We start from the raw sequence: 210173 nt of genomic DNA, 5'->3' as shown, positions 1-210173 counted from the left end.
CGAGCCTGGGAGATTAATTATCTAAGGAAAGAAAAGAAGAAAATAAGGATGATAATATGCAAATATTTAATCTCTCGTCATACAACTTAACGGCAGCTGAAAAATCCTTATTATTAAAAGGAATGTCATTCACACCGACACCAAGATTTAATAATTTTGAATGGGTAAAGGACGTGAACATGTTCGCACGCAAAGTGGAACTTCATAAGTGGCATAGAGAAGGAAATAAAATAGGATATAGAGAGAGTAGGGCTTTGGAAGCACTACACAAGAATTGGAAAGGGAGAATGAAGGGGAGGAAATGACCCTGGGGGCCCCCTTCACCCAACTAAAACCTAATTCTAAATTTGCACCATCAATTGGACAATATTTCAATATCGACACATTTGTTGATCTCGTGACTAAGGAGATACAGAAAATAAAACCATTGCAAAGGAAAGTAGGTTCCAACCTCTTCAATGCAGAGAAATTAGCCCTTCAAAATTTACAATCAAATGAAGAGATAACAATAAAACCATCGGATAAAGGGGGGAATATTGTTCTGATGGACACTCCTGATTATATATGGATGGTACTGATATATTGGAAGATTCTGAGACTTATGAAAAACTCAAAAGAGATCCAACAGAAATGTTCCTGTCTGAATTAAAAAACATACTGGATGTGGGCAAAATTCAAAATCTTATCTTAGAGGACGAATACAAATTCAAATAGATACCCAAGAATAGCAAATTTTTATGCCCTCCTGAAGACACACAAAAAATTCCATCCCATCAGAGGAAGACCAATTGTATCAGGAAATAACAACTTACCCAAAATATAAGCCAATACATAGATCACATATTAGCACCTTTTGTCCCCACACTTCCCTCACATCTAAAAGACACTAAGGACACGGTGAAAAAAATTCATGATTTATCAGTCACGGAGAATACTATGTTGATGAGTTTAGATGTGGAAGGATTATACAGTAACATTAAACACAACTTAGGTTTGGAAGCTACACAATCTTTTTTGAGTACTAAAAGTAGGTTATTTTTCGACCACAACAAATTTGTTATCCAACTATTAGAATTTCTATTAACTCACAATTATTTTCTGTTTCAGGGTACCTTTTATCGTCAGATAAAAGGTACAGCTATGGGGACCACGTGTGCGCCCACGTTTGCAAATTTTTTTTTTGGGTGGTGGAAGCACAATTTTGTTTTCGGTGATGACACTTTGAGCACTTTCATGGAGCACATTTTATTTTGGGGAAGGTACCTGGATGATGTGTTGTTTTTTTGGGATGGGTCACAGACACTTTTCAAGGAATTTGTCAAAATATTGAATTCAAATAAGATAGGAATGAAATTTACTTATGAAATAGGCGGCAACTTCATAAATTTTCTAGATTTAAACATCTTCATAGACAAAGATAGGAAAATACAGACAAAAATTTATAGAAAGCCAACGGCTACAAATAGCCTTCTACATTGGAAAAGTTGCCACCCAGGACCATTGCGTAAAAGTGTCCTAGTAGGGCAATACTTATGGGCAAAGAGGAATTGCTCACAGGAACAGGATTTTGAGGAGGAGAGTGAAGAACTGATGACAAGGTTCTGCGCAAGGGGTTACCCCAAGAAATTTAGGAGACAAGCCTATAATAAAATGCAGACAAGATCAAGCAATGAGTTACTAGAGGATAGAGTTGAAATGAATGAGGCACTGAAGAGGATAAGATGCATAGGCATGTATGATGCCTATGCATCACATATCACAAAAATAATGGAACGATATTGGCCAATCCTACAAGCGGATAGTGACCTGAGAGATGTAATAGGCAAGAGGCCAAGTATTACATATAAGAGAGCCCGAGCCTAAAATACATCCTGGTGCATAGTCATCAGAAGGAAACTACAATGGAAAGAAACCAGACATGGCTACCCACACTTCCACCTGGCTCCTATCCATGTGGGCACTGTGTAAATTGTAAATTTATGCCTAAAACAATATCATTTATGAACCCAATGGATAATAAAACATATTTTATAATGGAGTTTATAAATTGCAATAGTGGAAATGTGATCTATGCGGCAATGTGCGGATGTCCAAAAATCTATATTGGAAAAACTACCCAACATCTGAGGAGATGTGTAGGAAAGCATTTGAGCACTATCTGAACAAATGCAGATACCCCCATATGTAGACATATTAGGACAATACATTGGGGGAATCTGGAAACAAACATTTTGGGGAATCAAAACAGTAAAATTAGGCCCAAGAAAAGGGAATGTGGATAACCTCCTACAGAGAGAAGAGGCAAAGTGGATCTTTCCCCTAAAAAGTAGATCACCGGAAGGCCTAAATGAAGCCTTCTCTTTTTCTGCATTTCTGACGGATATATGAACAGAATACTGAGATGCGAATAAGGATATAAAGGTTGATATATGAAAAGAGGGAAAATAAAAATAAATGAATATGTAAATAAAACAAGATAATGGCATTCATTTAATAGAATAACATCCTCCTGAAAACAAGAAATAAAATAGAAAAAACATTTGAAAAATGGAGAATACAATTGTACATAATTGCCAGATACAATAGGAGGAGGAGGAGGAGATTCTCCAGGAACGTGGTGACACTTGTGGAGGAGGAGAAAAGAGTGAAGTAAACCTATAGAAAATAAAAATAAAAACAATAATAAATTAAAAAATGGATAACTGAATAAAAAGTAGGAAAATAAATTAAAATTAAAAGAAAACTTACAAATTTAAGCACTCAAATAAACTTTCCCTCAACCCCCCAAAGTCTGTAGTCTGGCCATGGTTGATGTATGAAATGGAAGCAAACCGTCAACTTCGTGATTCTTCCTGTTATAAAAAACTTGCGTTTAACCCTTTGTACAGTTTTCAGACCGCCTTGAATATCATTTTGGAGACTGCAGTTGCCACCTCAACAATACCACACAAGTTAACTGATGCACTACGGGTCCAACACCCTATGATTTCTACACTATATCTTTGCCGAAGATTCATAAAAATCAAACTAGACCACCAGGGAGACCTATCATTTCTGGCACAGGTAATTTGACGGAATATTGCCAAATTTAGTTGAAAATTTGCCATCTTTTGTGAAAGATACCACTGATCTGATGTGCCGGATCGATGGTATCCAATTGGATTCTGACACACTTCTGGTTGCTTTGGATGTGGAATCTTTGTATACCAGCATCAAACATGAGGATGGATTGGCGGCAACATGTTTTTTCTTGAACTCTAGTAATAATTCACCACAAATGTGCTTGTTTTTATTGGAATTGCTGGAATTTACGTTGTTCCATAACTTTTTTCATTTAATGGATCCCTCTACCTGCAACTCCGGGGGACGGCTATTGGGGCGCCTTGTGCGCCCTCGTATGCCTGTCTCTTCCTGGGGTAGTGGGAGAGGGATCTATTCCTGTCAGATCGTGGGGGTGTCCTTTTCTGGGCAAGGTACATCAATGACATTCTCATGATCTGTCAGGGCGATTCTGTTCAGTTATCTCATTTTGTTTCATCCCTGAACCAGAACTCTTCCGATATTAAAATAACTTACATCTACCATGAGAGCAGAATTGAGTTTTTGGATGTTCTTTTACAGTGGGACGAACAAGGCTACATTCAAACAGATGTATTCAGAAAATCAACTTTGGTCAATTCATCTATAAGCAATCATGGGCTGTATATGTTTTTTCAAATAAATTCCATCACTCACATTTAGATGGTTTGCATTATTTCTTCTTGTTTATTCGAATCTTTCAGCACTAGTTACATCAACTTCATTCAGTAGGATGTCGGCACACATCCAGTCTAGCCAGGGGCAGACATATCACTTGTTCAGCCGGTTCGGCTGCACAGGGGCCCAGCGTGTTAGGGGGCCCCCCTAGTAGCCCAGGTTACAGCCTGGGCCTCACAGTCTGGGCCCCTGTAGGGCCCCCTGCCAGTACTTCATACTATATGCTGCAGCAACAGGTCCCGGACCTGCCGCTGACAGCAGTAATTTACCTTTAAACCGGCCGGGAGAGAGGACAGGCCAGGGGCTGATGAGAACAGACGTGCCCCGCGCAGGCACGCACGTCTGTTCCAAGCCCCTGATGTCACGTGTCATGGCCTCTGACCCCGTCAGAAGCGACAGGAGCAGCAAACCCTCCCGCCTCACACGGCCGCATCGCTGAGCAGATAAGGTGAGGAGAGCAACAATCGGGTGCAGGGCGGTGGGGGGTTGGGGAGGGGATTGTAATGATGAAGAAGAGGACAGGAGGGGTGTTGAAGAGGTTGGTGGTGTAATGATAAGAAGGATTGGGCGTCTGGGAGAGCGTAGTGTTCATAAGGAGGACCAGAAGGGGGGTCAGGGGTGTAGTGATTAGGGGGTTTAATGTTGATGAGAAGGACTGGGGGGGGGGTGTCAGCTGTGTAATAATGATGAGGTGCTTAAGGTATATGGGGTGATGAGGAGACTGAGGATGGAGTGCGTGGGGTGTATGGGGTGATGAGGAGACTGAGGATGGAGTGCATGGGGTGTATGGGGGTGATGAGGAGACTGAGGATGTGTTGCGTGGGGTGTATGGGGTGATGAGGAGACTGAGGATGGAGTGCATGGGGTATATGGGGTCATGAGGAGACTGAGGATGGAGTGCATGGGGTGTATGGGGTGATGAGGAGACTGAGGATGTGTTGCAAGGGGTGTATGGGGTGATGAGGAGACTGAGGATGGAGTGCATGGGGTATATGGGGTGATGAGGAGACTGAGGATGGAGTGCATGGTGTGTATGGGGGTGATGAGGAGACTGAGGATGGGGTGTATGGGGGTGATGAGGAGACTGAGGATGTGTTGCGTGGGGTGTATGGGGTGATGAGGAGACTGAGGATGGAGTGCATGGGGTATATGGGGTGATGAGGAGACTGAGGATGGAGTGCATGGGGTATATGGGGTGATGAGGAGACTGAGGATGGAGTGCATAGGGTGATGAGGAGACTGAAGATGGAGTGAATGGGGGGATGAGGAGACTGAGGATGTAGTGCATAGGGTGATGAGGAGACTGAAGATGGAGTGCATGGGGGGATGAGGAGACTGAAGATGGAGTGCATGGGGTGATGAGGAGACTGAGGATTGAGTGCATGGGGTGTATGGGGTGATGAGGAGACTGAGGATGGAGTGCATGGGGTGTATGGGGTGATGAGGAGACCGAGGATGGGTTGTGTGGGGTGTATGGGGTGATGAGACTGAAGATGGGGTGCGTGGGGTGTATGGGGGTGATGAGACTGAGGATGGGGCCCGTGGGGTGTATGGGGTGATGAGGAGACTGAGGATGGGGTATATGGGGGTGATGAGGAGACCGAGGATGGGTTGTGTGGGGTGTATGGGGTGATGAGACTGAGGATGGGGTGCGTGGGGTGATGATTAGACTTAGAATGGGTTGTGTGGGGTGTATGGGGGAGATAAGGAGACTGAGGATGTGTTGCGTGGGGTGTATGGGGTGATGAGGAGACTGAGGATGGGGTGCGTGGGGTGTATGGGGGTGATGATTAGACTGAGGATGGGTTGTGTGGGATGTATGGGGGAGATAAGGAGACTGAGGATGTGTTGCGTTGGGTGTATGGGGTGATGAGGAGACTGAGGATGGGTTGTGTGGGGTGTATGGGGGAGATAAGGAGACTGAGGATGGGGTGTGTGGGGTGTATGGGGGAGATGAGGAGACTGAGGATGGGGTGTGTGGGGTGTATGGGGTGATGAGGAGACTGAGGATGGGGTGTGTGGGGTGTATGGGGGAGATAAGGAGACTGAGGATGTGTTGCGTGGGGTGTATGGGGTGATGAGGAGACTGAGGATGGGTTGTGTGGGGTGTATGGGGGAGATAAGGAGACTGAGGATGGAGTGTGTGGGGTGTATGGGGGAGATAAGGAGACTGAGGATGGAGTGCATGGGGTGTATGGGGGAGATGAGGAGACTGAGGATGGGGTGTGTGGGGTGTATGGGGGAGATGAGGAGACTGAGGATGGGTTGCGTGGGGTGTATGGGGTGATGAGGAGACTGAGGATGGAGTGCGTGGGGTGTATGGGGTGATTCAGTGGTGTACAGTGGTTGGCAGTATTATATTCAGGGGTACAGTATTTGGCAGTATTATATTCGGTCGTACAGTGGTTGGCAGTATTATATTCGGGGGTACAGTGGTTGGCAGTATTATATTCCGGGGGTACAGTGGTTGGCAGTATTATATTCATGGAGTACAGTGGTTGGCAGTATTATATTCAGGGGTACAGTGGTTGGCAGTATTATATTCGGGGGTACAGTGGTTGGCAGTATTATATTCAGGGGTACAGTGGTTGGCAGTATTCCGGGGGTACAGTGGTTGGCAGTATTATATTCAGGGGGTACAGTATTTGGCAAGGTTATAATGATTATTGTCATCATACAGAGGATGAGGATCTACTGACAAATTAAGGAACCAATGATGTCCAGGTGTCAGACTCTGCAGAGAGGATGGAAGAAATCCTGGTGTCTGGACCAGAGGAAGAAGAAAAGTAAAGACAACAGAGAAGACGTCACTCAGGTCAGTGATATCATTGTGTATTTTCCTAACTGTCCCATCAGAGCTGTAGTCACTGATATCATTGTGTAGTCTCCTGACTGTCCCATCAGCTGTAGTCACTTCAGACATGATGGGAGTTGCAGCTTTCCAACATCTCGGGAGCCACTTGAACCAAGGTGATTGGTGGGGGTCCCATGAGTCAGACCCCCACCATAAAAATGGACTGTTTATTTTAAAATGCCTGAGCCTATTTTTGATCCCAGTCTGGCCCTGCCTGTAAGTCACTTCTATCACTAAGGATAAGAAGCCAAGGAACCAGGGGGTGCCAATGGGTGTCGTGCTAAGTCCAGGGGTGCGAATGTAAAGGGGAGCACTGCCCTCTGCCTCCCAGCTAGATACGGGTCAGGCTGACCTGGGGGAGTACTCACTGGGCCGCACACTGAGAGGGACAGGGGCCACCCGGAGCCCACCTCAGGAGCCGTTCCATCCACCTGTGGTGGACAAGGCAAGTGGCGACACTACACGTGCGGGGTAAGTGGAGGCCCTCCGGTGGGGTTTAGGTACATGAGGGGGCAAAGTGCTGGGGGGGGGGGTGGGGGGGGCCCAGGCACATTCTTTGCACAGGGGCCCTCTGCTGTCTGTGTCCGCCCCTGAGTCTAGCAGAGATCTTAACGCACTAGCTGGGAGCCATCAGGATCATGACGCGACGTTTTGGGGGTCCTCCCCCTTACTCATGATCTAGATCCTGGCTATCCAAGGGAGGATATAGGAATCTCACACCTGGTTATCCCAATTAAATGGTCTCAGGTAAAGGAATGTCTTTTTTTCTATGTGTATTGTCCAATTGGACTCCTATTCAATTATTATTGTAAAATACATATGTAAGATTTCCAATCACTTCCTGGGATATAAATTATATTTTCAATATAAGAAGGCTTTATAACTACAGCGTTCAAAACCGCAAGCGTCTCTTGCAAAGGGAAACATATTTGATTAGCTACATGGAAACGATTTCCCCATCAGGCTTAAATGAAGTCTGTAGTTATAAAGCCTTCTTATATTGAAATTATAGTTTATATCCCAGGAAGTGATTGGAAATCTTACATATGTATTTTACAATAATAATTGAATAGGAGTCCAATTGGACAATACACATAGAAAAAAAGACATTCCTTTACCTGAGACCGTTTAATTGGGATAACCAGGTGTGAGATTCCTATATCCTCCCTTGGATAGCCAGGATCTAGTACGCATGAGTAAGGGGGAGGTCCCCCCAAATGTCGCGTCATGACCCTGATGGCTCCCAGCTAGTGCGTTAAGATCTCTGCTAGACTGGATGTGTGCCGACATCCTACTGAATGAAGCTGATGTAACTACTGCTGAAAGAAATAATGCGAACCATCTAAATGTAAGTGATGGAATTTATTTGAAAAAACGTATACAGCCCATGATTGCTTATAGATGATTGCACTGTGGAAGTGGTGAATATCCACATTGGGCGTTGACTCCACACAGAGACTTTGAGAGACTTAATGATATATATATAGCGACGGCCTCTCTCCCCCTGCCTTTCCTGGGGGCTTCTGTGGGGTCAGAAAAATCGGGGATGGGGGAGGCAATGGGGCAGGGGCGCCGGCAGTCTCTGGACCCCAGGATAGGCAGGGGCAGAGAATCGGGCAGCGACGGCAGGTCTCCGGACCTGCAAAAGCCGCTGCAGTTCATTGATTTAAAGCGCCCGCTTTAAATCATTGAACTGCAGCGGCTTATCGGCGTATAACACGCAGATAGACTTTAGGCTAAAAATTTTAGCCTAAAAAATGCGTGTTATACACCTATAAATACGGTATATGCATGATCGTTTCAATTATACATTTTTGCAAGCAATGTGTTTTTTGCCCATTATTTTATTTAGTGTCTGATTATATTAATATAGATTCTTGTGATTATTGTTGTGCAAGTGACTGTCATTTTACTGTAGATAGACAGGGGGATTAGGGGTATGCTACTTCCGGAAGAAGGCGGTGTGCCGAAACGGACATTGGAGTGTGGGCATCCCGATTTACTATTGTGGGTACTATTTACTATGGCCTTTTATGTTGCCCTTATGTTTACAATTTACTGTGAGCACATTTATTGCAGTGCCTACCTCACAATATGCTATTTATATAACTGGTGATGCCTTTCTTGTTTTTTGTTGCTGTATTCCTCCCTGTCATGTTACCACAAATGTGTACATGTTTTTAGGTAAATTTTTAGACCTATCCATATTTCAATAAAGTACAGTTATTATTCTTATAAGTGACTCCATATTTCTTTGTTTTCAGTATATTGTTGGGAGTTTACAGTAGTGTGCCATAATATAATAATTGAGCTAATTATCATTTTTCATGCACACTGTGGTTTTGATTATTTATTTAAGTTGATACAGATACATTGCTCGGTTTTGCTTGTATTTTTTATAGATTTTTTTATGATAGTATATACAAATACAATGACCTTGATTTATCAAAATGTGTGGGAGAAAAACTGAAGAGATTTTGCCCATAACAACCAGCTCAGCTTTCCTATCTGAATAAGCTGTTACAAGGAGAACGCTGCAGGCACTAACGTATAACATGACGTATAACATGACGTATGTATATGCGGCCTGCATAGAACTCTGACGCAGCCAGGGAATACTGCACATGCGTGGTCAGTAGTGCACAGCTAAGAACCCCAACAACCAGAAGAGGGCAGCACATGCGTACATAGACAGTACAGAAAGACATCGGGGTGATTTACTAAGAGTGGAGAACTTTCTTCATAAACCTTTTCCTGACAGGTAGTTTTCCATGGTGTGTACTAATTTGGCGCTTTTCCCAAGGTTTTGCTGCTCAGGTTTTCTGTTTGGGATTTCTGTTCCTAAACTGTTGGGTTACCAAGAACTCAAATTCACCACATTTTATGTAGAAACATTAGTAAATTTGTTGGGAGTTTTTTAAACTGTAGGGGACATGCCTCATTTTTCTGAATATAGGGGTTGTTCCCTTTTGGGTGACACACTACCTGATGTGGGGGCCCATGGAGGTAGTAGGCCTAGCCTTAGGCCCAGAAGTACCGAGTAGGGTTGGCAGAGCACACAAGTACACAGTCATTTTGACGCTCCCACTGTCCTGGCACAGGGGGTACCGTAGCAAATTTTTTCGGTGACCATGCCACTTTTTCGGGTTTTCTGAGTAAAACAGAGAAATGTATAGATTTTCCGGTCACAAAATTTGGCGCAATAAGCTACGACACATTTTGGGCTCAAATTCTGAGAAGAAAAGGCTTGGGATCACATTAGTGATAACCCCCATTGAGTTTTTTTGCAGAAAGGACATGTTTACATGTAGGACATGTTTACAAATGCATTGTCAAATCCCTTCGTAAATAACTCCAATAGTCATACAAGTTATTGGATGGTAAATTCTCTTCATCCTGTAGAATTATAGTGGTGACACATTTAGGGCCCCTAGATACAAAGCTTTGATTGTGTCATAAGTGCTTGGGATGACTTCATACCAACAAATTGTGTAGATTCTTAGATCTGCCATAGGCAATAGGGTTGGTGAAAGAGATATGGACAAAGAGTGGGATTCATAAGAAAGATATCCTAATATTTTCGGAGAGCTTCTACCTAAGAAAGAAGCCGAATCTGCTTTGTAACATGATGTACATGATAATAAATCACATTTTAGTTTAATATTTATGTTTGGTCTATGACCATTTTTTGGCAGGACCTACGATCCCCTGGGGAGGAGTGTTTGGAGTATTTTCTGTCCATCACTGCTATAGTCATTTGTAAGTTCTGCAGTGATGAAGGGTGGAACTGTACACCAATCTGTGGGTCTCCAGCTTTCACAAAGCTAGAAAGCCGATCATACCTGAAGCCCAGGCATGATGGGGGTTGTAGCTTTGCAACAGCTGGAGAGCCACTTGAACCAAGGTGATTGATAGAGGTCCTATGGTCACATAATCTAAAAAGCCTGGGCCTATTTTTGGATCCAGTCTGAACCTGGCTGGATGTAAGTGTGCGGTAATCATTCATATGTCTGCAGAGCGTCAGCTGATATCTTCCATACAGTGTCCATTTTAGGACATTGCCAGTCGTCAGCTGTACCTCCGTCCTCCATCAGGCAAAACAGCGTCCCTCCTCCTCCCTCGGACCAATCTCTGTCAGGCGTCAGCCGCAACTCCCTCCTCCCTCCTTTTTCATCCTAAAGTCTCTCATCCAAAATTCTGTAATCCTAAAGTCTTTCATCCAAAACTCTGTCATCCCTCAGAGGAAAAACTTTCCTGCCATGTAGCAGAGCCGAGTTAGTGTCGGCTCTCTGCTATATGGGTTCTGCTGTACATGCTATTCAATGTCGGCTCTGCTATACAGTGCTGTGTAGTGTCGGCTCTGCTATGCGTCTGAGGGAGAATGGTCTGAGGCATGACAGCGTTTTGGATGAGGGACTTTCGGATGAGGGATTTGTGGCTGAAGGATGACAGCGATTGGTGTGAGGGAGGAGGCGGGAAGCCGTTTTGCCTGATGGAGGACGAAGTTGTGGCTGACAACTGACGGTGATTGGTCCAAGTGAGGAGGCGGGACGCTGTTTTGCCTGACGGAGGACGGAGTTGTGGCTGACGACTGGCGGCGATTGGTCCGAGGGAGGAGGCGGGATGCTGTTTTGTCTGACAGAGGACGAGGTACGGCTGACGACTGATGACGTCCTAAAATGGACGCTGTACTCCCACTATATAGTCCCTGTATAGGGGGAATATTTTACTATATAATGAAGGATAATTGTATCCTATCCTGTAATAATCTTCATAAGACATACAGTAACTACTTTCAAATATTGAAACACCAGAGTCCCTCTATAGAATTATGTTTTTGTTCTGAGGCACTTGACTTGGCACACGTTCACTTATTTCTTGTAAGACTTGTGAAGAGCACTTAGTGAGTAACACTTAGATAAAAGTCAGTAACCAGGGGGCATTATCACTTCAGCCAACATACACTTGGCATTCCCTTGTAAACTCCACACTTTGTGCCCCTTTGTGCCCCTGCCTTTGTTAATTAAAGTCACCAAAATCCTGGGTGAACATGAACAGCTGATACGAAACGTGAAACCAGATTCCAGACATGAAACTGGCAGCGGAAGGGAACCAGCGGGAAGTGGTGACCTTTACTATACGAAATATGTTTCACTATTTAACCAAAATACACAGAAAGGATGACTGCACTTACATTTGGGTCCAGACATATTTAAACAGTGACACAAGTATCATAATGTATCCTCTGTACAACACCACAATGGATTTATCACAAATGTTGCATTAACCATTTAGAAATTATTTTTACATGACCCTTTCTATTTTCACTGGCTTAGAAGTAAATGGATTATAAAAAATAAGGTCAAACTCTTAGAATGCATGGATGTCACTAAATGCTGAGTTTACTCTATTTGCGACGCTTGGCCAGGCCTTTGTTGCAGTTGCTTTTAGTTGCTGCTGGTGTGTAGGTCTTTGGTCAGGTTGAGGTCATCATCCGTTGAAGAATATTCCATTTTTGTTGCCTTAGGAAGCTCTTGGGTTGAATTTGAGGTGTGTTTGGTGAGAGTCATCTATGTGGTGAAGAGCCGACCTCTAATTTTTGTATTGTTTGACTGATACTCTTGAGATATGCACCTCAGACTCCATCCTGCTACATGTATCTGCAGTCACATCATCAGTAAACACCAGAGACCCAGTGCCATAGGCAGCCATCAGTTTTTAGCTGTGGTATCCATGTTTAGTGTAAATCTCAGTATTTACATTCAATGTGTCTTTTGACATGCCAATGCCATCCTTCTTGAAAATATTCTTGACTCGGCTAGATGTTGAGAAGTGTTTTTTCTTTCCAAGTAAAGAATTCTGCAGTCAACCACATTTGGCTGTCCTCTGTGCACTTCCAGCCCTTTTGGTGTTGCAGAGTTTGCTTTGCTTTCCTTCTTCTTAAGAAAATATTAAATTGTTTATTTGGCTGCTCTTTACGGAGTCATTTCTGCAGCCAGTGATTGGCTGTGTGGACTGCTTTTGCTTGGTGTCCATGTCACAGTATGCAGGAAAAAGTTGAGAACACCGAGGACTGGGATCGGCATGGGATCGGGGCAGATCATTATGCTTCATTTTTCATTTAGGTAGCATCCTCTTTCTAAAAATATTTACATCCCTGGACAACCCTTTAACTTGTCATGATGTAACAAAAAGTCAGGCAATTGTCACATTAAAATGGAAGGACTATGTAAAAAATAGCTTGATTCCTAAATAAAGAATTAAATATATATGACCTCCTTGCATTAAAGTTGAATGTATGAATTATGTCACTGCCTAAATTCTGTATAAAGGGGAATAGTTATGTCGCACCAGAAATTAAATAGGTCCCCCAGAATGTAATTTTCCCTATTAGAGTATATAGTTTCCCCAGTATATAGGCCCAAAGTAGGTTGTTTCTCCAGAATATAGGGTCCCCAGTAAGTAGTTTCCCCCAAGTTGATAGGCCTCAGTAGTTTGTTCCCCCTGTAGATAGGCACCAGAAGGTAGTGTTGTCCCCATAGATAGGCCCCAGTAGGAATTGTCCCCCTGTAGATAAGCCTGTAATAGGTAGGTTCTCCCTGTATATATACTGTATATATACCCCCCCCCATAGACAAGGTCCCCCCAGTAGATAAAAAACAAAACATACTGACCTTTGCTCTTGGCTAGCACTCAGTCCCTAGCTCTCTTCTGTCTTAATGACTGCAGCCAGCTTCATGCCTGTGGCCACTAGAGTCTCCCCCTTTCAGACACACAAACCCCCCTGGGAAGAGACCACTAGTGGCTGAAGGCATAAAGCTGCCTCTGGCCTACAGGGTTGGCACCGTTTTTAACTGTAAGTGCATCCTAGTTAAAACTGGAGCTCACGCATGTAATTTATCATACAACTGTTTGGGCATCCTAAGGACGCTCATACAGATGAAGGAGGCCTAAGGGGGCAGTTAAAACCATGAAACCATGTTAAGTATACCGTTTTCAGTCACATGAGGCAATGGCTGGTTCGTGTGCTCCAACACTTTTGCCTGTAATGCCTTGGAGCATGTGAAATGGCCATCTCCTGTGAAATGAACCTGCAACTGCACTACCTGTTCTGGGGTCTGATGTTCATAAAATAAAGCTGAAATTAAGATTTTACTGTAAGGGCCATCAACACTTTTATTAAAGGGGTATTCCAGGAAAAAAACACTTTTTTTTAAATATATCAACAGGCTCCAGAAAGTTAAACAGATTTGTAAATAACTTCTATTAAACAATCTCAATCCTTCCAGTACTTATCAGCTGCTGAAGTTGAGTTGCTCTTTTCTGTCTAACTGCTGTCTGATGACACCTGTCTCAGGTGCTGTCCAGAGTAGAAGTGAATCCCTATAGCAAACCCCTTATGCTCTGGACAGTTCCTGAGACAGACAGAGGTGTCAGCAGAGAGCACTGTTGTCAGACAGAAAAGAACAACTCAACTTCAGCAGCTGATAACTATTGGAAGAATTAATATTTTTTTAATAGAAGTAATAGAAAGTTTTTTTTAATAGAATAGAAGTAATAGAATAGAAGTAATAGAAGTTTTTTTTTTTTTTTACTTTCTGGAGCCAGTTAATCTAAAAAAAAAAAGAAAAAAGTTTTTTTTCCTGGAATACCCCTTTCATTTCTGCATGGAAGAATAGATTGTTTGAAGTTGGAAGTTAGGGACTTACTGTTTCCAATATTCTGTTCTGTATGGTTGTGTATGGTAAAGTCCTGGGAAAAAAGTGTGGGAACTCACCCAAGATTTCAACTCAAGGGCTGGTCCTGCAGGACTCCTGTTAATGGAAACAGTGTTCCCTCTGTAAAAAAAAGTGCAGGAACACAGTTCCCATACGTTCCTGCAGGACTTGAGCCCTGGTTATATCCTTATGGGCTTAGGCACCATACCAACATAGACCTACTCATGAGACTGCATACATACATGAGGTGTTTTTCTACGTTTTTCGTTGATACGTCAATGTGAAATTTATTAAGCAATCCAAAACAAGGTAACGTTTCGGTCCAATGAGGACCTTCCTCAGACCGTATTGCTGTGGAGGCTGTGGATGGAAAACATAGAACGGCTCATTGCCGTGTGAAAGGCATATCAAGGCATATGAAGAGGCGTCCTGTAGTCACTCCAGTGACTACAAGCCGCCTTTTCATAAGCCTTTCACACGGCAATGAGCCGTTCTATGTTTTCCATCCACAGCCTCCGCGGCAATACGGTCTGAGGAAGGTCCTCATTGGACCGAAACGTTACTTTGTTTTGGATTGCTTAATAAATATCGCATTGACGTATCTACGAAAACAGTGTACCAAGTCTTTATCATACTGCATTAAGGATTGGCGCTCCCACTTGGGCACACTTCACTACGTCATTTTACTTAAAGTGTTTTTCTATGTTGTTTTATGTTGTTATTATGCCTAAGCCCGTAATGTTATACCCTATATCTCAACAGCCCGTCATGTCATGTTGTAGGCATCCATAACGCAGCACCTATGCCCTATAGCTTGATCAGTTGGATTCCACATTGCTAATACGACTTCCTTAAGAAAACAACGGGTCTGATGATCTATAGCAATGAATTGCAGGAATGACAGCTGCATAGCCGAAAAAATTAAAAATAGGATTTACGGTCAAGTCCAAGTCAACATCATGTAAAAGAGACGAGTTGTGAATGGTTTCCAGTGCAGGGACGTGTTCACACACCTTCTCCCGGTCGGTGACGTCACATCTAATTAACTGTACAGAACTCCTCCCCCCTACTATTTCAGTCCTAACACAGGAATTGGAATTCCAGAGGACGGAGAGCAGAATCCCAGGGAGGAACAATAAGCAGAGATCAGCTCTCCAGAACTCTCCAGGAGTTGGCTGCAGGTAATACCACAAGTCTACCTCGATTTTTTTTTTTTTTTACTTTAGGCTTCCATATTTGCTGTATACTTTATTATGGTTTTTTTTTGATGATATTGCAGTTTATGAATTGTTGATGGAATAGAAAGTTCCGAAAAAGTATAAAAATGTCTCCAACGTTAATAAAGCTGGTCCAGGAAACGTGTTGTATGGGCTAAGGGTAGCATTTCTTTTCAACTTGGGGTCGGTATCTACAAGTGTTCAGTGTTGAGTAGGTTCCGCAAATGTTTGGGTTTTTGCCATATTATGGGCTGTTGGCACATTTTATTATTGTGTGAGTGAGAAGTTGTGTTGGGGGCGCGAATATTGACATTTCGAATTTTTATCGCGAATATCGCAAATTTGCGAATATTGCGAATATATTCGAAATGACGAATATTAACTTTTTTTCCGCATATGCGCATATTCCTTCTTTTCACTTGTGGGCCAATGAGAATGATGCAAATACACTTGTCAGAGGTTATCAATAACATCCCTAGCAACCAATAGCAAAGTTGCCCTCCCCCTCAGTGTTTTCTTCCTGGAATACGCGAATATGCGAATATTCGCATAGGCGAATATAACGAATACGTGAAATTTGCGAATATAAGACGAATATTCGTCTATATATATTCGCAAAATGTCACGAATTCCAATATGGGCAATGCCGCTCATCACTAGTGAGAGGGACCAAGCTCACCAAGCGACATGCACCAACTTGGGATGCTGGACAGGACTACTCAAACGCCTAGGGTTGCCAATTGGACGGTATTTTACTAGCAAAGCCAGTATTTTGGCCACCCTGCCGGTATTTATCCAACCAATCCTCCAACTTCCGGAATGTTGTACCATATACCATACCAGTGTTTCCCAACCAGAGCGCCTCCAGCTGTTGCAAAACTACAACTCCCAGCATGCCCGGACAGCCATAGGCTGTCCGGGCATGCTGGGAGTTGTAGTTTTGCAACAGCTGGAGGCACCCCTGGTTGGGAAACACTGACCTATACTATATACTACTATATAGTCCAACATGCTGGGAGTTTTCATTTAGGACAGCTGCTGAGCCACAGGCTGTATCAGAGCATGCTGGGAGTTGTAGTTTTGCAACAGCTGCGGGCACCCCTGGTTGGGAAACACTGACCTATACTATATACTACTATATAGTCTAACAAGCTGGGAGTTTTCGTTTAGGACAGCTGCTGAGCCACAGGCTGTATCAGAGCATGCTGGGAGTTGTAGTTTTGCAGCAGCTGCAGGCACCCCTGGTTGGGAAACACTGACCTATACTATATACTACTATATAGTCCAACATGCTGGGAGTTTTCGTTTAGGACAGCTGCTGAGCCACAGGCTGTATCAGAGCATGCTGGGAGTTGTAGTTTAGCAACAGCTGGAGGCACCCTGGTTGGTAAATACTGACCTATACTATATACTACTATATAGTCCAACATGCTGGGAGTTGTAGTTTTTGTTTGTGGCAGCTGCTGAGCCACAGGCTGTATCAGGGCATGCTGGGAGTTGTAGTTAGTAACTAACTGCAACTCCCGAATTTAATTTAAAAAAAAAAAAGCGACGATCAAAAAGTCACATCAAGACAAAAATGAATGGGCACAAAAAATTAGCCCCATACCGGCCCATATATAGAGAAATAAAAAAGTTATAGGGGTCAAGAATAGGACCAAATTTCCCCTGCATATGTGTATCCTGTGATCTCATGCATATATAATTTATTATGCAAATTAGCATGGCCGGTATTATTTTGCAAGAAAGGTGGCGACCCTACAAACACCAATGGGTCGTTGGCGGAGTCTGCACCAATTTATAATTTTTACTTTGGTGAGGGGGTATAAAGAGCGAGTGGTGAACAAGGGCACCTTCATAGGACTCAAATCCACTAGTGATGAGCGGCAGGGGTCATATTCGAATTCTCGATATTTCGCGAATATATGGAGGAATATTCATCCTTTGTTTGCGAAATTCGCATATTCGCTATGTTAGTTTTTTTTCTATGCGAAAATTCGTAATGAAATTACGAATGTCCAGTCTGGAAGTGCCAATATTTGCATAAATTAGCATAGAAATTAGCATAAAAAAAGAATATTCGTCATTACGAATATATATCACTATATTCTAAATATTCACAAAATCGCGAAGTGCCAATATTCGCGGTAAAAATTTGCATTTCGAATATTCGAGCTCAACACTGAAATCCACTTCTATGATAACTGTGAAAGGATATTTATATTTAACAACACTTAGTATAGTCCAGAATGTACCATTCTGCATTGATGGCTTTTACCACATTTCTGTAGACTTCCGTACAGCGAAACCTCCCCAAAAGACTAAGAGGGGGATTTATCAAAACCTGTCCAGAGGAAAAAGTTGCCCAGTTACCAATAACAACCAATCAGATTGCTTCTTTCATTTTGCAGAGGCCTTGTTAAAAATGAAAGTAGCGATCTGATTGGTTGCTATGGGCAACTGGGCAACTTTTCCTCTGTACAGGTTTTGATAAATCTCCCCCTAAGAGGGAGATTTATCATTGTTGTCTTCAGAAAGTGAGTTTTGAAGTCATTTTTTTTGTTTTGGTTTTGCTGTGTGACATATTTATCATTCTGTCACAGGGGGTTGATAAATTTGGCTCACATAAGCAAAATCCAATTAATCACTTCAGGACACCATTTTATAGGATTTCTCCTCTCCTCTGAGACTTTTATGCACAAAAAGTCTCAGTTGCAACTTTTTGTGAGACTTTTTAAAAGTGATCTCCGATTGCAGTTTTGTAGCCAGGTCTGGCCTGGCTTTGACTTGCGACTTTTTGGAGGGGTTTGCAACTTTTTTTATGCCTAAGTGTAAAATTCACACTTCATAAATTCGGGACCACTGCAAAGTGAAAATTGAAATTTGCCTAGGTAAGGCTGTTTGCTACTTTATGCCTGACCACAATAGTCGCAACAAAATTGCTTTGGCACACATGTAACATCTTGTGCCCCCAGATTAAGCAAAAAAAAAAAAACTCTAAATGCAATAATAAATCTCCCCCTAACTTTAAAAGATCAAAAAAGAGAGCAACATTTCTGTGGTAGACTCAGTTTCTCTACTTTCTGTGTATATCGTGCTCTTCTTTGAGAAGACCCCCCCCCCCCCCCCACCAATTTTTAACAGCAATTTTGGGTGGTCATCTTAAAGAGGTACTACCCTGGAAACTACAGTATATTTTTATTTAACCCGATAACGACCAAGGACGAGTATAGACGTCCAGGTTGGCGGGCGTTCCCGCACCTGGACGTCTATACTCGTCCATTCTTCTCGTGGGTGCTGCCCAGTGCACCCACGAGATCGCGGCAGGGACTCGGCTGTATCACACAGCCGGGACCCTGCTGCACTGCCAGGACCGAAGTAAACTTCGGTCCCGGCAGTTTTAACCCTTACAGCCGCGGTCGGAAGTGACCGCGGGCTGTAAGAGTTATGACAGAGGGAGGGAGCTCCCGCTGTCACTCCTGCAGCACCCCGCATCGCGATCGCGGGGTGCTGTGTGTGTCCGCGGCTGGCCGGGACCTGCCGCACTGCCGGGAGTGAAATTCACTTCACTCCCGGCAGTTTAACCCTTACAGCCGCGGTCAGAAGTGACCGCGGCTGTAAGGAGTTCTGACAGAGGGAGGGGGCTCCCTCTGTCTCCTCTGCAGCACCCCGCAGCGTGATCGCGGGGTGCTGTGTGTGGCCGCACTGCCGGGAGTGAAGTTCACTTCACTCCCGACAGTTTAACCCCTACAGCCGCGGTCAGAAGTGACCGCGCGCTGTAAGGAGTTCTGACAGAGGGAGGGGGCTCCCTCTGTCTCTCCTGCAGCACCCTGCATCGCGATCGCGGGGTGCTGCTGCATACCTGGGCTGCCGGGGGTCCTACAAAGACCCCCAGGTCTGCCCTGGGTATTGCCTGCCAGTGAAATATGCTGCCTGCTAGTGAAAACTGGCAGGCAGCATATAACTACAATGCTTTGGAATACTAAGTATTCCAAAGCATTAAAAAGTGTAAACATAAATAAATAAATAAAATAAAAGTGTAAAAATAAATAAAAATGTAATAAAAGTGTAAAAAAAATATATATATTAAATATACATTTATTAAATGAATCTAATAAAAAAAAAAAGCATAATGTGTAGGATCGCATTGGCGGAGCATGTAATATGCTGCGGATGTCCGCCACGTGATCCTACACATTATGCAGAAGTCACGGTAATGAGCTCGCTGCTGCGGCTGGGTAGCTTTGTGCGTCCACTCATAGCGGCGGATTTTCCGCCAGCAGTCATGAGCGGACACACTGAGCTACCCAGCCGCAGCAGTGATGGATATATTCGCCATGAGCGGGTGCTTATTCCCACAACATGGCGGATATATCCATCAGGAGCCTTAACTGTCACAGACAGACGCGTTATACTGCCAGCCGACCAGCCAATAACTTGTAGGGGTGCGGTATATAAATGGGGTCACTTGTGGGGGTGGGGGTACTGTTCTGCCCTGAAAGCCAAATGGCGCTCCTCTCCTTCTGAGTCCTACCACGCGGCCAAGGAACCATATATTGCCAAAGCGGGGGTATTTCCGAACATGGGACAAGCAGCTAAATAAAATATAGGGTGCATTTCTTTCAATATCAGAAGTGATGTACAAAAAATATGCCCCCCAAATGATGCATTTGTGAAAAATTGCAATTTTCGAATTTTTAACACTGACTTTGTAATAATTCCTGCCAAAAAACTATGGTGGTAAAATACTCACTGTACCCCCTAGCGAATACCTTGAGGGGTCTAGTTTTTAAAATGGGGTCATTTGGGGGGTGTTCCTATGTTCTACTACCTTTTAATTTCTGCAAACCTTGCATAGCACATAAAAAAAATTTACTTTTCAAATTTTCAAAATTTTCTAAATTTCAAGTTAAATTGTTAGGGTTCTAACTAATTTAAAATGTTAATTAAAAACTAAAAAATGACGTCAAAATAAAGTAGACATCTGAAAGTATAAGTTTCATGAACTATTTGGTCAGTAAGTATAAATATATGCAACCAATTAGTGTTAAAATAGCAAAAAATCGTAATTTTTTGTAAAAATTTCATGATTTTTTGCATTGTAAAAAAAAACTACAAATGATATCGGCTTACTTTTACTATTTACATGAAGGACAACTTGTGACAAAAAAACAATGTCAGAATTATCGTGATTGGCAAAACGTTACCAGAGTTATTCTCTAGTAAAGACAGACATCCCCGATTTGAAAAAACAGGCCTGGTCTTTCAGGGGCGTACAGGTTTATTTGCATTGGTCCTTAAGGGGTTAAATCAACTGGTGCCAGAAAGTTAAACAGATTTGTAAATTACTTCTAGCTAAAAATCTTAATCCTTCTAGTACTTATCCGCTTCTATTTGCTTCACAAGAAGTTCTTTTCTTTTCTTCTTCCTTTCTGTCTGACCACAGTGCTCTCTGCTGACACTTCTGTCCATTTTAGGAGCTGTCTGGAGCAGGAGAGGTTTGCTATGAGAATTTGCTCTTCTCTGGACAGTTCCTAAAATGAACAGAGGTGTCAGCAGAGAGCACTGTGGTCAGATAGAAAGTAAATTCAGAAAGAAAAGAACTTCCTGTGGAACAAATAGAAGCGAATAAGTACTAGAAGAATTAAAGGGGTACTCCGGCGTTAAGACATCTTATCCCCTATCCAAAGGATAGGGGATAAGATGCCTGATCGCGGGGGTCCCGCCGCTGGGGACCCCCGTGATCTTCCACGCAGCACCCCGTTACAATCAGTCCCCGGAGCATGTTTGCTACGGGTCTAATTACTGGCGATCACGGGGACGGTGCATAGTGATGTCACGGCCCCGCCCCCGTGTGATGTCATGGGAGGAGGTGTCACTCCCCTCCAATAGACTTGCATTGAGGGGGCGGAGCGTGATGTCACACGGGGGCAGAGCAGTGACGTCACTATGCTCTGTCCTCGTGGTCGAGATGGACTCAGCCTGAGGACCTCCAGTGATTCCGGAAGCCGCTAAAGGTGGGTGCTGCATGGTAGATCCCGGGGGTCCCCAGCGGCGGGACCCCTGCGATATGACATCTTATCCCCTATCCTTTGGATAGGGCATAAGATGTCTAGGGGCAGAGTATCCCTTTAAGATTTTTTAAATAGAAGTCATTTGCAAAGCTTTTTAACTTTCGGGCAATAGTCGATTTAAAAAATATATATTTTCAATGGAAGGACCCCTTTAAAGAAGTCTCATTCAATGTACATACACTATGGGCTTCATTAACTAAAAGTGAAGTGTCATTTTCTTTGTGGGTTTTTGTTTCTGACAGGTATTTTCCATGGTATTTACTATTGTATCTTGTATTTGGTTTTTTTCTTTCTAAGTTTTGCTCCTTTTACACCTGCTCTGAGCTGTAGGGGTTTCCAGGGCTTAAATTGACCACATTTTATGTGAAAACATTAGTAAATGTGTATGTTTCTTTATAAAAATTTAGTTTTTTTTTGGACACATGCTCCTTTTCCCTAATGGCCCGACGTTTTTTGGGATGTTTTATCAGAAATTCTCAAGAATTAGCTTTAAAGGAGTACTCCGGGATGGGAAAATTGCCCGGCATACTGCCGGCAGTAAAAAATAAAGAGGTACATACCTTCCGTCGCTCCCCCCGATGCCTCCGGTAACCCGCTCTGGTCTCCACCGCTATCCTCTTCCTGGTTGCCGGTGATCAGGAAGAGGATCGCAGCGGAGACCGGAGCGGGTTACTGGAGGCACCGGGGGGAGCGACGGAAGGTATGTACCTCTTTATTTTTTTACTGCTGGCAGTATGACGGGTAGTTTTCCCATCCCGGAGTACTCCTTTAACAAAAAGCTGGGACTGACAACTAAAATTTATAATCTGTGGTCTATGGTGGGAAAAAAGACTGTTTCCAATAGGAATCTGTTCTGTCATTTTATAGAGGCAAATGAATCAGTAAAAATTATTTTCGTGACCGTTTTGGCAACAGGTGAATTCTTATTAAGAAGTCTTTTTTACTGCAAATAAGAAAATTGAGGCTAAAATGATGCAATACAGCTCTGTGTTTTAGTCTCCGTCCCGATATTTTCCGATATGGCTCGATATAGGAAATGCACCAGCTGCTAAAATGCCAATCAAAAAAATGCCGTCAGATCTATTGTTTAGCCCTATTTATAACATCTATAGGACGTAATTAGAATTCTTTAGGGTCACCTGGAATTTATGCTTATTATTGGAACACTTTGAAACACTCGGTCTACTCTTGGCTAATATTTTATCTCTTTGTTAAAGGCGGATTTTAAAGGGAAAAACTAATTTGAATCAACTGGTGCCTGAAGGTTATGCTAATTTTTTTTATTAAATCTATTTGATAAAAATGTAAGCTTTTCTGTACTTATCAGCTGCTGTATGACATGCAGTCTTTCCAATCTGACACAGTGCTCCCTGCTGCCATCTCTGTCCATGTCAGGAATTGCCCAAAGCAGGAAGCATGAGCAACCTGTTTTGTCCTGACACAGACAGGTGTCAGCAGGGAGCGCTGTGTCAGATACAAGACTTCCTCCTGGGCATACAGCAGCTAAAAAGTAATGGAAGGCTTGACTTTTTTTTTTTTTAAATAGGGATAATTTACAAATCTGTATAACTTTCTAGGACTTCTGAGATTTAAAGGGGCACTCTGCCCCTAGACATCTTATCCCCTACCCAAAGCATAGGGGATAAGATGTCTGATCGTGGTGGGACCCCCACAATCTTGGCTCTGGCACCCTAGACATTACGGCCACACCCCCTCGATGCAAGTCTATGGGAGGGGGCGTGGCATATGTCACGCCCCCTCTCACATACTTGCATTGAGGGGCGTGGCCGTGACCCGGCGTCACCCAATGCTCTAAACGGGTGTTCTTTTCCCGTCCGGAAGTTCATTACTCAGAACGCTGTGTGCGGGCTTCCGTGTTCGCGGCCGGCGGGCGTGACGTCACGCCCGGCCCCTTCGTGACGTCTCGCCCACCCCCTTGTGACGTCTCGCCCGCCCAATCAAACGAAAGTCGGCCGCGAGTAATGAACTTCCGGACGCTGTGAGCGGAGCTCCGAACTGCAGGGCAGAGCACAACCCCTTTAAGGGAGGAAGGAGGGGTCACTTTTCAATTAAAATACATTTTTATTATTGCTAATGCTATATTCATTCCATGGTGGAATGGCCGCATGGAAAATCTCCCTGCGGACATTCCACAGACAGCGGAACTTGCTTGAAAATGCGCCGTCTCATTATACATGTTCAATATTTTTGCGGACGCCGGAACCAGGAGCAGAAGCAGAATCCCATTGAAACCAAAAGGACTCTGCTGCAGAAAGTCCGTGCGGAAGATTCATGCGGAACTAACTAGGGCCAATATATAAGCCCCGGTTAAAGGGAAAATACAGCCCTCCCCGAAAATGTCTGCAAAGCTTATCTAGGTCCTCTAAGACTCAGCGGCTCCTGTAGATATCTGGCATCTGTAACACACTGTCCCTGCCATCTCTTAGGAAAGCTGTCATGGAGAGTCGACTCTCATCTAAGCACCCTCTAGGTCAGTGGTCTTTAACCTGCAGACCTCAAGATGTTGCAAAACTACAACTCCCAGCATGCCCGGACAGCCGTTAGCTGTCCGGGCATACTGGGAGTTATACTTTTGCAACATCTGGAGGTCCACAGGTTGAAGACCACTGCTCTGCGGACCTCCAGATGTTGCAAAACTACAACTCCCAGCATGCCCGGACATCCGTTGGCCGTCCGGGTATGCTGGGCGTTGTAGTTTTGCAACATCTGGAGGTCCGCAGGTTGAAGACCACTGCTCTGCAGACCTCCAGATGTTGCTAAACTACAACTCCCAGCATGCCCGGACAGCCAACGGCTGTCCGGGCATGCTGGGAGTTGTAGTTTTGCAACATCTGGAGGTCTGCAGGTTGAAGACCACTGCCCTGCGGACCTCCAGATGTTGCAAAACTACAACTCCCAGCATGCCCGGACATCCGTTGGCTGTCCGGGCATGCTGGGAGTTGTAGTTTTGCAACATCCGAACGTCCGCAGGTTGAAGACCACTGTCCTGCGGACCTCCAGATGTTGCAAAACTACAACTCCCAGCATGCCCGGACAGCCAACGGGCGTTGTAGTTTTGCAACATCTGGAGGTCCGCAGGTTTGAAGACCACTGGTCTAGGTTTCTCTTCTGCTGCATCACTTTGCACGGAGGTCATCAAATGGTTATTTATAATCATATTTTTTTCTATTTGGTTTTTATATAAAGTCAATTCCCACAGTTATAGTTGGATTATTACTGTCAGAAGTTTGTTTATATTATGTTTCTCATGGGAACTGGCCATGGTAACTAGAGCCAAGCACTTGGCATATTTAGGAGCTCACAGTTTGTTGTTATATGAAGAGTCTCAATCTAGAATAAAATAAACATATTCTGCCTGGACCCAGACATCAGGTTTTAGAATCAGGTTGGAACAACCATTTGCACCGGGGTGTTTCTTTTACAATATACATATGTGGCGTGCCATTCATTTATAAGGTTCCGCCATTGTTGACTGCTGTGGTTTGATGGTAATATACATTATGTCTTGTTTTATATTTTTGGCCTCTTTGGTACGTTTGGGCCAGATGTTGCATTGTACTGTATCTCATTCATACGATGCTGTTAAAAACCACAATTTATAGGACATTGTGTCACTCTGCTTGGGATTTTTGTTGTGTCTTGCTATGAGATAGGGGCATTGGACTGCAGAAAAAGGTATTTTATTCTATGGGGCACATGGTTATGGGGGAAGAGGTGCTGTATAGAGCTATATAAAGAGGGCCGACTAGTTTCTATGGACCTTTGGTCTGAGGTTTAGACCCTGTGTAATTCACTCTCTAAGGGTAAGGTCACACGCAGAGCATCAGCAGCGTATTTGACGCTGCAGATGCTCTACTGAACATCTCTAGAGTGTGCCTCCTGTTGTGCCCGTGCGTGCTGCTTTGTCTGCTCGTAGCAGAATGCGAAATGTACTTGCAGACATCGCGGTCACTTCCCCTGCTCCCTGAGCTAGGCCGAGAGTGGCCGCGATGTCTGTGAGTACACTGCGCATGCGTGCAGCGAACCTCTGTGTGTCTGCTCGTTGTGGCTATTGCTCCTACAAGCAGACAAAGCAGGTTGCATGGGCACAGCAGTAGGCACACTATAGGGATGGTCATCAGCGCATCCGCAAGGATCTGCTACATGTGACCCTACCCTTCACCTACCACAAACATCTGAGCCTATTTTATAGGAAGCCTATTAGCATACCACCATTGTTTGAGGGCTGCAGAGGGAACCCTGTGCCAAGTTGGGTAGAACACAAACATTTGCACTGTTCATTGTGTGTTTGTGATGTAGCAAGAATTCCTGTGGTTAACGCCAATGGGCTCAAAGATTTGTCCTAAAAATTGTCCTTTTATTTACAGTTAGTAAGGAGGAGTATTAGGCTTCTAATCTGTACAGCTGTAGCAGAGCTGAGTTTAGTTCTATAACTCTATAAAAAACTTTTTATCCTTTCCTGATACAGATATTGGATTCTGTCTTGGCTTTGTTTATTCTGACTTCTCGGTATGGACCCTTGGCTTGCCTATTTCTCTGTCACCTATCAGCTCTACCAGTCAGATGCAACCTTAAGGATATGTAGCACTTAAAGGGTTAGGGTTCCGACACCCGGCACCCCTGCCATTCAGCTGAGGGGCCACAGCTCTTGTGCAAGTGTTGTTGATTCCTCATGACTTAAAGGGGTTATCCACCATAAGGTGATTTTAGTATGTACCTTTCAGACAGTAATAGCCATGGTTAGGAAGGAATCGTGCTTGTCCTGGAGCTAAAAAGCTGTGTTGTGAGATTACCATAACGCTGAGGCTATATTTTTGTGAACGGGCTATTTCCTGTTGGAGTTTGTTCCCCTAAACTACAAATCCCACAATTCCTTGTTTGTAAGTGTGAGGTCACCTTTCTCCCTCCCACACATCAGCCACCTCACCCATTGAACCACACCTGGGCTGCCTTCAATGTATTAGACCAGTGTTTTCTGACAAGGGTGCCTCCAGCTGTGGCAAAAACAAAATGATCTTCCTCCCACCCAGCGGTTGCTCCACCCAATAAAGTAGAAACAGGCTCTCTTTGAACATCTGACTAGTGATGTAATGTATTGGGCCGCACTGCAACCTGGGAAAACCTGAGACTACATTTTGTATGCTATTAAAAAATCACTATGGGGCAAAAATCACATGAGAATTGCGAGACCACCATCATACACAGGTACAGACACTATTACTATATTATGAACTACAGAAACTTTACAGCCCTTGTAGCATAGTCAAAAAAATAATAATCCTGGAATACCCCTTTAACCAGGCATAGCTCTGTACCTTTAGTAGTGGAATACCGTTCTTATTTTTCATTTGACATGGTCATTCTTATTTTTGCAGAACCAGTTTTACTTTTTAATGGCTCTTTCCATTTAACCATATAATATATTGTAAAACAAATCAAAAACACAATTGGGGGCATTTGTTTTTCTGAGTTCATCTGACATGTCAATTTTACTCCATTGGTCAGTACAATTACAGCAATACTAAATTAATATATATATATATATATATATATATATATATATATATATTTACTACTTTAAAAAAAATTGCTTAGCATTGCCATATTTTGACTTTTTTGTTGTTGTTTTCGGCTACAATACTGTGTGATGGCTTGTTTTGGCCCTATGATCTGTCATTTTCATTGGTACCATTCAGGGGTACATCACTTTTTGATAGCTTTTCCTTTCATGTTTTTTGGGATGCACAGTGACCCAAAAAAATGCAGTTTTTGTATTGGGTATTTTATTTCTTTATGTTCATAATGTTCACTGTGCAGGACAAATAATTTTAGGTTGGATGTTCCTGAATGTGGCAATACTAATTTTGTTAATTTGTTTTACATTTTATTTATTTTTTAATAAAAAAAAAAAGGGATTAGAATTTTTTTGACACCATTTTAAGTCTCCCTTGTATTCACTTGCTTCTACGGTTCACTGCAATACTACTATATTGCAATGTACTGTTATATCTGTGCTCTAAAACAGAGGTGTTTTGCAACTATTATAGATATAAGCCTGTTTATTATTCTGGTTACATCGATCCTTGGCAAATCCTATATGGCAGGCTGTACTAACAGATCTAACATCGCAGCCACCAAAGCTCTCAGAAGGACCCTGGCTGCCATGAAAAAACGATTGGCACCCCTCTAGAATGCTGTTTAGAACCCTGACAGGACCAGCACTCAAATAACTTCCTAAAGGGCTAATGACCACGGCATGGCATTTACAGAGTTAGGCCATTTTCACACTAGGGAATTTCCGAGTGGAATTCTCCAGAAATATTCAGCTCGGAAATTCCTCTGCATCAGAGTCTCATTGATTGTTTCTGTCGCGGAAATGCTGATTTTGGCATCTGCAGAAGCAACGAACCTGTTCATTGTTTCTGCTGATTCTGCTTGGAGATGCATTGCCACCCGTAACGTCCTAGTGCCTAGAGCGGTTCTAGCACTGCCAAAACATGCAAATGTGCGGAATATCCACCCGTATTTTACGGGAGGACATTCCCTCTATTTTACGCTGTGCGAACATAGCCTTAAATGACGGGCGTCAAACTGATCTCTGATACCAGCCACAGATAGCAGGTATCAGCTGCAGATAGCAGCCACCCCTCACCGGCTAGACCTACTTCCCAACATTTTGACATATATTGGCATCAAATGTCAGGGAAGGCGTTAATATTCATATTAATTTTGGTTGATTTTGAGTGAATTTTTTTTTTTTCCATCCTGCCAAAATAAGAATTCTGAATTTTTTAAAATATATAAAGTATATATTGTATAAAATTGTTAAATTAAATATATACTTTAATATAATATATATATATATATATATATATATATATATATATATATAAATGATTGATTTTGAGTTAAATTATTGTTTTTTTTCCATCCAGCCAAAATAACATTTCTGAAAATTAAAAATCACCAAAAAAAGAAGCCAAATAAATTATATATAAAAGTACACCATATTTTGTATATTATCAGTGTGAAATATTATATATACAGTATATATATATATATATTTTTTTTTTATATTATTATTATATAAAATATATATTATATAAAATTGTAAAATAAAATATATAATGTTATATAATATATATATGTGTATATATATACACATATAATAAATTATAATATATATATATATATATATATATATATATATATATAAAATTATTTTTTTTTTTTCCTGAACAAAGAGATTAGGGTTAAAAAAAAAGGGCAACAATCTTGTTCTCATTAACTTAGGAAAATCCTTTCCGATGTATTTCACAACTATTATAAGTAGAAACCTGTTTATTGTGGCAGCATTTATTCTTGGCAAACCATGTATGTGGTTCAGTAATTACATAATATGTGTTTCATATCCCCTATTATGGGCACAGCTGCTTAATACTAATCTGGACCAGGATTCTCTCTCCATACTATATATGGTAACATTACAATATTACATTATTTTTCATGTCCTTACTGTAGGTTCTGGGAAACCTTAAACGCAGCCCCCTGCATTCTACGCTATTCGAATACAGAAGAACACAGCTAGATTGTATATAAACAACACCATTGCTCTAAATCTGTGTGCGTTCTATGTGATGTAAACTGTATATAACTGATAAGGTTAGTTCATGTACATATAGCGACACTATTACCCAAACACTGTAGTCTGTGTATAGATCTGGATGCAGTGACGCCAGGATTATATGCAGTGATCGATACGGTACTGCTGTGTTCTGTCATCCAGGGGCAGCGTTACCACTAGGCAAGTTAGGCGGCCACCTAACCACCTCTGAGCAATGTTTCCCAACCAGGGTACCTCCAGCTGTTGCAAAACTAAAACTCTCAGCGTGCTCGGGCAGCCAAAGGGTGCTGGGGTATGCTGGGAGTTCTAGTTTTGTAACAACTGGAAGCACCCTGGTACGAAAACACTGTTCTAAAGTGCATCACCATTTGGCATTGTGCAAAAGCAGGGAGTCTGGCGATAGACTAGGGATTTCCTACTAGCTAAGAGCTTTTACCTAATATCATTTTCTACTTCCCAACTGAATGCTTTCATCTAATTGGGGATTCCCTACCTACCAACTGGAGACTTCCTAATAGGCGATTCCCTAACTACCAACTGGGAACTTCTACCTAATAGGGGGATTCCCTAACAATCTAACTACTGGGGCTTCTATCTATTAGGGGGATTCCCTACCTACCAACTAAGGGGCTTCTACCTAATGGGGGATTCCTACACACCTAACTACTGGGGGTTTCTACCTAATAGAGGGATTCCCTGCCTATTGAGGGCTTCTACCTAATGGGGGGATTCCTTACCTACCTACCAAATAGGGGCTTCTACCTAATGGGGGGATTCCTTACCTTCCAACTAGAGACTTTTACCATATAGGGGGATTCCCTACCTAACTATGGGGGGCTTCTACCTAATAGGGCATATTATCTGAGTACTGGGGGCTTCTACCTAATAAGGAGGATTCCCTACCTAACAACTGGGGGCTTCTACCTAATGGGGGAATTCCTTACCTACCTACCAACTGGGGCGTCTACCGAACATGGGGGATTCCCTACCTACCTACCAGCTGGGGGCTTCTACCTAATGGGGGATTCCCTACCTACCCGCCAACTAGGGGCTTCTATCTATTAGAAGTGATTCCATACCTACCAACTAGGGTCTTCTACCTAATGGGGGATTCCCTACCTACCTAACTAATAGGACCTTCAACCTAATAGGGTGAATTCCCTACCTACTGGGGGCTTCTACCTAATAGGGGGGATTCCTTACCTACATAACAACTGGGGGCTTTCACCTAATAGGGGGGGGGATCACTACCTACCAACTGGTGGCTTTCATGACCTACCAAAGGGGTAGGGTTTTTGCAGGGCTTAAATGCACTCGAAACGCATCAACATTTTAATTATGGCATAAGGAGGTGAGCCGGTTTTCTATTTTTTACATTACAAGTGTACCAGGCAAAAGACCCTGGAGGCATGCCCATGGTGCCAGGTGCTACCATAGGCACTGCTACTTTTCCATGCTGCACAAACGTTGTTTTCGTCTCTCAATTAGCTGACGGTGTAAGAAGGAAATGTAAAAAAAAAAAAAGAACATACAGGGTCGAAAAAGTTCAGGAGAAAGAAAGATGGTGATACGCTCTTATTTACATGTATTCTGTCTAACGAACGGGAACGAACAAACCCATTTTGGCCTTGTTTCTCCCTGGTGTCCATATTCTTCATATTGGAACTAGAAGGCTCCGGATGCCTATCTTGTACCCTCCATCACCGCCGAACAGTTTTAGCGCATTAAAGCCGAGGATGCCTTCTCAGGCTCCACAGGGATCTAGTTACATGTGATTAGGCCTAATAATATGGTGTATTATTACCGGTGACCTTTCCATTATCTGTAAAGGATTACCACACAGGCGGGCTCTGCTATTCACTGTATATACAGGCGTGCTGCCTAAAACGACAGGGATTTATTTTCTGCTTGTATCTTGTGTCTCCGCTCATAACTCTTCAGCTCTTTCCAGCAATTATTAAAATACATAGATTAGGCTGTGTTCACATTGCATTTGAAGTGCCCATTTGGCTATGACCACTCCATTGCTTTTTACTGAGAATTTTGTGTATTTGTTGCACGATACAGTACAATGTAAGTTTATGGGGTTTTAATAAAACCCACTGGTAGAAAAGAACAGTGTTTTCTAACCACGCTGCCTCCAGCTGTTGCAAAACTACAACTCCCAGCATGCCTGGACAGCCTTCGGCTGTCCAGGCATGCTGGGAGTTGTAGTTTTGCAACAGCTGGAGGCCCCTTGGTTTGTATATGTAAGGGGTGACTAGCTCACTGCAAAGTAGTCCAGCGTTCACTAGTGTTGAGCAGCATAGGCCATATTCGAATTCGCGATATTTCGCGAATATATGGCCAAATATTCGTCATATATTCGCTAAATTCGCATATTCGTAATATTCGCGTTATGCGCATATGCTGACATTCACGTATGCGAAAATTGGCGTATACTACAATTAGCACAAACGGAAATTCGCATGTGTGAAAATTTGCATAAGCGGAAATACGCATATGCGAAATTTTGCATATGCAAATTTTCCCATATGCGAAAATTCGTACACCAGTCTGACACAGTAGTATTAGAGCCTTCTTTACACCACACAAGCTGGAAGCAGAGAGGGGTGATCACTGTGATGTGTACTGTGAAAAAAAAATATTCGTAATTACGAATATATAGTGCTATATTCGCGAATTCGCGAATATGCGATATTCGCAAATAAAATTTGCATCGCGAATATTCGCGAGCAACACTAGCGTTCACTGCCATGATGTTCTCCATTTATTGTTTTGTACATAAATAGTCAATTCTCCACCACTCCTATTGCCCTATTCCTTTGTTGACTACGTCTTCTAGTTAGATTTTGAGTTAAAGGGGTATTCCAGTGTTTGCATAAAAATGTATATTGAAGACAAAAAATACATACTTACCAACACCCGGTCCCCCACAGCTTCCATTCTTCTCCTTCCGGTCCTACAATGCTTCTGTGTTCTTCCTGCTTCCAACACGGGCGCTCCTGTAGGACCTGCTGGCTCAGCCAGTCATTGGCCTAGATGGGACAATGCTGCTGCCAGTGATTGGCAGTGAGTCTGCAGGTCCTGCACAGAGCGCTCATCTCAGAAGCAGGAACAACACAGAAGCATTGGGGGACCGGAAGAAGAAGAAGAAGAACCAGGGAGCTGTGGGGGACCAGTGTGGGATTTGGGGTTGTAAGGTATAGCCTTTTTCACAATTTTTTATGGGCTTCAGAAACATATTAATTTTTTAATGTAAACCCTGGAATGCACTATAAAGGGGTACTCCACTTAAAAAAAATGTTTAATCAACTGGTGTCAGAACATTAAACAGATTTGTAAATTACTTCTATTAATTTTTTTTTTAATCCTTCCAGTACTTATCAGCTGCTGTATACTACAAGGGAGGTTCTTTTCTTTTTGAATTTCTTTTCTGTCTGACCACAGTGCTCTCTTCTGACACCTCTGTCCATTTTAGGAACTGTCCGGAGTAGGAGCAAATCCCCATAGCAAACCTATCCTGCTTTTGGCAGTTCCTGACATGGACAGAGGTGTCAGCAGAGAGTACTGTGGCCAGACAGAAATGTAATTCAAAAAGAAAAGAAGTTCCTGTGAAGCATATAGCAGCTAATAAGTACTGGAAGGATTAAGATTTTTAAATAGAATTAATTTACAAATCTGTTGAACTTTGTGGCACCAGTTAATTTAAAGAAAAACTTTTCCAGGGGAGTACCCCTTTAAGTTCAACATTTTGAGAACCTACACTGAGATATAATATAGGTGACAATTTTTTTTTAAACACCCTTTTTATAATAATTGCTCCCTGTAAAAATATGAATGTTTTGAAGGATTTTACAACTCAAGATTATAGTTATGAAGAACATCTGTGTCTACCTGGCCACCTCTTCACCCATAAAGTGCCCATAGAAGCCAGGTGTGATTGAAGTTGGGTATACCTTGAGTGATCTGTAGATCAAAGAAAACCTAAGCGTCTGCACACAGATGAAGTTCAAGAACAAAGAGAGGTTACATAGTTCTTAAGGTTGAAAAAAAGACCAGAGACCATCAAGTTCAACCTGTGTCCTTGCTGCGTTGATCCAGAAGAGGGGGAAAAAAAACCCTTATGAGGACTAACGTTTTGTTCCTGTAAGTCTAGTATCCATAACCTGTAATGTATACAAAAAAGAGGATTGCAGCAGCTCTCTTGGTCAAAAACTGGAGGGTCTTAGCGCACTTTTTGATCAAAACGTGTCCCCCCATCCACCACGCTGAGGTGGCCTCATTTCAGATGGGACCCTAACACTCATTTCACTCACCCCTGGGCATATGGCCTCTGACTGGGTGACATTCAGGATCCACTATTAATTTAAAACACCTCCTGTGAACAGGGAGGGGTGCACTACTACAGAGGGTGCCAGTCCCCCAAATTGCACAACAAAAAGAAAAATAGCCAGCACTACTACCTAATACACGGGTGCACGCTGCTGTGGTAAATACAGAGTATACAAAAAAGAAGGTTGCAGCAGAACTCTTGGTCGAAAAATGGAGGCTCAGCGCATTTTTTTTTATCAAAACGTGTCCCCCCCATCCACCACCCGTGTATTAGGTAGTTGTGCTGGCTATTTTTCTTTTTGTTTTTGCTCTCCAGAAATGTATCCAGCCCCCTCCTGATCTCCTTTATTGTGTTCACCATGACCACCTCCTCAGGCAGAGAATTCCACAGTCTCACTGCTCTTACAGTAAAGAACCCCCATCTGTGCTGGTGTAGAAACCTTCTTTCCTCTAGACGTAGAGGATGCCCCCTTGTTATAGATACAGTCCTGGGTATAAATAGATCATGGAGAGATCTCTGTACGGTCCCCTTATATATTTATACATAGTTATTAGGTCTCCCCTAAGTCTTCTTTTTTCTAAACTAAATAACCCTAATTCTGATAATCTTTCTGGGTACTGTAGTCCTCCCATTCCCCGTCTGTGAACCCTCTCCAGCTCCACTATATCTTTCTTGTACACTGGTGCCCAGTACTGTACACAGTATTCTATGTGATTTGTACAGCGGTAGAATGATTTCCTTGGGGAGGAGGTTAAGAAAAATGAAGCATTACACAGTGCTTATTAAATTCAATGAGCTTTGTGTAATACAGAACATGTCCTCCTGAGAAAGGGTAGCTAGTTTTTGACTGCTTTTTACTCTGGACAGAGTCATAACTTTTAGCTTCTGGGCCCCAATGCTATATCTACCATGCACCATTTATAATGCTGGTATTTTTTAATGGGGCAGAAGTGTCTTTGGAGCCCCCTTGGGCACCTGGGCCCCAGTGCAACTGCCATCTCTGCACCCCCTATAGTTACTCCCCTGACTCTGGTCTTGAGATTAGGAGGATCCTGAATAGAGGAGCCAACTTTAAAGGGGTAATCCATGAAAAAACTTTTTTTCATATATCAACTGTCCCCAGAAAGTTAAACAGATTTCTAAATGACTTCTATTTAAAAATCTTAATCCCTACAGTACTTATGAGCTGCTGAAGTTGAGTTGTTCTTTTCTGTCTAAGTGCTCTCTGATGACACCTGTCTCGTGAACTATCCAGAGTAAAAGCAAATCCCCATAGCAAACCTCTTCTACTCTGTGCAGTTCCCGAGACAAGCAGAGATGTCATGCAGAGAGCACTGTTGCCAGACAGAAAAGAACCACTCAACTTCAGCAGCTGATAATTATTGGAAGGATTAAGATTTTTTAATAGAAGTAATTTACAAATCTGTTTAACTTTCTGGAGCCCGTTGATATATAAAAATGTTTTTTTCCTGGAATTCCCCTTTAATAACTTTGCATTCCCTAACAGGGTATACGAAAATAAGTTTTTCTAAACTAGACACCCCCTTTTTTGAGTTGCTATGAACATTACCTGCTGAAGAAAGATTAGCATTCCCATTTGGCTGGGTCACAGATGTCTGGCAGATGCTCCGTAGACATAACATGCCTTGTCCTGCCAGGTCAGAGGTGTCTGGCTGCCACTGATTTGGCTCCATAGAAATAACATGTCCATTCAGCTGGGTCATAGGTGTCTGGAAGTAGCCTCTCCCCTTCCATAGAAATTACACACCTATGTTGATGGGTAGGTCAGAGATACAGCCTCCTATTGACAGCTATTTTATATCTGGCTAGCTTTACAACTATTCTGCACTTAATATCTTTGAGACTTCTTAGATCTTAGGTATATCCTTCTCAACTGTATTGAACAGACAAAGTCTCTACTAAGGTTCACAAAACCCTATACGTTGGTCGTAGAACAATTTTTACATTATGGCCAAGGGTTATGTAAAGTGTCAGTCCTCAGCCGGTCTCCTTTGCATTAATACTGACCTACCTGATTAGATGTGGAACACTTAATACTAAGTAACCAGATCTTCATGGAATTATTCTCATGGTCACATTGACGATGTGCCGAGCAGCTGCTACATACACAGTGCCGGAATTCTTCTGGTGCTGAGTGATGGGGCGAAACTTCCCATCATCACCATCCTTACACGTTCTCCTCAGCCTTTCATGAGTTAGGAATCTGATAAAACATGTGGTCAACGACAATTTCGCTTGCCATTTATCGGTCAGACATGTCTAACACTATGGTCAAGCTTTTCATCAATGCTTTGTACATTCATCAGTATAACACCGGCCCTCAATATTGGGCCCCAGTGGGCCTACAGAATGCAACCTCATTTGGAGATGTCTTTGAAGCCAATCATGTAACACTTTGGCAGTGGTCTTCAAACTGTGGCCCTCCGGATGTTGCAAAACTAAAACTCCTAGCATGCTAGGAGTTTTAGTTTTACAACATCTGAAGGTCCACAATTTGGAGTCCATGGCACTAGAGTCCAGGCCTGGTGCACAGATTTTTGCCATCCTAGGCGAAAGCTAATTTTGCGACCCTTTGACCTGCCCATTGGCCCCGCCCTTTGACATGCCCCATCTTACTACTTGGGTGACCCACTGTAACAAACCCCCTCCTCATGCAATCTCCTAACTACTGGGGTGACACACTGTAACAAAACTCATCCTCATGTAATGACCTTACTACCTGGGTGGTAGGGTTAAACTGGATAGGCGATTGCTTTGGATGCTGGGTAACTTTATTGCTGCATGCGCCCCCATCAAGAGTGCGCTCTAGGCGGCTGCCTATTTTGCCTATAGGCAAAGCTGACCCTGGTAGAGTCTATTTCTTATGGATTTTTGCCACCCTAGGCAAAAGCTAATTTTGCCACCCTTTGACCCCCCCCCCATTGGCCCTGCACTTTGACACACCCCACCTTACTACTTGGGTGACCCACTGTAACAAACCCCCCTCCCCATGTAATTACCTTACTACTGAAGTGACACACTGCAACAAACCCCCTCTTCATGCAAACGCCTTACTACTGGGGAGACACACTGTAACAAACCTCCTCCTCATGTAATCACCTTACTACCTGGGTGGCGGGGTTAAAGTGGATAGGCGATTGCTTTGGATGCTGGCTAACTTTATTGCTGCATGCGCCCCCATCAAGAGTGCGCTTTAGGCGGCCGCCTATTTTGCCTATAGGCAGAGCCGGCCCTGCTAGAGTCTATTTCTAATTGGATGTAAAATAGAATGGATGTGCACAGGGTCTATAAGGGGAAGGTCCCATGAAGTATTTTTCCAATAGGGGGGCCTGAGAAACCCAGTCCAACACTTTTAAGAGGCTTTTAGTGAGTGGGGATGCAGAAACTTCTTTGTTTAAAAAACATTTCCCCCCATTTGGACCCAGTTTTAGTCAAGGTAGTATTCGTAGTTATGGATGATGCATGGTGGGCATATTTCCTACTGCAAATCCACGGTTGGTTCCGCGTAATAACCTTTCAGCTTCTAACAGTTTCTGAGGATATTTCGAAGAATACAAATGTAATATTTCATACTCTGCTTACATTTCTAGGACAAGCCGAGTTGACGTCTGTGATCCCTCCCCCAAGGAAAAAAAGCTGCCAAAAGTCCACAGGCCGAGCCTCAAAGCCACGTGACAATGGAGCGTTCAACTCAGGAGCTGTTCCTCAACTTCATGATCGTCCTGATCACGGTCCTCCTCATGTGGGTACTTGTGAAATCTTACCAAAGCTAATGGACGTCACAAACTACATGGAACGAATCAAGCGAAATCGTCTTGGACTTTCTTTCTACCACTGCAACCTCAAGGTGTGCCGTGCCCTGTCACCAAGCATCTAGATCCACCATCACCACCGAATTAGGTCATTGTCAGATCTATGTATGCACCTACCCGTGGTCTTGTAACCAGAGCGTTCTGCACCCCCCGACCTTTCCAACCTGAGCGTTCACTTCCCTACGATTAATTATTTGACTGTGATCAAATATTCAAGTGAGATTTAAACAGAATAGAAATGTTTAGTCTGCCGGGAGAAAGCGAAGGGAAAAATGTAAAACTTCTGCCTTAAAAATATACTGGGGATGTTTGTATTAAAGAAAAGTTGAACACTTGAATTTCATGCATTTTTCATTACAATAAAATCTTCCCACCAAATGTTATCACATTTAATCTGTATTTCTTTTATAGGGGTGGCACAGGAGTAGAGAAAGGATTTGCAGAAACATTGTCACTCCGGTCCATGGGCTGTTTCTGCAGTTACTGTATCCAGCTATGGAAATATCCAAAGAAATAAGAAAAGGCAGCCAAGCGTCATTCTATTAGTGAAATAGCAGGTTTATGTACTGGAGAACCCTTAAGACTTCTCTGTATGCAAGGACTTAGTCAGTGTCAAAGGACAGACAAACAATAGTGAGCTGAAAGGTATTAAATTGTGACAAAAAACATAACCACATAAATTGTGTCAAAAAACAGGGTCCCCAACAAGTGGTAGTGTAAAGCACCAAGGACTAGATCAGCGGTTCCCAACTTGGGGTACTTAGAAATTCTCCTGGAAGTACTCAAAAAAAATCTGTAATGGCGGCCGCAGCCAATGGTCACTGCGGCATCGGTCACTGTTACATCGTAAACTGGCCACGTTAACCCCTTAAGGACTCAGTGTTTTTCAGTTTTTGCATTTTCGTTTTTTCCTCCTTACCTTTTAAAAATCATAACCCTTTCAATTTTCCACCAAAAAATCCATATGATGGCTTATTTTTTGCGCCACCAACTGCGTCACCGATTTTAACAAAAAATCTACAGCGAAACAAAAAAAAAAAAATAATCATTGTCAAAACGCCATTTTGTAACTTTTGGGGGCTTCTGTTTCTACGCAGTGCATTTTTTGGTTAAAATGACACCTTCTCTTTATTTACGATTAAAATGATACCCTACTTATAGTATATAAGTTTGATTTTGCCCCCATAGGGAACTATAACATTGAACACACTGATTTCCTACACTGATCACTGCTATGCAATAGCATAGTATTGATCAGTATTATCTCCGGCCGACTGCTCCTGCCTGGATCTCAGGCACAGAGTTGTCATTTTGCGATCAGACATTGAGGAGGCAGGTAGGGACCCTCCTCGTGTCCATACAGCTGATCGGGACACATCGGTTTCCCCACGGTGGTCCCGATCAGCCCGACTGAGCTGCCGGGAAGTTTTCACTTTCACTTCAGATGCGGCGATCAACTTTGATCGGCACGTCTGAAGGGATAATACCAGGCATCACCTCAAGAGGTGATGTCCGTAATAGCCGTGGATCCCGGCCATTGATGGCCAGCGGGACCGACCTGATATGACTCGGGGACACCGCGCGACCCCACGTTATATCGCAGGAGCCGGCGCAGGATGTAAATATATGTCCTGCGTCGTTAAGGTGAAAGGTGTTATCCAGGCATAGAAAAACACAGTTAATTTCTTTCCAAAACTGCTCCCTGTCTGTCTCCAGGTTGGGTGTGGTTCTGTGGTACCCGGGTGGTGTAGTGCAGGTAGTAGTAGGGCAGGTGGTAATATAATCCATTGTAATGCTTGTGACGCCAGGATGTGGTTGTTTGGTGTAGGGCACCGCCGACAACCAACCCAGAAACGGCACATATCAAATGAGAGTCCAAAGCAGGTTTTGATGCAACTAGAACTTTACTGAAGAAGGCAGTATAACAGTTTCACAGAGACAACTGGGACACAGGGAACCTCTCAGGCTTGCTTGGACTTGTAGTCATAATAATGATGATGCAGGCCACTGTGCTACTGTTATGACTTTGGTAGGGACAGTAGAGACTTGACTTGCAGACATAGATGAGACTTACAGAGTGGATGCGGCTGCAGACTTGTAGGTGTTGGCCTATCTGTGCTGGACTGAACCTGTACAGGGCTGGTGCTTGCTTTACTGTCCGGGAAGTGAAGGGAGAAAAGAGCAGGAACCAAGAGAGAGAGAGTGTGGAGACCACAGCCCTTTATATATCAGGGGCTTGACTAAAGCCCATTGGTAGCTGTTTGCCTGTGGTTACCTGTGCCCCTGGAACCCTGGGTATCAGGTGATCACATATCACATGACCATATCACATGACCTTAGGAAGGTCCTATACAGTTTAAACATCCTAATAACCTTTGCACATAGTTTATATTCACTATACAATACCTGAAATAAACATACATACTTAATGTACAATAGAAACCATTATAATGACCTAGGGGGATCCTGCAGGAGAGCCCTGTGGACTTGAGGGACTCTACCTAAGGGGACTTTAGGAAACTGTACAGAACCATGTTCTGTACCGGGACATGACGAACTCGCCCTCGACGTCTGTTCCCATAGGGAGAGGAGCGAAATGGCCACTGGGCCGTATGCAGTCCTGAAGCATTACATACAACGTCCAATTCCAGGCTGATGAAACGAATATGAAAACTGATGAACTGGCGATAAGAGTCTCTGTATATAATGTCCATACATGCTCTGCAAATCCGATGAACCTAATAACTCTAGGACTTGCTTAAGATAAGAATTCATTATCTTATGAATGTACCTATGACTGTAACAACGTGACTCATATTTGACTCACACACTTATGACATAACTTTTTTTTTTGTAGGTATGACTATGGACTATGCACAATTAGTGACTATGCACATAACAGACATAACTGACTATACATTTCTGACTGACTAGGACATTTTATGACACTGGACTATATCTGACATTCTATTATGACTATGACATTTCACCTTATAAGTACTATGACATTTGATTAGTACTATTATATATCTGACTATGACTGACATTTGACTGACTATTAGACTTGGTATGCATGGTGACAGCAATGCTTATACATACATTTTGACATTATACCAATGTTTATTTTTGGCTGTTAGACACTGGTTGCGGATTGGGTTGGCCAATGCCTTGGCTACTAGGGTCTATCGGCATTACACACTTACCCCTAGAACACTTTACTCTAGATAACAGTTGACATTCTGTTACCTTACTTTTGTACGTGCATTTGGTTAGCTACATGAATACCTTCTGGCCTGTAAAGTACCATGGGCATGCAAAGACAAGAAGAAATAACATTAGTTACTTGACATTTTAGTGACTAACAGTGGTGTGGACTGATATACGAATGCTACAGTCCCTAATGTACATTTGACTGAAGTTTGTGACTGATGTACATGACTTTTGTGATTTAGACTTATGTGTACTGAACTTATGTGTGTACACTATTTAGGTCAGTCTAGATATCTGGCTGACAGTTGTCCTTGTGTCGACCTTTGGGACCGACGCAACACCACCTCTGGGGACTCAGGAACATTCTCTGCTTTGGGAGCTTTTGGTGCTTCTGGAGTAGCGGGACACTCTTGCAGACTGAACTCTGGAACTGAAATAGGTCCAGGACTAGCTGGATCCACGTGGTTTAAAAGTGACACTGAGGAACTGGAATCTGGAGTACAAGCTGATGCCACAGGAAACAGAACAGGAACCGGTGAAGAAACTAGGGATGGCATAGCACAGAAGACTGCTGGCTGATAGGGTACTGCGGTGATAATGTAGGGCTCCGTTTCCCAAACCAGATCCCTTAATAAATATAAACCCTAGATGAGACCCCTAAATTAATTCAGACTCCCAACTAGACTCCTAAATACGTGTCTTGACAGCGTTTGAACTGAAGAGGAGACCAGGAGCCTTAAGGGAAGGTGCCTTAAAGGGTTTGTCTAGTTGAAAACAACTTATCACCTATACACAGGATAGAGAATAAGTGTCTGATGCCGCGGGGTCCAACTGCTAGGACCCCCAGAGACTCAGCTCTTCACGTATCCTGGATCTGCAGTCACCACTTTATCCATTAATTTCTATGGAAGTGCTGGAGATATGCAAGTGCAGCACTTGAGTATTTCCAATGATCCCATAGAAATTAATTGATTATGTAGCGTCTGCAGCTCCAGGATGTGCAAAGATTGTGGAAATTAAGGGAGGGGTCCCAGCGGTCATACAATTATCATCTATCCTGTGGATGGTGAATATCGTTTGTGCTGCACAAACCCTTTAAATTTTTCCTGTAATGAAAAAAAAAATTTGACATGTCACAAAGACCTGTGAAAAGTCTATTGGTTCCGTTCTAAGTGTTCAGACCCCAACTAATCACTAGAGAGAAAAGTATGCCACCAAAAGACCATCTCTTTGAGAAGACCACACCTTATTCTGACCAGATAGTAGCTACATTCTTTGAGAATACCACTCCTCTAGAAGGCACTTTAACATGACACTTTCTATGGTCTTCTGTAAGAGATGTCACTGTAGCTATATTTGCATTGATCCTGCCAGTAGGAAATTTTATATGTCAAGACTAGAGTTGAGGGAACTTTTGCAAGGTTTGGTTTACCAGGCTCGCCTAACTTTTCAGAAATCACGAGTTGGGTTTGGCTCAGTCTGACTCAAACCAGCAATTAAATGAGCCCCTAAATACGTGTATAACACTGCCCAACACCTCTAAACCCCTGTCTAACAATGTGAGGAATGTATTCAAGTAGGTTTAAAGTGTTTTTAGGGCTTAGTTATGGCGACATGCGGTAACCCATGATAACTATTATAGCTCGCCCATTTTTCAGGCCTATTCACACCAAAATAAAGCGGTATAAAGTGTCCCTGGTTTTCGGTAGATGCCTGCGAGTGTTAATATGCACACGGAGGCATGGGAAGATGTAGTGGCTTTATCCCAGCATACCAAAAATTAGCTCTTTTTTGGGAGCAGCAAAAGATTCTTAGTTTAGTTTAGTGAAGAATTGTCATTCTAAAATAGTGAAGACTGAAGAAGAAATAGCTCTTGAACCCTGAAAGCAGGGTGATGGTGGATTGGTGTTACTAGTAGTAGCCCGCATACAGCAGGTGGTGGCTGACTGATGTTACTATTATACAGCATGAGATAGCGGACAGGTGTCACTAGCGCATAGCATGAGATAGCTGAAAGATGTCCCTAGCATACAGCATGCGATGGCAGAATGATGTCACTAGCATACAACATGAAATGGTGGACTGATAGTGGCAGGAAGGTGGTGGGCTAGGGGTTAACTGATGTTACTATTGTACAGCATGAGATGGCGGACTGATGTCACTAGCGTACAGCATGAGATGGCGGACTGGTAGTGGCATGAAGGTGGTGGGCTGGTGGCTAACTGATGTTGTTATTCTACAGCATGAAATGTGAACAGATGTCACTAGCACACAGCATGAGATGGTGGACTGGTAGTGACAGGAATGGACTAGTGGCTAACTGATGTTACTACTGTACAGCATGAGATGGCGGACTGATGTCACTAGCGTACAGCATGAGATGGCGGACTGGTAGTGGCATGAAGGTGGTGGGCTGGTGGCTAACTGATGTTGTTATTCTACAGCATGAAATGTGAACAGATGTCACTAAAGTACAACATGAGATGGTGGACTGGTAGTGACAGGAATGGGCTAGTGGCTAACTGATGTTACTACTGTACAGCATGAGATGGCGGACTGATGTCACTAGCGTACAGCATGAGATGGCGGACTGGTAGTGGCATGAAGGTGGTGGGCTGGTGGCTAACTGATGTTGTTATTCTACAGCATGAAATGTGAACAGATGTCACTAGCGTACAACATGAGATGGTGGACTGGTAGTGACAGGAATGGGCTAGTGGCTAACTGATGTTACTACTGTACAGCATGAGATGGCGGACTGATGTCACTAGCGTACAGCATGAGATGGTGGACTGATGTCACTTCAACACACTTTTTGCATGCCTGGTATGACAACACAATGAGTACTGAAGATGTTTTCGGAACAATATGAAATGCACCAGAACTGGATTTACACTACAGGCTATGTACAGATCACTGCACCTCACTGGCTACTGTAGCTGGTTCAGGAACACTATTCAATTAATGTATTTTCATGTATGAGCCTTAAAAAGGGCTTTGGATTTGTGGTAGGAAAAGACGAGTCCTTGAGAGGCTGTGATTAGGATGTTCCCTTATATGCTGTTTTAGTTTATAGGAGCCCCTATAGGATTCTTGCATGGGGATTGAATCCTGTTCAGACTCACACTCCACTCTGCAGCATAATGCCTCTCCACATGTGCAGCCAGCCACAGGAGGCATGGAGTGAAATCTCTCTTCTAGCAAGGAGAAGCCTAAAGCTCCTTTCTGCAGCATAGGAGAGGAAGCGATTCCTCTGAAGATTGAGGACAGACGTCACCATGCATGGGGAAAGGGGGCTTGGGAATGCCCCCAGTGCACCAAGCTCCTCATTACCATATCCAGAGAAAGAAGAATATTGGTGGAACGGAGGCACAGATCAGGGATCGGTAAGTATCGTTGTCATCAGTATCACCCGGAATTTTAATAAATGTGGTGCTTATTGAGGAATTGCTGTTGACCAGGTAACAGAATATTCACATTCTATATGAAAAAAATTATAGAAATTATATAAGAAATTATAAGAAATTCGCAGATTAGATAATTTTAAATATTTTATACAAAGCCCACTTAAGGTTAGTCTAGAAAGGCAACTAAATGCCATAAAACAGGAGATTTTTGGTAAGCCCTTAGGCCACCACAAAACCGGAGGTTTTCATTGAACTAAAGAAACTGCCAGATAGTAGCCTATGATATAAGATCTAAAACCTCTTTGAGGGTAGGGTCATGCGTAACACATCCGCAACATATTTGACGCTGTAGATGCGCTGATGACTGTCCTTAGAGTGTGCCTTCTGCTGTGTCTGTGCATCTGCTTTGTCTGTGCTTGTTTGTATCTGCAAGTCGCTGTGTGCATGCCCAGTGCACTCACAGACATCCCGGTCGCTCCACCCGCTCCCTGAGCTAGGCCAAGGGCGGCCATGATGTCTGTGAGTGCACTGCGCATGCGAGCGGCAACTCGCAGATCCCTGTTCATTTGCTTGTAGTAGTGGATTGCTGCACGGGCACAGCAGGAGGTACACTCTAGGGGCGGTCAGTAGTGCATCTGCAGCATCAAATATGCTGCGAATGTGCTACGCGTGATCCTACCCTGAAGGTCCAGTCAGCAATAGTAATCGGAGGCAAGTTTATGTAAGGAACAGGAAGATTCAAAGATCACTGGAAAACTGATACATTTATCTGAACTATATTGGAAAAAGGAAAACTCTATTTAAATTGGATGTCCTCAAGAAATTGAAGAGCTATGTTCACACAGTGGGTCTCATCAAAATTAGCCTAACATTTTCAAGCTCTTTTCGTTGTTTCTTAAAGTGTTTTTATGCATGTTTTTGCTTTATGAGGCTTTTTTTTTTGCTCCCGGGGAAGTTCTTTTCGCATTTCTTTTCTGTCTGACCACAGTGCTCTCTGCTGACACCTCTGTCCATGACAGGAACTGCCCAGAGCAAGAGCAAATCCCCATAGCAAACCTCTCCTGCTCTGGACAGTTCCTGACATGGACAGAGGGGTCATCAGAGAGCACATCCTGTGAACACAGCAGTTTCAGTGTGTGAAGTTGTCCAGTGTGTCTCCTTTGAGCTCCAGACTTCCACACAGAGAGAAGCAGCGTTTTTCATCTGCCTTCCCAGGGGTGTGGCAGGCCCCTGGGGAGAGCTTTCCTGCATGGAGCCAAGGGGGTCTCGGGCTTCTACCTCTCATTCCCGGCTGGCGAGAGGGGGGAAGATAGTATTTACAGCTGGTTCCAAGGTCGGGGTGAGACGTTCCAGCAGGACCCGCAGAAATGTGGTGCCCACTCCCCCGACCGGATCAGAGGGACATAAGGCAACAGCAAAGACCAGCGGTCCTTCTGCTACCCCGGAACCCCAGCAATGGGGGGCACGGGGACCAAGGGAGTCATTGGCAACCTATGGCTCAAGGATACAAGCCAAGATGGCGGAGTACAAAGAGCTGAGCAGGAAGCTGAGGAGCCTGAGAGAGGACCTGAGATTTGCCCGCTACCAGGCTGACCATGGCCCTACAGGTAAGAGGCAGAAGTTCACTGCCCAGGTGCGGGCTCTGAAGATAGAGGTGGCGCAGGTGGAGGAGGCCAAAAGAAAAATCTCTGAGGGGGCAGGATTCCTAAAAGAAAAACTGATTAATGAGGAGAGATTCAAAGAAAGGAAATATGGTGCAGGCTGCCCTCAGGAGAACAGTGAGGAGGAGGAGGAAGGAGGGGAGGAAGATGGCGGAGAGTCGGCTGTGGGAAGTTAAATGGATGCCACCCCTAGTGAGTGTGACCCCCAGCCCCCCCAAGATAGCTACCCTGAGCCCGCCTAGGTGGTGCTACCCTCCAGTGATGGGGAGACAGAGGAGAGCGGTGAGGAGGAGCTGGCCAGTGGGGGTTTGCTGCAAGCCATTATACAGCAGGAGTCCCCTACATCCCCTGGATGATTTTGCCTTTGGTGAGGATCTTGGTAAAGATGATCTGGTAAAGAAAAGGAAGAAAAGGCAGAAGGTTCAGGAGACTGTGACTTATGTGTTTCGTCCTTTCCAGCAGTCTGAGCCAGCTGTAAAGTTGGTTCAGACTGCTGGGCTCCCCAAACTGCCAGTCCCCGTTTCTGTGGTGAAGCGGGGCCAGAAAGGCAGGTACAGCATGGCGTCCAAGATGGCAGAGGACGCTATAGAGCCAGCAAGTCCTATTGGGCTGAAGGTGGGCAGCCCTGGTGCTCCGTGTCCAGACACCAGGGGCAAGCTGTGCTACTGTTTGCTCGGGAAGCGGTTCCCCGGGTGTTGCTGGCACTGCGGGGCACTACCCTGTGAGGGGGGAGTGTCCAGATAAGTGATATGTCTGTGTGCTTGGGGGGCGGTCCCCCGAGTGCCGTGGACATTACCGGCGCTGCAGGGCACTCCTCTGTGAGGGGGGGGGGAGTGTCCAGGCATTGGGAGCGGAAAACAGTCGGTCTGTGGGTGCTGCGGGGCACTCTCCTGTGAGGGGGGAGAGTGTCCAAGCGCCAGTGCCAGCTGCAGAGCCCGTGCAGTCGGGCAGACATGGCGATGGCATTGTGGGAGGAGCTGGGGTGCGCTCGGAGGGGCAGCCCCAGGCTCAGGCAGTAACATCGCCCATGGAGGAGGAGCCATCAGTGTCGACCCCAGCAACAGCTAAGCCAGCAAAAAAGACTCTGTTAAAACCGGCAGTACTACAAGTCCCAGCCAGCCCAGGATACATTAGGCAGGACACGAGTGTAGGATGTGAGGATGTTGGGTGTGGTAGTGTTGTGAATGAGAAGAGTGCATGTGGGAGTGTTAGTGCAGCGAATGATGGTGGGAGTAGTAGTGGTATGAATACAAAGACTGGTATGGATGATGAGAATTGTGGTGTGGATGTTGGTGGGTGTAGTGGTGTGAATGGTGGTCCTGGGTCTGAGTCTGGGTCTGGTTCGGCTGCCCCCCCCCGGTAGTGACTGCTCCTATGCTCATGTCGCTGCCGGGGGGTCCTCCTGGAGGCTCTACGTAGGGGTGACAGGTCAATCCAGGTAGAGGGAAGGGGTGAGGTCGACCTGTCTTTCTGGATAGAGAGGCATGGTTTGGGGGCATTCCGAGAGCAGAATGGGGAGGTGGTCTGGTCCCTCCCGACACCCGGGCACGACAATAACCGTAGGAACATGGTCCGTCTGATTTGGAGGGGCAAGGATGTGTGCCCGCCTCGCGCTAAAGTGGTTGAGCTCCTCCTCCAGATGGAATTCAGGGCGAGTGACATCTTTGCCCTGATAAACCCCTACGGTTCGTCTGAATTTGACGTCAGTTTCAAACTCTCAAACTCTTCTGGTCGAACTACGAAGTGGGGAAGAATGAGCCCGGCTGGCGGGATTTTGCCGTAAAGGCTATTTCCCGTCAGAACTCAGTCAAGAAAGTGACCGTTTTGACTCGTAACGAGTCACTCTTCTGCTATGACATCATGACCTGGCTGGGATGGTATGGGGATGTGACGGACATGCCCAAGAAAAATCTAGATGAGCACGGGATCTGGTCCGGGGCCTGGACGTTCAGGTAGTACAGTTGCCCACATTCCGTCAGCTGCCTTCCTTGGACGTGACAGGATCCAGGTCTTTTACCAGGGGCAGCCTAAGGTCTGTCACAGGTGCTGTAGCCCCACCCATTTTAGCGCAGCCTGTACTGTACAGGTTTGTGCTTTGTGTGGTGGGGTGGGTCATCTGGCTGCATCCTGCAGACAGATCCGGCGCCACCTGTGTGGTGTTATCGGGCACCCTTTCAGCCGTTGTCCAAACGCCTTCGCCTGAGCTGCGGCCGCTCCGGCCGGGAGAGCTGTGAAGTTGCCCCGGCTGGGGAGGGTACGAGCAGGGATAGGGGCATAACAGGGCTAGTGACGAGGAAAAAGGGCCCTGCCAAACTAAGGCGGGAGGAAAATCGTAGGAGGAGTAGGGAGCTGGAGAGTGCCCAGGTGACTGGGGTAGCTCCGGCCCCTGCTCTTGAAGTGAAGCTAGCCCTTTAACCACTGAAGCCCTGGGGGAGAACGTGCTGGATGAGGAGATCAGGAGGCTGTGCAGAGAGGAAGGCAATATGGCCGACCCTTCCGATTCCTCCCACTATGAAAGTGTGGATGAGGAGAGTGGGGAAAGGCCAAAAAAGAAAGACAAGGGCAAAAGGAAAGGGAGAAAGAAGAGGTCGGAGCCCTCGGTTAAGCCTTGTACTACGGACCAGATCCAAAACGGAAGCCTGACTGCCCCCCCTCTGATTGACCTGTCAAACCGCTACCTCCCCCTCAATACCATCTCCTCCCCCTCCTTTGCGGGGTAAGGTGAGGGCGGGGTGCCTAGGGTGAGAGAGCCTCTGGGGGGAACTGGGCCCTGTCCTGCGGAGGCACCTTCCTCAGAGGGCAGGGCTAGACTGGGGCCGGACGGAGATGGGGACCACATGGACCAATCAGAGTCTAAGAAAAGGTGCAAAATTAGTCCTGCCTTTTCCTCTTCTTCAGGGATTAAGGGGCGAAAAAGAAGGGGAAGCAGAAGTAAAGGTGTGGCCGTCTAACTCAGTCACCCATGATGGCGGCACTCGCCCCACTGATGCTGGCATCTATTAATTGTGCCAGTATAAAGTCTGATACGGCTAGATTCGCAGCCTTCGATTTTCTTGGCCGTGTTGAAGCCGATATTTTCTTTTTACAGGAGACCAGGTTGTCAGATCTAGCCTCTCTGGTGAAAGCCAGAAGAGAGTGGAGGCGCGGGCCCTCCCACTGGTCTCTTGCGGCTGAGCCGTATAGTGGGGTGGCGGTCCTTTTTACCGCTTCGGTTGAATGCAGATAGGTTATTGAGTTAGAAATGGGGAGGTGCCTGATCTTAGATGTCCTCATGAAGGGACAAGAGCTCCGGCTCATAAACATCTATGCCCCACAAACTAAGCTGGGCCGTAAAAATCTTTTTATGAGGATTAAGCCCTTCCTTTTTACAAGCAGGCAGGTGATCTTTGGAGGGGACTTCAATAATGTCACGAGGTCCCAAGATAGGAGAGGCTCCAATGGTCCGCTGGATTGCGATAGTGTGGCTCTTAATAATATAGTTAGGGAAGCTCGCCTAGAGGACGCCCACATCAGGAGCCCCTCAGGCCACACGGGTTTCACCTATCATCGAGGTAGCAGCAGCAGGTCTAGGATATACAGGTTTTATTTGAAGGAGGAAGCCGTCTTTTCCGCAGTGTCCGTGGTTGAGGCGGAGTTCTCCGATGACTGTATGATTTTGTTTTCCTTGAATGTTTCAGAGACCCCCCGGATGGGTAAAGGTTATTGGAAGCTGAATTCATCCCTTCTGGAGGAAGCGGAGATAAGACAGTCCTTTGAGGATTTTCTTCAGAGTCAGGTACCTTTACTGGGCCTTTGTAGCAGTAAGTCAGAGTGGTGGGAGATATTCAAGAAGCGGGTTGCGGGGTCCTTCTGCCAGCTCTCGAGCCTCAGGTCCCTGAACAGGTATCGCTTGTATCAGGGTCTGAGGAGGAAACTCAAGCTTCTTGTCTTGACTGGAGGTAGTCGTGATGATATCTCCAGAGTGAAGTTTTTGCTGATGAGGTGTCAGTACGATAGGCACGCATCTTTGGTTTTTGAGAGGTATTACGGGAAGTACCGCTTGCCCGACCCTTACATGAACTGTAAGATGTCAGTGAGTAGTAAAGTAGTCTCAGGACTGGTTGATAGTACGGAATCCCTGAATCGGTCCAGATCAGGGATCCTGGAGGTCGTCAGATTCTTCTACTTGCACCTCTTGGGAGGAAGGATCTTGATCGAGCCAGGATGTCGGCTTTCCTGGCTAAAGCCATTCCTGAGCCAGGGGTAGACCCCTCTCTTGATGTTTTGGCAGAGGATATTAGCGAAGAGGAAGTGAGACTGGCGATCGAGGGGCTCGCCCCCAAGAAGTCGCCAGGTCCGGATGGCTTAACATCCGAGTGGTATAAGACCTTTAAGGAGTCTTTAGCTCCCCTCTTGACCAAGGTATTCAACGAGTGTCTCTCCTCGGGCACTCTGCCAAAGTCAATGAGGAGGTCAGCCCTGATTCTTCTCTCAAAAGGTAAAGATCCTAGCCGTGTTGAGAATTGGAGGCCCATAGCTCTTCTCAATACGGACAGGAAGCTTCTGGACAAGATACTGTTTAATCGGTTGGTGAAGTTTGCACCCCGGCTCCTTTCGGGGGCTCAGCACTGCTCTGTTCCAGGCCGAAGCACCTTAAATGCTGTCCTCAGTGTCAGGGAGGCAGTGGAGCGGAGTAGTGCGGGTCTCTGGAAGGGGTACTTACTGTCCTTGGATCAGACCAAAGCATTTGATCGGGTGAACCACGAGTACCTCTGGTCCGTCCTCCTGAGATATGGCTTACCGTGTACTTTTGTAAATTGGCTTAAGATGTTATATGCAGGGGCAGAGAGTTTCCCGCTGGTGAATGGGTGGTCTGGCCGCTCTTTTGAGGTGGGGTCTGGAGTCCGTCAGGGTTGTCCTTTGAGCCCGCTTTTATACGTGTTCGCAATTGATCCCTTCGTCCAGAGGGTAGATTGTGGGCCGTTGGCGGGAGTCGGGATGAGTCTGGCGGAGCTGGATGTCACCCAGAGAGTGGTGGCGTACGCTGATGATGTCACTATTTTCGTCTCTTCGAGGGAGGAGGTCGATGTGGTGATGTCGGAGGTGGACCACTACTCGGAGGCATCCGGGTCCAAGATCAACCAGGATAAGTGTGAAAGTCTCTGGCTGGGAGGGGGGAAACCAAGTTTGATCTCCCGGACACCCTCCCAGGGCCCCAAGACTCAGCAAAAATTCTGGGCATCACATTCGGCCAGGATGATTATCCCACCAAAAACTGGGACGGTAAGCTCCAGGATGCCACTCGGAGGGTGAACCAGTGGAAGGTTTGGTCTATGACCCTCAGGGTAAGGGTACACCTGATCAAATCGTACCTGCTCCCCTTGTTTATCTATCTGGGCAGCGTATGTATCTTGCCAGAGGCTTACTACACTAGGGTTTACAGCCTGTTTTTCCAACTGTTATGGGGGAACAGGTTGAAACTAGTCAAGAGGGAGGTTATGTACCGCACGAGGAGGCTAGGGGGTTTATCTATGGTGAAACCCTGTAGTGTTCTTAACCAACACCTTCTTGAAAGCTAACATTTCAAACCTCTGGAAGGAGATTGCTCCTCCGTGGGTACTCTCCTGCAGGGAGTGGTTTCGGCCTTTCTTCCAGGAATGGGAGAGAGGAGGGCAAGTGAAGGGCCTCCGTACGCCCCATGGATATCTTCCGGCTTACGCTACCCCGACTCTGAAGGTGATACGTCGGTGGGGTCTGGGAGTGTGGAAGATCAGGACCCAGTCAAGGCAGTTCCTTGACAAACGGGTTCTGTTGACCAACCTCCAGAAGCTTCTGGCGCTCAGGCACTGCCCAGGTCGGGATCTGTTGGTGGGGTTGTAGCTTTTAAACATGAAAAGGATCCCCCAGAAGTTTTGGGACTTGGCCTGGCGCTGCTTTCAGGGGAAGCTAGGTGTAAGGGACAACCTGAAGTACAGGAACTCTGAGGACCGGGGGTGTCCCCGAGAAGAGTGTGTGGACACGCTGGAAAGCATGGACCACTTTCTGCTTCATTGTCCCTTTAACGTAGGGGTCTACAACCGGGTGGGCGCTTCCATCGGCTGGAGTCAACTTACTAGCCTTACCTATCCGGAGTGGGCTTATGGGGCATTCAGGACCCTCGGTGGCCGAGATAGGGGGGAATTTATTTTTAGTCAGCTTAGTGGTTAAGGATCACACGTGGAATGCACGGTGTTTAGTGTCCACCCAGCAGAAAGTCCTCTCCAAGGTGGAGGTCTGTAAGAACATCACCGGTGACCTCGGGAAGATCAGGTCTTTGGAGTATGGCAGTCTTGGTACCAGTAGGGCTTCTCTCCTATGGAGAGGGTTTTCTTTCCATGTGCCCTAGGTACTAGACCTTTTTGGTAGAGTACCTTTATTTTAGTTAGGGACAGGCATACCGGGATAGGGATAGGGATAGGGTGATAGTAGGGTCAGTTTTAATGAAGGGATAGAATTAGGGAGAATAGTAGGGGGAGTTAGGGAAAGAGTTTACATTTCTTCAGTGTATCAGATCTGCCATCCTTCTCCCTGGTGGTGGGCTGTTGCATGTGCACCATAGCTTTTTGTTTTGTTTTCAGCTGATATGGTATGAAGGGCTTACAGGCACTGAACTTGGGCCTAAATTGGGTTGTGGTCTTGTATATAAGGTTGTATTTAGTTGGTTGGTTGGAGTGCTAGGTGGGGAGGGACTGGACTTAAGAACTGTACGAACGGTTATGGACTGACCCATGTACAGGAGGGGTGGTGTGGGAGAGGGCACAGTTTTAGTGTAGGATTTATTTTAGGGTTTTTGTATGTAGTTTTGTGAGGCACATTTATTATATTTGTATGTATACTGTGTTATTTATATGGTTTTATATTATTTGTTGGTACATTGTGTTATGTATTTTGTGTTATGTATTTTGTTTTATATTATGTAGCATTAGCCATAAGTAATGAGCAGTCGGACCAGCTGTTATTATGTAGTATTATTATTATATTATAGTATGTTGGTGTGTATTTGTAGGTACCAAATTATTATTATTTTTTCTTCCCCCAAGTATGGATGATTTTGAGTTATAGACAGGTGGTGCTGAATTTTATGTTGGTTTATTTATTTAATTTCATTAGCCAAGTTGAGCTAATTTTTTTTTTTTTATTTATTGTGTTTGTGAGTGTGAATTTCATAGTTTGCTTAGGTGTATAGGTATAGTTTGGTATATTTTTGAATTAATTAAAGCTGGGCTGGCCGGTCAGGCAGGGTTTTGTTTTATTTTACATTTCTGTTGTAGCTGGTTAAGCTTGTTTTGTGTTTTCGTTTTTGGAATTGTTTTGTATGTTTATAATAAAAAAGAGTGTCATCAGAGAGCACTGTGGTCAGGCAGAAAGGAAATTCAGAAAGAAAAGAACTTCCTTTGTAGTATATAGTGGCCATGAAGGGGGGGAGGGGGGGGGAAGGAGATTACACGAAGAGGGTGTTTGTTACAGTGTGTCACCCTAGGAGTAAGGAGATTACGTGAGGACGGGGGTTGTTACAGTGTGTCACCCTGGTAGTAAAGAGATTACATGAGGAGAGGGTTTGTGACAGTGTGTCATCCCAGGAGTAAGGTGGGACATTTCAATGGACGGGGTCAAGGGGGGAGGGGGGGGGGGCGGCAAAATTAGCTTTCGCCTAGGGTGGCAAAAATCATTGCACCAGCCCTGTGCTGATGATATCAGTGGTGCCCCCTAGGCTGTTCAGTCCCATGCTCACTGCAAGCTGTTTCCCCTGCCTTTCCTTCCCCTGCTGTGGGCTTTCTGTGTGTCGGCCTCTTTATCCTCTGCTCCCAGCACTGCATGCAGACTATGTGTGTGCATGCTGAGAGTTGTAGTTTTGCAACAGCTGGAGGCTCACTGGTTGGGAAACACTGCCCTAGCGTAATACAGAGCACTTCAGATTGTCCCCCTCAATAACAGACAAGCAGTCCACTCATTCATTGTATCAAATTAAGAAATTGGACCATTAAAAATGTACATTATCCTACATTTGAAATCTACAGAACTATCCCCCCCCCCCCCCCCCATAGTGACTGACTCTTGACGTCCCATAGTACCGAAGCCATATACAGTGGGGAAAAAAGTATTTAGTCAGCCACCAATTGTGCAAGTTCTCCCACTTAAAAAATGAGAGGCCTGTAATTTTCATCATAGGTATACCTCAACTATGAGAGACATAATGGGGGGAAAGAATACAGGAAATCAAATTGTAGGATTTCTAATGAATTAATTGATAAATTCCTTGGTAAAGTAAGTATTTGGTCACCTACAAACAAGCAAGATTAAAGTCTCTCACAGACCTGTAACTTCTTTAAGAGTCTCCTCCGTCCTCCACTCGTTATTAAAGGAGTACTTTGGTCCATTTTTTTTAACCCTCTGTGCCTGGGCTGCCGAGCGAAACAAAACAAACTTTAACTCACCTTCCTATGCTCCCTCCCCCGTTGCACTGATATCGATGTCCCGTTCTCCGGTCCCCAACTTCTTCTGCTTCCTGTAAGTCGAAGAGTCATGTGACACTCAGCGTATCACCGGCCGTAGGAGAACGGGACATCGATATCAGCACAACGGGGGAGCATTGGAAGGTGAGTTAAAGTTTGTTTTGTTTAGCTTGGCAGCGCAGGCACATAGGGTTAAAAAAAAAGCACCGGAGTACTTCTTTAAGGGCACCTGTTTGAACTTGTTATCAGTATAAAAGACACCTGTCCACAGCCTCAAACTCCACTATGGCCAAGACCAAAGAGCTGTCAAAGGACACCAGAAACAAAATTGTAGACCTGCACCAGGCTGGGAAGACTGAATCTGCAATAGGCAAGCAGCTTGGTGTGAAGAAATCAACTGTGGGAGCAATTATTAGAAAATGGAAGGCATACAAAACCACTGATAATCTCCCTCAATCTGAGGCTCCACTCAAGATCTCCACCCGTGGTGTCAAAATGATCACAAGAATGGTGAGAAAAAAATCCCAGAACCATACTGGGGACCTAGTGAATGACCTGCAGAGAGCTGGGACCAAAGTAACAAAGGCTACCATCAGTAACACACTACGCCGCCAGGGACTCAAATCATGCAGTGCCAGACATGTCCTCCTGCTTAAGCCAGTACATGTCCGGGCCCGTCTGAAGTTTGTTAGAGAGCATTTGGATGAACCAGAAGAGGATTGGGAGAATGTCATATGGTCAGATGAAACCAAAGTAGAACTTTTTGGTAAAAACTCAACTCGTCGTGTTTGGAGGAGAAAGAATGCTGAGTTGCATTGAAAGAACACCATACCTACTGTGAAGCATAGGGATGTAAACATGTGTTGTAGGTTGGGGGTGTAGGGTAGGTAGTGTGTAGCTGTGCAGTGATGAAAGGGTGTTGGATTAACACTTAACTGTCGTGACGCCAGGGTGTGGGTTCCTCTCTGTATATATGTCCTACCGCCACCCGTCCCAGGAACGATAGGGAGGAATAAAGGATTGTCCCCAACCGGAATTTAAGTAAACTGAAGATAACTTTTCTGCAGATTTTATGCAGGTTAAACGTAGTAACAGTCTTTGCAGAGGACCGGACTTTAGGTTCCTAACAGGTTTGGTTGGGACCTTATAGGGAATAAGCTTGAAGTAATTACTTTATGCTGTTCCACTGGATTTAGGGGAATTGTTTAGGTCCAGCAGTCACGTAGGATTAGGATTGAGTTAGATTGAACTCACGGTTTTGTATTCGGCTGTAGTTAGCAGGCTTCAGGCCTAAATTCTCTTGCAGAATTGTACAGAGTGATGCTTTCTCTAGAGATGATCAGGAAACAAGAGAGCGATGATTGGGTAACAGTGCCCTTATATCTAAAGGGGCGGGCTTCAAGCTTATTGGTCCCCCAGACCTGTCAGTCCTAATACAAAGCATTGTGGTACATCACGTGACATGAGCACCTGACCTGGAAGGTCCTTAACCTGAGCAGAACAACATAATTATTAATCATGTGACCTAAGGTCCTGGAAGCAATATTAACATTATATATATTACAAATACATTATACATTATGTACTATGTACTATACATTATATATATTACAAACACACAAAAAATTAAAGAAGGAAGAGGTGACTAGTGGTTATCCCACTAAGAGCATCTTATCAGTACGGAGGAACTCTGACTTTGGGGACTTATAACACAAGGTACAGTACGTGTACAATTCTTGGGACACCACACATGCTTTGGGGCTGTTTTTCTGCTAAGTGACCAGGATGACTGATCCGTGTAAAGGAAAGAATAGATGGGGCCATGTATTGTGAGATTTTTAATGAAAACCTCCTTCCATCAGCAAGGGCATTGAAGATGAAAGGTTGCAGGGTCTTTCAGCATGACAATGATCCCAAACACACCACCCGGGCAACAAAGGAGTGGCTTCATAAGAAGCATTTCAAGGTCCTGAAGTGGCCTAGCCAGTGTCCAGATCTCAACCCTGAAAAAAATACTTTGGAGGGAGTTAAAGTTTGTGTTGCCCAGCAACAGCCCCAAAACATCACTGCTCTAGAGAAGATCTGCATGGAGGAATTGGCCAAAATACCAGCAACAGTGTGGGAAAACCTTGTGAAAACTTACAAAAAACATTTGACCTCTGTCATTGCCAACAAAGGGGATATAACAAAGTATTGAGGTGAATTTTTGTTATTGACCAAATACTTATTTTCCACCATAATTTGCAAAAAAATTCTTTAAAAATCAGACAATGTGATTTTATGGATAATTTTTTCTCATTTTTTCTCATTCTGGCCTCTCTTATCTCTTTAAGTGGGAGAACTTGCACAACTGGTGGCTGACTAAATACTTCCCCCCCCCCCCACTGTACATCATTACAGCAGAAATCACTTCTGAGATCGCAGATCAGGAATCTCATAGAATCAGTGGCAGGAGGATGGGAGATTTCTTTTTCTACACACACACACAATGTAGTTGTGAGCGCCACCTGGTGACCATTAATGATAATGCTACTGCCTCCTCATTTTCATCTAGTGCAGAATTATTTTTACAGAATGATTGCAGAGGAAATTATTATTATTATTATTATTTTTGTAACTAAATGCAAGAGATAATAAGAAAGTTGAATGTTTGGGGTTTCAGAGAAGACCATTCTATCAGAAACAGTTACTGAAATTCCATCACACAATTTTACGATCACTAAATGGGAATATATGTGTTCGGCTTAAATATCTAGAAACTTTCTCTTCTGCAGAGCGTAGTGAACCTCTACAGTCATAATACACTAGTCCTAGCTAAATCACACTCAGTAGATCAGGATTGGCTTTGTGATACTGGGACAAGTGGTGAGATGTACTTTGTTTGCTATATTTATGCTTAAAGGGGTACTCCGCTGCTCAGCGTTTGGAACAAACTGTTCCAAATGCTGGAGCCGGCGCCGGGAGCTTGTGAAGTCATTGCCCCGCCCCCTCGATGCAAGTCTAAGTCTGCCGTCACGCCCCCTCCTATAGACTTGCATCGAGGGGGCAGGGCAATGACGTCACGAGCTCCCGGCATTGGCTCCAGCGTTCGGAACAGTTTGTTCCAAACGCTGAGCAGCGGAGTACCCCTTTAATACAGTATTTAATTTATCCTTTTTCTTACTGGAGGCCACAAAGGCACTCCAGCACATAGATGACAAATTCACCTCCACTTCTATGTATCCTTTGATATCAAATATATCCCCTGTAATTTAAAGGGGTTATCCAGGAAAAAAACTTTTTTTATATATCAACTGGCTCCAGAAAGTTAAACAGATTTATAAATTACTTCTATTAAAAAAATCTTAATCCTTTCAGTACTTATGAGCTTCTGAAGTTAAGGTTGTTCTTTTCTGTCTAAGTGTTCTCTGATGACACCTGTCTCAGGAAATGCCCAGTTTAGAAGAGGTTTGGTATGGGGATTTGCTTCTAAACTGGGCGTTTCCCGAGACAGTTGTCATCAGAGAGCACTTAGACAGAAAAGAACAACCGTAACTTCAGAAGCTCATAAGTACTGAAAGGATTAAGATTTTTTTAATAGAAGTAATTTACAAATCTGTTTAACTTTCTTGAGCCAGTTGATATATATATATATATAAAAAAAAGTTTTTTCCTGGATAACCCCTTTAATTTTGAAAATGTACCTGTTATAGCACCGGAAAAAATACTGCTTATATCTGTTGCTCACTAGGTCATGCAGATGCTTTACATGTCTTTATTATGTGTTTAGCTTCTGTATTTGGCTCAAAAAATCCCTCTGATCTGCTGCTCACTCATTCTGACATTCCCTGCTCAGGAAGGGGCGTGTCCGAGGTAAGCACTGAGCCCGCCCTCACTCATCATGCATTCACTGCCTCCCTGACCCTGCTGTGCCGTGCTGGGTCTCTTCATCCAATCACTGCAGGCAGCTCTGTAACCCCTTCCTCTCTGTTTTCAGAAAGGAGTCATTTAGACAGGAGTGAGCACGGAGGAGTGCTATTCCCGCCCTTTCTTCCTGGACTTTGTCCCAGCCTGTGCTTCAGCTCCTTTTATGACTGACAATGGATCATTTTTCATTTGAATACATCGTCTATCACTTTCAATTGTTTAACATAGTTCTCTTGTTCTGAGCAGTTCTTTTTTGTTTGTATAAGTTGTCCAATTGGAATGTTCACTTTCCAGTATTTCAAGTGCTCACTGTCCGGGCATGCTGGGCGTTGTAGTTTTGCAACAGCTGGAGGTGAACTGGTTGGGAAACTTGGCAACTACACAATATACAGAGTGGACTGCTTCTAGCCCTGTTCATTACCTATGCAGGCCCCGCCGATCGAGCAAACAGCCGATAACTGGGTGTCGGACCCCCACCGATCAGATATTGCTGAGCATAAGCCATGAAAGTATAACTACTGGTCCATGCCCTCATCATCTCTCGCTTGGACTACTGCAACATCCTCCTCTACGGCCTTCCATTAAAGGGGTACTCCGGTGGAAACCTTTTTTTTTTTAATCAACTGGTGCCAGAAAGTTAAACAGATTTGTAAATTACTTCTATTAAAAATGTTTAAACCCTTCCAGTACTTATTAGCTGCTGAATACTACAGAGGAAATTATTTTCTTTTTGGAACACAGAGCTCTCTGCTGACATCATGAGCACAGTGCTCTCTGCTGACACCTCTGTCCATTTTAAGAACTGTCCAGAGTAGACGGAAATCCCCATAGCAAACATATGCTGCTCTGGACAGTTCCTAAAATGGACAGAGGTGTCAGCAGAGAGCACTGTGCTCGTGATGTCAGCAGAAAGTACTGTGTTCCAATAAGAAAATAATTTCCTCTGTAGTATTCAGCAGCTAATAAGTACTGGAAGGATTAAGATTTTTTAATAGAAGTAATTTACAAATCTGTTTAACTTTCTGGCACCAGTTGATTTAAAAATCATTCTCAACTCTGCTGCTCTAACAACCCACCTCTCACCTCCTTCTCTGCCTTTCCCCTCTGTCAATCCCTTCACTGACTCCCGATGCCCTACATATTCAATATAAACTGTTCACCATGACATACAAGGCTGCCCACATCCTGTCCCCCCATTATATCTATGACCTTCTAATACCACCCCTTATGTAATCACTGAGCCTCTCACCTCCCACCTATGCTCTCCCCTTCTTCAACTTAGCTGACACGCACTGTACACAATATTTCCCAGCAGTATCCTTATCAATATAGACTGGATTACAATGACAGTTGACACCAATGTATAGATAACAGAGGATACACACAATAGCTGTTGCTCACAGCTCAGTCTCCCCTTCCTCTAAAATAACTTCTGCAAAGGTCATTGAGTACACCCAGTCACCTTTCCCATTAATGTAAATCTCTATTAAATAAATAAAATATAAGTGATACATTCCCTTTAAAGGAGCACTCCCGTATGGAACTTTTTATTTTTAATTTTTTTACCTGTTCAGAATGCGGCATTAAAAACCCCAAAAAACCTGGACTTACCTCCTGTTGTTCCTCCGGTATCCTGCTCTAGACCTCTACTGCTGCCTTCCTGGTGCCAGGGCTCAATAAGTCACAATGCAGACGTAGGAAGAAGACTGAAGCGGAAGCCAGGAGCGGAATACCGGAGGCAAGAATGTTTAAAGGGGTACTCCGGTGGAAAACGTTTTTTTTTTTAAATCAACTGGTGCCAGAAAGTTAAACAGATTTGTAAATTACTTCTATAAAAAAAAATCTTAATCCTTCCAGTACTTATTAGCTGCTGAATACTACAGAGGAAATTCTTTTCTTTTTGGAACACAGAGCTCTCTGCTGACATTATGACCACAGTGCTCTCTGCTGACACCTCTGTACCTCTGTAGTATTCAGCAGCTAATACATACTGGAAGGATTAAGATTTTTTTTTATAGAAGTAATTTACAAATCCGTAATTTACAAATCCGGAGTACCCCTTTAATACTGGTCTTTATATGTAGTAGAGGAGACTTTTGACTATATGTATTCTATTTTCCATCACTTTTTAAGCTTTTTTTTAAGCTTTTTCTTAACCAGGGTGCCACCAGCTGATGCAAAACGACAACTCCCAGCATGCCCAGACAGCCTTCGGCTGTCTGGGCATGCTGGGAGTTGTCGTTTTGCAACAGCTGGAGGCTCACTGTTCGGGAAACACTGGTCTAGACTGTATTCTGTATCTCTATCCGTAAATGTTTGCAGGGAGACGGATAAGCCATCTATAACAGTACACATATGGCTTGCCAAAATTCAAGCATCAAAGCCAGGACCTGGTGATGTCTGGGCCGTATCAGTGCCGCCATCAGTCACGGCTGACATGATGGTGTTGTACAGTAACAGATGACTTCGGGGACGTGTAATGGGATTTCAGTGCTCCCAGCTGATGCTGTTTGATAACATACTTACAGGTTCAGCAGCCCATGAATGATGTGATGTGTACAACCACCAGTCACCGGCAATACAGACGCAGGCAACACGTAATGACGGGTGGACAGCAGAGGAGCACAAATATATAAACCAATTATTAACCCCATCAGGACAGAAAGATTTTTTTTCTATATTTACAGTATTTATTTCGTTAATTAGTTAGTTGACAGTTTTTATTATTTTATTTTTCAATGACTATTTTTTCTTAAAGGAAACCAATCATCAGATTTTACAATATATACAGTGACATCCGACCTACGATGGCCCCGACATAAGATAATTTCAACATACGATGGCCTCTCAAAGGCCATCGCACGTTTAAGGCAGCATCAACATACGATGCTTTTGTATGTCGGGGCCATCGCATAAACGGCTATCCGGCAGCGCAGACTGCTTCAGCTGCCACCGGATAGCCGTTTAAGGTGCCCTGTGTGGTCCGGTGAGTGTCACTCACCTGTCCCCGATGTTCCGGACCGTCCTCTTCAGGCTAGGCTGCATGGCCGTCGTTCTCCTTCGTCGTCATCACGTCGCTGCGCACGCCGCGGCGATGGAGAGCGACGATCCAGGGCAGTGGTGACGGTCCGGAGCGGCGGGGACACCCCGGGGACATGATGACAGTGACAGTACACGTCAGTATAACACGTCAGTATAACTTTCTATATTATTATGGCGAGGATCCCTCAACATAAGATGGATTCAAGTAACAATGGTTCATTTGGAACGAATTATCATCGTATGTTGAGGGATCACTGTATATATAACGCTTGGCAACCCGTTATACATCATGAAATCTGTATCCTCACCATCTCATCCCATTGAAAATAAATAAGAGGCTGCTGCAGCGAAATTTTCATTTAGCTATTTAACGCTATATTCCCCCCGAGAATTCAGCCATGGGCCCTAATTCTGGAGATCAGACATGACCCTATTCATAGTTTTAATGTTTTACTACACTTTTTTTCTTGTTTTCTGTTATTTTTCTGGACCTCTGCAAGGGTTTTTTTTTTTTTGCAGGATGAGCTGCAGTTACTGTATACTGATACTATTTTGGGCTAGATATTATATATATATATATATATATATATATATATATATATATATATATATATATTGTGAGAAGGTGAAGGGTATGGAGGTGAATGGGCGTTATGTGTCACCAAGGCTCCTGGCCTTAGTGAAGTAAGAGCCGGTATTATTCAGTGTCTGTACTGCGAGGCAGTCTGACACTAAGACTGTAATATGGCTGGAAGGTCAATCCGAGACAGCTCTTACTGGGAATGACCAAGTGCAGGGTGGGGGTCATTCCTCACAATCCAGCCCAGCTTTTGTTGGCCTTAAAGCTAGGCTGTCTCACCAGTTGAGGGGGATTTGCTAGTTGCAGCACACAGTGCCAGAGAAAGCTGTGTGTGGAGTTCTTCCCTTTAGTTGCTCCAAGAGTGGAAGCTGCTGAACAGCCTAGCTGGAGGCTTGGAAAAGTCTTGCTTAGTGCTGCATGGCACAATCTCAGGTGTGAACAAACAACAAGGAAATACAGGTGGACTATTGTTATGTTTTCCTTTGTTCTTGCATTTAAAGACTGTTTTGCTGTGTGCGGAGTGGGAATAAAACACTGGACTTTGATTTAAAACGCTGTCTCCTTACCTTTATACTGCAACTGCACCTTTCTGCAAGAGCGAGTCATCACATTTGGTGGAGGATGCGGGCAACGAAGTGAGGTCAGCATTTGAAGTTGCAGCATGCTGTTGGCTAAGAACCAAGCCTGGTAAAGGCGCTGGAGATTTCTGCTCGGAGCAACGAACTGCCAACCAGTGAATGTTCAGCATTTGCAAAGTGGCCAAAATGGAGGCCGTGGTGAAAGCACTCATGGAGGCTAACTTGCAACAGCGGGAGACCAACAGACACCAGCAGAAGGCCAACAAGCACCAGCAGGAGACTAATCAGCTACTACTGCAGCAGGTGATGGCACTTCAGGCCACAGCAACGACCTGGACCAACCCTGATGCCCGTAAGGCTGTATGGATGGCGATGCCAAAGATGTCTGCCGCAGATGACGTCAAGACTTACCTGGCGGTCTTTGAAAGAGTGGCCGTGAGGGAAAGGTTATCCCGGGACCAGTGGGCTGAGGTCATCACACCATTCCTGACTCTGGCTCCCAGCAGGCATATTTTGACCTACTTGATGACCAGGCGGCTGACTATGACACGGTCAAGTGTGAGATAATGGCAATACTGGGGGTCAATGTGTGGGTCCGGGCCCAGCGGGTCAGGTAGTGGGGCTATAAGCTGGCTGAGCCTGCCCGGCCACAATATTATGACTTGTTGCAGCGGCTGCAGAAGTGGCTACAGCCAGAGGTACTGTCTCCCACTGCCATGCTGGACCGACTCCTTTTCTGGAGGGCTCTGCCATACACCCTCCAGAGCTGGGTTGGCCTGGTATCCCCTAGCAATGCCCTGGGTATGGTAGACCTTTTCGAGAGGCACAAAGCCACCACCAGACTGTGGGAGGAGGCAGTTAAACCCAGGAGGTCCCCACTCTTGCCCAAGAGGTTGGTAAACCCTAAGGTTCCCCGGGAGGTATTCCCTAAAGAGCCCGCCCATTGCTGTGTTGGGGGTGTCAGGAACCTGGGACATGCCAGGGCCAATTGTCCCCACCTGGGAGAACCCATGGACGTTAACTTTACCCACCGCCCCTCCATGTATGCCCAGAGACTATGTGCCGCGGGTATCCCTGGGGCAGGAGTCACCTCCGCCATGTGGAGCTGGGAGGGCGAGACGTGGAGGCTTTGTTGGACTCGGGAAGTATGGTGACCCTGGTGAGGTCCAAACTGGTGCTGCGCATAAACTACACGGGACGACAGGTGGGGGTGTTGTGCATCCACAGAGACTTAAGAGACTACCCCACCACCCTGGTGACTGTGTCCACCCCAACTGGCCAATGGACATATGAGATGGCTGTGGCTTCAAAACTTCACAAACTGATCATTGGGAGAGACTTTCCGGGATTTGTGTCCTTGTGGCCCCAGTTAAGAGTTCCCCAGACCTGTGAGGCAGAGATGTCCCCAATAGACTGGCCCTATTCAGGGGTGACCCCGGAGCCCTGGGAACCTGAGTCTGAAGCAACCACAGTTGGGGTGACCACTCCTACAGTGGAAGAAATGGAAACATTTCCACTGCATGTATTGGTGGGAGATGTGGAGGAGCTGCCGTCAGGTCCCGGGTTGGCCTAACCCCAAAAAATGCGCAATTGGGTTGAAAGAGACCAAATACCTGGGGTATGTCATTGGGGGTGGAGTTGTCAAACCCTAGATAAACAAAGTAGGGGCCATACGGAATTGGCCACAACCTATCACTACCCGACAAGCGAAGTCATTTCTGGGGATGGTGGGTTACTATATGAGGTTCATCCCCCACTTCGCCACAGTAGACCTCCTGAAGGAACACAAGTCGGTAATGGTGCATTGGAATGAACAGGAAGAGCAGGCTTTCTCCGCTTTGAAGTCGGCCCTATGTGGGTCTCCAGTTTTGGTGACACCCGACTTCATAAAGGAGTTTGTAGTACAGTCGGATGCTTCTGAGGTAGGCCTCGGTGCTGTGCTCTCACAGGAAGTCAACGGGGAGGAGCATCCCGTTGTCTTTCTCAGTCGCAAACTTATCCCGGCCGAGACCAATTACAGTATAGTGGAGAGAGAGTGCCTGGCCATTAAGTGGGCACTCGAGTCTCTCCACTATTATTTGTTGGGGAGAAAGTTTTGTCTCGTGACGGATCATTCCCCTCTCAAGTGGATGTGCCAGGCTAAGGACAAAAATGCCAGGGTCCTGGCTTTGGTGAAGTAAGAGCCGGTATTATTCAGTGTCTGTACTGCGATGCAGTCTGACACTAAGACTGTAGTATGGCTGGAAGGCCAATCCGGGACGGCTCTTACTGGGAATGACCAAGTGCAGGGTGGGGGTCATTCCCCACAATCCAGGCCGGCTTCTGTTGGCCTTAAAGCTAGGCTGTCTCACCAGCTGAGGGGGATTTGCTAGTTGCAGCACACAGTGCCAGAGAAAGCTGTGTTTGGTGTTCTTCCCCCTGGTTGCTCCAAGAGTGGAAGCTGCTGAACAGACTAACAGGAGGCTTGTAAAAGTCTTATTTAGTGCCGCATGGCACAATCTCAGGTGTGAACAAACACAAAAGGAAATACAGGTCGACTGTTGTTATGTTTTCCTTTGTTTTCCTTTGTTCTTGCGTTTAAAGTTTGTTTTGCTGTATGCTGAGTGTGAATAAAACTGGACACTGGACTTTGATTTAAAACGTTGTCTCCTTACCTCTATACTGCAACCGAACCTATCTGCAAGAGCGAGTCATCACAATATATATATATATATATATATATATATATATATCTACACACACACATACAGTGGGCACCCCAGGTAAACATTTGTATTAATGTGCTTAAAGAAGCCAAGGAAAGATGGAAAAATCTCTAAAAGGCCAAAAGGCATCAAATTACAGATTAGACATTCTTATAATATGTCAACAAAAGTTAGATTTTATTTCCATCATTTACACTTTCTAAATAACAGAAAACTAAAAAATGGCGTCTGCAAAAGTTTGGGCACCCAGCAGAGTTAATGTCATGTACTGCCCCCTTTGGCAAGTATCACAGCTTGTAAACGCTTTTTGTAGCCAGCCAAGAGTCTTTCAATTCTTCTTTGAGGTATCTTTGCCCATTCTTCCTTCCAAAAGTCTTCCAGTTCTTTGAGATTTCTGGGCTGTCTGTCACGTACTGCTCTTTTAAGGTCTATCCATAGATTTTCAATTATGTTGAGGTCAGGAGATTGTGAAGGCCATGGCAAAACCTTCAGTTTACGCCTCTTGATGTAATCCCCCGTGGATTTTGAGGTGTGTTTAGGATCATTATCCATTTGTAGAAGCCATCCTCTCTTTAACTTCAGCTTTTTCACAGATGGCATCAAGTTAGCATCCAAAATGTGGTGAAATGTTATTGAATCCATTTTTTCTTCTACTCGTGAGATGTTCCCTGTGCCACTGGCTGCAATACAACCCCAAAGCATGATTGATCCACCCCCATGCTTAACAGTTGGACAGAGGTTCTTTTCATTAAATTCTGTTCCCCTTCTTCTCCAAACGTACCTTTGCTCATTCCGACCAAAAAGTTCAATTTAACCTCATCGGTCGACAGAACTTGTTTCCAAAATGCATCAGGCTTGTCTATATGTTCATTTGCAAAGTTCAAACGCAGATTTTTGTGGTGAGGACGTAGAAGAGGTTTTCTTCTGATGACTCTTCCATGAAGACCATATTTGTACAAGTATCTCTTTATAGTGGAATAGTGTACCACAACTCCAGTGTCTGTCAGATCTTTCTGGAGGGAGTGTGCAGTCAAACGTAGGTTTTGAATTGTTTTTCTCACAATCCTGCGAGCTGTTCTGTCTGATATTTTTCTTGGTCTTCCAGATCTTACTTTAACTTCCACTGTTCCTGATGACTGCCATTTCTTAATTACATTCCGAACAGAGGATATTGACATCTGAAAACGTTTTGCCATCTTCTTATAGCCTTCTCCAGCTTTGTGAGCGTCAACCATTTTCAGTTTCAGATTTCTAGACAACTGCTTAGAAGAACCCATGGTGCTGATTGTTGGGGCAAGGTCAGATGAGTCTGGGCATTTAAAACCTTTGAGATTGACATCACCTGGTCTTCCCAGATGATGATTGAGAACAATCCATGACACTGGCAGGTCTCAGCTATGCAAAGGGGGCAGTGCATGCTATAAATTCTGCAGGGTGGCCAAACTTTTGCAGACACCATTTTTTTGTTTTCTGTTATTTTTAAAGTGTAAATGATGGAAATAAAATCTAACTTTTGTTGACATATTATAAGAATGTCTAATCTGTAATTTTTTCATCAAAGAAGAAATCCAAGTGCACTTGGATTTCTTCTTTGATGAATATATGCATGTATGTGGCGCTTTCTTGCCAAGATTTGTACCGCCATTGCTGATGGATATCCATTACTGCATAGTGTCAAGTTGAGTGAAGATCCACAGGTGTGTGAAGAAGCAGTGCCAGGCTAGCTGCCTCTCTTCTGCATTCTAATCTGTAACTTGATGCCTTTTGGAGATTTTTCCATCTTTCCTTGGCTTCTTTATGAACATTAATACAAATTTTTACCTGGGGTGCCCAAACTTTTGATCCCCACTGTATATATATATATATTTGTTTTGGCAACAGGATGAACTATTGTTTTTACATTTAATTCATTACAGTCGCAGCCATACCAATTATTTGTACTTTTTAATTATTTTATTATAGCATATGTTTTAGTGAGAAAAGGAGGTTTTAACGTGTATTGCTTTGTATGACGTCTATCAGTCCCTGCTTCTAACAGGGCCTGATAGAAGTACAAAAGATAGCAAACCTGGGGGCCTTTATAAGGCCCCCATCTACCATGAAATTGCTTTGCTGGAGTGCTGATGGAATGTCAGAGGAAGCTCTAACCACTTGGATGCTGGGGTCATTATTAACTGTGGCATCGAAGGGGCTAAATGACTGGATCAGAATTATCTTCTGGCTTTTGCATAAGGATTTTAGCCATAGGTTATAGCTGATGTCTGATGTGCCATTACATCGTCATAAATGTATGGCATTCACAGGAACAACAACCGGCACCATATATTCAGGACAGACAGAGAAAGAAGGGGTAGGTAAGAGAATGGTCAACTTTGGGAAATACCCAGAACATTAACTCATAGCAAGCTGTCCTGAAACTGTAATCTGTGGATAAATCTAGCAGCAAATGTTTAAAGGAGTAGTGCAGTGGTGACCCAGTGGTGAACAACTTATCCCCTATCCTAAGGGTAGGGGATAATTTGCAGATCGCGGGGGGTCCAAACGCTGGGGCCCCCTGCCATCTCCTGTACGGAGCCCCGACAGCCCGCGGGAAGGGGGCGTGTCGACCTCCGCACGAAGGGGCGGCCGACACGTCCCCTCAATACAACTCTATCGCAGAGCCGAAGTGCTGCCTTCGGCAATCTCCGGCTCTGCCATAGAGATGTATTGAGGGGGCGTGTCGGCCGCCGCTTCGTGCGGGGGTCGACACCCGCTATCTGGCCGGAGAGCCTGGCCCCCATACAGAGAGATCGCAGGGGGCCCCAGCGGTCGGACGCCCCCCCCCCCCCCCCCCCCCGCGATCTCAAACTTATCCAATAAAACACTGTACCAATAAAAATCAGTAGGTTGACTATGTAATGCACTGATCTAATGGGTCCTCCGATGATAAAGAAACTCTTTGTAGTCTCCCTTTTCTCTAATTGATGAAGGTGTCATATGAGCAACTCCCTTCTATTAAAGGAGAACTCCCTTATCCCCTATCCTAAGGATAGGGGAAAAGAGTCAGATCGTGGGGAGTCCTACTACTGGGACCCCCGCGATCTCTTGTACAGGGCCCCGCCTCTCCTCCTGAATGGTGCGTTTCAACCACCGCAGGAAACAGCAGCAGACACCCCCTTCAATGCATTTCTATGGGAGAGCCGGAGCGGTGCACTTGGCAATCTCCAGCTCTATAGAGCTACATTGAGGAGGCATGTCGGCGGCCGATTCGTGCGGTGGTCGAAATCGCATTTAGGAGGAGAGGCAAGGCCCCATCCCAATAGGTCAGACACCCTTTTGCTATCCCAGAGTTCTCCTTTAACTCTGAATGTCCTATACAATTTCTGGTGCAATTTTGATGCAGTTTTTAGGGCCATAGCTGTCAGTTATACAGTTCATAACGCTTACAAAAAACATAAAGGTATTACTTGTATTGTATATATTATTGGGATTTATTTTGTGTGTGAGGTGGTCTCTTCTTTTTGCATGTATTTTTCCTTCCTGTTGTTTTCTCTCTATATATGGCATATCCAAAAGTGTACGATACAGCAGCTCAACTAGGAAATGCAGCAGCGCCGCCACTATACAATGAATAGTACACGGTGTAGTTTTCTTTGTTTATAAGTATTGACATTAAGGCTCGGACTCCATTTTTTTTTTCATATTGGTGGTTTTAGTGATATGCCATAAATGTCTTATAGGTTTTGATATTGAATGGATAGACTGGATCACCGATAGCAGTGTTCTCCAAGCAGTGTTCCCCAGAGCCGTTGGCTGTCTGGGCATGCTGGGAGTTGTGGTTTTGTAACAGCTGGAGACGCACTGTTTGGAAAACACTTTCCTATAGGGATGAGCGAACTTGCAACATGAATCCAGTAATCTTAAGCAGAAGTGGTCGATAAGTTTTGTATAGAAAAAATAGTTCAGTTTTGCACATGCTCTGATTTGCAATCTTTATAAAGTATAATGGAGAGGTGCCCGCACATAGCCCTCTATGGGAGTCAATAAAGGAGTCCAGGGTTGTCCACCCAGACCTACCTCCAGAGAACAGCTGTAATATAGGGTTGAACCTGACTGTGTTTTTCAGAACAGAAGATGGTTTTGAAAAGGAGTTTTAACAGAAAATAATAATGCTTCTATATGTTACTCACAAGGTCATGCAGATGCTTTACATGTCTTGTTTATGTTTCTAGCTTCTGTATTTGGCTCACAAATCTGTTCTGCTGCTCACTCATTCTGACATCCAGGAAGGGGTGTTTCCGAGGCAAGTACTGAGCCGGCCTTTACTCCCCATGCATTCACTTCCTCCCTGAGTCTGCTGTGCTGGGTCTCCTCATCCAATCACTGCAGGCTATAACCCCCTCCTCTATGTTTTCAAAAAAGGAGTCTGATAGACAGGACAGGAGTAAGCAAAGGAGTGCTAGTCCCACCCTCACTTCCTGGACTTTGTCCCAGCCTGTGCTTCAGCTGGGACAAAGATGATGCTGCAGCGGGACAGGATTATGTTCTGGATGGTAAGGGGACCCCTAGTGGTCTTTTTTTTAATTTTTTTTATAAGCCATGATTTCTATAAAAAGGAAATAAGAATTTTTTTATGAAGTATATTAGGAAGATTTAAGGTTTGCCAAGATGTACAATATATAGAAAGTTTTTCATTCTAACAGTGCCCATTTAAGTGTAACCAAGGTATTTTATTAGTGTAAAGAAATAAAAACACTTTTGTTTGGAATGTCATGAAATTTATTCAAGTGATTTCACAATTAGAAGCTTGAAATTCAAAAAAATGAATTCTAGTAAATGAGATCACAGTTGAGTGACAGCATATCCAAAAACAATGGAACATTCAGTAAAAAAAAAACTTGAATATGAGCAAAACAGAAACCAGCACTCAATGTCATGGGAAAAAACCTGTACATATGTCAGCCACTGCCACATCATTACACTGGGATGAATGTGTTGTAAACAGGAATTACCTAGGTAACATTATAGAAAATGCTTCTTTGTATAGTTGCCGTCTTCTCCTATTGATGTCTATCCATTACACATCCCTTTTTTGTAAAGGATGAAAAAGCAATTCCACCAATATTTTACATTTAGGGTACGTTCAGACAGCGTATTTTATGCTGCAGATCCGCTGCTGAAGGACCTCTGTATGGTGCCCTTACATGTGCCTGCTTGGAGCAGCAATACACCACTACCAGCAGGCACACTGAAGCGATGTGCGTGGCGTACTCGCACACATGACGGCCGCTCCCCCTGCTCAATGAGCTAGACCGAGAGCTGGCGCGATGTACGAGTATACTGCACATGTGCATGGCGACTCACAAATCACAGTGTGTCTGCTCGTAGCGGCGTATTGCCGCTCCAAGCAGGCACATGTAAAGGCAGCATATAGAGGTCCTTCAGCGGTGGAACCGCAGAGAAATACGCGCGGAAAATACGCTCGTCTGAACGTACCCTTATCCTGCACAACAGTACAGACTGAGAGCCCTGTAGTCCTGGCCCCAAGGAAAATGACACCAGAGGCCTAAAAGAAATAAGACAACCATTTTTTTGGTATGTGAGGTGCTTAATACTTTAAGCAGGTAAATGGGCAAAAAACTTCCTATTTCTACTCACCCCTTTTTAGCTTCAGAATTCATATATAAAAAGTTAAAATTGATTTGTTATGGTCAGTGCAGGGCCTAAGGGTATGTTCACACTAGGGAATTGGTGAGGGATTGACGAGGAATGATTTCGGTCAGGAAATTCTTCAAATCTACAATCTTCTGCTTGGAGCAGAATTGGTGCGGAATTTGGCAGAATTTCTAAGAGGAAATCTGAAGGCTCAGTACTTCAACCACCAATGGGCTGGCTCTCAAATCTCCTTTAAAAATTCTATGGGATAATTTTGCTTAAATTCTGCTCCAAACTTATTTTGACTTTAATGTTCAATCTTCAGTTGGAATAGAATTCAGCATTGGAATTCTGCTTGTGGAATTTCCCAAGTGTGAACAGAGTTGCAGAAAGATCCTTGTAGTCAAAGAAGCTTTCATTTAATGCAGCATTTGAGCGGAATAAGCGAGCGGAATCACTCACGTAAATTCCTCAGTGTAAATATAAGGGGTGGAGCATGACACAGGCGTTCTCTCTTTGGTAGTCTTCACATATCTGTGTCATGCACTTTTGCCTTACGCTCAAACTATACCTTGTTGTTAACAAAATTTTGGGGCACTCAAGCTCAATGCAAGGGACTGCCCAAAAAAATCTAAGGATGCCCAGACCCTGCTCAACTTTGCCTCTCCATGGTTGGCCCACACCTTTCTCAGGACCGTTGCCAACTGCTTCTGTCCGTAGTGTTCCTTTAAGAAATAGATTGTGAGGCTTATCCCATAAAATGGTAAGGAAAGTCGAAAGTCAGGAACTAATATCTGTTCCGAACTTTTAAGCTTGGGCTCACAATGCCGTCGGACTCTGCTAAAGGGAGCTCCGTTGGCAAGTCCGTCGTAATGACAGGAATTTTTTCTCCGCAACAGACCCTATTCAAATCAATGGAATCCATCAGGACTTGTTTTGAGGCCATCTGGCAAAAAAAAAAAAAGAACCAAACCAACCCAGAATGGGACAGAGCACAACAGCAATGTGAACCTAACCTAAGCCAACCTCTATAACGGTGGTCTCGAAAGTACGGCTCCCACAGCAACCAATTAAATTTCTCATTGACTTCTTGCTAGTTTCTAACAAGTAAAATCTGAGCTCTAGAAGACCATGCTGAATGTAACCCAGAGGCCTAGCCTGATATTTTTATACCAGCTTACCCTCAATAATATCATATTCCCTCCTATAATCATTTACATATTTGCCAACATTTCAATCTGGGCAATTAGAACACTTGAGCCGTGTCCCACTAAGAATGCCTCCAAAACACCCACTTTTTCCATCCATTTGCAGAATTTTCAAGGCAAATAGTGACTGTTGAAAAGTATGATGACATATTATACAATGGTCGTCTACAACCGGTTGCTTTTCAGCTGTTACGAAACTACCGCCCCCTGCTTGCCCTGACAGTCCTGAGGCTGTTTCCATCGAGTAAATCTTGGCCACTGTACTGTTAACCTGATCATCCACTTAAAGTAGTGCACCCCCAGACATAGGTCTTCATGTGTAACTAAAGATCTATTGGTTAGACCACTGTTTCTCAACCTATTGCTTAAACCACTGTTTCCCAACCTATTGCTTAGACCACTGTTTCCCAACCTATTGCTTAGACCACTGTTTCCCAACCTATTGCTTAGACCACTGTTTCCCAACCTATTGCTTAGACCACTGTTTCCCAACCTATTGTTTAGACCATTGTTTCCCAACCTATTGCTTAGACCACTGTTTCCCAACACGGGTGCCTTCAGCTATTGCAAAACTACAACTTGCAGCAAGCCCAGACAGCCAAAGGCTGTCTGGGCATGCTGTGAGTTGTAGTTTTACAACAACTGGAGGCACCCTGGTTGGAAAATACCTAGACCCTACACAAACTCACTTAAATAACATTATTGTTGCAAAGAGAATATTCCTCGGCCTCCAAAAAATAGGAGAAATATTTTTTTGAAATTCGCAAATATACAAAGTTCTGAATGCCTGTTAAAAAGTTTCTTGGTAAAATAGATTGCTTTACATCAAAATTTACTCACAAAGAGTTTGAATACCGACAAAATAGATTATTTATCCATAAAAAGGGTCAAGAGATCGTAGATATAATATAGTGTGATTAATACTGAAACGCTTTGTAGGCATAAATCTATTAGAAGGTTAAAACTGCTCTGAAGTTATTGGTAATACAAATTATAAATTGACTTATTGTTAGTCTCCAGGGGTGGTCACCTTGAATACGAAACTCCATCTTATTGACCAGTAATTATTTTTTTTTACTTAGGCCTTATTCACACTGGTTTATTGTACATGGTTGACTGCAGGAGTCAAGTCCTGGGAAAAAAGTGTGGGAACTCACCCAAGATTTCCACTCAAGAGCTGGACTGGAACAACTACTCCTAATGGGAAAAGTGTTCCTTCTGTGGAAAAAGTGCAGGAACTCGGTTACCATGCGTTCCTGCAGGACTTGAGCCCTAGTTAACTGTTTGTATTCCTGAAGTACCGTGGAAACCTCCATGGGCGTACAACACCATAGATCCCTATTGGTTGCCTTACACAACAGATAAAGGTGGATGGTACAGCTGTTTGACCATATTTTCACAGACACAACCATATTCATTTAAGTCCATATTGCCCATTACAGCCATAAAGTTCAAACATGGCTGACAATAGCAGTTTGTTATTGGTCGGCTGACGTGTCTAATGTGTATGGGTAAGTGAAGTCTATAGGATCCAAATATGTCTTGCCTGAAGGCAACTGTCCAGGAAAATATAGATTGGATTTTCCTGCAGGGACAAACTAATAATGGTGCCCAATGTAGGGGGTTTAAAATGTCCCATCTACTCTTGGTCCTTTACTTTCAGCTTGTAATACATACTCCTCATTTCCCAACAAAAGTGTAATTTCAAATACAGGGCAAGCTGGTTAATTTACAATGTATCTGTAGATGAGGTCTAGTGGGTTCTGTAGGTTCTCTCCTAGTTCACGGACACTTTTTTAAAATCGTCTTTATCCAAGCACTTATGGGAGTAAAATACATATTTCACAGAAAAGTATGTTCTTGTGTCCATCAATAACTATTAGAAATATCTATAGCATGGAGGCTTGTTTAAATTTAAAAAGAATTCTAGAACACAACAATTTTCTAACACTGGCAAGAACAACCAGACCCTGCTGATTTGGCCATCACAGATTACCCCTCTGGCTGGCTGACCAGACGATCTCCGGCCCACTGGGGCCTGTTACTGGGGTTGAAAGATACCCAAAAAATCAGCCCAATTGGGATAGTCTTCATCATGTCTGACAATGACCCACCTTATTAGTCATGCGGGTCATCATTGGGCAGAACATACAGTAATATTATCAAACTGACATGTGCTTAATTTGCCTAAAGAGGTTGTCCATGTTCGATAATGCCTTCTTTTATGAAGTGGTCTCTGAAGATAACCTTGCCAAATAGAGTCCTGCTGCTTGGACCCCCAGCGATTAACTGGAAGCAAGTGATCAGTTACTCAACAGAACCACCACAGGAGAAATTAAACATTATATGGTGCCCACCTAAATTAATGGGTTGTTCCTATAATGTATGACATGCCGAGAGAGAGAGAGGTGAGACCTCTTGAACATACTTATAGAGTATTTGAAAACCGGTTCTCTAAATCAGACAACCCTTTTAAGGACCCAAGGAGTAAAGTAGAAGCAGGAATTATGACAACTTTTTGAATATAACACCTACTCAAATCTACTAACACAAAAGAAACCTTTCAACCAACTTTTCATGGAAATGTGAACCACCTTATAATGGCCACCAAGACCACCATAAATTATGGAGTTGGAGTCTTAATCATGAGGATACTAAAGTGAAAGAGCATTGGGGGTTGGGGTAAAAAGGGCATTCACATTAAGTTTCACTTCCCCAATCTTTAGCCCCTTCAAAATTGCTCCAACTTTGCTCAAAACTGTTCATATTAGCATAATTGTTACCTTCTTCTGACACATCTAAACATTGTGTTTAGACTGTAAAATAGTGAAGTAATGTATATACAGTATATATAGTTAGGACTTTATGTAAACATAGCATCAGATCAGTAGAAATATTAGGGATCATAAAATGCTTAGAATACAAGAGCTGGCTTGGTCAGACATCAACTTAAAGTAACAAATACAACTCCTCAATGCTTACCTATGAGAAAAAAATATCATCTAAAAAAATAGAAAACTCTCATGTCAGATGAAAATATAACACTGCGTAACCCGCAATATGCGCAACCATCAAATGAGCAAATCCCTTGGGGCCTAAAAGCCTGGGGATTTATATTTTATAATCAAAACAGAGATGAGTACTTTTACCAAAAAAGCATGCATACAATCGCTGTGGTCATACAGCACGGCCGCCATGATAATGAACACAATAGTGAGGCAGTGATCTGGAATTCTACAATGTAGATGACTACACGATGACCAAGCTTTCTGAGGCCGCGAAATGGGGACACAAAGCCATGTCCGTCTTCTGGAGTTGCTTTAAGATACGCTTGTGGAACTTGTTGCGTACACGGTTGAACTCCATTATGTCCAAAGGATCCTCTTCAATCCAAAATTTATGAAACTCATGCATGAGAAAGCCTAGGACAAAACATTCCAAAAATTATTTCAGCACCAAACCGAAACTCCACAAAGGAAGCGGAATCATAGTGTTCTTGTCCATGAATGACCTTTATGGTGTATATGAATACCCTGATAGCCTACTTTGAGACCCCAGACACTATTTACACGATGTACAACACAAAGAGAAACATAGCCGCACATCCACCATTTGTATTTTGATCTATTTGCTTCTCAGCATAATTAAAATACTAACAGATTGTTCGTATACATTTTGATCAAAAAGTACAAGCCCACTCGCCACGTCAAGGCCACCTAGCCAGATTGGGTCCCTAACCTAACACTGGCGTAGTGCAGAGTGGCGAACACTGCCTCAGAGACACCATGCCCACAGGGGGAGCGACCCAGTGGCCAGGCAGCCCCACTGCTGCCCGACCAAGCCCCTGGCTTTGGGCCGCACCACTCCACAGACAAAGCATCACAGAAACAATGGCCACCACAGAGAACCACACCAGTGTGAACACTTACCATGTGCTCCCTACCAGAGGGCTGTGAGAATGGAAGGAGGAAACCCTTATGCAGTCTCCTGCTAATTAAAAACGCCTGGGCCAAATGGGTGGAGTGGAGTGCTGGCCATGGAAGAAGGGAGAGACTGGGAGCACATGGTAAGTGAGCTTTTACACCTTGTTTACGCTGGTGTGGTGCTGTGCGGTGTCCATTGCTGCTGTGGCACCGTGTCTGTGGGGAGGCGTGGCCCTGGGACTGATTTGAGTGGCATTGGGGCCACTCTGCCAGTGAGGTGTTACCCCTGTAGGCACTGGTGTTGCGGAGGTGGTTGTCGCCGCCCAGTGCTACGCCATTTTATGCTAGGGAGGTTAGGGACCCACTCTAAATAGGTTGCCTTGATGTGGCGAGTGGGCTTGTACTTTTTGATCAAAATGTATACTAACAACCTGTTAGTTTTTGAATTGCTGAGAAGCAAGTAGATCAAAATGCAAAATGTGGATGTGCGAACTTGTCTGTTTCCTCTACTTGAATTCACTATTTACACTATGGTGAGGTGAAATGTAGACCTGTAATTCAATCCCTCCTCTTATTCTTAACAGAAATCTAAATTTCTCATTGTCATTTGTGTTACCTAAGCTGGCAGACTCTGCTCCCTTAAAAAAGTCTATTCCAAAAAGGCAGAGAGTCAGCACTGTGCCCATGGCTTGCTTATATCATTATGAAACATCAAACATAAGCTGTGCTGGCAAATGGTGGTGTTCAAATGAATTCATGTCTAGACTCTGCTCCCTTGATACCCTGGGGTGAAGCAAAGGCTCCACCCTCTTGACCCAGTGTAATTTAGTTATTAATTCCTTTAACAATCCTAATTTATAATAAACTGTAGACTGGTTCCTGATTCCCCATCCCTCATCTTTACATGTTGCCATAACTCCTATAACTCCCCTCCCTCTAGCCTTTTGCCTACCACTGTCAGGATAAGAGACCTGTCAGGGCAAGCTGTGTATAACTTGCTTGCCCTCTGACTGCAGAGCTTAGGTTGAAAAAAGTACTGTAAGGGTTAATTTCCTTTCCCCAGCTACAGACTTTGTGTCGCCCTGCTTTTCCTCCCCCTCCCTCCTAAACTGCCCAGAGACTTGAGAGCTGGGGATCACACCAATCATGGGTGTGCTTTTTTCCCGGGTTTTTACCCTCCTCCCACCAGTTTAAAAGGGAGATCTCTCCTCCTTCACCTCATTCTGCCCCTCGTACCCGGAGAATTTTGTCCCACCCTCCCTCCCCTGTTGGTGTTTATTTTGTGTTGTGTGTTTTCTGTTTGAAGTCACAGCTGGCGGTAGAAGAGTGAAGAGTTTACATCCTGGGGTAGACCTGTGCACCGGAGGGTGTGGCAGCACCTCGCAGGATGAACAGAGTTAATTTATACAGTTTATTTTTCTACAGTTATTTATAAAAATGTTAATTTTATTATTTATAATAAAGCTGTGGCCTACCCTCACCCACAGATAAAAATTTAATTTTGTGTTTGTCATTATTATTATTATTTAGTTGGGGAAAGGACTAGGGGTTTTAATCTTGGGAGATAAGGGTCTCTGCAGTCTAGAAAATCTCCATAATACAGAAGTATAAATATGTTCCCTTAAGGTTTTCATTCGGATGCTAGAAAAAAGGAAACTCAGCAAGAGACGCCCTCTTACCAATTCATGTTCAGGGCTACAGACAGAGGCGGCTCTTTTATTAGGCCACTTAGGTCACTGTCTAAGGCCTCGGACTGGTGGGGGCCTTGCTCTTGCCCCTATACAGATATACTATATTTGTACCTGAAAGACGTTCATAAATACTTACAGAAAGTTTGCTGAAAGTGATGCAAGGACGGAGCTTCTGGGGCCACATTGTACAGATGTGTCTTGAGGGCCCCACTTATCAGCAGGTTGTAGGCCAGGTCAGTAATGTTAATTCCAACAATGGCAAATGAATATCTGTATGAAAAGTAAAATCGAATACATATAACACCCCAATAATGTGCATCAATAGAAAGAAAACTGTCCGGGTCTTTACAATGTCACACCTCATGACTTTATATACATTTGATCTATGGTTTTGGGCAGGCAGTGTTATTAACACATAAATACACAATATCATATACATTAACAGATGACAATCCAAAAAGTCTAGTGTAAGAATATATAATAAATGGATGGATTGGGAACTCAACTAACAGGACTTAAAGGGGTAAATGCTGCTCAACATTTGGAACAAACTGTTACGAATCCGGCGCGGGGAGCCCGCTACATCATAGCCCCGCCCCCTCATGGAGTCACACCCCGCCCCCTCAATGCAAGTCTATGGGAGGGGGCGTGGCGTGGAGGGTTGCCACGCCCCCTCCCATAGACTTGCATTGAGGGGGTGGGGTGTGATGTCATGAGGGGGCTATGACGTCACAAGCGCCCGGCGCCGGCTCCAGTGTTCGGAACAGTTTCTTCCAAACGCTGAGCAGTGGAGTACCCCTTTAAGGCCATATTAAGGTGCTATTAAAACACTTAAAAGAGATGAATATTAAGAATAATAGATATCAACACATTGCTGACTGTTTCCAGGTACAAACAGTGAAAACACACCAAAACACTTAAATAAAAATATACTGTTTGGCACCGTATAGAGATAACAAATAAGTCTGATAACAGGGATGTTTAGAGGTGCCAAAAGTTTCTCATATATTTCACGTTTTCTGTTACAAGCATACCCAATGGCATTGTCAAACTTTTTCATTTCCCATTCCATTTTGCTGATTTTACTAGAAAGAAAGAAATAAAGAAACATACCAGTTAAAAAATGTTTTTTCGGGGGTTGGAAAGGTTAGGCTGCTTTCACACTATGAAATGTATCCGTTATAAAGATCTGTTCAGTGTTCCATTATAAAAAAAATGTGAAAATTGGACGTTAAATTAGCCATTTTAACCAGTTATAGCCTGTTAATAACGGACGTTATTTTGTGACGGGTGAATGAACAGAAGAAATAATGCATGCACTATTACTCCCGTTACTATCTTCCGTCATAAAATAACCGTGTAGTAGGAGATGTCAGCGCTGGATGAAGGAACCAGGAGGAGTGCAGCATAAAATCAAGCTGGGTTTATTAGATGCAACGCGTTTCGCTGCGCATGCGCAGCGAAACGCGTTGCATCTAATAAACCCAGCTTTATTTTATCAAACCCAGCTTGATTTTAAACCCAGCTTGATTTTATGCTCCTGGTTCCTTCATCCAGCGCCGACATCTCCTACTACACGGTCAAATTGCTTATCTACTGCCCCTGAGGAGGGCTGCGGATGAGGACACAAGCATTTACAGGCGCTTCCCATTATTGTGTGTGTGCACACAACCAACTCTGGTAAGCGGCGTGGGATAGATCGTTTCCCTTTCCCTATGGGCCTGACCTGCTGATCCCGCACATGGAGCGCCTTCTGCTTTCCTTTTAGGTCATAAAATAACGGCCGTTATTAATAACGGGCTATAACGGGTTAAAATGGCCAATGTAAAAATCCCATAGACTTTAATGGGATTTTCTAACGGCCGTATGGGATTTTCTAACGGCTGTTTAACGGATGATTTTCAGATTTTTAGAACGGAACATTGAACGGATCTTTATAACGGATACATTTTATAGTGTGAAAGCAGCCTTAGTAATATAAAAAAAAAACACATTAAGATGAGTGGGATGTTTAACCAACACTTAGGCCTCATTTAGACACAAGCTATAGTGGAATGGTTAAGAAAAGCAAAAACTGTGACAAATCCACAACCATTGTGAGTGTTCCTCGAAATAATGACTTGGAATGACTTTCACCTTCTGACTTGGACCTGACATTGCTCTATAGGTTTGGCACTTGCTTGTTCTGAGCAGTCTCTGCTGTGGGATTTTGTACTGCACTGCCCTCTTGGTTTCTGACTTCTGTCTTGTCCCTGGTTATCCCCTTGTCTACTAGTTTTGTACTTTATCTGGCCTGTCTGACTTCCTTGATTTCCTATGCACTTAGCTAGTGTAGGGACTGTTGCCAAGTTGAGGGTTGCTGTGTAGGGTGGATCATCCAAGTAGGTAGGGAAAGTGGTTGGGGGAAGCATTAGTCTGCACTGATCCCTACTACGAACATGACACTATAGCTCACAAGTAATTATTATTATTAATAATATTATTATTATGATCTTGTACAGCACTTCTGTTTTGGCACTACTACGGATTGCTATATGTGAAATTAACAATGTGAAGGACTACAGTTCAAAAACATTGCTTTTCTACTCCACTACTGACAGGACACTGCCCTTTTTGCTGCCCAGCATGTGAAACACGTTTCCTCCAATAATAAAGATGGAAGGGAGAGAGAGAGAGAGAGAGAAAAGGAGCAGTGGAGATAAAAGGAATGTGATCTGTGATGTCCTGTACTACAGAGAAAAATAGACTTGCATTGAGGTCGTTGCCGTGACGTCAGGAGCCTTTCGGCGCTGCACCCGGCGTTCGTTTAGAGATCGCGGGGGTCCCTAGTGGCGGGACCCCTGCGATCAGACATCTTATCCCCTATCCTTTGGATAGGGGTTAAGATGTCTAGGGGCAGAGTACCCCTTTAAGATGCAACATCATGTACCAAAATGAGTGCCAAAATTTCTGTGCAAAATATTGGCATCAACAAAGCCATGTAATAGGTCATATAAAGTTAGACAATAGAGTCTAAATTTCCTGGGTGGCAGTGCTAGTTGTTTATTTTATAGCACTATTATGGAAGTATGTGAGCACTGTTTGGAATTTTTATTTGGCTCTGTATGGTGGCATTATGTAGGTTAGACTTTTATTCTGCAGTTTTATCCTCTATTTACTACCTTCCCATAAAAGTATGGGTAGGGGCACCACATGCTTGCCCAAGGGCCTCCATGTACTTTGTTTTATTTGATTTTTTTTAACATTGGTGTATTTTTTCAGGACTGGATCAGAGTAGGGGACCTGCTGATAGGCCGCCTCTGAAGTCCTGCAATGATGAATGTGTTTTTTTCATAACTTAGTTATTTTTTACAATCATCTTGTAGTCTTGGTAATATTATTAGTATATGCCCCCGACTGCAAAGTATAGCGTAGTGTACATTTACAGAACGTTCATGCTGATTTTCACTGCCAAAGGGAATCCTTCCCAATTATTGTATTATTATGATGTTATTCCGAGAGCTCCTACTGTGAAAGCTTTTACTGAAGTTATTGCAAAACTGGAACAAGGACCTTAAAAAGCAACAACTCACTACCTAATGGCATGCAATGTATTCCTTTCTATGCCGTGTAGAGAAATATATGCAGGTTATAGGTGTGTATGCTGGCATTTACCATCTTTATAAGCAGCAATTTAAGTCATACTAAAAGGTCTTTTTTAAACTACGATGTCTGAATTTACAAAATATAACAATAAAGGGGTACTCCGGTAGAATTTTTTTTTTTTTAAATCAACTGATGCCAGGAAGTTACAGATTTTCTTAATCCTTCCAGTACTTATCAGCTGCTGTTTGCTCCAGAGGAATTTGTATAGTTTTTTTCCAGTCTGACCACAGTGCTCTCTGCTGACACCTCTGTCCATGTCAGGAACTGTCAAGAGCAGGATAGGTTTGCTATGCAGATTTGCTCCTGCTCTGGACAGTTCCTGACATGGACAGAGGTGTCAGCAGAGAGCACTGTGGCCAGACTGGAAAAAACTATACAACTGCCTCTGGAGCATACAGCAGCTGATAAGTACTGAAAGGATTAAGAAAATATATATAACTTTGTGGCACCAGTTGATTAGAAAACATTTGTTTTCCACTGGAGTACCCCTTTAAAGGAGTACTCCGCCCCTAGACATCTTATCCCCTATCCTTAGGATAAGATGTCTGATCGCGAGGGTCCCGCCACTGGGAGCCCCCCGTCATCTCTCCTGCAGCACCTCTGTCATCTTGTGCATGGAGCTTCGCTTCGCTTCATGCCTGATGACTGGTGATGCAGGGGCTGGAGGATCACACCCCCTCCCATAGACTTGCATTGAGGGGGCGGGCGTCACAAGGAGGTTCTGACATCACAATCCTGCATCGCTAGTCATCAGGCACGGAGCGAAGCTGACTCCCTGCACCAGATGACAGGGGTGCTGCAAGAGAGATCGCGGGGGTTCCCAGTGGAGGGACCCCTGCGTTGAGACATCTTATCCCCTATCCTTTGGATAGGGGATAAGATGTCTAGGAGCGGAGTACCCCTTTAAGGCTATGTTCACATCGGTGGATTTCTGCCAGACATTCTGCTGACAGCGGGCACCGGCAGAAGATGACTGTGCGGAATCCGCAGAGAAAATTGGCAAGTCAATTGTAAATTCTGCTGTATGCACGGTGCAGCAGTATCCCACTGAAAACCATGGAACTCTCCCGCAAGAGAATTGTGGTGGCCCAGTACAGGAGTTTCACCCCTGTACCCTTGCTGTCCTGTCTGGCGGACTCTATTGCAGTGTCCCCTGAGTCATCCCTATACGCTGTGTGTAATAAAAGGTTAATAAGTGCCTTGTATTATCTAATGTAATGTATATATGATGTTATGTACCTTTAAATGTTGTTACAAAGGGTTGTAACCAAGGAAGGTACCAGTGATCAGATGACTTGTGGGTGACCTATAGGACCCCTCCAAAGTCTCCCCCATATAAACCCTGGGAGGAGCTAGTCAGTCAGTCTAAGCTCTGCTGAGGAACAGTCAAGACCTGAGAGAGTTTCTGGTGTCCTGAGGAGACCCAAGGCCTAGTCACGCAGCCCCGCTTCCATCACCAAGTGCCCCACAGGTGAACGTCAAAGCCTGGTAAGCTACACAAGGGGTGAAGTCTAGTCAGTCCCAGTCAAGTTAGTCAAGTCTGTTTAAATTCAGCGTGGGTCTGCAGCAATGAATACAAGTCCACTACAAGTCCCAGCGAGCCCGCAAGTCTCTAAAGTCACTGGTCACGTCCTTGGGCCTAACTGAGCTGTAAAGACTATTCCATCTGTCTGCCTCAGTAAAGCTTCCGTTGTCCCGTAACTTGGAGTCGGAGTCATTATTTGCCCGTCCCTAGCCCAGGATCCAGCGGTATACCTCGGGTGGTGTAGAGGATAAACCACGCCCTGGCGTCACAAACACAAAGGGTTAATGCCATCTGCCCCTAGGGTAATAACATCTGCCCTCCATCATACCCTCACCACAGTATTTTCAAGTTACATTTTTTTATTTTTTTTTAGATGAAAACGGCTTATAAGAAAAAAAAAAACTTGCACTTAAGGGGGTACTCCGGTGGAAAACTTTTTTTTTTAAACCAACTGGTGCCAGAAAGTTAAACAGATTTGTAAATTACTTCTATTAAAAAAATCTTTACCCTTCCAGTACTTTTTAGCAGCTGTGTGCTACAGAGGAAATTCTTTTCTTTTTGAATTTCTTTTTTGTCTTGTCCGCAGTGCTCTCTGCTCACACCTGCTGCCCGCATAAGGAACTGTCCAGAGCAGGAGAAAATCCCCATAGCAAACCTATGCTGCTCTAAACAGTTCCTGACACGGGCATCAGGTGTCAGCAGAGAGCACTGTGGACAGGACAAAAAAAGAAATTCAAAAAGAAAAGAATTTCCTCTGTAGTATACAGCTGCTAAAAGGACTGGAAGGGTAAAGATTTTTAATAGAAGTCATTTACAAATCTGTTTAACTTTCTGGCACCAGTTGGTTTAAAAAAAAAAAAAAATATTTCCACCGGAGTACCCCTTTAACTGCATGTCTAGTAATTATGGGTGTAAAGTTAAACTACATGTGAACTAACAGACATTTCCCCACTGAATTCAATGCAGTTCACTATTAAAAGAAACATAAAGAGGAAACATTTTTGGGAAGTTTTTTAAGACTTAGGGTATGTTCACACTGAGGAATCGGTGCACAATGCCGCCTGTCAGAATTTCGTGGTGTGAACCCCTAATCCTGCGGAACTTAACTTATCCCCTAACCAAAGGATAAGGGATAAGTTATAGATCACGGGGGGTCCGACTGCTGGGACCCCCCCCCCCCCCCCCTGTGATCTCCTGAATGGAGCCCTGACAGTCTGCCGGAAGCGGCCGCTCCGACCCCCGCAGGAAGCCGCGGCCGATACGCCTCCTCCATGTAGCTCTATAAGAAAAAAGATATATATTTTACATTTCAAAATGAGTCCGGGCATGCTGGGAGTTGTAGTTTTGCAACAGCTGCAGGCACCCTGGTTGGAAAACACTGACCTAATACACCCCCACAAATGATTAGTAATCTATATGTCTGACATAGAGGGCATTATTTTAGCCCTTTCCTTGACTACACCATTATCTCCTCTGTTCCCTTTTGCAGATATCCTTCTGACATACACCCATCATTCTAAGTCAGGGGTCCTCAAACTTTTTAAATGGGGGAGGCCAGTTCATGGTCCCTCAGACCGTTGGAGGGCCGGACTATAGATAAAAAAAAACATGAACAACTTCCTATGCACATTTATATATCTTATTAGTGGACTACCCCTTTAAGTACGCAGCACAGTTCCCCACACATTAGGTTGGCAGTATAGTCCCCCCACATTAGGTGCAGTATAGTTCCTCACATTAGGTGCAGTATAGTTCCCCCACATTAGGTGCGGTACAGTTCCTCCACATTAGGTGCACTACAGTTCCCCCACATTAAGTGCAGTACAGTTCCCCCACATTAGGTGCAATATAGTTCCCCCACATTAGGTGCAGTATAGTTCCCCACATTAGGTGCAGTACAGTTCCCCACATTAGGTGCACTACAGTTCCCCCACATTAGGTGCACTACAGTTCCCCCACATTAGGTGCACTACAGTTCCCCCACATTAGGTGCAGTATTGTTCCCCACATTAGATGCACTACAGTTACCCCACATTAGGTGCAATATAGTTCCCCCACATTAGGTGCAATATAGTTCCCCCACATTAGGTGCAGTATAGTTCCCCACATTAGGTGCAGTATAGTTTCCCCACATTAGGTGCAGTATAGTTCCCCACATTAGGTGCAGTATAGTTCCCCACATTAGGTGCAGTATAGTTTCCCCACATTAGGTGCAGTATACTTCCCCCACATTAGGTGCAGTAGAATCTAAGTATAGGCACAAAAGATATATAATGAACATTTTGAGAAAATGATAGACGAGTTGTTCTGTGTGGAACATATATACAATGTCCTTTGCTTCAATTCAAGAAAACATCAACCTGATTTGTTTCTATGGCAGCAAAGATTTCTTAACAAATGTCCCCAAATGTCTTCCCTGCACTCTTTCATTGTGCATAAAATACTTAGAATTCACTTGTAGTGGAGTATTACGCAAAAGGAACATAGTTTGTATTCCCTTCTTTATGTAGAGCTATGGTAACTGAAAACAGCGATCCAGAACAGCTTCATAAAAAACAGCGTGCTACTGCTGGATGTCGACGTGTTTCAGCCTCTGAGGTCCTTACTCATGACTGTAGTGGTGAGCTGGTTGCTGTGGGCAACTCAGCAAATTCCCCAATGTCACTGCAGCACTTAAAGGGGTTGTGCGCTGCCCTGCAGTTCGGAGCTCAGCTCACAGCGTCCGGAGTTCATTACTCTGAACGCTGTGTGCGGGCTTCCGTGTTCGCGGTCGCCGGGCGTGACGTTACACCCGGCCCCTTCGTGATCGTCTCGCCCGCCCCCTCTACCAAAGTCTATGGGAAGGGGGCGCAACAGCTATGACCCACAGCTTGACCAATGGGCTTTAGTCCAGCTCCCCACTATATAAAGGGGCGGCCATTACAATTCACCCTCTTCTGCTGCAAGCAGCTCTTAGCTCTTATGCTACCTTACTGAGCACAGCAACCACCAGAGATCTCAGTGCATGTGATAAGCATCTCGAAGACCCCAAAAGCTACAGTCATTCCAGTAAGTCTCAAGTCTATGTCTGCTGTCACTGAAACTAGTCAAGTCCTGCATATAGTCAAGTCAAGTCCAATCTCAAGTCAAGTTAATTACAAGTATTGGTCCAGCAAGCTGCGAGGTCCATCTGGGTCCTGGCCACCTCTCTGGGAAATCTGGCCTTAGCTGTGAAGATATTTCCATCTGTCTTATATTCATTAAAGCCTCCGTTTGACCATAACTGGTTGTGGACTCTGTTTTCACTACTAGCAACAGGGATAGCGGAGAAGCGGGCGTGTGGTGTTCTGGAACCCTAAAACCACACTGGTGTCACGAACACTAGGGGTTAACAACATTTTGCCCCCGGGGTTATCTGATCCCACCACTCACATCGCTACACCCGTGGTCCCGCCATACCCCATTGGTTAACCACAGCTATTTACCAGGAAGTTAGTCCAAAAGTAGCTACCAATATGGCTGCACTTCCTGTTGTCACTTGTCACCAAAATGACCGTCCCAAATCTTTAATTACTTTAATTACTGTTATAACTCTTGAGCTACTACTATACCATCATTTTTATGGCTGTGATGAAAATCCCCTTATAATAATACATGTAAATGGAGGTATATTTTACATGCTACCATTGTCTGAACGCTTTGGGGGACACTAAAATAAGTGAAAAACATCAAAACCTGACAGAATGAAAACATTCTTCGCTCAAAAACTTCATGTTATGTTTTCACTTAGTAATAGGAGAGTTTTCTGGCGATACACTTAGTTTAGGGTTGGTCAATAATAGGTCATCTCTGAGACATGTAATCAGTGAGGGCTGACCCCTGGGACCCCCAATAATCAGTAGCATGATGTGCCGCAGTGCTCTGGTGACGACTCGACTCCGTCAATGTCCTTTCAGCACAGTAGAGCTGTTGTCTTATAGTGACCAATAATGCAGCTCAGACCGATTTAAGTGAATGCCAACAACGTGTGTTCCCAGAAAACCTCCTTAAATTCATGGTATACAGAAGTAGCACAAAAACATTACAATACATTACAATAGATAACACAATGCAGACACAAAGGGATATAAGGCACGTTATAAAAGATGCAGTCCACACCAATTATTTATAATGTATTATACCAAATATGAAATTAAAGAAGCACTCCTGGATTATTATTATTATTTTTTTTTTTTTTTGCCCATATCATGCACACTGGGTCATGTGTTTTGTCACTGTAATTTGGTCACGTGATCACCAGTCTGACTCTCACAAAGTTACTGTGCATATTGTGTCTCACAGGATGTCAGATTTGACTCTGGGGGAAAACAATTATTTCAAAATCAACTGGTGCCAGAAAGTTAAACAGATTTGTAAATTACTTCTATATAAAAATCTTATTCCTTCCAGTACTTATCAGCTGCTGTATGCTCCACAGAGAGCACTGACCACAGTGCTCTCTGCTGACACCTCTGTCCATGTCAGGAACTGTCCAGTGTAGGAGCAAATCCCCATAGCAAACCTCTCCTGCTCTGGACAATTCTTGTCATGGACATAGGTGTCAGCAGAGAGCACTGTGGTCAAACTGGAAAGAACTACACAACTTCCTGTAGAGCATACAGCAGCTGATAAGTACTGAAAGGATTAATATTTTTTTTATAGAAGTAATTTACAAATCTGTTTAACTATCTGATGCCAGTTGATATGAAAATTTTTTTTTTCCACCGGAGTACTCCTTCAAAACTTGTGATTAAAGGTCATGGCAATATAGCTCTAAAAAATCACTTTGAATAAGGGTTCATGCACACCAGGTTTTTTCTATACCGTTCCCGTATACGATTTCAAGTTAAAAACCGTATGGAACTGTATAGAAAACCGTATGCATTGACTTAACATTGTAAACCGTATGTCAAATGCATCATCCGGTTTAGTCCGTTTTGCATCCCATACGGATTTGTCCGTTTTTTTACCTGTACCCAAAACCGTAGTCTACCAAATTTTCTGGTCCGGGTGAAAAACTATATTAAACCGTATATGCTTTTTTTTTTTTAACATGGGAGTCAATGGGAACCGTACAGAACTGTATGTATCACCATAAGGTTTTTAACTTTGCACATCAAACAAGTGAAACTTTATTAAAAATGGAGTGAAAAGCTTAAAATGTATACCGTATATACTCGAGTATAAGCCGACCCGAGTATAAGCCGAGACCCCTAATTTCAACCCAAAATCCCAGGAAAAGTTATTGACTCGAGTATAAGCCTAGGGTGGGAAATACCTCATCCCCCCCTGTCATCATCCAGACCCGTCATTAACATCCTCATCATCATCCCCTTGTCATCATCCCACACATCCCCCCTTCATCATCCCCTTATCATCCCACACATCCCCCCTTCATCATCCCCTTATCATCCCACACATCCCCCCTTCATCATCCCCTTATCATCCCACACATCCCCCCTTCATCATCCCCTTATCATCCCACACATCCCCCCTTCATCATCCCCTTATCATCCCACACATCCCCCCTTCATCATCCCCTTATCATCCCACACATCCCCCCTTCATCATCCCCTTATCATCCCACACATCCCCCCTTCATCATCCCCTTGTCATCATCCCACACATCCCCCCTTCATCATCCCCTTATCATCCCGCACATCCCCCCTTCATCATCCCCTTATCATCCCACACCCCCCCCTTCATCATCCCCACCCCCCTTCATCATCCCCACACCCCCCCCTTCATCATCCTCTTCTCATCATTCGCCCTCAGTGGTCTTCAACCTGCGGACCTCCAGAGGTTTCAAAACTACAACTCCCAGCAAGCCCGGGCAGCCATCGGCTGTCCGGGCTTGCTGGGAGTTGTAGTTTTGAAACCTCCGGAGGTCCGCAGGTTGAAGACCACTGCGGCCTTCAACATCATCCAGCCCCCTCTCACCCCCTTTAGTTCTGAGTACTCACCTCCGCTCGGCGCTGGTCCGGTCCTGCAGGGCTGTCCGGAGAGGAGGTGGTCCGGGCTGCTATCTTCACCGGGGGCGCCTCTTCTCCGCGCTTCCGGCCCGGAATAGAGCCGTTGCCTTGACAATGACGCAGAATTACGTTGGCAATGAACGCACCTCTGCGTCGTTGTCACGGCAACGTGACTATTCTGAGGCCGGGCCCGAAGCGCTTAGAAGAGGCCTCCCCGGTGAAGATAGCAGCCCGGAACACTATCCCACCGGACCACCTCCTCACCGGACAGTCCTGCAGGACCGGACCAGCGCCGAGCGGAGGTGAGTACTCAGAACTAAAGGGGGTGAGAGGGGGCTGGATGATGTTGAAGGCCGCAGTGGTCTTCAACCTGCGGACCTCCGGAGGTTTCAAAACTACAACTCCCAGCAAGCCCGGACAGCCGATGGCTGCCCGGGCTTGCTGGGAGTTGTAGTTTTGAAACCTCTGGAGGTCCGCAGGTTGAAGACCACTGCGGGTGGGGGAGTTCACTCGAGTATAAGCCGAGGGGGGTGTTTTCAGCACGAAAAATCGTGCTGAAAAACTCGGCCTATACTCGAGTATATACGGTACTTTTTTTTCTTAAAAAAACGGGTGCAACCGGGCACCATTTTCCAAACCGTATGCGGTTTTCAACTGTATATGGGTTAAAATTTGTACACACGTTTTGATACAGTTTAGTCCGGTTTTGAGAAATCCGATACATGAACTGTATAGCATAAACGTGGTGTGCATGAAGCCTTAGAAAAAGGATGAAAACTGCATGTAGTGTGAACTGACACCATCCCACTTGAGCCTAACCTTCTCAACTTAGTGGGCTTCTGTAGCCAAGTGAATAAGTAGATTTTTTTTTTTAGGTAAATTAAAACACCCCCTTTCTTTGCAAAGCCAGAGGATTCATGAGAAATGCAGGCAGCATAGCCATTTCAGTTTTGCTCTGCATTAGAATCAAACATGTCTAAAAACACACGCCTGCCACTTCAGCCAAAACAGGTAAGCACAGGGCATACACAAGAACCCCTACATTATACTCTAATAATAGCCTATGCTGCACTATATAAGCAAAAAAAAAAAAAAAATAATGATAATAAAATAAAAATAATTTCCTGGAGTGCTTCATTAAGGAAACCGAATTTTAGAAAACATGGCTGTGTTAGATTTGGACCTGCTCACACAGAGCGGCTTGTGACCATGGCTGCCTTTGTATGTATGTATATATATATATATATATATATATATATATATATATATATTATTTTTTTTTTTTTTTACCCTAGTGACAATATAATTCTTATGTATGAATTATAAACTTCTTCATTTACCAAGCCGCATTTTTAGTTGGAAATGCATGGACCTGCAGCCTGTGAAATTGCTGCCCGGAAATTTTCCAGGCAAAATTCCGCCGTCTGAATGGGGTCTTACAGGGATTTTGCCACCATGAACACTTTTCCTCTTATGTTGTGGATAGGGCATAAGGGTCTATTCACACAGCAGAATTTGAGCTTGAGGAATTCTGCCTCAAATGAAAGCCCATAGACTTCTATGGGATTCCGCACTCCCATTCACACTTCTGAATTTCCACTAGCGGAATTCCCCAAGCGGAGATTCAGAAGTGTAAATGGGAGTGCGGAATCCCATAGAAGTCTATGGGCTTTAATTTGAAGCAGAATTCTGCTGTGTGAATTGACCCTTTGTATATTACTGCTTGGCTTCGGGCACTCCCATAGACAATGAATGGAGTGCACCTACTCGACCTACCCTCCATTCACATGGGATCAGGTACCCAAATAACAGTTTTGTCTGCATTACTAATCAATAAATTTCATAGGTTTGGACCCCTCTACAGGGTATACACCCCAAAGGGTTGTAGAGCAAACCCTCATATACATTTTCAAATTACTCACCCCTCCCAAAAAAAGGCTTACTATCTATGCAACAACAAAGCCTTTGCTAGTAATCTTGCCCTCATTACTACTGCCAAAGTGTTAACAGGGCCAGACCATGTAATCCTTTTTCCTGTGTGTACTTAAAGGGGTTATCCAGGAAAAAACTTTTTAATATATATCAACTGGCTCCAGAAAGTTAAACAGATTTGTTAATTACTTCTATTAAAAAAATCTTAATCCTTTCAGTACTTATGAGCTGCTGAAGTTGAGTTGTTCTTTTCTGTCTAAGTACTCTCTGATGACACCTGTCTCGGGAACTGTCCAGGGTAGAAGCAAATCCCCATAGCAAACCTCTTCTACTCTGTGCAGTTCCTGAGACAAGCAGAGATGTCAACAGAGAGCACTGTTGCCAGACAGAAAAGAACAACTCAACTTCAGCAGCTGATAATTATTGGAAGGATTAAGATTTTTTTAATAGAAGTAATTTACAAATCTGTTTAAGTTTCTGGAGCCAATTGATATACATTATATATATATATATATATATATATATATATATATATATATATATATAAAGTTTTTCCCTGGAATACCCCTTAAAAACTCATGGGAATGCATCTTTATGGACCAAATGATAGAAAAAAATATATATACATAAAGCAAAATAAACTGTATACCTTAAATCCTCTTTACTGACATCCCTTAAAATGCAAAACATAAAAAAGAAAAAAAATAAAGCAACTAAAAAAATAAAACATGAAACATAAATAATGCAATATTACAGAATTAAAGATACCTTCAAAACTGGGCTACAGCATTCAATCGAGTATAGAACAATACTATGGAACAATATTAGGAAACAATATTTCCACAGCGGAAAATTCCGTTGCGGAAAGTCAAATTCTGGACTCTGCCAAAAGAATAAAGGTGGGAATTCTTTTTGCAGAAGTATATCTGAGCGGATTTGCCAAAGTATACAATGATACCATAGTTTTAGATGTAAATTAACCCTTAGAGGAAATCTAAACCAGACCAAACAGAAGTATTTGGGTTGCTACTAAGAAATAGGCATCCTAAAATGGTGTCTGCCAGGGCACAGCCCTAACATAAGTTTATATACTAAAAGGGGAATCCTGTGATTGTACCAAGAGGAGATCAAGGGATCTGCATTCTATGTTTTATGCAGCAAATTTTGTGTTCATGTTATTTTTAGGAAACAACTTTATAATGTTTCTGTTTTATTTTTTGTTGTTTTTTTTTCCTGTTAGTTATATTGGTCATTTCTTTGTTTTATTTACTTATAAAAGGGTATTTTTTGTTTAGAAACATTGTCCGTGGGCTATGCCTGGTATTACAGATCAGCCCTGTTCAAGCTCTATTTATTACGAGAAACTAGAAACAATCTTAGGCTATGTTCCCACCACAAAATGTCCGTGAGCATAATCTCTGTGCGGACATTCTGCAGACTTCAGGCGCAGGCAGCCTGCAGAATGTCCGCACAGGGATTATCCGTAGTAGACTGCTATGCATTCGGTGCAGAGTCTGCAGAAAGAATGGACGTGTTTATTCTTTCTGCGGACACGGGAATCATACTTTCCATGACACAAACATCTGTGCACCACACAGCAGAATCCCATAGAATTCAGCAGGACTCTGCTGCTCTGTGCAGAATTCCTATGCGTAATTCCGCACGGAAATTCCGAGATGTGAATGTAGCCTTACTCCCTTTAATCCATCTTCAACTCTGCTTCCTGACTGATCCACCTGTCCCCTTGCTTCTCCTCTTCCTTTCACCTGTCCAATCCCATTACTGGTGACCTGTTGGCCAGCAAATTTAGTTTAAACTGTTTACCAGAACAAACAAGCCCATCTACAACCTGTCCCCCCCATACATCTCTGACCTTCTCTCCCGATACCGCCCCTTACATAATCGTTGATCCTCTCAAGACCCTTCGCCTGTGCTTTCCCCTTGTCCGCACCTCACACAACTGTCTTCTCCTGCTTTTCCATACATTGGAACTTGCTACCCCAACATATCTGGCTCTCACCCAACATTAAGACCTTAAGGGGTAGTCCGCCCCTAGACATGTTATCCCCTATTCAAAGGATCGGGGATAACATGTCTGATGGCGTGGGTCTGTCCACTAGGACTCCAAACGACCGACACCCAGCCACCCCCACGATCTTCGAGTCAGCGCTGCGCCGTACATGAACATGGAAGCCTGGGGCTTCTGTTTTCATGACATCACGCAATGCCCTCTCTCTTCATGTCTATGGGAGGGGCGTGATGGCTAGTACACAGCCGTCATATGCCTCCTCCCGTAGACATGAATGGAGGGGGGGTGGCAGCTGTGGTCGCCAGTCATCTGGCATTGAATAGAGTTCGTTCTGTGCACTTTATGACTAGGGTGCCACGGTGAAGTACCCCTTTAATAAGCAACCTGAAGACCCATCTCTTCAGGACAGCCTACAACCTACAATAACCCTGCTGCTACTGTATGGCCCTATGAATGGCTGCTTCCCTACCTGCTCACAGATAACCGACTCTCTCCCCCTCACCCACTGTTTCCATCCCCTCCCTTGTAGATTGTAATCCCTTGTGATTGAGTTCCCTCTCCCCCTATATATCAGTCTGTCATGTCTGACTGAAAATATTCCACTGGATGTCGTATTGTAAACCATTGCTCCCGGGGGAGGATTACTTCTGCTCCGTGGTGCCTTATGGAACTGCCATACTGCTACAGCGCCATAGTACAGAGCTGTAGAGACACCATACGCCCCTGTACAACAGTACTACGGGGTTAATATGGCCTGACTTAGGTTCTCTTCTGTGGACGTATGCAGTGGCCCAGGAAGTGGTTAATCATTTAGGCATAAAAGTGCTAAGCATATGATTTAAAGGCTGGAAAAGGCCCAGAATTTACAAAATAAGTCTATTTCAAACAAAAGCAACATAAAAAAATTACAATTGAAATGCATAAAAAAACAAAAAAAACACAAGTAGATTTGTACCTGCATTTTGGCTGAAGGGAATCCGAAAGTATCTGAAGAGCAGAGTTGGTATCTTTCTCTGCAAAGTATCTAGAATGTAAATGAAATCCAACATACATGTAACAAAGGGTTAAAATAACAAAAGAAATAGGCATAGAATACTTTTTGAATTGTACAATTTACATAGGTAAGAACCGCAAAATGATTCTATAAAGGGGTACTCCGCTCCTAGACATCTTATCCCTTATCCAAAGTATAGGAGATAAGATGGGACCCCCAGCGATCTCGGCTGCGGCACCCCAGACATCCGGTGCATCCATGCCGGATGTCTGGCAATGCGGGGAGGAAGATCATGATGTCACGGTCACGCCCGCTCGTGACGTCACGGCCTCGTCCCCTCAATGCAAGTCTATGGGAGGGGGCGTGACGGCCGTCACGCCCCCTCCCATAGACTTGCATTGAGGGGGCGCGGCCGTGATGTCACGAGCGGGTGCACGGCCGTGACTTCATGAGCTTCCGGCAACGCTCTAAACGAATGGGGATAAGATGTCTAGGGGCGGAGTACCCCTTTAAGTTACAGCTAAAACTGCATTCATAATTCTGCAGACTTCAGAGCTGAACTCTCCCATCATGACTCTTTGACCCTTAGATTTACATGAATAAATGATGAGTTATCCTGGAACTTTTCTTACAAAACCATATATATATATATATCAATCAATCTGCTCAGCTCCTCCTGTTCTATAAATTGATGGCGGCAGATCAGAATGTAATAGGTTCCCTTTAAGAACGTTGCTCACATCAGTCAAGGTAAAATTCTCTTTCATCCCGTTCTCCATGCGCCGCGCGGCGCTTCAATACAGCATATACTTACACCAAGTTGTACAGTCCCAGGAGACCCATTCCTCTAAAATCAGTTTTTGGGTCATCACCTTGGAAACCAATTTCACACCACTGCTTAGAGACCCGCGCTTCGAGTGGAACACCAGGTTTCAGCATTTTCCACAGCTGTGAATTAGAGATGAATGTTATCTGAGGATGTGTTTACGCCTCGGAACGAACACAATAAATAAAACATTGGTTGCAGTAATCCGGCTATCAAAGTGAATAACAAACTACTATGTAAATCCGCGCTCTGACTGTAAAAGAGCAAAAACACAGTACAAAAGTTTATGATGTCAAAGGGTGAAGGAGTTTGTCAAAATATTACAATAGTGTAAAAGTGTTTTAGAATCAGGACCTAAAGACCAACGATGACAAATTATTTTAGGAACTTGTACGTAAGTTCTCCTTAAAGGGGTACTCCGCCCCTGGACATCTTATCCCCTATCCCAAGGATAGGGGACAAGATGTCAGATCACCGCGGTGCCGCTGCTGGGGACCCCCGGGATTGCCGCTGCGGCACCTCGCTATCATTAAAGCACAGAGCGAGTTCGCACTGTGCGTAATGACGGGCGATACAGGGGAGGAAGCCGCGTGACGTCATGACTCCGCCCCTCGTGACATCACGGCCCGTCCCCTTAATGCAAGTCTATGGGAGGGGGTGTGACGACCGCCGCGCCCCCTCCCATAGACTTGTATTGAAAGGGGCGGTCCGTGACGTCACGAGGGGCAGAGCTGTGACGTAACGATGCTCCGGCCCCTGTATTGCCCGTCATTACGTGCAGAGCGAACTCACTCTGTGCTGTAATGATAGCGCAGTGCCGCAGCGGCGATCCCGGGTCTCCCCAGCAGCGGAACCGCGGCGATCTGACATCTTATCACCTATCCTTTGGATAGGGGATAAGATGTCTAGGGGCGGAGTACCCCTTTAAAGGGGTACTCTGGTGGAAAACATTTATTTTTTTAATCAACTGGTGCCAGAAAGTTAAACAGATTTGTAAATGACTTCTATTAAAAAAAATTTACCCTTCCAGTACTTATCAGCAGCTGTGTGCTACAGAGGAAATTCTTTTCTTTTTGAATTTCTTTTTTGTCTTGTCCACAGTGCTCTCTGCTGACACCTGATGCCCGTATCAGGAACTGTCCAGAGCAGCATAGGTTTGCTATGGGGATTTTCTCCCGCACTGGACAGTTCCTGATACGGGCATCAGGTGTCAGCAGAGAGCACTGTGGACAAGACAAAAAAGAAATTCAAAAAGAAAAGAATTTCCTCTGTAGCATACAGCTGCTAAAAAAGTACTGGAAGGGTAAAGATTTTTGAATAGAAGTAATTTACTTTTTCCACCGGGGTACCCCTTTAAAAAAGAAGTAAGCTGCCCCTCTAGTGCCACCTATTGAAAGTAGTAACCCCATAAGTCAAAGTCAGGCACATGTATAGGCCTTGAAACATGACTAGAGCATAATTCAAACAATTAAATAGCTTGCCCTTTGGCGCAGAGGGGCAGAAACATTGACGGGTCACTGAAGGGCGCAATCAATGACAAAGGGGCCATATTTACTGATTATTACTGAATTATCTAAGCCTGCCATATGATATAAATGCTAAAGGGGTATTCCAGGCGAAACCTTTTTTTTATATATATCAACTGGCTCCGGAAAGTTAAACAGATTTGTAAATTACTTCTATTAAAAAATCTTAATCCTTCCAATAGTTATTAGCTTCTGAAGTTTTCTGTCTAACTGCTCAATGATGATGTCACGTCCCGGGAGCTGTGCATGATGGGAGAATATCCCCATAGGAACTGCACAGCTCCCGGTACGTGAGTCATCAGAGAGCAGTTAGACAGAAAACAACAACTCAATTTCAGAAGCTAATAACTATTGGAAGGATTAAGATTTTTTTTACAGAAGTAATTTACAAATCTGTTTAACTTTCCGGAGCCAGTTGATATATAAAAAAAAAAGTTTTGGCCTGGAATACTAAAGGGGTACTCCGGTGAAAAACTCTTTTTTTTTTTTTTTTAAATCAACTGGTGCCAGAAAGTTAAACAGATTTGTAAATGACTTCTATTAAAAAATCTTAATCCTTCCTGTACTTATTAGCTGCTGAATACTACAGCGGAAATTATTTTCTTTTTGAAACACAGAGCTCTCTGCTGACATCATGAGCACAGTGCTCTCTGCTGACATCTCTGTCCATTTTATGAACTGTCCAGAACAGCATGGGATTTCCTTTTACGCTGGGAGTTCCTAAAATGGACAGAGATGTCAGCAGAGAGCTCTGTGCTCATGATGTCAGCAGACAGCTCTGTGTTTCAAACGGAAAATAATTTCCACTGTAGTCTTCAGCAGCTAATAAGTACAGGAAGGATTAAGATTTTTTAATAGAAGTCATTTACAAATCTGTTTAACTTTCTGGCACCAGTTGATTTAAAAAAATAAAAATAAAAGTTTTTCACCGGAGTACCCCTTTAAATGTGATAAATGTAATCTATTTTTATTTTCTTTCGTAGGGGGACAGAACATATTCCCCTAAAAATTAAGACCCCAGCAATGCCCCTGATTACCCCCAATTCGATACAATCACAGTTACCATGATCATCTACCATAGCACAAAATGTTATGTGCATCTATTAGTATCCGAGGCCTACACACTACCACACGATCTTCTCACCTTAAGAAGCATCTCCTCATGCTGGGAGTTCTCTGAATCATAGGCCTCCCTGCGGAGTTTCTCCACCTCTAAGGTTAGATTTCTGTAGCCGACTATCTGCAGAAGACAAGCTTGGAGAGACACTGCCAACCTAAATGTATAAAAGAAAATATTACTTACAGTGATGATGGAAAGCGTGTGTCTCCAGGAAGAAAGGAAGATGGCTCAGGGGCACAATCCTCCAGTGCAAGTGCAGTGATACAACTATTCAAAACCATAAAACAACCTGCAAATAGCATTGAGAAAAATATCCGACCATATTAAGAAAGGGAAGATTTTTTACACTGTTTTTCTTTATAGACCAGTGGAGCAATACACTCCATGACTGCAAAGTTTATTCAAAGAGCTTGGGTGACCATTCAGTCGTCATCACAAATCATATAATCATAGCATGACAGTATACAGTGATCCCTCAACTTACGATGGCCCCGACATACGATCATTTCAACATACGATGCTTTTGTATGTCGGGGCCATCGCATAGACTGCTATCCGGCAGCGCAGACTGCTTCAGCTGCCACCGGATAGCCGTTTACGGGGCCCCGTGAGCTCCGGTGAGGTCACTTACCTGTCCTCGGGGCTCCTCTTAGGGATCCTATTCATCGTCGGTGCTCTCCATTGTCGTCATCACGTCGCTGCGACATGATGGCGGCGACGGAGAGCGAGGATGACGGGGAAGCAGAGGCCTTGCCGGAGCGTCGGGGACACCCCAGGGACGCGGCAACAGCGATGGAAGGCGACATCCCGGGCAGCGGTGACGAGCGGTGATGAGCAGTGACGGTCCGGAGCATGCGGGTGTGCAACTTCGTCTAACAGTAGTCTACAACCTGCGGACCTTCAGATGTTGCAAAACTACAACACCCAGCATGCCCGGACAGCCAACGGCAGGTTGTAGACCACTGTCCTATACTTTACATTAGGGATCGACCGATATTGTTTTTTTAGGGCCGATACCGATAATCGGTGGAGGTTAGGGCCGATAGCCGATAACTTATACCGATATTCCGGTATAAGTTATCGCCTATTTTTCCCCCCGCGACACCGCTGCAGATCATTGATTTAAAGCGGGCACTTTAAATCAATGCACTGCAGTGGCTTTTGCGGTGCCATAGGCCGCCGCCGCCACCACCACCACCCGCTTCTCTCCCCCTACCTATCAGGGTGGTCCGGGCCATCCATCCTTCCTGTAGTGTCCGGGGGCGTTCCGGGTGAAGGGTGAACCGGTCCGGGCTGTCCTTCTTCTCCGGTGGTCATCTTCTCCACTCCGGGCAGGCTCCGGCCTAGTACGCTGCATAGACGCCGCTGCGCAGTGACGCCCGTGCGCAGCGACGCACCTGACGTCACGGCATAGCGGCGTCTATGCAGCTACTAGGCCGGAGCCTGCCCAGAGTGGAGAAGATGACCGCCGGAGAAGAAGGACAGCCCGGACCGGTTCACCCTCCACCCGGAATGCCGCCGAACACTACAGGAAGGATGGATGGCCGGACCACCCCCATTAGGGGTAAGTTTAATTTTTTTTATTGAATCGGAGGGTGGGGGAGGGGCCCGACCGGTATAGCGGTATGGGCAAAAATCCATACCGATATACCGCCCAGCACTACGGTGGGGGGTGCAACGCGGTGCGGTGAGTCGGGGGGCGGTCGCGGTGCGGCGGGTCGGGGGGGGGGGGGGGGGGGGACCGTCGCAGTGCGGTGTGGGCGGTGCGGGGGGCGGGGCATTATCGGCTTATCGGCATGGTAATTCCCGATACCGATAATGCCCAAAATCGTGATTATCGGACGATAATATCGGCCATACCGATAATCTGTCGATCCCTACTTTACATTGCACGGATCCCTCAACATGTGATGGTTTCAACAACCGATAGTCCGTTTGGAACGGATTACCATCGTATGTTGAGGGACCACTGTAATATACAGCACAGGTTCCCTAAGCTATACATTGTACCGCATGCTGCGCTAACATTCCGCTCCATCACTCCTTATTGAAGAAACAAAGTCGAAAAGAAAAAAAAAAAACACATTACAATCTGTGATCGGGGAGAAGCATGGGATCTATGGGGGTAGGGAGAGACGGACCACAGGGCCAAACTACTCAGCAAACATATGAAAAGGTGGGGAAGTAGAGAAGCGTTAGTCCTCTTCTTCATAAGGCACAAAGGTTGGTGATTGCAGTTCCCACCTAGGTGGCGCTATGTCCATGAACATTCTTTAAATGGGCACTCTCATTAAAACAAATTTTGCTATTGCACTCCTTATGGTAAATAAAAAATATTTCTAACATACTTTGTTTAAAAAAAATTACGTTTTCTATGTTTTATTTGTGCTTAAAAAAATAGACAGACTTTGGACTGAAGCCCAAACACAGGAAGTGCAGCCTGGAGTGCTGAGGGGGGGGTGTCCAGCCAACAGCATATGGCAGTTAAGTGTGAGAGGAGCTATGATTGGATGAGGCTGGACACACCCCCCCTCAGCACTCCAGGCAACTTTTCCTGTGTTTGGGCTTCGGTCCAAAGTCTGTGTATTTTTTAAGCACAAATAAAACATAGAAAACGTCATTTTTTTTAAAACAAAGTATATTAGAAATATTATTTATTTACCATAAGGAGTGCAATAGCAAAAATACGTTTTAATGAGAGTGACCATTTAAGGTAACATTCCCACCAGAGGCGTAACTTGTAGCTTCTGGACCCCGATGCAAAGTCTGCAACAGGGCCCCATGTGCCAATTATGAAACTGGCCTCTTATAGGGCAGATGGGCTTTAGGGCCCCTTAGGGACCAGGGCCCTGATAAGACTGCTACCTCTGCAGCCCCTAAAGCTATGTACCTAGGTCACATGTACATGATCTGCTGCATACTTTCTGCATCTGATTTTGCTATTCATTCACATGGGGGGGGGGGAATAATTATTAGGATTTTTTTCTGAACACCTGGCATCCCGCAGGGGCATCTGGCAAATACTTTGAATCCTGGGAGAAGACAATTCTCCATTGTGTAGTTGCCATTCAGATCAGTTCGGAGCTGAGCTGCAGTAACCCAGCATAGCCACTATACAATGTATGGCACTGTCTGCTTCCTGCTCTATTCTCTGCATATATGCCGGCTCTGCTGCGTTGGCACTGGCCCCCCACCGATCAGATACTGATGGCCTATCCTGAGGATAAACTATCAATAAAGATGTCTCAGTTCACGTTATTTATGACCAGAAGAGAAGAGCATGTTATCTGAAATAATGTCCTTTAGTCCTGTGTGTAACCTGACATGTCTGTCCTAGAGAGCGAGATTTGATAGATGTCAATGCAGATCATGTAAAGACGTCTTACTGCGGGTTGGTGTCCACATTCACTTTCTTCAGCGTCAGGATATCTTCTATGGTTTTTTCAATGGCGTCAGGGAGCACTCCGACCGCTGACTGCAGGAGCTAGGACAGAATAAGGGACTTTTGTAATATGGTTATCACTATCAGCCAAATCTCTACTTTCTGAAAAGGTATTTGAATAATAAGAATTACCAAACATATCCGTTTTGTTTTGCTGCCTTTTCTAAGGTCTCCTGCACATGTGCGTATTATGGCTCTGCACAGTTCTGTACCATAAAAGAGCACTCATAGATGGGGCCATACTGTACCTTTATATGACTCTGATTTCATGTATTTGTGGTGTCCCAGCACCAAAGGCTGTCCCGTGGGCTTCGGACTTCCTCGGGCAGACCTGCGGCACAGGTGTTGGGCCCCCCTTTAAGGGGTACTCCGGCCCTAAGCTGCGCTGCGTAGAGCTCACACAGGTGGGAGCTGCATGAGAGATTGCGGGGGTCCCCAGCGGCAGGACCCCTGTGATCAGACATCTTATCCCCTATCCTATGGATAGGAGATAAGATGTCTTAGGGCCGGAGTGCCCCTTAATGACTGGTTATTATTGTTATGTTCAAGCACTTTATAAAATGGTTAATATATTTTCCTAAGTACTGTGTCATCTGTTATATATATATATATATATATATATATATATATATGTGTGTGTGTGTGTGTGTGTGTGTATGTGTTATACCGTTAAGAGAGGAGCAGTGCAAGCCCATGTTACCCTGCCTGCCAATGGGAACCCCTAAATTCCCAAGTATATAGATTAGTGGGGGGGAGGAGTTTCTCCAGTTCAGAGGTCAGTTCAGAGGTCAGTTCCTGCAGAGCACATGTCTGGTAAAGGTGTGAGCTGCATGTGGAGACTCTCAGAGGGAAGTCCAGAACAAATCTAATCTCAAGTATTATCCAGCCATTCTGCAAGGATCCCCCACATAGAGGAAATTCAAGCCTGGCGGAGAAAGCTACAAGACCTTGTCAGAACCCTAGCGACCTGGAAAATCTTCAGTCTCATATCAAGCCAGTATTAATTCAGTGGGTGAAAAGCACCATAAGTCCCAGCAAGCCAACAGGGCTCCCAAGAGGTTATACTGCATCCTCTCCACTCTGCACCATACTGTTGGCGTGTAATACCATCTGCACCCAGCTCAGTAAAGACAGTTATCCGTAACCTGACGTCGGTGTGTTACTTTACTCCCCGTGTCTGGCCCAGGAGAAGCTGTCTCCAACCTCATACCATGTACAGGCTAATGATGCCCTGGCATCACAAAGAGATAAGGCATTCCTAGCACCCCCTGGCACCACACATTTTCTGCCAGATGATACTAAAATATTTTCAGCATGCTCCATTGGATGCTTTAATATGCTGTAACTCACCATCAGAGCACCATATGGCAGCACATGGAGTGCCTATGGCCCTACAGTACACAGGCAGATTACAGAGGTTTGGCAGTATACTGTAGTCTATACTTCTATAAAGTTACCTTATAATAGCTGGAGGGAGTCCAAACTAGACATCCTGAGGTCATACTTTAGCAGATACTTTTTTTTGTTCTTTTTATTGTGAACTCATATTTTGATTCCACTCTCCTACCCTAGCCAGTGTAAGACCTAATGCACACAACATGAGCCGTCTCCATAGAGACTGTATGGTGGCCCACGTATGGTGGCCCACAAAGACCCTCTGGTTCTATATAACAGAGTCTCATGCCCTCCAAGTCCCACCATATGGTGCCTTTGTGTTCTCCCTTAAAAAGAACACTCTCCCCTGAGGAGAGTTGAAGTTCTCGCCTCAGACAGTGCTCCACTAGGACTGCAGGGGGCAGCAATTCAGCCTCCAGCCCCACAGTCCCTGCACGCACATATGCTTTAGCACAGGGTTTGACAAATGTGTTATAAATCTAGGAGCCAGCACAAAAAGCTGGGTTAAATTACGTCATATTACCAGTGATTACTGTCCCCTCACCTCCCTCTGTTTCAGTCATTACAATCCCCTCATCTCCCCGTGCCACAGTTATTACTGTCCCCTCATCTCCTCTTGTGTCACAGTCATTGCTGTTGTGGAGAGCTTGGGGGATGTAGGATGAACAGGGGTGTTGCAGAGTAGTGTTGCAGGGTATAGCATTAAACCTTGATTGTTGTGACGCCAGGGTGCGGGCTTCCTCAATGTATGTATCCTACCGCCACCCGTCCTAGGAACGATAGGGAGGAATAAAGGATTGTCCACAGCAGAAGTTGTAGTAAACTAGAAATAACATTACTGCAGATTTTATGCAGATGATGATAACAAACAGTCTTTTACAAGAGGACCGGGATTTAGGCTCCTCACAGGTTGGCTGGGACTTTGTAGTAAAATAAGCTTTGATTTTGCAGTACGCTGTTACACTGAATTTAGGGGTATGTGTAGATTCAGTAGCCACGTAGGATTGGTGAGATTTGAGTCGGATTAACTCACGGTTTAGAAAGAGGCTGAAGTGGAAGGCTTCAGGCCTAGCTCGTCTTGTAGCTGTGATAACAGATCTGCTCAGTTTGGTAGTCCAGAACTAAGAGAGATTATTGGATGAAGCACCCTTATATACAGAAGGGGCAGGATCAAAGCTTATTGGTCCCCAAACCTGTCGGTCCTAAACCAAGGCATTATGGTTACATCACATGACCTAGTCACATGACCCAAAGGTCCTTAAACCTAGCATAACACAATTCACTAGAAATCTCGTGACCAAAGGTCCTGTACATCAATTACATTATCATAAAATATATTAAATATATACATGTCTAAATGGCATTATGAGGCGACTAGGGGATAACCCACCAGGAAAGCCCTACCAGCATGGAGGAACTCTGACTGTGGGGAATTACGACAAAGGTACGGGACCAAGTCCAGTACCGGGACACCACACTGTCCCCTCTTCTCTCTGTGTCACAGTCATTACTGTTCCCCTTATCTCCTCCCCATGTGTCACAGTCATTACTGCCCCCTCATCTCCCCCTTTGTACTCCTGAGTACAGAGCGTCACCGCCAAGGCCGCTGATTGGCTGTGGCAGTCCTCTGATGTCAGCTGCTCCCTGGGCATCCATGTGTGATTTGCTCGATAAGCCACATGACTGTCCTGCAGCTCCTCAAGACTAGAGCAAGGAGACTAAGGGTATAGTCACATGGCCAAATTTCCGTGCAGATTTCCGTGGAAGAATTCCGCGAGAATGTACACCATGAGAACTGCTGGCATTTGGACTGATCAAAAATGCACTATTTTCATAGACACTAATGCATTTCCGAGTGGATTCCACAGAAAGAATTGACATGTCAATGGAATGGAATTGGAATTTCCGCCACAAATGTTTTTGCCGTGAAAACTCCGCCGTATGTGAAAACAATGGAATTCTGCTGCAATGGAATTTTTCCGCCGGATTCCGCTCGGAAATTCCACTGTGTAAACATAGCCTGTGGATGGGGAATAAGCGTGTATCAGTATAGGCGTTTTTTCTTTGTTGTTATTTTCCCCTACGTCATGTGATTCTTTCATCCTGTGACTCTAGGATTTCTATTGAAGAAGTTGGACAAAGAAATGCTGATATTTATGGACGTGGCATTTCTCTCCACCTATAGAAGTCTATGGGAGGGAAAAACACCAACATTTTTTCAAAACACGCCATACCTAGAGCATGCTGTAAAAAAAAATGTACAGAAAAACCCCATATTTCTCCACTGACTACCAGCCAATACATGGTCACATGCATTTTTCCAGAGTCCTATTCACTTGTATAAAATTTATTTCCAATTTCACAATATTTTTCATTGGCAAGGGGAGGGCTGTTTCACTTCTTAGTTTCACTTTCACTTAGAGCAGTGTGTGGTGTTCCGGCACCATATTTCATACTGTGCCTTGGTTATTAGTCCCTAAAGTCAGAGTCCCTAGGACTATCGGGGTTCGCTTCCCTAATTAACCCCTAGTCATCCCTTAGTAACTTGATATTTATGAATATTATCTTTGTAAATATGTATATGGTGTTACTCACTTGTTTTAGCGTCACAGGACCTGCGGGTCATGTGACACGGTTCAGAACTCTATCTTATGTTGAAGGACCTTAGGTGGTTCTTGAGTCACGCGTTGTCCCATAATGCCGTGTAACGGTGAGTGACAGTTGTTTTGGACCAATCCAAAACGGCCCGCCCCTGCCCATATAAGGGAGCTGCGGCCATTGATCGCTCTCTTGGGTTGCTGTCACTGAACGAGGTAGTACCTCCGCAACTTTTAAGTACGTTTACTAGGCCAAAGTCTTGCGGCCTCGGCCTATACCACAGTGGTAATAGATATATAATTCCCCGCTACTCTCCGCAAGATCACTGGACCTAAACGCACCCCTAAATCCAGCGGATCTATGCAACGGAATCTTCCTAAAGCTACATTGAGCTTATCTGATCTCAACCAACTGTCAATCGCTGCTCAACTACAAATAGACTTTGTTCATTGTCTGCTTCAGAAAATCTTCAGTAAAAGTTCCTGCAAGTTTCAGTTGACAGTGGTTGTGGACAATCCATTTATTACGGATTCACCTATCGTTCTTGGGAAGGGTGGCGATAGGCCCAGCACCATTACAGTATTTAACCCTCACCCTGGCGTCACGAGTGACAAGGGTTAACAGCGTCCTTTATAATTCAGGAAAAGCAACAGCCCAACTACCCTATACCCCCACCAAGGCACCACAAGTGTTTCCCATCCAGTGTGCCCCCAGCTGTTGCAAAACTACAACTCCCAGCATGCCCAGACAGCCAAAGGCTGTCTGGGCATGCTGGGAGTTGTAGTTTTGCAACAGCTGGGGACACACTGGATGGAACACACTGATTTAGAGGTACACAGTACACTATGCTGGTATTGTTATACAGTGCATATTCACCTCAGGTAGCAGAAAAGCCAAAGGCTGTCCGGTCATGCTGGGAGTTGTAGTTTTGCAGATACACGGACATCGTTTAGTTTGTGCCTATAGATTTATTATGAGCATTTCATTATGATCTATACAACCAGGCTATTCCCCAAGCCGGAGGTCCCTCTGCATAGCACAAAATGGTCGCCGATCAATTCCCTATTTCATTAATAAAAACCATGGCCGTAAATTTACAAGGCGCTTGACAATGTCATCAGGGGATAATCCGCTTTCCTATGAGGGTGTTACAGATACTAATCCCCAGGGGCTTATCCCATTTTCTTACACAGCGATGGTGGGAGAAATCAGCTTGTATGTTACCAGGTGGTGAAACAAAGCAACAATTGTGCCGCAATACAAAACACCTCAGGCACGGGTAGGGGGGTTATTGGAAGAATGGACTTTGGGATTGATTAAAAGGCTCTTACAGGATGCAGTCACATGGTGCATAATGATGCCGCAAAGAGCTATACTATTATTACACTGCAGCACGGGCGCGTGGAAATGTATGAGGGGGTTTGCAGCACATCTACAGTTATTGTCGCTTTCACCTTTTGCCTTGGACACATAAGATACATGAAGTATGTTTTACATTTTCTACACAAATACACTCTCCACTTTATTAGGTACACCTTGCTAGAACCGGGCTGGACCCTCTTTTGCCTTTATTCTTGGTAGCTTTCTTTCTACAAGGTGCTGGAAACATTCCTCAGAGATTTCGCTCCAAATGGACATGATGACATCACACAGTTCCTCCATATGGACATGGTGACATCACACAGTTCCTCCATATGGACATGATGACATCACACTGTTCCCCCATATGGACATAATTACATCACACAGTTCTTCCATATGTACATGATGACATCACACAGTTCCTCCATATGGACATGATGACATCACACAGTTCCTCCATATGGACATGATGACATCACACAGTTCCTCTATATGGACATGATGACATCACACAGTTCCTCCATATGGACATGATGACATCACACAGTTCCTCTATATGGACATGATGACACCACACATTTCCTCTATATGGACATGATGATGTGGTGGCCCAGTACAGGAGATGCATCCCTGTACCCTAGCTGCCCTGTCAGGCAGACTTCATTCCTTGACCCCTGGGCTCCCTGTACTTGTACTGCGTGTTTAGTATTAAACATCGATGTTATCTAATGTGATGTACAGAATTTGCCATATGCCTTTAAGTATTATTGTCATGTGATTGTAACCAGGGAAGGTACCAGTGACCATGTGACCCCCCCCCCCCGAGTCTCCCCCATATAAGCCCTGGGTGGAGCTTTCTCTTTGAGTCTTTGCTGAGCTACAGTGAGGCTAAGTCCTGAGAGAGTGTCTGGTGTCCTAAGAAGGCCCAAAGTCTACAACGTAGCCACGGATCCACAAGTCTACGGCCCCACAGGTGAAAGTCAAAACCTGGTAAGCTACAAACGGGGTGAAGTCTGTCATAGTCAGTCTCAGTCAAGTCAAGTTGGTCTCAAGTCAGCGTGGCCCTGCATCAAATTGTCCAAGTCCACTATAAGTACCAGCAAGCCCTGTGATCTCTGAAGTCACTGGTCATCACCTTGGCCTAGCCAAGCTGTATAGACTCTTACATCTGTTTGACTCAGTAAAGCTGCCGTTGTTCCGTAACTTGGTGTCAAGCATCTTTCCGAGGAGCATCGCTGGACGAAGATCCCTACAGAGGAGTCAGAAGTGAGTACCCCGGCTGAGGCCGCTTTTTCTACCCCTCCTTCTACCCCTAGGCCAGAGCAAACCCCCCAGGTCCAGAAGTCTGCAGTGTGCCCTTAGTCCCCACCGTTGCACCATCCCCCAGTTCCGATGGCCCAGTCCGAAAGGGCTAAGAGAGAAGCCAAGGTGGCCGAGATAGTGGAGGAGATGAGGGCACAAAGAAGGAAGGAGTATGGGCAGAAGCTGCTACCCTAAGAAGTACGCCAGGCGCAGCAGCAAGACACCAAAGCCCTGGAGGCCCTATACATTAGAATGTTGGATCCTCCCCGAGAGGGAAAGCCACCCCTGGAAAGGCGCAGAGCTACAGTTGTGAAATTTGACAAAGTGCAGGGGTTTAGCACCCTCATGGACTGTCGTCATGGTGGGCCATTCTTGTGAATGGACGTGCTGTTAAAAGGGACTCCCCACACCATCATGAAATACACTCCTGTACAGAGCTTGAGAGGAGAGTGGGTGGCAGCGGTGACCCGTCCGAAGAATCCTATGCAGATTCCCTTTGCCTATTTTCCCTCTGATTACTGGGACACAGATCCCTTTGGTCTACTTTCTTCTAAGCTCAACGAGTCTGGTACAAAGGAAGAAATCTACTTGTCTGAGGCACATGTCATGGCACCAAAGTATCTACCCAAGTCGTCTGTGGATGTTCCCAGGCCTACTCCTGTTGCTGAGGAGGTTTGGCCTTACCAGCGGGCACAAACAAAATTGCCTCGGCCTACTCCTACTGAGGAGGAGGTTTGGCTGGCTCAACAGGCACCAACGTCAAGCTGCTTCTGTGCAAATGGTGGTTACCCTCAGCCCCACCATTACTGAGTCTACCCTGTCCAGTGTAAATTGGAACACCCGAGTAAGTCCATTAGAGGCACAGTCCCGTTGACCCTGTTACATTTCCCAGCCTCGGAAGCAGTCCAACAGGCGAGGCTGGGATGGAAAATTCCCAAGCTGAAGAGTCTATGCGTGGTAATTTTGTTACTAAGTCGTGAGACTAACTATGTTATGTGAAGCATTATTGTTGTTTTCAGGTTCCTGCAACATTCAATAAAAGTGCCTGGTGGACTCACCAAGAACTCTGTAACCATTTGCGTAAGTTCACGTGCCTGGCTTATAGTCGCGATCCTTTACTGAGAACTCTAAGTGTACCAGAACTGTGGAGCGGTACTATAAATAATATATACTGTTTATTCTTTTGGCACAAGTGAATGCAAATATTGTCATTGTTGTATTGTTTAAGACACGTTGTAATAAAGTGTATATAGCGTGTTTATACAAAAATGTCTGCAGTGTATAATGTCTTTTCTACCCATGGCAATTTGTATAAGAGGTATCCTGACTAGGTCAGGAAAAGCGTATTCACCACCTCACTGCCATGACAGTTACCAGCCAGGTATAGAGAGTGATAGTGCCTTAGTATAATAGTCAGTATAGCATAAATAATGCTAATGTAAGTTCATGTATAGCTAAGTCCGTGTTGTACATAGCATTGTGTGTATCTAAACTAGTCAAATGTCATGTCTAGTCAGGACTGTAGCTAACCAATGTATATTACCCAGGTGCTCTACTGGCCAGAGAGTTCTCCTGGAAGCCTAGATAAACATGTACAGTGACTGAGCTGCTGTGTATAGGTAAAATTGTAATATTTTGTCAGAAAATGTGTATTTACTTTTAGAATGTTCTGGGGAGAAATAGCGATAGCCGAAGGGCCCCAGCAGCAAAGGTATTCGGGTAGAAAGCCTCCGGCAGCCCGGATAGAATCGAATATGTGCTAAAGTATTTAGTTACAAAACCTAAAGATCTCACATGTTTCATAATCCCAGTGCTCAAATACCCTTATGTGGTGGCCCAGTATGGGAGGTGTTACCCCGTGCTCCTGCTGTCCTGTCAGGCAGCCTCCTTCAGTGTCCCCAAGGCCCCCTGCACTTGTTTCCCCATTGTAAATATGTTCCACTGTATAATGTGTGTGTCACGATGCCGGCTGGCAGGTAGTGGATCCTCTGTGCCAGAGAGGGATTGGCGTGGACCGTGCTAGTGGATCGGTTCTAAGCCACTACTGGTTTTCACCAGAGCCCGCCGCAAAGCGGGATGGTCTTGCTGCGGCGGTAGTGACCAGGTCGTATCCACTAGCAACGGCTCAACCTCTCTGGCTGCTGAAGATAGGCGCGGTACAAGGGAGTAGACAGAAGCAAGGTCGGACGTAGCAGAAGGTCGGGGCAGGCAGCAAGGATCGTAGTCAGGGGCAACGGCAGGAGGTCTGGAACACAGGCTAGGAACACACAAGGAACGCTTTCACTGGCACAATGGCAACAAGATCCGGCAAGGAAGTGCAGGGGAAGTGAGGTGATATAGGGAAGTGCACAGGTGAAGACACTAATTGGAATCACTGCGCCAATCAGCGGCGCAGTGGCCCTTTAAATCGCAAAGACCCGGCGCGCGCGCGTCCTAGGGAGCGGGGCCGCGCGCGCCGGGACAGGACCGAGGGAGAGCGAGTCAGGTACGGGAGCCGGGGTGCGCATCGCGAGCGGGCGCTACCCGCATCGCGAATCGCATCCCGGCTGGAAGCGGAATCGCAGCGCCCCGGGTCAGTGGATCTGACCGGAGCGCTGCAGCGGGGAGAGTGTAGCGAGCGCTCCGGGGAGGAGCGGGGACCCGGAGCGCTCGGCGTAACAGTACCCCCCCCCTTGGGTCTCCCCCTCTTCTTAGAGCCTGAGAACCTGAGGAGCAGCCTTTTGTCTAGGATGTTGTCCTCAGGTTCCCAGGATCTCTCTTCAGGACCACAACCCTCCCAGTCCACTAAAAAAAAAGTTTTCCCTCTGACCTTTTTAGAGGCTAAGATCTCTTTGACAGAGAAGATGTCCGAGGAGCCGGAAACAGGAGTGGGAGGAACAGATTTGGGAGAAAAACGGTTGAGGATGAGTGGTTTAAGAAGAGAGACGTGAAAGGCATTAGGGATACGAAGAGAAGGAGGAAGAAGAAGTTTGTAAGAGACAGGATTAATTTGACACAAAACTTTGAAAGGACCAAGATAGCGTGGTCCCAACTTGTAGCTAGGGACACGGAAGCGGACATATTTAGCGGAGAGCCATACCTTGTCTCCAGGGGAAAAAACGGGAGGAGCTCTTCTTTTCTTATCTGCGAACTTCTTCATGCGTGATGAAGCCTGTAAGAGAGAATTTTGGGTCTCTCTCCATATGATGGAAAGGTCACGAGAAATTTCATCCACAGCGGGTAGACCAGAGGGCAAGGGGGTAGGGAGGGGGGGAAGAGGGTGACGGCCGTACACCACGAAAAATGGGGATTTGGAGGAAGATTCAGAGACTCTGAAGTTATACGAGAATTCGGCCCATGGAAGGAGATCTGCCCAGTCATCCTGGCGGGAGGAAACAAAATGTCGCAAATAATCACCCAAGACCTGGTTAATTCTTTCTACTTGTCCATTGGACTGGGGATGATATGCAGAAGAAAAATTTAATTTAATCTTGAGTTGTTTACAGAGAGCCCTCCAGAATTTAGACACGAATTGGACACCTCTATCCGAGACGATCTGCGTAGGCAACCCGTGAAGACGAAAAATGTGTACAAAAAATTGTTTAGCCAACTGAGGCGCTGAAGGAAGACCAGGAAGAGGGATGAAATGTGCCATTTTGGAGAATCGATCAACGACCACCCAAATAACAGTGTTGCCACGGGAAGGGGGTAAATCAGTAATAAAATCCATACCAATCAGAGACCAAGGCTGTTCGGGGACAGGCAGGGGATGAAGAAAACCAGCGGGCTTCTGGCGAGGAGTCTTATCCCGGGCACAGATAGTGCAGGCTCGCACAAAGTCCACAACATCCGTCTCCAGAGTCGGCCACCAATAGAAGCGGGAGATGAGTTGCAGAGATTTCTTGATGCCCACATGACCTGCGAGATGGGAGGAGTGACCCCATTTGAGGATTCCGAGGCGTTGGCGAAGAGAAACAAAGGTCTTTCCTGGAGGAGTTTGCCTGATGAAGGCAGGAGAAGTGGAGATCAGGCAGTCAGGTGGAATGATGTGTTGCGGAGAGAGTTCAACTTCTGAGGCATCCGAGGAACGAGAGAGAGCATCGGCCCTAATGTTCTTATCGGCAGGACGAAAGTGAATCTCAAAATTAAACCGGGCAAAGAACAGAGACCACCGGGCCTGGCGAGGATTCAACCGTTGGGCAGACTGGAGGTAGGAGAGGTTCTTGTGGTCGGTGTAAATAATAACTGGAAATCTTGATCCCTCCAGCAGATGCCTCCATTCCTCAAGTGCTAATTTAATGGCTAGAAGCTCTCGATCCCCGATGGAGTAGTTCCTCTCCGCCGGAGAGAAGGTCCTAGAAAAAAAACCACAAGTGACGGCATGCCCGGAAGAATTTTTCTGTAGAAGAACAGCTCCAGCTCCCACTGAGGAGGCATCAACCTCCAGTAGGAAGGGTTTGGAAGGGTCAGGTCTGGAGAGCACGGGAGCCGAAGAAAAGGCAGACTTGAGTCGTTTAAAGGCGTCTTCCGCTTGAGGAGGCCAGGACTTGGGATCGGCATTTTTTTTGGTTAAAGCCACGATAGGAGCCACAAGGGTAGAAAAATGTGGAATAAATTGCCTGTAATAATTGGCGAACCCCAAAAAGCGTTGGATAGCACGGAGTCCGGAGGGGCGTGGCCAATCTAAGACGGCAGAGAGTTTGTCTGGATCCATTTGTAGTCCCTGGCCAGAGACCAAATATCCTAGAAAAGGAAGAGATTGGCATTCAAACAGACATTTCTCAATTTTAGCATAGAGTTGATTGTCACGAAGTCTCTGAAGAACCATACGGACATGCTGGCGGTGTTCTTCTAGATTGGCCGAAAAAATTAGGATATCATCCAGATATACAACAACACAGGAGTATAACAGATCACGAAAAATTTCATTAACAAAGTCTTGGAAGACAGCAGGGGCGTTGCACAGGCCAAAGGGCATGACCAGATACTCAAAGTGTCCATCTCTGGTGTTAAATGCTGTTTTCCACTCATCCCCCTCTCTGATGCGGATGAGGTTATAGGCGCCTCTTAAGTCCAATTTAGTAAAGATGTGGGCACCTTGGAGGCGATCAAAGAGTTCAGAGATGAGGGGTAAGGGGTAGCGGTTCTTAACCGTGATTTTATTAAGACCGCGGTAGTCAATGCAAGGACGTAGGGAGCCATCTTTTTTGGACACAAAGAAAAATCCGGCTCCGGCAGGAGAGGAGGATTTACGGATAAAGCCCTTTTTTAGATTCTCCTGGACGTATTCAGACATGGCAAGAGTCTCTGGGGCAGAGAGAGGATAAATTCTGCCCCGGGGTGGAGTAGTGCCCGGGAGGAGGTCGATAGGACAATCATAAGGCCTGTGAGGAGGTAGAGTCTCCGCTTGTTTTTTGCAGAAAACATCCGCGAAGTCCATATAGGCCTTAGGGAGACCGGTTACTGGAGGAACCACAGAGTCACGGCAAGGGTTACTGGGAACCGGTTTTAGACAGTCCTTGGAACAAGAGGGCCCCCAACTCTTGATCTCCCCAGTGGACCAATCCAGGGTTGGGGAATGAAGTTGAAGCCAGGGAAGTCCAAGGAGAATTTCCGAGGTGCAATTGGGGAGGACCAAAAGTTCAATCCTCTCGTGATGAGATCCGATGCTCATTAGAAGGGGCTCCGTGCGGAAACGTATGGTACAGTCCAATCTTTCATTGTTTACACAATTGATGTAAAGGGGTCTGGCGAGACTGGTCACTGGGATGTTGAACCTGTTGACGAGAGAGGCCAAAATAAAATTTCCTGCAGATCCAGAGTCCAAGAAGGCCACAGTAGAGAAGGAGAAGGCAGAGGCAGACATCCGCACAGGCACAGTAAGACGTGGAGAAGCAGAGTAGACATCAAGGATTGTCTCACCTTTGTGCGGAGTCAGCGTACGTCTTTCCAGGCGGGGAGGGCGGATAGGACAATCCCTCAGGAAGTGTTCGGTACTAGCACAGTACAGGCAGAGGTTCTCCATGCGGCGTCGTGTCCTCTCTTGAGGTGTCAGGCGAGACCGGTCGACCTGCATAGCCTCCACGGCGGGAGGCACAGGAACAGATTGCAGGGGACCAGAGGAGAGAGGAGCCGAGGAGAAGAAACGCCTCGTGCGAACAGAGTCCATATCTTGGCGGAGCTCCTGACGCCTTTCGGAAAAACGCATGTCAATGCGAGTGGCTAGGTGAATAAGTTCATGAAGATTAGCAGGCATTTCTCGTGCGGCCAGAACATCTTTAATGTTGCTGGATAGGCCTTTTTTAAAGGTCGCGCAGAGGGCCTCATTGTTCCAGGATAATTCTGAAGCAAGAGTACGGAATTGTACGGCATACTCGCCAACGGAAGAATTACCCTGGACCAGGTTCAACAGGGCAGTCTCAGCAGAAGAGGCTCGGGCAGGTTCCTCAAAGACACTTCGGATTTCCGAGAAGAAGGAGTGTACGGAGGCAGTGACGGGGTCATTGCGGTCCCAGAGCGGTGTGGCCCAAGACAGGGCTTTTCCAGACAGAAGGCAGACTACGAAAGCCACCTTAGACCTTTCAGTGGGAAACAGGTCCGACATCATCTCCAGATGCAGGGAACATTGGGAAAGAAAGCCACGGCAAAACTTAGAGTCCCCATCAAGGCGTAGACCAGGAGCGGCCACTCGCTGCGGAGGAGGTGCAGGAGCTGGCGGAGGAGATGACTGCTGAAGCTGTGGTAGTAACTGCTGTAGCATAACGGTCAGTTGAGACAGCTGTTGGCCTTGTTGCGCTATCTGTTGTGACTGCTGGGCGACCACCGTGGTGAGGTCAGCGACAACTGGCAGAGGAACTTCAGCGGGATCCATGGCCGGATCTACTGTCACGATGCCGGCTGGCAGGTAGTGGATCCTCTGTGCCAGAGAGGGATTGGCGTGGACCGTGCTAGTGGATTGGTTCTAAGCCACTACTGGTTTTCACCAGAGCCCGCCGCAAAGCGGGATGGTCTTGCTGCGGCGGTAGTGACCAGGTCGTATCCACTAGCAACGGCTCAACCTCTCTGGCTGCTGAAGATAGGCGCGGTACAAGGGAGTAGACAGAAGCAAGGTCGGACGTAGCAGAAGGTCGGGGCAGGCAGCAAGGATCGTAGTCAGGGGCAACGGCAGGAGGTCTGGAACACAGGCTAGGAACACACAAGGAACGCTTTCACTGGCACAATGGCAACTAGATCCGGCAAGGAAGTGCAGGGGAAGTGAGGTGATATAGGGAAGTGCACAGGTGAAGACACTAATTGGAATCACTGCGCCAATCAGCGGCGCAGTGGCCCTTTAAATCGCAAAGACCCGGCGCGCGCGCGCCCTAGGGAGCGGGGCCGCGCGCGCCGGGACAGGACCGAGGGAGAGCGAGTCAGGTACGGGAGCCGGGGTGCGCATCGCGAGCGGGCGCTACCCGCATCGCGAATCGCATCCCGGCTGGAAGCGGAATCGCAGCGCCCCGGGTCAGTGGATCTGACCGGAGCGCTGCAGCGGGGAGAGTGTAGCGAGCGCTCCGGGGAGGAGCGGGGACCCGGAGCGCTCGGCGTAACAGTGTGTTTATCCCTGTAAGAGTTATACCATGTGATATGTCACGTGATTGTTACTCAGGAGGTACCAGTGGCCAGGTGTGTGTGTATTGGAGGCCTCAAGTCAAGTCCTGCAGCAACAGTTAAGTGCAAGTAAGCTTAAACCCGCAGGATTGTCCATCATCAGTCAAGTCAAGTCAGTCTCTGTCAAATTGTCAAGCAACGTGGCCTGCACCAAAGTATCTAGCCCTACTACAAGTCCCAGCAAGCCCTTTAGGTCTCTGAGTCACTGGTCACCTCCTTGGGCCCTGGCTGAACTGTATAGACTTTACCAACTGTCTACCCTCAGTAAAGCTACCATTGTCCGGAGTCTTTACAGCCCCCGTGCCTAGCCCAGGATCCAGCAGTATACCTTAGGGTGGTTATAGGCTAAACCATGCCCTGGCACCATGAATACAATGGGTTAATGCCATCTGCCCCTAGGGTAACAACATCTGCCCTGCACCACACACCCCGCCATCACAACTTTTGGCATCATGAACAGGATACAGGTGTGTGCCTTATGCCACAAGTCCTCCCTCAGTCTGAACTGTGTACAGTATTGTTATATATTGCAATGTACTCATGCTCACTGTACACATGTCGTATTTTTCTTCTGTATTAAAATACAAAATTCTTTAAATAAACAGTTTAAAAAAAAAAATCGCATGCCAATGCGAATAAAAGAAAGTGTACAGGACTTTTTCTATGAAAAGTGTTTTACCCGCAGCGTTTGTGAAATAGAGGAGGAGGTGAAGAAAAGACTGTTATTCACCATCGTGGATAGTAGAGAGTCGGTACCTGAAAGGGTTAATTTGGTCCGGTGTTTCCCGCACGCGTGAGCAGTCACAGATCCGCCCCGTCAGTCCCCAGCGGTGACGCCTCTTAAGCAAAGCGAGAAGGAACCAAAGAGCCGCCCTGTGTTGCACAGGGAAGACTTTGCCAACAAGACCAAAATTGGAAGTTCCCTGGGCACAGCCATATTTGAAGTTCCGGCGGCAGCATCCAGCTCCGCTGGCTTCTATCAAGCACCCGCTGCAGCGCAGACTCTGCAAACACCAACTATCACCAGTATCAAGTCTCCGGTGCCGATAGCCATTATCATTAACCCACTAGTGTCAGCAAGTCGGGTTGCTAGACAAATTACTATTGGTTACCTGCAAAATAGAGGAGGAGCATTCATTATAGAACTCCCTAGGTGAGTCTAAGCCGCTGCAGCACTTCAGCGATTATCTTAAAGGGGAAAGCACCTTATTCCCCTTTAAAGCAACAGTGCACTCAAAATTCTGCAAAATATCAGAACCCAGCTCTCCAGATCAACCGGGCGACAGTGCCACTCCATCTCCAACAGTGGGATCATCACATGCCCCAGTGGCCAGAATGTTGCCAGTCCTGCCTGCAGTCCACATCAACAACCCTGGTGTTCAAGTGTCTGCACCGGTATTCATGGGAAACCCTGTCCTCCCTACCTACAATGGAGACCCCTTCACCCTGAGGGATTTCAAAGAAAGGATCCAGAGTTTGTTTGTCTTCCCTCCTAAGCAACACGTGCAATTGCTCACAGGATAACTACAGGGACCAGCATTAGAGGAAGTCTGCACCTGGCCAGCCTCCGAGAAGGCAACTGTAGAGCAGATCTTTGAAGGATTTTACCAGGTATTTGAGTAACATTCTCCATCAGAGATCCACCTATGGCTGTATGAAAGGCGACAGAAGCCAGTTGAGACCTTGAGAGCATATGCCGTAGCCCTACAGAATGCCCTAGAGACTGTTAAAAAGTTAGATGGTATAACTCCCGAGCAGGGCTACAAGGTGTTATTGGACAGATTCATTGATGGTGGGACAAAGCCCAGCTGAGAATGTTAGCGGTCCAAAACCCCAACTTGTCATTCCCCGCTTTCAAGAGACTGGCTATCCAAGTGATTGAGTCCAGGACTGAGTTAGAGGGAGTTTGTCTACCTGTCCAAGAGCCTCTAGGGGCAGTGGCCAGACCTAGAAAACTTATCCCTGCTCCTGCCCCTCGCAATTTCAACCCCCGCAACCCTCCGCCTAGTAGACCCCCAGGGACTCAAAGACCCTTTTGTACCTATTGTAATAAACCAGGACATTGGAAAACACAGTGTTGAGATTTAAACAGCTTTCTCCTGAGGTCGCGGACCGGCCCTCAGGAAAACAGTCATCAGGTCCAATCCAAGAACGACCTAAGTCAGGACATTGACTCCTGCCCCTAAGTAAAAATTATTGTAGAAGGTTTACCGTTGAAGGCATTGATAGATACAGGGTCAAAAATGTTTGAAGCGGAACATGTGTGAACCGAAAGATGTTAACTTCACAGTAGTTGCGGGTAATGAGCAACCAGTCCCCAGACATGGATACTGGGAGCCAACCATTCAGTTGGGAGAGCATGTACTTAGCAGGCAGGGAGTGATTGTAACTAATGTGACAGATAAGGGGTCTGCTGAATTTATACTGGAGATGAATATTATGAAAAACGGTTTTGTTGAAATAGTAGATGCCTTGCATGCCTCTTTTCCCAATAAGTCCCGTTCAGGCTAGCGAGCTGCGAAGCACCACTTGAAAGTTCTAAAAGCGGACAGAAGTTTGCCAACAAGCAAGGTGAAATCTGCAGAGTTTGAGTACAAGACATCCGGTCGATGACCTTGCAACCAGACACAGAGACTATCATCTGGTGTCATGCACATCCCAGAGTCAAGAATAGAGACTATCGAGCCCTACTTGAGCCTCTGCAACTAGAAGACCACCCTCTTGTCCGAGCTGCGAGAAGCTTTGTCACCATTACCAATGGAAGAGTTCCAGTCCGGTTAGTCATCCTTTCGGATGCTGCTGCTGTGTTACCTAAATACACCCAGTAGCCCAGTTGTATCTCAGGGCGTCAAAGGACATCTCAACAGAATGAATGGTGGCCTGACAGCGTGCAGTACAAGTGGCTGAAGGATCCAGTGGGAGTCCTTCCGAGTCCTGGTGTGCACAACTCCAAGTTGGAGACGACACTACCCAAGGGACCAAGTCAAGAGAGTCATCAATGTTGCCAAAAGGTACCAAGAAGCTTTTAGCAAACACCCTACAGATTTCGGGCATACGTCCATGATCCAACACTGAATCCTCACAGGCAACAGCCCACCAATCAAGAAAGACACTGCCCGGACACACCAGGCATGTATCAGACTGCCAAGAAGATGCTGGCAGACATGAAAGAGGCAGACGTCATCCAAGAAAGTCAGAGTCCCTGGGCACACTTGTCCTGGTCAAGAAAAAAGACAGAGCCATCAGCTTCTGTGTCGACTACAGGAAACTGAACAATGTCACACATAAGGATGCTTATCCTCTGCAGGGATCGAGGAGTTACTCACAGCCCTCGGGTCTGCTGCTTACTTCTACACCCTGGACTTAACCAGCAGATATTGGCAAGTGTCCATGGCCGTGGAAGACTGGGAGAAGACTGCCTTCATGACACCCCCGAGTTTAAAAGTATGCCGTTTGGACTATTTAATGCCCCTGCTACGTTTCAGCGTTTGATGGAAAGGTGCCTGGGCCATCTAAATTTTCAAAGTGTCCTATTGTACCTGGACAATGTCATTGTGTATTTCAAGTCTTACCAGGAGCACCTCAGTCATCTGTCAGATGTCTTCCAAGTCCTGATCAAGCATGGGCTGAACATCAATCCATCAAAGTGTCACTTTCTAAAACCTCAGGTACACTACCTGGGTTTTGTTGTCAGCGCTGAAGGAGTCCAGCCCAATCCTGAAAAGGTTGAAGTTGTCAAAAACTGGCCTACCCCATGCACGTTGAAAGATGTCAGGAGCTTCCTGGGATTTGCCGGCTACTAGTGGCGCTTCATTCCCCACTTTGCCCAGATTGCAGAACCCCTCACAGCTCTCTTACGGGGTACATTGAAGGAGAACTAGGCCGAAGAGCAAGAGACAGCGTTCCGAGCTCTTAAACATCTGCTGACAGGACCACCAATCCTGGCTTATCCAGACTACAGACAGCCGTTTCGGTTATATACCAATGCCAGTTTTGATGGTCTGAGAGCTGTCCTGTCCCAAGTCCAGGAACGACAGGAGCGAGTAGTTGCCTATGCCAGTCGTAACCTGTGTGGAGCAGAGAAGAACAATGCAAACTACAGCTCATTCAAGTTAGAACTTCTTGCCCTGGTATGGGCCGTGATCGATAAGTTCAAAGACTACTTGGCTGCCACGCCATTTACTGTGTACACAGATAATAACCCGTTGACCCACCTGAATACCACCAAGTTGTGTGCCATCGAACAATGTTGGGCTTCAAGAGTAGACAATTACAATTTCACCATCAAGTACAGAAGCGGCAAGTGGAATGTCAATGCCAATGTACTGTCATGGATGAACCCGGGCGAAGAACCCCCTGTTGAAGATGTGTGGGAAGACGTGGAGATGCCTCCATTTTATCAATGGGTTCGTGAACCAAAATGTTGTGACCGCCCTCAGAGACGGCAAACCCAGGTCCGAAAAGGTTCAAGAAGACCTATACCCCTGGAAGACTCTCCAAGACAAAAGTCGAGTCATGGGGGATCTGTTGGACTACTTGTTGGCGAAAAAGGTACCAACCCATCTACGCCGGGCCCAGTAAGACTGAAACGTCTGTGGTGAGGTAAAGTCCTCAGAGAGTGTCTGGTGTCCTAAGAAGGCCCAAAGTCTACCACGCAGCCACGGATCCGCAAGTCTACTGCCCCGCAGGTGAAGTCAAAACCTGGTAAGCTACAAACGGGGTGAAGTCTGTCATAGTCAGTCCAAGTCAAGTCTGTCTGAAGTCAGCGTGGCCCTGCATCAAATTGTCCAAGTCCACTATCAGTCCCAGCAAGCCCTGTGATCTCTGAAGTCACTGGTCACCTCCTTGGGCATAGCCAAGCTGTATAGACTGTGACATCTGTCTGACTCATAAAGCTGCCGTTGTTCCGTAACTTGGAGTTGAAGTCATTATTTGCCCCCCGTGCCTAGCCCAGGATCCAGTGGTATACCTTCGGTTGGTGTAGAGGTAAAACCACGAACACAAGGGGTTAATGCCATCTGCCCCTAGGGTAATTCCATCTGCCCTCATCACACCCTCACCACAATGACATCACACAGTTCTTCCATACGGACATGATGACACCACACAGTTCCCCCATATGGACATGATGACATCACACAGTTCCTCCATATGGACATGACATCACACAGTTCCTCCATATGGACATGATGACATCACACAGTTCCTCCATATGGACATGACATCACACAGTTCCTCCATATGGACATGATGACATCACACAGTTCCTCCATATGGACAAGATGACATCACACAGTTCCTCCATATGGACAAGATGACATCACATAGTTCCTCCATATGGACATGATGACATCACACAGTTCCTCCATATGGACATGATGACGTAGTTGCAGATCCATGATGAGAATTTCCCGTTCCACCACATACCAAAAGTGATCTACTTTTTTGTGTGGAGGTCATTGGAGTCCAGTGACCTCATTGTCATGTATGAGATGATGTCATGTGACATGGGACATTATCCTGCTGGAAGAAGCCATCAGAAGGTAAAGGGACACTGTGGTCATAAAGGGATGGACATGGTCAGTAACAATACTCAGGTAGGCTGTCCTGTTTATACCAGGCTCATTTGGTACTAAGGGGCCCAAAGTGTGCCAAGAAAATGTCCCCCACACCATTACACCACCACCACCACCAGCCTGAACTGCTGATACAAGGCAGGATGCATCCATGTTTTCTTTTTATTTAGGCTAGGTTCACACGGCCGTTTGCATCCGACCCGTTAGGGGTCCAATCGGCTTTTTGAGCCGTTGGGACCCTGAATCGGGCCACGTGCAAACAGCTACTGCCAGGTGCCGATGGCCCCATTCACTTGCATAGGGTCTGTCGGCAATGTGAATGAGGCCTTACACTGAATTCTAAACCTGCCATCTGAATGTTGCAGCTGGAATTGAGACTTATCACACAGGCAACCTTCTTCCAGTCTCCCATTGTCCAATTTTGGTGCCTGTGTGAATTGTTGCCTTGTTTTTTGTTCTTAGCTAATAGAAGTTGCACCCAGTGTGGTCTTGTGCTGCTGTAGCCCATCTGCTTCAAGTTTGGACAAGTTGTGTGTTCAGAGATAGTACTCTGCATTCCTTGGTTGTCGCAAGTGGTTATTTGAATTACTGTTGCCTTTCTGTTATCTCGAACCACTCTGCCCATTCTCCTCTGACATCAACAAGGGATTTTCATTCACACAACTGCAGCTTACTGTATATTTTTTGAACATGTCAAAAGTTTTTCCAAGTTACAGTGCCCATTCATGTTTTTATAATAAACAACTATTTTTAAATAATTTTTGTTCATGTTTTCTTATTTTTCATTTTACTATCTATGTTATAAAATAATCCAGAAATCCTGCAGTTTTCAATCTGGCCACTAGGCCTACTAATGGACTGTTCTATCTGTTATGACACAGAAGAGGCTGCTGGAAAGTAATCTGTAAAACATTACAGGGAAACGTAACACCAGTAGATAGATGAGACACTAGCAGCTCAGCCTCCCCCTCCCCGTAGAATGGCCTCTGCACAGGTCACAGAGCATGGTTAGAAACCTCCCCCATACATTGAATAGGGTCTAGAGATGTTCATGGGGCTTTCTGTAAAGCATATCACTAAATGCTGTTAAAAATAGCTCAGGCAAGATGGCAGCCGGCATAATAATGTAATAACAATAAAGTAAAAACTGCAAAAAATATAGAAATGGATTAGAAAAAAAAGAGTGTTTCAGTATATGGCTGTAATCAGTAAAAAAAATAAAAATAAAAAAAAAATAAAAACTAGGTGACCCATTCACTTTAAAGGCTTTACTAAATATATGGTTCAGTATGTATACGGGGCGGGGATAACTTACCTTACTTTTAGATGACTTTAAGGAAGATTCTGCAAGACACAGTTTGCACAATATTAATCACAGTAAATCAGTTGTATTCCCATAAAGCATTTTATTACCTAGAAATACTGATGTTTTTGTGCCAGTTAATACAGCAGCCCAAATCTTATGCCACATATTGCCTTGTAGATTTTCGTGCACGCATGTTGCCCCCATCTTTTTTGCGAAGGCTCCGTATATTGCAGTAAGCTTCAATAAGTGCCATTTTGCATGGTAAACAATCGCTGGTATTCACAACTAGTAAATGTGGCTTACCTAATATACCGTAATAAACAGCACAAGCAACATTGTTTTAAAAACTATTTTCAGTATATACAGTGGACCTGTGTGTACATGCCCCACCAAGGGGAAGGGGCAGGAATATGCTGCTGTTTTATTAAAGTGTATACATGCATCAAACTGTATATCAGATTAATTTACGGTAAGTATTATTTGTCTTCAAGTGTACCCCATGTGCCATCAATACTACAAGATGACAGACAATTCAGCAAGGATATCACACAATCTTAAAGGGGTATTCCAGGAAAAACTTTTTTTTTATATCAACTGGCTCCAGAAAGTTAAACAGTTTTGTAAATTACTTCTATTAAAAAAAATCGTAATCCTTCCAATAATTGTCAGCTGCTGAAGTTGAGTTGTTCATTTCTTTCTGGCAACAGTGCTCTCTGCATGACATCTCTGCTTGTCTCGGGAACTGCACAGAGTAGAAGTTTGCTATGGGAATTTGCTTCTACCTCTGGACAGTTCCCGAGACAGGTCATCAGAGAGCACATAGACAGAAAAGAACAACTCAACTTTAGCAGCTCATAAGTACTAAAAGGATTAAGATTTTTTAATAGAAGTAATTTACAAATCTGTTTAACTTTCTGGAGCCAGTTGATATATAAAAAAAAAAATCCTGGATAACCCCTTTAACATGATGGCATCAATGCCAGTCCTGTAAACAATACGAAGGTAAAGCCATACTGTGCCCAGTCCATACCAGCTTATTACAAAGAGTACTGGAGAACATAACATGACCCTGCAAAAGTAAAGTAATTTATGAATTCTTGAAACTAGGCAATGATGACACGACCTTCCAGGTATGGTGCACAGAGATGCATTTCGAATAGTTGGGGTCTGAGTGGTCAGACTGTGACTAATGGCTAGAACTAGCTGGGAGAAGAGCGCTAAGTGAGACAAATTTACAATGTCAATCTATGGGATTATCTTGGTCAGCTGCACTTTTCGCCCCACCTGTTCTAACAATTGGTCGGGGTCTAAACACTCAGACCCCGAGTGATCAAAACTTTTACCATGTCTAAATTTTTTTGAAGAAACAGGTAAACTTTAAAGGGACACTCCACCAAAAAACATCTTATTCTCTAAGCAAAGGATAGGGCATAAGATGTCTGATCACGGGGGTCCTGCCGCTGGGGCCCCCCGGGATCTCCGTCGCGGCACCCTAGTCATCCAGTGAACTCCGCTCCGAATGACTGGCGACTACAGCTGCAACACCCCCTCCGTTCATGTCTATGGGAGGGGTGTGTGTCGGCTACGTGGTGTGGAGTGACGTCACAAACACGGAAGCTCCAAGCTGGGGAACCCCACGATCCACTGCTGACGGCCCGGAGATCATGGGGTTCCACAGCGGCAGGCCTCCCGCAATCAGACATCTTATCCCCTATCCTTTCGATAGGGGATAAGATGTATTTCGGTGGAGTACCCCTTTAAAGTGCATTTGGTGGAACTCACACGGTATTCAGCCTATTATCGGCCGCAGTGATGTCTCGCCTCCTTCGGTGATAGGCTGAGTGCCGTATGACGATCTGTGCACAGGAAGAGGGCAGAAGACGGGACCGGAGGACCGATCAGCTGTAGCAGCACTCCGGGGGAACTCAGGAAGGTGAGTGAAAGTTTATTTTCATTTTTTTTTTCAGCCCGGGCACAATGGAGGATTAATAGTCGACACTAGAGTCCTCCTTTAAGGAGAAGCAGGGTTTGGTCACTTTCCTTTTAATGGAATGCTGCTTCTGCAGGTATTCTTTTGTAGAAATAAATCTTTAGTACGTGTGTGTGGAATGGAAACTCTATGCAGATATGTGTACTTATTAGGGCTCGTTCACATGGCCGGCGTGCTCCACTAAAGAGAACTTCATTGGCCAGTCTGTCGGAAGGACGAAAATTAAGCAGAGAAAGAAATACTGCATGTTTTTTTTTCTACACTCAACTTCTGTAAACTATCGGGACACCAGACGGACCCGAATAAAGTCAATGGGATCCTTCAGGACAGTTCCCCGCAAATAAAAAAAAAAGAGAGACGAATGGACCCTAAAGGGGTCAGAGCACAGGGGCCGTGTGGACTTAGCCTTACAGTTCTCTAATACTCTAGCTCAATGCCCAAATGACAGAATCTACTTGATGAGGATCTCAAGGGAGGAGCCCATCTGTGACCTGACATTTTGAGAAGCCCATCCAGGGGTTGGCCTTTCCTGACTTGGCAGACATGCTGGCAATGGTCCTACCGGAGGCCAATAAGAGATCTAGAGGAACTCAGAAAGACCCTTGATACACCTCTTGAAGAACAAAAATGTAGACTATTCTTGAAGCAGGACTTGGGCTAGGCTCAGGAACAACTTTGTTGTAGACAGGACTAGCGACAAGGTGGCCTATTTGCAGGACATTAGCAGGAACTAGGATGACTAGGTTGGTCTTCTCAGCAACAATAGGACTGAGGGAGAAGTCATGTGCTTCTGGGATTGACCAAAGCTAACGAAAACCGACTTAGTTCCACCTCTATTCCCAGGCTTGGGGGTGGAGTTGGGACTAGCTCCTAAATTCATTGGTCAGGAGTCCTACATGAGACTAAACTTTGGTTCAGCTGTTCAAGGAAAGCAATGCAATGTGCAAACAAATTAACCATCTGCACGCTATAGACCTTGGTGTATGCATAATATGGAAGCCACCGAACTAATCTGTTGGGTAGTAGGAACAGCTTGCGCTGGGCCACCACACCTGCAGATTAGAATGCTTTTCCAATGTTACAGGATCCCTTTAATCCAGTGGTCTCAAACTGTCTCCCTCCAGATGTTGCCGTTGGCTGTCCAGGTATGCTGGGAGTTGAAGTTTTGCAACATCTGGAGGGAGACAGTTCGAGACCACTGCTTTAAAGGGTACTCTGGTGGAAAACATTTTTTTTTTTTTTTAATCAACTGGTTTCAGAAAGTTATACAGATTTGTAGATTACTTCTATTAAAAAAATCTTAATCCTTCCAGTACTTTTCAGCTGTTGTATGTTCCAATGAAACATAGAAAACTCCTCCTGCTCCGGACAGTTCCTGACATGGACAGAGGTGTCAGCAGAAAGCACTGTGGTCTGACTGAAAAGAACTACACAACTTCCTCTGGAGCATATAGCAGCTGATAGGTACTGGAAGGATTAAGATTTTTTCATAAAAGTAGTTTACAAATCTGTTTTACTTTCTGGAACCAGTTGATTTGAAAAAAAAAAAAAAAAATAGTTTTCCACCGGAGTACCCCTTCAATCCTTGCCGAGGCTGAAGCAAAATGTAGCCACAGCTCTGCTTGTTTGACTCTGTATGTGTCACCTACCTCCTGGAGGTCCTCTACCCTTATAAGTATGTTATATATAGTGTTCCAAAACCATTTGATAGTCCAGTATCTATCAGGTCCTATCGGTGACAGTGGAAAACTTTTTTTTTTTTTTTTTTTAAATCAACTGGTGCCAGAAAGTGAAACATATTTTTAACCCCTTAAGGACTCAGCCCATTTTGGCCTTAAGGACTCAGACAATTTAATTATTTACGTTTTTGTTTTTTCCTCCTCGCCTTCTAAAAATCATAACTCTTTTATATTTTCATCGTCAGACTAGTATGAGGGCTTATTTTTTGCATGACCAGTTGTCCTTTGTAATGACATCACTCATTATATCATAAAATGTATGGCGCAACCAAAAAACACTATTTTTGTGGGGAAATTAAAAAGAAAAACGCAATTTTGCTAATTTTGGAAGGTTTCGTTTTCACACCGTACAATTTACGGTAAAAATTACGTGTGTTCTTTATTCTGAGGGTCAATACGATTAAAATGATACCCATTATTACATACTTTTCTATTATTGTTGTGCTTAAAAAAAATCACAAACTTTTTAACCAAATTAGTACGTTTATAATCCCTTTATTTTGATGACCTATAACTTTTTTATTTTTCAGTATAAGCAGTGGTATGAGGGCTCATTTTTTGCGCCATGATCTGTACTTTTTTTTTGATACCACATTTACATATAAAAAACTTTTAATACATTTTTTATAATTTTTTTTAAATAAAATGTATTAAAAAAGTAGCAATTTTGGACTTTTTTTTTTTTACGTTTACGCCGTTCACCATACGGGATCATTTACATTTTATTCTATGTATAGGACATAGAACAGATCAGTGTTATCGGTCATCTTCTGCTCTGGTCTGCTCGATCTCAGACCAGAGCAGAAGACGCCGGGAGCCGGAAAGAGGAAGGTGAGGGGACCTCCGTGCGGCGTTCTGAATGATCTGATCCCATCATTCATTGAAATCGCGTACTGCTGCAGATGCCGGGATCTGTATTGATCCCGGCATCTGAGAGGTTAATGGCGGATGCGATCAGCAGCCGGGATCAGCCGCCCATGACACGGGCATCGCTTCGATGCCTGCGGTTATGCACAGGACGTAAATGTACGTCCTGGTGCGTTAAGTACCACCGCACCAGGACGTACATTTACGTCCTGCGTCCTTAAGGGGTTAAATTACTTCTATTAAAATATCTTAATCTACCAGTACTTATCAGTTGTTGTATAATACAGAGGAAGTACTTTTCTTTTTGAATTTATTTTCTGTCTGTTTTCTGAGTGCCCTCTGCTGACACCTCTGTCCATGTCAGGAACTGTCCAGAGTAGGAGCAAATCCCCATATAAAAACTTCTCCTGCTCTAGACAGTTCCTGACATGGACAGAGGTCTCAGCAGAGAGCACCATGGACAGACAGAAAAGAAATTCAAAAAGAAAAGAACTTCCTCTGTATTATACAGCAGCTGAAAAGTACTGGAAGGATTAAGATTTTTTAGTAGAAGTAATTTACAAATCTGTTTAACTTTCTTTAAAGCCCTTTTATCAAATGTAGCTAATCTTAATTTCATAGAATACAATAAAGCCATCATTAAAGAGTCCCTGTCATAATCTTGTTAAATTTTATAATCCTCCCACTTCACTGCCCCCATCATGATAAAATAAAGGCAGGGGGGAGGGGTGGTTTAATTATTTTTTAGTATTCTACCTTGATATTGCTTTGTAATTTCTGCTCAGCCTCATTCAGATTCACAGACTTGGAAGGGGCGTTCCCCGACATCATCTGAAGCCATACAGGGGAGAACTTCCTCCCTCACTCTGCTACACACAGCCCAGAGCAGTTCAGTGTGAGATCAACTGTGATTGGATAAGGCTGCACCCCCTACCTCCTCTCAGCCTTTCCTGATTTTGGACTTTTGCCAGGCCAACAGGAGTCCAAAGTCTGTGTAAAAGATGGGGGAAAATGTGCTCTGGAAAAGTAGGGAGACACCTAGTGGCAGCTTTTTTTTTTAAACACAAAACATAGAAAACTTCATTTTTTTTTTTAAACAAAGTACATTAGAAAGATTTTGTATTTACCATAAGGAGTGCAATAGCAATTTAATGCAATGTGACACTGAAGTCATAAATGGCATAGTACTCTATAGTGTACAGAAGACATTTACCTAATTTTAGGGTCCGTCCAGCACCGGGTTTGTTCTTGTAGCAGATTCTCTGCAGCTCACACCGTCCGGTCAGCTTCCTCACAATAAACTTGAAACAACGCCAGAGACAGATGCAGTAGAAGTACAACCACACCTGAACCACCATCCTGGGAAGAAATGAATGAAAGGAACTTTGAAGTTATGATAAGTCCTCATGAATGACACCGTGAAAGGATTCCTCCACCCTAAAAGAAGCATCTAGAGGTAATCTCAATGAAATACAGAACTCAATGCCGGACGACTTTTGTCTAAAGGTTCCTTGTTGTCAATGTCCTATGACAACACTGTACAGGAATGAAGCCGTATGACTGAGCACAACATGAAATATTCTCCTCGGACCATTAGAGCATTACTTCAAGATACGGTCACTTCATGTAAGTCACCTAATTACAGACTGGAGGGAATAATACACATAATACAGTGGTCGCTCAAGTTACAATATTAATTGGTTCCGGGACGACCATTGTATGTTGAAACCATCGGATGTTGAGACCATAACTCTATGGAAACCTGGTAATTGGTTCTGAAGGCACCAAAATGTCATCCAAAAATAGGAAAAAGTGAGGATTAAAGATAAATAAGTAGATAACTAATACAGATAAAGCAAATCCTTACATATAAAAGTAAGAAAGATCTGCTGGGAGCGGTAAATTACTGTCTATTTCAGTGTTTCCCAACCAGAGTGCCTCCAGCTGTTGCAAAACTACAACTCCCAGCCTTTGGCTGTCCGGGCATGGTGGGAGTTGTAGTTTTGCAACAGCTGGAGGCGACCTCTTTGGGAAACACTGGACTATGTAGAGGACAGGAGCTTCTTCAGGGTGCTGTACAAAACACGCAATGTCCTAAAAAAAAAGAAAATGGAGCCGCCCTCACCTGATGCCCAAAGGAGAAGCTAACCCTGGCACAGGTAAAGAGTACAGAACATGTAATACCTCCCTGTACTGTAGGGGGCGCTACCAGACACCAATCAGTGCATGCACAGGGGTTTTACCAGTGAAATACACATTCTGATTGGTCGGTTCTTCCAGCCTTTGACACGTTTTGCAGATTCCAAAACATTGTATGTTGAGTCTGGTTTCAAGTTACAATGGTCCAGAAAAGACCATTGTATGTTGAAACTATTGTATGTTGAGGCCATTGTAAGTTGAGGGATCACTGTACACAAGTATAGTGTCCTGTCCATGGCTGCATTACATGTACAGAACTGTAACACAGCACCCATAGACTACTATGAAGTTCACCACCTATGTCTCTAATGCCAACATGCTCCATCGGATGCCAATGTCCACCTAGAAGCAATATTCAGTATCTCTGCTATAAGGTGCTGTATGGAACACAATATGGCAGCATGGAGATTACAAAAAGCTCTTTACTACTGAGCCATGGTGACTCCATTTGCCTTTGCTCAGCTTCCTGCATAAGGATGGGACCTGTACTTGAGGTCTAAATCTTATAAAGTGAACGGTTCAAAGCATCTGGCAGAGATAGACTTTAGGTTTAGGTCCTTTTAATGGGGTACTCCGGAGAAAAAAAATATTTTCAAATCAGGTCCTTTTAATGGGGTACTCTGGAGAAATAAAAAGGTTTTCAAATCAACGGGTGCCAGAAAGTTACACAGATTAGTAAATTACTTCTATATAAAAATCTTAATCCTTCTACTACTTATCAGCTGCTGTATGCTCCAGAGGAAGTTGTGAAGTTCTTTCCAGTCTGACCACAGTGCTCTCTGCTGCCACCTCTGTCCGTGTCAGGAACTGTCCAGAGCAGGAGAGGTTTGATATGGGGATTTGCATATGCTCTGGACAGTTCCTGACAAGGACAGAGGTGTCAACAGAGAGCACTGTGGTCAGACAGAAAGGAACCACACAACTTCCTCTGTAGTATACAGCAGGTGATAAATACTGGAAGGATTAAGATTTTTTAAATAGAAGTAATTAATAAATCTGTACATAAATCTGTACATTTCTGGCACCAGTTAATTTGAAAAAATTAAATAAATAAATAAATAAATAAATAAAATGTTTTTGTTCGGAGTACCCCTTTAAGCAGTATGAAGAAAGCATATTAAGCTATAACAGATTAAGCCACAGAAGACACAGTAATAAGCAATATGTTTAACTATTTTACGGGATAGAAACACAATAATTCATGAAATATAATAAAGCATAAAATAGCCCAGTCCATACCATACCTTTGACTAAAACAACAGAATAAATGGCTATGATGCCTCTTCAATAGCTGGCCATTGACTATAAAGGGTCCAACATACGGTTAAGCAGAGCCAACAGGGGCCAAAAGGTTTTCACTACCACTTCAGTATAGGTATTCAAATGCAGTCAGACCCCCTAGAAATTCCTAGGAACAACCTCCATGGGGTACCACGGGGCTCCATATTAAGAAAATGGAATGGGCACTCACTATACCATGACCATCAATTCAGGAAATGGAGGGGTTATGGTAAGTATGGAAACAAAAGGAGGGACAAGCAGCAAGCAGAGAAGATGGCCGCTACAGCACCACTTAAGGTAAGGTGTAATTTATAGTGTAAAGAAACATTAAAATAAGTTGCAGAGGGAACCAGGAATAAGGCTGTGGAAGATATTGGACCCTAAACATACATGAGGTGACAACCAGGCCCTGCATTGAAAAGTGAGCATATGTGGTGAGGCTAGAGGCCAATGTTACTGTATTATATATGTGTCATACAGTGGTGGCCAAATACCACCATTTCTGCTGATGGAACTACATAAACTAGCCATATCAGAGTAAAGACTCCATACATATTAGAAAAAGGTCTGATGAATCTACCAATTCTAGCAGAGGCGGACATCATCTGATGGGAATGGAGGTGTCCTGACTCTCCATAGACAGTTGTCGGAGAAAAAAAAAAGATCAATCATGTTAAATTACAACACCTTATCATTTTGTTTTCCCCTCTCCCTCTCGAAAACACCTGCACGCTCAGCCAACCATGAATGTGCACAAAGGGATCAGGAGGAATTACTGTTGGCCGAAGGATCATGTGGACATCCGCTTTTGGAGGTGTATGGGCACCATTAGTTTAGAGAGTCAGACATGGTTGGGACAAGGTCGTAGAGGCCCCTATACAGTGTTGGCCAAGAGGAAATGACCCCTTTTGGTCATGCTATACCCCAGCCTGGATTATTGGTATTATTTTTTGCAACATTATTGAAAGTTTAACTCCAGAAAACAAAACAAAAATAAAATAAAACATTTGCGCTCGGACTGAATATCATTGAAGTTTTTCTTTCTTTTTTTTTACAAGTTTCCAAGAAGAATAAACAACGGCTCTGGAAAACAGTGACAAAGTCGTCTCCCAGGAGTCGGCCACACAGCCAGTATTAATAAGGGGCCTCCGGCTACAACCAGATCTATCGCTATCAGACATAATGTCCCTCTCCATGAAATCCTGCTGCTAGACAAGCAGCACAGTGTGAATAGTTTGGCTCGATTTTTAAGCCCTGAAGGAGAACCCTACACGTCATTCCCTAAGACACCAAGAGGAAATATTAAACATTCATGTAGTATGACTACTTCTGCAAGAAATATGAGGTGTGGTTGAAGCTCTGCTCGCCAGGTAATATCAGATATAACAATTTATTAAATACACAATCGTTACAACACCTCCCCCGACCTCAACGCACGTTTCGCAGTCTTTCTCAAGAGGTCATGCTTATCATCAATGTATTATAAGCATGACCTCTTGAGAAAGAAAGCAAAATGTGCGTTGAGGTCGGGGGAGGTGTCGGAACGAACCACATGTTATGGGTAAGCGGACTGCCTTGTTTGGTGTCAGACATTTATAAGAGTGGATTGAATATAGTACGATGGTTAGGGTCTCTATAGAAGAGTGATTTATTATTCCCCTCCCAGTACACACAATTATATGGAATATCAGTAACCATATAATATACTTACCCTGTGGTATTACATGTACAGTGTGGGCCATTTATATGGATACACCTTAATAAAATGGGAATGGTTGGTGATATTGGTGGCACATTAGTATATGTGAAGGGGGAAACTTTTCAAGATGGGTGGTGACCATGGTGGCCATTTTGAAGTCGGCCATTTTGAATCCAACTTTTGTTTTTCAATAGGAAGAGGGTCATGTGACATATCAAACTTATTGGGAATTTCACAAGAAAAACAATGATGTGCTTGGTTTTAATGTAACTTTATTTTCATGAGTAATTTACAAGTTTCTCTTTATTTAGAGCCATTGACATGTTGCTAAGGTTAACACGTGAGGAGCGGATAGAAATTGTGTTGATGTCTGGTGAACGCAGTAACCGAGTCATTGCAGCAGATTTCAATGCAAGACACCCTACGAGACCACCTATCTCCCATGCTACAATTAGCAAACTGCTTGCTAAGTTTCATGAAACTGGTTCAGTGTTGGATTTGCCAAAATGTGGACGCATGAAATCTGTCACTAATGAAGAAACATCAGTGGCTGTCCTAGCTTCATTCAGCAAGAGCCCACAGGGTAGCACTCGCCGCATGTCACTGGAGAGTGGCATTAGTCGAACATCCCTTCGGCGGATATTAGCTACTCATAAATGGCACCCTTACAAACTCCAGCTACTGCAGCATCTCAAAGAGGATGATCCAGAACGGCGCACTGAATTTTCAGAATAGGCAAAACAAAAATTGGACCCTCAGTTTACGCAGAAGATTTTGTTCAGTGATGAGGCAAACTTTTATGTGAATGGTGAAGTTAACAAACAAAACCACCGCTATTGGTCTGACACTAACCCACATTGGATAGATCCCTCCAAGACTGTTGAAACACAAAAATTGATGGTATGGTGTGATATATGGGGTACAGAGATAGTGGGGCCATTCTTCACCAATGGAAACCTCAAGGCCACTGGATATGCGAAATTGCTACATGATGATGGCACGTTCCCTGAGTTTTTCCAGCAAGATGGTGCACCACCACATTATGGGTGTCAGGTCCGAGCATTCCTAGATGAACAATTTCCTGGAAAGTGGATTGGTCGTCGTGGGCCAGTTGAATGGCCCCCAAGGTCTCCCGATCTGACCCCCTTAGACTTTTTTCTTTGGGGTCATCTGAAGGCAATTGTCTATGCTGTGAAGATACGAGATGTGCAGCACCTGAAACTGCGGATACTGGAAGCCTGTGCTAGCATTTCTCCTGCGGTGTTGCTATCAGTGTGTGAAGAGTGGGAGAAGAGGGTTGCATTGACAATCCAACACAATGGGCAGCACATTGAACACATTTTATAAGTCATCAGAAACTTGTAAATAACCCATGAAAGAATAAAGTTACGTTAAAACCAAGCACGTCATTGTTTTTCTTGTGAAATTCCCAATAAGTTTGATGTGTCACATGGCCCTCTTCCTATTGAAAAAACAAAAGTTGGATTCAAAATGGCTGACTTCAAAATGGCCGCCATGGTCACCACCCATCTTGAAAAGTTTCCCCCCTCACATATACTAATGTGCCACAAACAGGAAGTTAATATCACCAACCATTCCCATTTTATTAAGGTGTATCTATATAAATGGCCCACCCTGTATAATGTGATAGCTGGATAATAGTGAATGGTTCAGTGACTGACATCCCTCTCCCTCCTACATTTCCCACCTGTTCTGTCCGGCATATATGAGGCAGGGTGAGTAAGAGATCACTCATGGTCTGCCATATATCTTCAATTTTTTTTGCCTTTTGAAACTCCTTAAAGGGGTACTCCGCTGCTCAGCATTTGGAAAAAACTTCCGAACGCCGGAGCCGGCACGGGGAGCTTGTGACGTCATAGCCCCGCCCCCTCATGACATCACACCACACCCCCTCAATGCAAGTCTATGGGAGGGGGCGTGATGGCTGTCATACCCCTTCCCAAAGACTTGCATTGAGGGGATGGGGCGTGATGTCATGAGGGGGCGGGGCTATGACGTCACGAGCTCCCGGTGCCGGCTACAGCGTTCGGAACAGTTTGTTCCAAATGCGAGCAGCGGAGTACCCCTTTAAGTATTGGATTGTTGTATTATACGACCTTATCATGCCTAATATATATATATATATATATATATATATATATATAATGGTAATCATGTTTTATGGAAATTTAAATAAAGTTATTGATTTTATTGGTAAAGCAGTGGTAAAGCTCTCTTTTTTCTTTGTTATACAGATATAACAATTGCATATTTCCCCAGCATTATATCATAGAGTTGTACAGACCCCTGAAGTTCCATTTACGGAGTCACATAAAAGACAGTAAATTAGGAAACTGCTTGCAAAGCGAATTTTCCAAGTTTAATTTGCTCATCTGTATTCAGGCCAAATACAGAAACAATTTACAGGAACCCATATTGCCTGAAATGACACAATTTGCAAAAAGGATTTATTAGAAATCTTATGTGTATTTTGTGTCTACAACTCCTTAACAGACCTATGCATTGCCACGGCAACAGACTACAAACAACCTGCGTGTAGTCAGACCTTTCAGTCATTATCACTGTCATTTGTCCCCTACTTCTTTACAACCTATCGAAGGTGTTGTCTGGCCAAAAAAAAGAAACGTATTCCCCTACCCATATGTTGGACCCCTAGTAAACTCCAGAATGGGGCTCCGACCCTCCGTGTTTCATTCATTTCTATGGGAAAGCCAGAGATACCCGAGTGCTGAATGATGTGGTGTCTGCAGCTCCAGTTCTGAAGATCGCGGGGGGGTCCCCAAGGTCAGACACTTATCCTCTATACTGTAAATAGGAGATATGTTTTCTTTGGCTGGACAACTTCTTTAAATAGTTTAACTACTGGGTAACTTCCAGAAAGTAGCATAGTCCTCTGTGTAGCCAATACACTTTGACTTGATGCTGCTGAGCCCCAACGCAACATGTAACAGGGCCCCCCACATCAAATGTGTTGTTATATGTAATTATTCACACCCCCTGACTGTATAATCCCACCCATCATCTGATATTTACTTTTAATAATAAAATTACGTCTACGCCCATCTGACTGATTCCATTGTCAGACAAATGATAGTAATGGCAGTAAAAACCCAATTTTTGGGAGGTTGCTCATTTGTCCTCTTCCATCATGTTGCTGATGGATCAGCTGAGAGAACTCCCCCTCATTCTATCTTACCACATCACATTAGGGGTTAAACTGCTGGGATCTCCAATCCTGTATTGTTGATCTAATAGATTATTTGTGATCATATTATAAGTAATAGATCCTGGTGACAAGTTACCGGCTCTTTGGTCTGCATGAAATGGGCATCTTCAACTGGACCTTTTATAGCCCAATATTATCTCAAACACTAGGCCACCTACAGCCAAGACTATGAACACATTTGGGAACAAATCTACATATTGGCCTGTAATGACCCGATGTAATCTCTTAGGACACATTTTCTTGAAGAATTTTAGCTGCTTATGTAATAGACTGCAAAACCTAAAACTATTTTCTCTAGTTGTTGAGGCTTACAATGTTTTTCCAGGGTCAGAAAGACTTACATAATGAAAAAAAATGGGCTAGGCTTAAGATTTACTTTGGTCAACTAATCCCCTTTACTTCTACACAGGGAGCGATGCATTTTTGATTCCTGAAAGAAAAGCACTTTTCGCTGACCTATTTCCCTGTGAAGAATACAGCAGAGCGGAGCACTTCTGGTCTCCCTCTCTCTTTCTGCCCTCGGCACGATTCCGTCTTCCAGCGTATCAGAGGATTAAGGACTCCTCTGTTAAAAATTGTCTCCAGCCAACTTTCAGATGTCATTGGAGATCCCAGCCAAGATGTATTTAATAATGTATCCAGCAATGCAATGAACTGTGTCATTGGATTTTACGTCATGTTATGTAACAATCTGGAGAATTAAAGGGGTACTCCGCCCCTAGACATCTTATCCCCTATCCCCTATCCGTCGCTGGGGACCCCCGGGATCTCGGCTGCAGGACCCACCTGTTGCGGCTTCCAGAAACGCTAGAGGCTTCGGCTCCCGACCACAGTGACGTGAGATCGTGACGTCACGACTCCGTCCCCGTGTGACGTCACACGGGGGCGGAGTCGTGACGTCACAATCTCACGTCACCCTGGTCGTGAAGCGTTAGGATGAGAGCCTCCAGCGCTGCCGGAAGCCGCAACAGGTGGGTCCTGCAGCCGAGATCACGGGGGGGTCCCCAGCGGCGGGACCCACGCGATCTGACATCTTATCCCATATCCTTTCGATAGAGGATAAGATGTCTAGGGGCGGAGTACCCCTTTAAGGAGTCGGTATGCTGTCAATGGTTTGTAGAGGAGCACAGGTCATAGTCTAGGTGTAAAATAGTTAGAAGCTCTGCTTCATCATATCCTTCTACAGGTAAGAACCCGTGTGACATCCCCTACAGGTGCCCATACAGTTGACAATGTTACCCTTATCTCTAGTGGCCTCTATATGCGGCAAATGATCCAGAGTTATAATGTTAATCCCCTGGCCCCAATGCATAATCTGCAACAGCCCCCCCCCCCCACACACACACACACACAACCAGGCACAATTTTAGTATTACTGATGTCTGTGGCCCGAGTGCGACTTCTTCCTCTGCATTTTCTTCACCTTAAGGCCCCATACACAATAGGGAATCGTTGGCTGAATCAATTGTGGGACCCCTGACTGTGTAATATTGTTTTGAGGCCTCCAAACTCCAAAGCTAAAAATTCATATGTATGGAGGGATTGAGCGAGATAGCTGATGGCCAAATGACCGACTAACAACTGATGAAGGTGTATGGGCACCAAAAGCCCTTGCAATTTGTCAAACAATTGAGCACGAATATTCGTAATGAAAATTTTTATCGCGAATATAAGCACTTCACAATTTTGCGAATATTTAGAATATAGTGCTATATATTCGTAGTGGCGAATATTCCTTTTTTTGTGTGTTTTTTTTTCTCATGCAAATTTTTATGCAAATTTTCGCATGGGGAAAAAAATTAACAATCATAGCGAATATGCGAATTTCATGAACATAGGACGAATAATCGTCAATATATTCGCAAAATATCGCAAATTCGAATATGGCCCCTGCAGCTCATCACTATCAAACAACTCCTAACCACATTACTTTCCTATAGATTTGTAATTGCTGTTTACTGAACTACCTACTGTGGACTACACACTGACTGCTTCCACTAGTGCCTTACTTCCCTGGTGGCCTAGGGTAGTAGACGTGAAGGTTAATGGAGAACTCACCAGGGGTCATGGGTAGTGTAGGGATCAATGCATTGTTCCTGGGGAAGTAAATGGGATTAATACCTTCTTCCAAGGTGGTCTAGAGTAGTGGAAGTGTTAAAGCTCATTTCCCTGGTGATCTAGGGTAGTGAATGTATTAATAGCCAAATTAAGGAATAGTTCACTCACCTCCAAAGGTTCCATGATGTCTACAGGATCATGTTTTCTAACAAGAGATTTCCCCAGCACTAGGCACCTCTTGCTGCCCCAAATGGCCCTGGGGTCAGATTTGTGAATATGCCACGCAATGCATCTCTGTTCTGATTACTTTTCTAAAAGCTGTACCCGACCCAATACAACTGATAGCTTCCTTTTTATTCTGTTCATCCACCACTACTCACTTCAGTTACTTATATCTATATAAATATATATATATATATATATATATATATATATATATATACTCTAATTATGAGTTATTAGTTTATAGACTACTACATTGTTAGTGAGGAAGAGGGAAAGTACAGGGTCTATTACACCATAGCTGTATAGCTCTCCATGTTTTAACTGCATATTCATGTTGCACCTATATCCTTGTGCTGGCAGTGTGCTGCTGCATTCTTCTGTTGCTGTATATCTAGCCTAGTAGCGTGCACCTGTAGGCCAGGTCCATATAATAGTTTGGTATCAACTAAAGTGCTGGCTGACTTATTCTTTGTCTGTATTGCACATACGGGGGAGTGGCTACCTCCATGTTGGCCTTGCACCCCACCCACCTCTATCAGGTGTGTATATAAGGTGTCTTGGATGTTCCAGACCCTGCCATGCTTACTGAACTGTTCACACAGAGGCATATACACAGTGTAGGGTCCGTCCCAAGGAGGCCACCTTATCGCGGTGGGACGGTCCAAGCTATTTGACAGCCGGCGGAGACAAATTTGCAAGCTAAGTGCCTCACTATTTCATAGTTTCACATTTGCATCTATTACACCATAGCTGTATAGCTCTCCATGTTTTAACTGCATATTCATGTTTCACCTATATCCTTGTGCTGGCAGTGTGCTGCTGCATTCTTCTGTTGCTGTATGTATATGTATATATATATATATATATATATATATATATATATATATATATTTACTCTAATTATGAGTTATTAGTTTATAGACTACTACATTGTTAGTGAGGAAGAGGAAAAGTACAGGGTCTTACTACCTACAGTTACCTGTAAGTTATTGAACTGTTTCTCTTGGTCTATAGTTGTTTGCATCAAATATGCACGGAGCCAGCACTCTAGGGAGAGAAATAATCATGACAAAATTATAATTATTATTTTTATTAGATTTATTTTTTGTTTACACATACAAAACATACAAAAATGTTCTCAATATTAAGGTCATATTATTTGCCTAATTTGTCTTCTACAGCCTCTGCAGACTCTCCCCTGCAAACTGACTTACATCTACTTTCCACTCTTTTCTCTCCCCAGTCCACATTTTAAGCCTGAGTGTGACCACTCCTTCCCTGTTGCTATCTTTAACAGTAAAAGCAGAAAGTCTACCAGCTAAATGGAAGAAAATTTATAATAAAGACTATTTAGGTGCTGTATTTTGTTTTCTGGAAATAAATCAATAATAAAAAAAATATGTAACAATGAATTGCCTTTAAAGCCTTTTGTGACAACAACAAAGGATCTTTGTCTCACTGGGGAGACACCCATCACAGCTGGAGGTACCATTGTTGGGAAACACTGCTGTAGGGGATCATGATTTCTGTGTCTGCCCCGGTTAGGAAAACCCTGCATTAGATGGACTACGTCCGTGTGTAAGGCTGGGTTCACATCACGTTTTTGTAATACAGTTTCCATATCAGGTTTTTGATAGAAAACGGATTCCTCAAAACCGGACTAAACTGTATCAAAACGTGTGTACAAATTTTAAACCGTATACGGTTTGAAAAAATGATGTCTGGTTGCATCCGTTTTTAAGAAAAATTTTTTTATACGTTTTTAACTTTTCACTCCATTATGAATAAAGTTTCATTCACTTGTTTGATTGAAATTCCAAGAAAAAAAAACTGTCCAAAGTCAAAAACCGTATGGTGCAAACCGGATGGAACCGTACGCACATACACTACTGGACGGTTCCCATTGACTCCCGTGTAAAAAAAACAAAAACGTATATATGTGTCAATACAGTTTTTCACCCGGACAATAAACCGTAGTAGGCTGCGGTTTTGGGTACGGGATAAAAACTGACAAAACCTTACAGGATGCAAAACGGACACAACCTTGGCATATGGTTTTCAATGGAGAGTCAATGCATACGGTTTTCAATACGATTCCGTACGGTTTTCAGATTGAAAACTTATACGGGAACTGTATTGCAAAAACGTGGTGTGGACCCAGCCTAATAGCTCAGAAGCACTCAGACGGATCCCTCCAAAGAACAGCACAGGAAAAAAGCGAGACACAAGACTTCAAAGGTAAAATGATTTATTTACCTGGCATGCAACGCGTTTCGCTGGACAACCAGCTTCATCAGGCCTGATGAAGCTGGTTGTCCAGCGAAACGCGTTGCATGCCGGGTAAATAAATCATTTTACCTTTGAAGTCTTGTGCGCCGCTTTTATCCTGTGCTGTTCCTTGGAGGGATCCGTCTGAGTGCTTCACCTGTGTTGCCAGGAGCGGCTGCCGATCTTTGCCCGTTGAGGGTTATCCCATGTTTACACCATAGTTGTACTTGGCTGTAGTACAACTATACTCGGTGAGCCTTTTTGCTTTTCTCATCTCCTTTTTATATTACGTTATCGCACTAGGAGCGCTTCTCCTTGCCTATATTTAATAGCTCAGAAGGAATTTTCCGTCAGTCCGGCTTATTTCATTGGGTAATGACGGTATAATCTGACAATAATAAAGTTAATTAAAGATGTAAAAGGACTCCCTGGGTATTGCGATGTATGAACAGTGTCATTCGCATGGTCACAAATAAAAAGGTGGTCAAAACAACCCCCGGATTTAATGTGAGGGTAATGATATGCCGCCTTATAAAAAGAGATTAGAAGAAAATGAAACCTCTATTAACACATCAATGAGTCACTGTTCAGGCTGTGAATGTCACCTCCTAGTGTTACATTTTTTTGCCAAAGTCATTTTTGGTACCAGGCACCTGTTCAAAACTGCTGCATGAAATAGGCGCCACACTGTATTCATTATTTGTGATCTAAGTATTATGATTTGCCGGAGCCTACGCAGTAGAATTTTGTGTCGATATTTCTACTCCATCAGGAAGGATTCGGAATCCTGTGGTGCCGCAGAGGTTACAGAACCACAAAGACCAGCATGCCCTGCCAGGCTGCAGGCAACAGCCCAAAGGCCAAGGAGTCCAGCTCAGCTGGATGCTATAAATACAACACTTTAATGGGGTATTCTAACAGGAAGCAATAATCACCAATAGAACGGATAGGTAGTAACTTAGGGTTCCGCCTGGCCGGAAATTTACCGGTATTTTGGTCATCCTGTCAGTATTTTTTTATTTAAAATACCGGCAATGCAATGGCCGGTATTTATCCAACCAATCCTCCAACTCCCGGAATGTTGCACCATATACTATACCAGTGTTTCCCAACCAGAGCACCTCCAGCTGTTGCAAAACTACAACTCCCAGCATGCCCGGACAGCCGTTGGCTGTCCGGGCATGCTGTGAGTTGTAGTTTTGCAACAGCTGGAGGCACCCTGGTTGGGAAACACTGACCTATACTATATACTACAATATAGTCCAACATGCTGGGAGTTGTAGTTTTGCAACAGCTGGAGGCACCCTGGTTGGGAAACGCTGACCTATACTATATACTACAATGTAGTCCAACATGCTGGGAGTTGTAGTTTTGCAACAGCTGGAGGCACCCTGGTTGGGAAACATTGACCTATACTTTATACTACAATATAGTCCAACATGCTGGGAGTTGTAGTTTTGCAACAGCTGGAGGCACCCTGGTTGGGAAACACTGACCTATACTTTATACTACAATATAGTCCAACATGCTGGGAGTTGTAGTTTTGCAACAGCTGGAGGCACCCTGGTTGGGAAACATTGACCTATACTATATACTACAATATAGTCCAACATGCTGGGAGTTGTAGTTTTGCAACAGCTGGAGGCACCCTGGTTGGGAAACACTGACCTATACTATATACTACAATATAGTCCAACATGCTGGGAGTTGTAGTTTTGCAACAGCTGGAGGCACCCTGGTTGGGAAACACTGACCTATACTATATACTACAATATAGTCCAACATGCTGGGAGTTGTAGTTTTGCAACAGCTGGAGGCACCCTGGTTGGGAAACATTGACCTATACTTTATACTAAAATATAGTCCAACATGCTGGGAGTTGTAGTTTCCATTTAGGGCAGCTGCTGAGCCACAGGCTGTATCAGGGAATGCTGGGAGTTGGAGGGAATGCTGGGAGTTGGAGTTAGTAACTAACTGCAACTCCCGAATTTAATTTAAAAAAAGCGTTCAAAAAGACACATCAAAACAAAAACGTACTGTTAAAAACTACAGATCGGGGCACAAAAAAAAATGAGCCCTCATACAGGCCTTTATACAGAGAAATAAAGAAGTTATAGGACAAAATTTCCCTACATATGTGTATCCTGTGATGTCACGAATATATAATGCATTATGCAAATTAGCATGGCCGGTATTTTTTATTTTTTTTTGCAAGAAATGTAGCAACCCTTGTAATAACTGATAGATTGGTTGGGGTCCAACCACATGGAGCTCCACCAATTCCTGCAATCAGGGCTGCCTTGTTCTGGTGTTAGCCTGGAGTAGAGCCCTGCATCGGGATTGGGATCCTGCGGGTCCCATTAAAAAACTTGCAGGCAGTAATGAGGTTGTTGCAAGCGGTCACAGAACATACAGCGGGTCCCGCAAACCTCTCAAATGCCACAGGGGACTGATGAAATGGCACAAGGGGGTACTATTTCTTAATGCTTTGACTAAATGTTTGCAGGAGCGGGCAGGATTGGACACACGTTGTGAGAGCGGGTGCGAGTGATACACACAGAATGTTTGCAGGAGCGGGCGGTAATGGTCACAAATCCAGCGGGAGTGGGAATAAGAAAACAGTCCCGTGCAGGGCTCTAGCCTAGAGTTCCTTGTGCCATCCAGAAGAGATGATTGTGGGGGCCCATACTTACATACTTAGAAGGTAGAAAAAAGTCCATAAAGCTTTTCACCCAAGAGGAAGGCAAAAATCACTCTTTCAGTGGCAGAGACCTAATTCGGATTGGTCTTGTGCTCCTGTAGGGTCTACGGGTCCATACGTGGTCTATGTGTTAAAAGAAGGCACACAAAACCCATAGGGACTTTGAGGAAGATTTATCAAAACTTGTGCAAAGAAAAAGTTGCTGAGTTGCCCATAGCAACCAATCAGATCGCTACTTTCAGTTTTCAGAGGCCCTTTCAAAAATGAAAGTAACTTTTCCTCTGGACAGGCTTTGATAAATCTCCCCCTTTATGTACTGCCTTAGAGGATCTATGTAAGGCTGCATTCACACCACGTTTTTGCTATACAGTTCCCGTATCAGGTTTTCGATAAAAAAAAGATTCCTCAAAACCTGACTAAACTGTATCAAAATGTGTGTACAAATTTACACCCGTATACAGTTAAAAACCGTATAAGGTTTGAAAAGTTATGTCCGGTTGCATCCGTTTTTTAAGAAAAAAACGTATACATTTTTAACTTTTTCACTCCATTATGAATAAAAGTTTCACTTGTTTGATTGAAATTCCAAGAAAAAAAACTGTGCAAAGTCAAAAAACGTATGGTGAAAACCGGATGGAACCGTACGCACATATAGTTCTGTATGGTTCCCATTGACTCCCATATAAAAAAAAAAGAATACGGTTTTTCGCCCGGACCAAAAACCATGGTAGGCTACGGTTTTGGGTACGGGAAAAAAAACTGACAAAACCGTGCAGGATGCAAAATTGACACGACCTGATGCATCTTTTGGCATATGGTTTTCCATGGAGAGTCAATGCTTACGGTTTTCAATATGGTTCCATAAGTTTTTTTACATTGAAAACGTATTTGGGAACTGTATTGCAAAAACGTGGTGTGAATGCACCCTGATACATTATTTTTCTGAAGGTTTCATTAGGCTATATTCACATTATGTCTTCGGCATACACTAGGAAAGCTGCTGTGATGACTGCCTAGAGGTGGTACACTATCACCCATAGCCTAATGTGAACAAATCCTTTTTCTTTGCTCTTTTTGTTGTTATTTGTTGCCGGGCTTCTTACTGGAGTTGTGGACACCAAGATTGAGGAGCAAAGAGAATCCAGCGCGGACCATCCGATATTTATGAAGCAAGGCTGGCCAGGATATCAGGGAGGAGGGTAGCCAGAAGGTTGTTTTATTATCTGTTGCCAAGTGTCAAAGAGATGTTTTCAAGCCCCTGAAGTGCTGAGGGCTGGGATGCTTCCTTGCTCCCACTCCCATCCCTGTCCCTGTTTGATTGACAGTCAGCTGGAAGCCAAGCCCTTCAGGGGCTTGGGAATGCCTATTTTCATCTGGCACCAAATAACAAAAAAAAATTTCAACATTCTGGAAGTAAAGACATATATGAAAGGTATGGGTCTCCTTGCCCAAATGGCTATCTAACAAATTAAGCAATTAGGAGTATGAATTTCAGCTGACAGATTACCTTTAAAGGAGTTATCCAAATATTCAAATTTATTCCCTGTTAACAGCATTGGCGATAACTAGCTGATCGGTGGGGTCAAACTACTTGACCCCCACTGATCATGAGAATACAGATCAAATGTCCCATGAGTGAACTGAGTGACAAAGTGCATGCTCCGCACATGGCTCAGCATTCAACCACATTCAGACCGCCCATAGATAATGAATGGAGTGGTGGTCAAGCATGCATACTCCTGCTCCATTCAGTCAGGGAAATTTGATCTCTATTGTCATGATCAATGGGGTCCAACAGTTGGACCCCATGGATCAGCTAGTTATCGCCAATTCAAAGTTATTTTCTATTAACAGCATTGGCGCTAACTAGCTGATCAGTGGGGTCCAACTACTTGACCCCCCCCCCCCCCACTGATCATGAGAATACAGATCAAATGTAATAATAATAACTTTCAGTCCTGCCATTATAGTGATATATCCATAAGGTGGAAACCTGTGATGGCTACAGGGCACCCGTACAATCACCTGGACAGTCAGTCATCCGTACAGTGGCATCAGTCACCAATAGCTGCTATCCATTTGCAGAAATTATTTTTTTACAGGCATAGTGTGCTACGCTATTCTATCCTCTCTTTTTTTGCGGCAAACTGATGTATACCAAGCAGCCTCCTTCTGACAGTGGACCCCAATGAAGATGCTTATTGTGTACATTTTCCCAACATACAAGCTACATGTAGAGGCAAAAATGTGATGTGAACCCAGCCTTATATGTATGAGAGAGATTTCTTTAGATTTTTCTATGATTGTTTAATAATTTGGAATACCTGATAATTTTGATACATTTTTATTTTTTTGTTGTATTGCTTGCCTTAAGGGTCCTATCCAACCTTATCCAGGATATCTGCCTACAGGATCATCTTACGAACACCTATGAGGGTGTGATTCCTTACTGTTGTACGACTCATATACTGTTATTATTGATATACCCCTTTTAACCTTCTCCTCACTGGTTTTCCATGAACCCAAAGGTTCAATACTAATTTAAGTGACGATTTTCTGACCCCACTAAGTGAGCCCCATTAGAAAGCAGCACTAGCCCTTGCTGTAGACTTATATTTTCCGCACTGTGCGTGGATCTCTTTGCCTCCTGTGATTTAGATAAGTTTGATTTTTTTTTCTCGCTCCCTCTTGCGCGCAGCTATCTCCGGCTCTCACCTCTGGAATCTGGAAGAGAATCTCCATGGCAACGTACCGTTCCCGTCCTCTTCATCAGATTCATCATACCGACAGGCACGACGCTAAGAGGATTGTGCTGCTTGCATATTAACTTCATCTAACAAATACCTTCTCATCTGCAAGGAGCCGTGCCTTATTGCATCCCAGCTTATTGTAATCAATACCTTGTCTATGTACACATAGGGGGTAGTGTGTCTGGGATCAGGGTAATTGAATTTGTATGGAGGATGCTGCCTGCCATGTTTGTGACGCTTAATTACATGTGACGTCTTGTTTTTATTATGACATCCATACAACACTGATATAGAATCTATAGAATTTATTTAAGATATCCAATTAATTGTTCATATGCGTGTTTGTATGGACATTACAATTATTTACAATCAATTCAGTCCAAATAAATTTGGTACGAATTCAAAGTGCTTTGATTGTCCTAAAAAGTTAAGTATTTATCCTGTGCAGGGTAGGGTTCCTAGCTGCAGCAACTGGAAAGTATGGATTATAATGGACAACACAGGAGATGAACAGCTGTGTAGGGCTAGCAATAGTCATAGAAGTAGTAGTAGTAATAGTAGTAGTAGCAGTAGTAGAGGCAGTACAGTATAGAACACAATGGACAACACAGGAGATGAACAGCTGTGTAGGGCTAGCAATAGTCATAGAAGTGGTAGTAGTAGTAGTAGTAGCAGTAGTAGTGGCTGTACAGTATAGAACATAATGGACAACACAGGTGATGAACAGCTGTGTAGGGCTAGCAGTAGTCATAGAAGTAGTAGTAGCAGTAGTAGAGGCAGTACAGTATAGAACATAATGGACAACACAGGAGATGAACAGCTGTGTAGGGCTAGCAATAGTCATAGAAGTAATAGTAGTAGTAGCAGTAGTAGAGGCAGTACAGTATAGAACATAATGGACAACACAGGAGATGAACAGCTGTGTAGGGCTAGCAATAGTCATAGAAGTAATAGTAGTAGTAGCAGTAGTAGAGGCAGTACAGTATAGAACATAATGGACAACACAGGTGATGAACAGCTGTGTAGGGCTAGCAGTAGTCATAGAAGTAGTAGTAGTAGTAGCAGTAGTAGAGGCAGTACAGTATAGAACATAATGGACAACACAGGAGATGAACAGCTGTGTAGGGCTAGCAATAGTCATAGAAGTAATAGTAGTAGTAGCAGTAGTAGAGGCAGTACAGTATAGAACATAATGGACAACACAGGAGATGAACAGCTGTGTAGGGCTAGCAATAGTCATAGAAGTAGTAGTAGTAGTAGTAGTAGCAGCAGTAGTAGTGGCTGTACAGTATAGAACATAATGGACAACACAGGAGATGAACAACTGTGTAGGGCTAGCAGTAGTAATAGTAGTAGTCATTGTAGTGGTAGCAGTAGTAGTGGCAGTACAGTATGAAACATAATGGACAACACAGGAGATGTGCGGCTGTGCAGAGCCAGTGGTAGCGGCAGCAGTATAGTATGCATCATTGATGGACAAGGCAGGAGATGTGCGGCTGTGTAGGAGTAGTAGTAGTACCAGTACAGTATTCAACATAATGGACAACACAGGATATGTGTGGCTATGCAGGGCCAGTAGTATCGGCAGCAGTACGGTATGCATCATTGATGGACAAGGCAGAAGATGTGCAGCTTTGTAGGTCTAGCAGTACCTGCATCAGTGGCAGTACAGTATGGAACATGATAAACAACTAAGAAGATGTCTATCTTCCCTGCAATCTGCTGTCCACTGCCAGTTGTCAGGGAAATTCTGTCTCTAGTAACAGACAGAGATCAAGATGGAACACGGGAAGTGGGGATAGGGCTTAGCATGTGAACGAGACGTGAAGAGAGAAAGACTGTGTATCTGCAAGCTGTGTCTGTTCTCCAGAGGATCTGCACTGTCCCTGAAAGGTAAATCAAGACTAATCTCTCAACCCAGCAGCAGCAGTAGTAGTTCAGTGCTTAGTGTAACCCCTTCCTTGCTATGCTGCAGCATTATGTACACAGTGCTGACTCTTATATCTAATCTCCCCCTTCTCCTCCCTTAAGTTGACAGGCTTGTCTTCAGAAGCAGCTTAGTGCTAAGTGAAACATCTTTCTTGCTGTGATGCTGTTTTTCTTCTTACTGCTCATATACCACCTTGTAAACCCTGTACTGTGTACAGGGAATAGGTCCTAAGCTATGCTGTGAATGGACCGGCAACTAAGGGAGGAAGTAACTATGTAGGCACTGCTCCCTTCTTCCTACTTCTCTTCTCACCACATCTGTCAATTTTTGGGATGTCATGTACCTTCTGTAGAGTATTGTATTGGACTTCCGTAACAGAAACCTTGAAGCAATAGAAAAGAAGTCTTAATGCACCTTAAGTCCTTACTTATTGTAAATAAGTGGTGGTCTAAGATAACCACAAGGCAAAATCTGACCCACATAGCCCCCTTAAACAGCCTCTGAAAATCCAGCTGAGAGCTGCAAAAAACTACACAAACCAACAGCCTCTGTGCTTGTTTCCCGTGTGAGCTGTGGGAGTGGCTGCCTTAAGAGAGCTCAGCAAGTCACATGGTTAGAAAAGCAGTGAATACAGGTGAGGGAGGTGTGTGTGCTTCAGCCAATCAAGGACAGTCACACACTGCTCTGCTGTTAGAGCTGAGGAGATGGAAGTGTGATGTTAGAAAGTGAGGTATTGGGCCCAAGGAAGTGGTGCTGGACAGCAAAGATTACAGGTTATATAACAGTTACATGTGCAGCTATATAAAGGTACATTTATTTGGCTGGAGTGTTCCTTTAAATATGTAGAAATTGACCTAAATGCACCTCATTCCTATCCCCCATCATTATGCTGCGATTCCAGGTTATCAGCTTTATGTAAACATACTATCTTCAATTCCGCAGGAGGCTTTTATAGAGATTGGTCTATTTCATGAACAGGAATCTTCTTTTGTATTATAGTAGAAATTGCTTTTGCTATTTGGTATCTGTGACATTTCATTCTTTGTGCTATTCACTTCACAGAATCACAAGCCTCATAAAGTTGAAGATCTCTCTTTGAAATCTCTTTGCATTTTTTTTCTTCTAGGGGTTTCCTGAAACTTTCATGTTGATGGGTTATCCGGAGTTTACTTCCCTAGTTCCATATTTAAGTAATGTGACAAATACAGTGGCTTCTTGGTGCCCCCCTGTTACCCAAAACCCAGAAACATAGCCCCACAAAACCCCCTCCCATCTATTCTCATAGCTATGTATTCCAAATTGAAGAAAATCCCTTAACATTTTTAGTCTTTTCACACCCATTCTCTTCTTCCTAAGCCTTTTTCCTGGGGGTACTCCAATAATTTAAAACATATCCCCTATCCAAATGGTCGATCAGCATCTGATCAAGGGGGTTCTGACCACTGGGTCCCCACATGATCAGGGCCCCGTCTCTCCCTTTGCATGAAGTGACCAGTCGGCACACACTCCATACATTCTTTATGAGAGTGCGGGAGATGCACAAGCGTTCTCATGTCACTCCCATAGAGAATGCATAAAGCACAAGCCCCGAGCCCCAGTGGTCGGACCCCCCCCCCCTCGATCAAATGCTTATCCCCCATGTGGATAGGGAGTTTTGAAGTACTGCAGTACCCCTTTAATTTGCAACATCCTACTTTTGGGCACCTATTTGGTATATTCTATTTCTACCATGTATTTACACAATATTGCCTAAATATAAATATATAAAAATAAAAAATAAAAATGCCCTTGATACAATTCTCATTTACAACACAGTTTTTGTTTAGACCCCCCCCCCTAGATTAACCCCCAGATTAATGTGAATAAAGCATTATCATTCTGTAATGAAAAGTTCTTCATCTTTCCAAAATACTTGGTGATTCTATTTTCCCCCATTTTCCCGATCTCTGCTGTCATTTACACAGTAACATAGTTCATAAGGTTGAAAAAGACGATTGCTCTTTTAGTACCGCTGCCGATGCACGTACTTCCGGTTGTAGCGATTCAGCTGCATCGGTAAGACGTCTCCCTGCTCGGCTGCTGAGAGGGACTTTACCAGAAGAAGGAATGAATAATAATGAAGGGGCCGGTGGGACGGGCGGGAGATGGGCCACGATCATTTCTAAAAGAGCAATGAGAACGCATGGATCGCGAGACAAGCAGTTTGTCTGCATTAGCATATCTAGATTTTACTTCGTAACTCCACAAAGGCCTCACGGATTTGGATAAGTGATACCTCATTTGAAAGAGGGTCTCTCTCACTATAAGCCTATATATTCAGCTTAGTGTGAGTGACCCTCTTGTCAGTTTCCCTTTAAAGGGGTACTCCACAGGGAATTTTTTTTTTTTTAAATCAACTGGTGCCAGAAAGTTAAACATATTTGTAAATTACTTCTATATAAAATATTAATCCTTCCAGTACTTATCAGCTGCTGTATGCTCCAGAGGAAGTTGTGTAGTTCTTTTCTATCTGACCAGAGTACTCTCTGCTGCCACCTCTGTCCATGTCAGGAACTGTCCAGAGCAGCAGCAAATCTCTGTAGCAAACCTCTCTTGATCTGGACAGTTTCTGACATGGACAGAGGTGGCAGCAGAGAGCACTGTGGTCAGACAGAAAAGAACTACACAACTTCCTCGGCAGCATGCAGCAGCTGATAAGCGCTGGAAGGATTAAGATTATTAAATAGAAGCAATTTACATATCTGTTGATTAGACAATTTTTTGTTTTCCAACGGAGTACCCCTTTAATGTGTGGAGAAACCTGACAGTAGGTGTTCAGTTTCCCTGCAGTACCACCACAGGTGAAATAAAGCACTACAGCATTACTTCAATTCCCATTCAGTTAAAGGGGTTCTCCGGTGCTTAGACATCTTATCCCCTATCCAAAGGATAGGGGATAAGATGCCTGATCGAGGGAGTCCCGCCGCTGGGGACCCCCGTGATCTTGCACGCGGCACCCCGTTTGTAATCAGTCCCCGGAGCTTGTTCGCTCCGGGACTGATTACCGGCGACTACAGGGCGGGCGGCATGTGACGTCACGCCCCCGCCCCCGTGTGATGTCACGCTCCGCCCCTCACTGCAAGCCTACGGGAGGGGGCGTGACAGCTATCACGCCCCCGCCCGTAGGCTTGCATTGAGGGGCAGAGCGTGACATCACACGGGGGCGGGGGCGTGACGTCCCACGCCACCCGCCCTGTAGTCGCCGGTAATGAGTCCCGGAGAGAACACGCTCCGGGGACTGATTACAAACGGGGTGCCGTGTGCAAGATCATGGGGGTCCCCAGCGGCGGGACTCCCTCGATCAGGCATCTTATCCCCTATCCTTTGGATAGGGGATAAGATGTGTAAGCACCGGAGTACCCCTTTAACTGTGCTATGTAATATAAGATGGGCCCTCCAGCCGAGCCCAGTTCTTGACATTTAGAAGGCTGGGAGGTGAGTGCGAGTGAGGAGGCGTGCTAGGCTGTGGCACTTAAGCAGCTTGGCTCTGCCTTCTTGACACTTGGCCGAGAAATACAGTAAAAAGGCGATTTTATAAGTTTGGTAACCACCATTAGCTGCTGGAACAGTTTGATTTTATACTCTAATAACTATACAACGGTGTCTTTAAATCACGCCATGCCATTCCTCAGTGATGACGCCAGATATTGACAACTACAAAATGGCGGTCTCCACTCCGTGCAGGCAACAGGTACAACATGAATAACCTCATCCTATTCAGCTAAACACACAGAGGCAATTACTTACTTCATAAAGTGCTTCATTGTGGACTCCTCGGCAATCCAAGCGCAGAATCCTCAGCAATTTTCCCGATAATAGACTTGTGCCGACAGAATCTGAAAAGAGTCAGCAGGGAAGAGAGTTAAGAAGACAGAAAATGGCTCATTCTCCTGTGCCAGATTTTCCATGAACTTCAATTATTTTCAGCTTTCATCTTCATTTACATAAATATTAATATTGTGATTTCCCATTCTACTTTACATTTTTTTTTTCAATTAATTTTCCCAGAATTTGTCAGACTGATGTACCAGGTTTAATATACAGAAAACAATGTACCGATATAGCAGAGCTGAGTTCTGAAATGCTAGAAACAAACTAGACAGCATGAAAACAATGCCGGTTATCTTCTTTATCTTCACGAATTTCGGTTTTGGCTTATGTTTTCTTTCTACTCACCTTTTAGGTTGTACTTTTAACTGGCAACCTCCAATTTACCCATTAAGTATATTAGAAACACAGAAAAAAAAATATTTATGGGGAACGATAAGAACACAAAATGCAAAAGCGCAATTTTAGGGGACAATAATTGTAAACGGATGCGCTAACTTTATTCTATGGGACAGTATGATTTCTTTTTTTTAATATATAAAATTCAACTGAAGAAATAAATAAATAAATCTGTGCATGTACTAACCCCTAGAATATTTTATTTTTTTAATTGAGCTAAGTGAAGGCTTATTTTTTGTGCTGTGATCTGTAGATTTTGTCAGTTTCAGTTTTCTTCTGGAAATGTGATTTTTGATAACATAGTTTATTCCACTGTATTATAACATAGTTGAGACAATTACGTGTGCGGCCATTTTACCTTCTAGATAGTTAAAGGGGTTCTCCACTGCTCAGTATCTGGAAAAAACTGTTCCGAACGCTGGAGTCGGGAGCTTGTGACATCATAGCCCCGCCCCCTCATGACATCATGCCACGCACCCTCAATGCAAGTCTATGGGAAGGGGCGTGGCGGCTGTCTCGCCCCCTCCCATTGACTTGCATTGAGGGTGTGGGGTGTGATGTCATTAGGGGGCGGGGCTATGACGTCCCCGCCCGGGTCCTTAAGGATCAGGGATGCAGGGCGTACCTGTATGCCCTGGGTCCCCAAGTGGTTATACCAGGGGCACAGTGTATGGCAGTATTATTCCAGGGTCACAGTGTGTGGCAGTATATGCACTAGGTCCCCAAATGGTTATACCAGGGGCACAGTGTGTGGCAGTATTATTCCAGTGGCACAGTGTATGGCAGTATTATTCCAGGGGCACAGTGTGTGGCAGTATTATTCCAGGTGCACAGTGTGTGGCAGTATTATTCCAGGGGCACAGTGTGTGGCAGTATTATTCCAGGGGCACAGTGTGTGGCAGTATTATTCCAGGGGCACAGTGTGTGGCAGTATTATTCCAGGGGCACAGTGTGTGGCAGTATTATTCCAGGGATACAGTGTGTGGCAGTATTATTCTAGGGGCACAGTGTATGGCAGTATTATTCCAGGGGCATAGTGTGTGGCAGTATTATTCCAGTGGCACAGTGTATGGCAGTATTATTCTAGGGGCACAGTGTATGGCAGTATTATTCCAGGGGCACAGTGTGTGGCAGTATTATTCCAGGGGCACAGTGTGTGACAGTATTATTCCAGGGGCACAGTGTATGGCAGTATTATTCCAGGGGCACAGTGTGTGGCTGTATTATTCCAGGGGCACAGTGTATGGCAGTATATGCCCTGGGTCCCCAAGTGATTATACCAGGGGCACAGTGTATGGCAGTATTATTCCAGGGGCACAGTGTATGGCAGTATTATTCCAGGGGCACAGTGTGTGGCAGTATTCCAGGGGCACAGTGTGTGGCAGTATTATTCCAGGGGCACAGTGTATGGCAGTATTATTCCAGGGGCATGGCACTGTGGCCGCTAAGTGTGAACCAGGTCTTAGCGTTTAGATCAGACCTTCACCGGATAGAAGACCTGGAAAAGCGGACCCCTACTAGCAGTAGAGTACCCCTGATATATACTTTATTTTACATCAATGTATTACTGCCTATAAACTGGTTTTATGATGAATTGCTGCAGTTGCACAATGTGTTTTTTTCTGCCATGGTTACTACAGGCAGCTTGAGACACAACAATTCAGATCGAAGGGACATCAGTCAAGTGATGGTTGGTCAATAGTGGGCTACAATTATGGCTTACTGAGGTAAAAAACACAGACAGCATTTAACCTAATGAGGTAAAATAGACATCAATTACGTCCCCGGGGAACATGAATGTAATTACAAATGTCCTGAACACACAGTTATACGGGGCAAGGTAACACTAACTGCTCTTCACAAGAAGGCATTCATCTAACAAGGTTAAATATACATATAAAGTATGATATATTATGGCTTCATTTACACTTACATTTTGAACCAGAGTAGAAAATAAGTGGTGCACTCACCAGCCGTCGTCTCATATAAGCTTCTTTATTCCATCAACAAGGAAAAAGTGTAGCAAGAGAAAGACAGACAGGTCCGTCACGCCCCCTCCCATAGACATAAATGGAGGGGGCGTGGCGTGACGTCACGTCCCCAGTCCCGCAAACCCAGAGGTTTCCGAAACTGGACATTCAGCAGCTGCAGTGAGATTGCGGGGTCACTGTAGCGGGCCCCCGGCGATCAGTCATCTTATCCCCTATCCTCTGGATAGGGCTAAAATGTTTTTGCCCGGAATACCCCTTTAACCCCCACCATCACCACCACCAGGTTTGCTTACAACAGTTGTCTCCAAACATTCTACAGTTTGGAGACCCCTGGATTATAGAATGCATCATTACAAAGGCTCATTGCCCACTTTACCAATAATTCTTAATGTTTTTAGGTCAAATCTAAGTGATGCTTTGGCACATGTGAATATAACTGTGTATTCTGTCATATCTACTAACACCTGTCTGCAGGGATATCTATCTGTACACGGACTATGACAATAAGCACCTAGTTGAGAAGGACGTGTATCTAGTGCAGTTGTTTGCTCACATTATGCTCCAATAACTATCAGCGAAGCCTATTTCTGCAGGGATGTAATTGTTGTGACAGAGCAAGAAGCATTCGGAGACTTGGTTTTTGTGCTACCATGAGAATGGTGGCTGAGGAGGGGCGAGCATGAATCATCTGTCCACATAGATAAACCGCACATCTAGACGGAACGCTCATGTAACAATAACAGAGCGAGCCGGGGGATCACCATCTTGGGCTGTCACTTGTCACCACAGTCACATACTACCTGGAGCTGGGACAGAATGGAGTAAAAGAAGGAGAAGGGAACAGATTATTCCTCCATAAAGTAGTGACGCCAAAATTATTTGTGGCATGTTTTGGGATTTCCCATCAATAAGGGCCCAAGCACCCTACAGGAACTCAGAAAGGAATTGTGCATGGACCCTAAAGGTTCTTTTTCTAGAATAGTATATGCACCCATTAAAATAATTCATGACTATAAAATAAAGCATCATTAAAGGAGTAGTCCAGTGGTGACCCAGTGGTGAACAACTTATCCCCTATCCTAAGGATAGGGGATAAGTTTGAGATCGCGGGGGGTCCGACCGCTGGGGCCCCCTGTGATCTCCTGTACGGGGCCCCGACAGCCCGCAGGAAGGGGGCGTGTCGACCTTCGCACGAAGCAGCGGCCGACACGCCCCCTCAATACAACTCTATGGCAGAGCCGAAGCGCTGTCTTCGGCAATCTCCGGCTCTGCCATAGAGATGTATTGAGGGGGCGTGTTGGCCGCCGCTTCGTGCGGAGGTTGACACCCGCTATCTGGCCGGAGAGCCTGGCCCCCGTACAGAGAGATCACAGGGGGCCCCAGCGGTCGGACCCCCGCGATCTCAAGCGTATCCCCTATCCTTAGTATAGGGGATACGTTTTTCACCACTGGACTACCCCTTTAATTCTGGCATGTTAATAAGCCATACATGTACAATTTAGGGGGTCACTTATCAAGGCCCAAATCATCCTAAATATTTGCAAAGTTGCCCCACACAGGAGTAAAGAAACAAAAGTGGCGCAAGCTAATAAATGACCCCTTTAGATTTTTAAATCACATTTAATAAAATGTTAGATATAGTTGCAAGATACTGGCCCTCATTTACTATTGCAAACCCGACATGATTTGTCGGGTGGTACGCCAGATTCTGTCGCATTGCGCCAGAAATTCTGTATGTGCCAGATTGTGCGCCAGAATTGAAAAAACCCAGACGAACTCTCCATTTTGCTAAGAAAACCGTGAAAGGGGGCGTGGTCTCCAAAAAGGGGCGTTTCCCTCACATTTTCACAAAAACCCAGCATATTTACTAAGGTTTCCACATAAAATGTGGTGGATTTGAGCTGAGGAAAACGAGACAGATCAGAGCAGGTGTAAAAAAAAGCAAAGTGTAGGGAAAGTGGAAAATGTAGGGAAACCTTAGTAAATACCGTGGAAAATAAATTGTAGGGAATTAAAACCCACAAAGAAACCTACACAACACTCTTAGTAGATCAGGACCACTATCTCCTGTGCATGTGAGGTATAAGGGCCCATTTGCCTATAATAAGATCCAAGTGGAAACTGCTTGCAGCAGAATCCTATTGATCTTAAAGGGATACTCCCGTGGAAAATGTTTTTTTTTTTTAAATCAACTGGTGCCAGAATGTTAAACAGATTTTAAATCACTTCTATTAAAAAATCTTCCAGTACTTTTTAGGGGCTGTATACTAAAGAGAAATCCAAAAAAGAAATACATTTCCTCTGATGTCATGACCACAGTGCTCTCTGCTGACCTCTGCTGTCCATTTTAGGAACTGTCCAGACCAGGAGAAAATCCCCATAGCAAACATATGCTGCTCTGGACAGTTCCTAAAATGGACAGCAGAGGTCAGCAGAGAGCACTGTGGTCATGACATGAGAGGAAATGCATTTCTTTTTTGGATATCTCTTTAGTATACAGCCCCTAAAAAGTACTGGAAGGATTAATATTTTTTAATAGAAGTAATTTACAAATCTGTTTAACTTTCTGGCACCAGTTGATTAAAAAAAAAAGTTTTCCACGGGAGTACCCCTTTAATGGGATTCTGCTGCTCAGTGAACACTAAGGAACGTCCAACGTGGATGAACATATTCTTGCCCGCAAAAGAATATTGACAATGGGACTTTAAAATGTGAAGAGATTACTTTCTGCAACAAATTCTGCACAAAATGAACCTAGATTCCGGGCAAAGCAGATCTGCCATGGAAACCGGAGCCGGGGACTGCAGGTGCCAGGACCGATGGTGGAGGTAAGCAACACCCTTCACATGCCGCAGTCATAATTTGACTGCAGTATGTGAAGGGTTAAACTATCGGATTAGAGGTTTCTCCTCCCCAGGTAGTAACAGCAGGAGCCCGGCTATCATACTGACGGCCAAGATCGTGTGATCCTGCATGGGGGAGAGCCACCCTGCCTTATTCTAGCTCCGCCACGAAAACATGATAGGCTTGAATAAGTTCCCTTAATGACCATCGTGAAAAAGCGTATAGGGGGTCATTAAGGGGTTAATGACCTATCCTAAGGATTGACCAACAATTTTGAATTACTGGGTAACCCTCTTATTGTAATTAAAGGGGTAATCAAGCAATTAATCCAGCTGAGGGTGTGAAAATATAGAAAAAAACTATAACTACCTAACCCTGAACCCTGCAGCTCCCATTCAGCTCCATCTGATCCTCTGATCTTCTTTCTGATTTTTAGACAAGCACTTGCTGCAGGCCCTTTCGTGTTGAGCTGATCACTGGCCAAGACTGATCACTGCTGTGGCCTGTGATTGGTTGAGCAAGCAGATTTTGCACCAAGCGCTTGACTATGAAGCAACAAGAAGACAGACATGAGTTTAGAAGCCTGGATGGAGCCGAACAGCAGAAGCATGGGACCAGGGCTAGGTAAGTATAGTTGTTTTTATTTTTTTCAATTTCTTACCGCCCTTAAAGGAGAACTCCAGCTAAATTAAATTACCTTAATACAGCTGCACACCTCCAGACAGGAAGTCCAGGAGATTTTATCATACTGATGGTGTTTACCGTAGATGACACTTCACATTCCCTTCTCCCTAGCTCATACAGCTGACAGTTTCAGTGTGCCATGTTTGAGTATCCCCTGGTTGGCTGGAGGGCAACACACCCCTCCCTGCACACTCTCACAGCAGCCCCTCCCTGCAGCTCACACAGGAAACAAGCCCAGTGTGTGGAGTTTTTTGCTCTCTCAGCAGGATTTTCAAAGGCTATTAATAGGGCTATGGGGGTCTTATTATGAAACAAATCATCAGGGATGCCTTGTGGAGTCATTGTGACTCCATATCACTTATTTAAGTTGTTTTTTTTACCACTTTTGGTGGGATATCTCCTTTAAGTGGGTATAAATTTTAGCAGAATTCAACCAGACAAGTTTTTGCTGCATAATAATACCTGCACTCCCCCATGTAATACTTTGCCCAACCACATCAATAGTGCCACAAGTGGCAGCCGACCAGGCGGGCAGAATGGGACAAAACTGACACTAAAATAGTGTCAAATGCAGCAATGCTGACAAAGGTGTTTATTTACAAAGAAAATACAGAGTCCAAGGAATAAGGCAACGGAATGTCCAATAAACAGACAGGGGTCTTCAGACAGACGGAGAGGTTACAAAGACCTAGAAGAGCAAGATGAACAACCAGAATGCAACCTTGCCGAAGTATCAGGCAACGGGTGAGGGAGGTTTATATAGAGAGTGGCAGGCAGAGATAGGAGGAGCATCCATTGGGGAGTGCACGCTGAGTCTATAGAACACAGCCAGTGCTCGCGCGTGGCCCCTAATGGACAGAGTGGAAACAGCAGGAGATACACCAGAGCAGGAAAACCAAGAAACACAGCAAACAACAGACACAGAAACCATTTCACAATGCTGGAAAGAGCCAGGACACATGATACGCTAGTGGTTGTTAACTAATTGTATCTTTCATTTATAAATACAAAATAAAAAATTTGGGCTGGAGGAAGCTGAGAGGATATGATTGGTTTAGGAAGACACATATGATGTTTTCCCAGCTAATTCCTCTTTTATGCAGAGTGGTCTGCCATTAAAGTGAACCCGCTAGAATACAAATATATGTATTATTGATGCCTAAAGTTTAAAGAAGGACTCTAACGCATTGTCGTATGCTTAGTACAGGGCCTGAGGAGGTGCATAACAGGGATCCAAAGAAAATAAAAGAGAGCACACTACCCGTGCTCAGCATCATCTGGCCTTTTCCAAGTATAAAACAGTAGCAGTTTTGCCTGCATTGCTCTTTTAAAGGGGCACTCCGGTGGAAAACTTTTTTTTTTTTTTTTAAATCAACTGGTGCCAGAAAGTTAAACAGATTTGTAAATTCCAGTACTTATTAGCTGCTGAATACTACATAGGAAATTATTTTTTTGGAACCCAGTGCTCTCTGCTGACATCACGAGCAGAGTGCTCTCTGCTGACATCTCTGTCCATTTTAGGAACTGTCCAGAGCAGCATATGTTTTCTATGGGGATTTTCTCCTACTCTGGACAGTTCTTAAAATGGACAGAGATGTCAGCAGAGAGCCCTGTGCTCGTGATGTCAGCAGAGAGCTCTGTGTTTCAAAAAGAAAATAATTTTCTCTGTAGTATTCAGCAGCTAGTAAGTACTGGAAGGATTAAGATTTACAAATCTGTTTAACTTTATGGCACCAGTTGATTTAAAGGGGTATTCCAGATTTTTTTTTTATATGACTATGCTACAGGGGCTGTAAAGTTAGTGTAGTTCATAATATAGTGTCTGTACCTGTGTCTGACGGTTTTCTCACAATTCCTCTGTGATTTTCATTCCAATATTTATTTTTAACAGCATACAAAATGACCGTTGTCTCAGATTTTTCCCAGCTTGCAATGCGACCGAGACCTGACATCACTAGTCAGCTGATGACAGGGAGAATGTATGCTTCAATGGGTGGAAGGATCGCTTGGTGGGAGAGAGATCAATCTGCAACAGCTGTAGGCACCCTGATTGAAAACCACACTGATTTGAATGGATGCAGCTCAATTATGTTTCAATGGGTGGGGTGGCTGATGTGTGGGAGGGAGGAAGATGGAATTGTGGGATTTGTAGTCAAAAAAAGAAAAGTCAAAGAGGAAATACCAGTTCACAAAAAGCTAGCCACAGTGTTATGGCAATCTCTCAACATAGCCATTTAGCCCCAAGATAAGTGCAGATCCTTCCTAAGCATGTCCATTACTGTCTGCCAGGTACGTACTAAAATCACCTTATGGTGGATAACCCCTTTAAAAAAAAAAAGTTTTCCACCAGAGTACCCCTTTAAGGTGCTTAAAATAGAACACAGGCAAGCATCTCTGTCCTCATGGTTGGGGTTGTACAACAGTGGTCTCAGACTGTGTCCCTCCAGATGTTGCAAAACTTCAATCCCAGCATGCCCGGACAGCCGTTGGCTGTCCGGGCATGCTGGGATTGAAGTTTTGCAACATCTGGAGGGCCACAGTTTGAGACCGCTATTGTACAATATGACAAGGCAGGCCTCAGGTTGTGCTCCCGATCGTATGCATGCACAATCTATGGCAAGAAAATTAGGGATGGGCGCTGTGTCGGTAAAGTACAGTACAATAATCCCGCTATATATCATTAACAGATACTAATATTTCATTTGAGCTCATTACAGTCAGAATGATTAACGCTTCAAACAAGGACATAAATCTTGTTTCGGCTTTGAGAAACCCCCGCATCCTTATTAAGCTGGCACATGAAAAGGTTACTTAACTAAATAATCTCTTTATGCCGCATAGAGTTACAGAAAAATTATTTAATACCGGTATTTGGCTCAGAGAAGAAGCTCTAAACTCCGCACGAGCTCTACGCCATGAGAACCCTCGAGACGCAGAAACTCCGAAGTGTTGCTATATAAACCTGCTCCATAAAGTGGCTCTTGGAGGCCACATTATAGCTGCCAGCTTTTATGACTCATTCTGTGCCTACCCTGTATACATAGAATCCTGTATGTTGTGCGCCCTAGTTCATTTGCTTACGTAAAACAAATTCCCAGAATGAATACGCGTCGCATATTTACGTGGGTGGATCCAGAAAAATTATAGTTTTTATCCAATAGGTAATAGCAAAGGGAAAATACTCCACTTTCTACAAGCTGAAGGATTTATTCTGCTTACAGAACATAAGCGTATTCTCTGTATTTCAAAACGTTATACAATGTTCGTTAAAACAAAGGATCTTGGGGATTGTAGTCTGAGGGAGGCTACAGAAAATAGACAGTTTCCAAAAACAAGTCAGAAGCGTGATGGGGGACACAGGACATGGCCATTTACCACCAACACAAGCACAGATCCTTGGTAAACATGTCCATTACTGAATCACACTTAAAGGGGTACTCCGGTGGAAAAAAATTTTTTTTAAACAACTGGTGCCAGAAAGTTAAACAGATTTGTAAATGCTTGTATTAAAAAATCTTTACCCTTCCAGTACTTTTTAGCAGCTGTATGCCACAGAGGAAATTCTATACTTTTTGAATTTCTTTTTTGTCTTGTCCACAGTGCTCTCTGCTGACACCTCTGCCCGTATCAGGAACAATCCAGAGCAGCATAGGTTTGCAATGGGGATTTTCTCCTGCTCTGGACAGTTCCTGACACGGGCAGCAGGTGTAAGCAGAGAGCACTGTGGACAAGACAAAAAAGAAATTTATAAAGTATAGAATTTCCTCTGTAGCATACAGCTGCTAAAAAGTACTGGAAGGGTAAAGATTTTTCAATAGAAGTCATTTACAAATCTGTTTAACTTTCTGGCACCAGTTGATTTAAAAAAAAAAAATGTTTTCCACCGGAGTACCCCTTTAAGTGTCATTCAGTAATGGACATGTTTACCAAGGATCTGTGCTTGTGTTGGTGGTAAATGGCCGTGTCCTGTGTCCCCCATCACGGTGCTGGCTTGTTTTTGGAAACTGTCTATTTTCTGTAGCCTCCCTCAGACTACAATCCCCAGGATCCTTTGTTTTAAGGCGGGAGGTGACTTATTTCCCTTCCACACATCAGTCACGCTCCTTTTGATCACCTGACTTGCCCGACATCACCTAACACACACTGTGGATCTGTGAGATGATGAATGCACGCATATGTGCTGGGGGTTGGCCTCACACACAACAGACATGCCGCCTTTCAGCACCGGACTTGTGATGCATTGTCTCGGGCCACACAACAAGCTGGGAAAAGTCCTAAAGAACACTCATTTTGTAGGCTGCAAAAAATGAACTTCTGGGGAAGAAAGACAAAGAAATTCGATACCAGCCACCAAACACAGGCGAGTGAAGTATATTAGTAACTAGACTAACTTTGCTGCCCCTGTCTTACTTTCAATGAACCAGAAATCTCGGAATACCCCTTTTAAAGGGGTACTCTGCCCCTAGACATCTTATCCAAAGGATAGGGGATAAGATGTCTGATCGCTGGGGTCCTGCCGCTGGGACCCCTGCAATCTCTGCTGCAGCACCCCAGTCATCCGATGAAAAAAGCAAATTTCGCTCCGTGCCGGATGACTAGCTATGCAGCGCCGGAAGTTCATGATGTCACAGAAACGCCCCCCTCGTGACATCACGCCCTCCCTCTCAATGCAAACACCACGCCCCCTCCCACAGACCTGTATTGAGAGGGTGTGGCGTGCCGTCACGAGGGGGCGTGGCTGTAACATCATGAGCTTCCGGTGCCGCAACTGGTGTTCTATACAAATGTTGGCTGCTGCAGGGAGATCGCAGGGGTCCAAGCGGCGGGACCCCCATGATCAGACATCTTATCCCCCTAGGGGATAAGATGTCTAGGGGCGGAGTACCCCTTTAATGGCTTTCAAGATTTTTTTTTTTTTTATTATAGGGGTTCTCCATTTCTTTAAGACTTCTCACCTATCCCTGTTGTGGAGATTGTGTGTGTAGGGGGAATCCCAGAGGTCAGACAGTCCACTACTTATCCCCTACCAGGTTAACACATGTTTTGTGGTCTGTATTTTTAGGCAAAACACAGAAAAAGTTGCTGATATTTCCATAAAAATGTTTTGTGCCTCAGTTCCAATTCAGTTTTTTTTGCTAACAATAGTGAATAAATATACTGACCAAAATATTGTAGGTAAACCCGGCCCATAGCAACAATTTGTATGTGTCGGGGACAATAATACAATTCCCCCTTTAAGAAATATTAGCTATGCAGATTCCAGAGCTTAACGCTCCCCTGGTAATATAATCTCCTTTGTTTCCACAGTAGTGAATTTTGTTTCATGGTTTCATTGTACGGAGAGATGTGGAGTGACCCATGAGAGGCGACCATTGCTTCACCGCGCGCTCGGTATGATATCTGCATTCATGTCGTGTAATAAATTCAGCTATCATCCCCCTCCCAGGCTGAGGACGGATTGTTCTCCCCCTCTCCTCCATCTCCTATTCCGCCTCTCCAGATTTCCTTGGCCACAGAACACGCGCTACATGTTTAATTGATCCCCTGTTGCTAAGCGCCAGCTCCAGAGAACACAATAACAGGGCGGCGTGAATGTAGTCACAGGTAGCAGAGGGACAAACCATGATGCACCAGGACCTTAGTGCTGAATGTTATTCACAGGTCGGCTTATTGTGAGGCAGATCCGTTTTTACACCACTGACTGGTATACATGATGTTTAAGGAGAATTTTTTTGACTCTTTACTTATAGTGATGAGCAGCAGGGGCCATATTTGAATTTGTGATATTTTGCGAATATATGGACGAATATTCATCCAATGTTTGTGAAATTTGCATATTCGTGATGTTCGTTCTTTTTTTTCCATGTGAAAATTCATAATGAAATTCGCATAGTGCACATGCGCAATTATATCTTGCCTAAGAAGGGAGGGATAGGTCCAGTCTGGAAGTGCCAATATTCGCATAATTATTTGCATATAAAAAACACACACACACATATATATATATATATATATATATATATATATATATATATTATATGTGGTTTCCCAGTACAGGACATGGTCCTGTACCCTTCCTAAGTCCCCTCAGGAAGAGCCCCTGCAGTCCATAGGGCTCTCCTGCAGGGCTCACCCCTTGCTCACCTTCTGTTAATGCATTGGAAATGTGTTGTGTACATATTGTTCATTATACATAAAGAGTTCCATGGGCACAGGAACCACAGGCTTAGCAACCAATGGGCTTTAGTCCAGCCTCCTTAGTATATAAGGGGCTGTAGTCTCTCAGTTAGCTCTTATCGCTCTTATCTCCTGGATTTCAGCCAAGCACAATACCTGTACTACTAAATTCATCTCATCTAGGCCAAAGCCTAAAGAACCCGTAGCCACTTCAAAACGTGAGTTATCAAGATCTATCTACAATTCTAGTGACTACTACTCAACTCAAGTATACAATTAGTAGCACAGTGGCTTGCATAACTCATCTAAATACTAATAAAGTCCCAGCAAGCCTGTGAGGTATCCTGCCTCCCGGTTGCCTCTAGAGAAACTGCATAATTTTAAAGACTGTTTCATAAGAAGTTTAAGTAAAAGGTCCAGTTATCAGATAATTCCTGCAATGGACATTCCTTTATTGCCGGCCGTTTCTGGGTTGGTTGTCGGCAGGGCCTTATACAGAAAACAACCACATCCTGGCGTCACGAATAATCAGTCGTTAATAACACCTTACCTCACAAGGTTAATACCATCAGATCCTGCTACACCGTTGCAACACCCCACCCATATATCACTATATTCTAAATATTCACAAAATTGCGAAGTGCCGATATTTGCTGTAAAAATTTGGATTTTGAATATTTGCGCTCAACACTATTTACTTAAGAAACCTGTTAAAGGTTTCACTTTAGGGCCCAGGAGCGTCACTTTAAGGCTCCTGGGCCCTAAAGTGAAATCTGTAACAGGGTCACTCGAATATCTCGTCTTTTACAATATGGGTGTCCTCATAGGGGACCGAGGAACACGATCCTAGGACCTAGGAGTCAAGCAGAACTGCGATATCTACACCCACTATAGTTATGTGCTTGTAAAAGAATACTAGGACCAGAAGAAACACCATATATACACGCAACAACCTACAGTGAGTTTCTTTTGGGCCATTGACGCTAACATGTTTTTTAGGGCTCACCCTAAATTTACATAGATGGACAGTGCACAGGCTAGGTTCACATTATGATTTGTGTCTCCGGGGGAACAGATACATTGTTATAATCTTAAAATCAGCTGCTGACTTATCTGTTCTTGGATCGCCATGGGCCCCGTTAAATTCAATGACCACTAAGTAGGCGAAGCTGCTGGGGCCCCAATGCAAAAACCGATACAGGGCACCCAGCTATGATGCTTTATTTATAGCCCTGGTTGAAACATAGACAAAAGAGAGACCTTATGGGCCCTAGGCTTCTTGTACACTTATGCAATCCCACCATCTGCACCCCCTATAAATATGCCCTAGCTATTGACTACATTTGGGTCATTCTTCAAGCGCATACTGTAGGAGTTTTGGCTCAACCTTGAGTTCCGAACGCTGTGTGTGGGCTTCCGTTTTCACGCCTGCCCCCTCGTGACGTCACGGCCCGTCATGTGACGTCACATCCCGCTCTCTCAATGCAAGTCTATGGGAGGGGGTGTGACGGCCATCACGTTCCCTTCCCATAGACTTTCATTGAGGGGGCAGGCCGTGATGTCACGAGGGGGAAGGCGTGAACACGGAAGCCTGCACAAAGCGTTCAGAACTCAATGTTCCGGACGCTGGGGAGCGGAGTAACCCTCCTGCACCTTTCTTGTACCAGATGGTGGTTGTCAAAGTGTCAAGGACGCATGGGCTGTGCACTCAAGTGCCACAGCCTGGAATGTCTCTAGGCAAGTGGTCTCAAACTGTGGCCCACCAGATGTTGGTAAAACGTCAACTCCCAGCATGCCTGGACAGCCGTTGGCTGTCCGGGCATGCTGGGAGTTGACGTTTTGCAACATCTTGAGGGCCACAGTTTGAGACCACTGCTCTAGGCTCACCCTCATCTCCCAGCCCCTCTTGGACCGACTTAGCTCTGTACATCAGTGAAGGAGGTGTGAGGAGGTAAATGCAGGCAAGTAGGCATGCCAGGCTGTGGCACTTGAGCAGTTTGGCAACACCTCCTTGACCTTTTGGCTGATAAATAAAAAGGAGGTCCTTTTTAAGGCCGTCCCTCTACTATTTCAGTGAAGGTCAGTTTGAAAGTGTCTAATTTAGGTCAAGTATTCCAACATTACCTTGTTACTAATTCTCACCTCATAACGTGTCTTCATGACCCTATTCTATCTCATTCCTATACTAGCATGTTCCCATTTTCCTTATGTGGTTATGAGGCTGTCCTGTGGCTGCGGACTTCCTGGGGCAGACCTGCGGCACAGGTATTGGGCCCACTAAAGGACTGGTTGTTATAGTTATTATGTTCAAGCACATTAGCAAATGTTTATTATATTTTTTGTATGCACTGTTTTATGTTATTAATGTTATTTATCTGTGTTGTACCTTTAAAGGAGATATGTGACGTCCATACCTTAAAAAAATGAAATCCCACCAGCGATGCAGGTCTGCCTCACCACCCGTGTATACAAGCATCGCTGTGCTCGGATCATGTCTGGCTGACGCCGTTCCCCTGTTACCAGCATATAAGAATCCAGGACACGCAGGCAAGTGCAGCGGTGGCAAAAACTCCCAAGAGCCACCGCGCACTCAGGAGGGTGAGATGTGGGCAGCAATACAGTGGCTCTACTACTCAGCGTATCGGAGCTGAGTATTCAATGAGCTCATGCATATTTATACCTAGGGGTGGTTTGTCTGGAAGGAGCAGGAGGGTGACAGGAGAGGGAAAACCCTCCTGTTGCATCGTGGGTAGCTGATGACGATTCGAGCCTAAGATGGCCGCCAAATTCTTCTCTATGGGCTCGAAACGAAGGCTACTATTCAGAACTACTGAACTTCTGGGTGACACAGCAGGACGGAGTACAGGCGAATGGTACTACAAATGCAATGCAAGTACACGGGACACTGATATAACCTCTGATTTTAATGTATATGGGTGGCTATAGATGTGTGATGTAGTACTCCTTTAAGAGTGAGGAGCAGTGCAAGACCATGTGACCCTGTCTGCCCAATGGGAACCCCTAAATTCAGTAGTATATAGTGTAGTGGGAAAGGAGTTATCCCAGTTTTAGTTTCAATCCTAGTCCAGTTAAAGGGGTTATCCACCATAAGGTGATTTTAGTACATACCTGGTAGACAGTAATGGACATGCTTAGGAAGGATCTGCGCTTGTCTTGGGGCTAAATGGCTATGCTGTGAGATTACCATAACACTATGGCTAGCTTTCTGTGAACTTGTATTTCCTGTTTTCAGTTTTCTTGTTTGCCTACAAATCCCATGATACCATTTTCCTCCTTCCCACACATCAGCCACCACCCATTGAAACGTAAATGAGCTGCAGACCTGTGGTTTTCAATCAGGATGCCTACAGCTGTTGCATTAGTTGCAGATTGATCCCTCCACCCATTGAACCAGACAGGCTCCCTGTCATCAGCTGACTAGTGAGTCAGGTCTCAACCGCATTGCAAGCGGGGAAAAATCCAAGACAGCAGTCATTTTGTATGCTGTTAAAAATAAATATTGGGGTGAAAATCACATAAGAATTGTGAGAAAACCGTCACACACAGGTACAGACACTATATTATGAACTACACTAACTTTACAGCCCCTGTAGCATAGTCAAATAAAAAAAAATCCCGGAATACCCCTTTAAGCCTAGAGCTATGTTCTGTGCACAAGTGTGGTAAAGGTGTGAGTTATATGTGGAGAAGCTCTGAGGGATATCCAGTCATTCTGCAAGGGATCCCCCGGACAGTGAAAGTTCAAGCCCTGGTGGAGAAAGTCACAGGACCTTGTCAGAAGCCTAGCAGCCTGGAAAATCTTCAATCTCATATTAAGTCAGTATTAGGCTTCTTTCACACTACAAAATTCTCCGTTTTTAAACATTCGTATGAAGTTCCATCTGAAAACCAGCTGAAAACGGCAGTAACAAAATCCTATACGTCTGTTAGAAAATCCTATTATAGTCTATGGGATTTTCTAATAGCCGTTTGAATCCGTTATAGTCCGTTATTGACAACAGACATTATTTTGTGACGGAAGGTAGTAACGGGAGAAATAGTTCATGAACTATTTTCTTCCGAACTATCTTCCGTCACAAAATAACGTCCGTTATCAATAACAGATTATAACGGATTCAAATGGCTATTAGAAAATCCCATAGACTATAATGGGATTTTCTAACGGACGTGTAGGATTTTGTTACTGCCGTTTTCAGCTGGTTTTCAGACGGAACTTCATAGGAATGTTTAAAAACTGAGAATTTTGTAGTGTGAAAGAAGCCTTAATGTATTGGGTGAAAAGCACCATAAGTCCTAGCAAGGCAACACGGCTTCCAAGGGGTTACCCTGCATCCTATCACCCAAAACCAACTGTTTGTGTAATAACATCTGCACCCTGCTCAGTAAAGACAGTTATCCGTAACCCGATGTTGGTGTGTTCCTTTACTCCCCGTGTCTGCCCAGGAGAAGCTGTCTTCAACCTCGGACTGTGTATAGGCTAACGGTGCCCTGGTGTCACAAAGTTATCAGGTATCCCTTGAACTCCCGTGTCACCACACTCAGGCAGTCTGATGTCACACTCATAACAAAGAGACCATCTCTTCATGGTCAAGCAGGGCTGGGATAAGGTTGGTGGAGGCCTCTGGGCAAACAATTTGTTTGAGGCCCCATCCCACTTTGGGCCTAGTGGGACTCACTGTACTCTTTCTCACAACCACAAATAGGAGAGGTGGCCATGAATATTCATTTTCCTCTCTACTGAACTCTACAAGAGGGAGTTATATAACCGAATGAAGCAGTTCCCTTAGGCTGAGTTCACATTGCACATATTCCAAAAATATAACACACCCCTGCTGCATAATTTATTCCAGTACTGGATATAGATTCGACTCGATGAGGATAATCCGAGTCCTGGTTTCCAGGCATGTATTCGATGAAACATGTAAAAATAACTAACATGTCACTTAACCATGAATATTTCAATTCCATAATGAAAAAATGTGCCACGGGGCATTTTTAAATTATTATTTTTTTATTTTATTATATTTTTCAAAGTAGTAGATATATGGACACAGAGCTTAGAAATGCATAAAAAGTAAGATGGCTGATCTAACAGGAACAAGTAATGAAGCAAATTATTCCTTTTTTACAGATGAATTGAGTCTTAAAGTTAAATAAACCATGTCCTGTACCCTGCAGCCATTTTAAAATGAATTCAATACAATTTGATACTGCCTTACTGTATAACCATACAACCTCCAAGATGTATGAAGCCATAATAGGACAGCCACAGAAGTGTGTTGAAATGAGAAAAACTTAAGGACGTCCAGCAAGCCCATCGGAGCTCCGGAGAGTGAAGTTATGGTTTCAGCTTCCAATGGTCATGGTAGGTACTACACACTACTGTGTGTAACCCCAAGTTTCACCTCCTTATCTTCATGTGTTCAATACTTTTTCCTTGCATCATTTAACATTATTACATATAACTTAAAGGGGTACTCCGGTGAAAACCTTTTTTCTTTTAAATCAACTGGTGGCAGAAAGTTAAACATATTTGTAAATTACTTCTATTAAAAAATCTTAATCCTTTCAGTACTTATTAGCTGCTGAATGCTACAGAGGAAATTCCTTTCTTTTTGGAACACTGATGACATCACGAGCACAGTGCTCTCTGCTGACATCTCTGTCCATTTTAGCAAGCGTGCATAGCAGATGTATGCTAAGGGCAGCATGGTGGCTCAGTGGTTAGCACTGCTGCCTTGTAGTGCTGGGGAGTTGGGTTCAAATCCCACTAAGGACAACAATAAATAAAGTGTTATTATTATTATAATAACGTCAGCAGAGAGAACTGTGCTCGTGATGTCATCAGAGAGCATTCCAAAAAGAAGAGAATTTCCTCTGTAGTATTCAGCAGCTAATAAGTACAGGAAGGATTAAGATTTTTTAATAGAAGTAATTTACAAATCTGTTTAACTTTCTGGCACCAGTTGATTTAAAAGAAAAAAGGTTTTCACCGGAGTACCCCTTTAATTTCTGGGCTTATTTGTTTTGGTTTATTTGCATGTTTGGATAACTTGTTGTTGTTACCAATATCTGGTGAAAATTTCACATCAATAACTTCTTTGGAAATAGTTTTAGTAAAAATAATGGTGACGTGTTCAATACTTATTTCACCCACTGTAAGACCACTTACTATTCACAGTGTTATACTTCGTATGCTGCAAATATTGTTTCCGTAAAAGCAATCCTAGGAGCTTTCGAGAAACACTGCCTTTTATTGCAACCTGCAATAAAACAAAATTTTTCTAAGCGTCAGAACCGATCAGAAACAAACAACAGAAACAAGCAGCAGAACCGATCAGAAACAAACAACAGAAACAAGCAGCAGAACCGATCAGAAACAAACAACAGAAACAAGCAGCAGAACCGATCAGAAACAAACAACAGAAACAAGCAGCAGAACCGATCAGAAACAAACAACAGAAACAAGCAGCAGAACCGATCAGAAACAAACAACAGAAACAAGCAGCAGAACCAATCAGAAACAAACAACAGAAACAAGCAGCAGAACCGATCAGAAACAAACAACAGAAACAAGCAGCAGAACCGATCATCAAGGCACTTCGTATGTTTCAGGAATTGTATTGTAGACCTGAGTGGTTATGTAGCTGTACTGGGTATGGAGAGAAAAATGCAGCTGTATCGGGGGATCAATGACCCATGAAGCCAGAGGGTCAGATGCAGTTCACCCATAATGAATGCACCACTGGTAAATTGCCTATAGTCCATCAATGTGGACTGACCCCTCAGGGACCAGAACCACAAAGATGAATTGAGCTCATGAAGCCTCTTTTCAGGTGTAGCAGGATAAAAGACATCGCTCTTAACATGTATTTTGCAACATAGAAGATTGAAATGGAGATAGATATTAAACCTATATATATGAAGCAGATAAGATAGATAGAAAGAAAGATACAGGATATATCAATGTCTTCTTACACCTCTACTGCCTCATCTCCCCTTCTTCGATCCCTTCGATTCCCAACCAGGGTGCCTCCAGCTGTTGCAAAACTCCAACTCCTAGGATGCCCTGACAGCGAACGATTGGAAAACACTGACCTAAACTAACAAATTTGATGTCTCGTCACTGATTTGGCACATTTAGCTCCTCTTCTATCTATTTTGTTCTCCCTTGTTTCCAGTTAGTAAAATAATATAATGAATATCACTTTGGAGGTACCCTTATCCTCGTACCTAGGAGTTAAAGTGTTTTTCAAGACTTTTTAAGACCTACCCTCAGGATAGGTGATCAATATTAGATCGGTGGAGGTTAAACACCCTGCACTCCCGCCGATTAGCTGTAAGCCAGTGCCACAACACCTACATAACCGGAAACAGACAACTCTGCACGTTTTATTTTCAATTGAAGCTGTGCCGCAGTTACCCATCTTGGCCACTACACATTGTACGGAGCTGTCTGCTCCTAGCTCTGTTCACCGTACATAGGGACACCCCGGCTCTGGCAAACAGTTGATCGTCAGGGGGGATTCTGGGTGTCAGAATTCCAACAATCAGATATTAATAGTCCATCCATATTCATAAAAAGGGTTCTTTGCTTAGGACAAAGTATTTTTGTTAGAAAGGTCCTATGACAATAATCTGATCAAAAAGTGTCTCCCTGCTAGGACCCCAAAGTGATCACTTATTTTCTGTGGGGAAGTGAAAGTTTTTCCTGTAGCGCCACCACTGGGGAAATTAAGTATTACACACCACCTATTTAAATCTCTGGGCAGATCCTCCAGAGTGAGAGACGCTCTTTGTAAATGAGCTACACTCTGGTCAAAAAATGTGGACCCTAAACCTGGCCCTTTTGACTGTACTGCTTATTTCTGGTGCTTTGCTTAGGCACTACCTCCACTCCTAGTTCCTGTTCTGATGGAACCATGTATTGCTTCCACCTGATGGAGCCCTGGTCACATTATTTTTGGTGGCACAACCTCTTCTAAAGTTTCCTAGCTGGGGAACTAAACCCAAAGCCTATTCTTTCCCTCTTATCAAACTATTTATTAATCTAATTATCATTCATTAGCTATATAGAGCAGTTTCCCCTCTTGCAGTTGTCACTTACATGCAGGGAGTGAGAAAAATATGTCAACCAGCCGTCCACTGTGTCTCTGTCCAAGTCCCTATCTGAAAGCAGCCCCCACCCTCTTGAGAGACACAGAGCAGGTGGTTTCTGCCCTGCACTGATGAGTCATGCTCCCTTTAGCTGGAAGGGTGTGTGCAGTCTCAGCCTATCAGACACTGTATATCTGTGCTCACAGAGCAGAAGGTGGGGACTGCTCTCACAGAGTGAACTAAACAGTAATGAGAACAAAGCTGCAATGGCTGTAGTATTCATGCTGAAGAGGAGGGAAGGATGGCAAAGAATTTCAAGCAGCCAGAGAAGATAACAGGAGCTATGCATATCAGGCAGGATCATTTACACGGTACATATCCAGGTAGTGTGGTGACTTTGGAGGTTTTTTTATTTTTTTTTGTACTTCCCTGGAGCACTCCAATAATTGACTTTGTATGCAGCATCCAGAGTTAATGTTGGCAATAAGATGTTTTAGCTGTGCTAATTAAAATAAAAAATTATAAGAAAAATAAAAAAATGCATGCCCTCTGTTGCACTTTTATGACATCAGAAAAAAATGCATGTAAAACGACAAAATACTACTTACTTTAGACAATAACACCTTGAGCTAAACAATATTCATGTCTACCCCCCAGAAGAGAAAGCAATTCTTCTGCACGCCGCCTTAAATTCTTCATGAGCTAGATAATTAAAATGTGTATAACCGCTCCTCGGAGGAAGGTAAATCGTGTCAGCCTTAAAACTCTATTTCCCCTGTTATATTTCATCAGAAATTAGACCATCATGAACCCGCGACTCCATCTTCTGAGATAAAACGATTCCTCCAAGAATTTACCAGGTTGGAAGATAATGTATTATTAATAATCTCTCTTTTTATCAAAATAAGCCTTATAGTATGAAAGGTTAGAATGCAAACCCATGCAAAAATAACACACACACACACATATATATATATATATATATATATATATATATATACATACACACACACACACAAAAGACGACTGCTCCATAAATACAAAAGAGGAAGGAAAATCTAGAAAGAGGGAGAGAGCGCTCTATAGGGTAATACAGCAAGATAATGGGAATCGCACAGTACGGTTTGCGCTTACCCCAACATGTTGCGGAGCCCATAAACAACAGTGGATAGAGTAGTGAAAACAATAGGATCCTTCTGGAGCCTCCTACCCGAATTAATGAAATGGATAAGCATCAGGAAAAAAGAATGCAGGGTTTCCAGGCGCTGACGTTTTCTATAGTTTCGTTCAAACCCTGACCCCTGGCCGCCGCCTGAGCGGCGGCCAGGGGTCAGGGTTTGAATGAAACAATAGAAAACGTCAGCGCCTGGAAACCCTGCATTCTCTTCCCTGAAGTTGGTCCATTATCCATATCCCGTGTTGATTCCCAATTCAACAATTGGAACTTTGGTAACTATGTTTTTGCACCCAGAACCGATCCCATGCATACATAAGACAGTCCTACTATCACTGCTGCACTTGAAAATATAAAAAGGGACTGGGAAGTGCAGGTTCAAGGATTTGGAATGGAATCAAACATTTTACTGTAAAGTTTAAATCTGTACCAGAAAACCAAGACTTGCAGAAATGTGGATGTTTAGTATCACAAAAGTCTAAATAACCTATCCAGTAAGAGAAGTATCCTGCAGAAAACTGCTGGGACCCCCGTCCATCCCGTCCACCCCCCCCCCCCCACACACACAATCTCCTGCATGGGACCCCGGCTTTCCCCGGGAATGGGGAGTGTCAACCTCCTCGCATGAAACGGCAGCCGATACGCCCCCTCCATTTATCACTATGGGAGAGCAGGAGATGGCAAAATGGCTCTCACATAGAGGTACATGAAGGGGGCCTGTCAGCCGCTGCTTCATGCGGGAATTGACGCATTTCATTCCCGGGGAGAGCCAAGGTCAAGTGCAGGAGATCACAGGGGTCCCAGCGGTCTGACCCCCCCCCCCCCCCCCCCCTGATCTAAGTATACTTCTCTTCTGCTGCTGTCATCATTCACTTAATTTCCCAGACTGCAATGTGTTCCTTCAACACCTACTTCATAAAACTGTCCTTATCATATGAAGTATAGCTCTCAATAACATAACTAAATAGGTCACTGCTTATCGCAAAATCAGCACTCTCCTCTTTTGCCGTTTTCATCAGTCCCTTGATCTACTAGGTCCCCTTAGTCCTTTAGTCTACTAGGTTACAGACTGTTCTTTCCCTGACAATGTTATACCTTTTATTATATGCTGTCCTGTCCTCACATACAACCATATGAGTGGACAGGTCACTGCTTATCATAAGATCAGCATACTCCCCTGCTGTTGCTGTTATCCCTTTGCTCTAGTATGCATATGTAGTGGCCCAGTACACGAGTTGCACCCCTGTACCTTTACTGCTCTGTCCGGCAGACTCCCTTCCGTGGCCCCTTGGCCCCCAGGTACTTGTGTCTTATGTATTTCCCTAAGTGCCTATGTTATATGGTGTAATGTACATATAATGTTATATACCTTTAAGTGTGGTTGTCATGTTATTGTAACCAGGGAAGGTAAAAGTGACCATGTGACCTACAGGGTGACCTATGGGAACCCTCCTGAGACTCCCTATATAAGCCCTGGGTGGAGCTAGCTCAGTCTCTTTTCCTGCTTAGCTGAGTTGCAGTGAGGTCATCTGGAGAGAGTGTCTGGTATCCTCAAGAGGCCTAAAGTCTACCACGCAGCCACGGATCCACAAGTCCACTACCCCCCAGCTCCAAGTCAAAGCCTGGTAAGCTACAAACGGGGTGAAGTCTTTCATAGTCAGTCTCATTTAAGTCAGTCCAAGTCAAGTCTGTCTCAAGTCAGCGTGGCCCTGCATCAAATTGTCCAAGTCCACTATAAGTCCCAGCAAGCCCTGTGGTCTCTGAAGTCACTGGTCACCTCTTTTGGCCTAGCCAAGCTGTATAGACTGTATAGAGATCTGTCTGACTCAGTAAAGCTGCCATTGTTACGTAACATGGCGTCGGAGTCATTATTTGCCCCCGTACCTAGCCCAGGATCCAGCGGCATACCTTCAGGTGGTGAAGCGGTTAAAGGAGTACTCCAGAATAGAAAAATTGTACTCCATACTGCAGGCAGTAAAAAAAATAAGGAGGTACATACCTTCCTTCACTCCCCCGGTGCCTCCGCTCTCTGCCGCGATCCTCTTCCTGGTTGCCGGTGGTCGGCGAGTCATACTGTGCTCAGCAAATCACCGACTGCAGTGAAGTCCCGACTTGGCCGGAGATAGGCTAAGCGGCAGTGTGACGTTTTCCTCCGCGACTCCTGCTGCCGGGGCTGAAAACGTCACACTTTCGCTCAGCCTATCGCCAACCGAGTCGAGACTTCGCTGCGGCCAGTGATTGGCTGAGCGCAGTATGACTCGACGACCTCCGGCTACCAGGAAGAGGATTGCGGCGGAGACCGGCGCAGGTTACCAGAGGCACCGGGGGAGTGAAGGAAGGTATGTACCTCTTTATTTTTTTACTGCTGGCAGTATGGAGTAAAATTTTCCTTTTCTGGAGTACTCCTTTAAACTAGGCCCTGGCATCATGAACACAAGGGGTTAATGCCATCTGCCCCTAGGGTAATTCCATCTGCCCTCATCACACCCTCACCACACCTGTGTTCTTTCCCTACCTACTTCACAGCCCTAACCCTTTGAAATGCATGCAATATAATCCTCAACAATATAACTATATGGGTGGACCGACACTGCTGTTGTCGTCTTTCCTTTGATCTACTAGGCCGAAGGGTGTCCTTTTTCAATCTACATATCCTAATCCAAATGACTGGATAGGCCACATCCTACCACAAATTCAGCACACTCCACTTCTACTGCTGTTGTCATCATTTCTTTGATCTACTTCCTTTTTCAATCTACTTCATACCCTAATCCTATCACAGGCAGTCCAGTCCATAGTACCATAACCAGACGACTGGATAGGCCATGTCCTACCACAAGTTTAGCACACTACTCTTCCGCTGCTGCCATCCTTCCTCTGATCTACTAGGTTCCAGAATGTTATTTTCCTGCCTACTTCTTCTCACTGTTAACAGTTACATGCGAATATTATCCTCATGAAGTTCTTGCCTACAGGGTACCTGCTACAAGTCTACAGAGTCTACGGTGTAAAAAGGATCCTTGACTGAAAACAATGCAAATCGTAAATAAAATCTCTGGAGCTATACGAGACATCTGGTAATGAGAAAAGAAAACAGATCATTGAACAGACAATAAAATATACAAAAACCAATGCACTGTACACAGAACACATGCACCAGAAATAGTCGTCGGTAAATTAGTGGGTAATGAGGAGCGGTGTGAGTAGCATGAAGACTTCAGGGCATGTGAACAAAGGCAGTCATACTAATCCACAGCTGCTCATAGAAGCCAATGTCTTGTGCAATATCGAGAGGCAAAGTCATTAACGCTTCAGTTCTTCTTATTGCTGTGTAGATGAAGCTGCCGAATGGCTCCTCAAGGCTCTTTACACACAGACAAGTTTTCTGCATCAACAGGGATGGTAATGGTTCCAGCTCTCTTGCCACCTGCCTCTATACCATGGGCTACCATCCTAAACTGGTCAGTGCATCTCATTGTCCTTCAATGCATTTTACAATAAAGGTCTTTCTATTATTATTGGTATATATATATATATATATATATATACACACAAGAAATAAGTTGGCCAGAACTATTGATTCCAAACTATTATACGGACCTGGCTTACAGGTGCAGGCTGCTGGGCTAAATATACAGCAACAGGAGAATACAGCAGCACACTGCTAGCACAAAGATATAGATAAAACATGAGTATATAGATACAACATGAGAAGCTATTCAGCTATTGTGCAGTAATGAAATATTGAGATACTTAGCTTGCAATTTGGTGGCCAAATAGCTTGAACCGTCCCACCACGGTAAGGTGATCTCATTGGGACGGACCCTACACTATGAATATGCCTCTGTGTGAATAGATCACCAGGCATTGCAAGATCTGGAACATCCAAATCACCTTATATACACCTAATAGAGGTGAGTGGGGTGCAAGAACCAACATGGAGGTAGCCAAATTGCAAGCTAAGTATCTCACTATTTCATTACTGCACCATAGCTGAATAGCTTCTCATGTTGTATCTATATACTCATGTTTTATCTATATCTTTGTGCTAGCAGTGTGTTGCTGTAGTCTCCTGTTGCTATATATATATATATATATATATATATATATATATATATATATATATGACTCATAGGAGATGCCTTGAGGCAAACGTATCATTATGTGATCAGTAACACAACTGTGCCAAATATGCTTTAGCACATGCTCATTTGTTTACAGAAATTTTGGCGCACAATGCACATTTATTCTCAGAAATATAATGTGTACCAATTGATAATATTGCCTGGTACTGGCCCACTAGGTGGTACTCCCCGCAATATAAACAAGGTATAACACTATGTGAGAAGAAAAATAGTGGTAGGGGAGGTGCTAAATAAAACTTAACATTTATTAATGTCCTGATAAAATTTAAAATCACGTGATAGTGATGAGTAGTTTGATCAGCTGGGTACAGTGCCAACAATGCGACACTGTTTGGTAGAAAGACACTGTTAATATCATAGGTTATCTCCTAGATTATCCCAGGAGAGTAGAACCCCTCTTGAACCCACACTATTCCCAACGCGTTTCTGGCGCCCCTATTGGTGTAGCGCCTTCCTCAGGGGAATTTTTACAGGGGGTATCACATGCCCAAACACCTTCTATTTTGCAGCCAAACAGAGTCTTTAGTAATATCTAGTTTGCTACATGTGTGTTGGGCTCCAAATATTTCACAAGATCCAGCCAGCGCCTTCAGAATTACTGCTGTGTACCTGAAATAGAAGCACACCAAGAACCCATGTCACTCACATATTGTTAATATACAACCTGATACATGGGGTGTGCTAAGAATGTAGCTCTCCGTACTCACTCAGCCCTGAAGTGCTGTACCTGAAAAGACATGTATATACATTTGCTAACAGTGAGTATATAGGAGAGACGGTACCTGCAAAGAAAAAAGTCCCAGTAACACTTACGATTAGGCTGAACTTCTCCTGGTTAACATTCCGGGAGCGCAGTGTCCTGCAGTAGCAGAAATGCCGGCTTGTTTCAGCTCGGCGCGCGCTCTGCCGGAACGAGGCGGCGTCTGACCTCATATCCGATCTCTGCCAAGCGTCACCGTGATGCGCTTCACAAAACCCCGCCCAGGATTGGAGCGCAACATCTCGTTACGGTCAGAAGATCGCGCGAGATCACGGAACTTAGTGCACTGGCTCTAAAGACCTATGGATATGGATAGGACAGTTGCTATATCTCACTAAGCGGTATTTTAGAACTTGTTTTTGGGTAAGTATACAATGTGGTGTAGTATTTTGAAAGGGTAACACACAGCAAAACATAACAATATTCAAAAAATAATAAATTGTTAGAAAAAATGGAGATAAATCAAACGTCATTTGATGTTAACTCATAAAGGCGAAGTCGGGAAGAGGTAACTCAGGACAGAGGGCATATCCAGAACCACAATTAAGGACCAAAGTGGTAAATATATCCGTCCTGAGATATAGAAAAGGTGGGGGGGGGGGGCTTCCCCAATGATTTAAGACGAATCCTCTAGACAGTACTATGTAAAAATACCAATCAAAATTGAACCAACCCAAATTAGGTTGGATGTACTGGCTAGGGTAGTACTATAACAAGGAGCCTGTTGAGGTGGAGAGGATGCCCTGGGGGGGGGGGGGGTGAAGGTTTTATAGGAGGGGGCTAAGGACCTAATTAACCCTACACTGCCCTGGCAAAAATTCCCTGCCCTAGGCGGCTTCACCATTTATGGTGGCCCCGCTCAGGAACCTCCTACTCTAGAACTGCCAAACCCTATCATCAGTTGAATTAGTGGAGGACTAACTCAGAGAGTCCTCTAAGACCCTCACTAACTACCTAAACATGGCCTCCATAGGATGAAAGGGCTGACTCCTTGTTATAGAAAACATGAAAAATTGATACATTCATTAAGGCCACCCGGAGTGCAGGAATTCAGTTTATGGATCCAATAACATTCCCTTTGGAGGAGTAACCTATCCAGGTCACCTCCTCTAGGGGACATTGTCACATGTTCAATGCCCCTAAACATCAGGTCACTAGTGTGTCCCCCATGATAACGCTTCATATGCTCAGCAACGGGGGTACTCCTATTGTTGCGTACGTCCCCTAGATGTTCAAGCACTCGCCTACGCATCTCTCTAATCGTCTTGCCCACATATAGCCGAGGGCAGGGACATCTCGCAACATAAATGACCCCCGTGGTCGAGCAATTAATGAATTGATTAATTGACATATCTCTGGACCTGGTGTGATCTATGACCCATGCTGTTTTCTCAACATTATTGCATGCCTTACAATGACCACATTTGAAACATCCCTTCGGGCGTGGCAGAGCCCCCAACCAATTTCTATTCGTCAGACTATTAGGGTTAAGATGACTACGTATAAGTTTATCCCCTATGCTTCTGCCTTTTCTGAACGTGATCTCCGGTCTGGGTCCCACTACCTCCTCCAGGTCTTTATCCAATTTAAGGATCCCTCAGTGTCTCATAAGGATTTCTCTTACCTCGTTTGCTGCCCTGTCATAGGTACCAATAATTCTCGTGGGGCCCTTAGATTCCTCTATCCTAGGTTTAGGATGTAGTAATTGGTCTCTCGGGGTAGTTTTGGCATGATGATATGCCTGTATTATTGTATGTTCCGGGTATCCCCTCTGTCTAAATCTCTGCCTCATGTCTTTCGCCTGATGGAAAAACTCTGATTCATCCGAGCAATTCCTCCTGAGGCGGAGATACTGCCCCTTCGGGATCCCCCTTTTGAGGGGTCCCGGGTGGCAGCTCTCCCACCTCAGGAGACTATTAGTTGCTGTAGCCTTTCTAAAAATGGTGGTCTGTAAATTATGTTCACTGTCTCTCTTGACAGTGACATCAAGGAATGCCAACTCACTATGATTCACCTCAAACGTGAACCGGAGGCCAATGGGATTATCATTCAGGGATCTCACAAAACACTTGAAGTCCTCATCCCCTCCTTTCCACAAAACAAAAATATCATCAATATATCGTGCCCATAAAAGGGCACGATCACTAAGTTCTTCTCTTTCATTGATGAAAACTAAGGTGGCCTCCCACCAACCCAGGAGCAAATTGGCATATGTGGGGGCACAAGGGCTCCCCATGGCCGTGCCCCTGAGTTGGTGGTAAATCTTGCCATTAAATAAAAAATAATTCCTATTAAGGACGAACTGCAAAAGGTCAAGGACAAATTTATTGTGTTTATCATACGTAGAGCCCCTAAAGGACAAGTAGTACGCCACTTAAATTGGATAAAGACCTGGAGGAGGTAGTGGGACCCAGACCGGAGATCACGTTCAGAAAAGGCAGAAGCATAGGGGATAAACTTATACGTAGTCATCTTAACCCTAATAGTCTGACGAATAGAAATTGGTTGGGGGCTCTGCCACGCCCGAAGGGATGTTTCAAATGTGGTCATTGTAAGGCATGCAATAATGTTGAGAAAACAGCATGGGTCATAGATCACACCAGGTCCAGAGATATGTCAATTAATCAATTCATTAATTGCTCGACCACGGGGGTCATTTATGTTGCGAGATGTCCCTGCCCTCGGCTATATGTGGGCAAGACGATTAGAGAGATGCGTAGGCGAGTGCTTGAACATCTAGGGGACGTACGCAACAATAGGAGTACCCCCGTTGCTGAGCATATGAACCGTTATCATGGGGGACACACTAGTGACCTGATGTTTAGGGGCATTGAACATGTGACAATGTCCCCTAGAGGACGTGACCTGGATAGGTTACTCCTCCAAAGGGAATGTTATTGGATCCATAAACTGAATTCCTGCACTCCGGGTGGCCTTAATGAATGTATCAATTTTTCATGTTTTCTATAACAAGGAGTCAGCCCTTTCATCCTATGGAGGCCATGTTTAGGTAGTTAGTGAGGGTCTTAGAGGACTCTCTGAGTTAGTCCTCCACTAATTCAACTGATGATAGGGTTTGGCAGTTCTAGAGTAGGAGGTTCCTGAGCGGGGCCACCATAAATGGTGAAGCCGCCTAGGGCAGGGAATTTTTGCCAGGGCAGTGTAGGGTTAATTAGGTCCTTAGTCCCCTCCTATATAACCTTCACTCCCCCCCCCTAGGGCATCCTCTCCACCTCAACAGGCTCCTTGTTATAGTACTACCCTAGCCAGTACATCCAACCTAATTTGGGTTGGTTCAATTTTGATTGGTATTTTTACATAGTACTGTCTAGAGAATTCGTCTTAAATCATTGGGGAAGCCCCCCCCCCCCACCTTTTCTATATCTCAGGACGGATATATTTACCACTTTGGTCCTTAATTGTGGTTCTGGATATGCCCTCTGTCCTGAGTTGCCTCTTCCCGACTTCGCCTTTATGAGTTAACATCAAATGACGTTTGATTTATCTCCATTTTTTCTAACAATTTATTATTTTTTGAATATTGTTATGTTTTGCTGTGTGTTACCCTTTCAAAATACTACACCACATTGTATACTTACCCAAAAACAAGTTCTAAAATACCGCTTAGTGAGATATAGCAACTGTCCTATCCATATCCATAGGTCTTTAGAGCCAGTGCACTAAGTTCCGTGATCTCGCGCGATCTTCTGACCGTAACGAGATGTTGCGCTCCAATCCTGGGCGGGGTTTTGTGAAGCGCATCACGGTGACGCTTGGCAGAGATCGGATATGAGGTCAGACGCCGCCTCGTTCCGGCAGAGCGCGCGCCGAGCTGAAACAAGCCGGCATTTCTGCTACTGCAGGACGCTGCGCTCCCGGAATGTTAACCAGGAGAAGTTCAGCCTAATCGTAAGTGTTACTGGGACTTTTTTCTTTGCAGGTACCGTCTCTCCTATATACTCACTCTTAGCAAATGTATATACATGTCTTTTCAGGTACAGCACTTCAGGGCTGAGTGAGTACGGAGAGCTACATTCTTAGCACACCCCATGTATCAGGTTGTATATTAACAACATGTGAGTGACATGGGTTCTTGGTGTGCTTCTATTTCAGGTACACAGCAGTAATTCTGAAGGCGCTGGCTGGATCTTGTGAAATATTTGGAGCCCAACACACATGTAGCAAACTAGATATTACTAAAGACTCTGTTTGGCTGCAAAATAGAAGGTGTTTGGGCATGTGATACCCCCTGTAAAAATTCCCCTGAGGAAGGCGCTACACCAATAGGGGCGCCAGAAACGCGTTGGGAATAGTGTGGGTTCAAGAGGGGTTCTACTCTCCTGGGATAATCTAGGAGATAACCTATGATATTAACAGTGTCTTTCTACCAAACAGTGTCGCATTGTTGGCACTGTACCCAGCTGATCAAACTACTCATCACTATCACGTGATTTTAAATTTTATCAGGACATTAATAAATGTTAAGTTTTATTTAGCACCTCCCCTACCACTATTTTTCTTCTCACATAGTGTTATACCACATTTATTCTCCAAATATATGCATCTAAAATAAGTGCTCAATTGATTTAAATGGGAAATACAGTATACGTCACGGCACATATTAGATTTAAAAAAGAATCAAAACAAAAAACAAAAAAGACTGATACTGAATGATGATAAGAAATACACATGAGTAAATGCATGCACAATCACAGTGTGAACATACCATACCATTTAAATTAAGGCCTGGCCCTTAAAGGGGTATTCCAGGATTTTTTTTTTTTCTATTATTATTTCACCATGCTACAGGGGCTGTTAAGTTAGTATAGTTCATAATATAGTGTCTGTACCAGTGTTTGATGGTGGTCTTGCAATTCTTACGTGACCTTTGTCCAAATGTTCATTTTTAGCAGCATACAAAATGAGTGTTGTCTCTCACTTTTCCCAGGATGCAGAGTGTCCTGGGAAAATGTATTACTATTCAAGTATTAAAAGAGAGCGTGGTAGTGCTTCCATGGGTGGAGCGACCGCTGAGCGGAAGGGAGATCATTCTTCACAGGGCTGCAGGGAATTGTAGTTTCAAGCACAGCATGGATGAAAGGGAGCTCAGCTGTGCTGCAATTGGTGAGGTGAATGATGTGTGGGAGGAAGATAAGTCACCTCACAATTAGGAAAAAGGGATCCTGGGGATTGTAGTTGGAGGGAGAGAACACAAGCAGGAAATAGCCAGTTCACACAAACAAGCCAGCAGCGTGATAGAGGACCAAGACAAGCACGGACCCTTCCTAGGCATGTCCATTATTGTCTAGCAAGTAAGTACTAAAGTCACCTTATGGTAGGTATCCTATTTAAATGAGGTGCAAGTTGCAACATGTGCCACTTGTTCTGCACTCACTAAACGCCTAAGCAATATTTTGGTGCCATATAAATAGCAGATAATAAGACAAAGTTAATAAGGCAATAAGGTAAAACCGTCTTCGAACACTACAGATCCTGCCGAGCCAGATGGTGTTTTACTCTCATTTCAGTACCATGGACAGTTGCAATAAGACAATCTACTAACAGTACTATAAGGGCAACACATAGAGGGAGATTTATCAACACCTGTCCAGAAAAAAAAGTTGCCCATAGCAACCAATCAGATCACTTTATTTTTGAAAGGTCCTGAAAAATGAATCGATCTGATTGGTTGCTATGGACAACTGGACAACTTTTCCTCTGCACAGGTTTTGATAAATTTCCCCTATTATCTGCCTCTGTTTCACTCTGCAGCTAACTCCTCTTCCCGCTTCCCTCTCCATAGACTTCTATGGGCATCTATGGGCGTGTTACCTGATAATCCAGTAAGCTGATATGTCTTTCAAGAGAGTTTTCAAAGCTAATGCTGAGTTGTTGTTTAATTAATTAATGATATTATTTATATGCATTTTTTCCTGATAACATATATTACATTATAAGTTTTTTAGAGATGAAGATGTAGTCCAGCTCACCCCCAAGTAGGTGCCCGGACTGGACTTAGACTCGTCCCACAGTAATGTAGAAAGATAGCAGATGTCCAGCGCCAACTCATGAATAGAACTCTTTATTCAGTTGCCATAGTAAACATCACACGGACTCAGGTAACGTGACGAGTTTCGGCCTCAGGAGACCTTAGTCATACACATACACATACAGTTGATTAATGCAAAGTTTGTTGAAAAGGTTAGTGACTAAAGCTAAGCTAGTGACTTTTCTTTATTTGGGAAGCAATGTCCTCCTGACTGCTGATGTATTATAATTCCTATGGGTATGAACACGTGAGCTCCTATCTCTTTACTATAATATATTCAGATTTCCAAACTCTCTAAAAATCAACATTATTTTTGCCTGTGGGTGTACAAGAGTTTCTGCTTGCATCATGCTTTATATCATGGAGTGCTTCCAGAATATGTCAAGTGTCCTTACTGGATTAGTAACAGTCCTTCACTACATAGAGTAACCTTGATCTAACAGAGTTGAACCTGACTTGTTTCATTCATCTTCACCACAAATGTGCTCAAATAGTAAATATAATGGAAAAGTTGAATTTTGAACTTACCGTAAATTCTCTTTCTCTGAGCTTCTATTGGGGGACACAGGACCATGGGTATATGCTGCTTGCCACTAGGAGGCTGACACTAGGCAAAAAAGAAAAGAAGGCTGGCTCCTCCCGGCAGGATATATCCGCCTCCTGGCTCTGAGCAACTCTGTTTTAGTCCCAAAGCAGAAGGAGAGCCAACCCCGAAAAACAAACAGTTGAACACAACACCCAGAGAAGGGAAAACCGACCAAAAAGGGGGACACCCCCGCCCCAGAAAAGCGGAAAAACAGCTGGCTGCCAACAAAACAATGGGTGGGTGCTGTGTCCCCCAATAGAAGTTCAGAGAAAGAGAATTTACGGTAAGTTCAAAATTCTACTTTTCTCGAGCGCTTCATTGGGGGACACAGGATCATGGGACGTCCCTGGGGAGGGCAGTCCCTGGGGAGGGCAAACCAACCCCAACGGAAGAAGGATCAGGCGGAATCTCGAACCGCTGCCTGCAAAACCTTGCGGCCCAGGCCTGCGTCAGAGGACGCAAAAGTATGAACCCTGTAAAACTTGGTAAAGGTATGCAGGGACGACCAAGTCGCAGCCTTGCACACCTGCAGGGCCGAGGCCCCGTGACAGACTGCCCAGGAGGCCCCCACCGCTCGGGTGGAGTGAGCCATCACGCGGAAGGGAGGCACCTGACCCTTGCAGTGGAACGCCTCTGAAATGGCGGAACGGATCCACCGGGAGATCGTGGACTTCGAGGCCGGGAGCCCCTTGCGCCTCACATTGGGGAGCACAAACAGGGAGTCACTACACCGAAAGGAAGAGGTGACCGACAAATAGGTCCGCACAGCCTGGACCAAGTCCAACTTGTCTCTCGGATGGGAGGGAGACGGACAAAAGGAGGGCAACACGATGTCCTCGTTCAGGCGGAAGGCAGACACCACCTTAGGCTGGAAAGAGGGCACCGGCCGAAGAACCACCTTGTCCTGGTGAAGAACCAGAAAGGGGGAACAGCAGGACAGGGCGGCTAGTTCCGAAACACGGCGCAGAGAAATGACTGCGACCAGAAAGGCCACCTTCCAAGAGAGAAAACAGAGAAACCTGAGCCAGAGGCTCAAACGGAGTGCCCTGAAGGGCATCCAAAACAAGGTTAAGGTCCCAAGGTGCAGTGGGGGACCGAAGAGGAGGGACCTCGTGGGCCACACCTTGCAAAAAGGTGCGAATATGAAGGTCAAACGCCAGGGGGCATTGAAAGAGGACCGACAGGGCCGAAAACTGCCACTTAAGGGAACATAGTGCCAGGCGTGTCTCCAGTCCAGACTGTAGGAAGGACAGGAGATTAGGCAGAGAGAAGGAAGTGGGAGAAAGTGAAAGTGAATACGCCCGCCAGGTGCGGTGGTAAATCCTGGAGGACGAGGGCTTTTGGGCACGGAGCATAGTTCGGATAACGCGGGAGGAAAACCCCCGAGCCCTCAAAACCGCGGTCTCAACCGCCATGCCGTCAAACGCAGCAGAAGTGAATTTGGGTGGCAGAGGGGTCCCTGGGAGAGAAGGTCGGGAAGGTACGGAAGACGGAAGGGAACGTCTGCCACGAGGCTGACCATGTCTGCGTACCACACGTGACAAGGCCAGTCTGGAGCCACCAGAATGGGCGAGACCCCCTCGGCCTTGAGCTTCCGGACGACCAGGGGAAGAAGCGGAAGAGGAGGGAAGAGGTAGGGAAGGGCGAAGGAGGACCAGGGGACCACCAGGGCATCTGCTGCGAACGCCAGGGGATCCCGTGACCTGGACACGAAGAGAGGGACTTTCCTGTTCCAACGTGACGCGAACAGGTCCACGTCCGGCGTTCCCCACCGACAGCAAATCTGATAGAAGCCCTTTGGGTGGAGAGAGCATTCGCCCGGCTCCGTGGTGGCGCAACTTAAGAAGTCGGCCTCCCAGTTTTCGATGCCGGGAATGTGTACGGCCGAGAGGGCTGGAACCTGAAGTTCCGGCCACCTGAAAATCTTTGTGACTTCCCTCATGGCCGCCGAGCTGCGGGTGCCCCCCTGGTGATTGATGTATGCCACAGCCATGGCGTTGTCCGTTTGCACCCGGACTGGGAGGCCCCGGAGAAGGCAGATCCAGTGCCGAAGACACAGGAGGATCGCCCGAAGCTCCAGAACATTGATGGAGAGCTTGGCCTCTGACGCCATCCAGTGACCCTGGACAGTCTGGTCCCGGAAGACCCCACCCCAGCCGAGGAGGCTGGCGTCCGTGGTCAGGACATGCCAGCTGAGGGGCAGGAAGGAACGACCCCCTCGGGGAAGAGGGGACCGGAACCACCAAAGGAGGGAGAGGCGTACCTGGGGAGAGAGCCGGATCCTGCATTGGAGAGACAAGGGGGACTCCAAAAAAAAAAAAAATTAATAAAAAAAAAAATAAATAAATAAAAAAAAATAATTAAATAAAGGAGAAAAAATGGGCAAAATGGAGGAAGGGGAAAAAATTTAAAAAAACAGGAAAAAAAAAATAAAAAATATATATATTTTTTTTTAAATATATATAGTACTATACTATTTGTAATATTTTTTTGTTAAAATTTAATATTTGTTTTTAATTGTATTGTATTTGTTTTATTGGGTACTTTGTTGTGATGTTATTATGTGCTTCTATCTTGTTGTGAAGGGCTTAAAGGGCTTGACCCCTCAAGGGGTTAATTTAATTTTCCTCCTTGAAGGGGTTAACCCCTTTTCCCTATATATACCTTGTAATCTGCTAAACCCAACATGCCTGAGGAAGCGGGTGACCGTGAAACGCGTTGCATTATGGGAAATAAATCCTTTTAACTTCTTATCTGGTCTCAGCGCTTCCATTGATCCCGCTCTGCTACCTGGAGATTGCTTGTTTTTATCGTGATTTTATTTCAGCGGGACGAAGCTGCAGAGACCCTTTGATGATACACCCTGTTCCATTGTTGTACTTGGTTGGAGTACAACTTCATGTGGTAAGCGCAATTCACACTTAGCGTTATCAACTCACCTTTGGTGTTACACTACGGAGAAATGGGCCCGGTGCCCGAAGGGAGCGGACCCCCGACAGGAGTTCCTGGAGTTTGTCCTCCGGCAGGAAGACACGAGCAGCTGCTGTGTCGAAGTGGAGCCCCAGAAAAACCAGGGACTGGGACAGATGGGACTTCTCGTGGTTGACAATCCAACCGAACCTGGAGAGGGTCTGGAGTGTGATGCTGAGGCGGGCCCGATTCTGCTCCAAGGAGGGCGCCTTGATGAGCAGGTCATCCAGGTACGGTAGAACCGAGATGCCCCAAGAGTGGAGAAGAGCCACCACTGCCGCCAATGTCTTGGTAAAGACACGGGGCGCAGTAGCCAGCCCGAAAGTTAGGGCGACAAATTGGAAATGACCCTCAGGGACAGCGAACCTGAGGAAGCGGTGGTGGGCCGAGAAGAAATGAATGTGTAGGTAAGCATCCCGAATGTCCACGGAGGACAGGAACTCCCCTTGATCCATTTATGCCACAACCTCAGAGACTCCATCCGAAAATGCCTGAGGCGCACGTGTCGGTTCAGGAGTTTGAGGTCGAGGATCGGACGAACCGAGCCGTCCTTCTTGGGGACCACGAAGAGGTTCGAGTAGAACCCCAAGAAGCGGTCCTGAGGAGGGACCGGAACAATCACACCTTGGGAAAGAAGATTGAGGAGGGCCACCTGAAAAGCTGCAGCCAGAGCTGGGAACCGAGGAGGGCGGGACCTGAAAAAACGATCCCGGGGCATAGAAGCGAACTCTATGCGATAACCCTTGGAAACTACCTCCTGAACCCAGGAATCCTGGACATGAGCTAGCCAAACGTCCGAAAAGAGGGACAGGCGACCTCCCACCCGAGGAGAAGACTCGGATGGGGGCGCACCCTCATGCTGTGGAGGGCTTGCGGGTCCCCGACTTGGGAGGGGGCGGTGAGAACGAGGGCCCGACTTCCAAAAGGGCTGAGACTTGAAGGATGGAGCCCTCTTGTCCTGAGGGGCCTGGGGCCTATCCGTGCGGCCTGAGAAACGAGAAGGGTGAAAGGAAAGAGTTCCCCGCCGCAGACCCGAACGGCGCGGCCGATTTTGGGGCAAGAGAGAACTTTCCCCCCCCCCCCCCCCCCGTGGCCTCCGAGATGATCTCGTCAAGGCGCTTACCGAACAATCGAGACCCCTGAAACGGGAGTTCAGTGAGAGAGCGCTTAGAGGCCACATCGGCATTCCAAGCCTTAAGCCACATGGAGCACCTGAGGGCCACCAAGTTGCCCGAGGCCAGGGCCGTGCAGCGTGCCGACTCCAAGGAAGCCCAACAGAGGTATTCACCAGCGTGGGCGACTTGCTGTGCCAAAGCCGCCATATCACTGGAGGAAGTCCCCGCCAAGATGCCTTGGCGTAGCTCGCCTGCCCAAATCGCCAGGGCTTTGGACACCCAGGTGGTGGCAAAAGCCGGGGACAAGACTGAGCCCGCTGCCTCAAAGGCGAATTTCGCTAGGTTCTCAATACGCTTGTCCGAAGGGTCCTTAAAGGAAGCCGAATCAGCTAGCGGCAAGGTAGTCGACTTAGACAGCCTAGACACAGGGGGATCCACTGTAGGAGGAGAGGACCACTTAGATACTAGCTCCTGCAGAAAGGGAAAAAGAGCTTGAAGCTTCTTAGACCCAGAAAAGCACCGCTTCGGATGTTTCTAGGCCGCTTCCAACAGTTCTTCGAATTCCGCGTGGGGGCTGAAAACCTGGGGGGTCCGAGAAGCTCGGCGGAAAGAGACTTCAGGGGCAGCCCCAGAAGTTTCCGGGTCCTGCAGGTGGAAGGTGTCCCTGACAGCCGACACCAGGCTCTCCATCAGGCGACTGAGAGCGGCGACGTCTGGAGGAGGTGGAATGAGAACGGGAACTCCGATGGGAAGGTCCCGGGCGGCCTGACTCGGGGGAGGACTCCGAGGGGCGGGAGGACCGCAGGGGATGGCGGGAGCCACTCGCCCTCGGCACCCCGACGGAAGAGCGCGAAGAGGATTGCCCCAGAGCCTTGGTCAAGTCAGAAAATGACCTGGAGAGGGAAGCGACGCATTCCGGAGCGGAATCAGACCGCCCGCCATCTGGAGGACCACCCTGGGCGGTAGCTGGGGGGCGCAGGGACGCGCAGAGCGTGCAGGTTGGTTCGGAGGAACCGCCTGGCATTTTGGTCCTACAGCCTGAGCAGGCATAGTAAGTGACCAGTGCAGTAGCAGCCTGTCGGGAGGGGGGGTCGGTACTGGGGTCGGACATTAGGAAGCACTAGTAGGTCAGACAATCCACAGACAAGGAGTAATCTCACCCAGGTGCCTGTGTCCAGAGAGGATCCTAGAAACAGCTGGAGGAACCGCAGTGGTACCTGTGTCTCAGCGGGACGGAGAAGCAGAATGCCGTCAGAGGGAAGCACTGGATCACGCTGAGCATCCCCCCCTCCCCCCGGAAAGAAGGGGAGGAGAAACTGACCCTCACAGTGCGCGCAAGAGCGAGACCACCTCATAGGGTGCCTCCAGAAGCACAGCCCCCCGTGCTGCGCGCACTCCTAGATGATAGGAGGAAGGAGCGCGCGCTAAAGGCAGAGAGGCCAGGGGGGCGGGGCTAGAAGGAGACGCATAGGGAGTGAGAGGAGCTAAGTGCAGGCCGGAGCCGCGGGCTCAATTAATGACCTGCCCGCAGCTCCAGACCTGCAAGAAAAACCGTGGCACTCAAGATGCTGGCCGGAGAGTTATCCCGGCGTGCGGTGCCAAGTGCAGGCCGGAGCCGCGGGCTCAATTATGACCTGCTCGCAACTCCGGACCTGCGAGAAAATGTGGCGCTCGCTGCGCTGTGTGAAGCGCCGGAAGAGCGGCGGGGAGGCCTGTCGCCCGGGCGCTCGGCCCCCTCGGGGCTTATGGCGCCCAGAACAGGAAAGACAGGCCCGCCGAGGAGCGACGCGACCCGAGCCCCGGAGGTAAAAGACTGCGGCCGTGCTGAGGGAACGCACGGCCGCAGTGTTAACCCCGAAGGGCTAGGTTAACTCCCCCTTGGACGCAGAGCAGAGGGAGTTTAACCCCCATTAAAAGTTAACCCCCCTGCCGGCCGAGCAGGGCCCGCAGAAGAGGGGAGAGAGAGAGAGAGAGGAGTAACCTCTCTGCTGCCACCATCCACCCCCTGTAATAAAGAACCCCCTTCGTCCCAAAGGACCGGCTACTGCCCCCTCTGACCCCACAGCCAGGGTATTAGAGACCCCCGGTCCATGGGGAAAAAAGGTAGTGGAGGGGAGGGGAGGGAGGGGGGGGGGAGTAGTTGAGGAAACATTAACCCCCAATATCCCTTACCACAAGGGACCTCAATACTCACCCTGAGGGACCTCTGTACCCAGACGTCTTCGACCAGCTGGTGCCACCTGCCTTTAGCCGCCATGGCGAACAAGGGCGAATGGGGGACCCGGACCCTAGGTACACCCCCAGGCGCTGGCTGCTGGCGAGGAGGGGTTAACGGCCCATCCATGATGCACCGTGCCCCTAGCTCGCATGTGGGGGATCAGGCAGCGCCATGCTCCTGTTGCCCCACGCTAGATAAAACAATAAAGGGAGAGAAAGTCTAAACTGAACCTGATACTAGGAAAAAAACAAAATAAAGAGCAGGTCTGGAGAGCTCCAGAGCTGCGTCTAGCCTCCTCCGACACTAAGCCAAAACTGAGTTGCTCAGAGCCAGGAGGCGGGTATATCCTGCCGGGAGGAGCCAGCCTTCTTTTCTATTTTGCCTAGTGTCAGCCTCCTACTGGCAAGCAGCATATACCCATGGTCCTGTGTCCCCCAATGAAGTGCTCGAGAAATACATTTTTGTCGGTATCACATAGGTACCAGTGGAAACATACACATAGAGGCAGCATATTATCAAATATCATCACTATCATGGATAAATGATATGTGGAGGATATTCTTGCCTAAACTTCCCCAATACCACTGATATTAATTTAAAGGGGTTCTTCGGGGTATAAAAACTCATCCCGTATCCTAAGGATAGGGCATAAGTGTCAGATCTCAGGGGGTCCAACCGCTGGTAGCATGGCAACTAGTAAACGAATCGGCAGCCATCCCACCCAATCCATGTTTCTCTATGAGAGAGCCGGAGCACAGCACTCAGGAATTTCTGTCTCTCCCATGGAAATGAATGCAGGGGGCTTGTTGGCCGCGGCCTCATGCTCCTTTTAGAAGGAGAGCCGGGGCCCCATACAAGTACGCTTTAAGACATTAGATAAAACACTGCTTTTCCATAGTACTTATCCTTTTATTATCTAATAATAAATCGACGCCGTCTAGAATTCCCACACACTTCATATATATCTTATATGTCAGGCCAAGCATTGTAGTTTTAATGTACTTGTGCTGTGCCATGTATTTTATTCTGTCTTTATGTACTTCCCCAATACATTTCACCTTGTTTTACAGTCCAAATGAAATGTGCAGTGAATAGTCTTGCATTATTCATGGTCCCATAAGGCATCTAGTCATATACTGTTATTGTTGTTCTTGTCTTAGAAGTATACTTTTGGGCAGAATAAATTACAGGGTGGATAAGTTTGGCTTTATACCACAAAGGAAATTTCAAAGTATTTCTGCTTGAGACAGGGCAAAAGTGGGGTTTAACCCCGCAAAAAGACTTTCCTCAACAAACCTTGTAAGGTCCCACAGGCCCAGATACCAATGCAATTGACTATACTTGCACTTGACTATGCTTGTGCACACTCCTCTCACAGTGCCTGTAGTGAAGTCCATTGTGCTCCACTCTCCAAGGAGGTAGCCACTGCGTTTCCCTCTCTGTCTCTCTCTCTCTCTCTCTCTCTCTCTCTCTCTCTCTCTCTAGCAGTCCAGGCCTCTCTTCAGCAAGTTAGCACACTTCACAACACATGCAGTAGGAACACTGTCACATGACTTAGACATCACTTATACCCTTCAATCACTCCACCCCCTGAAGATGGTGATGGTGGCAAAACACGCATGACTTACACATCACTTTTACCCTTCAATCACTTCACCCTCTAATGATGAAGATGGTGGCAGCTCCCTAGGCTATGGGGGCCCCAAACAGCACTCCTTTGGGTTAAAGGAGAAAATCAACCTAACAATCACCAATTCCACGTAAACAGCATGCCACCAACCTGCTTACAATAACCATGCCACCAACCTGGCCCAGAGTACGGCACATGACCACTGAAAGGGTGGTCACATGACATCTGCAGTGCCAACTGAAGCCAGAGTCGGGATCTGCCCTGGATTAGAGAGGATACCTGTTGTTTTATTATTTTAATGCACTGGGGGCCCTGGATAACCCCTTCTACTATGTGCAAAAGTAATTCACATACACACATCATAAAATATGACATTTGTATGCATCAGAATGCATCTATACTATAGCAATACACATAGCTGTCTCACTGTTCAACTCCCTAGACCAGTGTTTCCCAACCAGGGTGCCTATAGCTGTTGGGCAGCCTTTGGCTGTCTCGGCATGCTGGGAGTAGATTTGGAGGCACCCTGTTGGGAAACACTGCCCTTGGTGCCTTCCCGCTACATACATGAACAGGCGCACAATGGTAGGCTATATAGAACACAATCAATGGAAATGACATCATCTGATAAAATCAGCATAAATATAAAAAATATTAAAATAAATGAATAAAGTAGCAAAACCTATTTAGAGGTTTTCTTAATTACCCTTTGGTAAATCCTTCGGGTCCGAGCGTATTCAATTTGTAAGTCCAAAAGCATTCTCTGTTGATAAACCTCAGGAACTGATTCGGACAATCCTCAGGTATCATTTCTAGAATGCAGACAATCGGGTTCATTATTATGTATTGTAGCAACGTGACGAGACACAGTGTTGTAAAAACCTGATGGAAACATTTCCATAAACATAGATATAACATTTCCATCAGGTTTCGTCACATTGCTACAACACATAATAATGAACCCAATTGTCTCAGTTTGTGCATTCTAGAAAAGATACCTGAGGATTATCTGAATCGGTTCCTGAGGATTATCAACAGAGAATCCTTTTGGACTTACAAATTGGATACCCTCTGACCTGAAGGACTTAAAGTAATTGAGAAAACCTCTATAACAGATTTGTCACTTTAGTCATTTATTTTAAATATTTCCAATATATATATGCTGATGTTATCAGAAGATGTCATTTCCGTTGTTGTTTTATATAAGCATTAGCATTACTTATTCTTGTCTGATGAAGGGTACAGAATGGGCCGGAAATGCGCCACATTTTATAATAAATATTTAGTTCTTTAACTTATTCCCTTGTCCTTGGTCAATGGCAGCGCTGATTCACCCTGACACAATCTTGAACTGGTTTGCTTCCTCCTACAAGTTTGGATTGCCTGTGGTCCTGCGAGCACCGGAAGAGCAAATTCCTCCCCGACCCCAATATGGCATCAGAATAAATCCCTGAATCCCTCACTGGTCTATCCACATAAATCTAGTATCCATAACCTGTAATATTATATTTCTCTAGAAAAACATCGGACCCCCTTGAACTTGTTTATTGAATCAGACATCACAACATCATGAGGCAGAGAGTTCCATAGTCTCACTGCTCTTACAGTAAAGAATCTCTGTCTGTGATGATGGTGAAACCTTCCTTCCTCTAGACGTAGAGGATGCCCCCTTGTCATGTTACCGGCCTTGGTATAAAAGATCACTAGAAAGATCTCTGTACTGTCCATTCATTTATTGGTACAATGTGATCAAATCCCCCTAAGACGTCTTCTTTTCAAATTAAATAACCCCCAAGCTTGATAACCTGTCTTGGTCCTGTAATCCCCCCCATACCACCAATTATCCTTGTCACCCTCTCCTGCACCTGCTCCAGTTCAGCCATGACCTTCTTATATATAGGTGCCCAAAATTGGACACAATACTCCATATGTGGTCTGATAATGATTTATACAGAGGTAAAACTGGTGGAGAACCCGGAGACCAACCTGCATATAAGATCCTTCACTATGGAGCACTTGTTTTTTCTTTGTTTCTGTATGGGTGGGGAGAAGCTGGACACACATGCACACATAGCAGAAATACTGTGGGGTTTTCCCCAGAAAATCTGCATCGCCTTACAGTACTATGCAGGTGATTGAGATTTTATTAAATCTCATCTTCATGCTGCAGATTTTTCTTCTGCATGGAAACTGAGCTGCAGTGCAGATTCTTAAGTCTTAAATCTTTACTGCAGATTTCCCCTCTTTCCATATAGAGATTATGGGGGAGATTTATCAAAACCTGTGTACAGGAAGAGTGGTGCAGTTGCCCATAGCAACCAATCAGCTCGCTTCTTTCCTTTTTAAAGGGGTATTCCGCCCCTAGACATCTTATCCCCTATCCAAAGGATAGGGGATAAGATGTCAGATCGCCGGGGTCCCACTGCTGGGGACCCCGGGATCGCTGCTGCAGCACCCCGCTATCATTACTGCACAGAGCGAGATCGCTCTGCACGTAATGACAGGCAATACAGAGGCCGGAGCATCGTTACGTCACGGCTCCGCCCCTTAATACAAGTCTATGGGAAGGGGGCGTGGCGGCCGTCACGCCCCCTGCCATAGACTTGCATTAAGGGGACGGGCAGTGATGTCATGAGGGGCGGAGCCATGACGTCATGCTGCTCCGGCCGCTGTATCGCCCGTCATTACGCACAGAGCGAACTCGCTCTGTGCAGTAATGATGGCGGGGTGCCACAGCGGCAATCCCCGGGGTCCCCACCAGAGGGACCGCGGCGATCTAACATCTTATCCCCTATCCTTCGGATAGGGGATAAGATGCCAGGGGCGGAATACCCTTTTAAAGAATCCTGTGAAAAATGAAAGAAGCGATCTGGTTGCTATGGGCAACTGCACCACTCTTCCTCTACACAGGTCTTGATAAATCTCACCCTATATGTATAACAGAAAACCCAACTCTATACTTTGCTGTACTAGAAATGGGACGGCATAACACAAGTGTCAGATGCTTTGAAGTAAAATGCTATGTAAATACAGAATACTGTACTAAGAGGAAGATAAATGGGAGGCACTCTGTTCTGTAGACCATACAGTGCATATACAATTCACAAACGGTAGAGGTTGGACGCGCAGCCTTAGGTGTAGTTACAGCTGTTTCACGTCACTCTGGACGCTTCTTCTCACTAGAGTCCAGAGTGACATGAAATGGCTGTAACTACACCTGTAGCTGCGGGTCCAGCATCTACCATTTGTGAATTGTATATGTACCGAAAATAAAAGAAATAGCCACGGACTGGTCTACAGAACAGTGACTGCCTCCCAATTTTCTTCCTCTTATTGCTGTTGGAGTGTGCTGCTTTTTGGGGCATAATAGCACCTCAGGGATCCAGGTGGCTGATCTACATCTGAATAGGGCTGTGTTGAAGCCCAAACCCAAGTGTTTAATCCGAGTATTGAACGATCACTATTAGGGGCAGTGCCGAGTGCTTGTTCTCTAAGAGTGTACAGAATACTGTATATCTTCTATGCTTTCCTATGGATATATCTACTTCAACCAAATCCAAGTAACTTATATATATATATATGTTAAATGATGTGCAGGAACTGTTCTTAAAAGGATTCTTTATGATCAGATATGTTTGTCTGCTTATGTTCTGAAACAGCACCACTCATGCCCATGGGCTATGTCTGGTATTGCAGCTTAGCCTTGCTAACTTGAATAGGAATACCAGACAAACCAGGCAAAGACTGTGGCGCTTCTTCTGGAAAAACTGACCTGACCCTTTTTCTAGTTCCAAAATATAAAAAGCAAATTTACAATATTGTATATATATATATATATATATATATATATATATATATATATATATATATATAGACCCCCCGACCTACGATGGCCCCGACATACGATAATTTCAACATGCGATGGCCTCTCAGACGCCATCGAATGTTAAAGGCAGCATCAACATACGATGCTTTTGTATGTTGGGGCCATCGCATAAACGGCTATCCGGATAGCCGTTTATGGTGCCCCATGTGGTCCGCTGACGATCACTTACCTGTCCCCGACGCTCCGGCGCTTCCTCTTTGGGATCCCCTGCATCGTCGGCGCTCTCCATCGTCGTCATCACGTCGCTGCGCACACCGTCCAGTCATCCAATAGAAGCGGCGTGCGTAGCGAAGTGATGGCGGCGACGGAGAGCGAAGTTGCCGGGGAAGCAGAGGCCTTGCCGGAGCATCGGAGAAGCCGCGACAGCGATGGAAAACGACATCCCGGGCAGCGGTGACGAGCGGTGACGGTCTGGAGCGGCGGGGACACATGAGTATAACCTCCAATACCAGTGGTCTTCAACCTGCGGACCTCGAGATGTTGCAAAACAGAGCGGCGTGCGTAGCGACGGCATGCGTAGCAACGTGATGGTGGCGACGGAGAGCGAAGATGCCGGGGAAGCAGAGGCCTTGCCGGAGCGTCGGGGTAGCCGCGACAGCGATGGAAGGCGACATCCAGGGCAGCGGTGACGAGCGGTGACGGTCCGGAGCGGCGGGGACAGGTGAGTACAACTTCCTCTAACAGTGGTCTTCAACCTGCGGACCTCCAGATGTTGCAAAACTACAACTCCCAGCATGCCCAGACAGCCAACAGCTGTCCGGGCATGCTGGGTGTTGTAGTTTTGCAACATCTAGAGGTCCACAGGTTGTAGACCACTGTCCTATACTTTACATTGCACGGATCTCTCAACATACGATGGTTTCAACAAACGATGGTCCATTTGGAACGGATTACCATCGTATGTTGAGGGACCACTGTAAATATATATTTATATATATATATATATATTTATTAAATCCTGTATGAAGGCTACTTAGCTATTTACAGATATACAGTACTATTAGTTACAAAAGATTTTAAAAAACAAGAATAAGAGGAGGACAAATAAGATCAAAAGAAGAAGTTCTGTAAATGAAAAGCAGCTTTACTTAATTGTGGGCTTAATCTGATAATTCAATAGAAAATTATACCTGAACAGGATGATGAAGAAAGAAGAGGAGGATGGACAACAAGATAGAAGGATATAATGACAGAAAAGTAAATGTGACAGAAGACCCGAACAGAAGTCAGGACCTTGTTATGGTCACCAATAGAGATGAGTGAATTTACAGTAAATTTGATTCGTCACGAACTTCTCGGCTCGGTAGTTGATGACTTTTCCTGCATAAATTAGTTCAGCTTTCAGGTGCTCCCGTGGGCTGGAAAAGGTGGATACAGTCCTAGGAGACTCTTTCCTAGGACTGTATCCACCTTTTCCAGCCCACCGGAGCACCGGAAAGCTGAACTAATTTATGCAGGATAAGTCATCAACTGCCGAGCGGAGAAGTTCGTGACGAATCAAATTTACTGTACATCTCTAGTCACCAATTGTGGAAATACAATTGTCTTATTACTACTACTATAAGTAATAATGATAATAGCATTGAAAATAGTAAGTAAGACGATAAAGAGCAATAATATGGAAGGAGACCACTAGTGTTGGGCGGTATACCGGTTCATACTGAATACTGAAATGTTTGTGCTGCACGATATGAATTTTTCTCATACCATAATACCGGTTGGGCCCCTCCCCCACAGCCAGCTTCTTACATGACAGTGGGCTCAGCCTATCACGGGCTGAGGCGGAACATCGCTGCGGCCGGTGACAGGATGACGGCTCTCCGACGTTCCCGCTTCCAGGAAGAGCGTGAGGCCGACGTAGGAAGGTGAGTTAAAGTTTATTTTGTTTATCTTTTGCAGCCCGGGTATAGGGATACAGCGTACAGTATAGATTGCGGCCCGCAATAAACAGGAGGACGAAGAAGGCAGCGATTGCGGGTGGAGTACCCCGATGGGGACAGCGCAGCGCTGGGCTGATAATTAATATGGGGGGAGGGGTGAGAAGCAGAACAGCGCTCGCGGGTCACATAATTTTGGGGGGTGAGAAATATAGTTGTATACCGTGGAACCACCATAAGTTACAAAAATACCGTGATACACACATTTGGTCATACCGCCCAGCTCTAGAGACCATTAGAGATATCATGAGATACCTGAGATACCTGAGGATAGCCCATGCTGTAGAACCATAAGGCCACAAGAAGTTGGAATTGACTTGACGTAAACAATAAAATAATAACCACCACTCAATGCCAATAAGCTGCCAAGAAGTCAGTGATCCAAAGAATTGAACAGATATAAGGACTTGGGGGGGAAATTCATCAAAACCTGTCCAGAGGAAAAGTTGCATAGTTGCCCATGGCAACCAATCAGATCGCTTCTTTAATTTTTACCAAGTCCTCTGCAAAATGAAAGAAGCGATCTGATTGGTTGCTATGGGCAACTCAGCAACTTTTCCTCTGGACAGGTTTTGATAAATCTCCCCCTTGGATCTCATATTCTTTCACATTAATTTTAGACCCTAAACAGCAGACTGGGTAACATTTTTGCCCCAAACCCATTATCGCTCTAACACATCTCTATAAAAACATCCGACTCATCTACCGGATGAATCTACCGGCTCTAGTACATATAAAACTTTAACCTCTTCCGACACTCAGTGCTCCTCAAAGACGTCATCTCCTGAGAGGTACTATGTAAGGATTTATGGACTCTTGGCAATGCTCAAAGCATAAGCTGCTGTGGGACAATCCAGAGTTTGATTCCATCTGTAATGGAACACTCAAAAGATCATTCTCTTGCCTATACCACACGTTAGGATGTAAGTTGATCCTGTTGGTTCTGGGTAAAGTTTTAGACAAATATCTTCGACAACCTAGAAATACTTAAAGGGGTACTCCCCCCCCTAGGCATCTTATCCCATATCCAAAGGATAGGGGAGAAGATGACTGATCACGGGGGTCCCTGCGATCTCCCTGCTGCACCCGGCGTTTGTTTAGAGCGTCATAGGATCATGACATTACGGCCGCGCCCCGCTCCTGACGTCACGGCCAAGCCCCCTCAATGCGAGTCTATGGGAGGGGGCGTGACGGCCGTCACGCCCCCTCCCACAGACTTGCATTGAGGGGGTGTGGCCGTGACATCACGAGCGGGCGCGACCGTGACGTCACAAGCCTCCGCCCCGCATCTCCAGTCATCCGGCACAGAACGAAGTTTGTTCCATGCACTGGATGTCTGGGGTGCCACCGCCGAGATCGCAGGGGTCCCCAGCGGGGGGACCCCTGCGATCAGACATCTTATCTCCTATCCTTTGGATAGGGGATAAGATGTCTAGGGGCGGAGTACCCCTTTAACTACGTACTAAACGGCATTACAGACTTTAGAAAATGCATTAAAAAAAATGGAGTTAGGTGCGCCTCAAATTACTATACCAGGCAATATATGTCTTCATATTACCCCCAATAGGCTACTAGAAGCCTGACAGGTTGGATGATGACCCAAAGTGTTGTGAAGTGAAATCTGATCTTTATCATGGGCTCTGGACTTGTTCCAAGATTCAAGAATAATGGAAACCGGCCTCATCCTTGTCAAACAAAGGACGCTAAAAAAAATGAGGTCCAATATAATGTTTGTTCCATATTAGAGAGGAAGATCCAGGGAATGGAGTGTCCTACATAGATCTGACAGCACATGTGGTTGTTCTGTGCACAAGAAACGGATCTTACAGTGATTGACAGGACAGGTGCCAAAAACCCAAGTTTTAATCCATTGGCCCTCATTTATCATTGGAAACCCGACAGTTTTTGTCTGCTTTTTTTTTTTTTTTGGCGCAAGATGTCTGCGACAAGGCGCAGACATCGTGCGACAAACTGCGACAAGCCTTTCCTACGAACCCTACTCGGGGATTTTTCAAGCCGAAAAAGGAGCGTTTCCCGACCAAAACCAAGGTTTCCAACTGATTTATTAAAGGGGTACTCCGCCCCTAGACATCTTATCCCCTATACAAAGGATAGGGGATAAGATGTCAGATTGCCGGGGTCCCGCTGCTGGGGACCCCGGGGATCGCTGCTGCGGCACCCCGCCATCATTACTGCACAGAGTGAGTTCTCTCTGCACGTAATGACGGGCGATACAGGGGCCGGAGCAGCGTGTCGTCACGGCTCCGCCCCTCGTGACGTCACGGCCCACCCCCCTCAATACAAGTCTATGGGAGGGGGCGTGGCGGTCGTCACGCCCCCTGCCATAGACTTGCATTTAGGGGACGGGCCGTGATGTCATGAGGGGCGGAGCCATGACGTCATGCTGCTCCGGCCCCTGTATCGCCCGTCATTACGCACAGAGTGAACTCGCTCTGTGCAGTAATGATGGTGGGGTGCCGCAGCGGCGATCCCCGGGGTCCCCAGCAGCGGGACCGCGGCGATCTAACATCTTATCCCCTATCCTTTGGATAGGGGATAAGATATCTAGGGGCGGAGTACCCCTTTAAGAAACCCGACCAGACCTTTAGGGTTTCAGTGTCCTTTTTTTTCCCACTGCTTCAAGCAGTGGGAAAAAAAAGTACACTGAAACCCTAAAAGTCTGGTCGGTTTCTTAATAAATCAGTTGGAAACCTTGGTTTTGTTAGGGAAACGCCCCTTTTTAGGCTTCTAAACTCTCCGATACATGCTCTTATGTCAATAGTCATTATGCATTGTTTTCTAAACTAAAAATAATATTAGTTATTTCTTCTGACAGGAAATTTGCTAATAACGCGAGAATTAGAAAGCTGAGACAAAAAAAACCTGCCTGCGACAAAAAAAAAAACCTGATTGCGACAGAACGTGCGACACAATAATAAATTAATAGGGAAAAAGATGGTCGGGTTGAAACCAAAAAAACAAACCCAACCCTACATTTTTGATAAATCAAGGCCATTATCTTTAAGATATTCTATAAGCTGTTTTTGATTCTGCAGACACCACTGGATATCAGCAAGGGGTACTCAGGTGGAACAAAAAACATTCAAATCAACTGGTGCTGGAAAGTTAAGCAGATTTCCATATTACTTCTATTAAAAAAAATCTTAATCCTTCCAGTACTTATCAGAAGCTGTATACTACAGATATACTACAGAGAAATTTGTGAAGATCTTTCCAGTCTGACCACAGTGCTCTCTGCTGACACCTCTGTCCGTCTCAGGAACTGTCCAGAGCAGGAGAGGTTTCCTATGGAGATTTGCTCCTGCTCTGGACAGTTCCTGACATGGACAGAGGTGACAGCAGAGAGCACTGTGGTCAGACAGAAAAGACTATACAACTTTCTCTGTAGCATACAGCAGCTGATAAGTACTGGAAGGATTAAGATTTTTATATAGAAGTAATTTACAAATCTGTTTAACTTTCTGGCACCAGTTGATTTGAAAACATTTGTTTTCCACTTGTTTCCCATGGAGTTCCCCGTTAAGTTTGCACTAGATTTTTTTCTGGCCAAAAAGCACAAAAACTGGTAAAAACACAAAAAACTGCTCCATTACTTTGCACTCCCAAGATCCAGTATACCTATAACGTGCTAGAGTACTGGGGTGCGTTACCATAAAAGATAGCAAAGTCAAAATAAATTATAGTTATCTCCAGAAAGTCTTATAGTTTTATCATGACAAGTCATGTGATTCTTTAATCATGTGACTCAAGGAATTCTATTTAAGAAATGGGGGGGGAAATGCGAGACAAAAACACCAATGCTAACCTCCTATGGCCTTGTTTATGGCTTTTTTTACTACCATAGATTTCAATGGGAGAGAAATGCCTCAACATGCTGTGATTTTGGAGCACTGCCACTGAGCCCAAAACCACAGAAAAACGGCAAAGATAAGTGCAAAAATGCCAAAGGAAATAACAGCAAATGGGTTTGGCATTTCTAAAATCATTATTGACTTTAAAGGGGTACTCCGCTGCTCAGCGTTTGGCACAAACTGTTCCTAACGCTGGAGCTGGCGCCGGGAGCTCATGACGTCATAGTCCCGCCCCCTCATGATGTCACACCCCACCCCCTCAATGCAAGTCTATGGGAGGGGGCGTGACGGCTGGAGGCACACTGGTTAAGAAACTCTGATATAGAGTGTTTATTTTTTTATTATTATTAATTAATTAATTAATTTATTATTAATTTATTTATTATTATTATTATTATTTAATTTGTGTTATTATTGTAAAAAATACAGTTAAATATTTTTATTTTAACAAACCCTGTAACATTTCTTTTGCATTTTCATTATTAAGTAGACCAAAAAATACTGTACAGTGACCCCCCCGACCTACGATGGCCCTGACATACGATCATTTCATCATACGATGGTCTCTCAGAGGCCATCGCATGTTGAAGGCAGCATCAACATACGATGCTTTTGTATGTCGGGGCCATCGCATAAACAGCTATCCGACAGCGCAGACTGCTTCAGCTGCCACCGGATAGCCGTTTACTGTGCCCCGTGTGCTCCGGTGATGGCCTCTTACCTGTCCCCGGCGCTCCGGACCATCCTCTTCGGGATCCCCTGCATCGTCGGCGCTCTCCATCATCGTCATCACATCGCTGCGCAGACCGTCCCGTCATCCAATAGGAGCGGCGTGCGTAGTGACTTGATGACGGCGATAAAGAACGACGATCCCGGCCAGCAGAGACGGTCTGGAGCGGCAGGGACACCACGGGGACGCGGCGACAGTGATGGACGGCGACATCCAGGGCAGTGTTGATGGTCTGGAGCGGCGGGGACAGGTGAGTATACCTTCCTATATTGAACATTGCACGGATCCCTCAACATACGATGGTTTCAACAAACGATGGTTCATTTGGAACAAATTACCATCGTATGTTGAGGGACCACTGTATCTGCAAAAAATAAAAAATATTCCTCTCCAATGGATGTAAGTAAACGGAGCCATCTTCCTGTGTAATCTTTATATGGACGATTTCCCTGCTGATGGAGACATTTCCTTTAGGCTCTGGGCATGCTGGGAGTTGTAGTTTTGCAACAGCTGGAGGCACACTGGTTGGGAAACTCTGATATAGAGTGTTAAGAGTTTGTTTATTTTTTTATTATTATTTACTTATTTATTATTATTTAATTTGTGTTATTATGGTATAAAATACAGGTAAATATTTTTTAACAAACCCCTGTTACATTTCTTTAGCATTTTCATTATTAAAGGGGTTATCCAGGAAAAAACTTATATATATATATATATATATATATATATATATATATATATATATATATATATCTCAACTGGCTCCAGAAAGTTAAACAGATTTGTAAATTACTTCTATTAAAAAATCTTAATCCTTTCAGTACTTATGAGCTTCTGAAGTTTAGGTTGTTCTTTTCTGTCTAAGTAATCTCTGATGACACGGGTCTCGGGAACCGCCCAGTTTAGAAGAGGTTTGCTATGGGGATTTGCTTCTAAACTGGGCGGTTCCCGAGACAGGTGTCATCAGAGAGCACTTAGACAGAAAAGAACAACCTTGACTTCAGAAGCTCATAAGTACTGAAAGGATTAAGATTTTTTAATAGAAGTAATTTACAAATCTGTTTAACTTTCTGGAGCCAGTTGATATATATATATAAAAAAAAAAAAAGTTTTTTCCTGGAATACCCCTTTAAGTAGACTAAAAAATACAGTATCTGCTAAAAAATAAAAATATTCCTCTCCAATGGATGTAAGTAAACGGAGCCGTCTTCCTGTGTAATCTTTATATGGACGATTTCCCTGCTGATGGAGACATTTCCTTTAGGCTCTGGGCATGCTGGGAGTTGTAGTTTTGCAACAGCTGGAGGCACACTGGTTGGGAAACTCTGATATAGAGTGTTTAGCGTTTGTTTATTTTTTTATTATTATTTACTTATTTATTATTATTTCATTTGTGTTGTTATTGTATAAAATACAGGTAAATATTTTTTTTAACAAACCCCTGTTACATTTATTTTGCTTTTTCATTATTAAGTAGACAAAAAAATACAGTATCTGCTAAAAAATAAAAATATTCCTCTCCAATGGATTTAAGTAGTTAACGGAGCCGTCTTACTGTGTAATCTTTATATGGACGATTTCCCTGCTGATGGAGACATTTCCTTTAGGCTCCGCTATTTAGCAATGGCTTCTTCTGCAATGCTTACTTAGCATTCTGTGTGATCGGTGACGTAGGACGTAACCCCCCTAGCAGGGTATACAGCATAAACATCAGACAACATACAACAGGGGAACATTTACTGAAGGGCCATCATCACTTGCCATTAGAATTGATGGTCACAGGGAATAAACCTAATAAACACCCCTACGGCTCTCACTAGGTCAGTGGTCTTCAACCTGCGGACCTCCAGATGTTGCAAAACTACAACTCCCAGCATGCCCGGACAGCCAACGGCTGTCCGGGCATGCTGGGTGTTGTAGTTTTGCAACATCTGGAGGTCCGCAGGTTGAAGACCACTGCACTAGGTCATAAACGTATCTCCACCGTCATCATCAAAACAGTCATCAAAAGCGAATAATAAAAATAACTGTTAATAATCGGAATTTGGATGATTTTATTACATATTCGGGGGTTGTACACTGGTATCATGTAATAAACACTATTAGGGGGAGATTTATCCAAATCTGTCCAGAGGAAAAATTGCTGAGTTGCCCATAGCAACCAATCAGATCGCTTCTTTCATTTTTGAAAAGGCCTGTGAAGAAATGAAAGAAGCCATCTGATTGGTTGCTACGGGCAACTCAGCAACTTTTCCTCTGGACAGGTTTTGAGAAGTCTCCCCTTATGAGGGGGGGATTTATCAAAAACTGTATAGAGGGAAAGGGTTGCCGTTGCCCGTAGCAACCAATCAGATCGCTTCTTTCATTTTCAAAAAGGGATCTGACAGGTTGCTATGGGCAACTGCACCACTTTCCCTCTGAACAAGTTTTGAAAAATCTCCCCCTGTAAATGTATTTAAAAAAAAAATGTATTTAAAAAAAAAAAAATAATATATATATATATATATATATATATATATATATATATATATTTATTACATTTATTTAAAATATAATAATAATAAAGAATAGATTTATTTCAATCATTTCAGTGCCGTTTCCTATTATAAATATTACCTTGAATCCCCCATGAAGCAAATAAGACTTAACGAAGAATATACTGTATTTGGTATTATTAAAAAAAAGACCCATGTTGCAGTGTAGATGTATACCGACACCATTATGAGACGCTACTAAACAAATAAAATTATACTCACAGCCAAGAGAGTTAAAGGGGTACTCCAGAGTTTTACATTTTATCTCGTATCCACAGGATCAGGGATAAGTGTTTGATTGCGAGGGGTACGACCGCCATCTGGGACCACCCGCGATCTCCTGAACAGCACCCCAGCTCTCCTCGTGGTCAACACGTCTCCTCCATGCATCTCTAATGGAAGAGACAGAGATACACGAGTGCTCAGCCCCCCCCCCCCCCATCAGACACGTAGCCCTTAGGGACTAAGATGTTAAGTGTTGGAGTATCCCTTTAAGGTGCGTTCACAATGGTGGGTTACGGTATCTACGTGTCTCCCAGGGCAGGTTTTAAGCAGCGGAATTTCCGCCATAGCTGCAGAGATTCCCCTGCAATAACAGAGGGAAACCTGAACCTGCAGCGAGAAACTCACGGGGAACCCAACCATGTGAACATACCCTTAAGGGGGGGGGGGTTCTCCCACTATAGAAAGCGATGGTATATTGCTAGAATATGAAGTGGGGGCTTTACTACCCAAAACGACACAAATCTTCACACAGTCACAGTCAGGCTATGTTCACACTACAGAATCTCCTGGCAGAATTCCGCTTCATAAATCTAACATTGGTACGAATAGCTTTTCAGTTGACACTTAAAAATGTTGGACACCTGACCCGCCGCAAGAATAAACATGTTTATTTTTTCTGCTGCGTGGACTGCATTGCCACCAGGGACCCCTGCGATCTCCCTGCTGCACTCAGCGTTCATTTAGAGCTTTGGGTGCAGTGCTGGAGGCTCGTGACCTAACGGCCAGGCCCCCTCAATGCAAGTCTATGGGAGGGGGCGTGACGGCCCCTTATGGAAGTGTTTGCCAACCAGGGTGCTGTGAGTTAGTTGCGGATTCGCTGCAGATTTTGATGTCCTTACTGAAGTCAACAGGGAAGTCAAAGTGGGGACTTTATTCAAGTCTGAGCCTGGCTTAGGTCGATTTTGTGACTTTTTGCCAATCTGTGCTGCAGTCGCCAAGTGGGTGGGGCTTGGCACGGATGGGCATGGCATTGTGTGAAGGGGTGCGGCCACTCCTACTACCATTCACACCTACTGCAAGCGTATATTGCTGTTGAAATCTATACCAGCTGCAAACTGGAATACATTTCTGTGCCTGGATTGTACACTGGCGGCAGCATGATTGTACACTGGCGGCAGCATGATTGTACACTGGCGGCAGCATGATTGTACACTGGCGGCAGCATGATTGTACACTGGCGAGGGTTTACTTAAAAATTACCCCCTAAATATGCAGCATATTGGTAACAAATGCGAAGCTGATCTGCATGTGTGAACATCCCTTACAAACCACATATGCCGGAGGTGTGCAGATCAGCTTCGGAATTACTACCTATTGTGGAAGGATGGGGGAATTACTGCCTACTAGGGGGAACATTAATGCCTACTGTGGAGCGGGGAATTACTGCCTACTGGGGGGGGGGATTACTGCCTACTGCGGAGCGGGGAATTAATGCCTACTGGGGGGAACATTACTGCCTACTGCGGAGCGGGGAATTACTGCCTACTGGGGGGAACATTACTGCCTACTGTGGAGCGGGGAATTACTGCCTACTGGGGGGAACATTACTGCCTACTGCGGAGCGGGGAATTACTGCCTACTGGGGGGAACATTACTGCCTACTGCGGAGCGGGGAATTACTGCCTACTGGGGGGAACATTACTGCCTACTGCGGAGCGGGGAATTACTGCCTACTGGGGGGAACATTACTGCCTACTGCGGAGCAGGGAATTACTGCCTACTGGGGGGGGATTACTGCCTACTGCGGAGCGGGGAATTACTGCCTACTGGGGGGAACATTACTGCCTACTGCGGAGAGGGGAATTACTGCCTACTGGGGGGAACATTACTGCCTACTGTGGAGCGGGGAATTACTGCCTACTGGGGGGAACATTACTGCCTACTGCGGAGCGGGGAATTACTGCCTACTGGGGGGAACATTACTGCCTACTGCGGAGCGGGGAATTACTGCCTACTGGGGGGAACATTATTGCCTACTGCGGAGCGGGGAATTACTGCCTACTGGGGGGAACATTACTGCCTACTGCGGTGCGGGGAATTACTGCCTACTGGGGGGAACATTACTGCCTACTGCAGAGCGGGGAATTACTGCCTACTGGGGGGGGAGGGGGAGGGATTACTGCCTATTGGGGGGTTACATTAATTACTGCCTTCTAGAGGGGGGGTTACCGCCTATTTGGGGGGCGCGGATTACTACCTACTGGGAGAAGGGAATTACTGCCTACTGGAGGGGGGGGGGGGATACCGCCTATTGGGGGGAATTACTACCTACTAGGGAAAGGGGGAATTACTACCTACTGGGGGAGGGGGGATACTACCTACTAGGGGGAGGGAATTACTGCCTACTGGAGGGGGGGGGGGGGGCATTGCCACATATTGGAGGGAGGAGGGAAATTACTACCTACTAGGGGGAAGGGCATTTACTGCCTACTAGGGGGAGGGGGTATTACTGCCTACTAGAAGGGAGGGGATTACTACTTACTCTGGGAGGGGGGAATAACTGCCTTCTAGGGGGAAGGGGAATTACTGCCTTTTGGGGGGGATTAATGGCTACTGGGAGAGCTACCTGGCTAATTGGGGGGGATAACTATCTATATGGGGGAAGGTTTTGCTTACTGGAGAGACTGCTTACTTATTAGGGGAGCTACTCGGCTATTTAGGTGGATTGCCTGGTTACTGGGGGGAGGGTTTACTTGCCTGCTGAGGGGGCTACCTGTCTACTGGGGGGGGGGGGGGTACCTAACTTGTGGAAGATAAACTTAATAGGAACCTACTTAAATACCCACTTTTACTGTTTGGGGCACCAAGGGGGACATTATTACCATCTGGGGGGGGGGGGGGGGAGGGAATATAGATGTAGAGACCGTATAAAGGTGGTAGAAAGGAGCCTAAATTGTTTTTCTGGGACATTTTGCAAAAAAAAAGAGTCACTACTATAAGAAGCCATAATGGGGATTTGGAGAAGAAGAAGGACGACTTCAAGAAGACTTCATCTGCTCATATCTACTTGTATAGGGTCATTAAATGGGGGTGGGGGGTAAATAGTGTATCTGTCCCGGGTACCAAATACTCCAGGTACGCCCCTGGTTTAGTAAAACATGCTAATCTGAGTAACAGGACAATATATCACGTGTAACCAACAGAAAACATTCTATATATTCACGATATATATCTACTAGGGTATTACAGAGTATAAAAACATGCAGTGATACAAACTAGGGCAGTGGTCTCCAAACTGTGGACCTGCAGCAGGTGCAAAACTACAACTCCCAGCATGCCCGGACCGCCGTTGGCTGTCCGGGCATGCTGGGGGTTGTAGTTTTGAAACAGCTGTAGGTCCACAGTTTGGAGACCTCCTCCCTAAGGGGATCAATACACCAGTAAGCAAACATGTTTGTACACTGAATGCTCATATTGTAGCCAGGCTATCCTAAAAGTCTGTTGCTATCCTTGTCCCAGTCAGGGCAGAACAGAGAACAGCTTATTGCTGATCCCTATGGCAAAAAAGAAAGCAGCAAAACCCACATAAACAGGACGGATCTATTGTTGCCACACACATAGGGACAAGTCAGGTGCCATGTGACATTCTGAAGACAGACAAACCCTGAAATGGACAGTGTGAAACAATGCGGATACATGTCCCCCCCCCCCCCTGATACCACCAGCGCCAAAACAAGCCAAGAATCCCATCAATACTGTCCCTCACCGACGCCATCAGCACAGCACCTATTGTCTAGCCTCAGCACAACCCCACATGGGGACGGCATCTGTCTGTGCCATGGTCTGCTGGAAGGTGGCACAGACATGGAAGAGCTGGGTAGATTTCATATACTGAGGTATATAGATAGGTGATACATATATAGATGATAGATAGATATGAGATAGATAGATATGAGATAGATAGATATGAGATAGATATGAGATAGATAGATATGAGATAGATAGATATGAGATAGATAGATATGAGATAGATAGATATGAGATAGATAGATATGAGATAGATAGATATGAGATAGATAGATATGAGATAGATAGATATGAAATAGATAGATATGAGATAGATATGAGATAGATAGATATGAGATAGATAGATATGAGATAGATAGATATGAGATAGATAGATATGAGATAGATAGATATGAGATAGATAGATATGAGATAGATAGATATGAGATAGATAGATATGAGATAGATAGATAGATAGATATGAGATATATAGATAGATAGATAGATAGATAGATAGATATGAGATATATAGATAGATATGAGATATATAGATAGATAGATATGAGATAGATAGATAGATATGAGATAGATAGGAGATAGATAGTTAGATATGAGAGATAGATATGAGACAGATAGATATGAGATAGATAGATAGATAGATAGATAGATAGATATGAGATAGATAGATATGAGATGGATAGATATGAGACAGATAGATAACATAGATAGGTGATGCATACATAGATGATAGACAAATATACCAGATAATATAGATAGGAGATGCAAGCATATATGATATAGAAGATATAAAGATACATATATAGATAGTGTATTAAATATATATATATATATATATATATATATATATAATAGATACATAGTTGATATAGATAGGTAATGCAGACATAGATGATTGATATATAGAGATAATAGATACATAGAAGACAAAAATATAGATAGATATGATATAGATAGATAGATATAATATAGATAGATAGATAGATATAATATAGATAGATAGATAGATATTACATAGATAGATGATATAGATAGATAGATATAATATAGATAGATAGATAGATAGATAGATATTACATAGATAGATGATATAGATAGGTGATGCATACATAGATGATTGATAGATAGGTAGATATTCATAGATACATGGATTATATAGACAGGTGATGGAAACATAGATTATTATAAATGTACATTATTGAACCCATATAACCTGATTGCTGACAATTATCCCCCATGATGTGATTAGATACAATGTATCACATATGAGGGATCTTGTAGAATACTCTTTCTGGGGTTAACCCCTTCCCCCAGGCTTCCTGTTTTGGCATGCAGCATGATGCCAGTATACCCAGCAGAGCCCCGTCCCCCTGCGCAGGGATGAGGAGCTGTAGGATGTGTGGCCCCGGGCTCTCACCTGTGTGTGCTCCGGCTCTCAGGGTCCCATGGTCGGGCGGCTGTCACTCTCCAGCTGCTCCACTGCGCGGCGCCGAGGAGAACGGGAGCGCGCCTGACCCGGGAGCCAATCAGAGCGGGGGATTGCCTCAGGCCACGCCCACATTCTCACCTTCGTGTCTCAGCAATGCAGCTATATATGTCCTCCTCGTGTATTATATACTGTATATGATTATTATATATGATCTATATCATATACCGTATGTATCATTATATATATGTCCTCCTCGTGTATTATATACTGTATATGATTATTATATATGATCTATATCATATACCGTATGTATCATTATATATATGTCCTCCTCGTGTATTATATACTGTATGTGATTATTATATATGATCTATATCATATACTGTATGTATCATTATATATATGTCCTCCTCGTGTATTATATACTGT

The 210173-nt window shown here is 44.6% G+C and overlaps 2 protein-coding genes across 8 annotated transcripts; one reads left to right on the top strand and one right to left on the bottom strand.

Annotated features, from left to right (window-relative positions):
• Nucleotides 1-15026: 15026 nt before the first annotated feature.
• Nucleotides 15027-37798, top strand: SLN (sarcolipin). 4 transcript variants are annotated; one of them, XM_056561638.1, is made up of 2 exons: nt 15027-15509; nt 37212-37798. In XM_056561638.1, the coding sequence occupies exon 2, from the start codon at nt 37299-37301 to the stop codon at nt 37392-37394; it is 96 nt and encodes a 31-aa protein (XP_056417613.1). In that variant the 5' UTR covers nt 15027-15509; nt 37212-37298; the 3' UTR covers nt 37395-37798. The 4 variants fall into 4 exon arrangements, with proteins under 4 accessions (XP_056417613.1, XP_056417615.1, XP_056417616.1 ...); XM_056561640.1 differs by lacking the exon at nt 15027-15509 and adding an exon at nt 17308-17360; XM_056561641.1 differs by lacking the exon at nt 15027-15509 and adding an exon at nt 18062-18082.
• A 31930-nt stretch (nt 37799-69728) lies between these two features.
• Nucleotides 69729-209803, bottom strand: ELMOD1 (ELMO domain containing 1). 4 transcript variants are annotated; one of them, XM_056561624.1, is made up of 13 exons: nt 209733-209768; nt 150384-150472; nt 137928-137995; nt 127453-127598; nt 121653-121681; nt 100423-100520; nt 97061-97190; nt 94379-94512; nt 93527-93594; nt 91191-91224; nt 78484-78534; nt 77586-77719; nt 69729-75257 (listed from the first exon to the last, which is right to left on the bottom strand). In XM_056561624.1, the coding sequence occupies exons 4-13, from the start codon at nt 127595-127597 to the stop codon at nt 75085-75087; spliced, it is 996 nt and encodes a 331-aa protein (XP_056417599.1). In that variant the 5' UTR covers nt 127598; nt 137928-137995; nt 150384-150472; nt 209733-209768; the 3' UTR covers nt 69729-75084. The 4 variants fall into 4 exon arrangements, with proteins under 4 accessions (XP_056417599.1, XP_056417596.1, XP_056417598.1 ...); XM_056561621.1 differs by lacking the exon at nt 137928-137995 and having other exon boundaries at nt 209733-209803; XM_056561623.1 differs by lacking the exon at nt 137928-137995 and having other exon boundaries at nt 91191-91214; nt 93526-93594; nt 209733-209801.
• Between the last annotated feature and the right edge of the window lie 370 nt (nt 209804-210173).

Source organism: Hyla sarda, chromosome 2 (assembly GCF_029499605.1).
Source record: "Hyla sarda isolate aHylSar1 chromosome 2, aHylSar1.hap1, whole genome shotgun sequence".
NCBI classification, from domain to species: Eukaryota; Metazoa; Chordata; class Amphibia; order Anura; family Hylidae; genus Hyla; species Hyla sarda.
This window is presented reverse-complemented; position numbering and strand designations above follow the sequence as displayed.

Coding starts and splice junctions, on each gene's coding strand:
- SLN (XM_056561638.1), top strand. CDS start 37,299: ATGGAGCGTTCAACTCAGGAGCTGTTCCTCAACTTCATGATCGTCCTG.
- ELMOD1 (XM_056561621.1), bottom strand. Junction 94,513..97,060: donor ATGAGGAGATGCTTCTTAAG/GTGAGAAGATCG, acceptor TCTAATTCACAG/CTGTGGAAAATGCTGAAACC. Junction 75,258..77,585: donor TCACTTTCAGCAAACTTTCT/GTAAGTATTTAT, acceptor GTTTTGTCCTAG/GCTTTCTCATGCATGAGTTT.